Here is a 284,331-nt window from a genome sequence, read left to right on the forward strand (position 1 = left end):
TGATTTGTATTTTTTATGTTTAATATATATATATATATATATATATATATATATATATATATATATATATATATATATATATATATATATATATATATATATATATATTACATTTGGCCAGTAAATCCATGGTTAAAGTGAATATTCAGCTGAAAGAAAAATAAATGAAATTTTGGCCAAAAGACTTGCATACAGGCTTTAATTGCTCCAATCTAAGAGAAGCGTGAAGGACTTCTAATGTCATCAGGTCCTGCAAGCCTTTTCCTTCGGTTGAATATGCAACGCTGACACCGTGCGGTCGTTAAAAGAATTGCTACTGCTTTTACATCAATTCTTCGAGCAGACAGGGGATGCTGCTGTGGATGTTATTATTCGTTTCAATGATATCCAAGGATGCAAGAATAAAAAGCCTCGAGTCTTAAAGCTTTCTACTTAAAATGTCATTTGACTTTTAGTGCGTGTTTTATTACCAAGACTGCACTTACGCATTATTATTCTGATGTTAGAATAGGAATCACACATTGCTCATTGCTCATTTATGAACACAGGCTCTTCTTCCTCCACATTTTATGGAATGTGTCGTAGAAAGTTGTAATAATTCACAATTATTAGGATGGAAAGACGTGAGAAATCTGCCCTAATCACTGTCCAGTAAACTTTTCATGCGGTCATGTCATTACATTCTGTTTTAAAAAAAATATTATATATAAAATAAAATAAAACGCTTGCAGCACCACACTCCTTACAATCATGGATGGACGGACAGGTGTATGCATCTATAATATATAATTTAAAAAAATTATAATTGGGTTTCTCATGAACAGCAATAATCTACCCGGGTTAATTTGACCCAGGCTATATTAAATGTGTGTGTGTGTGTATGTGAGGGTGGGGTACACACATCCCAATAAACATCATTAAGCATTTTCATTGCTAATATTGCAAATTAGCCCTTTTTAACAAGGTAGATCATGAAATACTATTTCTAGTTCTTTAATTTTGAAATTGGTCAATTTGATCCGGGCTATGTTTAATCTTCTAAAAGTGCCCTGGCAATTTATTGTAATTCTTGATTAACAGTATTTAATGCAAATATTTCAAAATGAACCATTTTAATTGTCTGTTGATGAAAAGTTTCATATAGGAAAAAAACACTTTTTTTTAGTTCTTAAACTTTCAAATGGGTCAATTAGACCCGGGCTGTTTAATGCTCCAAAGGTATTCCATTAACATTAGAAACCATTTTTTAATAGAAAATATGTCAAAGTGAACCATTTTAATTGATGATAAGTTTCATAGCAAATTATTTATTTCGATCTTTGACTATCAAATGGGTCAATTTGACCCGGGCTATGTTCCAATAGCTTTCCAATAAACACTTTCAAATTGAAAATAAACAAAGTCAACCATTTTAATTGAGAAAATGTAAAAGTGGAAAATTTTAATGTCAATGACATGTTTCAATAGCAAAAAAAGAAACCATGTGGGGTTTGACCCTTTACATCCTCAATGTTCCAAAACCATCCAGAGAAACATTGTTTCATTGCAAATATATTGAAATGAACCATTTTTGTTGCTAGCAAGTTTGATAGCGAAACGCTAACATTTGTTGTTTAACTTGAAAGTGGGCCATTTTGACCCACAACATAACAGGGGGGTTAATATAATTACAGGCCACAGTTTGAGACACTCTGTCTTGCGGGACATCCCTAAGGACTAATTGTTCTTTACTCTGCCTCATAAAATGCAATATAAGCACCCTTTATTAAAACATCTAACTCATCAGCTACCACAACATAAATCAATCTTGTTGTTCCTCAACAGATATAAACAATAACCCCAGTGGGCCTTGCGGATATATCAGCAGATAAGTGCAGAATGGCAGTGTAAAAGTAAGCCAACAGCCTTCTTGGAATGAAATTCCAGAGATAGACTCAGTGGATGAGCTTTTTTTTTTTTCATTATTGATTTCATACAGATAGTAGAACATATTGCAGGGGTGGACCCCTACTATGCTAGATAGTGTATCAAATGGTCTTTAGAGCTAAAATAACCAGGATGTTTAGAGGAAAGTGAGATAGCCTTCAATTAGCTTTGCCGATTCAAAGATATCACCCAACACTATGATTATTGCATTTCCTTATCTTGCTCCTTGTTTGTATAGCCTCCATAAATCATATTTAACATCACATTCACTCTGTCAACTCCAAAGTCCAGGATCATTGCTGTGGGTAAAATCTGTCAGCGTGTTGTGTTTGTCTATTGAGGAAAGCCTCGCAGCGCCGCCGTAAACAGGCGCGCTCGCTGATGTGCCACATCGTTGATGTGCTATTTGATCCTCTAGAGGCTTTTTCATTTTCTGGCTCTTCATCTTTTTTTCCACGGCCGCATCGGCCTGAGCGCATCAAACATCTGCCCTCCCAGATAGAAAAATGACACGTTATCACATTGGAGCATACTGAATCCGTTAGTAAAGTATACACGTGGGAGCCTGAAGCTGCAGTCTGACATGACAGGTGACAATTGAAGGATTAGGCTATGAGAATAGGATTAGGTTTAGGATATGTTATGGGTTAGAGTTTTAAACTAGGGTTAGGGCTTCAAAGTGGGGTTTTAAACGAGGGTTGGGGTTTCAAAGTAAGGTTTCAGGGTAGGAGCAGGGTTTCAATGCAGGGTCACAGCGGCTATAAAATTATTGGTTGAAAAATTCAACTGTCAAACTGTGAACTCAGTTTTCACATTAGGGTTTCAATTTAGGCTTTAAAACTATGTTGGAGTTTCAAATGAGGGTTTTAAGATATGGTTAGGGTTTACAACTTGGATTAAGGTTTCAAATAGGGCAGGCTCACAATTTATAAAAGTGATTATAAAATTATGGATTAAAAAATTTAACTGTCAAAATGTGTTAGCTCAGTTTTTTTTTTTTTAATAGGGTTTCAAACTATTGTTGAGTTTCAAATTAGGGTTTAAAAAAAATCAACTTTCAAAATGCGTGAGCTTAGTTTTCAAAGTAGGGTTTCAAACTATGGTTAGAATTTCAAATTGGGATTTCAAACTATGATTTGGGATTTCAAATTGGGATTTCAAACTGTGGGTAGGGTTTCCCGTTAAGGTTTAGTCTTAGGGTTTCAAATTAAGGGTTAGGGTTTCAAAGCAGGATCCTAATGTATAACTGGCTATAAAATAAATTACAAGTGATCAATTTAGGGGTTTAAACAGTGGTTTAAAATTGTGGTTTCAAATTAGGCTTAGGCTTCCAAATTAGGTTTTAAATGAGGGTTTCATGGTTTGGTTTTCAAATTAGGCTTTCAGAGCAAGAGTAGGATTTTAAAGCAGGGTCACAATTTTTAACAGTGGCAAAAAAATATGGCTTAAAAATTCAACTGTCAACATGTGTGACCCTCAGTTTTCAATATAGGGTTTCAAATTGGGGTTTTAAACAATGGTTAGAGGTTCAAATATAGGGTTTTAAAACAAGGTTGTGATTTCAAAGTAGGGTTTTAAACTAGGAATGGGGTTTCAAAGTAGGGCTTGAGAGTAGGAGTAGGGTTTTTAAACAATTATACATGATGTTTTTTTAATACAATAATTATGTATGTTTGTTTGCACACATGACAACAAATGACAATTACATTTGGTTTTAGTCGAAAAGCTCAAATCTCTACATCCACGAATATCCAAATTAAGTATTGCTAAGGGCTAAGAGTTCAGGTGAGATGGGGATGATGCATTTGTGAGGAAAAATAAGGCTTTCTTTTTTGTACAAGCCTGATACATATTTCGGGTGTGCATAGCAGAGGCCTGAGGGACAATCAGCAGTAACAGCACAGCTGGCTCACTAAATTGCCCAAATGCCATTTCCTTTCGAAACAGCTGCCGATGCTCTCTAGGAATGACTAATATCTGCATTGTTATGGCACATTTTCACACACTTACACCACTCTCAAACACACTTTTCAGTTTATAGAATTTTATGACCTGCTGCCGTATATGGATCATTTGCATTTTGTTTGCCTCACAAACTTGACATTACATCACTTTGCTTCCGTCCCAGAGCAGATGGCCGTGCGGCAAACACATCTGCACTAAGGTGACGCTGCCTGCAGAAATTCTTCTCTCGAGGCAGCCCGACAATGAGTGTGTGCGTTTTTAACTTGAGGAGGGACACGGTCAACAGAAACATTACGATGCAATGCAGATATACTTTCAACAAAATAACAAACGCACAAACGATGTCATACACTTAGCATGACATTTTCATATTCTTTATTCTTACATACTGAAGGGAAAATAACCACGGTTTGATATGTCCTCATGTAACCTCTTATATAAGGATATGTTGTTGTCCTGAACTGTTGTACGAATCCAGGTGCCCAACAATTTGTGAATAAAGGGCCTGGGAACTCTTCCTTGTTTATACTATAGCCCTCCCTGCTTCGGAAACATGTTTTCGAGGGTGCCTGGGAGAGGGCTTGGCCAGCCCGGTTTCTCACGCTCACAACTTTTTGTAAACGTATAAAGGACGGAGCGGCACACGGTGTGGGTAGAGTCAGCTGTGGGATACGTACGATCGCCCAGCCGTTTTGCAGCTCGTTCTACCCGGACCTTCGGCTCTCCGGTCTAGTGTCAAGGTAAGCGCTGATGATGATCATATTATGCTGCTTAGCGTTGAAGTGTGTTGATTGCTGTTTGCGGGGAATAAAGGGCACCATTATTCTAGCAAAGTGAGGTGAATTTATTGCTGTTTGCGGGGAATAAAAGGTACAATTATTCTAGCACAGTACAGGTGTTGATTGCTGTTTGCGGGTAATAAAAGGTACAATTATTCTAGCACAGTACAGGTGTTGATTGCTGTTTGAGGGGAATAAAAGGTACAATTATTCTAGCACAGTATATCAGTCTCTGTGTATTCATTGTTACCGCCGATCACTCACGATCCTGCATAAAAATATAAAGGTGAAGTAGTGTTTTCCACAAAACACATACAATGTAAGAGTCACAGCTAATGACTCCAACAAGCCAATAATCAAGTGTTAGTTAATGAGTATGAGCATTAATGGTTTCACAACAGCTATATAAAACAACTTTCACCTCTGGTGTGTAAATTAAACATGAGGAGTCTTCAGGAGACTTCAAAAGAAGTCAACGTCTTACAGTTACGCAGAGTAAATTAGCTGTTTTGTGTTTAGGCGTGCAATATGGCAAACGGTCCTCTGGGATCACAGATGGGCTGAAATACAGATGCAGCATCACTCATAGCGCAAATTATTTTTCAATGATAATAATCACGGTCGCACGCATGCACAAAAAAAAAAGAAAGAAAGAAAGAAAGAAAGGAAAAAAAAGATAATAATCACGGTCATCATTAAAGATTAAAGACATCAGAGTTTAGTGAGATCATCTCTGTTCAGGAGTCTTTGTTCTTGACTTAACTACGGTAAGGCACACTTGTGGCCCTTAAATACGAGATTAAATTTGGCAAACAGGTTACATCACAGGTTTGCATCCTGCTTGGGTTGCTGTGTAAGAAGTCCCCTTAGGCGTACGATGTATCAGGGACCTTGTGTTGAGCTCTTTACTGGAGCACTTACAATGCAACCTGACAGTGTTTACTGGTGTACGGGGAAATCTATTCAAGAAGAAGTATATGCCCACGTCTCGGTTGAGTCTACTTATTTGTCTGCGGTGGATCGTTTGAGAGACAGATTCCAACACCTTTTAAAATATTAATATACTGCATATTTTCTGTTTGAGAAAAGCATTAACTGACCACAACTTTAGGTACACCACCTGTAGAATGATGACCATTATAAATGTTAGATGATTCATTTTGAGTGTTATGACAGGGGATCATGGTAATGGATGTATTGTGCCTATACAGTTACTATGTCCCGTATGATTATAATGTGACAATGATGAAGTTTTGGCCATATTAGCCACTTTTTAGTTTGCCTAATTTTATGCAGTTACTAATATGATTATAATGTGACAATGGTGGCGTTTTGGCCATATTAGCCACTTTTAGTTTGCCGAATTTTATGCAGTTACTATGTTCTTTATGATGATATTGTGGTCAGGGGCTATGCATCTACTATGTGCGTATCCTAGTTTGTCCAGTTACTCTTATTTTATCCTATAGGCCTTTATTTTGCCATATTTAATTGTGCATTGTTAGCGAGAGTTATTGAATGACACTTTTGTTTGTACGTCGAGGTTTTAAGTGAAGGTTTTCTTTTGCATCCAGCCAATTCAAGATTTCATAGTCAAGGTTTTCCCTTCAAGTGCTTTTTTGAAGCGATCTGCATCCAGTCATGCTCTCTGTTGTTATTTTGTATTTTTGCCTATATTTTCCAAATCCCATGTCCTGTCTATGTTTGGGTCCAAATTCCACACCTCGCGTGACAGTCAGAGATGTTATTTTAGCGATGTTGGTCATTGTGGTTGTACTACACTACTTTAGAAATGCATTGCATTGACAGTGTGGTTTCTATTATGATGGTAATTATTATTATTTAGATACATGTGGGGAGATATTTGGAACAGTACTCTCATTATGGTTACTATACACCACTGCAAACTAAAGTAATAGAAATAGTTACAGTACATTGCCACTTCTTTCAAAGTTAAAAACAAATGCTGTGTACAGTTCTAGTCCCCGACCTCTTTAGATGTGCAGGCGCAACTGCGGTGGCTGGTGAGTGTGGATGCAAACTTTCATGAAAGTGTTCAGTCTCCATTTTTTGTCAACAGTCTTTATTACTCATCAGTGATTGGCTCAGACAACAGCAAAAAAAGAAAAGAAAAGTGGAATACATTTTTAAAACATACCATACAAACCAACAACAACAATAACAAAAAACTAAGAACTTAAATAATAACACGCCTAAAGAAATGTTTCATTAAAAATGTAATGAGAGCTAAAATTATTTTAAAAAACTATTTCTAATATGAGTGGTTGGCAGAAAACTATAACACACGTCAATTCTACAATGATTATAGTATTTATTGCAATGGCTTAACGCCTTGTTCAACTTTGCATTTCATGCGCGATTGCTGAGAAGTTGTTGTTTTTTATGACCATCTAAGAGTGCTCAAAGCTTACAAACAGCATCTGAAGCAAATGTACACAACCATGGTGTAACATTTAAAGGGATGTCCATGCAATAGGATCTAGATGAGTCACATTGAATCAAGTGCAGATGATGCAGATGCAGTGGCCAGCAGCAACAGCACCATCATGTGGGGAACACTTAGTGGAAGTTGTGCTATTACTAGGGAGATAACACTGTTATATTGTAGTGGGGGGAAAGGGTCCATCATATTAAAGTGAGTTAGTTAGTGAATGTCAATGTCAAAATGACTTTATTGATTGTAAATCACACTAATATGTGCATTTTCTTACAGAGTGTGCAGTCACAAGGCAGATTATTATGGTGCGATTTGTGCGTGCCACATTGCTGCAACTAAGGAAACACAACGCATGCTCACACTCTCAGTGATGTGCAGTGGCGACACCCGCGAAACCCTCGAACTGTGCATGGGGTTCAACCAAGGCTGGTAATGTTCGAGCGACCGCCAGGGGGTGCTACAATGCGATGGCCAGACCTGCGAGGGATGTTGTCACCAATCTGTGCCCCTGCACATTGAAATCAAGAGAGACAATGAGAACGTTACAATACAGTGAGATGCAAGAGTATTTAAAATGTTGTGCTCTCATATTGGGGCTATATTAGTGTTTTAATAAGTGAGGAGTGTGATTTCTGACCTGCTCCATGAAGTGCCCTGTTATGATTTAGCACCACTACATAAAATCATAAATCAAATGATAATAAGCCCAATAATGGTATTACCGGTATTATTTTCAAATTCAATATAAAATCATTACTAGTGTACACAGTTAAAAAAAAAAAAAAAAAAAAAGAGAGAGAGAGAGAGAGAGAGAGAAAACACCTACAATACTTGTTGTGTATCATACAGAAAAAAAAACGGAAAAAAAAGAAATACTACTTTATACTTACTTTTGTACCCCACTCTATAATATTTTACAGGGGGAAAAAATCACAATTATATTTAGAACTATATTACAAAAGTTTGGGGTCACTTGTCCTGGTTTTTGGTTTGGTTTGTTTAGGTGTTCACACGTGCTATATTTTTTTTTTTAGGGTCGCTAAGTATTATGTAATAAAGTAAAGTAAACTATAATTCTCAAACAATTGACCATCCTTCCGTAGTTATATGGATGTTTAGCAACACCATTCACTTTCGCTATTATTATAGTTGGTTTTAGTTAAATTAAAAATGTAAGATGTAGTTTTAGTTAGTTTCCACATTTTTAAAAGCATTTTCATTTTTATTTCGTTAAAAAAAATGTTTAAAAATAATCTAATTTAATATGAGTTATTTTGTTAGCTTTCATTTACCATAATAACCTTGGTATCTATACAATAAAATGTTTTAATGGAAAATTGTCTGAGTGACCCAGAACTTTTGAATGTTAGTTGTGTCTATAATGTACTCATGTTATTTTAAATGACATAAATATATATATATTTATATATTGCACCTTCCAATGCTTGGCAAAACCCTCACTATAGAACACAAACAATATACAATGCGGTATATTTTATTTTGTCTAACCTGATAGGCTGAAGTTGGACTGGTGAAGGTTGCGCACAGGTGGAGGCTGGTGCGAGGTGGGGGATGTTTTGGCCGAAGGTGAAGGTGTGATATATTTCGGCGTTGGAACAACATCACACACAGGCCCGTCATACATCCCACGTGTGACCCCTTTGTCCTTCATCTATTTAGAGACATGGGAAAAGTTGTGCCATCAAAAATGTATTTCAAGCTCTCCTTTGTGGTCTGTACCTGATTCCTAAACTTTAAACGCTGGTAAGCAAAATCTGGGAAGGGCTTGCGAGGGATGAATCGTCCGGTTCCCTGCTGAACTTGAAGCTTTCCTTCCTCATAAACCACCCGGCCCTGACTCAACACCAGCGCTGGAGCCCCACGACACTCCAGACCCTCAAAGATGTTAAATTCTGCAGACTGTAACAAGAGCATTTACATATTACATGCTAAAACGTAAAAAAAATTCTGTGCAACAATGAAAAATACCGTATAAGAAATATATTGACTGTAATAATACTGTCTGGTATGTCACTACATATCATAGCATAATGAGATGCAAATATCCCTCGACTGGCTATGACCAACACTAATAAATATTAATACAAAACTGTAAACGTGACGCCAAGACAAGAGGCGTTTGGGCTGAGATTAATGATAGGTCATATGACTCATATCACAGCACACACATGCATACTATATATTAGCCCAGAAAAATAAAGCAAAGAGCAAGGAGGGTTTAATGTAAGCATTGTATCAGAGAGAATAATGCATGCAGTAAAACTGCAGCATTTGAGAAGATGGGGGATGAAGGGAATGAAACGGCTTGGGGCAGAGAGCACGATAATAAAAACAGGGGGAGGGGTAGAAAGACATCAATGGGTTAAGAGGTGCAGGGGGGGATTAGACCCTAAAACCGACAGCAGTCTGGATTAGAGTCTGTGAAAAACGGGCGAAGAGATGCAATATATCAAACACTGCCTGATGTTGCCAACCATGAATTTCATTTAAATTCATCTAAAAGTCATTTAATTGCATGCAACCTCCCATGAGTCTCTTTTTTTTTTATCACATCCATTGACTGAAAATGTAGATTGTCGCGATAGACAGCATATCAACTATCAATTTGACTCAAAATACATTCTATTGAAATTTTAATGGGATATTTAATGAATTCACCAAATTGTCAGGGGAAACTGACACTTCTCATTTTGTGGTCTCAGCCCTGCATGTCTAATGCCTGTAATTTCTATGCACTCTTTGATCTTTTATTTGGTTTTTAATCCTGTTCACACTCATCCCGCCTCCTGTCCTTTCCCCTCTGCTTCTACTTTATTCATCCTGCTTTGTTCTCACCGACTGCTGCAGTTTGGACGTGATGGTTTTGGTGCTGTCGGGGTCCCAGATGACGACGTCTGCGTCAGAGCCCACCGCTATCCGACCTTTACGGGGGTACAGATTGAAGACTTTGGCAGCGTTGGTAGACGTGACGGCCACAAACTGGTTCTCGTCCATCTTCCCCATGGCCTGGGAGGAGGAGTGGTTGGACGAGACGTACAGTAGCGCAAACATAAATGCAGAGCAGTCTCAAATATTAAACACAATCTGCTTGAAGCGATTGTTCCCTTAGAACAGTGATTCCCAACCACGATGCCGCAGCACATAAATTTGCCATGAGATCATCGTGTGTGCCATTGGAAACGATCCAATTTCATGCAATTGGTCTGAAAATTAATATTTATTGACTACAAATAAGCATATTTGTCCATATGCCAGCGACGTACTGTGACAGAACAATTTAATGCTCTTTCACTAACTGTCACGAGGTGCAACTACACTGTTGTCACTCATACAACAGAATAAAAGCTGTTCAACTAAACTGACCCAAATTTTCACACACTTCAAAACACACACACACTCACACATATATCGTTTGCTCTTACCACAGCTTTGTCCCAGACAAAACTCATCCTCTCCTCCACTCCGTTGGTGCCCTCTGGGATTAAGGTGAAGTCGTCTTTCCCAATTGCTTTCTGAGAGATGCTGTATGTGCAGTGAGCGCTGCCCACCACCTGCAGGTCGCCACTGTGTCATAGCACAATACATTGTTATCAACACACACTTAAAAATGAAGCAGAAGAGAAGGTTGTAAATGTATCACTGTACTGTAATCTATTATATGATGATTTAAAAAATAAAAATAAAAAAATCTAACAAAATTAATCACAAGATTTGAGATTAAATTAAAACCTTGATTTACATGATCTATCCCAGGGCTGTGCAATTTTTTTTTTTAATTATTATTAATTATTATTATTAATTAAAAAATACATACATTTATATATATTTGAGTTACAATGTATGTATTTTTAATTTTTTTAATTTTCCATTCATTTATATCTCAATAAATAATTTATTTATTTATTTATTTATTTATTGAATTAGTATATTAAAAATAGTAAACACATATTTTAACATATATACAGTTAATATATATTTTTTAAATAATTAGTTAGTTATAATAAATAATACAATAAAAAATTGAAATTTATTATTATTATTCTAATATTAAAATGAACTCATCAGTACTCATCATCCAGTACTGTGCAAAGGTCTAAGGAAGAAACAGGTTTTGTTGTGTTATTAACTCTTTTCACAGCAATCATCCTCTCTGCTGAATGGGCTGGCGACTTAAATATGTCCGCAGCACCAAAATTGTGTTAGTCAAGCGGTCCACCATGTACCAAACCTTAGATATGGTCTGAGCAAGGACATTGTGTCTGCTACACCAGAACAGCCAATACGGCACAGACCATTCTGCCACACTAGCCAACGTGCAGTGAGCCTTGCTTGCATGAAAATCAGGATCCACCAGCATTTGTGCTCTGACAGATGCATATTTACAAAAATAGAGCTCTTTACGTTGTTGAGGCCCTGGATAATGGTGATCATATACAGAAAAGTTATTTTCACCATTTGAATCACAATGATACCTCACATCCTCCATGAACCAGGAAGTAGTCTGCTAAAAACAAACAGACTCAAATGTGACACAGCACAAATTCTTTGTTCATTTGTAAACAGTTCAAGTAGTCTGTGCTCGATAAATAATCTCCATGAATTCTAGTTACATGTGGTTATTTCAACAAACAATAAATCTAATGATGGCAAGCACTTTTGCACAATACTGTATTTTATATGAACTATTTAACTTTTTTTGTATTACCCTGCTCGAACACAAAGCAGTCGTTCCCCTATTGGCCACCAGGTGTCCTCACTGAGAGCCAAAGACCTGCTTCGGCCTCAGGCACGCGAACAGGTTCAAAGTCAATCATGCAACAATGCTACTTTAAGTCATGATCCTATTTGCTCACTGTTTCTTAAAAATTCAAACAGCTATTATAATACTTTCCTAACTTCTTATTAATTACAGTAAGCGCATTATCCTACATAATTGTATTATGGTATAATCATGTGTAAATATGGTGATAAGCACCCACCCTTGCATCTAAGTACTCTGACATTTGTGGAAAAATAACCTAAAAATACATCCTGTCAGTTAAAAAATTTGTTGTGGGACAAGCTTGCAAGCCAACAACAGAAGACTAGAGAGGAACGAGGAGAAGAGAGTCACTTGGTAGCCAAGGCAACAGACGATGAAGGATTCACATTCCTGTGCTATTTATAGATTTAGGGGCACTAAAAAATTTATACTAAGAAGTTCTGTACATTCTGTTCAGAGAGTGTTTGCTATTCATTGTACTTTTGCTATATTTAATAAAGTATATATTTTCCAATCTTTTTTTTTTGCCCCTCCCCTTGTCAAGCAATGACCCCAACTCCTTCTATTAAATTAAGTTTGACATTGTGTATTATGTGAGCAGCTGCTGTGACTGGAATACCAAACAAATAATGAGCATTAAAACCTTGCATGTGTATCCTTTGGTGTCACTTATCTGATTTAAAATTATGCAGCGCTTACAGCTATAAATAACTCCACCTTCATTTAAAAGTTTGTAAAACCACTGAGGGCTTCAGTATCCCAATCAAAATCCCAGCCTTTAAAAAAATACAACAAGTGATTTGCATCAGCTGCGGGGACATGTATTCAAGCCCTACCTGGCCAGAAGTGTGTGGAGGTGGTCTGGGGTCGTGGGGTCAGGACTCAAAGGTGGGGAGGTCACATAAGCAGCAGCTTTGGCCCAGTTTTTGCTCCAGTAATGCGAACCATCAGTGGCCAGGCTGGCGGTGATTGGCTCTCCAAAAACCACAGAACCTGGAGATTCAACCAAAAAGGAATTTACATATATTTACATACTGTAATACAGCATTTGGAATGCAGAGAGGCATTGAGGATTTCTTTTGGTGCTTTGCTGTATATAATGAACTCCAATTGGGTATGCAGGAATGAGAGAGTGACCTTTTTTCCGAGCCTGGGTGATGATGTCGGCTGCACTCTTGCTCATCACCTTGGTGATGTAGACAGGACAGTTGGCGCGGCCACCAAGGGTGATCGCACGAAACACCGCTTCAGCTTCCACCTGAAGAAGACAGAAGGCCACATCAGAACCAGTCACTGGATGGATGGATGGATGGAAGGATGGATGACCGGTGGATTGATGGATGAATGGATGGATGTTGCATGGATGGCTGATGAGTGGGTGGATGTTTAATCGATAGATGGATGGATGAATGGATGGATGACAAGTGGATGGATATTTAATGGATGATGAATGGAGGGATGGATGGGTGGATGGATGGATGACGAGTGGGTGGATATTTAATGGCTGGCTGGATGGATGGATGACGAATGGATGGGTGTTTAATGGATGGATGGATGTATGGATGGATGACGAGTGGATGGGTGTTTAATGGATGGATGGATGGCGAGTGGATGGCAAGTGGATGGAGGAATGGGTGCATGGATGGCTGATGATAGGAATGATGTTGCATGGATGGATGGATAGATGGATGGCGAGTGGATGGGTGTTTAATGGATGGATGGATGGTGAGTGGATGGAGGAATGGATGCATGGATGGATGTTGAATGGATGGATGGATAGATGGATGGCGAGTGGATGGGTGTTTAATGGATGGATGGATGGATGGATGGATGGTGAGTGGATGGAGGAATGGATGCATGGATGGATGTTGAATGGATGGATGGATAGATGGATGGCGAGTGGATGGGTGTTTAATGGATGAATGGATGTATGGATGAATGACGAGTGGATGGGTGTTTAATGGATAGATGGCGAGTGGATGGAGGAATGGATGCATGGATGGCTGATGATAGGAAGGATGTTGCATGGATGGATGGATAGATGGATGGCGAGTGGATGGAGGAATGGATGCATGGATGGCTGATGAACGGATGGATGTTGCATGGATGGATGGATAAATGGATAGTGAGTGGATGGAGGAATGGATGCATGGATAGCTGGTGAATGTTGCATGTTACATGGATGGATGGATGTTGCATGGATGGAGGAATGGATGCATGGATGGCTGATGAATGGATGGATGTTGAATGGATGGCGAGTGGATGGGTGTTTAATGGATGAATGGATGTATGGATGGATGTTGAATGGATGGCGAGTGGATGGGTGTTTAATGGATGAATGGATGTATGGATGGATGATGGATGGATGACGAGTGGATGGGTGTTTAATGGATAGATGGCGAGTGGATGGAGGAATGGATGCATGGATGGCTGATGATAGGAAGGATGTTGCATGGATGGATGGATAGATGGATGGCGAGTGGATGGAGGAATGGATGCATGGATGGCTGATGAACGGATGGATGTTGCATGGATGGATGGATAAATGGATAGTGAGTGGATGGAGGAATGGATGCATGGATAGCTGGTGAATGTTGCATGTTACATGGATGGATGGATGTTGCATGGATGGAGGAATGGATGCATGGATGGCTGATGAATGGATGGATGTTGAATGGATGGCGAGTGGATGGGTGTTTAATGGATGAATGGATGTATGGATGGATGTTGAATGGATGGCGAGTGGATGGGTGTTTAATGGATGAATGGATGTATGGATGGATGATGGATGGATGACGAGTGGATGGGTGTTTAATGGATAGATGGCGAGTGGATGGCGAGTGGATGTAGGAATGGATGCATGGATGGCTGATGAACGGATGGATGTTGCATGGATGGATGGATAAATGGATGGCGAGTGGATGGCGAGTGGATGGAGGAATGGATGCATGGATGGCTGATGAACGGATGGATGTTGCATGGATGGATGGATAAATGGATGGCGAGTGGATGGAGGAATGGATGCATGGATAGCTGATGAATGTTGCATGGATGGATGGATGTTTGTTTGAGTTTGAGAGCTAATTATCGGTGCTGCTGTAGCGTTCTCTGGGTCCACCTGTCCACATTTGAGCCTTAAAAGCCACCTTACATAAAACTGAAACTATGATCGACAATGTGCCCCATTTGCCCCTTTTTTTAACATGCCACATTAAATGTGTTTGTGGCATCACATGTCACTCTGTCCTGTTAACAAATGATTACTGCAATCTAAATCCTATCGTGTTCAGACTCTATAACCTCAAAATTTGGTACACAGGACTCTCTCAAGTTATGTCACTATATTAGATTTTCGGTCATATGGACAGGTGGCTAGAAGATTAGATGGACAGAATGATGGATGCGCACGTGTCGGTGTTTGGATAGACAGATGGATGGCATCACCTCTTCGGGACGACTCAGAGGATGGCCTTCAGGTCCTGTGATTCCCATGCCAAGAATTTTGCTTTGCTCCTAAATCATGGATTAAAAAACAACAACAACTTATGAGAGTGGCTACAGTATAAGTATAAGTGTTCCAATCTAGGTTGGAGATTTTTCTTCGACGTTATCATGCAACTACATGTTGCACTTGGCCTAAAAATAAAGTCAATGTGTATGTATAAATTAAGTCTAAAGCAGTAACCCTAACCCTAAACAGTTAAGAACTAAGAACTACCACAATAGCCAAGAAGCATAGATAAGTTCGGCTCCACTTACCTGAGCAATCAAATCTCCATTTTCAGCATGAACTAACACCACAGCTCCGATCTGCTTCAAGAAGGAGAAGGCTTCGTATAGCTGGAGAAGCAATAAAATAAACATGTTAATGGCAAAGGAATAGCACATATCATTAATTAATGTTAGTTGTAAGAATTGCTACATCCTGCTCTTATTAGATCCACGCACCTGAGAATCTGTCATCTGGTAGACATCCTTATATGCCATGTACACCTGGAAGGAGTTAATACCTGACAAAAGTTGGGAAAAATAACATCATTTGTTCATGTAAGGAAAATAAAATGCACAGAGCTAATCTAAAATTTGAATTTTCCTGAATTATGAATGTTGTCTTGCGTCCAATACGCAGTATTAGTTTGAAAGACACGAGTTAACACAAGCAGCTGTTTTGTTGCTGCCCCAGAAGAAAAGTGATTCTTTCTTCTTCTTTTTTTTTGCTCTGAAAAGATTACAAACAAAATGTGTACTCAGCTTCCATGACAGCAGTATAATGAGGACACTACATTTCCTCTGTGCTTTCCCTTTAAGAGGATTCAGCACAAGGCCAAATTGTTGCAAATCTGTCTCTGGTGTTCTCTCCAAAGTATGGATTAACATGACAACAATTAGAGAAGCCAATAGTGCTTTGGAATACAAACGTGGAGACGGAAATGTGGAGACGTTTGTACCTTTCTCCTGAACCAACATCTCCAACTCATCTTTAACGGCTTCATTCCACTGGGGAATGTCAACGTGGAGGGAGTAATCACAACACGCCCTCTTGTCTGCAGCCTCCTGCCAGATTTCAAACGCCTCCAGCAGGCTGTCCCCAGGCTCAGGGGTCACATGGTCAACTGGAATAGGGGAGGGTCAAAGGTGAAGAGCACGCACCGCTTTCACATGGTTGCTATTTTGCCGCGTCTCATGCCGACTCACTGATCATGGTCGTGCCTCCAGCAAGCGCCGCTTTGGTGCCTTGCAGGAAGTCATCAACGGGGCGTACACCGAGATAGGGCTTCATCAGACAGGTGTTGACGTCAATCCCACCGGGGATCACGATGCGGCCATTGGCCTCGATCACTTTGACGCCATCGGGGACCACAAGATTCTCCCCTACCTGCCTACGGATAAAATAAGGGGGCGGGCCAATCGAGGTGAGGAAAGTTGTCGTGTTAAATTTTTTTTACACAAAGTGTAAAAGCACCAACAGGATATTGTAATTATATTGTGTACGTACTTAATGAGCCCATCTTCAATGTGAATATCTGCGTAAATCGATTGGTCATCATTGACCACTCGTCCTCCTTTAATCAGAAGGCTGTCACCCTAAAAGAATACAAAGAAATCAGGACTGAAAAGATGTCATACATTACACGTACATTGCATCAAGTTGTGTATTCGATCCATCTCATAATATTGTATGTAGAGTAAGGAGAGAGAGAGAGACAGAAAAAAGGCAAGGAAATAGCACGTGTTCATAGTGCTGCATGAGCACACTTTTCCACTCAAGTACGCCTAGCAACAGAGGAAAACGTTGTCTCCGTGTTTCATATGATAACAGGAGTTAGCTGGAAATCGTTTTTACATTTTTTTTTTATATTTAATGTTTGCCATGAAATGTCCAGCATGGCCAGCATTTGGGGTTGAGCCATTGATATTCATACTAATCCACCCGAATGATAAAGGGATTTTATGTTTTACAGGGAAAGCCTGAAGCTATACCCCCGACTCAAATCCTACTTCCATCATCACGACACTCAAATGAATCTGTTACAAAAGAGCTTAAACGGTGTCCCAATGAGTGTCTTCGTCTGTGTATATTCAATGTCACCTCAATGTGAAATTGACTATAACGGCTAATAAAACTAAAGTGAATAGCCCTGGTGCTACAGAACAGCATTAGCCCCCGCGCTAAGAATTTAATCTCCTCTTCCGGCATTGGCAGCAGGGATTTCCAACAGCTCCAAGCACGTCTGCTCCCTCTTACCGTCACATGGGGGAGGTTGTTCTCCTGGCAACCGGTCCCAGACATGATGGTTTCTTCACCAGGGGAAAAGTTGATTCACAACCGGGTCGCGGTGCACCCCTTTGTTCCCCCCTATGAACGCGGTCTCGGCGTGAACGCGCTCAGAGAAAGATCTGGCGCTGTGTGCGTGCGCGCACACGGAGAAAAAGTGCACGTGCACAGGAGAGGCTGTGCGCGCCTTTACCAGAGCGATTACAGCTGTACTGTCCTACACACAGTCACGTTATGATCACGCAACACGACAATGGCAGCTTTGCATGGTTGCTGTCCACTTCAGCACCACAACGTCTCAACGCGACTGCGCACTTTCTTGGGAGACATTTGGTAGTTTTAGACACAAATGTAGGCTATGTATTTGGTGGACATGGTGCATTTGCAAATCAATCAATCAATCAATCAATCTATCTATCTATCTATCTATCTATCTATCTATCTATCTATCTATCTATCTATCTATCTATCTATCTATCTATCTATCTATCTATCTATCTATCTATCTATCTATCTATCTATCTATCTATCTATCTATCTATCTATCTATCTATCTATCTATCTATCTATCTATCTATCTATCTATCTATCTATCTATCTATCTATCTATCTATCTATCTATCTATCTCAACCAAGACCCATATTAACAACCAACCAAGATATATTGCTGACCCAGGCCACTAAAGTCAATTAAGTGTTCATGTTTCTTGCTAAATTGATGTATTTCTTTTGTTTTGGCAGAAAATCTATATCAAAATATAAACTTTGAACTAGGGCTGGGCGATATGGCCAAAAAATAAAAGCTCGATTTTTGCAGCCATTTAGGACGATTACAATTTTAGTCGATTTTAATCTAATAACTTTAGAAAACATTTAATGGTTTCATTTATTCAAAAATTATTCCTGTGCAAAATGTTCAGACAACAATAATGTATACTGATTCTAAATCAGATTTAACATAAACTTAGCATTCATAGTTTGTGCTAAAATGCCACAATTAAGGAGTTGGTAGCTTGTAGTCTTGTAAACCTCCCATCCAGCATTCTGTCACTTGCGCAAAATTGTAACTCACAGAAAGATTTTGATGTAGCAGAACATAAAAACAACAACTTTTAATTGTCCAAAAGACAAAATTCGATTTCACGATGTAGTAAATTTTTAAAATGACGATGTATCGAATTAATTCGATTTATTTCCCAGCCCTACTTTGAACATACATTACAATCATTTTTTCCACCAAATCTCTTGATGTAGGCTACAAGTGAGCAATACTTGTACTGCATACTTCCAGTAAATATTGGTTATCACTATTTTACTTCTTATTTCAAATTCAATTTGTTGTGACAGATATCTACCAGGGGCAGTTTTGTTTGACTACATTTATATGGTTTTGGCATCCTGTAAGGTGGTATCAAACTCAAGGCCTGGGAGTCGGACGTGGCCCAGCACATTATTTTATGTGGCCCACAAAAACAAATCAAGCATGTCAACTTCCATGATAGGTAATACATTATATGTTAAAATATTGCAAGGATTTTCTTGTTACTAAACTTGATCTTTTATTTCAAAACTAGCTCTCCATCAATTTGTTGCATAGGCTACTGTATGTAATAATGACAAGATGATGAATACTTTACCATCCCAGGTCTATAAAATGGCCTAAATACATTATATGAATCTTACCTTTCCATGTGTGCTTTCCATCTCCGAGGAAAACGCTGTGACGACCCCTGGACAGCCACGTTCTCCATTGGGAGAGGTGGTCTCCGAACCCATTTGGGCTTCACCAGAGGTTTTGCCGCCTGTGGAGTCGCAGATGTCCAGAAGTCTCTCCCGGCTCCCGCTCCTCGGGGTGCGGCCCCCTTTCCTTCCAACTGCGTAATTGTCGAAGTCGATGGTCTTGCTTTCAAACGCTCCCTGAACGGAGTCGAACATGCCATAGCTCTTGCGCTGGTTCGGTCCAGTGGCAATCGGTGCCGCAAAGTAGACCGGTAGCTCATCTTCCCGGTTCCACTGCCTCCTGCAGTCCGACATTGTGTCTTCTACCCGAGGTTTCAGCACTGTGAGAGGATGGAGGAAGCAACACGCGAGGACGCAGACGGTCCCGCCTCCTCTTGTGATGCTGGTTGGATAGTACTTGTCTCCGGGTTGTATGGATGCAGTCCCAAAATGAGGTCTAAATAATGCAGTGTTTTTCCGTTACTTTGATGAAACTAACCTCTGCAAGTATCCAGATAGGTGGCTCTTTGTTTCCCTCTCTCTATATCTCTCTTTCTCGAAAAGCCTGAAATGGGGGTGATGAGAGGATTAAAGCGGCACGTCATCTTTTAACCCACATCTGGCAGGACAGACAAATTTGAAAATGCCTCATGTGTCCCAATTATTTATGTGTCACATAGGCTACACCTTTCAACTTAAAATATGCAGATAGACCTACCGAGGTGCTTTTATTTAATTGTAGTCTGACCACTCACCTGCGTGCTGATGGGATCAGTTTTGTTGATGTGAGCCGCCTTTCATGGTGGTGTTTCCCCCCCCTAAAAAAAGTTGCAGTGAAGCTGCGAGGCTGCAAATATGGAACCCAAGCAACCCATGCAAACAAAAAGAACGACTATAACGTGCACGATTTATGTCGATATAAATTATACAAATAAATAATATCCCTTGTTGGGAGCTCGCGGTGAATTGTGTTGGAAATAATTTAAGTCAGAGTATACAAATGGATTCTGCTAAACATATTGAGATCTAATACACTATTTCTATATAGTATATTTAAAAAATAATCTAGGCTACATTACAATTATAACTTTTAATAGAGCAATTCACAGATTTTCAACACAAAGGAAGTTAACAAATCAGACGAAGCCGACGTTTGATTGTCGTCCCTACTAGCCAATCAGAAAAGAGTTTATTTTAAGCAGGCGTGTCGCAAAGTTGGTGTTTGTGGGTTTGAGCTTTTAATTTAGAGGCGTAAGAGATTGACCGCAGAGTTCCGCTTTGGTCCCGCAAGAACACTTAACTTCTTTATTTTGAAGATAGGTGATTCTATATCCGAGTAAGGTTTATGTTTGTTCGAGCTTGTGCTGTCTTGAGGTTATATTTCGTTCCGTCAGTTGGCATGCATTTTTTGCTTAGCTTGGGTCGAGTTGTAAGTCTCCAGTTCATACACTAGAATGGTTGTAGAATTTTTGCATGTCACTGTATTCCCACTACATGCTTTCTCCCTTCAAAGCAGCTACTAACTAACAGCTTTCACGTGGGTCTCTTATTTCTGCTGCCATGTGTTGCCTAGTACAGCCAACGGCCACTTCATAAGGTACACCTACACACTACAGTATGAGAGATAATGAGACTCATTGCTTGCTAGCTGTATCAAAAAACACTTTGCCTTACAAAGACAATGACCCTCACTTGTTGTTGACGTTGTCATAGAGGTATTCATTTATGATATACAGTAACATAAAAATTACATTTGTTTAATATTATAGAACTACAGTGCATCATGCAAGGTGCTTTGGGGTTACCCAATTTTGTAACATGAGATGGATAATGTCAGCTAAAACGCTGCAGTACTGAATGGTTGGCGCAACTATTCTCAAGTCGTGCTCATTTACGTATCCTGCTTATCTCATTATTAATGGAATGACAATACCGTTGCTGTACAATGGTCAAATAAGGCTTCGATAATTCATGTCATTTCAACTTTAAATGAATGGATTTATCAGCCGGATTCTGTTTGAATTAAGATACAGCTGTTATTGTATGACTCCCTCCCACATTTCTCATTATAGGACAGACAAAAGGAGTAGATTTGCCGTCTATCTTCAACACCCAGGAGTTATGCCTTGTCTTGAATGGACGCCCTCTCCCCACTCACCCCCAAATTTCGTCTCCTATCTCCAATAAATTCTCTGCCACTCCCTTTCGGCCTTTCAACTCTCACCCTCACAAACTACTCATCTCCAAATTGATGGAGTCCACACACTCTCCAGATGGTCTGTTTTCTCCCGACATGGCCCCAACAAAGAACACTACAGATGTTTCCTCTGAGCCTTCATCTGAATCGTCACCCCTTCCCAACTCTCCTTCTGCTGGCCCCAACTGTAGCAACCCCACAAGCACCACAGATTCTTCCGAATCTACCATCCCTAGGAAAAGAACCTTTGCCTCTATAGCCCAGCGAGTGATCATACAGGAAAGACTTAGAAAAGCAGAAGAGGAAGATGACACAGATGAAGAAGAAGGTAAGATAGAGGCTAAAATTATACATGATCAAGTTACAGAACAAATATTTTTGGTTTCTCAAAATGTAATTTTGTTTTTGTATTTACCTATAGACCAGCATTGATAAAAGCTATAAAACAGCTTTAATGATAAATATATATAACCAAGATCGTGTCTGATTGTCTTCTCCTCCAGTTGAGGAACCAGAGGAAGACCTATCTAAGGACCAGATGGAAGAGAAAGCCAAAGCGGGCGATGCCAGGGCTCAGACTCGGGTGAGCGGACGCATGCTTGCAGATGGACTCTTGGCATTGTTTTGTGCTGCTTCATGCTGTCTGTTTCTGAGCGAGTTTCTATTTTTATCCACTTGCAACACGATGCCATGCGCCCAGCATGATACATAAGATGTTACGTTGCCTTCTAATGTGGGACCGCCAAGTGTTAACGCCCACAAATGATTTGTTATTTCTGTGTATTAATATGCTTTAATCAAAGCAATTTCAGCAAATATACTTACTTTTGCAAATATTACTAGTTAATGGAGAGTAGTACTTTGGGGATTAATGGAGTAATGAATATGGGTCAAGACTTTACAAGTGCCACCAGGCCCCAGTCCTGCGTGTATAGTACTTATTCAAAGGAGTGTATCATGTATTTGGACATCCAACAAGTCCTGTCAGTTAATATTAGCAAATAGTCACCCGAAACTCTCCTATGGGGTCCTCCGCCCCTGCAGACAGAAATGTCTGTGACTGAAATATAAGGAAATGATTGCTTAATCTGTGAGATTCATTGACCTCAGAGTGGGATTTTTAGATTAGTTTTTACTTTGCCTTCCTATACATTCTGGATGGGGAAGGAGAGTCCAAGTCCAAGTATGTGGACCAAGTGTAAAACTCTAAATAAAGAGAAATGTTTACTGGATTGTGCAGTTGTACCCCAAATAACTTAATGTATGCATTTTTATTTAAAAATATTTTTTTCTGCATTAAGATGAGCTATAGCTCATGCAATGGTCTCACGGTCGTAATGTACTTATTGTTTGTATTTAGGTTAAGCCACAGTACGCACAGTGAATTAATCTTCTTTATGTCTCTTCTGTCCATCAGCTGGGTCAACACTACTTGATTCTTGCTGAAGAAGAGGATAGAGATCTAAACAATCGTCTGGCTGTTAATTGGTTGATAAAAGCGGCAAAACAGGGAAGAAAGACTGCAGCAAGAGCCCTGCAGCGCTGTTGGATCCGTAAAATAGGTTATTGTGCCAACACATATGTGGGCCTGTGGGTGGTGTGTGTGCGAGTAGTGGGGGGTTGGGTTAGCGGATTTGCATTTCTGATCTTTTTGGTCTCTGGCATCCTCGCACAGGAATCACCGCAGAGAATGAGGAAGATGTTCGGAAACTGTCGGCAGAGAGTAAGTTTGAGAGGGCGGTGCGTAAAGCAGCCATGATGATGTACTGGAAGCTTAATCCAGAGAAGAAGGCTAAAGTGGCCATGGCTGAGATGCTGGAGAATGTCAGCCAGGTCAACAAAGGACTGGGTAGGATCCACACACACACACGTACAGTAGTACTAATACTGTACTGTAATACTGTACAGAAAGACATAATAACTTATTTAAGTTACAAGGTGTCCCTGAATGTGACCGCTAATGTGTAAACATGAATGGCAGCTGCACTAAACCGTAAGCTAGCATCATTTACACGACCAAATGGATACAAAATGAAAACATAGAAACAAACACAACACAATTGTCATCATTCATCAACATATAAACAACTAACAAAAATAGATCAACCTAAAAATAAAAAATAAATCCATCAACAAACGACACAGATTTTCATATATTATAATTATCATTGTTACGCACAAATTACACAGTTTAATACAAAACACAAAATGAGTATGAACACTGAATGAACACTGAAAGTCAAATGAATACAGGTTATAGTATTACAATCATGGCTCACCTGTTTTCTGGGTTTGGCCAGCAAACTGAGCCATAATTGGTCGTTACTTACTTCATCAGCACAAGCGATGTCATCTTCAGTCAACAGCAAGTGGAAAAAGTCATTTTTAAGGTATTAATTGTACATATAAAATAATGAAGTTATCAAATTTATTCTGGACAAAATATGAACATTTTACTTCAGAAAATGGCTCAATGAGTCAAGTTTAATATTGAGTAGGGTTATTCTTGCAAATTGTTTTTAATTGTCCCTGAACATTAGGGGACACTACAAAAAGGACATCTGGCCCCACCTCGGACGAGACTCAGAAAATACTGGAAAACATGGTCAGCAGTGAGAGTGAGTGTCCTTTGAGCCATCGAGAAAATTGCTTCCGATAAGCTGATCTCATTTATAAACTACAGCACGTTTTGTCTCCTCAGCCAATCAGCTGGTGGACTTGGACGGCTTTGTTGAGATGACTAAAAGTTACGCTCAAGGCATAGTTTCCTCATCGTCTGAGACAGAAAACCCTGATGGCATGGAGGTAAAAGGAAAATAAAGAGAAAAAAATCAGCTCAGAAACAGCAAAAGTGTGAAAAGTGTTGTATCTGTGTTTTGATTTATGCAAGGCAGAGCTGGCCTCATCAGAAGACAAGAAGAGACGCAGTGGGTCTTGGAGTTTTGGCAGAAGTGGGATGATGCTGGACACAACGCAGCATGGCGCCATTAAAAAAGCAATGGATATGAAATCACGCTTAATGGTATCGCTTTTACAATAATCATTCATGTGGATGTCGGGATTCCCTTTTCAAGTGTTGTCTCTGGTGCCGTCAGATGTTGACCTATCCAGTTGATTCTGCGATGGAGGCGAAGGAGCACCTAGTGGACTGGGCATCGCGGGCCGGCGTCCAGTGGCTGAGCACCGTCATCCCTACGCAACATGTCAACACGCTTATCTTCTTCTTCATCATCAGTAACCTCACCATTGACTTGTTTGCCTTTGTCATCCCGCTATTGGTCTTCTATCTCTCCTTCATCTCCATGATTATTTGCACACTGCGTGTTGTTCAGAGCAGTAAAGTGAGTTCTTTGTCTCTTGTATAATATGAATTGTGAAAAAATATATGATCTCTGGGAAAGTACTCTTTATTAACTGCCTTTGCTTTTTCAGACCTGGGAGAACTTTCGAACCCTGACGTCTCTCCTGACCCGCTTTGAACCCGGCCTGGACGTTGAGCAGGCAGAAACCGACTTTGGCTGGAATAACCTGGAGCCGTACCTTTACTTTATTTTCTCCGTCTTCTTCGTCATATTCTCGTTCCCTGTTGCCGACAAACGCTGGATCCCCTGTTCAGAGCTCTCTACGGTGGCCATCTTCTTCACAGCTGTCAGCTACCAGAGCCTCAGTCCCATGGCTGCGACATATGCGCGACGAGCAATGGTCATAGAGGTGAGAGTGGTCACACACCATTTTATTTGCAAAACTAAAACAAAACATTTCATTCATTCATAAAATTCCCTCTGAAAAGTTAAAATTGGTATGTAAAATAACATAATTCATTATAATTTAAATCCTATTTTTTTATAATGGATGTCATAAAAATGTAACAAGTCAATGTGACCCATTTGAGTGTTTGTTTCTCTCTGTTTTTCGTTTTTTTTTTTTTTAAAAACTGTTTATAGTCGCCTTCAAAGAAAAACATTGTGTATTATTTCAGGTTGCGTCGTCTCTTTGCGGCTTGACTCAGCTCTTGCCTGAAAACATGACAATGCTTGGCATCTTGGGACGCACCTTTGCAACTCTGCCTCTAGGGGAGTCAGTCGTGCTGCAGCTCAGTATTCCCTGCTTGCTCTATGTTTACCTCTTTTACCTCTTCTTCAGGTGAGCAATACAGTGAAAGTCATACTTCTAAATAATCGTTAAAGTGGAAATCAACCTTAAAAATTTCTTGACAATAATCCGTTATATGTGACCTCACTTAGTCTAAACATGAGGTTCTGATTAATATTACATTTGTGGAATAAGAGTTATGTAACAAAATCCAGCCATTTTTATCCATCTCAGGGGGCAGCCATTTTGCCACTTGCTGAAGATGACATCAGGGTTGCTCAGGGCTCAGGCAACGACCAATCACAGCTGTTATCTGAAGCTGAGCTGTGATTGGTTATCTGAGACCTGAGCAACATTGATGTCATCTTTAGTAGACAGCAAGTGGCAAAATGGCCGCACCCTGAGATGGATAAAAATGGCTGGATTTTGCTGTATGAACTAATTAATAATCATATTCCACTAACACAATCTTCACCAGAATGCCATATTTAGCCCATTGGGGCCGCTTAGAACATATTATTGTCAACAACTTTTAGACACTAATGTTTCCAATGGATTTATGAGATTACATTTTCGCTATTTTTTAATTAATTTTCTCCCTTCTCCCTATGACTAGCATGGCCAGAAAGCGTGGCTTTCGGGGGACATACTGCATCCTGGTGCCCTACCTGGTGTGTTTCATGTGGTGTGAATTCTCAGTGGTGCTCCTCCAGAATTCCACGGCAGTTGGCCTAATCCGCACCTGTGTGGCCTATTTCCTCTTCCTGTTTGCTCTACCTGTTCTGGCTGTGGGCCTTGCCATCATGCTCTTAATCCAGCTCTTCAAGTGGTTCCTGGAACTGGAGCTCACCAAGATGATCGTTACTTTAGTCGTGTGCGCCATCCCCGTCATCCTCCGGCTCTGGACGCGCTTCAGCACGTCTATTCTGGGTGTTTTCCGCTCAGTGACGCACCGTGGCCCTGTTAAGGTCATTTTACTTTGCATTTCTATGGTGATCCTGCTGTTCTCGATCTATGTGTATCATGCGGAAGGTCAGAAAGTCTACAACTCCACCTTGACTTGGGACCAGTACAGTCAGGTGTGCGGACCTCCTGCTTGGCAGTCCAAAGGTATGGCCAAGACACAGATCTTCTGTAGCCACCTGCAGGGACACAGGGTCACCTGGACAGGCCGCTTTCGGCACGTCGCTGTGGGTGAGACAGAGAATGGAGCGCAGTCTGTCATTAACATGATGCCAGTGTTTCTTGGGGACTGGCTGCGATGCCTCTATGGTGAAACATACCCTAAATGCGAGCCAAAGAATGCGACAAACCCGACAGTTTCCGGCTCTACGCCAGCTCAGGTCTCGTTGCCCGTGCTGCTGCGAATGCAAGAAGAGGAAGAGATGTGTCAGATCAAGGCTTTAGCCAGACACACCTGTCATGTCAAGCGCTTCGACAGCTACAGGTTCCAAGTGACCGTAGGGATGATCAGGAATGGAAGCACAGAAGCGGAGGACCAAGGCAGGGATATTGTGCTCATGGCCAGCCATGAGTTCAGGCAGGTCCTGCTCAACCTGGAACCAGGTAATATGGTGGAGTTCTGCACCAAGCTGGAGGGCCGTCTTGGAGCCAAAGCCCCGGCCTTGGAGTTGAAGGCCATCAACTGTCTGGATTGTGTTTCCCCGCTCTTGTCTGGGGGCCGGCAGGTAAAGATCGAGAGAGACTGGAGACGTACAACAATGCGAGCTCTGAATTTTGCATTTGATTTCTTCTTTTCTCGAGCTCTATTGTTCAAACTTTAACTTCCCTAGAGAGCCACCTTGTATTTGTTTTTGTGTTGAGGTTCACTCATTTCAGCCGACAGACACGATTGTGTAATGTTTACTTTTGATTGGACAGGAATCTAGAATATAATTAGTTTTTTTACTTCCCTTTTTTGGTGGTGCCAAATTAACCAAACTTTGGTTAGAAACATCTACATTTCTTCCTGTGCAGGGTAATGTGGGTGTTTTTAAATGTCTTTGTTTTCTGTACGGGGAATTGTAAAAAGTGTGAATTGATCACGTCAGCTTCATAAGTCGCCTTACTGTATGTGAACCATTGCACTGCCAATGTCTAAACTGGATGACATGTATTTTTAAAACCTTTTGTAATGGGTGGGTAAAAAAAAAAAAATATATATATATATATATATTTTTTTTAAGTTAGAGAACTTAACTTAACTTAGAAGGCCACCTGCCTTATGAACATGGAAACCATGAAAAAACTATTTAGCATTTAAATTTATTTTATGTCACAAAAATCTATTGAATATTTTGACACATTAAAAAGATAATTTTCTGTTTACATTACACATGCAATATGTATTATCTGAGGCCGTATCTTACTATGTACTGTATGTCAAGTAATCAGAATATTAAGTGGAGGAGGATATATTGGTTTTGTAGACAAACAGTAACTCACGTTATTAGACGGAGTACCCTATTGCAATGTAATGTATTGCAAGGTAGACTTTACATGAGTGCACCATTGAGGTGAAACCTCAACTTATCTGTGACAATTAAATCACAAACACTTGTACTTCACATGTAGACTGTGAACATGAGTGGCTTCATTATCCAAACAATGGCATTTATGGGCATATGCAATGAATATAAAAGTGCTTGACTGTCAAAGAAACCCTATTTGTATGGTTGTTATTGTTTTGAAAGCACAAGCTATTGTGCCGGTAGACAACATACTATTATGTGATTTTATTAGCTAAAAAGATTCACATCCCTTTTATTGTTCATACGGTACATATTGGGCTATTATGAAGTCCGAGGAGTCTTTTATTTGTTGTCATTTCTTTTATCTACAATATAACTGGACATTTTAAAATCCTGTTCTCCTCTAACTCCCAACTCAAACTATGTCCTATTTTTCCAAAACACTAGCAAGGCTGCAGATAGATTCAGTATAACACAGATGTAAGAAGAGTACCACAAAATGAAGTCCGATTCAATCATTTTTATTAATGCACATTCTATCATTCACAATAGTTTATTTTTTTTCAATCTTTAAACATTTTTGTAAATATTAGAGATACAGTATACAATTGAGTAGCATTGTGTAGTGGCAACATGCTGCTGCTGCACCCCTGAACACAAATCCTCTCTTAGGTCGTAGATGATGATGTAATCACAACTGACTGGTTGCAACTCACCATTCGAGCACTAAGTCCCGAAACTTATATAATGTTTTCTATTACATAAACTATTTTCTTGTGGGTAATGGATTATATTTTGCCAAACCATTTAGTTCAAGCTCTACATCCAAGATACCTAGCAGACGCCAACAAGGGTACTGTAGATTAAATGTGTGAACGATTGTGTGAAGAGTGAGGAAAATGTAGTCACGTTCAAACAATTTCTTTTTTTCTTTTCTTTTTTGAGATGCATGGAATGAACCTCTTTTTTTTTCAGCAACTATTAAACACAACCCATTCCAGCCCTGCTCTGACGCCGTCCCACATTCAAAACCCACGTACAATAGTCGCATTGGGACCAAGGTCACTTAATAACAAAGCACTTCACTGTAAACAATCAATGTGTGACCAGGTCACAACGCACGTCACCTTACTACGACACCTTACTGTACATTGTTGCTTTCAGTGGTGCACCCCAGCATAGTGTGTGGCACTGTGAGGTAAAGAGTGTGATGACATTAACAACCTTCATATCAATGATACATAGAGAGAAGTCAACCTAAAAAAAAAGTTCTTACCAATATGCTCAATGCGCCTCCTCTAGTCTAAACACGGCATTCGGATAAATATTGCGTTTGTGGAATGAAACACAAAAATCCACCTGTTTTTATCCATCTCAGGGGGCGGCCATGTTGCCACTTGCCGTCCACTGAAAATGACATGACAGTTGCTAAGGGCTCAGGTAGATGTCACATGACCAAAGAAAACAGCTTAATTCATATTCCACAAATGCAATATTAATCAGAATGCCGTGTTTAGACTTGTGAGGGTTCATAGAACATATATTGTAAAGAAAATTTAGAGGTTGACTTCCCCTTTCAGCAAGGTATATAGACACTGAACTTTTTGCTTGAGCTATGGCCTTCATAATGACCTCTGACCTTCATTCACATGAAATCTCAATCCTCGTGACAATAACCATCTGAATTAGGGGTCTTATTTTCTACACTGTGTGCTGAGATTCCTCTGTTTTAATGATTGTAAACTTTACATTCACATTTAAACTTAAAGATGACAACTTTAGCCCGATTTTCATTTCAGTCTTAATGTGCTTGATTTATGGGGGAAGTCAATCCAAAAATTATTTACAACAATATGTTGCATGCAGCCCCACTAGTTTAAACACGGCATTCTGATTAATATTGCATTTGTGGAATATGAATTAAGCAGAAAAACAGACCTGTTTTTATCCATCTCAGGGAGGCGGCCATTTTGCCACTTGCTGTCGACTAAAAAATGACATCACAGTTGCTCAGGTCTCGTGATTGGTCGTTACCTTTTCCCTGAGCAACTGTGATGTCATTTTCAGTACACAGGAAATGGCAAAATGGCCAACCCCTGAGATGGGTAAAAACGGTTGGATTTTGCTGCTTAACACACATTTAACAAACACAATATTAATTAGAATACTGTGTTTAGACTAGTAGGGCTGCATAGAACATTATTGTAATTAATTAGTTTTTTTTTTGGAGTGACTTCCTATTTAAATACAAGGTGTCTGCGTAACTTTTTTTTTTTTTTTTACACAAGGAGAATACTGTACTTTGGAATAGCAGCAATCTAAAACTCAACACAAGCTCATAAAGCAATTCAATTCTTTACAATAAATTTAAATGTTGATTTGTGCATAATTCCTCTCTGTTTTACCAGCAATACTTATATACCAAAGCTATTGCATCACCTTTTCTTCTGGATTAGTGAGTTGCTTCTATAAATGAGGTTCATGTTCACTTAGCTGTGTATTTAACAATCTATTTGATAGCACACTAGAAACAAAAGTGGCAATGGCATAAAAAATAACACTATTTACAACATACAGTATAAAGTGTATACATGTGTTACCTGCAGAAGAGCTCATGATTTGAAAACAGATATTCTGCCGCACTGTGTTTTGAATCGCTATTATTGCAAAATGGACAAGATAATGGGTCACTTTTTGCGTGCAATCTCCAAGAGCGCTGCTCTAAAAGGAGAGTGATTCTGCTGCAACTGTCACCAAAGAATGAAAAAAATGAATAAATTCAGGTTATTGTGGTGAGGATGCACAGTACAAGATCACCGCTACCACAATATTAATACTTGTGGCAAGTGAACACCACAGATTAGCTATTACGTTGTAGTATCAAACAATCTTTCTGGGCTGCTTCCCAACACACTCAGTCCAGTCTTGACAAAAGCTTCTAGAGCACATTAGCGAGGAGTCGACATTGCATGGTCATTGCAGTTGGAGAGGTGTCCCTGCACCTCTGTTAAAAAAGTGTGTGGGATACATAGGAGACACAATCAAATATATGTCAATGTTCATTGGTTGTTCCTCAAATCTCACTGTGCATTTGTGACAATGAATCCAAACCGAAATGTTTGTCCATTGTTCACTCCCATCCCTGTCACTGCGTCTCCAGGTTGACACGGTCCTGGAAAATGTACAGGTTGTTGGTGGCTGCTATAGCGATGATATTCTCTGATGGATGCCAAGCCATGTGCAGGATCTTCTTGCTGAAGTCCAAGCTATCAACGCCCACGTCTCCACGCCGACGTTTTCCTCCGGTGTACACGCGGCGGGTACGTAACACGGCTCGCGGCTTGCTGCTCTCCCGCCAGGCCTCAAGGGTCACGCCCCGTCCCGTTTCGCGATCAAACATCTGGAAAAAGCTGTTGTATGCCCCTGTCATGATTACGCTGTCAATAGAAAGAAAAATATAAATGACATAGTATTTGTAAAATTGTCTCTTGGATCAACTATAAGAGAAGACAAAGAGATTGCTTGGAATTAAGGTGGCAGCCGTCATCAGGCAAGAACTGTGTATTTCGCAAGACCACACAGAATATCTTGCAAAATATTAGCAAACTGTATCTCCGGAGTCCTCATTTTTCAGCTCAATGAGCAATTTTTTTCAAACTGTTTTTATTTTTTCCTTGGATTTTTTTTTTTGTAATGGCCCTGCCAAAGAATGCCCATGATAGAAAAAAATAATTGTTATGACAACCAAAGAATAAAAATTAAAATTTGTTGCAGCATAGGAATAATCATCAATATGTGTGTCTGATTTGGTAGGTCAGTATAATATGAACAAGGAGACTATAAAAATACACGAGAGGCCGTGGGAAAGAAGAATGGAAAGTACAGCAATACACTCCTTTAAACTTAAAGTACCACTGATTGTCACACCCAACTAAGTGGGGCGAAATTCGTTCTCTGCATTTTGACCCATTCCCTGAGGGAGCGGTGAGCAGCAGCAGGGGCCGTGCTCGGGAATCATTTGGTGATCCAACCCCCCAATTTCAACCCTTAATGCTGAGTGTCAAGCAGGGAGGCAAATGGGTCCCATTTTTGTAGTCTTTGGTATGACCCGGATGGGGATTGAACCCACAACCTCCCAATCTTAGGGCACTCTACCACAAGGCAACTGAGCTGAATTTGACTATTAACTCATTCACTGCCATTGACGGCTATAGACATCAAAAATTCATTTGAACTATTTCTATTAGTTTCACCCCCCCCACACACACACACACTTTTGTTAACAAGAGTATGAAAACCTAAAAAATTTTATTGTCCATTTAGAACAGATGTAAAAATTGTGATTAATCGTGAGTTAATCGTGCGATTAATTACAATTTAAAAATGTAATCGTCTGACGCGACTTAAAAAAAAAAGATTATTAAAAATTAAACACTTTTTTTTTTAAAGAAAAGATTATTAAAAATTAGGGGCATCAGGCGATTGAAATTTGTAATCGTAATTAATCGCATGACTTCATTAGTTAATTAATCACAAATTTTATATCTGTTCTAAATGTACAATAAAAAAAGATTGTACGTTTTCATATTTTTGTTAACAAAAGTGTAAAAAAAATGTTAAACTAATAGAAATAGTTCAAATGAATTTTTTACGTCTATAGCCGTCAATGGCAGTGAATGAGTTAAGGATGCTAAAAAAGTGACTTTAAAAAATGCCTCTATAAGTTTTATGGTGGTGACAGTTCAACAACTCGTTCAAACAATTTCCATTATTTTCTATGGGAGAAATGCATTCAAAATGTTAACTTATCATATTTTGACCTGTCATCCTGCAACAGAATTTGGTTGACTTCAGATATTCCACTGTATTGGAATTACAGTAATAATAATGTTTGAATTCCACCTCTTAAAGTAGCACTAAGGAACTTTTCAACCTTAGTAAAATATGTTCATAACTCTTCTGATGAAAAATCGATTTAAAACTACCTTTGCCATGGCCTGAGGGGGTCTGAATCATTTTTACTGGCACTAAGCAACTTTGAGGAGGATAGCAGGAACAAACTACAAATGTGCCGACTGCTTTATGGCATACGTTACTTCCCCCTTTCCACCTTCGTTACAAAGAGGTAAGTCAATTTGAATGTCGACGCACGATTACTGCTTTCCTGGCAGAAGCTGCAAAACCAAAAAGTTTTGTCTGAGGAGACAAAAAAGAAAAAAGAAGGGAAGCTACAGTCAAGGATTAACATCGGTCCGCATTTCACGGTAAAAAAAAAAACGACGCAATGCTCTTGTCCTCATGGGAAATGTGGTCTTCCTTCAGACATAACAATACCGCTTTTGTCCATATGGCACCGCCATAATCAACATAAACTAAAAGTTCCTTAGTGTTGCTTTAAGCATAATGTTGAACCTAAAGTCATTTAGGCGCCATCCAGAAAGTAAATTTGTTTAAAAATAAAAATACAGATTATGACCTTAAACACAAACTGTCTCATTTGATAACACTCACCTGTCGGAACTGTTCCAAACACACTCAAACTTGTCAAAGATGCAGTCATTCTCATAGAGTGAGCACAGCTTACTCCGTAGGTATTCATGAACCTGGATACAGAGAAAAACAAGAAGCCTGCATTTCTCCAGATGGACCTTTTCCATACCACAATTTAGTCACAATTCCTTCTTGCCGCCCACCTTTGCTTCTACTATTTACTGTGACTTACATAGTAACCCATTTGTACCTGATACGTCTCCACGGGGCCTTTGTCCATGTTCAAGTCCCACACCTTGGCGGTGAGGTAGTCTCTGGTCAGCAGGTAGCGCCCATTGTGGCTGAACTTGACATCTGACACAGAGGAGATGATTTCGGAGAAGAAGGAGCGGCTCCCTGGATCCTCAGGTTCTTCAAACACTGAACAAACCGTCCGAAGTTTATGAGAGGTATAATACAGTTAATTCATGACAATTTGGTGGCTTACGTTTAGTGTGTTTGTCACAAAGCGCAGAGGATCTCATGTCACAGAGGCGCAGGGTGCCCTTACTACTGCTGTACACAAACATGTGACAGTGTTGAGGGTGGAACTCTGCTGCCGTTATCACCTCCGTAAGATCCTCCATGTTGGTTGGCTTTATGTCCACAATGTCTAGCAAAATGCACTGTTAGGGGTCAAACACTACACACTGGTGGAGCAGCATTCCTCCCTTGGTCTGGTTTCAATGACAACGCTCATGCTACCACTTGCATTATGTACTTCAAAATACTATGACGTGTATATATTTTTAGGTTATTATGTGAATATGTATGTTTGTAACAAATACCATATGTTTTGAGTTTTTTGGTCATGTCTGTGATGTCTGTTTGTGTGTGTGTGTTTTGACAGAATTATATTTGTTTTGTTTACATAGACTTTGGTTTAGCTTGTCTGTCAGATTGTTTTTTGTTTGTTTGTTTTTTGCTTTGGTTTCTCTGGGTTTGTTGATTATGTTTGTGAGGCTTGATTTTTGTGTTATGATGAATTGGCTAGATAGTTTTTGGTAAAGACTGTTGGTCAGATTATTTGTCTTTTTTGTGTATTTTTTGGGTGTTTTTTATTGAAAAAACAAGAGAAAATGTGTTCAAATAAAAACTTTTTTTTTTAACTATGAAATCCAATTGAGCATTGACTCTAAAGAGACCAAAAAATTCAATTGTTTTCAATATTTTGTACCTCTCACTTAAAAAAGGAAGATTAAATATTTATACCGCTCTGTGTGAGACAGTTATTCACCACTGTAAAACCGCAGTATCTGTAACATTGTCGATCAAAGATCAACATTAATGACTCACACAAGCAAACGTTTCAAATTACATATGTTTTCCTACAACCATGCTCTCTCGCACTTGTATATCACAATTAGGGATGTTCGACACCACTTTTTTCCAGACCGATACCAATATGAGTACTCAACTCTTGATTAGACACCGATACCAAGGACTGATACTACTAGCACTTTTGATCCATAAATTACCAACCCCCCCCAAAAAAAATGTTTTTAATAAATAATGGCAGGTAATTTTTAATAAATATATATATCCCATATAGCATTTTCGCTTAAAATTGCATGATTGTAAAACGACAACAAAAGAGCCATCGTGCACTCTAAAAACAGTTGGGTCAAAAATAGCCCGACTATGGGTCAAAAATGGACCGATCCTGTACTTGGGTCTATTTGACCCAATTTTGAGTCAAGAAATGGGTGTTTTAGTGTAAAACAACTCATAAATATTGGTCAGATTCTCTACTTGGGTCAAAAAATTGGGTCATTTCGTATAAAACAACCCAAAAAGTTGGGTCAAACTGACCAACAAAGTGGATCGGCCCATTTTTGATCCATAATTGGGTCACTTTGGACCCAACTGTATTTAGAGTGTGAGTACCGATACCTAGTATCAGTACTCTCCAGTCCATAATTTAATGAATGAAAAAAATCTAGAAGTTGTCAAGGTTATGTACAACAGTACAGTGATACCTCAGCTCACGAACTTAATTGGTTCCCAGAAAGTGTGTGTGAGGCGAAAAGTTCGTCTTCCAAACATTTATTTCCCATAGGAAACCATTAAAATGAGAATAATCCGTTCCCAGGTCCCCATAAAACATAATTTTCTACTAAATAAGCCTTAAAACTACACAAAATATACCTTATTTTATGTATAATAAATGTGCTATTGTATTGTAATTAACTAAGTCACACAAACACACACCTCGTTCGTGTTATTCGATGATCTCCTTCTTCTGCTCGACCGTAATTTTCTTTAAGGTCTTCTTAGGCTTAACACTAGCCTGTGGTTGGGTCTTTTTCAGTCCCATTATAGCAAAAGTACACTCCAAAATGGTCCAAAATGTCTACCAAACACAAACCACGTCCGCACTCAAAGAAAGGGGGTGATGAACTGGGACGCCGTGAGCGTGCGTCAGCTTCTCGTGATTTCTCGTGTCGCGTGATTTGGTTCGTCCGCCGAAAACTAGTTCGTCAGCTGAGACTATATGCTCGCGAATTTAATGTTCGTGAGGCGAAAAGTTCGTGAGCTGAAGCGTTCGTCAGCCGAGGTATCACTGTACTTGAATAGTGCTATCCAATTTTCCAATTTCACTTAATGGATCCAAATGTTTTTGTTGTTGTTTTTTTTATGACAAATCTCTGCCAACGGTTGCATAGTGACAGAATAGGCTAGCATAATAGCACTGTTTGTAAAATACTAGATGTGGTATATTTAAATTGGATCTCTGGTTTGGGCAGGTGTACCTGATGTTGTTAGCATCCCTGTATATGGTCACACACATCCCTCATTTTAATAGCCCAGCTCACACCTCAGCACTTAATCAGGACCTAAACATACACCTCAGCCAACCCCAGCATGCATGCACAGACTGCTCCTCTCTCTGTTCTATTTGTGGTGTCCCCGAGTGGTTCAGAAGAGCGTGTACTTGCCATGTGAATTATTTAAACCCTTCTTCCACACTAGAAGAAGAATCGGATTTTCTAGGTCAGCTTCTATTTTAATGGGAAAACACCAACAGCACCCTAAATAGACTGCAGCATGTATACTCAATATAAATCAAAATATGCTGGATTCCTATTACAATGAATGTATTATGTTTCTATTGCATGCACTGTTTATTTAAGGGGTGTAGTTGTTCATTTGAGATACTTGCACTCAAAGCAACTCATAAAATGCAAACTTGACACTTTGGTGGGCGTGTCAAGGCAAAAGTATTAGCTACTCAAACCAGTGCATGTAGATACATGCATGTGTTCCACCAACTATGCTGAATGATGTGCTTCTTTATCAAATGTGAGTATTCTCTATTTATCATTTTTCTTCTAAAAACTCATGTATACAAAAGGAATATTGCACTCAAATAGAAAAAAAAAAGTCAATTTGAGTAGGAGGCAAATAAATGAATTGATAGATAACAGTAAATGAAAGTCCCATAGAGGGGGAAAAAGCATGAAGGATACTGAAGCTGCGGTCAGTGATGCCCAGATGCCACATATTGATACGAAGGTCATCAGCTGACAGGTAGGTCTCCCCGTCGCTGTTGACTGAGATGGAGTTGACATGGTAGGTGTGACCATTGGAGAACACCCGTCTGGGGCGGACCTCCACCATCAGATCTGTGGGTGTCAGTACTGGCACCTAAAAGATGAAAATGAATTACAGTATAATGCATCCGAGCCAATTTGTGTGTGTGTGCACGTGCCCACCTGCAGGGAGGTGATGGTGGAGATGTCCTTGAGGCGGCCCTCCTCATCTTTCAGGTTGTAGCCTTCTGGTCTCTTGTCTCTTTCACTCACCTTCCACAGTTTAATGGTCTTATCTGTGGCGTGCAAAATTACATTTTCGAGAGAAAAATGAAAATATAATCATACAAAACAGAAAAGTAGTCAGTGAGATGGCTACTGATGTTGAATCTTTTAAAGCACTTGGGGTGATGAATGAATTCTTCCATCATAGAATTACAAAAATGTCTTAACAATTTGTCTCTTTCTTTGGCGTTCATCAAAATAAGGGAATTGCATTCTATTATTGGTAATGTTGTATTTAATGCAGAACAGTGATTCAATTACAAAATACAGTTTACACTGTATTGACCTGTGTTGTGTTTCAAGTTATGTTTTTGAGTAGTACGCTTTATGTGCCTGATAAGGGTGTGCATCTCATCACATAAGACGATTCAATACTCTCTTTGATTCCTGGGGTGCAAAACGATTCAAGGATGGTTCGATTTGAAAGTGGAATGATTCAATTCGGTTTGACTCAGTTTTTATATGGTACGGCTCAGTTCGAGAGGGTATGAGGAAATGAATTTTTTGTTGTCATTTTACTTACATTTGAAAGAACTTGTCATTTCTTTCTAAGACATATCTCAAACAACGTAAACGTAACTTGATGTATTTCAAAGTGGAACAATTCGGTTTGGTTCCATGCACTCAAATCTCTTAAAACAAACAAACAAAATGATTTTCTACAGCATTTTTTTATTATTTTTTTTACACCCCAGTGCCTGACATTTTCCCATTACTACCAGTTCTCTGTCCAGGGGACGCTTGGTTTTCCGGTTCAAACAGACTCATGAGCATGACAGCCATAATTGTTATGACTCTGTTTTGGGTTGGGTCATTGGGTTATATGGAACTGCGTTTTTGGTTGGCTCAAGGTGTCATTGTGTTATGATATTGATGTTGTCAGTTGCTATGCGGTTTCTATGTCACTTATAAAGATGATGTCAGTTGCTATGCAGTTGTTTTGTCCCTTGTGTATTTGTAGTTGCTATGTCCCTTGTGATAAGGTTTGTAGTTGCTATGCAGTTGAGGTGTCCCCTGTGGATATGTCGGTTGTTATGCAGTTGTTTTGACCCCTTGTGATATTTGTAGTTACTATGCAGTCACTATGTCCTTGTGATGAAGTTTGGAGTTACTATGCAGTTGCTATGTCCCCTGTGATGATGTCAGTTGTTATGCAGTTGCTATGTTCCTGCAATGTTCACTCTTTTATAGGATCTGTATTTGTGACTCCTATTTTGTCATATAGGCCTTTATTCTGTCATTGATTTAGCGAGACTTACTGAATGACACTTTTGCCAGTACGTCGAGTTTCCTTGGCCGATTATTTCTATCCCTCCTCTTCCATGCAAGCTGCTATTCCATGTTTTCCAGGTTGCTTCCATGCATTCAGCTCTGCTCTCGCAATGGAAGTTTCTCAGTCAAGGTTTTGCTTTCAAGTGTTTTGTTTGAGGCCATCTGAATCCCGCCCTGTACTGTTGTTATTTTATAATTTTGCATATAAAGACTCTGTTTCCCAACTGTCTTGTCTGTGTTTTGGGTACTAACTCTGCACCTCGTGTGTCACATATGTTTTTTTTTCAATGTACTATGGAACTGTTATACTCCAGTGCATTCAAACCTGCCTAGCAACAAGTGATCAAAATAATGGGACGTGACGTTGTTTATTTTACATTGCTGCATGCTAGATTAGTGGCATCTAAATTCAGGTGATCTTTTATAACAAATGATCTGTGTTGTTTTTACAATGTTGATTGATGGTATTCTCACCATTGGTGGAGAGGAGAAAATGCGCAGCATTCTGTTGTGACAGCCATTTTATCTTGTTGATCTTCTCCTCAATCTCCAGACTCTTCAGGTAGTCAAAGTCTGGCTCGTGGCTCTGGAAGGTGCTGTACACATTATACTCCCCTGAGTCCCCGGTCTCCAACACCTCCTCGGACTCCCTTTTAGACTGGAAAATAGTTGGACGAATCAAACAATGATTTAACTCCTCTGAGGTATGTAGGTGCTAACCAGAATAGTATTATCTGCTCCAGACATCTTTTATGAGTCATTTTTGTATGCCACAGACCTCTGTTTCTCTCTGGAAGATGACCACTCTGCCTCCTTTATCTCCCGTGGCCAGTAGGTCCCCTGTCTGGTTGAACTCCACCGTGGAGATGACATCAGCTAGGAACCGAATAAAATCCAGAAGAACACTTACTGGATCTATCATCCATTTATGGTATTTCAGCAAAAACTGATTGTGCCTATTGATCTTTACAAAATGGAGACCCGAGAGGAATATACCACGCCATCTGTTCTACCTTCAGTGACATAGTCTCGTAGGAAGGTGTGGTTAATCTTGGGGCTCTCAGCGTCCTCGCCCATCTGAAGCTGAAGGAGGGTGACCCGCCAGCGTGCCCGTCCTGAGGGGAAGGGTCCGATCCGTTCTCTCGCTTCCTACCCAGGCTCCGCCCATGCTGCTAGAGCCTAGCGGAGGGGCCTGGAACAAGGCATCCTGGGTAACCAGCAGGCCAGAGGGAAATGGGAAAAGGTGCGGGCAGATGGAGATGGATGATGAGCTTGAGGGGAAGAAGTTTAAGGATGCCGGATTGTGGAAAGCAGAAGAGAAGAATGGAGGAGGATAGAGATGAGGAAGTTGGGAGGTGGAGGAGGGGACAAATGAATGCAGTTGCTGTTGATGAAGATAAGAACAAATAGGCATGTCATAAGGCAGACTGACAAAGCATGGACACAGCATGCCAAAGTTATGACCTCTAATGTTACATACCCATTAGTGAAGACACACTTGGGTTTATGCTAAAGGTCTAACAATGTACCGTAGCTAGCAACAGATCCCTGAGGTGGATAAAATGACAATATGCTCCACCAGACCTAAAATAAAAATCTTCTACATATACTGTAGTTGAGACTCTAAACATGAATATAAATAAATATATACTGTATTCATCCTATGATGTTCTGCCAGTAAAAATAAGGGTGTGGTAGCCTTCCCTGCGTACTTTCCAGATCACTGACCACACTCTCTCTCACACACACTCTCAAATAGATAGTCCTTGATGGAGAGCAAAGGAGAACGTGATGTCTTGCCTGCGCTGCAGGAGAAAGGCAGGCACGGAGGTAGACAGGCCTCAGCACACCTACCAGATCGACTGCTGCTGTCGCTGCTATATTCCTGTAACGGTCCACCAAAGTGTGCCTGAGAGAAGATGACAGGGGGAAAAGGGTGGCGGTGAGAAGAGGGGAGGAGAAGGTGGAGAAAATGAGCACGAGAGGGGGATAACAAGGTGGATGTGGATGCACTGTGCAATGATGCTGCTGAAGTGATCCTGTGCAGCATCCAATGTGTCATGGCAGCCTCCTCTACAGGCAGCCAATCGCAGAGCTGATGTCCTTGGAGAGCCCTCCCACTGCAGCTGATGAGGTGGAAGAGGCCAGCAGGGGGAGCAGTTTCACTCTTAGTGATGCGTAACCCCCCCCTCCCCCCCTTTTTTTTTTTAAAGAAAATTATATTTGAATTCAGTGGTTGTGGGACGCCTTAATATTATTAATTGGGCATATATACATATTCTAATTTTAAAAAAAAGAAGACATTTTTTGACTCAATGGCTCACTGTGTCCTCGTTCTTCTAATATCTGGAAAGTTATATTGCTTCATATTGTCAAGTAAGCATTTTCTAACCAACTGCAGTCAGATCAGTTTTCATTCCTTTCTAGCTACCCTTGCAGAGACCCAACAGTAACAAAGCGGACCTGTAGGTATACGAGGTATGTGTCAGAATATGTTAAACAATCAAATGTTTAAGATAGTAGTCACATTACTGTTAGTGTAAGTGAAGGAACGAGTTACACAAACAAGCTACAATACACTATATTAGGTAAAAAATAAAATAAAATAAAAGTCTCCATTAAAACAAGGCTAACATAATAATGTTCATTTTAAAGAAGACGTATACATTTGTTTATTTGGGTTCAAGTTTGAAATGATCTATTTTGAGGTTTCAATACAGATTTTATATGTTGCTCCTCTCTTTTACACAAATAGGTTTACCGTAAACATGCATCCGTACCGAATACATTTTCAAGTGACTTCATGTGGTTGGTGTGGAGCAAGGTTTTAAACCTGACTTGTGGAACTAGGGTGTTTATTTTTTTATTTTATACATATGTATTTTTATTTCTATTTTTAAAAATTCGTGGTGCATTTATTAAAAAATTGTATCTTGCTAATTAAATATAATATTCACATTATTATTATTATTATATGTATAATTATTTTTACTATTATTATTATTATTATTATTAACCCTATATAAATATCCTATATAAATTGTTGATAACTGGTACTTTAGCATTAGGTTTGAATATAGTGTTCAGTATTCATCTTGTCCACTAGGTGACAGTACGTCATGTAACCACGTTGCGGTGGCTGCATATTCAAATTCGTCGAAGAAGAACTAAGAGGAGCGACAGGGGGGAAAATGACAGGGCGCGCAAAAAGAAAGCCCAAATCCATTCAGGTAAATTCTTGCCTCCCTAATCTACCTCCTTTGTGCACGCGCATACCGATCCCATAAATGATAGTGTAGCTGGCAAGTTGTTGCATACAAGGTTTCGAATAGGCACTAAAGTGCTTAATGTTGGGGCTGTTTGGCATGCTGCCTGCACAACGGTGCACCAACATGGCAGCAGCAGCACGGCACCCTGGCAGTGTTGACGAGCGGACGCTTGGACAAAAAAAAATTAATAATAATGGCGTCACCTTTTCGCGAGGTCTGCCATATATTGTTGACTTGTCTGTCTCCTGTTCGCTGTAGATTAACTATTAACTGTACGATTATTAAGAATGCAAAGTATCATGCGTTACAACGTGCTGTTTACGTCGCTGGTGTGCTAGCTAGCAAAACTAATCAATACATTTTGGTCCAAAATGCAATGATTTATATTCTACCGAGAAGTGGCGAGCCACCAGGGCCCACAAAGTACTGTATTTTCTTGTCAAAGGCAAGCACTACAGGACTGTATTTGTTTCATTCAGTTGTAATATTGGCGCCGTGATGTCATATCCATTGCGGATCATACGGTTTAGCCTCTTCCGGCGTGTATTATACATCTCTGTTCAATAAATACTAAAAAAACAAACACAAAATAATAACAACAAAACCTGGCTGAGCATGGGCTTTACTTGTATAAAATATTTTTTTTATTCCAGAGGTGTCAAAAGGTTGTGTTACAATTTACACATTGTCACCCAAATTAAATGTTTTTTGAGAAATCACAGATTTCCTTTAAGTGTTTTCCTCACTCATTATGTGTGTTGCCAGAATATGCTTCCCTTGACACAGCAAGCAGTAAGCAACACTAAGAAACGTTTCAACCTTCATAAAATATTTTCATAACTCTTCTGATGAAACATCAACTAGTTGAATGGTACGTTTGCAATTGTCTGTATTGCTTTTTACTAGCACTAAGCAATTTTAAGGAGGGTGACAGGAACCCTGCCACACACAGAGAAGCTAAAATTGCCCTTTACTGCTTTACGGCATACGTCACGTCACCCTTTCCCTATTCGTTATAAAGATGGAAGTTGATTGAAACGTCTGTATGTGATTACTGCTGTCATGGCAGAAGCTGCAAAACAACAAAACACAACAAATATATTTTTAAAAGAAAGGGATCCTAGAAGTAAAAATTTGCTCTAGATTTGAATTACACTGATTCACTTCATCCCATACGGTGTAAGATGGGTAAAAGCTACTCAATACATTGAGCAGCCCTACTTTTACACTGTGAGCATGTGAGAAAAGAAAACAAGAATTGAAATACACATAGAACACAATGTAATGTATTTTCTGCTTAAATAACTGGAAATGTTATTACTAACATTAATACTACTCTAGGGATGGGCGAATGCATGTGATATCAGGTATCAGTATCGGACCGATACTAGCCTTAGAGGAAGAGTTGTTCATTTAATACTAGCAACATGCTAAAACATCTGAGAGTGAAACACAAAAACGAGTGCAAAGAGGAAACTCCGGCAGACATTTTTACAGCAAACCCTACGAAAGGGAGAGAAACTGAAGAGCACCAAACTGTGTTCTTTGCGTATGTCTTTCTTCGATTCTTAAGTCAGCAAAAATTAGATTACAATTTCTCAATTGCTGTGTTGTCGTCAGGAGTCGGGAGAAGGCAATGGAAAGGTGAAGAAACTGCGCCCTGATGATGTCAAGGCCCCGCCCCCATCCAAGGTGTCTCCACAGCAACGTGACGAGATGCTGCAGCTCTACAAACTGCATATGCCCGAGGACCTGTACCATTTCTGGGACTTGTGCAAGGAGCTTTGTCCAGACAACCCCTGTGGTAAACTCCTCATTGTTTTAACTGCTTTACCACTGGTGGACTTTTTATGTCACAATATACATATTGTTAGTTAGTTATACTATACATACCGTAGAGTAGAATTTTGCATTTAGATTTTTTAATTATGTGATTAATGAAATATAAATTAACATTCGTTATAAAAAAATAATAATAATTGAATGACTATGGTTTAGTTGGAACTCTTAAGAGCAGGTGTCCGTATGTGGCAAGTTGGTCTTAATTTTATTTTAAACTAAAATGTAAAAGTTTTGACATCAACTTCACTTGAGCTGTAGGAACTCTGGTAACTGGAAGTCCATATTTCAGTAGAATCTTGATTATTTGGTTTCATTTCCATGGTTTGTATGGAAAACTATATTTAAGAACATCTTTATGTTACATAAAAGCGTCGGTGACGACACTGTGCTGAGGGATCACTTATGTACTATGTTTATTTGCAGGAGCCCTGAAAGACACACTTGGTTTGCAGTTGGTTGGTCCTTTTGACATCCTAGCTGGAGCTCACCAAAACTGCAAGAATGCTTCTCCGAACTTCCACCTTCACTGGAGGTATTTCTACGACCCACCGGAGTTCCAGACCATTCTACAGGGCAGTGAAGAAAGCCAGCATCACATCGGCTACTACAGGTACCAAAATACACATTTTCTAATACTCCGACGTCAATGTATGTGATTTAATGAGACTTTAAGAAGAGACTGTGTATTGATTTGACTGCTTTATTACCTCCTAGAGGGTTCTTGAACTTGGTCAGCTAGTCGTTAATATAACAGCTAGATTGAACAGGCTTTCTGGTGAGGTAAAAATGGATAAGACTGTAGTAATTACAAAACACTTGTTTATTTTTCTCCCATCTTTTAATAGAGATAATCCAGACTCTCTTCCCTCCTTTGTTGGGGAGAATGAAGCAAAGAAAGGCTGCACTATAACACAGATGGGAGACAATGTGTTTGCTGCTGTCCAGTAAGTATACACTGTGTTGGAATCAATTATATCAAGTTATGTGGTTGCAGAAGTTCAAGTACACTTTATAACATAGGCTACGTTCAAAAATTTAATGGAAGGAGAGCACACTTTGCCTCTCCGAACTCACACACTCTTCTAGTGGTGTTAGGGTGCCCAAATGAATTTCCAAACACAAGCCACATGCTAAACTAGCTATATGTTAACATTTGTTGCCATAACTACAGTTCTTCAATTTCCATTTCTTCTTCTACTTTTTTTGGGAGGGTTTTCAAATGCTTTTTGGTACATTACCGGCGGCTACTGGTGGTAATGCATGACTACTACTTCGTCCTCCTTATCTTCCATTTCTTCTTTTCTTCCATTTCTTCTTCTGCTGTCTTTTGGCAGTTAGCAAATACTTTGGGTGCATTACCACTGATAAAAAGAAGGTGGCGGTAATTCACAGAAAGCCAAAACAATTAGGGAAGTGCAATTTTGAATGCCAGTAGAAACTCAAGTCTTAATACAAGTTGCAGCTGAGTTTAGGTCGCAGGACCAGCCAAAATATGGAAGAAAAAAAAAGTGCAACTTATAGTCCGAAAAATACGGCACCGTTTTATCCAGGGTTTTACTATTGATAAGATTGTCTGAAGGGAGTGGAATCTTGTGCAACCACTTTTTGCTTTATTCCTTTCTTGCAGTTTTTATTTATTTATTGGGTGCATTACCACAGATAGAAAGAAGGTGGCGGTAATTCACAGAAAGCCAAAACAATTAGGGAATGGCGATTTTGGATGCCAGTACAAACTCTAATTTTAATACAAGTTGCATCTGAGTTTAGGTCGCAGAACCAGCCAAACTATGGAGGGGAAATAAAGTGCAATTTATAGTCCGAAAAATACGGCACCGTTTTATCCAGGGTTTTACTATTGATAAGATTGTCTGAAGGGAGTGGAATCTTGCACAACCACTTTTTGCTTTATTCCTTTCTTGTAGTTTTTTTTATTGTGCTAAATAAATTAACAGCAAATGTGTACAGCATTAACATGTATGACTTATGTAAGTGAAGACCCTCAATAAACTACTACAGTATCTGTTTTTCTGCTTGACAGCTTGTTCCTGCAAAAGAAGAAGAAGAAGGAGAAGGGCAGACAGAAAATACGTGAAGAAGATTTTGAAAGCCTGGAGGCAAAGCTGAGTGAGCGATCAGAGAGTCTAAACTTGTCTCTAGAGCAGAAGACCAAAGGCATGAAGCAGCGGGACAAGAAGGTAACTCTCCCAAAGTTAGTTAAGCTGTAACCTCCCTCATACTGTAGCTCAGCTTACCATAGGACCTCCTTTTATGCTTTTCTAAATACATTTGTGATGTCTGCTTTTCTTAATGGGGTTTATGTTTCGTAGTCTGACTTTTTATAGGATTTTGGGAGCATTGTTATCATATAAAATCAAAGTTCCACCTACCCCCAAGTATGAAGTTCTAAATAATACTTTTATGATCTACTGAAATGGTATCCTAAATCCTCCCTAGGTTGTGACCAGAACATTCCACGGTGCTGGTATTGTTGTACCGGTTGACAAGAATGATGTGGGATACAGAGAACTTCCAGAAACTGATGGTTAGTCAACATGTTTACAGTGGTACCTCAATTTAAGAGTTAAATTCGTGCTGTGCTCATAACTCAATTTACTTCTATCAAATCAATTTTAGGCCCCCTAAATTACCACATTTTGTTTTTAAAAAAGAAAAATTACACTGTGTTGTAAATAAACATAAGAAATAAGCTGGTTTTATATATTCCGTGATAGTGGTCTGTTTTCCGCTTCTGAGCAATAATTTTTGCTTCTCTTTATTCTGCATCCAGCTGCTCTCAAAAAGATCTGCAAGGCCATTGCCGAAGCTCGGAATGATGAAGAGCGCGTCAAAGCCTTTGGACCTCTCCAGCAGATGATCACGTTTGTTCAGTTTGCTAATGATGAATGTGACTACGGTATGGGCTATGAACTGGGAGTGGACCTTTTCTGTTTCGGATCCCACGTGAGTAATAATTGGATTTAAAAAAAAAAATCCATCTCTTTGTGTCAAAACAGTACATTATTTCAAATTGACAGTGCAGAAAATACACAAAGATGAACTCAGTATGATTCATTTACTAGTTTAGTCTGTAACATGTTAGAAAATGGGCCAAAATGTTGATCATTGTTTTCCAATGTAATAGCAAATGTTTATTCAACAAGGTCGCCAAACCTTGCACTTCCTATATTAATTCAGTTGAGTTTTGTCCTTCAATATTGATGACAATGTGAGAAATTCTGGTCCAACTTATGTCATTAACTTTCTCCTCTTTCTCCAATAGTACTTCCACAAGGTTGTCAAGCAACTTCTACCCATGGCTTACAATTTACTGAATAGAAATTTCTTTGGAGAGATTCTGGAGGCCCACCTCAGCAGCCGTAGCCGCGACAACCTGGACCAGCTCTCATCTTGTTAAATTCGGCATGAGTATGTCAAAATTCTAGTCTAACATTTCCCCTCCATGTGATCCCTTGTTTGTCAATGTTTGTCAGCCCTCTGGTTGTATTGGTGCTGCTGTTATTAATCATTTGTTCATTTTTATCAATGTAAAATAAAGTATTTTTTATATTTTTAACATCTGTCCTTCTGGGTTTTATCTGTCGTAGATGTACAGTACAGGCCAAAGGTTTGGACACACACACATCTTAACCAATGTGTTTGCTTTATTCTTATTACTATTTACATTGTAGATTCTCACTGAAATAACTCCACGTGTTCATAGTTTTGATGCCTTTAGTGAGAATCTACAATGTAAATAGTCATGAAAATAAAGAAAATGCATTGCATGAGAAGGTGTGTCCAAACTTTTGGCCTGTACTGTATTTATAATATGATCATTGCAATATATGGACGATTCCTTTGTAGAGTGATGCCATTATATAGGGCACATGAATTGCATAATTACAATACATAGTAATTCGTTGTGATCTTATGTGGAAGAGTCAGGGGGCAGTATTGCATAGTAAAGGTAAGTGAATGACTCACTGAAAACAAGTCTGCACATAGTTACAATGCTAACCGAATCACTAAAAGTAATATGCTGACCTAAACACATGAATGCAAACTATACAAAATGTTGATTTACCATTTTAAATTATAGGTTGTTTGATTTTATTAACTGGCTTAAATACATCTTTATCTAGTCTTAATTCCTGCCACATACTGTTTAGTTTTTCTCCTCCCCGTCACCCTTGGATACTATATATATATATATTTATACTATAATGCAGCACATGTCTTTAAAACGGATAGTGAAAGGACTCGGGTCAAGTTGGGAAACAAGGACTCCAAGCTTGCTGAAACCAGTGTAGTTGTTACCTATGAATGTGTTTAATAACCACGGTTTTTCATGTGAGAAGGACACTACACATGCAATTAACTTTCCCCACCATGGACACTGCAGTAGAATATATAATGGGTAGAGATACCCTTATCAAAACAAGAATGCAACGTATGCTGCATGTCGTTGCATTTATGTTCCATCGGTGAAAGCTAAATTACACAAGCTCATGTTGTAAAAGTAACGTAACCCCGGCTTACTTTTAGAAAAAAACATTACTGTATTTAAAGTGTAATTTTCCCCTTTAACTACGTAGTGTAGTTTTGGAGAAAACACAAAAAGACAAAATATAGTTGAAGAGAGATGCCTGATATATATTGTTTTGATTTGTTACAGTTTGTTTAGAATCGTTCTCAGAGTTACTGAATGCCCCTGAATGCATCATCGATTCTGCAGCGTTTCGGGGAAGCGCGTCAGAGGCGCGTTCACGTCCACGCGCTCAAGCTACAGAGCAGCATCCCATCAACACAGGAAGCGCTCGTTCGCCTTTTAAAACAACACTAGCGTTTCCCCCCCGTCGTCACACACTGCTCACGCCACGGAATGAACACCCCTATGCCGTGAGGATTCTGAGGCCCGCGCACTGACATCCATCTTGGACCGGGTAAAGGACCCACCCGCCATTCCTCGACTTTTGACCACGTCTCTTCCAGCTGCAGCCAGACAGAATGTCCAGCAGCCCCGAAGACGCTCTTTCCAGGGGCGGCGGCTCCGACCTCAAACTCGCCTCTTCGAACAACACGTCCCCAGAGGGTGGACAGCCGCCGCCGCTGCACCAGGGCCGAATTCGGCAGGTGGGTGTCATCCGGTCCTAGGGACCGCTCAGTGATGGTGCTGGGGGTGGGAGCACTGATAGGCGTTGCCGCGTCTTCTCACATCTGCGCAGCTCACCTCTACCGCCACTCAGATGTTGCGATTGTATTTATCATGCATACGCGAAGAAGCTTCTTTAAAGTGAAAACAATTTGTTGATGAGTGATTGTGCGTCAGGGAGGTAACTGAGCGAGTTGTCAACAACACAAGGCCTGTATTGACGTTACTAGTCCACTTTAAAAAAAAAAAGAAAAAAAAAGAGACACTCGGATCTTGCATTTGTCTCAACAAGAACTCTCATTGTATAAAATGTCAACATATAATTAGCCTGGAGAACCTGGTGTAGTCATGTGTATTTATTTGGTGATGTAAGGTAGTTGATTGTGGATGTTTTCCCCCCTCTTATGTTTCTGCCTGACACTAATGTGATTTCAGTAATGGACTATAGTGCTAAGCACACTTTACTCCTCCATCATTACTGGGTGGGGCCACTGAGCTCACTTACTTGGATGCAATCAGGAGACTTTAGTATAAAAAGCCTTGAAATATTAATTGCTATGATTTCGTTCAGGCATCCCAATGTAGCATGTGCTATAAAATTTAACATTTTCATTGCCTGTTGTAGCTAATAATAATTGTAGCCACCTTTGAGCAGTCTGCTCGCATCGTCATCCACCAGTGTTTGTTTTGTTGTTGTTTTTAAGACCTTTGGTTCTCAGTTTGTTGTTGCCATCACTTTTTGCGTCAACACACTGTGTGAACAGCTATCGTTGTTAGTGTGTTTGAATTTTTTTCATTTTCATTGGTTGCTGTTAAAAGAAGGCATTTTTTTTATTTCCCATTTCGATCTTTTTGTCTCACGGAAGTGAGTGAATTCTCTGATAGTGTAGTTGCACACTCGGCTGACTGGTGCAGCTAGCGTAGGATAGATTCACAGTCAGTTATTGTAGGTGTGAATGAATTTCTGTCTCAATGTGTCTATTTATGTGATTGACTGGGCAACCAATCCAAATGCCAGTAGTCAGCTGGGATAGTCGCCACCTTCCCAGCAACCTTCAACAGGATAAGCGTTTGAACCGTAACGCTTGATGGAAGCAGAAGTCTTTTTTATGATCTGGCAATAAGCTGCTTTTTCCTCTTACAGTCAGCGTAAATGGCACTCCAGACAGATTGGCGCCTTAATGAATGATCAGGACAACAACTTTTCCCTTAAGCCTGGGACTTAGCATTCATTCAAATAACAGGCCAAATGCATATATGCATTAAAGACAGTAAATTGTTCTTAGGTGGGAATTTAAGTGTGAAGGGTTGTTTGTCCTTGTGTGACCTACAATTGGCTGGTGACCAGGCCCCTGTGTACCCACATCTCACCCTCAGTCACCTGCATTCACCAGCACACCCATGGCACTATTAAAAGTAAGCGGTATAGAAAATTATGAATAAACTCTGTTGGCTATGTTTGTTTTAGACTCATATTCTAAAGACAATGATGATGCTGAATTTTCTTAAATTTAGCCGTGCATCAAGCACGGGTGTCAAACTCAATTTCATTGCAAGTCACAACTAGTGATGGTTTCCCTCAGAAGGCCGTTATAACTGTGGAAATCATATGTGGCCCGGCATATCAAAATAAGTCTGCAGTCTCACAGGTTGATTCTGAGATATGAGACAATAAATATTCAGAAGGTCCAACTTCTACCTTTTTTGTCGATTAAAAATGCCGTTTTCATGAATGAACATTGTTGAAGTGTTCAACAATCAAATAAAAAAAACAAAAACAATATTCTCAACAAAGAAATTGGTTATTATCTCAACATATAGCAAAACAACAATCACTCATTACCTTGCTTTTGACGTATATATCTACACGGTGAATCCTCAACATATGGGTATCAGTATCAAGCTGACAATATAATTTTGATAATTTCATGATCATATAATTATCTCCAGAATTTTCTATAAAAAATCCTTGTGAATGCTAGGCTAGCCACAGTTGCTATTGTAGAGTTTATGACCCCAGGAATCTGGCCTCTGATTGGTCTATTGCCATTCGACTGAGTATAGACCCACAACTCAAAGGGGGGGGGGGTTCTTATTTACCTATTCATATATGTGGTAATAATGTAATTAGTATTTTTTATTATTATTATTATTTTACTGAGATTGTCCTCTTTTTATGCCAAAACCAAATTTTTGAAATACGGGTCACTATGACTCATTTTGCTATGCCGGGTCACATATAAATGTATAAATAGTATACCTTGTACCTAGTATACCTAAACTGATTTTAAAACCAGAAGCCATGGAAAATAGTACAACCCAGTGTAAATGTTAATAAGGTGTTGGTGGGAAAAATGTTTTTAATTTGCACCAAAAAAAAGAGTTGCAATTTTGAAACAGACTTTTCGCCAAAATAAAAATATATTTATCAAGAAACATGAAATGGACTGTAGACACACTTGATTTGCTTGAGTTTGACTCACGCAACCGAGAGAATGTTGTTTCCAATTAAGCACCTTCTGCGGTCTGAGTTGAGAGTGTTCCCATTTTCTGTGTGAATGTGATGATGTTGCAAGGTGACAAGAGTTTTGTGAGGATGCGGGTCTCAGGTGGTGGAGAACATGAGAGTAAAGATGGCGAAGCCTGTGAAAGGGCAGAGCTGCTTCTCTGTAATGAATGCAGTCATCACTCATTGTAACAATAGCGGTCAACAGTGTAAAGAAGAACGGCAATGTGGAAAGAGTGTGATGCAGCACATGTCTTTAAAACGGATAGCTTCAGCTCGGCGAAGTGTGTGTGCATACAGTGTTCGAAAATGCATTTGTAGACAATCTCTGTTCGAGTTCGTCTCAAATGTGTTTGATGTTGTTGTTGTTTTTCTAGAGGTGCTTTGTTAAATGAGTTTGCAGCTATTTTGATCATTCATTAAGCATGACCTTGTATTACCTAAAATGGTCCAAATCCTCCGAATTACATTTTCTCAACAGTAAATATTCTTAGGTTTATGTTGAGCTCTTCAAAAGCAGACATTTTAACCAAAATAAAACATTTGCAAACATTCACTTTTACTTTGGAAAGCAAGCATCAACATCAGCATTTTTGGCTACCGTATTTTTGACACGTTATGGACCAAACCAGTAACTGAATCATAATTTATTTTTGTGCATTTTCTGCACTATCATAATAAAAATTATATAGAAGAAAAAGAAAAATGAAAAAGAAGAAAAGGAAGAAGAAAAAGAAGAAGAAAAGTAGAACAGAAAGAAAAACTAGAAGCAAAAGAAGAAAAGGAAGAAGAAAAAAGAAGAAAAAGAAGAAGAAAAAAAAGTTCTAAAATTGTCCAAGCATGCTAGCTGGAAGCATAGAATTGGCCAAAATGCCTTGATATGATGACTTTGAGATCCAAGGGGATGAAGAGATTTCATTCCCTGCCTGATTGATAATTAAATGATGAAGAGATTTGTCCCAATACTTTTCTCCCTAAATCCGTCTATAATTGGTGCTCACATGCTCGTTATTATCTAGCAGGGTCCTTTATTAAAGCCTATTTGGTTGGTGGCCATGAGCCACGGTGTGATGGCCCTTCTAGAACCGGCACTGGCCCTGTATATTCATTATATAATACAGTAGGTTTCAATCATTATTTGATATTTATAGTCTTTGTACTGTATTATTTAAGCGTTTAAGAAATTATTACTTCTGTGTAGTTACATTTTTGCATGTGTTTTTTTTGTGAAATATCAAATCTAATTGGATGTTGAACATTTGATATTTTCTGAGTTTGGATGGATGGATGGATGACTGCGATTTTGCAGCATTTGATTCAGATGCTGATTCTCCAGATATGAACGTCTGTGCTTGCCAGCTTCTAGTCGAATATTTAGAGACATTTTTCGACTAGACAGCATGACCTATTTTTTTCTTGGTAGGAAGGAAAGTTTTTCTATGAGTATACGTTTTTTTTAAATAGCTCCTCCTTCACCAAATGCACTCCTTTCTTCCCGCACTTTTGGGTTAGAGTTAGTATGGTGGGTCTTTTGCAGGAAAGAATATTGGAGACTGGTCACCTGGTCCCCTATTACTTTTCCTTTCAATAACTATTACCACATGCACAGTACCACAGTAATCTTGCATTGCATGAATCCACACATGGATGTTTGCCAAGTTGTGGTTTCTATGCAATGTACACATGTACGCACACACATTAACATAGTTGTATTTACAAGGGCAGTAAAACATTCTGAACAGCTGTCAGGAAAAAAAGAAACCACTGAAGTACATCAACGGATGGCCTCCAGCACCGGAACAGATGTGATTAAGATGCATGTAGAAAAGATTTAGAATGATAATTAGCTGATGTGAAAAGCTTCAAAAATTCTATCTTGATAGGAATGTCTGTGTGTGTCCATCAATTTTACATAAACACCATCAGGACCGGACAATATTCATCAAGTGAAAGTATGTAATATGGACCAATAGAAATGTTTACTTTGCGGGCTAATTAATGAAATTGATTTTCAAAATATTCTCTTTTTCAATTGGATACGGTGTCCCATCGCAGATCAATTTAGAGAGTGTATGTGGGGCGATGTTTGAGTTTGACACATTTGTTTTAGTTTGCTTTTATCATCCAATGAAAACATAGAAGTAAGCAGAAGCGTTCGTATCTCCATGGCCTTTGACGATGTGACGCTTGAAGCACCCTGGCGCCAGATCTGACGCAATGTGCCGCAGCAGCCATAAAATGTTATCTGGTTTCATGTAAGTGTCCGGTGGCTATTTGAAAAGTAATATTATTCCCGTCTGGAGTCCAGAATCTTTACAGAGCATCTGCCGGCTGTTTATATTTGGGTACAAATGCAACCATGCCACATGAGCTGTCTACTTGGCTGTTTCTGTATACTTCTTAACTATCTTTTTTGACCTAGTTATATATGATGTCATTTTACTAATCCCCACCCCCCATGAATGTTTGGAAGGTAGCATTGTAATTTACGCTAGGCCTAATTTGTATGTTTTTAGAGTAAAGGCTGTTCATCAACAAACACATACTAAATCAAAAATATAATTTAAGAACATATAATAATTGATCACCGCTGAGCAATACGGATATACTGTATGGGACACTGACAAAAGAGATAGTGGATATTATTTATTTATTTATATATATATATATAATTTTTTTTTTTATTAATTTTTTTTATTATTATTATTTTTTTATTGATTTATTTTTGTAATTTTTGTTATCCTATAGTAATGTTCCATAGAGGCCAATTTTTTTTATTTTTTGACCTGCGGCAGCGGGACACATTTAGATGTTAATTATTCATGATGGGCTTCGCATTGTGTTTCCTGCTGGAGAGGAGCAGAAAGATATAGAGGCGTGTCTCGGGATCAATGGACTTCTCAGAAGCTTAGAAGCTCTCCTCCACTGCGTACATGTTTGAAGCCTCCCTGCAGAACCTCAGAGCAACCTCATCATGTTTAGTCAGCCTTAATTTTTTAAACAGATCTATTAGAAAGACGAAGCGCTCATATTTTTTCTGGCTAACTCTTCTCTTATGTCTGACTAATTGCCTGCCTTCGTGAACCCTTTTCCTTAGTGTGTGTGTTTGTGTGTGAAGGCTCTACTCAGGGTTCCGGGTATGACTGTGTTGCTGCTGCAGTGAGTATTAGGTCACATGCTTCACTATCTGATACATTCAACTCGGAGGTGAAATGGCTTTATGCCTCAGTAAATTTAGCAAGATGACATCAGATGAGATCAGCATTCAGATGGGAATATAGTCTCTCTCTTTTAAATTATTTTGCACACAAGCGGACTAACTGTAGGTCAGAATGGCAAATCAGAAACGAAAGTAACTTGGGGGTTTTATTCAGTGACACAAAAATCAGGCATCTGTTAGGTAAGGCATTTATTGGTGGTGGTGGTGAGGGAGTTCTATTTTTATGATAACATTATATATTCCACATATATGTGATTAAATGGTGGCTAGTCCAGGGTGTATCCTGCCTCTCTTACCAAAAGTCACCTAGGAGAGGCCTGATCAGAATATGCACTATATATAAATATATAAATCGATGGATATGTAATTGCTACTTATTTGAAATAATGTGAATGGCAGTACAGGTAATATCAAAATATGCACTTGACAAATAAATGTGAGATTGAGCAGAGGGCCCTGTTTAATTAGCTCACTTTTGCTGACTCATGATCAGAAATTTCACTGTGAATGCAATTAGATGATGATTTGTGTGAAATAAAATGAGAGAAAGAAAGAGAGAGAGAGAGACAGAGCGAGTTGTTCCTGATTTTTCTGTCCATACAAAATCGAATTGTGATTAGTAACCATAGCAATTGTCCATCCAGTATGTTGTCATTAATGACTTGGTCTCTACACAGTAAACATTCTCAGTCTGCTCAAAACTGTCCAAATTTGCAAAGCCCCCACTCTTACTGTTTTTTTCTAACAATTCCAGCATTCAACATTAGCTCAAAGCTGCAAGACGTGTCTTTGTGATGCATTACTCGCTTTCCATTGTCCCAACAGACACAACAGGAATATGGTAGTTGATTTCCTACGGGCCTAGCCTATAGGGCCTATTCTCATATTAAAGGGAAATGCAATAATACATCATGGGTACCCAAGGGACTAGCGTTGTACTTGAAAGAGAAAGAAAGAAAGTTGAATATTAATATAATGACTGTGTCTGTGCATTCTCCTGATGATAGCATGTCATATCTAACAACTCGTAAATCAGGTATTATCTGGAGGAAGTGAGAAATTGACTTATTGATGTAAAAATCTGTGTGCGTTGCATATTTGACCGTATAGATTTTTTTTAGACTGCTCTAGACTACTTTACTGTGGAAATAAAGCCCTGTGAGGTCTGTGGCTCGATGTAGAAAAAGCAATCAGTTAATGCGGTGCTCTGCCTGGAAGGCTGCTGCTCGTCCGCCTGTGCACTGGGAAGACGTGTTTACTCAGCGGCAACAACACTGAAGGACACCGTCTTACTGATAATGTCATCCATCAGATGTTTTGGAAAGTGTGTCTAAGCATGCTACAGGGTGTGGTCTTTTTAGTCTAGATCCCATTTTCTCCAGGGGTCTCCATTAAGGTTTCCCCCTCCAGCCTGCCCTCCATGTTGCTACTCACTATACTGTACATGTACGCTGGGGCGTGGTCCCACGGGGGTTCATGTCCCACGTGGTATAAGATTTTTGATTCAGTGAATTGGTTCCTTGGGAGAGACTGCTTGCACTCTGCGCGCTTTACAGCCTTGACCTTTTAAAGTTATGAGAGGCCTGAAAAATTACATTTGAATCATTTTTATTTTATTTATTATTTATTTTTTATTTTTTTCTAAGGAGAGCTCAGTATTGTTCTTTCGATTTGACATCATCATTGCTCTCCTTTTTTATAAAAAAAAAAGTTTTTTTTCTCATTTTATTTTATTTGTATTTATTTTTTTCTTTTAAAATATATATACATATATATATATATATATTTTTTTTTTTTGAGAATGTGTATGTGCGTGTGTGTGTGCGTGCGTGCGTGCGTGCGAGCGTGTGTGTATTCATTACATTACATTTGAATCATATCTGTGAACGCAGGCATTCATTACTGTCTAATCGGATTGTGTTGGTTGTGTTGGCACTAGCGGACATAATTTCGAGGCTTGCATTTTAGTCACTAGCAATATTTACAAGAAATCATAAAAGGGCTTGGCTGTCGATGGCTAACAGTCATCGATCGCCGAGTCTCGACTGGTATGACATCATCGCTGTGGAAGAAGCCCTGCCTCCTCTTGAAATTCACACACACACACACTGCCACACCCAGCATAGCCTCTGAGGTGGGTAAATTGTCTGTTTGGTGAGTTAAAAAAACAATTTAAGATTTATTCACAAAACCATTATCCATTCTATCTACTATCTTGTCTGATTGTCCTTGTCTATTTGTCTACTGTTTAGCTAGTTATAATGTAATTTTGCAGGCCAAGCACAGCCCATTCTCAGATTTGTTCCTCTATTAAATCCGTTTTTCCTTTCAAAATAACATAGAAATAGAAATAATCTGATCCGGGGTCTGAACAGTGACCTTCATAAAACCTTATTTAGTGTACAGACATGAACTGTCAGGTGTCGAGACGCCCTTAAACTGGGAATAGTTACCACCCCTCCAGCTCAAGTAGAGCAGCACTACGTTTCCGCACCCCGTTCACTCTACCATCCCTCTTTGCATGCCAGCATGTTTGTAATTTTATTCTGTGTGGGGTATGCAACGCAAAATATCCACCTGAATCTGAGGTGAGTTTTTCAATAGTAGTAGCAAGTACTTGTAGTAGTAGTAGTAAGTAGTAGTAATAGTACTTGTACTCTTAGTAGTAGTAGTAGTATTAGTAGTACTTGTAGTTGTAGTAATTTTAGTAGTAGTCAAATGGCCAAGATGGCCGTCGACCCGGGTGGGCGAGGGGGAGAGAGTCCTTGCCGCACCTAATCAATGGCCAAGATGGCCGCCCGTACATATTAAAAATAATTGAATTCAAAATATAGTTTTCATTCAGTCTGTGTGGCCTACAAGTGTACTGGGGGATGGCGTGGCTCACTAGTAGAGTGGTTGTCTTGCAACCCAGAGTTTGTGGGTTCGATCTCATGCCATTGTGGCCATATCAAAGTATCCTTGAACGCGCTACTGAACCCCCAGTTGCTCCTGATGCTGCGTCATGAGTAGTCGAATGTAAAGCGCTTTGATGACCTTGTAAAGTAGAAAAGCGCTATATAAATGAAGTACCATTTACTAGTATACCATAAAATTATACTTTAACCATATACAATGTGACACAAATACAAGTCATTTCTTTTTCCAGCATATTTTCCGCTTCACCACACACACAAAGACCGGTACAATATGGTCATTATATCTTATTCTGGAATCAGGCATCAGTCATGTGATGCAAAGCACAGCTGCAGCGCACAATCAATATCCTGAGGGGGGAGAGCAAACTGTGTGTCTGCGTATAAATTCGATGTGGGCACTCCTGTTGTGTAATACAGTATGTTATCTTCCTCATAGGAGGTTATGTTGCCATTAGGAAGCTCTGTAGTTTGATGAATGTGTGCATGTGCTCTGTGATGGGTGCAAAAGGGAGAGAGAAAAAAAGATAATTATGTTTAAAAGAATTCTTATTGTTATCACGGATATCAATGATTCTGTCATGCTATGCTTATCAGGGGGTATACAAGATTAATGCAACCCGGAATTTTCGATTAGGAGCTGGAGCCACTCAGGGACAAAAGCACAAACAAGAGAAGGTACTGCACTTCCCCTTGCACATTTCTATGCTTTTTGCCGCTTTGAAGCTCGCCTGGAGGTGTGACCTGAACAAAATGGAATACAGAATAAGTTGATCACAACATCCTAACGTTTTGCTTTTAAAGTCACAAGTGAGAAACAGAAGGGGCCATCTACACATTTCGTGTTAAAACTCGCAACTGTATTGTCAATTAGACTTTCGACACCTTTCTTTTCAAATTCATGAATACAATTCGAACAAGCCGGTGCTTTAATTTGAAAGCAGGGATGTGATTTAATGTTTAGTAATAATAATAATAATAATAATAATAATAATAATAATCTGCGATTGGCTGGCAACCACTTCATTGTGTACCCCGCCCACTGCCCAAAGCCAGCTGGGATGGGCTCCAGCATCCCTGCGACCCTTGTGAGGAGTGAGGCTAGTGAGCGGTTAAGAAAATGGATGGGTGGATAATAATGATAATAATAATGCTTAGCTTAGTTAAGGGGGCAAGAAAGGGCTTATAAAGCACTGGGGGGGAACTCTGATGTTGATAAATTGGAAAAGAGTTGGAAAAAAATAGGCCTTAGGGAAACAATCAGAAATGTATAGCTGATGAGATTATATTGTTGCCTTTGACGAGGAATTTAGAATTTTGTCCTCTTTGCGTGTTCCAAAAATGAAGATAGATTTAATGTAAGAAAAATACACCTTTTCAAAAATGATTTAATAAAAAACAGAGAATCTCTGGACAAATAACTGCCTCTAATCATCACTTAAACATCGTGGGATTCAGAGCGTCAAATGTGGCTCTTCCGCGTGCACAACGGTTTCTTATAGTTAAAAAGACCTCCTCTCTTTCATTTGTAGACAAAACATACTCTCTGGTACTTTTCCGTGAGCGATGGCGAAAAACAGAGTCAGATGATGGTGTTCAAAACAGATTCTGTTCTCAAGGACCAAATGTGTTTTCGCACAAAGCGCTGAGAAGGAACTTTTTTAGACTAAATAGTATGACCCAGTTTAAGGTCAGATTATACCGAAATCAACACCATCTGCTCTGCACAAGACACAAAAAATTTCGACAAGGTTAATATAAAGAATTAAAATGTTAATAATGTGTAACAATGGTTAATAAAATAAAATGAAGTATTAAAAATGTTACAATATCTATCACCTTTTAGATAAAACAATTAAATGTTAAATCCATGAATAACATTGTAGTCTGTAAATTGCCCGGATATAAATATAATTAAAATTCCACAGCGATCGCTTTATTGTCTAACATCGTGAACATAATTTTTCTGTGCTTTCCTCAAGAGATACTAACAAATATGGGGACCCCTTTCAGATAAATTCTGGCATGTACAGTAAATTTCTTGTTCTCTTGCAAATTTAACCTGGTTAAGACTATGCCTCACGTAAGACAAGCCAGTGTAAGAGTTCATGAAAAGTAGCATTTCCAGCGAAGGGCGAAGCGGTGAGTGTTGAGGGTTGTCGTCATACAAAATGCACGGCCTTCTCGAAGTCTAAATGCGCAGCCTCAAAGCAAGAACCTCCCTCCAATAAATCATGGATGCATTGTAATGCTGTCAGATCGCCATGAGTCACAGCTGCACCTCCATTAGCAGGAAGACACATCGTAAACAACAGTAATAATCATAATATCAAGAATATTCATAACAAATGAAGCAGAAGTCAAAGTTTCTGGGCAACAATCTGCTTGTTTTCTCTTCACCGTGCCGGCTGCAGGTTTATTCGAGTTCAGGTCAGAATATTCTAAAAATAAACCTGCAAGATGCTTAAAGGCAGTTGAAGTTAGATTGTTGCTTGGTGATGGAGCACTCTTTGCATGTGTGAATGTTGTTGTGTCCGCGCTTTGGGGGATTTGCATTGTTGTAATAGTGCTGAATTGTTAGATAGCGGATAGTGGAAATATCTAACACTAAGTGGCAGCACTGTGAAACAATGAATGTAGATCCATTTTATTTTTCTATTCTCCCATTTATACAGTCCCATACTGAATATCTTTGTCAAGACGGAATCTATTATTATTATTAGAATTTATTAGATTGCCAGTAAGTGTATATCCTCTATTTATTACGGTGTGCCATTATCTCATGAAAGCAATACAATGGAAACGATCAATAAAAGACATTGATCAGCTCTTGATGCATCATGTACAGTATACACACAAAACATATATTGTATTAATAATATCACACACATGCACAAGTTAGCTTCAACTGAAATGTGAACAATGTTGAACCTAACATAATCTGGTCTTTATGTGTCACCCAACCCCCACCTCCTCCTAAAAACACACATAACAGCAATCTACCGTTAGTGCACTATATTAGGATCAGCTTACATGCTAATCGATCCGTTCATTGATTTTTCTCATTGAAATGTGGTTCCGAGACGGGCGTTACAGTAACTGTGGCTGCATCTAATTAAACTTTAAAAAGCTCAACTATTAGAATAATTGTCAAATATGCTTCACAAAAATGCTACATTCAAGTTGGGATAAAAAGACAAGGCAAAACTGAAAGTTAGAAGGTGGAATGGATTTGCATAAATATATATTTTTTAATTGATTAATTGATTTGATTCTGATTTCCATTTAAATATTATACCTCTACTGTTAAGCTTTTATCAGATCTGCACACAGCGCATAATATGCTTGAATTTGATGTCACCAGCAGGAGGTGCTAAAGGTGCAACTCTCGTCCACCCCTTTGCCTACTGCAAGTCCAGCATATAGTAATAGCAGATCATAGTCAGTAATGGTGGAGTGATTCAGCTTATTAGTGTCAGTCAAGATTTTTGATATGTTGAATTGTTGACTGAACCTTGTGACAATAATTGGACAATTTGACGAGCACTTGAAACACATGTATACACACAACCTGTCAAACCGTGTTCCATCAGTGGCGTGGAGGGTGCAATGCAGTTGGGATGCAGACCGATACACTTACCCGCCATGCAGGGGGGGAGGAGGTAGCCCGTCGTTGCAGATGTCAGCAAGCAACTTTTTCTCGTCCACTGTTGGCACCCCCCCAGCAGCCTAAATGGTATGCGCCATCGTCTCTGTTGGCTCATGTGTACCAAGTTCACCCTCTCCTCTCTTGATATCATTCTTTGATGCATTCTTACAGCATCAATGGCAACTTATTGAAAGTATTGCCATTGCTTCTAGCCATTTGCACTTTCTAGTGATTTATCTTACGGGGAGGCCTTCAAAGCTGCAGATTCAGCACACTCAATCGTCTGCAATTCACCACAAAGATGAGGGCTGGAAGTGGTCACATGAATCCGAAGATAGCTTGTCAGCCACTTTTGCATTCAGGAGGGCAGACTGAGGGTAGCTTCTTTGATATTACCACTAGGAGGTGTCATATTGAGAATATTGTACACCATCTTTCCATTCATCCTCCTCAAGGTTATAGGGGAACTTTTCCACCTGCCATTCTGGACTGGTGACCAATTACAGGGTTGGCAGTATAAACAAACATCCCATTTCATAATTTGGGCAATTCATTAATAAGAATGTTTAATGAATATGGGAGGAATCTATAGGGTCACACATAGATCTCAAATTGCCCGCATCACATGTGCAGCTGATTACATCATCTGTTACATTATTGTATGCAAGAGCATTTCAGTCTTGTGTGTGAGAAGTAACCCTGAATTATGTCCCTGACCACCCCTCATAATAAATCATTACTCTAAAAAGTATTTAAGCTTTTGACTTCTCATGCCGCATTGTAAGGATTTTTTTTTTTTTTACTGTCTGTTTTTGACACAACAGTGGATAAAGATTAGCTTTGGCTGTAGCTGTAGTTTGACTGTTGGCTTGCAGCTGCGCTAAACCCCTTACACACTGAACACTATACACACGCACACGCATGCACACAAATGCATTACAGAACACACGTTTTAAAGCCACATCTGTTCTCATGGAGAAGGGTTTTTATGTACTGTACATCTGGACTGGGTCATATCCTGTGCTTGTGTGTGTGTGTGTGTGTGTATGAATAATGACAGAATGGATGAGTCTTACTGTCATCATTCACCACCCATTTTCTGTCATTTTTGTCCTTCCCTCATGCTCGGACACACAAATGTTTTATTTGTGCTCTGCATAAGTAGATGTGTGTGTGTTTTGGGATGTGGAAATCCTGTGGGCGCATCTTGATTTTTCTACAAGGACTGTGGAGATAAAAGTAAAGGATGAGCGAGGAGTTGAAGAGGATCTTTTTGTCGGATATTCCAGTAAGGGTCATTTTGGAGACACTTCACTCAGGATTTTTTTCCCCCTTTTTATTTTGGTTTTAAGATCCAACTTGGATTAATTTACATCAGGAAACTTTTCGGTTGACTTTCAAGATTAAAATACTTAACACGTGAGGTGGTATTGGCACCTGGTACATTGTTGGGAGAGGTTTTTCACTCATATTCATTGATTCGTAGTCAGAGTTAGGAAGTAGGAGTCATGGCCCATGCTGCTGCCCACTTGAAAAAGGCGCGAGAGCTTGAGCTCCATCCAGAGTACAAGGCGCTGCAGAAAGCCAGGGAGAGGCGGCGACGCCAGCGGGAGAGAGCTGAGCGAAAGCGGCAGGTAAAACACATCTGTCGCAGCTGTTGTGACTAAATCTCACCGCTTGTTGTGGTTCGACTGGTTACAAAAAAAAAACAATGGTGTCTTGACTGTGTGTCGGGTACATTTTTCAATAGAAGATAACTCATAGGCTAACAGAAATGCATTAAAACTTGTCTGCATTTCACTTTCAAAGTGCTACGTGAGCACTGCAAAACAAATTAAAAACAGACATCATTAACTGGTTGTGGCACAAATGAAGACTTATTGCTTAAATGTACTTCAATTTAACTACAGATTGTTTATACTACTCTTTTTCCTCTTTTCACTTCTCATATTGAGGATTTTCTTTTCTAATTTTCCCCCAAGTTTTGCTTAAAATTCAAAAAAAGAAGAAGAGTTCATCCTATTGTAGGGGTGTCAAACATGGCTCGTGTTCCAGAACCAACCCGCCAGGGAGTCCAATCTGGCCCGTGATGATAGAACACAAACAGCAATTTTTTCACTAAAATTAACTGTTGTTGCTAATTTTGTCCAGTAGAGGGCACACTGATGACCACGTTCTGAAATTTGACTGTTACTCATGCAAAAAATTTGCAGTATCTGGACTGTCTGTCTTTCTGCTTTCCTTTTTTTTTGCATATCATACTTAAATGTTCCAGATCGTCAATCCAATTTGAATATCTTAAAAGATAACCCAAGTAAATATAAAATTCCATTTTGAAAGGCTGATTTTATATATCAAGTGGCCAAAAATCCAATCCTGTTTGTTTTAGCCATGAATATAAAATGTGTCATTTTCATATTTCATACCAAAAAAATCACATTGTGGCCTAATGTAGCCTACGCTAAAGTTAAGCTTGCATTTTAATGATAGCGCACTACAGTTGCCATGCTTCCGTATTAGCATAGACTCAGGAAGTGTGTGTATAATCCAGTATCCTTCATTAGATGACTGACAAATCCTGTACAGTAGTACAGATTACAGCTGCTTCTCAATCAAGTCAATCTTTGTTTGGAATTCTCTACAGTTACTGTACTCTGGACATACACACACATATTTACAATTGTACAGTAGGTCACAAAAGTGAGTACACCCCACACATTTATGCAGATATTTCTTTATATCTTTTCATGGGACAACACTGAAGAAATGACACATTTTATACATTTTATATACTGTACATACTGCACATTTTATATACTGTTACAGTGTAAATGCATGAAAACAACTCAAATTACAGCCATTAAATGATGAATGACTAACTGTGCTCAATTTGGGCATTTTCACTTAGGGATGTACTCACTTTTGTTGCCAGGGACTTAGATATGTATATTGAATAATTTACTGAATACTTTGGGTCATTCTTGTAACATGTGTTCATGACCGTTTACAATGCTAGAAGCATGGTGTTGATACTTTATGATCCTCTTTGTTTTAAGTCCTTTGCTGCCATCTTGTGGCATCAATGTGCAGTTACAGAGGGGCAGCAGTTATTCGTGGTTTTTCCTTGGTTCTTGCAGTGCTCTGTCCCTATCCAATGTGAAAAGTGGGGGCTCACGTAATCACACATTTAATGCAGTCATTCTGACTTCAGACCTTGAAGAGCTCATAGTTTCAGCCATGATGGACTCCTCGGACTCTGGAAGGGGACGTTGGTAATTGAGGTAGTTCAGGTGTAGTCAGATTATCCAATTTCCATGCGGGCACAAACGTCTACAACAGTCAAGTTTGTAATTTTTCACACCATGGCCAAATTCTATTTGATATCTCTAACATAATTTATGGCATAAATTTTCTACCAGAATATGCTTATTCACTAAACGAAACATAGCTTTAACTCCAAATATGGCCGGGGTGTGAATAATATGGTGTTTCATTGTAAATGGTAATTCACACACGCACGCATACACGCACATACACATACTCACCCACATACAAAATAATAATAAAAAAAAATAAATAAATAAAAAAAAGAGAGCAATGATGATGACATGTCAAATCGGTAAAATTACCGAATGAACAATACTGAGCTCTCCAGAAAAAAATATTAAAATGTAAATAGTAATTCTATGCGTTTTATAAAACCCAAACCAAGCTACACAGCAGACATCACCCTGCTGTGGTGTTTCCTCAAGATATCCCAAAAATGCTGAAACTTGACCTGAGTCATTTGCCCAAGCGTGACCTCCTGCACTCCATCATGACTTTTGACGTTCCTGAAGAGTAGTAGCGCCGAAGGCCGCGCAAGCTCCAGTCCCAAGTCAAGCCCAGCTGTCACGCACTCCACCCCGGGCACACACAATGGCGGAAGAGACGGTCTGGAGGGGTAAAAATAACCAAGGCAGTAGAGTTGACAGTTGTTATCATGCTGACAGGGAGAGAGCATTGGTAGAGGAAGCGGAGGCTGGGCTGTGGGCCTTGGCGAGAACTCAGAATAAGCCAGGGAAATGAGAGGCTAAGGGGTCTTTTGGCCGAGAGGGGACAGTGATGTTATTGCTGAACACCGTGGATGAGATTCAGCATGTAGCAGCAGCGGGTTGAAAATATGGACACAGTTAATGGCCTGTAGGATTTATCGACCATTTGTCAGCCTAATGTCCGGAAATTGGGCTTGAGTGGGAATACTTGGACAGAAGGATTACTTATAAAGTCACTTTCAGTTTTCAAGTTGAGCAGCGACTTTTGGACCTGATTTGGTAATCATGGGCAACGCGGCAACTTGTATGTCCTGTAGGTCAGAAAAAATGTTAAAAACTACCTGGAGTGAAAAAGATTTGAGTCAACAAAGCGACCTGTGTGGGGCATCTGGATCTCATAACTCACTGGTAAGAGACCGGGAGGTTCTATTTATGTCATGTGATCTGATTTTTTTTTTCATATCGAAAATGGATCTTTGACATGAAGGTGGGTTTTGTCCGTGTGTTGTGATATCGCAGGGGGGAGTTGGCTCTTGTTCCTGCATAGGGGGTGTGGCTTTATCCCAGACGTGACTGAGTTTGAATCTGATGCTGTTAGAGATATATATTTTGCATAATGTAGTGATATGTACTGAAATGGCAACGCATTCATATCTAATCGCACTGATTCTGAAATCCATAATGCAACTGTAGATGTTGGTTTGCAATTTGTAAGCATCACTACCCATGACCATGAATATGTATTGAATGTAAAAAAAAAAAAACATTTAACATGTCATGTAGATATTAATGGTAGTAATAATGATAACATTCAAAAATCAAAATGTGTTCAAATCTTAAAACAAAATATATTTAGATCTAGCAATGTGCAACTGTTCATGACAGGAAGCAAAAAAGTGTTAATAGTACTCAAATTGGAATTTATGAACATGTTGGAAGGAACATGTAAATAATATACATTGACTTTCCAAGAATAGAAATTCATTCAGTGTTGAAACCGCAACTGGTCTGGACATTTGTAATTTATGTTACAGTGAGATAGTTAGAAGGCCTCAGGTTGTCCTGCAGAATATTTCTGGATGATTCAGAATCCAGGTCATAGGTTGAGGGTCCTGGTAACCATCTGAACTACGTCAACTTTCTCCTTCCTAGTCTGAATGATGACTTGGTCAGAGTTCTTAAGGAAACTGGAATAAATATATTGCTTGCACGTTGGACAGCTTTGTGTGCAGTTTTTGTGTTTAGTGGTTCAATTTAGAAAATCTTACCCAGAAGTGTCACAACAAAATAGCATTTAAAATCATTAAAAATGATGAAATCAACTCTTATAATGCAATACAACAGCCGAAGAGGTATGAAACAGGAATATTCAACACTTCTCTAAAAAGCTCTTCAATGTGTTTCCCTCTCTCCAGTCGGACAGCAACACCAGTTTCCTGCGGGCTGCCAGAGCTGGAAACATCGATAAAGTCCTTGAGTTCTTGAAAAATGGTGTTGATATTAGCACCTGTAACCAGGTAAGAAACCTTAACATTCTCATCGGAGTTTATGTCTGGCATCACAGATCATCTTTTGGCACACAGATCATGTGTTGTTATAAACGACGTGGTATAGAGATGCAACAATTAATAATTAGGACAATTAATTATTACTCAAAATTAAATAATATGAGTAAAATGGCGAATGGGCTTTTACCCGTAGTGCTTTTCAACGTTTAAGATATTCGCAGTCTTCTCGTTTGCCTACTAATGACAAAGCACCAGGAGAAACGGGGGATCAGTATCTTGCTCAAGGACGCAGCAACACGATCACAAGAGCTGAGGAGCGAACCCACAACCTTTGGGTTGGGGGGGGGGGGGTCAACCTCTCTACCACTTGAGCCATGTGGCACATGCAATGTGTCATGACAACGCATGCGCACATTGCATCATAATCATATATATACGAATGTCAACAGAAATGTGAAGTAAACTTAACTCAATTTATGTAAGTATTTCATAGATTTTGAATTAAGGTGCTCTTTACTCAAGATATATGATTTTAAATGTACACAATTAAAGTGGCTGCAAATTGTTACCCTATATTTATTGGGTAGATTCTATTTTTACATATATATTTCATAGGTATATTTTTTCTGGTTAACACCTATATACAGGTAGTGTAGGTATGTTACCGACTTGGATTTTGTGCCTCTCGTCTCCTTTTCTCCATCAGACGGAGCGGAAGCGTTAGTGGCTGAGGTGCTGGGAATAGCATCATAATGTAACATCTACAGAAATGCCTTGTTGCAATACATATTTTCGAGTAGAGCCAGCTCTGTTTAACAAAAAAAGGAATCTTTGTCAGAAGATACACTAAAAATGAGATGCAGCCGTTTTTATGCTGCTAGAGTCCGTTAAATTAAGGTTCCACTGTATGGTTTGCTTTGTTTAAAATGTTGAATCTCAAAATATAATGCGTGTCGTATAAGGTCAGTGCTGTGTCACGGTGACTTCACACAAAGGAGCCTGCTCAGCATTTGTATCCGACCACCACCACATTAACAAATCCTTCCGCGTGCCTCCGCAAGCCACCAATCTCAGCCGTATCCCCCAACAGCTGGTCTTCACTTCCCCATTGCACCCACCCTCACCCGCATTCCGCATAAGAGTAAAGAAAGAGGAGGGGCGCAAAATATCTTCCAGCTAAAAGTCAGACAGCAACATGATTTACAGTTGTCACAAGGTGGATTAAAGCATTGGAGGGTGAGGTGTGTATCTTGAGTGTCAAAGCAAATAGCTGTGTCATTACACTGTTATCTCTTGATAGCAACTATTTATACTCTGGGCTCTAATTGGTCAGCTGAGCGGAAGTGGCTGCTACCCACCCCTAACTCTGCTGTTTGTTTTCCCTAGCACCATGGCGCTGTTGTTTGTACCCATTCATGCACACGCACGCACACACGCGCGCGCACACACACACACACACACACACGCACACACACACACACACACACACACACACACACACAGGGTCCGCCTTGCTCTCTGAAACAGTAGACCCCTGCCCTTCATAACATCTGTCATGTGTCGTCAGATGATCAAATTTGAGACCTTGTCAGGTGACCAAAAAGTATGTGACATTATTTTATTAATACCTCTGAGTGCGTGTGTGCGTGTTTGCGTGTTTGTGTAAAGGCAAAGGTATAAGGTAAGAGTAACATGTCATAAAGCCATAGAAAGATTAAAGATATGTTTTTTTGTTTTACAATTTTCAGCCCTAGTGAGGTATGTGAATATTCATTAGTTGGTTTGTTACCTTGCAAACTAAGATTGTGAGACAGTAAATAGAGTCAATTTGACTCTATTTAGATAGGGACCAAATAGAGTCAGTTTTAGAGTAATATTTACACTTAGAAGAGAGTAAAATAAAGAATTGGAATAAATAAAAAATAAAAGTGACTTAACGTAGGAACAAACTCATGACCTTAAGCTTGGGAGACAGCTGTCCTACTCCCTGAGCCACGCAGCTCCTGCTTTCTCTTAGTATATCGCTCATATCAGCTGCAGCTGATTCCATGATTGCATGGAATCTTCCTAACTCCAACAGACCAAAAAACGATATTTTGTCTCTTGGTGAAAAAGCAAACAGTAGGCGAAGCATAGCTCAGGTGGTAGTGTGGCAAGCTGAAGGTCATGAGTTCGAACCATAACCCTTGAGTGAGTTTTATTTTATTTATTTTTCAATTTTTATTTTATTTTACTCTCTTTCTAGTGTACATCTCAGTTTATTCTAAAACTGAGTCTATTTGGTCCCTTTCTAAATAGAGTCGAAATTGACTCTAATAGAGTCAAATTTACACTACAGAATTTACTGTGTAGAAGACAATATTTTTGCACATAAAATATACTATATTCCATTAATTATTTTTTAAGCATATCGTAAAATGCTCATCTTGTTCGTGTCTGATATTGTCATATCATTTTTCTGTGAGACAAAACAAGGGGCCCTATTTTGTTCCCAGTACAAGTCTAGCGAAAAGCGCAGTCTAACTGTGCCCATGGGTGGAGTTTTCTTTTGGCATTTTGCTAGGCTAGCGCAGATAGAAGAGGGTTTTCGTGCCGTTGTGGGAGAGAACACAGGCGACTCCCAGCCAATTGAAGCGGCTCCCCTAAATAATCTATTTAAATTCGGTCTACGTGGTGGAAGGTCTTTCTGGAATCCATACAGGAGATTGGCACGCGCAAAAACGCAGTACACCACCTGCTAGACTTGTTAGACTTAGACCTGCATTTTGCGAGTCTAAAATCTAGTCTACTTTTTGACACCAAATTGCCATATGCGCCAGGGGCTGCGAGGTGTAGCACGGTCTACCAAATTCACACTAAGCTAGATTTACCTTGGCACAAAAATTAAGATACACCCGTTTTTATGCTGAGGACACGGCTTGTGTCTATGGAAATAGGGCCCTTATGTTTTATATAATACAGGGCTTTTTTCCTTATTCAAAAGATGTCAAGAAAAAAATCATGGTCGTTGGAGACTGAAGCAGATTAAATACATTTTAATTTATTTTGATGGGGTATTGATTTGATATGAGTAAATAGAGGTGTAGAAGCTTGATCACAGAACAAATTAAATGCGGAATTCAAGGTACGACTGTAAAAACCCTTTCAAAACGATTACTTAAAAATCAGCTGTGCTGCAATATGACTTCAGTTTCATCATCACAAGTGATATTGCAAGCAGGAGACCTATTTACATGCGCGTCAACTTAGGAGCCCAATGGATAAAGGATTGGTTTACCAGTGATTAGCAGAGATATTATTGTTTCCAAGGAAATGAGCGGATCCAAATGATGCCTGTGGAAAAGCACTCAATACAATTACGGAGCCATTATCCGCAGCAGTCAGCTGAGTCAGGGCATCAGCAGTCATGATATTATATAACCAAAACCTGTAATGGACTTTCTGATTTATGCATATGTTCCTTTCTAATCTATACAAACATGTTGAGTTAGTATTTATCTGCCAACACGAGTGGGTATATTAGTTCATTGAGATCCAGCAAAAAGTGGCATTAGTAGATTCTTAGAGATGATATAACGTCATACGTTCATTTATAAGTGAATCCAAAGATCTTGGAAAGCAGCAACGAGATCAAGTGTGGCGCCAAAAGCCAACGGTTGCCAAGTTAGTTTGGAATCAACAGACACTCCTCCTGACTGTCAAAACAAAAGTCCTCACACATTTTATGAATGAGGCAAGACAAAATATAAGACGTGAATTTGTTGCGTGTGAATATTTGTGCAAAGCGCGTGTGCTTGTCATCTGTTTGGTACTCACATTGCCACAATTAAAAAGTCGTACCTCCCCTCTAATCTACCCAAATGTTAATCCTCTGTGAGTGATATTACTCTTAAACCTGCGTGTGTTGACATTATTTCCTCTACTGTACTCGCTTATTATTTAACTTGCTTTGGACATTATTTAGCATGCGAAAAGGTCACATGGACATTCCACTTAATCTCACTAGACTGGAGTTCACTTAAATGTCGTCGATTTACTAGCTGCATTTCCATTAGCTAAATGAAGCTTTTAGTTACGGCTCAGAGGAAAAAGAGGTTTAGTGTGTGTGCGCGTACACACACACACACACTTACTATTGTCTCTCCATCTTTGCGGGGCACAAAATTTAACATTCCACCTTTATTACGTGGACATTTGTATGACTCGGCGTTCTTCATTGAGCACAAGTTGCATTGTCAAGTTAGTAAATGATGGCTAAACCGAGGGTACAAATAAGTGAGATATCCTCAAAAAACACATATGTTGATGTGCGGGATTTTCTTGTGCCCTTTTGATGACAAGCTAAAACCTGCGAGGCTGCATGCACATTCAAATGTGCAGCGAGGATCATCTTGACGCACATTTGGAAGCTGCTCATTTTTGCCTTTTGGCACTGCAGTGACAAAAATATCGCTGACTCACGAGGCTGTGTGATTTATAATTCATTGATGGGACGGCATTAGAGCGCTGGCAATGTGACCGCACGAACGTTGTTATGCGTATGATGAGCTCAGCGTAACCACACCAACCTGATTGTAGCAATGGAGATTATGATGTTGTACTGCACATTATGCAATACGCTCACTAAGCTTATCATTCGGCACACCTGCACACTCTGCATTTACAAAGATAATATTAATAGTAAATTAGTTATAATTACCTCATTCACTCCCAGCCATTTTCACTGAAGCAACCCCCTTCGCTCCCGGCTGTTTTACTGGATTTTGACTGATTTTGCAAGCCACACAGAATATTGTGTTTGATTGCTATAAAAACATGGAACCTACCAAAATAAAAATTACAGTCTCTTTTTTCATCTGGACGAACAAGTATATTTGTATCTGTTTCCGTTTTGCAGCTATTGAAAAATTACTAATTGCTAATTTCCTGTCGTACTGTATAACAAATCTCTTTTCATACAATTATAACCTTATTCTTATTTTTGTATTTGTATTTTATAAAAATTCAACGTGATTACATTTCTTTTGTAATTCTTTTAAAATTGTGACTTTTTTTTTTAATTAGAACTTAATTTATTCTCATAATTGTGTGTCTTTATTTGTGAAGTGCAATGTTTTTCTTCATTGTGGCCTCTTACTTCTTTGGAGTGATCAGAAAGATATTTGACATCCATTTTCTAGTGCTCACTTATCCTGTCCAGGGTCATGGGTGAGCTTGAATTTTTCTCATTGAACATGTAGTCCACCCAAATGAGTCGCCAGCCATTGACAGGGCATATTTACACAAACACACCTAGGGGTAATTTCGTGTCTTCAGTTAGCCTAACATTCTTGGGAAGGCCACATTTGACTAATTAGAAAAATACTAAAGCTCAATTTAAAAAAAAAAAAAGTCCCTTACGGGCTACAGTGTATATATATATATATATATATATATATATATATATATATATATATATATATATATATATATACATATATATATATTGAGTGTTTTTGCACAGAGCATAATGGCAACCTTCATATGAACCCTTTTAAAGTCACTCAAGTTGCTCACTGATCCACATGGTGATTGGCATAGTTTGCTCCCTGAGGACTGCCCTCTTTTTTTTTTGAAAGGATGACATTTAAGTTGCCTCTAAATATGAGTACCCCTGTTTATGTACTTGGGTGTCCTACTTACCCTCTATGACTATGCAGAAAGAGGGCAGTAACATGACACCCCTTATGGCATTTAGGAACTCAAGTCTTACCCTGTGCATGTGTGCACGTCTACAAGTATGTTTTTTTTCCCATCTGTGTGTGAGTGTGTGCGTGCATGTCATACATGCACGAGTGAAGCAAGGGGGTGCCGTTAGTGGAGGTGTTAGCAACATTGCAGCTCCTCATTGACATCAGTGCCAGGCTAATCTTTGGAGCCAGCAGGCACGGGAAAGAGGAGGACGACACGTCTGCAACTTTGGACCTAAACCTGTGGACCGTTGTTGATCGTTGCGGCGTTATTATTCCAGAATCCATCAGGGAGCATAGTTTAAGAAGACATTTTGGGAAGAACTGAAAAGATAAGTTTGACAGGAAGTGGGAGACTACATTGAACTACTTTTGTAGCTAGAAGAAAGCAGTGCACAATGGAGGAAGAGGAAGATAAGGTGAATATGCTATTCTGTATATTGTTCTGCACTGAGTGTCATTTATAAAGTGGAAGTAGGTTGTCTCCCTTGTTCAATATATGCTGTGTTCACAAAACCTTGTAGAGGTGTGTGCTGTGAGCAATGAGGAAATGTTAATATTTTTGGTGTGTATCCAGGATTGTATTTGATTCGCACTACTTCTGTCAACTACAAATCCAAGGTTTCTTTTTCAGTTGTGTTTGTTACAAGCATAACTGAAAGGCAACTAACTACTTTTTTTTCTTTTTTTTCAGGAGAGCTCAGTATTGTTCATTCGATTTGACATCATCATTGCTCTCCTTTTAAAAAAAAAAAAAAGAAGTTTTTTTTCTTTTTCTTTTTTTTTTAAATATATATACATATATCCATATACACACATATATATATATATATATTATTTTTTTTGTATGTGGGTGAGCATGTGCATGTGTGCGTGTGCGTGCGTGCGCGTGCGTGCATGTATTCATCAGTTCACCTAAAGCCCATTAAAAAAAAATCCCATACTAATAATATAATATAATAATAAATTGCCAAATGCAGAAACATCAATGTAAGTTATCACGATGTAGTGGCTCTCGCTAACAGACAGAATTAAGTAACCAGAATTAGGTTAAAAAATTCTATATACGTAGACCATGTTTCTATAAATTTTGATATTTGGTTTTTATTTGAGGCAGATATTTTTTCCATTAAAATAACTAACAACTAGCAACTAACTACTATGACTACTACTACTCAGAATATCCACATTTTATGATGGATCCCAGATTTATTCAGATTCATAATCTACAGAAGATGGTTGAGATTTCCACCACATACGGGACATGTGTTTAGCCTGATCTTGGTGTTGTTTATGAATTGTAAACAAAACATGACACTAATGACAAATATTTTTTGTCATGTCATGACAGGAAACTGCAGTGAATTTCTTTTCACGTTTACTAATAGTCATAGTCATATCACTAGTTGACATTTCATATATTCTCTCTGTTGTCGTCGTAGAATGGTTTGAATGCCTTGCATTTGGCAGCCAAAGAGGGACACCAGGATCTAGTGGACGAACTGTTGGAGAGAGGAGCACCTGTTGACTCATCCACTAAGGTGTCGTTTCATATACAGCACATATACTCCAATATTCAGTGGAACCAAAATTTACAAAATGAATTGTAACTTGAAAAGTTTATAAATCGAGGTAATGTTTCTCATTGAGTTGAATGGAAATGCAATTAATCCGTTCCAGCTCCAAAGCTAAGTTATACTTACTGTTTTTGTTTGTTTTTCTCTTCTTCTTTTTTTCTTCTTTTTCTTACCAGTGCGTGGTTAAAAATATAAGGCAATATAGAAATGGTGAAAACACACTATTATAAAAAAAATAATTAAAAAAACACCATTATTATTGCTTATTTACTTCAATGAAGGAGGGGGAAGGGAAGGAGGACTGTGACACTGAACTTAAGTTGTGACAGAAGTGAATGTCAGATAAGCTGTTTGTTATGTGACTCTCTCCATGCCTCATGCTCCGCTCTTAACAGCCAGCAGAGAATCTATCGCCCAAGTCCTTCGTTGACACCAGTGTGGCCTTTGGCATTTGCTTTTCAGGAATCTTTAGGTCCCCAAATAAAAGCATTAATATTTTTTTCATTTTGGTTAACAACATTTAATACTAGAGTTGTTGATGTCTTATTAAGCTACCATAAGGTTACATACTGTTAATACTAAAATACAATACCGACACCCTGGCTAAACCATTGACTGGATTTAATTTATAAGCAATGGTTTAACATAGATTATATTTTTAAATATGTAAGAAGACAATCATAAACCTCTAACCCATACAGGCAAAGTAAGTAGGATTTTACCATAACTGTAATATGAAGTTAGACCAGGATTGGGCCAACTTTTGTGCTTAAGGACTACATTTGATTTTTAAAATGGACAGATTGGCCAGGTCATTCATGAATGATGCTTAAAAAAGATATAATATGTAAGTTATGTAACAGTAGAAATACATTTTCTTTTTTTAAATGGGATTATTAGTATATAATAAACAACCAATTATTATAACTTTTTTTAAAATTATTCATCATAAATTGTTTAACCAGTTGTGTAATGACATATCTGAATATGAAGTAAATACAATGTAAATAAATAAATTTTAACTAACACGTTTTAGGTGGAAATTAATGCAAGACATGTTCTCCATACAATTCCCCGTGGGCCGCATTAAAGAATGGAGCGGGCCCTATGTGGCCCTCAGGTCATACTTTGCAACACTCGCCTTTGGGCCTTTTGAAGCCTCTGGTAACTGGTAGTTATTTAACCTATATGCAGTTTGAGTGTGTCTCCCCCAAAAAATCCTGCCATGAGAAGATATACACTGTGATGAAGTGGATAGAGAGAAGATCAACGTACATGGAACTTACTTAACCCCTACTTGACTCCACAGAAAGGAAACACCGCCCTTCACATTGCCTCGCTGGCTGGGCAAAAAGATGTGGTCGGTCTCCTGGTAAAGAGAGGAGCTGATGTGAACTCACAGTCTCAGGTGCGAATTCTTAGCTTGATGACAAGTGTACTCGGGTTGACTATCGTATAAAACAAACAACATTTGTGAACTGTGTGCCACACAGAATGGATTCACTCCACTCTACATGGCAGCACAGGAGAACCACTTGGACGTTGTAAAATATTTGCTGGAAAATGACGGAAACCAGAGTATTGCAACAGAGGTAACTTAACAGAAATTAATCCACATTTTTTACATTCACGTCACGTTATGCTTTAATGTTATAATCCATCTCCCTCTTTTTTGCTCCTGAAAAGGATGGCTTCACCCCATTGGCCATTGCACTCCAGCAGGGTCACAACGCTGTGGTGTCCCTGCTGCTGGAGCACGACACGAAAGGCAAAGTACGCCTGCCCGCCTTGCATATCGCCGCCCGCAAGGACGACACCAAGTCAGCTGCGCTGCTCCTCCAGAACGACCACAACGCTGACGTCCAGTCCAAGGTGAGCGGGTGCCACAGGGCTGGATTTATGGCGGGACGTAGACACTGACAACCCAATTCCAAAAAAGTTGGGACACTATACAAAATGTGAATAAAAACTGAATGCAATTATGTGGAAGTGCCAAATTTCAATATTTTGTTCAGAATAGAAGATAGATGGCAGGTCAAAAGTTTAAACTGAGAAAATGTATCATTTTAACCCCTAGGCGTTATTGTGACCATTTTTGGGCTTTTTGTTGGTTCTGACCAAGCCATTTCAAAATAAAATACTGCCCACGGATTAAGGGGAAAATATGTTGATTGTAAATTTCATGGTGTCAACAAATCTCAAAAAAGTTGGGACAGGTTGCAATAAGACAATTCAAGTCAATTGCACTTAAAAAAAAAAACAGCTGGAAGACCAGTTACCACTAATGAGGTCCGTTGGCAACTTGATTGGAGTATAAAAAGAGTTTCTCGGAGTGGCAGTGTCTCTCAGAAGCGAAGATGGGTAGAGAATCACCAATTCCTCCAATGTTGCGCAGAAAGATAGTGGAGAAATATCAGAAAGCTGTTTACCAGCAAAAAATTGCAAAAAAGGTTGAAGTAATCATCATTTACAGTGCATAACATCATCCAAAGATTCAGAGAATCTGGAACAATCTCTGTGTGTAAGGGTCAAGGCCGAAAAATCATACTGGATGCCCTTGATCTTCGGGCCCTTAAACGGCACTGCACCGCAAACAGGAATGCTTACTGTAAGGGAAATCACAGAAAAGGCTCAGCAATACTTCCAGAAAACATTGTGGGTAAACACAATCCACCGTGCCAGCCGCCGTAGCCAGATGAAACTCGACAGTACAAAGAAGAAGCCATTTCTAAAGCAGGCGTTTCTCTGGGCCAAGGGTTATTTAAAATAGAGTGTGGCAAAGTGTAAGAAGAAGAGGGGATGCCTCACAGTGGTGAAAATGGCCTTGTCACAACTTTTTTGAGATTTTTTGACAACATTGAATTTAAAATCAACATAGTTTTCCCTTAAAATGATACATTTTCTCAGCTTAAACTTTTGACCTGTTCTCTATGTTCTATTCTGAATAAAATTCACTTCCACATAATTGCATTCAGTTTTTATTCACAATTTGCAATGATGTCCCATTTTTGGGAATTGGGTTTGTACATCATCATCATAAGTGACAACTGCATAAAAACTGACAACATTAACATCATAACACAATGACCCAACCCAAAACATAGTCATATTAAATTAAATTAAACAAGGTAAGATTAGTATTGATATGCTTATTTTTATAAATCACTGCAATTTTTTTTGGGCATATACTAAATGATCACTTATACAAAATCCTGGAAATCACAATGTCCCATCACTGATGAGCTATTTTAGAACTGGCCAGCAAGCTATTTATGTGGTCCTTATGGGCTATCTGGTGGCTGCCAACACCAGTTTGGTGACCCCTGGTTTAAGGGAAAGGATGGGGGTACAAAAGTGGACGGTATAGTGGAAATCAAAAATTCAGTACATATTCAGTGATGTCAAAGTGCCTTGGACCCAACACTCAACAATTTAAAATCAACATAGTTTTCCCTTAAAATGATTCATTTTCTCAGTTTAACCTTTTGACCTGTTCTCTATGTTCTATTCTGAATAAAATTCACTTCCACATAATTGCATTCAGTTCTTATTCACAATTAGTATAATGTCCCAACTTTTTGGGAATTGGGTTTATACATCATCATCATCATAAGTGACAACTGCATAAAAACTGACAACATCAACATCATAACACAATGACCCAACCCAAAACATAGTCATATTAAATTAAATTAAACAAGGTAAGATTAGTATTGATATGCTTATTTCTATAAATCGCAGCAAAAAATTTTTGCATATACTAAATGATCACTTATACAAAATCCTGGAAATCACAATGTCCCATCACTGATGAGCTATTTTAGAACTGGCCAGCAAGCTATTTATGTGGTCCTTATGGGCTATCTGGTGGCTGCCAACACCAGTTTGGTGACCCCTGGTTTAAGGGAAAGGATGGGGGTACAAAAGTGGACGGTATAGTGGAAATCAAAAATTCAGTACATATTCAGTGATGTCAAAGTGCCTTGGACCCAACACTCAACAATTTTTGAAGTTCAAATGAATGCTTAATACTGGTCAGGAGTATGATATTTTAATTTATATGATATGAAATAACTATGGCCATATGTTGAACGATGAGGACGCTGTTCCTTAGCATCGTTCAAAATCAAAGGAGGAATCCTCTTGATTTCATTTTCCAATGAATTGACCTTCTAAAAAATGCATTACCAACGGCTTCCTTGTCTTTTCCTCAGTGTGACCTTGTTGACTGACCTTGTTTGTTATGTGGTGGTGCAAGCCTTTCCTTTCCTTTCCTTACCAACTCCCATTTCTCTATGCCTACTAACCAGATGATGGTCAATAGAACTACCGAGGTACACCAATCGACTCGTCGCCGCTCTCTCAAATTCATTTTTGTCTCCTTTGACCATCTCTTTAAGCTTTGTTGTTTTTAGCTTTCCCCTCTTCAGGACTTTGCATGCTAAAATGACAGTACGGAATAATATGACTGCATGTAATATAAACAGTACCCCAGCATGGCTCACACTCTTACTCTCATATGTATACAAGCAAACCTTATTGCCACATGATTTGGTTTAATCACGTGTATTCAAAATTCCGCTCCGTTTTTATTAGCAGTTACTCAAAACAACAGCTCACGTTATTCTTATTTCATTACTGCTCTCTTTCTTCTCCATCACATGCAGCATGCGTACATCTAAGCCCGTTGATATCTGATGTGTTTTAAGAACTTTAAGTTAACTCTGTTTCTTAATCAAATTGCACCATGTCTAACAGAACGGGAAGGTAAGGAGTGACATCGATAACCGACTGTACCGTAGATTTGTTTGTAGTTTAGCGCTTATATCAAATCAGTGTCCATTTTGTCTGTGGGCAGATTCACGTAGAGTAGATGCTTTGTGCAGTTTGATGTTGTGTGATTTCTTGTACACGCTTGGACTTTTTCCGCCAATATGGCAGTGAAGACAATGTTGCATGCTTATTCAGGGCATGCTTATTTTGTATGTTTCTTTTCATGTCAATATGTGTGTGTATTTTTTTCAAGCATGCCGCCTTATGGTAATGCAACTACACTAGACGTTTCTGTTCTTTATCAGTTTTTCTTTCTTTTGCAAGTGCTCTTCCTGTTTTCACCTGCTGTTTCCGCCACTACTCCCTCTTCTTTCCTTCTTGTCCTCTCCTCTGCTCTCCTGCCCCTCCCCCCCACCCCCCTGTCTCAAACAGAGCGGTTTCACCCCTCTGCACATCGCCGCTCACTATGGCAACGTGAATGTCTCCACCCTGTTGCTGAACAGAGGAGCCGCTGTGGACTTCACAGCCAGGGTAGCCGCCCGATTCCATTTTCTCGAATCGCGTCGAGACGCTCGCTCAGCAGTTACAACCATTATACGTCGACTTAAAATGAAGGCACTTTCATTATTGGCTGTTGGATGAAATGTACAGTTTCATGTTTTTGTCTACACTACCAAAGTAAGACATATGACAAAAGGTGTCAAAAGGTGTCCGTGAGATGATAACTAAGCTATTTCTGTGTTATTTCTGCTCTTTTTTTCACATTAGTCAGTGCACTATTCTCAATGAAAAAAATTGTTATGTATCTGTAAGACCAAAAAATTATGTTATAATATTTTAAAGCCAATATTTGGGCTGTGCCTCAGAGTTACTGAGTTGCTGTAAATCTTGCACTAACAATATTCATATCCTTCCCAATGTGTTGTCATCTGTCCTGTCAGAATGGAATAACGCCTCTGCACGTGGCCTCAAAGAGAGGCAACACCAACATGGTGGTCCTGCTTTTGGACCGGGGAGCTCAGATCGACGCTAAAACCAGGGTGGGTCTGCACACTGGCTTTTGTAAAACAGTCAGCAGAGCAGCCGTTTAGCCTCTTTACCGGTGTACCTTGAGCCGAGGTATTTTACATTTGACAGAAAAATCCCACAAAAAATGTCACAAAAATGACACGAATACTGAAAAAAATTATAATGGAAAAATTTTTGCACCTATCAAGTAAAGTTGGATGATCTTTCACGGTTACCTAACGTGCGACACTGCGCTATTCAAGTCTTAACTCACTTAAACTTGATCATCCTAGGATGGGCTTACTCCTCTACACTGTGCAGCCAGGAGTGGACATGATGCAGCAGTGGAGCTGCTGCTGGAAAAAGGAGCACCTATTTTAGCCAGAACAAAGGTAATAATACTCATGTTTTGTGATAGGCAATGATAGTGTAATCCATTGGAGACACAGAAAAAACATCCAAAACAAAACATTTGTATCATCAACCTCATGAAGTCTAATGCTACCAGAAAATTATACTGTAATATGTTTCCTCATCATCCGCAGAATGGATTGTCCCCACTACACATGTCAGCCCAGGGCGACCACGTGGAGTGTGTGAAGCTGCTGCTGCAGGACAAGGCTCTGGTTGATGATGTCACACTGGACTACCTCACGGCGCTGCACGTCGCAGCTCACTGTGGCCACTACAGGGTCACCAAGCTGCTGCTGGATAAGAAGGCCAACCCCAATGCCAGAGCACTTGTATGCATACATATTGGCTGTAACATGACAATGTGTTACATGAGGTTGAAATATATCTTCCTCGCACTATTAGAATGGATTCACTCCCCTACACATCGCTTGTAAAAAGAATCGGGTGAAAGTGATGGAATTGTTGGTGAAGTATGGCGCATCCATCCAGGCTATTACCGAGGTGAGATACTAAGTATATTTCATATATATATATATATTAGGGGTGTGCCAAAAAAATCGATTCTCATAAGAATCGCGATTCTCATTTAGTACGATTCAGAATCGATTTTAAATGTCCCAAAATTGATTTTATTTAAATTATTTTATACTGTCTTCCCTTTGTTTGTGTGTGCCTTTTTCGGGAGCGCTGTTTATGTTGTACTCGATTTGGCCACTTAGGGGCAGTGTGGTTCCACGCGGTCTGATGAAGTTGTAGCCACATTAGAGAGTAGAAGGAAAAAGTCATGATCAAGTTATTCCAATAAAAGTTGTTTTTGTGCAGCGTAGAGCCATTCTTTTGAGTGATAAAAGTGTCGCAAGTAGCGCACTAATTAGCATTAGCGAGTCAAACTGGAGTAGATCATTATGATTCCTTGAACATCTATAGATTGAAGCAAAAATCATTGTCAATCAAATAATTTTGAATCAAAAATCATTCTTAATCAAAAATCTATATTATTTCTTGATTTATTTCCTTTTGATGCAAAATATTATAACTGTCTTTGTTCTAATTCTCTTTTAGTCTGGCTTGACTCCCATTCATGTCGCTGCCTTCATGGGCCACCTCAACATTGTTCTACTCCTACTGCAAAATGGAGCCTCTCCTGATGTCCGCAACATTGTAAGTTTGACTTGGTAATTGAAAAGTAACTCCCTAATTTGAAATTAGGAATTATTTATTTGGTGAATTGGGGTTTGTATAATAAATAATGTGTTCTCTCTTGTCAAGCATTGAGACGCTCCCTCTTAATCAATGACATAACAGGGGTTTCACAGGACCTCTTGGCTCTCCCTGATTTTTCATCTTTCCAAGGCAAAGCAATTGTTCTGCCTATCATAATGACATTCTGTCTTTGGTGAAAAGCGTGGTGAGACAGCTCTCCACATGGCAGCCCGAGCAGGCCAGATGGAGGTGGTGCGCTGTTTGCTGAGGAACGGAGCGCTGGTGGATGCCATGGCCAGGGTGAGTCGCACTGACCATATTTCTGCTTCATAAAAGCGCATCCTCGTCCGGTACACCTGCACAATCTAATTAGAATCTTGGGAGGGGTACCTAATGTTTTAATTGCCTCTGTGGTTTTACCCTATTTGATTCGTCAATCACAGGAGGACCAGACTCCCCTCCACATTGCATCCCGATTAGGGAAGACCGACATTGTCCAGCTGCTTCTGCAGCACATGGCCCACCCGGATGCTGCCACCATTAATGGTTACACCCCCCTCCACATTTCAGCCAGAGAGGGCCAAGTGGAGACAGCCGCCGTGCTTCTGGAGGCCGGAGCTTCACACTCCATGGCCACCAAGGTGAGCAAAAGAAGGAGTGTTATAAAGCGCAACTAAACATGACTTAAATTGTCTTTTCATTTTGGTTTTCCACTACTACAGAAAGGATTTACTCCATTACATGTAGCCGCTAAATATGGAAGCCTTGATGTGGCAAAACTGCTACTTCAACGCAAAGCTCTCCCTGATGATGCAGGCAAAGTGAGATGAATATATTTTTTCTTTTAATTTAAATACAATGCAAAATTTAATTAAAGACTAAAACTAAAGTTATGACAGGTCAATGTTAATAATGTGCATAATTTCTAACCTGTAAGTGTCTGTGTGAAAATGATTTGATGCGTACACTCATTGGTGATTTCATTAGGTACACCTTCAGTATAAAAGTACAAGAGCTGTATTTATGATCTTACTGTATTATTGCTGCCTTTCGAAATATATAGTATGTTCATTTTGTTTACCTTTTTCAGCAGTATGATAGTATAACTAACAGCTATGTAATTCTGCACTTCATCATCAATAAGTCTCATTGGATAAATGAAGCATGTGAAATTTATTGATAAAGCACCATATGTTAACATGAAAAATATTGTATTTAAAAACAAACAAAGTTACTGGGCCAAAACACATGAAATTATTATGATGTATAAGACGAAGTAACAATAATAATAAAAAAATAAAAAAAGATTTTCAAAAATTCATCTATTCAATTCAATTCATTCATTCATTCTCCAAACTGCTTAAATTATTTTTGTTAATTCGTAATTAACTATTGTTATTTTCCCTTTAGGATTTTTTTTTTTAATCAAAATATTTTGTTGTGCAGATGCAGCCGGTACAGTTGGCCAATGTATATGTAGATTGTGTAACAAAATGCTTGCTCATACAGAACGGACTAACGCCGCTCCATGTAGCGGCTCATTATGACAACCAAGAGGTGGCGCTCCTACTGCTGGACAAAGGGGCCTCTCCTCATGTTACTGCAAAGGTGAGGGGCTTGTCAAAAAGTTATAGAAAATGTCATAGTAGTGATGCTAAGCTCAACCTTTTTTGTTCGCATACGCCACAGCTTTACATGTGACAAAGAATTCATGTTGTTGCTGTTTGGTTTTCTTTGAACAGAATGGCTACACTCCCCTTCACATCGCTGCCAAAAAGAACCAGATTAACATCGCGCTAGCCCTGCTACAGTATGGCGCAGAGACCAATGTTCTGACCAAGCAGGGAGTCAGTCCTCTTCACCTGGCTGCACAGGAGGGTCACGCCGAGATGGCCAGCTTGCTTCTGGGCAAAGGCGCTCACATCAACACAGCAACCAAGGTCCGAGAAGTAGTTTTGTGTTGATGCTCAGAGAGTCGAGATGGTATTGTTATCTGCCCAATTACATATCATATTAATGTTTTTTTCTGCAAGTTTATCAAAAACTAGCACGGGGCTAGAAAACAATACAGTAAAAATGTCATAGAATTACTGTAAATTCACGTGTAATGAACCAGTCAACGCTTTGAAGGGTGAACCACAGTGTCTTTTTGTGTTACAGAGTGGACTGACTCCTCTGCATCTCACAGCACAAGAGGACAGGGTCAGTGCTGCAGAAGTGTTAGCCAAACACGATGCCAACCTGGACCAGCAAACAAAGGTGCACACAGGGCATGTCTTTTTAATGAAATTATAGTTCTTAATCCTTGGGGTATTTTGACAAAATGATGCCACAGAAACGTTATTAAGATGCCTGGGAATGTTTTTTAAGTGTAAAAAAAAAAGGAGGAAAAAAAACAGTGTATGTCCCTTTAAGAGTGTAATAAAACGTTTAAGAGAATTTCTGCCATCTACTGGCATGAAGTAAGTACTGCAATATTTCTTATTTTATATTCTGCTAAATTGCTCATTAATTTTAATGGTCACATCTTACACCAGTCACTTGTCAGCAGGATTAGTCAAGTTTTTATCTGTAAGATCATTTAAATAGCTCTTGTTCGTATGGTGTTTTATAGTCCAGGCAGATACACATTTCTATTATTATTTGTTCATTTTTGGCACTAGCCAAGGTCTGCTCTCCGCACCGGGACCTTTTTCAATGTTTTTTTTTTTAGTATTTACTTTGGGCCAAGTATTTTGTAATGGGTAGCCTGAACTATTCTAATTCTAAACACCGAAATATACCCCTTCCTAGAGGCCTCTTGCTTATGACTGCATGTTGTCATTAAGCAATACGCATCCATTATTCATTGATAAATCATTGGGAATGTTTACATCGAGCTGCTCCATATAGTACATTTTTATTTAAAACAAAAAAACAAAAAAAAACGTGGCAAATTGACGGACAGCTTTTAAAACATTTAAAAATAAATAAATAAACTAAAATTATTCTTAATATTTTATTATTATATTTTTTAATTAAAATTACATTAAATAAAAAATTAAAACAGTAAACTTAAAATCTACTTCTCTTATTTTGTCCACCCATCAGCTTGGCTACACCCCTCTAATAGTAGCCTGTCATTATGGAAATGCCAAGATGGTCAACTTCCTGTTACAGCAAGGTGCCAGTGTCAATGCCAAAACCAAGGTAAGATCCAAATAGCTGTATAAGGGCACTAATATTTTAGTTGTCATTCTAAACAACAACAAAGCATAATGACACTTGTGTTCAATCTGTCCCGTAGAATGGATACACACCTCTCCACCAGGCAGCACAACAAGGGAACACACACATCATCAATGTTTTGCTGCAGCATGGGGCCAAACCAAGTGCTACTACAGTGGTGAGAAGGACATCAAAATGAAAAAAAAATTGCAAATATTTTGTAGAAGAAAAAAAACTTCAATGATATTTCCTCACCTTAGAATGGAAACACAGCTCTATCCATTGCCAGGCGTCTGGGTTACATCTCAGTGGTGGACACACTGAAAGTGGTCACCGAGGAAGTCATCACTACCACAACAGTAAATACTTCGAACCTTTTCGTTTTAAGATGTTAAATTGCATGCTTTAACAATTTTAATGTCCTCTCCATCATTTGTATGTCAGACGGTCACGGAGAAACACAAACTTAACGTCCCAGAGACTATGACGGAAATTCTTGATGTGTCTGATGAAGAAGGTGAGAATTTGTTTGTTTGTTCTTTTTTCATTTAACCATTGATTGCCTCATTCGTTATTGTTGTCAAAGTATACGTATTGTGGGTGATGTAGTGTTAAAAGCATTATGTTTCATAGCTCTAGGGCTTGAAGATGACCCTTGCTCTGAGCTGGAAGGTACTACTGCATTATGCCTGACCTCCTGGTGTGGGCATTATACTAATGTCTTATGCATATGCACCACTACCAGTGTTTTCAAAGTTTGTGTATGATTTACCACAGGCATTCTTTTCTTTTTAGCTATCGTGTGTTTATGTAATTTTGTAGAGCTATCTTAGTATTTCAAACATATTGATAACATTTGCAATGAAACACTATTCCACTCTGAGGGATTTAAAACATTTAAATTGACAGTACTTTGATGTAGTCACACTTATGTTGTACCCTACTTATGACCCCATTTAATATGTATTATTTTAATGAAAATGAAAAAACTAAAAAATAATCTGTTCCTACTCACCATAGTAACAAATCTAAAAACTCAGTGTGACATTTGACAAGAAATCATATCAAAGTGCATCTGTTTTTCACATTAGCATCTCGACACTGTATGTAAACAAACCAATTTGTTTACATACACATTTATTTTCTTGAGTTTTCTGATCACCACAGACTCAAGTCTATGCTCGCACCATTTTGCCTTTAACATATCTGAAGTCATCATCACTGTTTAAAAAAAAAAATCTGTCTTTCAAAACCACAGGCTTTAGTGCTGTTATTTTCCAATTCAATGTCTCTGAGTTCGTGTCACGCAGCAAATACAAATATAATCTTGACCTTTAACACAACACAATAGCATTGCAGCATCTCTAACTCTTTGTTGCGTTAACAGGTACAAAACTAGCCATAGTAAACAAAACAAATTGCTTTCCAAAATGTAGCTTTCCACATTCACAGTGACTGAAAACTGAGTTCAATTGTGAAAGACTGAAAAAGGAAACTAAGCTTTGAAGAATAGCAGGCATTGCTAATGCTATGCTAATGCTGAATGCTCTATTTTCTTAAAAAGGCCAAACGTTGACGTCAGATGATTTATCATGCAAACAAGTCGCATGTCATTGAAATATGACGTACTTCTGACACGGCAAACATGCCTATTGCGCAGGTGAGGACACTATGACGGGCGACGGCGGCGAGTACCTGAGAGCAGAGGACCTTCGAGAACTTGGCGATGACTCTCTACCAGGACACTACTTGGACAGCTTCAGCTACATGAGCCACAACCTGGACAGGTCCCTATAATGAATAATAAAAATAATAGTAAACATTTTTTACTAATAACTTGAATAAATGCCAATTTATCATTATTATTATTCACACACATTCTGAATGTGTCACATCCGCTTCAGGCCTCAGCACCAAAGCTTCCATCAGAGGGATGGTGTTCTCATTGAGGACATGATTGCTAGCCATCAAGTGAGGACAAATCTTCTTCTTTTCTTTTTTTTTTTAGGAAGAAGAAGAAAGAATACAGTGAAATATTTTGTGAATAGGAATGGTTTAGAAATATTATTTTGTTTGTCTTTAGGTGTCAGCACTGTCAAGGGAGCAAGACAAGGACTCGTTCCGTTTAAGTTGGGGGGCTGAGCACCTTGATAATGTGGTCTTGTCCTCTAGTCTGCTGCACTCTGGGTATGATTCCACAAACACACACACACACACGCACACACACACTGTTTCTTGATGAAGTGACACTGCAGCTGTATTATATCATTTAAATGAGGCTGCTTATACACATTTGATATCATTGTATGTTTAGAGTGAGTCACTTTTTCACTTTCTTTGTCTTATATTTTTCTCACTGAATTCACTCTTCAATTATTTTTGTCCTCTTTTTTTTGTCCCGTGGCTTCTGTGTGCACACTCGTCTTTTGTGATTTGTGATCGCGTGTTGTTGTATTCTGCTTTTAGCCGTTCGTCTCCTTGCCTAGACCATGACAACAGCAGGTGATTCTCTTTGTTTTGCCTTTTTTCTCTGCCTCCTCTCCTCTTTGTCCTTTTCTCGTGTGCTCTTAGAATGAAAATAGAAACATTCCTCCATCTCCATGTTACTCCATGCATGGTTTGCTAATGCACAATTTTGCACATCTGTTCCCCAGATTGATCAATTACAGGTCTTTGTTGTAATCTGATACACAATCTATTATTACTTTGGTCATACATAGTTTGATCATCTTAATCATGGGAGATGTTTCCAATATTTAATTTTATTTCTATGTAATAAGAATGATAATAGCAAGATAAAACAATCAATAAATATGGCTGTCATCTGCATAGCAGTGGAAGGAAGTGCAATGTTTTCTTAAAATGGAACCCAGGGGCAGCAAATACAATGTAAACAGCAGGGGCTCCAAAATAGAACCCTGTGGAACTCCATACGGCAGAGGGGCAGAGCGGGACTCAGAACAACTAAAGCAAACACAAAAAAGTTCTGTCTGTCAAATAGGATCTAAACTACCCCAGGGCACTACCACTCGACAGAATAAAGTTTAATAATAACTCACATTTACAATTGTTGATATTGTTAATAATGCGCCGTAGTAGTCTTATAAATTTACATTATTTAATTTTTTTATGATTCCATGCTGTGTACAGTATTGTGTATTAAGAAAGTTAGAAAGAAATACAGCCATGTATACTGTATATAATTAATATTCTTATATTATTTCTTTCCACATGGAGATGAATAATTATTCCGAGAACGTTGTGTTATTTGCCTGCCTTGCTTGCAACTAACATATCCAGGGGAATGAAACCTGAGAATTGCCTTGATCCAAGTGAAATCATAATGTCCTTGTGTTGATATCAATTCTGAATAATGATGGCAATTGAACCCCTTTTTACTGCCTTTGCTTTGTCTGCATGAAGTTGCATAGTCGACAAAATGATTCGACATCATACAAACTTTTATGCTGATTCTGGCATTCTGTCTTTTAGCTTTCTGGTCAGTTTCATGGTAGACGCAAGAGGCGGGGCCATGCGAGGCTGTCGTCACAATGGCCTGCGAATCATCGTGCCACCAAGGAAGTGTTCTGCACCGACGAGGGTGACATGCAGGCTGGTGAAGAGACACCGTCTGGCCTCCATGCCCCCGATGGTCGAAGGTGAAGGGCTGGCTGGTCGCATCATTGAAGTGGGACCCACAGGTGCTCAGTTCCTGGGGTAAGTGTGTGTTGAGGACTCGGAGTCAATGTGAGTCGTTGTTGGGGTGCGTGTGAGTGGTTTTACGCTGGTGTGTTCTGTTCATACTGTCTTCTTCACTCCTTCCTGTGCTGCACATGGATCAGTAAGCTTCACCTTCCCACAGCTCCGCCCCCTCTGAATGAGGGCGAGAGCCTGGTCAGTCGCATCCTGCAACTGGGTCCTCCAGGAACCAAGTTCCTCGGGTAGGAGGGGCCCACCCTGCCCATCCCAAGATCCAGTATTCATCCAAGATCCTGTATTTTTATTTATTTATTTATTTTTATGTTGTTGTGTTTTTCATGACATGGTTTAAAGGTATAATTTGTCTGAAGAAGCGAGAATCGGTTATTATTACCCCAAAGTAAAAGGGCAGCACAGTGTCCAAGTTCACAGGAAGTTCTTCAGCCTAGTGAGAAGCTAGGCTCGCTATGTATCCTTTCCATACTCAATTGTCAATCAGCAAAGAAAAAAAGTGTGAAAAAGTGACTGATTATTTCGTAGTTATTTTTTTTTTTTTAATATAAAACAAAAATACAAAAAAAATCAGATTGTTCATATTTAATCAGGTTTTTATTATTTAATTGATGTGGTTTATGTGGCCCAGATATTTGGTAAGAAGAATCTGTAAAGGTGCATTATAAAGTAAAAATATGAAGTAAAGTTACAATGTCGCAAAATGGATGACTACATACTGAAATAATAATAATTTACTTACAAATGAACTTATTGCTCAGTGTGAAATCTGGGCCTCTTTAATTGAACACAAAGCTGATTGACTTTCATTCAGTTTTTTTTGGAATGTCTACAGGTGGATACATACATTTAATTGTTCTGCATGGTACTACTATACATCGCTGTCATCATTAGATGATCAAATATATATTTGTGAATAAATAAGGAATACGTTTCTGACAAATTAATTTAAATTGTACCATTTTTCGTGGCACCCGTGATAAGCTCTCAAGACACTTGTCCAATTACATTGTTGTTGCCAACTCATTCATGTCCACATGTGGACTGACAGACATGGAGCAAATAAAATAAAAATAAACTATACTTTTTTTGTTGTTGGCATTTTTAGGGTTCGATTTTTTTTTAAGCAAATAAAAGAATCAGCCACTTTTTCATTTTATTTGTTTTCCAATCGCCAATTGAAAGTTAAAAGAACAAGTGATATATGGAATTGGCTTTTTTCCCGTCTTCTTCTGGCTGCAGCCCCTTGTGGAACAATGTGACACTGCAAGACAACCAACTTCTGTACTTTTTCAGACTAAAATTATGCCTTTATAAACTTTTCAAGCACCAGTTGAAATATGTGCTTTTTTTGCCTGTTTTATTGTTTAGTTATTGTTATGATTTTATACTGTACACCCACTGACCTTGTTTTATTGTTTTGCAATGTCTTAGAACAGAATAAAATATTTCTTTTTTTTATGCCTTTCAATGTTACCCTGCATGATTTACACCTAATTATTATTTTTGAAATTCTGTTATTTTGCTTTTAAAGGTGGTTCATAATTGAAGGCTTTTGACATATTGTAACATTATTAATTACTGTAAATAATTCAAATTTGCTTATTCTGTTTCTCTCATTAGTCCTGTGATTGTGGAGATCCCACATTTTGCCGCTCTGAGGGGCACTGAGAGGGAGTTGGTCATCTTGCGGAGTGAATCGGGAGAAAACTGGAGGGAGCACCACTGTGATTTCACTGAAGAGGAGCTCAACCAGATACTTAATGGAATGGATGAAAGTAAGGACTCATAGCAGTTTAATCACTGACGGTATGCCAGTCGTGTGGAATAAAAAAAAAAAAAAAGAATTGGGTGATGATGACTTTAATAATACAAATGTTCTTCAAAAAAGATCTTTTTAAACCAATTGCATACATTTTGAAAATAAGTTCCCAAATTACAATTGAAGTCTTTGTTCAAATTGTCAGCATCATACTATAACTTTTATTGACTATAATCCTATGAATCTCTGGAGGCGAGGTTTACAGCGATTGGCTGACACGTATGATGGTATGTGATTCTTAAGTTATGAGCAATGTTACAGGCATATATTTCTGGAAAATTTGAGTCAAATCCCAAATTCAAATATTTATCACAAAGAGGTTCCAATATCTAGACTTGGTCTCAATACCACTTTTGTTGGGGTGTGGGTGTGGGGTTGTCTCTTCTGGAAGAGGATTGGGGCCAGTGAAGAGGAAAAAAAAAATGTTGGCAGGATTCTGACTTTATTCTCAGCATTCTGACTTTAAAGTGAGATATTCTCACTTTGTACTCTAAAGTGAGAATTCGGACTCTATAGTAAGAATACTCACTTTATTTTCGGAATTCTGACAAAGTACTCTGACTTTAATGTCAGAATTCTCACTTTAAAGTCATAATTGTGTGATTTCAGTCAGAATTCTCACATTAACTCATTCACTGCCATTGACAGCTACAGACGTCAAAAAATTATTTGAACTATTTCTATTAGTTTAGTTTTTTCTATTTTGTTAACAAGAGTATGAAAGCCTATCATTTTTTGTACATTTAGAACAGATTTAAAATGTGTGATTAATTTTGAGTTAACTAGTGAAGTAATGTGAATAATTCCGAGAAGTCCGAGAATAAAGTCAGAATCCTGCCAAACCTTTTTTTTCCCCCTCTTCACTGGCCCTAATCGTCTTCCGTAGTCTCCTGTCTCAGAATCAACTGCTTGATTAAAGTCATTTGTCTTGCGCTCAACTTAACTTGGTCTTTGTCTTGGCAACTTGTCAAAGTCTTGCATTGTTGAAGTAAAATTTCAGCACCACTGGTCATAAAACGTGTTAACTATATCTGTGATTCATAGAACTGGATTCCCCTGAAGAGCTTGAGAAGAAAAGAATCTGCCGCATCATCACGCGAGACTTCCCACAGTACTTTGCCGTAGTGTCTAGGATAAAGCAGGACAGCCATCAGATCGGTCCAGAGGGTGGCGTCCTCAGTAGCACTCTTGTTCCTCAGGTGCAGGCTGTCTTCCCTGAGGGAGCCCTCACTAAGAAGATCCGAGTTGGGCTGCAGGTCTGTACAGCACATGAGCTCATTGGTTCGACGCGACCGACGTGGTCCATAAGATGGCGAATTTTCGTGTTTTTTGCAAAACGTCTCAGGCTCAACCCATTGAAGTGGACGTGGTGAGAAAGATCCTTGGCAACAAAGCCACATTCAGTCCAATTGTCACACTGGAACCAAGAAGAAGGAAGTTCCACAAACCAATCACTATGACAATCCCTATTCCCAAGAGCTCGAACAATGAAGGGGTCGGATCTGTGTATAGCGGGGAAACACCCACCTTACGTTTGCTTTGCAGTATTACGGGTAAGTCTGAGAAAATACCCCCCCCACCCCCAAAAAAAAAAATATATATATATATATACATTAGGGGTGTTAGAGAAAATCGATTCGGCAATATATCGCGATATTACATCGCACAATTCTCGAATCGATTCGATATGCAGCCGAATTGATTTTTAAACATCATTTTTTTTATGGGAGTATTCAACAAAACAAGTTACTTAGGGTTAAGATTCACACATTAAGAATGGAAGGATGTCATATTAATGAAACATTAAGCCTTAATATTTGATTTCAGTGCTGTTCAAACATGAAACAGACTACAACCTGTTTGTTAAATTCAGTGGCTCAGTTATAAGGCAGAATTTTCAGATTATTAAATACATTATCATACAAATCTTACAGTGTACAATTACAAGTTTACTGATTAGTATTTTCTAAATTTGAGTAAAAAAAAAAATCGCAATAATCAATTTATAGATTCGTATCGGGATTAATAGGTATCAAATCGTGACCTATGAATCGCGATACGAATCGAATCGCCAGGTACTAGGCAATTCACACCCCTAATATACATATAAAACAAAATCTTTTTCTGTTTCAGGTGGGACAACGCCAGCTCAATGGGAAGACATCACTGGCTCTACACCTCTTACCTTTGTTAATCAGTGTGTTTCCTTCACGACCAATGTGTCAGCAAGGTAAAGCTCATGTCCAGCCCATCTCTTCGTTCACTTAACATGATTAACTTTACACCCTCATGTAACCGTAATGTCTCATTGACTCTAATGTCATTCACATTTGTAGATTCTGGCTGATAGACTGTCGGCAAGTCCAGGATTCTGTTAGTTTTGGCACTCAGTTGTACAGAGAGATCATTTGTGTCCCATATATGGCCAAGTTTGTCATCTTTGCCAAGACCTTGGACCCCATTGAAGCACGACTTCGCTGTTTCTGCATGACTGACGACAAAATGGACAAGACACTGGAGCAGCAAGAGAACTTCACAGAAGTTGCACGGAGCCGAGATGTTGAGGTGCAGTGTTGACATTGAATGGGAGGAGTTAAATCTAGAAGAGGGAGTCTGCTAGAGTGTGTTGAGGGTCCCTCAGTTTATTAAAACCCTGGAGAACCCACGGGGTCAAATTTGGCCCCTATAAATTCTGCTACTCAAATAACAAATACTTTTTTTTTTTTTTTTTTTACAAATTTAACTTCAAAAGTCCAGAGTGCCACTTCTGACCCCTGCATGGGGCCATCTAGTGGATGAATATTGCACTTACATGAGCCAGAGTGTTGGTGACAAGATGGCTGGCAACATGCTGTTTTGTTGAGCTGGAAATCAATCCAAACAAAACCATCTTCTCACCAAACCATCAGATGGTAAAATTGTGTTTTTTTTGTTAATCTATTTCATATCATGTTGCAGAATGCCTAGGAGTATGTTTTATATATATATTTTGATAAATTAGCAACTCTGAGCTAGTTCAAAAAACAAGGGTTAAAATCTAAAAAAACATATATTTTGGTGTTCAGTGAACTTATAGCAGTCATTTAATGTATAATTCATAATTTTCCAAAGAAGAAAAGGGTTCTTGGGTTCTCCAGGGTTAAAAAAAAAAAAAAAAAGATCTTTGGTCATTACGCTGTCTTGTCTGTCTTGAAGCTCCTCTTTCCAAACTCTAAAAGAGAACTAGTCTCTACTCTATCTGACATCACCTTGAAATGTGTTTGCTAATAATGCTACATGGAGATATTTGTGATATTGTCATTAACAACATAAGAGGGGCTAAATATTACTACTGATGATGTAGATGTATCGAATAGTGAGCCTGGTGTGTAATATCAAGAGAGTAGCAGCCCTTTTGGCTTTAATAGTGTGTTTAAATACTGATAACTCTTGTTATATGAACTCAGGTCTTGGAAGGAAAACCGATATTTGCTGACTGTTTCGGAAACCTGGTGCCTCTAACGAAGAGTGGGCAGCATCACGTCTTCAGCTTTTTTGCCTTCAAAGAGAACCGACTAGCTCTTTTCATTAAAGTATGTTAACACAGGGTTTTTTACACATTTAAGATTTCGACCAGTTGACTCAGTGAATGAATGATGTTTTTGAATTGATGCACAGATTCGGGACACAGCACAGGAGCCATGCGGTCGGCTTTCCTTCACGAAAGAACCTCGCACATACCGCAGTTTGAACCATAACGCCATCTGCAACCTTAACATAACCCTCCCAACATATTCCAAGGTCAGTCTAAAATTGATGTCATTATATTTGATGTGAAATGTGGCATTATTGAACATTTTGGTTTCTTTCCTTCTCATAGGAGTCTGATTCGGAGCAAGACATGGATGATGAGGTAAACAAAAACCTTCCTGATGCACTATGACGACAATAAATAAAATGTTGCTGATGACATTGCTTCATCTCTTTTCTCATGCAGAGTGAGAAGAGTGACAAGAAATGTAAGTGAAGCTTTTACTGTTCAACATCATCATCACTATCATATCCGAAATTATTACATTCTGTTCTATTATAAATCAACACACTGAAGTTGTCACTGTCTAATGAAAAGCACATGAAGTGGTGCCTTGAAATACAAGTGACCTGACTCACAAGGATTTTTTTTAAGATATGATGGATTATTTACTTTTTTTTTGCTATGATTTATGAGCGCAAACTTGAAATTCGAGTGTAGTGATCTTTGACACGATATTGCAATAAATATCATATTGTGAAACCAATACCATGATAAAACCAAATTGTGGGTTTTCCATAGAGATGGCTCGATCCGATCCACTGATCGGTATCGAGTCCGATACAGGCCAAAATAGCTGGATCGGGATCGAATAGTTTTTCATTATAACCAATCCGATCCATTCTATAATCTATAATTCTATAATCCATGTCGCTTTGTGCGACATGCCGTAAACATGCACGCACCGTCGCCATTACATTTCGATTAAAAATGTCATCTCGGCCTGCGATAGAATTGTGAGGAAAAAAGCCGCCGACCCTTGGAATAGACGTTGAAAAGAATTTGCAAATCATTGTATTCTGTTTTTATTTACATTTTGCACAACACACTTCATTGGAATTGGAGTTTGTATGTACAGATACTGTAATTTATGAATGCTCAAGCATATATTCTTTATCCTCTATGAGAAATTACTAATATTCGGCATCTCGTTTATGAATTGCAGCATTAAAGCATGATGCACAAACTGTTTAATTCTTTTTATTAGTCTATTTTTATAAAACAATATTATAGAGTGCTCTTTTTCCACCTTTTTCACACATTTGTTTGGGTGGAGAGGCTGGAATGTATTAATTGCATTTACATTAATTCAATAAGAGAATAGGATTTGAGAGAGGAGTGTTTTCAGTCCTGTGCGTGGTCACGGAACAAATTGAACTCATATCTTAAGACACCACACTGTACCGTATCTCTAAATATTGTCTTTTGATCTGAAATATCAAGAAACAAAAGGTTATTTGTGATATTTTCAGATTCAAACAAAATTTGGACATGTGCTTTTCATTTGCAGTTTCATATCATGTAGCATATTATTTTTCAACCATGATTTGAATTACATTATTAACAGATGATAACTGATCATAAAGGTTGTGACATACAGTGTTAGCCAAAAAAAACAAGTATATGTCAAGATATGCACTGTTTGATGTGTTACTTAAAATTGGAATGACCCTTGCTGTGTTACTTTGCTATCCTAACATGTCGTTACTGGTAGCTACGCTCTGGCTGTGCATCTCCCTTTTTTTCTAATTCCTCCATATTGGCTCTTTCTCTCGCTTCCCTTCCCCTCTTTCATTTTTTAAGATCTTTGAATTGTGCTCACTTCAATTTAGATGACATGATAAATGAGCTCAACCTTTCCTCAAAAATAACAATAGCCTATTATTTTTAATAGTGCAGCGTTAGGAACTAGGAACACATTTGTTTTGCTCTGTACAGAAAGTACTAAGAAAATATGTTGTCTTACAGAATTATTTTTAATGCAATTTGACTTTTCCCCTCTTTACTTTATCCAATATAATGGATGTTTTATTTACTCCTTATTCAGTTACATTTCATCTATTCACAGCACTGTAAATGACACCCATGTCACATTTTATCATAACTTAAGTAAAAAGGATGTGTAGCTCAATTAATTTTACCCGCCTCACACAGCAGTTTAATTTTTTGATTAACTATTTTATTTTTTAATGTGTCATCTATGTCTAAGTTTTTTTTTCTTCACAAAATTGTAGTCAAAATGCAGATCAGAGTTACTAAAAACGTTTATTCTAATAGGCTTTAGTGCTTGATTTGTTGCCAGACATGACTCCCCGTGTCATAAGCAATCTTGAGAATTTTGTTTGTCGCTTATTCATCCCTGTCCCTTTGTTCCATACAATGTTTGGTTGTTATCTTGTTGTTTGTTTTTGTTCTGTTAGGCAATTTCATTTTTGTTGTGTTTCATTTCCACTCACGTCAGAGGGACACTGCTATTATTATCGATGGTTTTCAAAGGCATTCAAACTCCTTATAAATTACTTCTCTTGGCTTTGCTTATGCTATTGCTGCTCTACTCACCTAAAACTCTTCTGGATCACTTTTACCTGTTTTTGGTCTTTTTTTCATCTTTTGGTCTCTGAAGACTTCCTTCTTCTCTGTCCTGTCCGTCCTACCTTGATTTCTGAACTCAGTCTGGATTTTAACAGCATTGTCTTGATCAAAGTGTTCTGATGTCTCTTCTCCCCACTTTATTTGTCCCCTGTGTTATTCACCCTTTTTGGTTGATGAACTTTTTTTTTAACTGAAGATGATGAATCTGAATCAATGGAGACTTTCTCACTGAAAACAAGTCAACCTCTGGACCCTGCAACCCTTGCAAGCCCGGATCTTCTCTCTGACATGTCAGACATAAAAACTCCTGTTTTGAATTCTGAGCAACTAGATCACTTGAAAAATGTGGAGGCAGATGGTTCTGAGTGGAATGAAGAAAAGGAAACTCTTGCCACGTATGAACTCCAAGAGAGGCGTGGAAAAGTCGGAGAGATTCAGAGTAACCGGATTAGTAACACTAAAGAGGAAATGCAAGAGGATAGTACAAGAAAAGCAAAGAGGTTCTCAGTCCTTGAGTCACTTGAAGCAAAGAATGTTGAGACAAAGAGCACTTCTAGCAGACTTGCCACAGAGGACAGAGGCATGGCATGCATGGAATCATGCCTTGGCATAGACAAAACATTGGAACAGACAGCTGCATTGATGGATTATTCTCAAGTGGAAGTTGTCCAAGAAACTAGTGAACAGTTTATTGTGAAGTCTGATGGTAAACGAAGGCCCCCTGACATCAAGAAACCTATTAGGAGGAAGCTACGAGACAGAGAACGTTCTGGATATAGTAGCTCTGAGGGAGAGATGGAAAGAATGAGCTCTGAGGAGTCTTTAGATGGCGATGCTGTTCTGAATGAGAGTGGCCTTGTTCTCACACCAGCGGTAGATCCGCCAGCTTCTCCTCGTGTGGTTGAGACACCCATAGGATCAATCAAGGACCGGGTTAAAGCCTTACAAAACAAAGTTGAAGAGGAGGAGGGCCAAAAACCAGCTCAGGTGCAGATTTCAAGATCGCCCCATACAAACACAAGAATGGAAAGTGAAATGCCGCAGCTCCCCAGCCTTCCCAAATCTCCCAGATCTCAGACAGAAAGATTAGAAGAGACTATGTCTGTTAAGGAGCTGATGAAAGCATTTCAGACTGGCCAGGACCCTTCAAAAAATAAATCAGGGCTTTTTGAGCACAAAGCATTGGAGTCTTGTGATTCGAGGGAATTAGATACTGTCCAAAGTCCAAAATCACCACCAAACCCCAAAAGTCAGTACCTCAGAGTTCCCCATCATGACAATGACTTTCAGAGAAATGACAAAGCTGACTCTGGAAATCTTCCAACAGGCATACTTAAAGGTACCTCTAAAGAATCACTACTAATTTCGGATGCAAATTTTGGAAAGACGGTCACTTTTTGTGATGATACGGGGGATCACACAAGCAGAAAGTCAACAGAGCCTTTGGAAAAGCACAGTATGTCTGTTAAGGAACTAACAAAAGCATTCCAGCATGGGAATGAGCCTTCAAAAAGCCAAGATGGGCTTTTTAGGTACACCCCTCTTGCTTCTCCAAGTATTTCAACACCAGAAGCAGCTGCTCTCAAAGAAGTTGCAAGCACACAGGAAGCAAAATCTCAAATTCAAACTACTACAAATTACAAGTCCATTGATACAAGAGAGTTCATGTCAGATGATGTTTGTTTTGGAAACAAGGTGGACAATGCTGATGCAATTCGGCATGACAAGGGGAGGACTTGCCCTCAGACAGAACTATTAACGGGAAGGGGCTGGGGAATGACACAGGAGCAGTCTACCAGCAACAGTATGACTTTATCTGAAGATTTGCAGATAAGCCCTGACCGCAGGCCTTCTGAAGACTTCAGTGCTGACATAAAGGCTGAGCTTGAAGAAAGTCCTGAATACCAGCTGTTCAAGAAAACCTCCACAGCCTTAGATGTGAGCTTTAAGATGGAGGGATCTGATGAGGAGTCTTTGGCTGATAGACTACCAATCTGTAGTTCATTTAGGGAAACTATTTCTCCTTTTGATAATCAAATGATTGATGAAGAAGGATTTGCATTCACCCATCAGATGAGCAATGATAATGAAGTTATAAAAATGACAGTTGATGAACCACTACTCGAAGAAGTCCACATTAGTAGGAAAACAGATAGGCAGGCATCCACATCAGCAAAAGATATGTCAGGAATGATGTCCTTGATGAAAACAGATTTGGATCAGTACCTACAAACCAAGCCTGTGCCAAATCAGACACTCCAAGAGATTATTATTGAGGAAAATTTTGAACAAATTATCCTCATAAAGGAAAAGGAAAAAGACATCTGCACATTTTCATCTGGTAGTATTGAGTTTGGTACAGAAAAAGAAACTGATCATAAAACGATGAAAGACCAGTCAGTAACAATGGAAGCTGAGGAAGCAGAGAGTGAGTGTAAAAAATCAAAAGGTGCAAAAAGGAAATCTGGGCTATTATCAGACAACAATGATCAGTTCCTAAAAGCCAGGCAAATGCCTGGTTGGCCAGAGGAACAGAATAATTTGAAAATAAAAATTGAAAAAGAAACAGTTTCTGGACAAGACAAAAACAGGACACATTCGAGTGTCGGAGAGAATGACAATGAACTTGCAGGGATGCTACAGCTGAACAATCAGTCTTGCTTTCAGGATGAAGTCGTAAATGTTGAAGGAAAACAGTATTCAACAAGTGATCATGGAAGCAATGCATTGTTTTCACAATATGATAATGGAACTGAAAAACTCACAATTGAGGAACCACAAGTTCAAGAAGTCCACATTGGCAGGAAAACAGATTACCAGCCAGCTGCAACACTGAAAGATATTTCAGGGTTGGTGTCCTTAATGAAAACGGACATGCATCAGTGTCTAAAAACTATTCCTGTAACAGATCAACCCCCGCAAGAGAATATCACTGAGGAGCATTTTGAACAAATTATCCTTATAAAGGAAAAAGAGAAAGACATACACCCACTTGCTTCTGATGTGGCTGTATTTGGCACAGAACAGCAACACTTTGAAAAAACTGATATAAGAGAATACAGACATGAGACATCTTGTTCCAGTTCAGGAGAGGACTATGAAGGACTTGAAGTGGCCCCTTGGGTGAACTATGATAATGAAGACATCACAAGTGATGAACCAGCACTTGTCCACATTGGCAGGAAAAAAGATTACCAGGAACCCACAGCAGGGAAAGGTATGTCAGGGTTGGTGTCCATAATGAAAATGGACATAAATAAATGTCTTGAATCTGGTCCTGTAACAGATCAACCACAAGAAGAGGATATTATTGAAGAAAATTTTGAACAAATTATCCTCACAAAGGGAATAGAGAAAGACATTCACCCATTTGGTTCTTATGAGAGTGATTTTGGAACAGAAGAGAAACATTTTGAAGAAACTGTTATAAGAGAAGACAGAAATAAGACACCTCGTTCCAGTTTGGGAGACGACTATGACAAATCTACAGTGGCTCCTCAGATGAACGATTATAATGAAGAAATCATAATGGATGAACCACTACTTGAAGAATTCCACATTGGTAAGAAAGCCAAACACGAGGCACCAACAGCAGTGAAAGAAATGTCAGGGTTGGTGTCCTTCAAGGAAGAGGACTTGGATCAAAGTCTGGAAACAAGGTTTGTATCAGATCAATCATCACAAGAGTATATAACAGAGGAAAATTTTGAACAAATTATCCTAACAAAGACAATAGAAAAAGGCAATCGCCCATTTGGTTCTGATGAGGCTGTGGTCGACCTAGTACAGAAACATTTAGAAGAAACGGATATAAAAGAAGACAGAAATAAGACACCATGTTCCAGTTTGGGTGAGGACTATGAGGAATTTACGATGGCCCCTCAGATGAATGATTATAATGAAGAAATCAAAATGGATGAACCACTACTTGAAGAATTCCACATTGGTAAGAAAGCCAAACACGAGGCACCAACAGAGGTGAAAGAAATGTCAGGGTTGGTGTCCTTCATGGAAGAGGACTTGGATCAAAGTCTGGAAACAAGGTTTGTATCAGATCAAACATCACAAGAGTATATAACAGAGGAAAATTTTGAACAAATTATCCTAACAAAGACAATAGAAAAAGGCAATCGCCCATTTGGTTCTGATGAGGCTGTGGTCGACCTAGAACAGAAACATTTAGAAGAAACGGATATAAAAGAAGACAGAAATAAGACACCATTTTCCAGTTTGGGCGAGGACTATGAGGAACTTACGATGACCCCTCAGATGAATGATTATAATGAAGAAATCATAATGGATGAACCACTACTTGAAGAATTCCACATTGGTAAGAAAGCCAAACACGAGGCACCAACAGCAGTGAAAGAAATGTCAGGGTTGGTGTCCTTCATGGAAGAGGACTTGGATCAAAGTCTGGAAACAAGGTTTGTACCAGATCAACCACCACAAGAGAATATAATAGAGGACAATTTTGAACAAATTATCCTAATAAAGGGAATAGAAGAAGACAATCGCCTGTTTGCTTCTGATAAGGCTGTGTTCGACATAGAACAGGAACATTGTCAAGAAACTGATATAAGAGAAGACAGAAATAAGACACCTCGTTCCAGTTTGGGCGATGCCTATGAGGAACTTACAGTGGCCCCTAATATGAACAATTACAATGATGAAATTCTAATAGATGAACCACAACTTGAGGAAATCTATATTGGCAACAAAACCAATAAGCAGGCACACTCAGCAGTGAAAGATATGTCAGGGTTGGTGTCCTTCATGAACAATGACATGGAACAAAGTCTGGAAACAAGGTTTGTACCAGAACAATTGCCACAAGCGTATATAACTGAGGACAATTTTGAACAAATTATCCTAACCAAGGGAATAGAGAAAGACAATCACCCATTTGCTTCTGATGAGGCTATGGTCGACATAGAACAGGAACATTTTGAAGAAACTGATATAAAAAACAGAAATAAGACACCTTGTTCCAGTTTGGGCGATGACTATGAGGAACTTACAGTGACCCCTCATATAAACAGCGATAATGAAGAAATCACAATTGCTGAACCACTACTTGAAGAAGTTCATATGGACAAGAAAACCAATAACCAGGCACCTACAGCAGGGAAAGATATGTCAGGGTTGGTGTCCTTAATGAAAGATGACTTGGATCAAAGTCTAGAAACAAGATTTGTACAAGAGCAACCACCACAAGAGAATGTAATTGAGGACAATTTTGAACAAATTTTTCTAATAAAGGGAATAGAAGAAGACAATCGCTTGTTTGCTTCTGATGAGGCTGGGTTCGACATAGAACAGGAACATTTTGAAGAAAGTGATACAAGAGAAGACAGAAATTGGACACCTCATTCCAGTTTGGGCGATGACTATGACAAACTTACAGTGGCCCCTCAAATTAACAATGGAAATAAAGAAATCCCAATTGATGAACCACTACTTGAAGAAGTCCATATTGCCAAGAAAAACAAAAGCCAGACACCTACAGCAGTGAAAGATATGTCAGGGTTGGTGTCTTTAATGAAAGATGACATGGATCAAAGTCTAGAAACAAGGTCTGTACCAGTTCAACCACCACAGGAGAATATAATTGAGGAAAATTTTGAACAACTTATCTTAATAAAGGAAAGGGGGAAAGACATTCACCCATTTGTCTCTGATAAGATTAGCACATCTCGTTTCAGTTTGGTAGAGGAATACGAAGCACTTGCAGTGGGCAATATTGAAGACATCACAATTGATGAGCCACTACTTGAAGAAGTTCGCACTGGCCATGAAACAGATTGTCAGACATCCACAGTGAAAGATATGTCAGGTTTGGTGTCCATAATGAAAAAGGACATCGATCAGCGTCTGGAATCTAGTCCTCTGACAGCTCAACAACAGCAAGAAGAGATCATTGAGGAAAACTTTGAGCAAATTATCCTTGTAAAGGGAAAGGAGAAAGGCAGTCACCCCTTTGCTTCTCAAGTGGCTGGATTTGGCATGGAACAAAAACATTTTGATGAAACTGATATTAGGGAAGATAGCAATAAGACTCCTCATCACAGTTTGGGAGATGACTATGAAGAACTGAAAGTGGAACCTAAGATGAACATTGATAATAAAGAAATTGATGAACCACAGCGTAAAGAAGTTCTTATTGTCAAGAAAATGAATAACCAGGCACCCACAGCTGAGGCTGCGGCTAAAATTTCTACTGCTGTAGAGTCATATTTTAGTGACTACAGTGAAAGTACTATGAAATTTGCAAAGCCATATGAAACAATGGGTGAATGCAAGAATGAATATGACGATGCAAATTTTGGTGCCACTGGCCCATTTATACCACAAAGGCCGGTTGATTTAAACAACCTTGACACTGTCAGTTTTGATGAACCATTTAAAGATCTTTATCCACAGGACTCTCTCGAGGCAAGTCCGGTAATAGAAGATATATCTTCGAAGAAATCCCCTGATTCTATTGAGCCAAGCCCAACTAGAGAATCTCCTTGTCCAGACTCTCTTGAAGGAAGTCCCACTCAATCAGAGGACACTGGAGATAGGACATTGCATGCCAAGGCAGCTATGTATGAAGATTATGCATCACAACTCAAAGCATGTTTAGCTTTTGACACAAATAGCAATGATGACAATGAATCAGAAAACGTCACACAAATGGAAGGTGACAAAGACCCCTCATTCCATGAAGATGACATGGAGGATCATTCCACAGTCAGTCAATTTACTCCAGAAGAGGAGATGTTTAAAATGGCTTCAAGGATCAAAACCTTTGATGAAATGGAACAGGAAGCTAAAGCAAAGAGAGATACATCCCCATATACACTATCACCGACAAGTGACCATGACATACAAATGGCTCCAGATATGCCATTGTCTTTACAAGATACACCAGAGGAATATTTTGAAGAAACAGTTGCAGAAACAATTAGTTCAATTCATAGTATAGAAGAAGAGAGGGAAGAATTTGAGTCACAAATAATCACAGAGGACAGGAAATCACTTGATAAATCACCTGCTCAATCACCAAGCGATGACAAAAGCCATGATCAATTTCAATTTGAAGAGGGAAAGCTATTTGAAATGACCAGAGGGGGCGCAATTGATCTGACAAGAGGTTTCGATGAAGAGGTTGAAGGGCATGTATTTTTTCAAATAGAGAGACATCCAGTCGATGAAGTTGTTCCAGAGGAGACATGGGAAGAGCAAAGCAACAATAGTGATTCAGATGGGGAGGAAATCCTTCAGAAGCCAACAAAGCAAATTGTTCCTACTCCCAAACCCAGAACTTTCTTAACACCACCATGTGAGAAGTCAAAGAGTGACAAGCACCTTTCTGAAGCTGATCTTGGTAGCTCAACAGAAGTTCAGCTCGGTTCCCCCACAGGATTGGAGAAGCTAACCATTCTTCAAGGTGATGACAAAAGCCTTAGCGTAAACTATCTTGACTCAACAATCGCGGATCTTCAGTCATGCACTAGGATAGAAACATTAGCATATCCAAAGCAGAGCTGTGATTTATTATACTCCTCTGCTGATGAGGATGAGGAAGAAGATCAGTGTTCGGTCATTGAAATGTCTTTTTCAGGTGCACGGGCTATTGTCAATCAAAGCAGCGTAACAAATGAGGATAATCAGTTAAAACTGGGAAGATCCCAAAAGAACTCTGAGCCTGATTTGGTTAGCAAGACAGTAGACCCAACCATGATTCGCAGAACAAGATCTGAGACGGATGATGGGCCAAGTAAAGCCTCAGGTAAAAACAGCAGGAGTTGTTCTGACAGTGCTCAACCTACATATGAATCTAGCATTTCCTCGGCTAGACCTCTTCCCACAACAAGACAAATGAAAGGAATCCAAATCTACAAGACTGACGAATCTTCTATTTCTTTGGATACTGATGACATCAGCAGCTCAAGTCACAAGAGTCCAGATTCTGTCATCTCTATGTACGACATCCCAACCTCAAGCAGTTTAGATTTGGATCCTTTGACGGCTGTGCAACCGTCTTCTGGTACAGTGGATGTGTTTGAATCTAGGCCTACCTGGGATGACACGGTGGAAAATCAGAGGCAGAGAATCACCGATGAGCAAACTCCAGAATGCGTGGCAGGTATGGCCAGGTCGACACGGGCTTTTGCTTTCCTAGTTCTTCTCCCTGGCGGCAAGAACGTTTTTCTTCTTCGTAAGAGCATTCTTCCATCACGTGTGTGCATGTTGTGGTATTTTGCATGTTGGTGAGTTAATTGTCCATCTCATCTGTGTCTGTGTCCTATCTCAAGATTGAATGGTCATGTTGGTTTTAGTTAACAAGCTTATTTTGATGCAGACTATTGGTATCTCTGATACTAATTTAGCTTGGCTAATATTACTACCTTTCATCTGCTGATCTTGACCATATAATCATATTTTAGAAACTCTTTAGCGATGAATCCAACCTTTATCTTTTCATCAATCAACATTACATTTCCACGTTTAATTTCAGGTGTGTTACAGTCCGTAAAACCATAGTCTTAGGAAAATGACGCTGGTAGATGTATTGACAGCATGTGATGTGTAAGGACCGCTAAAAATATTGTATTTTACTGTGGTGGTATTTTAGTGGATTGGCAGGATGATGCTGACAGGAAAGAGGAGACATTAGCCATCATTGCAGATCTCCTTGGCTTCAGCTGGACTGGTAAGATGACATGTGTAGACTCTCCTAATTTAATGATCGTATCAATAAAAATATTTTTTCTATGGAAGATTATAGATCATAGGTCTCAAACTCCGGTCCTCAAGGGTCCAAGGGCCATATTTTAAAGGTTTCCCTCCAACATGCGTAAAACCTGAAAGGATTAGCTCATCACCAAGTTCTGCAGAAACCTGATAACAATCTTGAGTATTTGAATCAGGTGTGTTGGAGGACGGAAACCTCGTAAACGTGCAGGACTGCGGCCCTCGAAACCCTGAGTTTGAGACCTATGCTATAGATCAAGTGAATATTTATTTATGTAAAACATTGAAATGCATGTTGTTTTTTGTCAGAAAAAAAACACTCAATATCCCTTCATATGTTGTGCATTATTCCAGAACTGGCAAGGGAACTGGAATTCAATGAAGATGATATCCAATTAGTTAGAACACAGAATCCCAATTCACTTCAAGAGCAGAGTCATGCCTTACTTCAACATTGGGTTGAACGGGAAGGCAAACATGCAACAGGTACATATTACATAGTTCAGCCTTAGTCAAAAAGACAGATTAGAATTATTAGTCAACTCTGAATATTGGAAATGACTACACTTGCTTTAAATGAATCGTTAAAAACCCTGTAAAGTGATTTCAGTGTTTTCATTCTTAACGGTGTTGGGCCCATCCAACTGCCACCGTCTAATTTCAGGCGTCTCACATGGGTCCACACAGCAGACACTTCAGGGAAATTTAACTGTTTTTTACGTTCGCCTTTGAAGGATTTAAAGAATTTTGTCCTCTTTGCGTGTTCCAAAAATGAAGATAGATTTAATGTAAGAAAAATACACCTTTGCAAAAATGATTTTTAATCAATCAGAGATCTCTGGACAGATAACAGCCTCTATCACCACTTAAACATCGTGGGATTCAGAGCGTCAAATGTGCTTCTTCCGGGTGTCGAACGGCTTTTATAGTTTAAGGACCTCCTCTCTTTTATTTGTAGACAAAACATATCTCTGAGTACTTTTCCAGAGCAGATGGCGTAAACAAGGTCAGATTTGGGTGTGTGTTCGGGACTGAATATGTTATATAGTTGAAGGTTCTATTTTTCCCCATAACAAAATCTCACAAACAAGTTGAACCAAATTTACGGTGGCCGTGACTGATGAAGAAAGTAAAGAGTGTGTGTGTGTGTGTGTTATTTCAAAGCAAATTTTGTTTTCAAGACCGAAATGTGCGTGTACAAAATAAAACAAGGAATTTTGGACCAATCAATGTGCACCAGCCCAAGGTCAGACCATACCCAGATCAACACCTTCTGCTCTACTAAGGACACAAAACATTTCGACAAGGTTAATATAAAGAATTGGGATGTTCATAGTGTGTAACAATGGTTAATAAAATAAAATGAAGAATTAAAAATGCTACAATATCTAACACTAGCTACCAACACCCCGCTTCGTGTTGTCGGTGTGTGGGTCCACCTAACAGACACACTTCAGGGAAAGTTAGCCGTTTATTAAAAACAGCGGCAGACATTAATCAGCGTGTGGACCACACTGACAGCATTTCCCGTAAGAATGGACACATTTGACTGACAGGTGAAGGTCGAGCGTTTTCAGTGTACTCGGGATACACCATCACTTTATATACCAGCACTTGGGGGATTTGTTTATTCATTGAAATTTGGCACGTTTGTCAACAACACTCATCTCTATTGTGTGTCAAATTTATAAGACCTTTTATTTACTTTACAGGGACTTTAATGATGTTTTTAACAGACTGTAAGTACATGTACATGTTTCTGACAGTCATTGTGAAATAATTCCACAGAAAATTGCCTGATTAAGCGACTGACCAAGATCAACCGGATGGATATCGTTCATCTAATTGAAACCCAGATGAACAGGTCAATTCAAGAACAAACCTCAAGAACATACGCAGAGATTGAGAAGACATTGGACCATAGTGAAGGTGGCTAGGGGACATTTTATTTATGTCAAGGAGTTTTCAATTAGTGTACTAATTTTATATCCTGTTAAATACCCTCCCACCCCCCCAGTGTCAATGGCTCTGTCTTCAGTGCAAGAAGATGTGGACAGCCCCAGGATTGTAAGACGAGTTGAATCAGATCGCAAACCTCCCCCAGCTGTTTCTGAAGAGGACCTTTCTGTAGCTTCTCTACTTGACATTCCTTCATGGGCAGAGCCTGCTGGACATACCCACTCAGAGAGCATGCATGGTGACCTTTTGGAGGAGATTGAGATTTCACAGTAAATTGCAAATTTTATTTGATTTCTAAGTATGTGGCATATATATGTGTAAGTTAGTTTTGTTAATTAGTTAATTTGGCAATAATAATAAAAATAAGCACAGACAACAGTAATTCGTTCATGCCAAGTGATCCTTGAGTAGCACTGCAAATACAATTATAAACCTCTTGTGTGGTGATTTCCAACCAGTGTGCCGTCAGAGACCAAAGGGTATGCCACACGAAATTATCCAATTTAACGTTATTGGTCAGAAAATTCTTAATTTATGATAAAGAATGTATTTTGGTGGATCTATTTATGTCAGTGGCCTATAGTGACTGAGAGAAAACAAGTGAATGCTGTTCCATTAGTCTGCAAAAGGTACTTTGATCTATATATCCACCTTTTGTATAACATTTTTATTCGGTGGTGTTGCATGTAATTTTTCTAATGCACTGGGGAAATTGTACTGGTTATATTGCCAATCCTATTGTTGAATTGTATTCAATAAGAGTACTGAAAAGGAACGACCCAGCGGTCTTATCCTTGATGTCAGTTAACTCATTTTGGGCCAGATCTTAAAAAATCGAGCTCTGGTATTGTGTAGAGACTAGTGTGTTTGCTGATTGTACAGTTTATGTATTTTACATATCAAATTTTTAAGCCAATTTAATACCGTCTGCTTTGTGTTACAGTGAACTCAACCCTAACCTGTGGACTTCAGATGATATAATTTCACATGAACGTACATGCTATGCCAACTTGGATGAGCAAGTAAGTACGCTCCCCATCAAAACAGAAGCAGCTATGAAGAGCAAAGCAACTCGAGTTTATGATGTCGAGTGCAAAGTGAAAGACCAGAAAATTTCCTGCAATAGTGAAGTTCATGTCCCCAAGTCTTTTCATGGTAGTGGTCAGAGCCAAGTAAATGAGAAATTCAGCCAAAACATCTCTGGGACCATTGTTGCAAAAGTGGATCAGCGGTCACCTGAAACTTTGAAGTTGCCATCATCTGGATCAATCAGTGACATTAGTCTGATCTTATCTGAGTCAGACCAAGCTGAGACTGACTTTGAAGAGATTCATGAATCTTGTAGTTCCCAGATAGGTAGTTTAAATTATTCCAAAGAAAAGTTGAGAGGAACCTCTGGCCCTAGCATGTTTGTTTCACCAAAGATTAAACAAGCAACTTTCGCGATAACTGAAGAAAACACAGATTTAGTCGTACAGAAGTGCGTTGATGAACTGACAGCCCAATTCTTCAAGGATTTCGCTGGCCATCCCAAGAGCCAACAGGCGCCTAATGTGAACATGGGCTATGATCCATTTACATCAAGCAATGAAAACACAAAAACGCAAGTTGGGTTTCAGGATAACATATGCTTCATTGATGATGATGATGATGATGAAGTCCAGACAGTGAAATCCACAGTCGCTACAGACAAGTACCGGCTAGTGGATGATAGTAAAAGCACTCATATGGCTTATGACTCAACTGAGAGCTCTGATATTTGTAGTTCAATTAGTCCAGACAGTGAGAAATACAGGGCAAAGACAGTCTCTTCCAGCCTTTATCTGCCTACCTATGTCCGACAGACATCTGAGCAAGATGAAACTTTGTCTTCCACGTCATTAGATTATGACACTTATGTTTACGAAAAAGACTTATCACCGGCAGAATTTTGGACCTTAAGTGATCCTTTAACTAGACTTTCATCACCCGAATCCGTCATGTCAATCAGTGATTACAGGGCAATGTCTCCTGACTCTCCTCTGAGCAAAAGGAAGGGTTTTACAGCAGATTTTCCTATAATGGATGTTAGTTGGGCACACTTTTCAAGCTCTGATAAATATACTTCACTCGAAATTACCGAAAAAAATACAGACCCCAATCACTCAAATGTGTGTGATAGTAGACCACAATTTGGTGGAACAGATAAAACTGCACAGAACTTCCAGCGAGAAATCCCAAGTTTGACTTCAAACATGCAGCCTTTTGAGCAATCTTCTTTCAGTAGAAAGGCTTTGCCAGATTTCGGCACAAATATTCATGAATATGAATTATCAGACATGGATTGTCGTCCCTTTTCACCACAATCTCAGACTTCTCAGTGTAGTTTCTCATTCCTTGAGCTCTTGCTCTCTGAACCAACGCGTTACAAACTTATGAATCAGTATTGTGATTATTTTTTACAGTATTCAGGCGATACTGAAACCTTCCCGCAAATGACACCACACCACACAGAATTGGTTAAGGTTAACACTTTGGAAGCAAAATTGTCCTTAGATAATAGTTACCCACAAGATGACAATTACCAAACGTCAAATGCTCATTTGTTACCAAATGAGTCACATTCAATATGTAAATCTGATCCTCAATACGACATGAATATACCTCCATCACATCTGATTGAATCTTATGATAAGAATAACCTTATTGCAGAAAAGCCAGAATCACTGCAAAGAATGAGTGATGTAATGATTGATAAAGGGAGCAGAGAGCATGTAAAAGAAAAACAAATGCCATTCCAATGTAGTCCTCAAGTCCTTAAGGAAAACAAAGAAAGTAACGAATCATTTCTTGATTATTGGTTTTCCAAGTTGACACCTCAACCTTCTATTTTACAACCATCAACATATAACCATGATAATTGCACAAAAGATTTAAGAAAAAACACAGATTCTGTAGATTCTAGTTGGATAAAAGAATCAACAGAAGCAAATATTTATTCAGAAAACAAATTTCAAACACTATCTGTGAAGGTGGATAGCAGTTTATCAGGAATACAATTAAAGAAGCCAGTTGTATTTAACTTGATGGAAAGACAAAAGTACACTTTAGAGTTTCCAAAGGATAAAACGACAGTATGCAAAGGACAACTTTCCAATGTTGAGGATTTGGACAAACGCATCAGTCTAGAAAAGATGATGCCATCATCTACAAAGGTAGGAGTATCAATTCCAAAGTGTACTCAAAGTTCTGAATTGATTGAACAGGAAAAAGACACACACTGCAACTTTTTCTTAACCTACAGTGAAGATAAACTAAAACCAAGCAACATATACGCAGACCTTTGTCTCAAACATAGTTTTGAAAACAGCGGATCAACAATGCAATATTCCAGTTCTTCAGAAAAAGCAGCTAGAAAAAGTCTTGTCACTGTGAACAAATCCCAGGGAACGTCTTTAGTAAAATATTTTACGAAAGAAGAAGTTGTATGTGGCATTACACATGAAAAGAAAGCAAACGCTTTATCTGAAGTAAAGACATTTGAGTCAAGGCCTATTTTACTACAGTCTTACTCCTTCGAGTTTGCTGACTCCTCCACACCTCAGATGGCCATGGAGGGGAGATCATATTCTCCAGAGTCTGTAGCATCTCACTGTGAGCTCAGGGCTCTTTCTCCTGACTCACCTGTTCCTCATTTTGACATAGCCCAAATTGAGAGTTATGACCAATGTTTAAACCAAAGGTCGTGCACACCACAATCAAGCATTTCAGATTGGGATGATGATGATTTGTGTCTCACTGACCTTTTTGATGAAAGCAGGCCCGAATCACCAGATTCGCTATCGTCAAAAACTGTCAGAACAGAAAGTAAGGACTTGGTAGTTGCAGGCCAACCTCAGTTTTGTGCACAACTTTTTACATATGCAGATGTCGTCCGTGGGTTTACACATGAAAAACCTTCAGATACCATGTCTGACGTCATGGCTTTTGAGTCAAGGCCTGTTTTACATCTGTCTGACTCCTTTGATGAGTTTTCTGACTCCTCCACAGCTGAATTTGTCATGGAGGGGAGACCATCTTCTCCAGAGTCTGTAGCATCTCACTGTGAACTTAGGCCTCTTTCTCCTGACTCACCTGTTCCTCATTTTGACATAGCCCAAATTGAGAGTTATGACCAATGTTTAAACCAAAGGTCGTGCACACCACAATCAAGCGTTTCAGATTGGGATGATGACCATTTGTGTCTCACTGAACTTTTTGATGAGACCAGACCACTGTCTCCACAGTCTGTTTCGTCTGACATGGAACTGGATCTCTTACTTACGCGCAGGGCGTTGTCTCCAGATTCTGTTTCTTCAGATCTAGACACGTCGCTACTGCGGGACTGGCTGTTGGACTTAAGAGCATCCTCCCCAGATTCTGCAGCTTCAGTTGGGAAATGTTCATTTAGTCCCGATTCGATGTTTGTTCAAAACAACAGACAACATTGTAATTATTACATAAGGTATTCTGAAGATAGGCCAGTTTCTCCACTGTCAACATTGTCTGATGTTGAGTATTCAGAACTTTGTGTCAAGGATCTTCTTGAGGAAAGCAGGCCTGAATCACCAGATTCGCTATCATCAAAAACTGTCAGAACAGAAAGTAAGGACTTGGTAGTTGCAGGCCAACCTCAGTCTTGTACACAACCTTTTACATATGCAGATGTCGTCCGTGGCTTTACAAATGAAAAGGCTGCAGATACCATGTCTAAAGTCATGGCTTTTGAGTCAAGGCCTGTTTTACTTCTGTCTGACTCCTTTGATGAGTTTTCTGACTCCTACACAGCTGAATTTGTCATGGAGGGGAGACCATCTTCTCCAGAGTCTGTAGCATCTCACTGTGAGCTCAGGGCTCTTTCTCCTGACTCACCTGTTCCTCATTTTGACATAGCCCAAATTGAGAGTTACGACCATTGCTTTAACCAAAGGTCGTGCACACCACAATCAAGCATTTCAGATTGGGATGTTAACGATTTGTGTCTTACCGACCTTTTTGATGAGACCAGACCACTGTCTCCACAGTCTGTTTCGTCGAACATGGAACTGGATCTCTTATTTAGCGGCAGGGCATTGTCTCCAGATTCTGTTTCTTCAGATCTAGACACGTCGCTACTGCGGGACTGGCTGTTGGACTTAAGAGCATCCTCCCCAGATTCTGCAGCTTCAGTTGGGAAATGTTCATTTAGTCCCGATTCGATGTTTGTTCGAAACAACAGACAACATTGTAATTATTACATAAGGTATTCTGAAGATAGGCCAGTTTCTCCACTGTCAACATTGTCTGATGTTGAGTATTCAGAACTTTGTCCCAAAGATCTTTTTGATGAAAGCAGGCCCGAATCACCAGATTCGCTATCATCAAAAACTGTCAGAACAGAAAGTAAGGACTTGGTAGTTGCAGGCCAACCTCAGTCTTGTACACAACCTTTTACATATGCAGATGTCGTCCGTGGCTTTACAAATGAAAAAGCTGCAGATACCGTGTCTAAAGTCATGGCTTTTGATTCAGGGCCTGTTTTACTTTTGTCTGACTCCTTTGATGAGTTTTCTGACTCCTCCACAGCTGAATTTGTCATAGAGGAGAGACCGTCTTCTCCAGAGTCTGTAGCATCTCACTGTGAACTCAGACCTCTTTCTCCTGACTCACCTGTTCCTCATTTTGATATAGCCCAAATTGAGAGTTATGACCAATTCTTTAACCAAAGGTCGTGCACACCACAATCAAGCGTTTCAGATTGGGATGTTAACGATTTGTGTCTCAATGACCTTTTTGATGAGACCAGACCACTGTCTCCACAGTCTGTTTCAACAGACATGGAACTTGATCTCTTATTTAGCAGCAGGGCGTTGTCTCCAGATTCTGTTTCTTCAGATCTAGACACGTCGCTACTGCGGGACTGGCTGTTGGACTTAAGAGGATCCTCCCCAGATTCTGCAGCTTCAGTTGGGAAATGTTCATTGAGTCCCGATTCGATGTTTGTTCAAAACAACAGACAACATTGTAATTATTACATAAGGTATTCTGAAGATAGGCCAGTTTCTCCACTGTCAACATTGTCTGATGTTGAGTATTCAGAACTTTGTCCCAAAGATCTTTTTGATGAAAGCAGGCCCGAATCACCAGATTCGCTATCATCAAAAACTGTCAGAACAGAAAGTAAGGACTTGGTAGTTGCAGGCCAACCTCAGTCTTGTACACAACCTTTTACATATGCAGATGTCGTCCGTGGCTTTACAAATGAAAAAGCTCCAGATACCGTGTCTAAAGTCATGGCTTTTGATTCAAGGCCTGTTTTACTTTTGTCTGACTCCTTTGATGAGTTTTCTGACTCCTCCACAGCTAAATTTGTCATGGAGGGGAGACCATCTTCTCCAGAGTCTGTAGCATCTCACTGTGAACTCAGGGCTCTTTCTCCTGACTCACCTGTTCCTCATTTTGACATAGCCCAAATTCAGAGTTATGACCAATGCTTTAACCAAAGGTCGTGCACACCACAATCAAGCCTTTCAGATTGGGATGTTAACGATTTGTGTCTTACCGACCTTTTTGATGAGACCAGACCACTGTCTCCACAGTCTGTTTCGTCAGACATGGAACTGGATCTCTTACTTATCAGCAGGGCGTTGTCTCCAGATTCTGTTTCTTCAGATCTAGACACGTGGCTACTGCGGGACTGGTTGTTGGACTTTAGAGCATCCTCCCCAGATTCTGTAGCTTCAGTTGAGAAATGTTCATTAAGTCCCGATTCGATGTTTGTTCAAAACAACAGACAACATTGTAATTACTACATTAGGTATTCTGAAGATAGGCCAGTTTCTCCACTGTCAACATTGTCTGATGTTGAGTATTCAGAACTTTGTCCCAAGGATCTTTTTGATGAAAGCAGGCCCGAATCGCCAGATTCGCTATCGTCAACAACTGTCAGAATAGAAAATAACGTCTCGCTAATTGCAGGCCAACCTCAGTCTTGTGCACGACCTTTTTCATATGCAGATGTCGTCCGTGGGTTTACACATGAAAAACCTTCAGATACCGTGTCTAAAGTCATGGCTTTTGAGTCAGGTTCTGTTTTACTTCTGTCTGACTCCGTTGATGAGTTTTCTGACTCCTCCACAGATGAATTTGTCATGGAGGGGAGACCATCTTCTCCAGAGTCTGTAGCATCTCACTGTGAACTCAGAGCTCTTTCTCCTGACTCACCTGTTCCTCATTTTGACATAGCCCAAATTCAGAGTTATGACCAATGCTTTAACCAAAGATCGTGCACACCACAATCAAGCGTTTCAGATTGGGATGTTAACGATTTGTGTCTTACCGACCTTTTTGATGAGACCAGACCACTGTCTCCACAGTCTGTTTCGTCGGACATGGAACTGGATCTCTTATTTAGCAGCAGGGCATTGTCTCCAGATTCTGTTTCTTCAGATCTAAACACGTCGCTACTGCGGGACTGGCTGTTGGACTTAAGAGCATCCTCCTCAGATTCTGCAGCTTCAGTTGGGAAATGTTCATTTAGTCCCGATTCAATGTTGGTTCAAAACAACAGACAACATTGTAATTATTACATAAGGTATTCTGAAGATAGGCCAGTTTCTCCATTGTCAACATTGTCTGATGTTGAGTATTCAGAACTTTGCGTCAAGGATCTTTTTGATGAAAGCAGGCCAGAATGGCCAGATTCGCTATCGTCAAAAACTGTCAGAAGAGAAAGTAAGGACTTGGTAGTTGCAGGCCAACCTCAGTCTTGTACACAACCTTTTACATATGCAGATGTCGTCCGTGGGTTTACACATGAAAAACCTTCAGATACCATGTCTGAAGTCATGGCTTTTGAGTCAAGGCCTATTTTACTACTGTCTGACTCCTTTGATGAGTTTTCTGACTCCTCCACAGCTGAATTTGTCATGGAGGAGAGACCATCTTCTCCAGAGTCTGTAGCATCTCACTGTGAACTCAGAGCTTTTTCTCCTGACTCACCTGTTCCTCATTTTGACATAGCCCAAATTGAGAGTTATGACCAATTCTTTAACCAAAGGTCGTGCACACCACAATCAAGCGTTTCAGATTGGGATGATCACGATTTGTGTCTCACTGATCTTTTTGATGAGACCAGACCACTGTCTCCACAGTCTGTTTCGTCTGACATGGAACTGGATCTCTTACTTACAAGCAGGGCGTTGTCTCCAGATTCTGTTTCTTCAGATCTAGACACGTCGCTACTGCGGGACTGGCTGTTGGACTTAAGAGCATCCTCCCCAGATTCTGCAGCTTCAGTTGGGAAATGTTCATTTAGTCCCGATTCGATGTTTGTTCAAAACAACAGACAACATTGTAATTATTACATAAGGTATTCTGAAGATAGGCCAGTTTCTCCACTGTCAACATTGTCTGATGTTGAGTATTCAGAACTTTGTCCCAAGGATCTCTTTGATGAAAGCAGGCCCGAATTGCCAGATTCACTATCGCCAACAACTGTCAGAATAGAAAATAACGTCTCGCTAATTGCAGGCCAACCTCAGTCTTGTACACAATCTTTTACATATGCAGATGTCGTCCGTGGGTTTACACATGAAAAACCTTCAGATACCATGTCTAAAGTCATGGCTTTTGAGTCAAGGCCTATTTTACTACTGTCTGACTCCTTTGATGAGTTTTCTGAATCCTCCACAGCTGAATTTGTCATGGAGGGGAGACCATCTTCTCCAGAGTCTGTAGCATCTCACTGTGAACTCAGAGCTCTTTCTCCTGACTCACCTGTTCCTCATTTTGACATAGCCCAAATTGAGAGTTATGAACAATGCTTTAACCAAAGGTCGTGCACACCACAATCAAGCATTTCAGATTGGGATGTTAACGATTTGTGTCTTACCGACCTTTTTGATGAGACCAGACCACTGTCTCCACAGTCTGTTTCGTCGGACATGGAACTAGATATCTTATTTAGCAGCAGGGCATTTTCTCCAGATTCTGTTTCTTCAGATCTAGACACGTCGCTACTGCGGGACTGGCTGTTGGACTTAAGAGGATCCTCCCCAGATTCTGCAGCTTCAGTTGGGAAATGTCCATTTAGTCCCGATTCGATGTTTGTTCAAAACAACAGACATCAGTGCAATTATTACATAAGGTATTCTGAAGATAGGCCAGTTTCTCCATTGTCCGATGTTGAGTATTCAGAACTTTGTCCCAAAGATCTTTTTGATGAAAGCAGGCCCGAATCACCAGATTCGCTATCATCAAAAACTGTCAGAACAGAAAATAACGTCTCGCTAATTGCAGGCCAACCTCAGTCTTGTACACAATCTTTTACATATGCAGATGTCGTCCGTGGGTTTACACATGAAAAACCTTCAGATACCATGTCTAAAGTCATGGCTTTTGAGTCAAGGCCTGTTTTACTTCTGTCTGACTCCTTTGATGAGTTTTCTGACTCCTACACAGCTGAATTTGTCATAGAGGGGAGAGCATATTCTCCAGATTCTGTAGCATCTCACTGTGAGCTCAGGGCTCTTTCTCCTGACTCACCTGTTCCTCATTTTGACATAGCCCAAATTGAGAGTTATGACCAATTACTTAACCAAAGGTCGTGCACACCACAATCAAGCATTTCAGATTGGGATGATCACGATTTGTGTCTCACTGACCTTTTTGATGAGACCAGACCACTGTCTCCACAGTCTGTTTCGTCGGACATGGAACTAGATATCTTATTTAGCGGCAGGGCATTGTCTCCAGATTCTGTTTCTTCAGATCTAGACACGTCGCTACTGCGGGACTGGCTGTTGGACTTAAGAGCATCCTCCCCAGATTCTGCAGCTTCAGTTGGGAAATGTTCATTTAGTGCCGATTCGATGTTTTTTCAAAACAACAGACAGCATTGCAATTATTACATAAGATATTCTGAAGATAGGCCAGTTTCTCCATTGTCTGATGTTGAGTATTCAGAACTTTGTTTCAAGGATCTTTTTGATGAAAGCAGGCCAGAATCGCCAGATTCGCTATCGTCAGAAACTGTCAGAACAGAAAGTATAGTCTCGCTAATTGCAGGCCAACCTGAGTCTTGTACACAACCTTTTACATATGCAGATGTCGTCCGTGGCTTTACAAATGAAAAAGCTCCAGATACCGTGTCTAAAGTCATGGCTTTTGATTCAGGGCCTGTTTTACTTTTGTCTGACTCCTTTGATGAGTTTTCTGACTCCTCCACAGCTGAATTTGTCATGGAGGGGAGACCATCTTCTCCAGAGTCTGTAGCATCTCACTGTGGACTCAGAGCTCTTTCTCCTGACTCACCTGTTCCTCATTTTGACATAGCCCAAATTGAGAGTTATGACCAATGCTTTAACCAAAGGTCGTGCACACCACAATCAAGCCTTTCAGATTGGGATGTTAACGATTTGTGTCTTACCGACCTTTTTGATGAGACCAGACCACTGTCTCCACAGTCTGTTTCGTCTGACATGGAACTGGATCTCTTACTTACAAGCAGGGCGTTGTCTCCAGATTCTGTTTCTTCAGATCTAGACACGTCGCTACTGCGGGACTGGCTGTTGGACTTAAGAGCATCCTCCCCAGATTCTGCAGCTTCAGTTGGGAAATGTTCATTTAGTCTCGATTCGATGTTTGTTCAAAACAACAGACAACATTGTAATTACTACATTAGGTATTCTGAAGATAGGCCAGTTTCTCCACTGTCAACATTGTCTGATGTTGAGTATTCAGAACTTTGTCCCAAAGATCTTTTTGATGAAAGCAGGCCCGAATCACCAGATTCGCTATCATCAAAAACTGTCAGAACAGAAAGTAAGGACTTGGTAGTTGCAGGCCAACCTCAGTCTTGTACACAACCTTTTACATATGCAGATGTCGTCCGTGGGTTTACACATGAAAAACCTTCAGATACCATGTCTAAAGTCATGGCTTTTGAATCAAGGCCTATTTTACTACTGTTTGACTCCTTTGATGAGTTTTCTGGCTCCTCCACAGCTGAATTTGTCATGGAGGGGAGACCATCTTCTCCAGAGTCTGTAGCATCTCACTGTGAGCTCAGGGCTCTTTCTCCTGACTCACCTGTTCCTCATTTTGACATAGCCCAAATTGAGAGTTATGACCAATTATTTAACCAAAGGTCGTGCACACCACAATCAAGCGTTTCAGATTGGGATGATCACGATTTGTGTCTCACTGATCTTTTTGATGAGACCAGACCACTGTCTCCACAGTCTGTTTCGTCTGACAGGGAACTGGATCTCTTATTTAGCAGCAGGGCGATGTCTCCAGGTTCTGTTTCTTCAGATCTAGACATGTCGCTACTGCGGGACTGGCTGTTGGACTTAAGAGCATCCTCCCCAGATTCTGCAGCTTCAGTTGGGAAATGTTCATTTAGTCCCGATTCGATGTTTTTTCAAAACAACAGACAACATTGCAATTATTACATAAGGTATTCTGAAGATAGGCCAGTTTCTCCATTGTCTGATGTTGAGTATTCAGAACTTTGTGTCAAGGATCTTCTTGATGAAAGCAGGCCAGAATCGCCAGATTCGCTATCGCCAACAACTGTCAGAACAGAATGTAAGGACTTGGTAGTTGCAGGCCAACCTCAGTCTTGTACACAACCTTTTACATATGCAGATGTCGTCCGTGGGTTTACACATGAAAAACCTTCAGATACCATGTCTAAAGTCATGGCTTTTGAGTCAAGGCCTATTTTACTACTGTCTGACTCCTTTGATGAGTTTTCTGGCTCCTCCACAGCTGAATTTGTCATGGAGGAGAGACCATCTTCTCCAGAGTCTGTAGCCTCTCACTGTGAACTCAGAGCTCTTTCTCCTGACTCACCTGTTCCTCATTTTGACATAGCCCAAATTGAGAGTTATGACCAATTCTTTAACCAAAGGTCGTGCACACCACAATCAAGCGTTTCAGATTGGGATGTTAACGATTTGTGTCTCAATGACCTTTTTGATGAGAGCAGACCACTGTCTCCACAGTCTGTTTCGACAGACATGGAACTTGATCTCTTATTTAGCAGCAGGGCGTTGTCTCCAGATTCTGTTACTTCAGAACTAGACACGTCGCTACTGCAGGACTGGCTGTTGGACTTTAGAGCATCCTCCCCAGATTCTGCAGCATCAGTTGGAAAATGTTTAATTAGTCCCGATTCTGTGTTTGTTCAAAACAACAGACAACATTGTAATTATTACTTAACGCTTTCTGAAGCTCCTTTGTCAACATTGTCTGATGTTGAGTATACAGAATTTTGTCCCAATTATCTCTTTGATGAAAGCAGACCAGATTCACCAGACTCAGTGTCATCAGACAATGTTGTTTCAGGTAATAGTGTTTTAACAAATGCAGGCCGTCAGTCTGATGTGAGATCTCCTACAGTTGCAGATACATCATTCTTCTCCCCAATGTTTAACGATCTCCATGCATATAGAAAATTAATATCACCTTTGCTTGATCCCTTCTATAAGGGAAGATGTTCTTTCAAAACGCTTTTAAAATTAGATGCAGAACAACAGTATTTCTACGATCCTCAACCAGCCACTCCCGGTATTGCTGTTAAAACGTCAAGTGAGTTTTCCCTGTGTTGTTTTAATACTACGAAAAAGAATCTTCCGGACCAACCTTCCACCTGTCTTGCTGACAAGTTCTCTACTCCAAAATGTCCCCCAGACTGTCCTGTCTTTCCACCAAAATATTCTTCACAAACTGCTGAAGAATGTAATGTAAATGAATCACTTTCACAATCAAAAAAAATTGTACACATATGTGAACCAGATTCACATGAATTTGTTTCTTTTGACAGGGAAACAGATCACACAATGCTCCATCGAAACATGACTGTTCAGTCATTTAGTGACCCCTGTTTGTATAATTTAAGACCGCCTGCACCTGCAATTCATGATTCAGTAGAATGTTTACAACACCATCAATCTGAGCAATGTCTCTTCGATCCAAGTATTGACACAGACCCAAGACTTGCGTACAAGCCATTACACAGATTAATGGCGAACATATATGATCCCGTCTATAAGGGAAAACGTTATTGTGACACAGTCTTGTTAGGTGAAACTGCATTTGATAAAGGCTTGGAAAAGACTTCTGAGAAAAGCAGCTTTGAATGTTTAACAGCTACTGGGGAGGAGCAATTTCTAAAAGAATCTAGTATTTTAGAAAACACAAACAGCATCAAGCCTCATCCAAATGAAGATATGACTGGCAATAATAGCCAGCCAGAGTTGAGTCACAGTCTGTCTGTGGAAGAAAACATGGACATTCAAGACACAGAGACCTTGAGCAAACAAACTCCAACAAGGAATGAAACAATGGAACAAAGACAACTTTTGCTTGAGCATGAAGGGACAGACACGGTAACCCCAATAATGATGACGCACAGCCAAGATGTGCTTTTCAAAGACATGGCAAGACAGTCACTGAGAATGGACAAAAGTTCCTTTCTGCCGGTAAGACAGCAGAAGGTCTTGCCTTGCTGTGAATGCAGTGTTGCTTCACATAATTCATAATTTTGGCCGTATACTGCATATTTTTGGAATGGATCTTTTACCTCAAGCTTTCACTAATTGCACACAGTGGCCCCGCTGCCAAGGCGTGTTCGCATTCAAGCAGAAGGAATGGTTTTCTATGGGGATTGCCGTATGGCTGTATTGTAGCGCAGCAGCTGTAATAATTGTTATTAAGTAATGTGCTCAGCCTTTTAATGGTGAATGTGGTACACTGATGTTTTAACACAGCATCAGCTATTTACAGGGGGTCCTTGGTTTACGATCATCCCGACATACGAGGTGTGGAGGTTGCAAGCATAATTAACTAATTTGCGCAGCGGACTGAAAATATGTTGGCATGTGGTAGAAGGCATGCTCAGTTACAAACAGAGGTATTATTTTTCATTTGATTTTATATTCCTGTAAGTGTTTCTTTGTACAAATGCTTTATGTAATTGTGACATTACTACTGTGTACATTTATGTTACTGATAGACTACAGCACTTTCTGACTTGCGTACGTACAAATTCAGGTTACATCGGCAGTGTATGAACGTAAATCGAAGACCCCCAGTAAATATAAAATACGCATGTCCACTTTCACTTAACACTTAATCCGAATTTTGATTAAGTTCACTTGTGCCCTGCCTTATAAAATGTCATTGCATTTTCAATGGCATATTCTGATTCAGTGTACTGTACTATTGATAGGTAATAGAAATTACTTTTCAAATGATGTAATGTATTTGATTTGGATTTGTTTTTGTAGTTATTAACAGTTATATAAAATACTACTGGAATGATCTTCGGTAAATGCTAGTGGGCTTTAAGTGAATTTTTGCATCAGAGACATTGCTCTGACTCCTGGCCTTGGGGAAAAAATGCATGTTTCATTCAACTTTCATTTTTCATCAATCTCAAATCATTTTCATTTTTTTCCATTCCATCGTTTCCTACAGATATCAACATCATCTTCCAAGACGAATCTTTCCCAGCCAAAAGAGCAAAAAGATCCTGATTTTGAGTGCTTTGTAACAAACATACAGTCAACGTGTTGTAACGCAAACACACTCTCTGAAAATAGAGAATTACCCACTGCTGATATTTTCTATCAAAGTAAAACACAATCTGAGGTCTCACTGACTACTGAAACTGGCTCATCACAAACCACAGAAAAGGATTTAGTATTTTGCGAAAGAAGTGAAGGGTTCAGCTCAATGACCAAAGACTCAGCTCAGGAGAATGGTGAGGAGGACATCATCAAACCATCAAACTCCACACCAACTCCACCAGCTTCTGAAACACCACAACTGGACTTTTTGCTGTCAGACCTAGAAGAGATGAAAATGACAAAAGATGAAAAGTTTAGATCAAAGCTCCCTTGTCCATCTTTATCACAACCCAATGACAAAAGCTCCAAAGGTAATGAGATTTATGATTGCAAAAACCTTCAAGTTGAAGTTGGATGTACTAAAGATAATGTAAAAGTCAGTATGCAGCAAGATAAAGATGCAAACAAGACAAATGTATCAATCGCACGCCCTACACATCTTCAAACATCTGACCAAGTTGTCACTGAAGAAGTATCAGTTGATCCAACGATCATGCAATCAACCTTTGCTGGAGAAACTAGTATCTCACACACTGCGAATCTGCCAAGTGCAGAATATTCCAAAGGAGCTCATGACATGAGTTTTACTTCAGACGTAGGTAAACCTGTTTTCCCCAAAGTTCTTGAAGATGTGCCAAGTAATATGTGTGAGGAAAGTTTTAAAAGTGATGCTGTTCAAAGTCAAGAGCAAGAGCCAAACGTGGAGTCCTCTGAAAAGGAAGAAACAGCCAGGAAGAGTCTCAAGGAAACTTCACATATGCCAAGTCAAGAACCAACTTTTTTTGCGAGACAGTTTAGCTTTGAGGAACTGACATCATGCTCCACCTCAGCGAAGTTTGCGATGTCCTCAGATGAAACTAGTCCATTGGCTTTTGTACATCATCTGGAAACAGCTACCTCTGGAAGACAGTTCATTTTTGAGAATCCAATGCAGACTGATGGTTGCTCGGATGAGGCAAGAGCTCATTCGCAGCACCTGGAAGAATCCCTCACTCCGATAGACAATGACGTACCTGATTCCAAACCCAGCTCAGTTCAAACAAAAACAGCAATGACTTCATTCGCCTCTGATGAGGAGTACACCATCCTACCTGGCTATGCTTCGACCACAGTTGCCTTTACCCACATGCTCCCAGCATATGAAGAAGTTGTCTGCACTAGTCCAGCCTCTGAATATTCCGATCCAGAGCCTTTCTTTGACTGCAGGCAGGCTACATCTGATTTCTCAGAGACTGAGACTGAGACTGAACCTGAGAAAACATCAAGCTCAACTAAAAATCAGCTAGTGGATGACCTCAGTTGCCCAGGAGAGAAAGAAACTGTGTATAGACAAGTGTTGCTCTCCTCTGGAAGTGACGATTTTGAGGATGCTTCTGTTGTTCAAGAAGATGTACCAATCCAGAGTCAAGTATTATTCCATTCAGGGGCATCTGCTGAGGAATTCACCCTGTGTGAACTGACCGGCTCCAAAATGAGAGCATGTGATGATTCAGATTCTCTGACAAGGGTAAGGCCAGATTTAGTGGATCGTACTGGCCTTGCAGTTTAACCAAATTTTAGATTTACTTTGTAAAGGAATGACTGCTAACCCTCTGGTCACATGGTTGAAATCTTCATAACCCACAATTTCATTTGTAATTTCTCTCTTTTTTTTTTGTTGTCCTAACTGTGCATGTTTCATTCTCACCATTAGATCATAGCTACATCTTTCATAATCGCCTGTTTGGTTTTGTTTTTTGTTTGTTTTTTAAATCAGACTAACAAACAAGTTATGTTGTACTGTCCAGGATATGAAATGCAAATGATTTCTGGAAAGTACACGATACCACTTTGATTCTTGCTTGCTTTGCTTCCAAAATTTGTATTCATTTTGGATTTCTTCTTTCATTTAATCATAATGGCTTTTGTTCTACTTGGTCAGGAGATCAACGCAGAGATTGGCTCATTATCTGAGAGTTCTGATGATGAGTTTTTGAGTGCCAGAATTGTGCGAAGGAGAGTTGTCATTCAGGTATCCACCCCAACATGATTGATGGTGGATGGATGGAGCATGAAGGGTGTGATTTTAACCACACTAAGTTTTCAGTGTCAACTTGAAATTGCCGGTCTAACAGTTTTAGACTAATCAAAGTGGATAAAATATGGAGTATAAAGTGTGATACTGTGTTTAGCAGTGTTTATTTCTTCATTTGCACAAGTTTACATATTTTTCCCTGAGAATGCAACTTGAATGTGCATTTCCAGTGTTTGACATGCTTTCAAATTTTGCACACCTCAATGATTTTCAGTCTGGAAATGTGTCTTTTTGTCCGTTACAGGCTGATGAAATGCCTGACCTTCCTACACAGACTGTGACAGAAGAAAAGTACAAAGATGAAAATGGTCACATTGTTGTCAGAAAGGTACAGTGAGATTTTCTGTAAAGACTTGGCACATTGAAAATGACCAGAGATGGGCATTCTGTTTGTACTGACGGACTGTCCTTCAGTCCATCATTGATGGACGATTTTGTTGATGAATGACGAGAGAGAAAAAATGACGGACAAAGCACTGACAGAAGTGGATTATCATCTGTCGGTGTAATCGTCACTAACCGGGTCACATACCGACGACACCCGTTTTGTTGATGGAATGCCCACCACAGTCCGTCAGTCCTAGAATAGTTGTGACAAAGAAATGACGTAAGCGTGGTTAAAATAAAACGATGGACTGACGATGAGAGAAGGGTGCCCAGACTGTTGGTGAATGACTGACCAGCAAAACTTTGTAAAATGCCCAACTCTGAAAATATAGTATTTCATAGACATAGACAGTGCAAAATCTTTAGGCCAACACTAATGTTGTTTTGATGCCATCATGACAGCGGTTTGACACAGTAACATTTTTAGAGTAGTACAGATCTAGTTATTAGAATCACGCAAATACAACAAAACCTTTCTGAAAGAAACTTTGTAGAGGGTTAGTGCATGCACAGGCCATGGAAGAACCCATTAAATATTGGGGAGGACATAAAAGCCACAAATACTACTTACTTCAAAGTGAATGTTTGACCTTTCTCAGGTTACTCGAAAGATTATTCGCAAGTGTGTTTCCTCGGATGGTGTGGAACGGGAGGAGGTCTCAATAGAGGGATCCCCCCAGAGGTCCATAAGTGTTGGAGAGGGAGACGGATACTCAAAAGTGGTGAAACGCACTGTTCTAAAGAGCGAGGGAGACAATACAGAGGTATGTGTGTGTACTCTATTTGGGCTGTGAAATATGAGCTAAAATGCATTTCACTGTATAAGTTGAACCTCTGAAGTTTTAGATTTATAGTGGAAGTATTTCTGAATGGGTTATATATTAGTCCCTTAGAAAATGTAAATTTATTACAAATAAAAACAGATGTAACATAACTTTGAGAACATTTATTGTGCAGATCTTAAAAGTCGAAATTAAAACTCAGTGGTACAAACGAACACAAACAACATTGCAGATATAGATATTTTATATAGGCTACTAATATACGTTTGACCTAAAGGATTCTCCTTTTGGCTGACGTTTGTTCTATGCGGTAATATACTTATTAATTTCCGATTTCCCGACGTGGTGTCGTGTGTACCTACTGTGTAGCTGTAGCCTCATTTCCTCTGTAGATGCATAATTTACCTGCTGTTCATATGTGGTTGCAATTCTCTGTAATGTTTTTCAAACTTCTATTTGGAGTTTAATCTACCGCCTAAGCCGTTTTTCTGGTGTTTCCCTACTTAACATTTCACATACAGTAAATTTAGCAGTTAGCATAGCTTCTATCTTCTCCTGTTACCTCTTCTTGCTGGGTGTATCCAATGCAGCTACTCCTCATCCTCCTCTAGATTATTTGCCACAGTACATGTGAGGAATAGTGACTTTAAGTAGCCATGGTCACCTCGGACAGTGTCTAGCTAGCCAGCGCATCGTGTGGAGCAAGTTAGCTTAGCACTTAGCATTCTCTCAGTTGTTCCTGAGCAGTGAGGAAAGCAGGGAGGATGGATGACTGTTCGACGTGGACGCACTCTATTTTTTTAAACGATTTGGAGCTGGTTAAAAATAATAATAATAATAAAAGGTTCAGGCAAGTCAGACGTGCTTGAAGCCATACTGTATTCACACTGAGGCAGATACAATGTAATCAACAAGCACTGTAGCTATTGGTCGGTAGGTAGTGTTCAAATCGATACTATAAGCCAAATTCATACCGTATACTACACATCCCTACTCTGTGTACGGTAATAGAGGAATATCATTATAGTCATTTAATGGCCTTTTTATCTGAATCTACAACAAACAAACTTCTTTTTGTGAGTCTGTGATATCAAATATGTTGTTGCCTAGGTTACATTTGCTGAAAGTGAGGGATTCTCAGCATCACAAGCGACCGCTGAGGTGCGTAAAGTCAGTCTGGCCGAAAGAACCACTGTGGTAGAGGGTAAAAGAACAGTGACGCACAAGGGAGACTTGTCTTTGGCTTCTGACCTCCCCTCAGCCCAAGAGGACTTCAAACAGGTTTGTCCACACACACTCTTTTCACATTTGTATGAAACAAACGACATTTAAACAAATCATCATTTGAATTGTAGTCAGTGATTTGTTGCTTCCTTCAATGCCACCAGGCACTTGGTTACATTGGTGGTTTTACCAGAGCAGAGCTCCCCCATGTGGTTGAAAGTGAAACTGTCAAAGATGATGGAACTGTGGTCAGGAGGTGTGTGGGAGCGGGAGCGCATGGGTTTGATTTTATTGGATTCACATTTTCTTGCTTTCAGACTCGTTTGGTATAGTTTGTAGTGATTGCTGTGTTACAGCTTTATTACTAACAAGTGTGTCTTGGTCTGACGTGGCATGTAAAAGTAAACGTATATTTTTTTAAATGATAGCTTTATTTATTAAGAGGGGAAACAACGACCTTCACATCTCTGTGGAGATATGTTGGCTCATTCTTTCTTGCAGAATTGCTTTAATTCAGCAACACTGGAGTTTTCGAGCATTAACGTCCTTTTTAAGGTCATGTCAATAGAACTGAAGTCCGCACTTTGGCAAAGGTGTTTTGGATCGAAGTGCGCTTCGGCAACTGGCATGTTCTCCCTCTTTATGGGAAAGAGACAAATTCATGGTTCCATTAATCAAAGCAAGTGGTCCAAGTACTGAAGTAGTGAAGCAGCCCCAGACAGTTTGACTGTTGGTATGATGTTCTTTATCTGAAATGCTGTGTTACATTTACGCCAGATGTAATGAGAAACACATCTAACAAAACGTCAACTTTTGTCACATCCGTTAACAGAATATTTTCTCCAAAGTCTTGGGAATCATTCACATGTTTTGTTTTGTCTTTTTTTTAAACATTAGGCAAGGTAGCTTTATTCATATACTGTAATGCATTTCATACACAAGGTAATATAATTAAAAGCACAACATTTAAAAGGTTTTAAAAAACAGAACACCAGCTCTGTTTTTAGGAATAATTTTTGTTCCTGTTTTTTTTTTTTTGAAAAAAAAAAATAATTCCTGTATTTTTTTTTTTGAATATTTTTTTCCCTGCTTTTCTGAGTAATTTTTCCTCCTTTTTTCTGAATAATTTTTTTCAGCCTGTTTTTCGGAAGATTTTTTCGACAAAAATAAAAATTCAGTAAAACAGAAAAAAATATTCAGAAAAACAAAAAATGGAAAAAAATACTCAAAAAAACAAAAAATGAAAAAAAATACTCAAAAAATGGAAATAAAATACTCAAAAAAACAAAAAATGGAAAAAAAATACTCAAAAAACAAAGAAAAATGGGGAAAAAATACTCAAAAAATGGAAATAAAATACTCAAAAGAACAAAAAGTGGAAGAAAAAAATACTCAAAAAATGGAAGAAAAAAAATACTCCAAAAAACAAAGCTCCCCCAAAAAATTGGTCAGAAAAACAGGAGTTGTTTTTTTTTTCAAGTGAATGCAATACGCTTCCGTATTAACCTAAACCATTCAGTGATTTATAAATCAGCTTTGCATGGTATCTAAGGCTTGCCACTGTATCTTATGCTAACCAGGCGTTTTCTTTCTTCATGGCAGAATTCACCCTCAATTACTTGTGTAATGCCTTTTCTTTTTTTTCCCTAACATGTTGATCCGTGTTTTTGGTCTTTCCCGTGTACAGGGCCCACATGCGTAAAGGTGAGACCCTGAGACGGACGGTGGTGCAGGGAGGTGGGCAGCGCAAACAGGTCCTTCTCGAACAAGTGGACGGCCCCACACCAGGTTCCAAACCACACAAACTCCAGCAGCATCTGCACCAGCTGTTTCACCACTACTATGAAGAACACCAGGAGGACCATGACGATAATAATAAGGAAGAGGAAGAGAAAGAGTAGAAGAATGTGTAACACACTCCCTTGCTACACTAATGATCCTATGCATTTGCCACATGCAATCCCAGCGTGCACCTCAAAGCTACCACAGTCTTCCCATTTAAGCCCTAAAATTTAATTTTCAGTTTACTTCCTTTGATGGTGTTACATATTCATTCATTTCTTGTTCTGACGTTGACGGGTTTGTTTGTTTTTATTTTGCCTTTTTTTTTTTGTGGTGACCAAAGAATACCTTCCCTGATCAATTTTAGGTATTGTGTCAACATAGTCTACATTTTTTTTGTCTTTGTTATGTGGTAGAGCAAAAAAAAAAAAAACTACAGGAAAAATGCTAATCGGTTCTAGCCCACACTGAACACTTGACCTAAAAAAAAAAATAGAGTGGGTGCTTGAACTGAAAAAAACAAAACAATTCTTCACGCTACACTGCCTCTCACCGCCACACTTAGTGAGATCATCTCGGCTAAGAAAAGTCACCGTACTAGATGAAACATGAGTGTATTTATTTAACTATTACTACTGCTGCTGCTGCTGTTGTGTTTTTGTGTAGGCAATGTGTAATGTGTCTTTCGGGCATTCTGATAGTATCTAACCTAATCTAGATAATACTGACATCTGTTAGCCTAGGAATGATTAATCAATCATGTGAAGTAGGACAGGCATGACTAATCAACATCTGTCATTCCGATCCTGGCTTTGTAATTTTTGTCGATTTACCCCCCGTGTCGCTCCGGTCTAATCTTTTGGGTATGTTTTATTCAAAGCAGACTTTTGTTGGCACTGCGTCCTAAATTATTGATCACGGCTCTTCGGGTATGAATGCTGAGTGTGTGAGGAAGTTTCAGTATGTATTGTTTGTCAACTATGGTGTCTGATTGATTTGAGATTATTTCAAATCAAGCACATTTTATGTCTTATTTTGGAGGGTTATTTTGTGTACTAGATAACATCAATTCTCAGAAAAGGGGGTTAAATTAGCCTTTGACGTGACAGTGATTGGATTCCCACCGCATCCCTAAATTCGAAAGTGTAAAGTTTCAAGTCTTTTTTTTTCTTTCTTTTTTTGCCAGCAACAAGCTAATTATTGGAAAAGAATGGCACATGTTGCTGTTTGTAAAGTGATGGTGGTTGTGATGTATTTATTTATTTATTTATTTATTATAAACCATTCTTAATTTGTGTGTGATTGTGAGTGAAAGTTCATTTTCGAGTGACTAAAAGAGGATGCACTAGATTATGTAAGCAAAATATAGAAAGAGATTTATTTTACACAACCTGTATTTGCACTCCTGAATGCCAGGATGGAACGCATCCATGCTTTTAGTGTAGCCGCTGTGTGAAAGTCTAGCAGAATTTAATTTAATTTTTTTGTCTAATTCGTTGGAAGGACAAATGGAGAGCAGAGCTTTGTTATTCCCGCTCAGAGAATCGCTACTGTATGTAACTTCCAAACATTATTTCACTATCACTTCACTATTTACTTTTTGAGAGAGGAAGGGAAAAAAGATCACTGTGACAGGTACTTTTATTTTGAAAAATCAGCACCCCCTTTTTCTGTGATGCAGACAGTTATATACTCATATGATGCATATGTATAAACATGTATAAGGGCATGTATTGCTGTTCAAAACTCAAAAAAAGATAAAAACAAAATGGCTGCAGTGTGTTTATGGCTGATAGAGAATAAAAGTCTACAAAGTAAGCATCTTTTGGTGCTTGTCTTTTCTGTTTTCCCAAAATGGCTGGTCCAATACATTTTTATCAATCAGACGCCTACTAATTGTTATGCACCTCCTTCACAGTAGCTGGCGCTATTTACCACAAAATGTTGAAATCCACCTCAAAAAGAGTCTGGAGAAGAGTCCAATCAAGATGACATGTTTTTGGCAATGTCATGTTGGTTTCCCCGGTAGACGTGAGTGACTGGAAGAAGAAAAAATATTAAACCGAGTGCTGTGCCATCAAAAAAAACGAGAGAGAAAGATTAATTTAACTATAAATAAATATTTGTGCATATACAAATCATTATAAACATAAAGTGTCATCTTTTGGCATCATAGTAAAGCTCTGGTCTCAAAAAGAAGTGATTAACTGAATTTTAAATAAAGTTTTCAAGTGATTGTTGACGGGTCAAACCATTCTGTTATGGGCGATATGCTGGGTTTTTAGGACACTGAAATTGAATGGCCTACTGAATATAAAATGCATTTTATGAATTTATATGTTTTAGAAATATTTACATATACCTTTAAAAATATTTAAAAATCCCACTTACCCCCATTTGAGAACCACTGATACTGTAAGTAACGTTATTTGTTAAGATAATATTAACCAAAATGCATTCACGATCACACTGTTGAGCTCATTTATTTACTTCTTAAACATTATAAGCCATACACACCAGTTAAGGAGCTGTGCATTGAGTTGACATCGTACGCTTCTTCAAAAGGAAGGTTTTCTGTATTTTGCCATTTCAAAAAACCCAAAAAAAGCGACAAATCAATTGAGAAGATGATAAGGACATATAAGGTGTTGTTGTCCCGCTCGTAATGCTCTTGTCTGGCCACGCCGTTGTCTTTCATGCAAGTTTAGCAAAGTTGACAATTCATCTTTAGATGCCAGCTCCGTCTTCTTCGTAAGTAAAACACTGGAGAGAAAAAATGACAACCGAAAAGCCTATACGTAAAGTCATACAATACACAAGTACAAACATTATGAAAAATGAGCTTACTTCCTAAACATGTTTATACAAAAAAAATGTAAGAGGTGCTTTTTTCTTCTTTTTCTTTCTCCCCCCTCCCCCCCTTGATACGCAGCTTTGAACGTTGAACTTTATTATGTTCTTGTTTTTACAACAGTTCCATGATACTGGAGGACAGTAGAAACATTTTGGGACAGGACTGGTGCACAACATTAACAAACAAGTCAGTGAGTCACAACTCAAACAGAAGATATTATAGTTTCATATGATCTTACTGGTAATTTCCCCCCCATGCACTACACAATAGTCTTGGATGTTCATATATTACATATATGCTACATTCTCATATTTCTTATATCACTGATATAAAGGCAAACATATTCCAATGCAAAGTGTAAGCTCTGCTTTCTTTACATTTAAATTAGTATTATATGTTGAAGTCAGACAATTCCAAAAAGTGTGATTTATAGCTCATAGCAAACATAAATATCGTTTGTAAATTGGATTTGACATAAATTCTTAAGTCCTCTGATAGCAAGAATAGCAATTTCAACAATTGTTTTTTGTTTTCTTCAACGATCACAATGTTTATATACATCACCAGAACTAAAGCAAGCTCAATTTGAACATTCGGATCTTCCAATTGTTTTTCATTTTGTGTTACACGCACAGAAATTACACATAAAAATTCACAATTACTTTCCAGGAGAGGTTACAGCAGTTGATTTCTAATTGATATATTTCAAATGCATACCAAAACATCTTAAAAAAAAAAAAAAAGTTGCTCATATGCTCAATTCATAACGTCCTAATACTGTGTGCGGCCACCTGCAGGTGGACATAAGAATGAAGTCCATTGATTAAATGCCATAACTGTCAAATGTATGAATGCTTGTGTCCTGTGCCACGTCTTTCGAGGGTCAAAGGTTGCAGAGCAGTCGTCAACTGGTTGGCTTAACTGCCCCGCTCGCGCGTTTGCTGATGGGATGGGATGGGATGTTCTTCTCTCCTTTTTAGCCACGTGATATTCCATTAACTGCAAATCACACAGAGCCACAGCATCAAGTGGTGCCGATACACAACATAGAAATACAGGAAGTAGGCCTACTTTTGTTGTTTGCAGGAATGTGCAAACAGTTTGAGTTTGATTGGAAATCTGGACCAAGTGTAATATCATCCCTGAGGAGCAAATATTTGGAATTTGTCAACAATCTTCTGAAAAATACACCTCGAAAGTGGGCCTCAAATGTGATGATGAGCATAGAAACGGGAAAAAGATGAGGACCGCACACGTGCATGTTTATGAAGAAACTCGCATCCTCCCAATGCATATTTATCACCTTTCTCATCAAAGAGATCGGTGTGTATGCCTCCAAAAAAACAAACAAAAAAAACCTCTAATTTCATACAGTCATTTATCAGCAGTTGTATTAATTTATTTAAATTTCACAGAGTAAATAAAGCAAATAAAAAAACACATTTTAAATGAATAAGTCATTGATTATTTATTTTTGTTATCTTTTATATATTATTTTGTATTCACGTATTTAATTATATTATTAAATACTACAATTAATAAAACAAAACCCCCAAAAATCTTAGAGAAGTTTTAATATATCAAAGAGATGGGCCTTTTCCCACTAGACCGATTATCGGCCGATATTTGGCATTTTGACAAATATCGACACTGGCCTTTTTACTAATCTGAAGGCCGATAACGCTGGTATCTCACTGAGCGGGGAATACTTGCGAACGTAGCGAAATTTAGGTTAAAATGTTCACAGACAGTTTTTACTTTTCACAAAACCATTTCGAACATATTCTGAACCATTTTTACTGTCTGCAAAGATCTTTTGAGACGAAAACACAAAATTCACTCAATGAGAGACAGGAAACTTTTTATTTATGGATGTATTTAAATTTCCACTTTATAAAAAAAAAATTAAAAAGTGATGCTGGGAACATCCCAAATAAACATAATAAAATTAAGAAATTTGGGAAAACTTTATCTCCAATAGAAATTTACTTGCTTAGTTTTTGATTTAGCATAACACATTGATAACTCTGGAAGCTCCCTGCAATTTTTGTTAGAAATTTTAAACAAAGCTTTCAATTCTTTGTATGTTTAAGATTAAAAGAAAAAGTACATTTTTAAAATTTTGACAATAACATTTTCTCTTTTACTGAAAATGAATATCAGCTGGAAATATCGGTTATCGGTCTGTTTCAAACAGTTCCAAGGACTACAGCCATTGCTTGAAAATGGCAAATCTCGCCACAGCCTAGCTTTCAAGTCATTGTTAGAGAAACTCGTCGAGGCTGTATTATGCACAGTAAATTTGCCAAATTGGCAAAATTCAGAACAACTTGCTCACAGACACATTTGAGGGACTACGCAGTTAACAAAGATTTACTTACCCTTACAATTGTTCGGCACAATTAAAACCGTTCGGCACAATGTGTATTATGATTTATTGGACACACACACTCGATATCCACGGTCACGTCTTTTTACGACAGAGACAGCAATAATGTTGAATGAAGGGTTGAGTAGATACGTAAGCCTTAAATGAGGCATAAGAACATTATTAGCTACCCATCATTTAGTAATCATTTCCACAGATGTAATAATAAATGAAATATGGATGAAATTTCCATTTTTTTATTTAAATGTTTATGTAATTTGTAATGTGTACGCCTGGAAAGAATGGTATGTTACCTAAAGGTAATAATATATATTTTTAAATCTTACATTTAAGTTCTTGTACTGGACAGCGTCCATAGAGCATCATGGCTAAAACGCCCAAAAACTTTATATCATGACTCTAAAGTGCCACTAGAGGGCAGCATAAACAACATTTTCCACAGCTGTTTTGGGCGCTGTCTGTGTTGGTTGGTGTTTCTTACTGGGAGGGGATGCTGGGGGAGCCGGAGCGGTGGAAGTGGATGTTCTGCCACTTGCCGTCGCGGCGGTGCCACACGCGGGTCTCCTCCGACTGCATGGTGCGAGGCATGCCGCCGCCGTCCATGTACTGGGTCAGCCGAATGTAGGCGATGCACGCCGCGTTCTCGCCGATCAGGTGAACATGCGGGTTCAAGAGGATGGTGTGCACGGGCTTGTTCCCTTTAGACAGGGCTGAAAAATCAAACAGTGTGAAAAATGGCATTAACACCCCTTTTTTTTTTCTTGACGAGAACTGACTCCCATTTAATGCAAGAAACAGCAGCAGCAAGTCATCTTTCAAAAAGTTTTTAAAATACACATTACAGATGAACTAATTTATTCCTTACAATTGGGGAATCAATGTAAACTGCATGTATTAATGTATGCATCTGCAATTTCTATTTTATTTTTTGTTTGTCTGTTTCTACTTACTTTATCTGTTTAATACTGTTATTGTTTCGTGTTTTTATTTTTACTGCATAGAGTAATTTTAAACTCTGTATGTTTTTATAGAATTTTTTGAGGACCGCAGGAAGACTAGCGACCACTTTGTGGAAGCGAATGAGGATCCTGATAACGAATAAATAAGAATAAATAAGCACGTGAATATTTTTTGCTCACTTTATCTTTAAGACAAATATATATTTTCTGCAGATATCATCAAATCTAATTTAATGCTTTTAAATTAGATTTTACTTTAACATTACATACATTTATGCATATACTTATATATTAGGGCTGTCAGCCGATTAAAAAAATTTAATCGTAAATAATCGTATGATTTTCAGTTAACTCATGATTAATCGTAAATTAATCACACGTTATATCTGTTCTAAAAGTACAATAAAAAGTTTTACATACTCTTTTTAATTCAAATAAAAGTGGACACATATGGTTAACAAATACAAATAATAATAATAAAAATAATAATAAGTCTTTCATAGTTAGAGTCAACAGTTAGGGTTAAAAGGAGTGTGATACATTGAGTCATAGATTTGTGTTGAGGTAATAATCTGCCACTAGGTGGCATTAGTGCTTTATGTTGGACATCAGTGACAAGAACTCCACATTTTTCTTTTCAAATTCAGAGAAATCGGTATTTGAAACATGAAGCTAGTCCCCAGTTTTCACAAATACAGTACATATATTTTTATCACATTTATTAGTGCTAAATTGTACAAACAGTGCATGTAAAATTGTATACAATTTGTAATGCCTCTCGTATTTAAAGCTTCTATAAGGCATTTAAGGCTTAAGTTTTTGCTAAATCCATTTAATGACTTTTAATATGTTTTAATGATCCGCAAAAATCCTGTCAAAAGAAAACATCCCTGGCATTGAAACAAATAAGGACATTTCTAAGTGACCACCAAACTTTTGAACAGAATATTTAAGGTGTTAAATCAAAATTGTCTGAGGGAACCTAGATTATTTTTACACCTGTGTATGTAAACAGATGATGCAATAACTAAAGTAAAAAACAACAACAACAATTTTTTTTAACAAAATAAAATGAAGAAGAAAATGCGTTTAAAAAAAAAGAAAGAAAATTTATAAAACTAAATAATAATAACTACTATTATAGCAAAAATGTCCTATATTTTCGTGTGTGATCAACCTTCCGGTGGGCTTTTTTCTTATCGTACAAAAAAAGCCATTTAGAAAAAAATTATCATAGAAGGGTTGGAGCAGTTGGCAACACTGACTCCTCTTTTGTAAACTTTCCCACATGTTCAAAGACATTTTAGTGTAAACAGTGCACATTAGCGGGGGCACACTTTAAACAACAGAAACGGCTTAACATTTTTGTCCTGACAAATAAAAGCAAATGAATCGAGAAATAGCTTAATTGGCAAGCCCAATCTGAAATGCAGCTACGACTATTGATAAACCAAGAATCGGTTGGTCCTTACAACTTGATGTTGAAAAATGTGGAACTCTATACGGTACCATGTTGATGTTGGCTTGCCAAGCCATTGAGGTTTCTGGGACATAACCAGTTTATCAGAACTATTTTTACCTCGGCTGCAGACATTTCACCATTTATAGCAACAGTCGTTATTCTTGAGAGATTTTATTCCCAAGATGTGAGCATACCTGCAGGAGCAGTGAACTGATTAGAATGAAGAGTGACAAGGCCAACAATATGGTTAGGTTGCAGACCATTAGCATGTAGCTTACAGTATGCATTTATTGTATCTAATTATTTATTTTTTTACTATACTCCCATCATTGCATTTAAAATACATTGACCCATGACATTTTACTTTTCAAATTTCAGGGTACTACCTCATTCCAAAACATGCACGGTAGGTTTACTAAAGACTAAATTGCCCATAGATGGAAATGTGAGTTTGGACGGTTGTTTGTCTCTACAAGTTTGTCATTAACAAGGACATATGATACACTTCATACTGTCGTGGAGGGTTTGGCCAAAAAGCATCTGTTTTGGATGTTGGGCCAGCTATTTGGCGCTATTGACCAACACCTGACTGCAACATATTTCACCTTTCAGACTTTAATGGAATGTTTCATTTATATGGTGTGCAAAACGCACTTTCAGATCGAGGCAGCAGCTTGCATTGCTAAGAGGTCATCATCGTTTATAGGGATGTGCCAAAAAATCGATTCTCATAAGAATCACGATTCTCATTTAGTACGATTTAGAATCGATTTGAAATGTCCCAAGATCGATTTTATTTAAATTATTTTATACTGTCGTGCCTTTGTTTGTGTGTGCCTTTATTGGGAGCGCTGTTCATGTTGTACCCGATTTGGCCACTTAGGGGCAGTGTGGTTCCACGCGGTCTGATACACTGTTAAGTTGTAGCCACATTAGAGAATAGAAGGAAAAAATCCTGATCAAGTTATTCCAATAAAAGTTGTTTTTTTGCGGCATGGAGCTGTTCTTTTGAGTGATAAAAGTGCCGCGAGTAAAGCACTAATTAGCATTAGCGAGTCAGACTGGAGTAGATTATTATGATTCCTTGAACATCTATAAATTGAAGCAAAAATCATTGTCAATCAAATCATTTTGAATCAAAAATCGTTCTCAACGCATTCACTGCCATTGACGGCTATACACGTCAAAAATTCATTTTAACTATTTCTATTAGTTTCTCCTCTTTTTCACTTTTGTTAACAAGAGTATGAAAACCTAGAATTTTTTATTGTACATTTAGAACAGTTATAAAATTTGTGATTAATCCTGAGTTAACTATTAAAGTCATGCGATTAATTACAATTAAAAATTTTAATCGTCTGACACCCCTATTTTTTTATCTTTTCTTCTTTTTTTATTAGGGGCATCAGGCGATTACAATTTTTAATTGTATGTAATCACATGACTTCACTAGTTAACTCACAATTAATTTTTATATCATATCTGTTCTAAATGTACAGTAAAAAAATGTTCTAGGTTTTCATACTCTTGTTAACAAAAGTGGAAAAAATGTTAAACTAATAAATAGTTCAAATGAAATTTTGACGTCTATAGCCGTCAATGGCATTAAATGAGTTAATGGAAAATCGATTCTGAATTGAATCGCACACCATAAAATCAGAATCGAATCGTGAGACATTCAAAGATTCCCACCCCTCATCGTTTATATCCGTGAACTCACCGTTCTCAAAGTAAAAGCGGTGGAAGTCGTGTCCTTCAACCAGATTTCCCAGCGCCTCGGGCTCAAATGAAGTCAGACCAGGATCACAAATCTTCCTGCGACGGAAAAGACAGAAGAATGAGCAAAGGACTGTCACGTTCAACAGATCGTGATCCTGCGACGCTCGACTCACGCGTAGGCCTCAAAGTCTCCATTGTTGATAGACTCGATCAACTGCTCGGTGACTTTGATAATTTCCTGCTTGCGAGCTGCAACAGAAGATCACAAGACAACCATGACTGCACTCAACTGATGTGAAATGACTTGAGAGCAGGCAAATGTAGGTCTGAGTGGATCTGATGTTAACTCTGCCTCAGATGATGGTCTACTCTAAAAGTTATTAGAAATGGAAGGCACTTACATAAATCATTTCCAAAAAAAACATGTGTTGTTGTTCCTTATCAAAGCAGAACGCCTCCCATGACTAATAGTGAAAGAAGGTTTCCGGAATTGATGATGGCACAATTCCTTTCACCCAACGAAATGAACAAAAACAAAACCAGGGTTACTCCCAGAAAACTTGCTAAGCCTGGCCCGCCAAGACTATAAAGCACTGGGGGAAACCCTGTTTACTATTTGACTCAATAATGTGTTGAATTACCTTTAGTGTTATTGGTGCAGGCTGGAGGATATTAAAAACATGACTTATTTCGTGCAGCAAAAAAACATTTGTTATATACTGTATATATTATATATATACGGTACTTTGATGAGCACAGTACATACAGTATAACAGCTAATGTTATGGTAAGAAGGGAAATAGGGCGTGCCAGAAAGCATATGCAATTTTTCTTTACTCACAATACAAAAGAATGATTATAAGAAGCAATGAAAGTCATCTAAATCAATTTGGGGGGCGGGGGGGGGGGGGGGGCAATCAACGTGGAAGATGGAGACGTCGACATATAATCACACGGTATATTATGATCATCTAATCTGATTTTCAACATGATGTGATTTTAAAGGCACTTTTCTTTTTACTGTTTTTCTTTCCAGTAGAAGGCTGGCTGACACAAGAGGAACCAGGTGGCGCGTCCTCCCTCCCCAGCACATCACAACAGAGGGACTTACTTTGAAATGAGGAGGTGGGAGTCTGCCTTGACTCAGACATCTGTGAGGAACGGCTCTTTGAGCTCAAGATACCGCTCACTAAGCTGCCCAGACGAAGGGCTGCAAGAAGTTGCATAGGGGGGAGAGTGCGTGTGCGTGTTTATGCGAGGAAAACGTAGATAAGGATTATGTAGAGGGGGGGAAAAAAATTATATTCTTGACAAAATATAAGGACAGACAAAAAGTGGCCAAGTAGAAACTTGTATGCAAAACTGTTATTGCATAAGTTATTGCATCTGTGATGCACATAAACCATCAACGAAAAGAATGAAAGGAGTGGCATGACACTCTGAGGAAGGGAAAGTCTGCAGTTTGCTGTCAAGTGGAAACAAGGTGCAGTGCACTGTCATTGTGTTGGTTGGGAAAAAGGAAATAAAGGAAAGCACACAGTGGAAAGATCCACTGTCAACCACTCACAACTTGTCCTACCTTTAACGTCTTCATCTTCTATGGTGGTGTTGGCACTCTCGATAGACTCCTTAACAATAAAATACAATAAATAAATAAAAACATTAACAATAAAAGTGTCTAATATATGAGAATAAAGTTGAAGCAATGTCATTTTGTGAGAGTAAAAATTATTATTCTGTTTACTTGACGAGCCATATTTTGTTAGCATTTTAGCATAAACACCTAGTTAGTTACTGTCACGATATACTGTTAAGTAAACGTGCTTCTTAATGGGAATTTAGTGCCATCTAGTGGTGAGCTAATATAATGAAACGTGCACTACGGTGTATCAGGCAGACCACACTTCCGAGCTTATGGTCAAATACTACCATTTAAAGTGTGCGAGCGAGCACGCACGAGCTGGTGGGAGAAGCAAGCAAGAATGACTATTGACTAGCAAGACAAAAAAAAGTGACTAGCAAGAACTCGTTGCAGTGGCTAACAGGAGCGGCTAGCAAGAACTAGCTGTAGTGGCTAACAAGAGCGGCTAGTGGGAGAAGCTAGCAAAAGGGGGGCTGCGAGAAAATGACGGCCAATCGGGCGGGGGGGGGGGGGGTAGCACTCGCTAATGCTAAATGCTATCTTGGTTGACAGTTCAACAGCGCTAAACAAGTCAATGAAAGAAAACTCCGCTTGCGTTGTCTTAAAGGCTAGTGGTGACAGCAGTTAATAGGAGGACTACATTTCCCATGATTCTTAGATGCAAAAGCAGGAAGTAGTTCTCGTGCTGGATTGGTCAATGTCTATTGCTTGCTACTAATTACATGTGGATGTGCTTTTTTTGTGCATGCTATTGAAATGAATTTTTTTTTTTTTTTTTAAATGAATGAATAATTAGAGTCTTATAGTCATCCAGATCATGGTATTCTGCAAAGCTTGATAAAAATATATATTTTCTTTTTATATAAAGATAAAGATGAAATGTCTGAAACATTACCTTGTTTCCATCCACAGGATTGTGGATCACAGTCGTCTGTGGTTCCTAAAAAGAGTATGTGAGACCACGTGTGACTTATCACCACCTTCATCATCATCATCATCATCACACCACAGAATGTCTTTGTAGCCTATCAAAACAAATGAACCCAGCATTCATTGTAATAAAAGATGTGTTTAGATTTGGTTTTGTGTGCCTAATATCTTAATTGTTCCCATGGTTACTGTATTATACTATATCATAGTAGTAGTAGTAGTAAGGTTAAACTAAAGTCAGTCTTCTGTCTATCTATTCTATCCATCTATCTAATCAAATGGCTTTTGTAGAATCCCTCCCACTGGCCAACTCTGACCTTCTAATCACTCACCCAGATTACACTAGATTATAACATCATTATGTGTGTGTGTGCGTGCATGTGTATTTGTACACAGACGAGAACATAGACCAAGAAAGTGATATCCCCATGTTCATGCGTAATCATCTACACAGCAAATCGGAGCACAGAGTCATTTGACGTCATGCAGAGTGACGGTCATGTGACCCGATATGCTCGACCAATCACAGCATAGACAGAAGCAAACCATTAGGGAATGCACACTGAGCCAAGGAGGCGATATATCTTCACACGCCAATCTCACATAGACACGCATACGCAGCAGCAATCACAAAACATGCCTTCTTCCCATGAATCGCATGCAGACGGATGAAGTTGGTATTGACATGCATACGGAGGGGAGGGACGGGAGAGGCATTCTCTTTGAGAAAAGTGCTTTTGAGGTAGAGGCTGCCCCTTACTACAAATTCTTTCAAATACTATGTTGCATTCTGATAAATACTAAATTTGTGGAATATGAGTCACGCGGCAAAATCCAGCTGTTTTTATCCATCTCAGGGGGCGGCCATTTTGCCACTTGCTGTCGACTGAAGATGACATCACAGTTGCTCGGCTCTCAGGCAATGACCAATCACAGCTCACCTGTTTTCTGACGCTGAGCTGTGATTGGTTGATACTTGAGACCTGAGCAACTGTGATGTCATTATCACTCGACAGCAACTGGCAAAATGGCCGCCTTCTGATTTTGATAAAACTGCTGGATTTTGCTGCTTAACTCATATTCCACAAATGTAATATTAACCATAATACCGTATTTAGACTAGTGGGGCTGCATAGAACATATTGTCAAGAAATTTTGGGGGGGGTCACTTTCGCTTTAAAAATCACACCAATTTTACCAACCTAATTTAAGGACGACGTACTCGTAGTATTGCTTAGTGTCCAAGATGCATATGACTTTCTCATTCAAATGTTGCACAGCCATAAAAGCCAGCTCATTCAGGGATAGCCCAAACATGACCTACACATTTTCGCCCCATCTAATGACCCCGGCCGCAACATTAGGTACAACTGGAAATTCAAATGAGGTCCAATACAAAAACTGTATCCAAATTCATTGGAATGGATTCTGCATTTGACACAGGTAAACTCACACTAGCTAACTTGCTTGTCGACATATTAACACCATTATAATTATGCGTACTTTTATATATATTTAAATTCTCATATGTAACAACTTCAGTCTCGCAACATTAGTAGTTTATTCTTCCCATAATATTATGACTTCCTTCATGTAACATTACACCTTTTTTTCATGACTTTACTGTTTTTCGATTTGTAAATGTTTATAGTCAAATTAATTACTTAATAGCAAGAACAACTCTTAATTTTAGGCATCACAGTTATAAACCAAGGTATATTTTCTTAACTCAATACCTCAATCAATCTTTGATCTATTTTAGATGCAGTGTATGTATTGGGTCTCGTTAAAACATGCAGGTGCACCTCATGAAGGGACATAGAAGTGTGTTCTCAAATGAAATAATCTCGACGAAAGCCCGAGATCCAACAAAAAAAAAAAATGATGTGAGACAAAAGTGAACCTGTACCTCATCCACACTTAGGAATGAGAAGGGTGAGAAGCAGTGAGGTTGACGGCTGGTTGGTTAAGGAATGCACGGATTTTGTGGATGAAGGTGTGGGTGTGGGTGAGTGTGTATACCAGTGCAGGGGCGGGGCCAGTGTCTTTAGGACTGGTCGCTGTGTTTGCTTTGTTGTTTACCTGCAAGGGGGCAGTGTAGAGGGAATATGACACTCATAAACACACACACGTGCACACTCGCACTTTTACAACCTGAACACAGACCACAGTGATTGTCCGAATTTATAAGTCCCGAATTGATCACCTTCAGTGTGTTTAATCAAATTTGGATGGATTTAACATGTCACCATTGATCTGTATGTCTCTGTATTCAAAAAACAGTCGTCCTTCATAGATTGTTTCTACTGTGGAGCATCTAAATTAACTCATTCACTGCCATTGACTGCTATAGACGTCAAAAATTCATTTGAACAATTTTTATTAGTTTAACTTTTTTTTCCCACTTTTGTTTCCAAGAGTATGAAAACCTAGAAAAAAAATATTGTGCATTTAGAACAGATATAAAATTTGTGATTAATCGTGAGTTAACTATTGAAATCATGCAATTAATTACAATTAAAAAAAAATAATCGCCTGGCGCCCCTCATTTTTAATAAGCTTTTCTTTTTCTTTTATTTAATTGCGTCAGTAATTAATTGCATGACTTTAATAGTTAACTCACGATTAATCACAAAATTTATATCTGTTTTAAATGTACAATATTTTTTTCCTAGGTTTTATACTCTTGTTGACTATTGAAGTCATGCAATTAATTAGAATTTTAAAAAAGTAATCGCCTAACTACCCTAATTTTTAATAATCTTTTATTTTTATTTTTTTTAATCGCGGCAGTAATTAATTGCATGACTTTAATAGTTAACTCATGATTAATCACAAATTTTATATCTGTATAAAATGTGTCTCTGTATCCTAGGTTTTCATACTCTTGTTAACAAAAGTGGGGGGGGATGTAAACTAATAGAAATAGTTCAAATGAATTTATGCCGTCTATAGCCGTCAATGGCGGTGAATGAGTTAAAACAAATCCTGGGATTTGAACTAGCCACTAGCCACATAACATCCCAGCAATCTACACTTCATCCTGCGAAACATCAGCACAGTGATGGTCTAAAGGAGTCACTCCACAACTCCATTTTCTTTCTCTATGGCTAAATTTATTAGGGATGGGTGATTACTGATACCAGTTGTCACTATCGGGCCCATACCGGCCCCTTTTTACTGTATCGAGCACCCGAGGAGTCTGCTGATATCAGGCACTGATACTAACGGCAAATAAAAGCTGACATTGAGTAAGTACGCATAGAATGAATATTGTGGTCCCTCGCTACTACTATATTGCGGATTTGGATTTGGGTCCAAAATTCCTATATTACAGGGTTTATCTTGGGTTGTACCTCGCTAGATTGCAATTTTTTTAGACATTGTTACCCCACGCACCCGCGCCGCCCCCTATCCCTCACAGATTTACTGTATTCATGATTTATGCTGCTATTTTTCTTATTATGTTTACAAACTTAACAATCCAATCTCATCCGTTTTATTTCTATAGCACATTTTATAAACAAGCGTTTCCAAAGTGCTGCACATAAAGAGCCGCACACTATCATACACATAAATCTAGTAAAACCGACTATAAAAATAAAAACAGTCAATACAATAGTAAAATACAACAGGTAATATAAAAAAGAATAGAGTATATAAAATTAAAACTAAAAAAATAAAAAGACCCGAGGACCACGGTTTAGAAGGGTGGGAACTGTGTGGTGGCAAAGTAGAAGTGCAACTCGTCCCCGATAACAAAACAAACACAAAAAAAAACTTTTTTTTTTATCCTCCACTTTGCGGAAATGCACCTACCGCGGGTGGGCGTGGAATGGAACACCGGCGAAAAATGAAGGAACACTGTAGTACGAAAATCCCTCAAATTTATGTAAGGGGACCAATAATGATAAAGAGAAAAACTATGATTACCAAAAAGAACCAGAACCAAGAAATAACCAAAAAATGACACATTTATTGACTTATTGCAGCGTAGCAAAGTGTCAACAAAATGCCAACAATAACAATAAAATAATTCATTGCAAACAGCAAAGGGCTGCGTTTAGTCTTTCGCACATTGTATTGTTTCTTAGTTAATTTCTTTTTAAAGGAAAACTTTCAGGAGTCATTGAGCCATTTTCAGCAGTTATAAGTTATAAATGAATTTGATAACGTCATTATTTTCCTTGCACAATTAAAACAAAATTTTCCACTTGCTGTCGACTGAAGATGACATCACCTGTGCTGAGGAAGTAGGTAACGACCAATCATGGCTTACCTATTTTCTGAGTTCGGTCAGCAAACTGAGCCATGATTGGTCGTTACCTGTTTCCTCAGCACAGGTGATGTCATCTTCAGTCGACAGCAAGTGGAAAAATTTGTTTTTAAATGTATAATTGTTCACGAAAAATAATGACGTTATCTCATTCATTGTGTCAAAATATTAACTTTTTACTGCTGTAAATGGCTCAATGAGTCAAGTATCCCTTTAAAACGTGATTGAAAACAATAGCTGTACAGTAAATAAAGATTTTAAATGGCCACAATTTGACTCTCAAATGACCATTTATTCATGTGGGGGAAATGATTTAGAAATCAGAATAAAGCCCAGATCGGAAGGAAGTGGTCGCCCTTAAGATTCCACAATACTTTAAATAGGTTGACTCGAGTGAGTACATGAGAAGATACATGACCGATCAAAGATGGTACTTGCTGACTAACCACTATCACCAGTCGGTTAAATCTGAAGAGTGGGGGGGGGAAAGAAATGAAAACATCAATGTCAGGGTAGGTAAAAAAAATAACATCCTTTTGTGGAAGTCTTTCTTTTTTTTTTCTTCTTTTACTACAATGTGAGGATTAGTTAGATTTTGCTGTAATGGGATGAGATGAGGTCACATGGATGATGGATTTACTCCCACCGTAATGGGCATTGCAGTGTGATAATATTGTCAGCCAGAGTGCGACCGGGAGAAGAAAAGAAAAGGATGATCCTACGAGAAATGTACCTCAGCCAATGTTGTCTGCGTCACCACTGTGAGATCAAGCAAATAAATAACCATCGCCCGCCGCCTGGCGTGACTTTCCCTGAATGATGATGTCGCTAAGTGCACAATGCATAATCATTATCTTTGATGCTCCTCAGACAGCAAACATTCCATCAGAATTATGCATGAAACAAAAGCTTTCACTTCGCTTTGCGGATTAGCCACTCACCTTAACGCCGTCTGACTTTTTGTTCAGCAAACTCTTGGCTGCTGTGGGCCAAAAGATAGGGAAAAAAAATTCAGCGCAAAAAAAGTGAGAGTACGACAATCTGGGGCGTCAGGATTCACTAACATGCAGCAAGCGTATCAAGACATTTGTGCTTAGTTAGATACAAAAATCAACTGCAAAATCTCAAATCCAAAGCAGCATTTGCTTCTGATGAGGTTATTTTTCTCCCAGGTATTAACCGGCATGGGTGCATAGTGGATTGCGTGTATTTAGCGAGTGACGAATTCCAAGACTCCCGCAGGAGTGATAAGATGGTGATTTGCACTCACATTAGCATGCTCTTATCCTCTACAGTGACATTTGTCAGAGCTGAGAGAGCGTCTTAAAACTGCATGCTACGTATATCCGGCTAAGGATTTTCCTTTAATCATACACAGTAGTAGCATTTTTTATTTTTTTTTGCAAGCGTGCAGTGCCTTATCAATACCAATCAATCATTTTGTCTCCATGCATACTGTAAGGGATTTTCAGTTCGGACTAAGAAAACCATAACAAATTCATGATTAGGCCCATTCTTGCTTCCTAAAAATTCTTACCTCAAATTGAAACCACAATCCAAACAAAAGGAAAGAAATTTGCAACAACAAAAAAAAGACAATGATGAATAAAAAGTGACACAAATGCTCTGACACTTTACGGTATTCTAAAGAGAGAAAAAGCATGCAAGCAAAAGACTGAGGAAAAAAACTGAAATGTCAGAAAAAACAGTAACGGCACAGATGGAGGAGAGCTCAGGGAGAGATGATAGAGAAAAAAAACGACTGTTTAGCTATGGCATCTCGGTGTCAAGATCATCATTATACCGCAAATAAACAGATCGAAGACATTCCAAAATTAGCTTTTCAACTTATTGATTTGAAGAGTTTAATGAGCTGTTCATGACATACTATACAATACAAAACTACACAGAAAAAAAATGCAACTCAGCAGTAAGCAGTAGATATACTTCCAATATTGGAGTAACTTCAAGGAAATGGGAATGACGAAAACATAATCAGAAGCTAAAGAAGTCAAAGAACATATGTGCTTGGCACAAACTAACCGTGCTTGTGTGTGTGTGTTACAATTAAGTCTCAGATTAAACTGTCTGATCATTTTAGTGTGTGCCCAAGTCACCATATGCATCGCACATGACTCTGGACTGTAACATCAGCGCTAAAATTTGCATTAACAACATGAGAGGTGTCCTGGCTGGTCCACTAGCATTATAGAGCAGTTTCCCAGCATTCACTGAGCTAGGGCCAAGGTTGTTATAGTTGACGAAAACTAGCGAAATAACTAAAATTGGAAGGGGGAAAAAATTGTTAGCAAACAACATTTTATGTTCATTAAACTAACTAAAATATGTCTATAAATAATCTATAAATGTCTTTCATTTCCATCTTTGCAAGTTATTTTCATTCATGAGTTTTCAGGGTTTATTTTAAATGTATTTATTACAGGGGTGTCAGGCGCTAAAAAAAAAACGTTTAATCGTAATTAATCACATGACTTCAATAGTTAACTCACAATTAATCAATTAATCTGTTCTAACTGCAATAAAATGTAAAAAAAAAAATCTAAGTTTTCATACTCTTTTTAACATAAAAGTGGGAAAACATGTTAAACTAATAGAAATATGGCTGCATCTTTTAGTCATTGATATAGTAATTTCATTATAATTCATTATAAGTAATTTCATTATAATTCATAAAAATGAGTTAAAATAAAAAAGATGTACTGTAAAAAATGAGTGTGATATTGATTTGTGTTGGTCATTTTTCTGCCACGAGACGGCATAATTGCATTTATAAGATGTTTGTGCCTTTTTTTTTCATGTTAAGAGCTATCTCATCTTTAACATAAAGTAACTTGTGAAATTCAGCAAAATTGTAAAATACAACTTGACCCAGTTTCCACAAATATTTCGACGTGGACATGTCTGCTGCGTTGTGACCGGAATTCTCCCAGTACAGTCTTTCCAAGTAAGGGACGGTCATTAATCGCGCATAAAAAAAAATTTGTGGCATTAAAGGAACTTTAAATTAACTTGAATTAACGCACTGATTTTTATATCCCTAATTTATTATTTATTACATTACAGTGGAAGGAAGGTCAAGCACTATTTTTGAGAATTTTGCTTGAATACATTTAAAATACTCCATACATTAAAAATAATAATGATAATAATAACTAAACTAAAACTAACCATTTTCAGGTCAAAATACGTTAAATTGAGTAATTTCCTGCGGCACACGTCGGTGGTTGGAAATCACTGATATAGACCATTAAAGTACCGTGTAGGCAATGACCGAGATGCTTTACTATAAATTATTCCACTTTCTATCCAAGCCTTGACCAGCAAACGGAAAGAGACATACCTGAGAAGTTTCTTGTGACCAGCAAAGTGGTCAGTATGGCCCCCTGCAGTTATAGGAAGGGAAGGAAAGGGCAGGCGGTGATAACGGTAGGAAGGGAAGAGAAGACAGGATGACTGATTAGAAAGTTACAGCAAGAAAAAAAAGAGTCTGGCACTTTAAGGGTTTCGGAAAGTGAGTCATTACTTTTATGTTATGTTAGAGGCGTCTTGAGGGTCAAAGACATAGAGATAGAAGTCAAAGATGGCTACAGGAGTTGCAGAAATAGAAAGCCGCCGTCTCGCCAGATGTCTCACCTTGAGTTTCCTCCTGGCGTTGAATTTTTTCAGGCACTCCACAGTCTCCTGCCTGTGCATCATGGAAGCTACGGTGGACCGTTGCTACAGGAGGATGAAAATCGAAGGAATGTGAGGCAAAGCGAACAGTAGCAGGTGAGCCTGTGGTAACGTGACACGTACGCAGATCCAGGGATGTTTGAGGGCCTCTGAGGCAGTGATGCGTTTACTGGGGTTGATGGTTAGCATCTTGTTGATCAGATCTTTGGCCTCGGGAGTTACGGTGTCCCACTCGGGGGATGGGAACTGTCGGACAACGTCAAAGTCGCAAACATTGACTACAATGGTAAAGAGAAGTCAAACTTCAAGACATGCTAAACAATATATCTCAATAGCATTTCGCTATATCAAAAGTAGCCGGCTAGGCTAGTGAAATAGTCAACGGTAAGATAACATGAATCTTATTACAACTAATAATACAATCTGAATTACTGTGATTTAGTCAGCCGCTGGTAGATGCTTAAATTTCTGAGCCAAAATGTGTAGAGAAAGATGACATCTGGTCATTCTAACTCAACAACAAAGCATATTTTAAAACAGGCGGCAGGATATATTTCCTACCAAGCAGTCTGGATCAGTTCGGTTTTTGTGTTTCTATTTTAAAGTCAACCTTAAACATTTCTTGACAATTATATGTTAAATGTGACCTCACTAGTCTAAACATGACATTTTGATTGATATTACATTTATTGAATATGAATTATGAAGCAAAATCCTGCCATTTTTATCCATCCCAGGGGGCAGCCATTTTGCCACTTGCTGTCGACTGTAGATGACATCACAGTTGCTCAGGGCTTAGGCAACGACCAATCACAGCTCACCTGTTTTCTGAAGCTGAGTTGTGATGGGTTGTTACCCGAGCAACTGTGATGTCATTTTCACTCGACAGCAAGTGGCAAAATGGCCGCCTTTTGATATTGATAAAAACTGCTCGATTTTGCTGCTTAACTCATATTCCACTAACGCAATATTAACCAGAATACCATATTTAGATTAGTAGGGCTGCATAAAACCTATTGTCAAGATTTTTTTTTTAAATAAAAATAAAGGTGTGTCTGATGTGAGGATTTTGCTCGATGCCAGCAATATGTTAAATCTGGACATATTTACAAGATTTTAAGTGATGTCACATGCCTCTATAAAGCAATGTAAAATAATTATTTCATTGATTTATTGTGAATTAATTAATTAGTTAATTGATATACTGTGAATTAATTAATTAATTAATATCAATTTATGTGTGTGTGTGTCTGCATGCATGCGTTTTGACTGTACTTACGTCATAGGCCCCAGCCTTGATTTGTTGGTAAAGGCGGTGCTGGTCTTCATCCCAGAATGGAGGGTAGCCCACCAGTAGAATGTACAAAATCACTCCTGGGGTGGTATGACAGTTGAGGTTTAATACACAAAGAGCAAATAAGTAGTGCGGAGTATCCAAATCTGACTGCCCAGTTACATGAGAAAATGCAAAAGAATTCTGGAAGTTTGCGTAATTGAAAATGACTGAGGCTTGCTTCAATTCATACAAACAGCAGTTTATTTACCGCAGGCCCACATATCCACTGGTTTCCCATATGGATCTTTCCTCAAAACCTCAGGAGACAAGTACCCTGGGGTACCAGCAAAGCCTGGAGAAGTGAAATAAAGTCATGGAAGAAATATGAAGAATGATCTGCTGAGACTGTGACAAACCAACCAGTGAGTCCGTTTGGAAAACTGATTTGCGAATACTCACCAAACCATGCCTGCTGGTCCCCCTGCACCTCGATAGCCAGCCCAAAGTCAGCTAACTTGACAGCCGCCCCCTTCAGCTTACTGGCCAATAGAAGGTTCTCAGGCTGCAGGGGGGCGGAGTCAAACAGGTTAGAGGTGAGAGGTCACACACCCTTGCAACAAGAGGCCCCAAGACACGGATCTAAAACCAGATCAGTCCAACCCAATCCTAATCAACAGTATTAGGGGTGAAAGAACTCAAGTGCTCTTAAACCAGTGCCTTGCTGCCACTTATGCGGTTCAGGGGTGTGGTGAACTGAGCCTGAAGACGAAAGGTGGACTACACCCTGGACTGAGCACGAGCCAATCGCAGGGCAATTGTGAATCCAATGTCCCAACTCCATGAAAGAGGGCTATTTGAACCACTACACTACCAATAGCCACAGGCACATGCAGTGTAACATGAACGGAGACAACTGCGTGTTACACTTTGTATACTGACTCAGACAAATGCAATGTGCTCTTCTACAAGCATACCAACCCACGGCTCCAGTCCATGAGTGGGAACAAAGTGCTAATAGCGAGGAAAAGACACAGGTGGTGCAACAGGAGGAGAGGGTGACAAAACAAGAGCCGCATGAGTTTAGCACAACAACCCTTGTAGAGTATCAGCATTCGGATACAACACAAACGCTCTCTACAGAATGAAGCTTTCGTTCTAATAAATCTTTGTCATATCAGCTTTCTTTGCTGATTGGCTGGGATAAATCTAGAGCTGTCAAAATTAATCGATTAATCCACAAGTAATCAATTATCAAATTAATCGACTATTTTCATTATCCAGTAATGGTTTTGAGTCATTTTTTCCATTCAACCGTTCAAATCCTCTGATTTCAGCATATCAACAGTAATTATCTTATGTTTAATAAAAAAATAAAAAAATAAATATTGAAATCACGATGCAAATACGAAGTGCAAAATAAACACCAATCACTGGTTAATAAACAGTAATCAGGAGTGAAAAAAATGCTTTTGTAATACACATTAATGCAAAATTATGAATCTGTTAAGTTGATTAATCAAGCGAATAATTGATCGATTAATCGGTTCTAAAAAATATTCGATAGTGACAGCACTATAAATCCCACAGTGACTGCCTTAAAGTGAGTCAGTCTTAAGCTTCTATAATCAAATATCATCACCTTCTTAAAATAATTGCCAAAGTCATTTTTTGCAACAACAAAAAAAAGTTTGGGTGTTTCCTGAAAAATCTGAAAAATGACTTATTTTAAGGCATCTATATGGTTCGTGACGCCTGTGCATTTGCCGTAAAAATGAACGCATCATCATTTTCGTCACGAAGGGGGCCGCTTCAATTGGCCGGGAGTCGGCTGCATTCCATGCCACAATGGCACACAGCGGAAAAAAATGTGCCCTCTTTTATATGCATTAGGCAAGCAAAACAACAAAAATACGAAAACAAAGCACAAGAAGCACAAGCAGGGTCAGTGTTTACCACACTAAGCTGAACTGAACTTTACCGCTTGGCAGGAACGAAGCACAAGATACAGACGCAGAAAAGGTCTTTTTCAACCTTAGGCCATTTTAGAAAGCACTGTGTAATGAATTATACATTTTCTAACATTTACAGAATCTAAGCACAGACATCGTGTGAAATTGACAGGACAGACCTGGGACTCGGTAGGACAAATGAGCATGCCTACATAATATGCCTCATTAAAAAGCCTTCTAAAATCTTCAAATTGGCGGATGATGACAGTCGTTCAGTATTACTCTGTTTCCTGTCACACGTGTTCAGAACTTGCTAGAACATATTCACGAGTGCTTTCTGGCTGCCTCTTTCCTTCACATACAACCACCCAGCGGGAGTTTTTAAGCATGCAGACGAGTGTTGGAATATTCATGACCAAGGAAAATCATTCAAATCACAGCCTGGTTTCTACATAATTATGCAAATGGGGCTCCTGATTTGTGATTGCGCCTGTTCCTGCCACTCCAGCGCTACGATTTAGACACCAGCATTAACAAGTAAATGCACTCAAGATTGTGATTCTATGCTACTAACTATTATTAGTAAATGATTATTATTATTATTTATCTTGAAAAAAATTATGTCTTGAGCCAAGAGTGATGAATCAAGAAACGGTTTAAAACTGCAAAGAGCTAAATAGAAAAATGGCATCCAGATTTAATAAAAAATTGTGAACTCATCATAACTCAGAAATAGCTGATTTTTTAAAGTCATCGTTACATAAATGAAATACTAAAACCATACTTAAAAACAATAATAATTCTTATTTAAAAACAAATAACTTCATTCAATGATGTAACTGGTATCGTTTTCTCCCCCCAAAGATGCATGCTAGGAGATTTGAACACTTGACAATGTCTGTATTTGTGAATGTGAGTGTGAACGTATGCGCCGTGTGATTGGCTGGCAACCAGTCCAGGGTGTAGCCTGCCTCTGGCCCAAAGTCAACTGGAATAGGCTCCAGCTCATGCGCAACCCTAATGAGGATGAGCAAAATAGAAAATGGATGGATAGATGGAATGATAAGTTAGAAATCAGATGGAAGAGTGCTCCCCCCGCGCCCCCCCCCTCATTGAATACTTAAAATGATTAATGATGAAATGAATAAAATACAGAAGGGATCTTTTTTGTGATGGAGTCTGTTTGAATGAACCAGAGTATTGAAAGATATTACACTCAGCGGCCATCATAGTAGGTATACACACAATCGGGTAAAAAAAAACAAAACATTAAAAATAGAAGACGACTTGAATTTGAGTTGCCTTATTTAGCTACAAATAGTATCAATTAAAGGGAAAGTCAACCTCAAACATTTCTTGACAATAATATGTTCTATGTGACCTCACTATAGTCTAAACATGACATTCTGATTTGTGGAATATGAGTTATGCAGCAAAATCCAGCCATTTTGATCCATCTCAGGGGGCGGCCATTTTTCCACTTGCTGTCGACTGAAGATGACATCACAGTTACTTTGGGCTCAGGCAACGACCAATCACAGCTCACCTGTTTTCTGAAGCTGAACTCTGATTGGTTGTTACCTGAGACCTGAGCAACTGTGATGTCATTTTCGCTAGACAGCAAGTGGCAAAATGGCCGCCTTCTGATATTGATCAAATCTGCTGGATGTTGCTGCTTAACTCATATTCCACTAATGCAATATTAACCAAAATACCGTATTTAGACTAAAAGGGCTGCATAGAAGAAACATTTGGGGGGGTTGACTTCCCCTTTTATGCTACTCCACTGAACATTCCAACTAAAACAAACTAAATATTTCTAAAACAGAGCATCATCAACTTTTAAAAGTCACCATTTTTGATACTGGATCTCATTAGATTGTGCAGGAGTACATCAGCAGTAGAGGTTGTCTAACACAAGAGCAAATGTCCCACTATACCTCTTAATGTTGTTCCGCCCCTACTGTCTCTTTGAATATAACTGTCGGTTACAGAAGGTGGAGACAGTAACCAAGGACGAAAGGGCAGGGGACGTACAAACCTTCAAATCCCTGTGGACGATCCCATTAACATGGCAGTGATGGACACTCTCCAGAATCTGTTGGATGCAGTGGCTGAGGGCAGAAGGAGAACGGGAATAAGCGCACAGTGATGTTATGTAATAATACAGTATGTATAGCAAGGACGTGAGAAGGAGGGAGAGGCGAGGAAAGAAGCCCATAGCAATTCGTCATGTCTTCTTTCATCAGACATTTATGTATGATGTTGTAGACAAACCAAAGCTACGGCACTAGAACACTGTTATCCCGCGTTTCCTTCTACCGTCATCTCCGGAGAAATAGCTGGCACCGTGAGGTAGGCGGTGTATGATTAATACCGGAGGCTATATGTCGTTAATCACCTTTATAAATAGCTCCCCGAGATGCCTCCGAGGAGATGCAGCTGCATCGCACCTCGGAGGCCACCATACGTGAAACACACAAAAAGACGCACGCGGTTGTTTTGTGCCAGGACAAGCCGGACACGCGCGGGCGGCCTAAGAGGAATGTGCGCGTTACCTGGCATCAGCCTCGCTGTAGTACTCGCGGGCCACGATGTCCTCGAAGAGCTCTCCTCCCGTCACGCTGGTGGACACAAGACAACATGTTAGTGTGTCTCGATTCAATGCAATGACTAATAATGAGTAATACTCGTCTATCAAATACATTTTCATCCATTTCATATTGTATATGAACTCATTCACTGCCATAATTTTTTTTTTTTTAAGATTATTAAAAATTAGGGGCAGGAAGCGATTACAATTTTTAATTTTAATTAATCGCATGACTTGACTAATTAACTCATGATTAATCACAAATTTTATACCGGTTCTAAATGTACAATTAAAAAATTCCAGGTTTTCATACTTTCGTTAACAAAAGTGGGGGAAATTTTAAACTAATAGAAATAGTTCAAATGAAATTTTGACGTTTATAGCCGTCAATGACAGTGAATGGATAAAAAAAGAGAAAAGATAAAAAATTCGGGGCGTCAGGCGATTAAAGTTTTTAATTGTAATTAATCGCATGAGTTCACTAGTTAACTCATGATGAATCACAAATTTTATACCGGTTCTAAATGTACAATTAAAAAATTCTAGGTTTTCATATTTTTGTTAACAAAAGTGGGGGGGAATTTTAAACTAATAGAAATAGTTAAAATGAAATTTTGACGTTTATAGCCGTCAAGGGCAGTGAATGGATAAAAATAAATAAAAAAATAAAAAATTCAAGGCATCAGGCGATTAAAGTTTTAATTGTAATTAATCGCATGACTTCACTAGTTAACTCATGATTAATCACAAATTTTATACCGGTTCTAAATGTACAATTAAAAAATTCTAGGTTTTCATACTTTCGTTAACAAAAGTGGGGGGGAATTTTAAACTAATAGAAATAGTTCAAATGAAATTTTGACGTTTATAGCCGTCAAGGGCAGTGAATGGATAAAAAAAAATTATAATAAAAAAAATTCAAGGCGTCAGGCGATTAAAGTTTTTAATTGTAATTAATCGCATGAGTTCACTAGTTAACTCATGATTAATCACAAATTTTAAACCGGTTCTAAATGTACAATTAAAAAATTCTAGGTTTTCATACTTTTGTTAACAAAAGTGTGGGGGGGGGGTAATTTTAAACTAATAGAAATAGTTCAAATGAAATTTTGACGTTTATAGCTGTCAAGGGCAGTGAATGGATAAAAATAAAAAATAAAGATAAAAAATTCAAGGCGTCAGGCGATTAAAATTTTTAATTGTAATTAATCGCATGAGTTCACTAGTTAACTCATGATTAATCACAAATTTTATACCGGTTCTAAATGTACAATTAAAAAATTCTAGGTTTTCATACTTTCGTTAACAAAAGTGGGGGGGAAATTTTGAACTAATAGAAATAGTTCAAATGAAATTTTGACGTTTATAGCCGTCAATGACAGTGAATGGATAAAAAAAGAAAAAAGAAAAGATAAAAAATTCGGGGCGTCAGGCGATTAAAGTTTTTAATTGTAATTAATCGCATGACTTCACTAGTTAACTCATGATTAATCACAAATTTTATACCGGTTCTAAATGTACAATTAAAAAATTCTAGGTTTTCATATTTTTGTTAACAAAAGTGGGGGGAAATTTTAAACTAATAGAAATCGTTAAAATGAAATTTTGACGTTTATAGCCGTCAATGACAGTGAATGGATAAAAAAAAAAAAAAAAGATAAAAAATTCGGGGCGTCAGGCGATTAAAGTTTTTAATTGTAATTAATCGCATGACTTCACTAGTTAACTCGCGATTAATCACAAATATCATATCTGTTCTAAATATACAATTTAAAAAATCTAGGCATTTTTTTACTTCCTCTTATAACATTGAGATTTTTTAAAAGTGTTTTATATTGTTACGGGATTCAAATGATGTACAAAAAATAATTATCTTAAAAATATCTAGAAATAACTCAAATGTGTGACTTACAGATCAAACACCAAATAGTGGAAGCCCTCCTCTGATATGCTGTCATGAAGGCGCACTGTGGAGATGAACAACAAAGAAGTACAACTCAAAGACGCAAACTCTTTTTTTTTTTTAAGGCAGAAGCATTATACCGCTGTCACTTCGAGGTTTTTTGTCCTCTGTGGCGAAAATGGGGGTCATGTGACATCGTATAATTCAGCGTGAATAATGTAATTGGCTGAATGACATAATTGTAATTGGTTTGTAGATGTGTGGACTGCCTTGTGAATTCTTACCAGATGTACAGTATTATAAATTCACATACGGTACACCTGCTTAATCAAAGGGCATCCATTGCAATCCAAGATAAGGTAAGTATGCCCATACGATAATAAAGTTCACTTTTGATAGCCTGTCGTAAAGGTATTTACAAATATTTTGTTTGTGCGGTTAAAGTTTTCAGTGGCAAAAAAAAAGAAAATGTTTTTCAATAAAGAAGTGTTTGGTGAATGCGCATAGGAAACTGGTGCGGTTCAGAACCTTCAACAATGTTAAGAACTGTTGATGTACAGGTTATAGCAATGTTACATATTTACAGTAAATGCATCAATTTTGCCAGCATGTATTTACCACAGTTCACAGTTCAAATGAAAATATAAAAAAATGTTGCGTTAAGTCATAGAAATTTTGACTGAAATTATAATAGTCTGATGGTTTGTTGAATGCGGAAAGGGGAAAAGAAGGAGTCAGTGTGATCATCGTGGTTTCATAAGGAAGCAAAAGTGTGAGGCTTCTGCGTTTTTTTGATGACTCAGCTGAGAAATTGCGCACTTAAATCATCATTAAGTACCACATGCGCACATATAGACGCACATTTTTGTTTTTGTTTTTTTTTCTCACACGCTCTCACATGTCCAGAATAACCCACAACCGGGAATCACCACAACTTCTACGTTCACGTTGTATTTAGCGAGGCAGCAATCACGGCTCACCGATGTTGGGGTGCTTCAGTAAACGGCAGATCCTCGCCTCTCTCTCCAGCTTTTGATGATCTGAAAGAGAAACACAAGCGACACAAACACAGAAAAAGTTATTTTTAGCGCAGTGATTGGCTTTCTGAATCATCTGACGTGGCGTCGGCTGCATTGTTGTCACAGTGCGAGTCTCTGCGTTGTTGTGTGAGCGCGTGTGCGCGACAGGCTTGTGGAGCTCTTCCCTTATCAGAGCTGAAGTGTTGGACAAAATAATGTGACCTGACATGTTCTTGGGGAAGTGACTTCAACAGACAACACCGCAGTGTGCACATCAACCTTCACTAGTGTCATGACTCTCAAGTGAGCTGAAATCTGCTCCCAGTTCATTAATTTATTTGTGATATTTGCCAGTTAATTCTATCAATGTATGTATTATTATGCAGGAAGGTCAGAGGTGAGATTTGAAACCTGACCCTCAGAACTGTAAGACAACATACAAACAACCCATCGTCATTCATACAGTCACCTCCCGAGAATCAAAATGCCATTGCCCGTCTAATATGAGAAAATATTCTTATTTCTGATGCTATATATGTACCTCATTTAGAAAGTTTATAACTAATTGTAACTAGGTAACATTAATAGACTGTACACTGGTAATTAGTCCAAAGGACCATATGAGGATCCCATGGGCCTGTTCTAAAAATAATTGACCAGTAATGCACAATGTGATTTTCTAGGAATGTTGTAGATAGGGCAGTGCAATTAATCGAAATTCTATTAAAATGTTTATTATTTATAAATTGTTTAGTTGTTTGTGTTGTTTAAATTTATACATTTGTATTTAAAAAAATAATAAATGAATTTAATAAATTTTGCTTCATCCCCAAAAAACTTATAATTATAATTACAGCATACATTTTTATTTGTCCTAATATTTTGGACTTTTAAACATTTTCTTGTTTTGTAACAAAAAATAAATTATCATCCTAATTGTGATTTAAATTATTACTATTTTTTTTTTTATTAATTCTTCATAATCAAGCAGCCCTATTGGAGAAGTTATCATTTGAAATGTGAAACACTGGCAGAGCCATTTGCATTAATCAGTGCCAAGGTTATTATAGTTAACAAGTAACACTAGAAAAAAACTAAAACTCACATTGAAAAAAACATTTTTGTTAAATATAAAAGAGTGCTTTAAAAAAAAAAAGAATGAACTGAAACTATATTTTATGCTTATAAAACTAACTATAATTATGACTCAAATTACAACAAAAACGTCCTTTGATTTTGTCATTTAATCTCATATGAGTTTCTGAGGTTTATTTTTAAATGTAATTATTTCGGTATTACTGCCGTACAGAAGAAGGTCGAAGAGTCATTTGGGAATTGTATAAAGTAGTTAATACTTAGTGAAGTTTTATTTTATCTTGAACAAAAAATAAAAAATAAAAAATAAAAAAATACAACTATTGCTAAAACTAAAAAATATGAAAATGAAGCATGTTTGGAAATTTAACCATGAACCAATATGCTCTAAAAATGAATTAAAACTAACTGAATTAGAATTTTTTTTTAAATAAAACTAGGGCTGCACGATATTGGAAAATCATGCCATATGTGCAATATAGTTGCTGAATATAGCGATATCGATATCATTGCGATATTTAACATGTACCTAAAGAAAATATTTTTTTATTATCTAACGAAAAAATAAAAAAATGTTGATGCAGCAAATTAAGCAAACTCAATATATTCTTAGTTTATTAATTGTAATTACCTCTCGATAATGTTTAACTATTGGATGGCGGTGCACATTTTAGTTAGCGGCTGACTGGTCAAATTCAGATAAAAGCATAAAATTCCATGTGAAAGTTATTGTATGTCTTTGCGATATGCATATCGCATGGGTCAATATCGCGATGTCGATATTTTTTCGATATATTGTGCCCTAATAAAAACTAATTAAAATGAAAAATTCCCAACTATTATAACCGTGATCAGTACCCAAGAAGTAGCTTTCAGTCTTCAATTAGCCTAAAATGTATGTTTTTCGAACGTGGAAGTTTACCATTCAATGACTCACGGCACCAATTAAGATTGAGACTCCACTGTAATAGTGTGAGCGTTAATAAATCAAATGTACTTTCATGCACCAAGATGAAGAGAATGGTTTATAAATAAAAAAAAGAAGTTGGCTATCTATGTCCATGCATTATTTTTAATGAAGGCACCATTTTTGATGCAGCTCTTGTATTAGGCGTGCAGTTGTAGAGTAACTATTGAAGTTGTAAGTCAGTGTGCTTTGCGGGAACACAAAATTTGCTGATTCCCATTTGGAACAAACGCTTGGAAGGCGCTGTGGTTAAAATGAGTGATGAAGCTCGGTGCTGAGGCGACCCACTTCACAGCTTTGCCTCGGGACACAGCTAGCAAGAGAAAGAGGGAGGGAGAGGGAGAAAGAGCAGAGGGTTCTACTTTCCTTCTTTTTTTTCTCCAAAATAAAATAGGCCGCCTATTTTTTACTCCCACCCTTTTCTCCTTCCTCTGCTCTCGGTATTTTAATTTTATTTATTTTTTTAAACGAGTTCAGCTCAGAATACCAGCTGACTTCTTGGCATCATTAGTGTTTGTCTATGTGCTGCATCTTCCCAGAGTAGCATGCAAAATGGAGAATGCCGCTTATTAACAGCAAAGCTCGGAGTCAGAGTGAAGCGTACATATTTGTCACACGGAAAGCAAAACGAGGAGAAATGCTGAGAATAGTGAACACCATCATAACGCAGACGCATTCTTCCCTGCGCCATTGACGAGGAGGTGGCTTTGTTCATCTTACATTCATTATCCTTCTTATCATTTTAGTATGAACGAGTCATTCCTCTAATTAGAGAAGCTGTAAATGTTTCATTCACTAAATGTGTTTTGTTGCCGCCATCTATTTTATTTCATATTGTGACATTTTGATATAATGTTTCCATCGAAGAGCGTTTCGCTTCTGAGACGCAATTCTCGTAATGTCCCGTCTCGCGAGATCTCACAGTTCCGTAGGAGGTGCTCATGATGTTTACGGAAGACAGATGCCCGGAGTTCTTAATATTACCTTAAAAACATCTCTCTCCCCTCATCGGGCGGGTTCGGGCATTTGGTGTTGTGTGTGTGTGTGTGTGTGCGCCCTAATAACTTGTGTTATGGTGCAGACGGATGGATTTCAACGACGACGTGCGCCGTATGTCGCTCGTTTGCTCGTTGCCCGGAGCAACGGCCATTTCTCATGCAACGATATGGGACGTGCATTGAACGGCGGCATATTGGCTCAATAGCTGAATCGCTTTGTGCTTAAAAAGACTTGTTATCGCTTACGAAAATCACGTGTTTCCATTACCGACGTGCCTTTTGCGCAAAAGTGAGGGTAACGGAAACGCACCTGTATATTGGCTTCCACATGAAAGAAAATGATGAATGTGATGTTATTTGGGATGGAGCATCAGCCCTCGAGACAAGTGCGGACAGGCTGAAGAGTTGTCCCGGCAGGCGACAAGGGCCGCTCAGTCAGCACATCAGTGGATGATTAGTGGAACCCTTTAAGCAAGGTCACTACTTATCTCTCCATCACAGCCTCAAGTCGTTCACTGTAACTTAATGACTCGAAATCCCTTTGTATTGCATCCATCCATTTTCTCGTTAATATCGTGGCTTAGCAAGATGAGTGGCGAGAGGCGGGGCCGGGTCACATGCTGGACTGGTCGCCAGTCAATCACAGGGCACAGGCGAACAACCATCCCTCATAATCATACTTAAAACAAGCACACACACAAAAAACATGCTAACTCTACTACTTTTTCAAGCTGCACTTTTTGTAGTACATTAACACTTACATTTACATATTGTTCTTTCTTAATGAAATTACTAGAATGATTATTTTCTTGGTTTGTCAGCAGGTTCTAATTCAAGCCCTCAGAAGAAAAAAATTAAGGAAAAATGTGCATGTAAGGCATTTGACTACATTTCCTTGCTCAGTGTAGAGAAAATGAATGATTAATTGTGGAAATGCTAACCTTTATTATTTCAGGTACTTTTTATTCTCCGCACTTTTTTTTTTACCTACTTCCGATTTACACGTTCAAATTTCAACTTGCTTCAAAAATTCACGTCGTATATATCATATATAATAATATAATATACATATTATTACATTATACATTATCATATATATAATATATTTTTATTTTCACATAATTTATCTTTCACTTTACTTCATAAGCATTCCAAATGCATTCAATTAGCATTCAGCATTCCTACACAATTTCTCCAGAAATTGCACTTAGTCTAGTTCCTTGTGCAATTGATCATTTTTTTAATATTATAAAATAGGGATGGGTGAGTACCGATGCCAGGTATCGGTATCAGGCTCATACCCAGCCTTGTTTCAAGGTACTCACGACAGCAGCCGATACCAGTATCGGTTACTCTGTTGTGGGCTTTTCACAATCAGGAACTAAAATCTAGGAATTAAAAGAATAGATAATTTCCATTAATTTTAGGGATAGACTGATTGTAGGCCGGGCCGATTATTGTTTGTATATTTGACATTTTGACGATTATGTGAATTGACCTTTTCTAAAAATCTGACAGAACTATTTATTTACATTTTCAATTAATTTTATAAGATATGCTCCTGAGCCTGAGAAATCTCTGCCTCTTTTGTTTTTGTTTGAAATTAAAACTTGGGGAAATTTTGGGGAAAAGTTATTCACTGTAGTAAAATATAGGGCCTTATGGCATTCACAATGTTGTTGCTCTTTTACTGAAAATGAATATCATTTCAAAATCGACTCCTAATAATCTGTATCGGTATCGGCCCTGAAAAAAAAGACATATCGGTCTATCTCTCATTAATTTCATGAAAACTGCTATATTGTGATATTCACTCCTGCTCTTCTAGGTTCTCTTCTTGAGGTTGAGTTCATGTAACTTAAATGTCGTCAGTCATTAATTTCATGGCATTTTATGGAAAACTGCTATATTGGGATATATACTGTAGGTCATTCTTTAAAATTAAATATCATTGGTTTGGGGGGAAATGTTATGTATCAAAAGTACTAGTGGTATCAGTGCTTGGTATCGGTGACTCCTCACGAAAAAAAAGTCGTATTGAATTCATGCAACCCAAATGGAGTCAGCTCAAATAGGCTCCAGAAAATGGGTGGATTGCAGGAAGCACTTTTCTCTGAAAGTTGTGAACTTTTGTTTTCAAGGCACTGTCGTACTGAGCAGAATATTATTGCCTGAAGGAGATGGAGCCATCACGGCTGCCTGTATGGATGTCGCTCAACTTCGCACAGCTGACGTGATAGATCCAAGTCGTGCTGTCCAATTTGTCTCCATTGCTTCCAGATGTGATCAATCAACAGTTCATTCCACACTATGAACCAAATTCTTAATGATCACTGAACCAATTATCATGTCCATGTCTAGCTGCTACTGTACTTTCCCCAAGATTACCTTTCATTAGTGTCATGAGTACAATCTGGTAAACACAAACTGATTGCTGTTAATGTGCATTTGACACATCCCCCCTGGAAAAAAAAAGATGAGGAGTGAAACAAAACAAGTCAAAGTAATGAATTACGCTCAAAATCGTTGTGTAGCAGAATTTGTTATCATGATAACAAATCATTAGCCTTTGGAATCAATCTTATACTCCTATTTGGCAAATTTTATTTGCATAAAATATTCATATATTTCTTGCATAATTTGATCTGTACATTAATTCATTGAAGTTGACAAGAAACAAGAAAAGTACTTCTACATTAAAAATCCTTAGTGAATTATCCTTAGTTGACCTTTTTATTTATTTATTTTTATTTTATTTTTTATTATTTTCTTTTCTTTTTTTTATTATTTATTTATTCTTTTTTTTAATTTTTTTTTTTTCCTTATCTTTATTGTTTAGTTTTGGGTTTTGTCTTTTATGTCGAATTGTTGATTGTTTGTCATATATCGAATTGTGATTTGATTTTTTAAAAATAAAATTAAATAAAAAATCAAAAAATAGCATGATTTTTAACTGAATAATTTTTCTTTTTTAGGGGGGTGGGGGGGGTCGGGGGAGTATTGTGTTGTATTGGATATTTAAAAATATTTAAAAATATTTAAATATATATATATATATATATATATATATATATATATATATATATATATATATATATATATATATATATATATATATATAAAACATGAAAGCACATGTTCTCCATCTATCACATGTCTATAGTATCAATTGAAGGCTAAATTAATATCATATGCAAAATTGCTTGCCACATTTGTAAGCACTTCCTGAAATGTACTTTTTAAAAAATGTTTGTCGCATACTGAAACTTCCTTAATCCATTCCATCATTTTCTACCTTCACTTATTTATTTTTCTTTGCTTTCCCTCGTCCACAGGTAGTCCACCCCCCAGCCTGCTGGACATCTGTTGTCTAGCAACTCCACGACCAATCAGAGCAGGCAGGCCTCTCCTCTCCTCTCTGCAGTGGAACCAGCCTTGCATGCAAATGACCAATACTGAGAGTTTGCTCAAAACTATCAAACTACAGACAAGTGGCGACAGAGAAAACCAAAGCAAGATCCCATATTCCATAAAACACATGCATTCTGAACAGCAACAACTTCTTATGCAAAATGCTGACCTAAAACACAGTGCAGAGAAAAAGAGTAGTTACTCGAACAGAACTTACTAAATGAGATTGTTAATTATTGCAGTATATTGCCAACTAATAAAAGTGATGAAATATGACATTTGCCTTCCTTCATGTAAATTAACTTCACCGATTTTCAACAGTATGCACAGCACATTGTAAACTCGCTTGAGTGAACTTATAATGACACTAACAATGACGGTAAAAAATTTAAATTTAAAAACAGCACAAAAAGTAAGGAATCAATTATACAAATGTTGCTGAGTTAGGTCTGGTAATTGTTTTTATCATATTTTTGGGTGCAGAATCCAAAAGTGAACTCAGTTTTTTTCTATCACGTCAACTTTTTTTAATATTCTCTCTTTCTTTTTTCTTTCTTTTCTTTAATAATAATAATAATAATAATATTAAATAGGGTCTGATCAATATGCATTTATTGAGGCCGATACCGATTTTTGGCAGAAAAAAATTACAGATTAATCGAACAATTATTTAAAAAAAAAATATATATATATATGTATATATATATATATATATATATATATATATATATATATATATATATGAATATGTGTGAAATTTTCTATTTGAGTAAAAAAAAAAACAACTCCCGAAATCGATGCCAACTTCCAGTTAGCATTTGATGGGATCCTCCCTTCACTTTTACCATTAGCGCTAGGCTAGCGATGTTTTAAAAACGAAGCATGTTTTAAAAACGAAGCATGTTTTGTATTTAAAATATACAGTGGATGTAATTCTTAACGTTGTGTGTTTAGTTTTACAGTTAACTCCAACTGGGATGTCATTAAACAGCTTGAAGGACGTTTGGGAGGCAACAGGAGAACCAGAATAACATACGCTACACACTTGCTAGTTGCTAATGTTACGCTAGCAAAATGGTTCATTCAGGGTACTTTCACAGCGTGGGCAACTTCGGTTTTCTTCGATAACGTTTATAACGTTTTAAGGCGAAAATAATCCGCCATTTGGCCCATTTGGCTGATTGTTTTGGCAAATGGTTGAAGGGCAATAATCGTTCGATTATGATCGGCGGCCGATTAACTGGTCGGACCCTAATAATAATAATAATAAACAATGCTTCCTGTCAACAAATCTTAGACCATTGAAAACTCATTCATTACTCTTTTAGATGGTGCCACACTTATGAAACATGCATTTGTGGGATGAGAGACCTGTGGGTAGTGCCCATAAAATGTTTGCTACATGCTCTGCCAATACCAAACATCTTATTTTGCTGTCGGCATTGACTCTTTGAAGAACAATATGTTGGCAATTGAACAACTTATCCATTTGCCAATCAGGAGCCTCTGCAGCATGTGGAAGAACCATATACAGCCACAACAACCTAGCACCTCCCCCTCATTCTGGCCACACACTGCTGTGGAGTGGCATTCCATTCCTCAATAACATTTGTCGCAGGTCAGCCAACGTGGTTGTGTTGGTCACTCTCGCACAAACACAAGTGTTCATTGGGGTTGAGGTCAGGACTGCTGGCAGGCTTTTCCACCCACGCCACTCGCAAATTCTGGAGGTCGTACTCTGATAAACCCCGGTGTGTGAGGGCGAGCCTTGTTATCTTGGAGGATGGAGTTTGGTCTCAGACTGTGGAGAGACTGAATTGCCACCGGTTGCAGAAGCTCATCTCGATAACTATCTACGTTGAGATTGCCTTCAGTGATGATGAGCCTCATTTTCCCACAAGATTTCACTCCATCCGAGCGGCAATCAGCACAGCCAGGATTGTGGAAGCCTGGTATAAGATTTATTGCCTAGAAGTATTTTTAGAACAAAGAAGAAGGAACCAAACACAAAAGCATTATTTGTTTTTCTATTTTGTACATTGTATTTTGTATTTTTATTTAAATGATTACACGCAATTATGAAACAAAAATATCCAAAAGATTTTAAAAAGTTTATAATGAAGTTGCGAGGTTTGTTATAGAAAGTAAAAAAAAAAAAAAAATGGAGCATCAATGTCAGCATCATTATCATAAAAGGTAAAAGCGTCTCTTGAAATAGATGATTGGATCTTTTTAAATCGTGCTAAAAATGCACCATTTTTTTGTAGGTTTTGTTTGAGCTAATCTAGGTCACTAAGGTAAACAATCTCTTCACAGCCAAATTCTCAAATTCAACTCCATTCTTGCATCTGCAACTGCACTGCAGCAGTCTGTCATACTCCAGCTGTGCGTGCGTGAGTGTGTGTAGGTGTGTGTAAATGTGTGTGTTCTTTCCCATTGCACATTTTTTTGCAGTACTTTGACTTCCTGTGGGTCCTTTGTGACCATATTTAGTGTGAGAGAAGATACAAGCTGACGTGATGTGGTGTCAGCAAGAGGAAAACCGGCAGGAGGCAAAAAAGCAAAGAGAAGCACAGCAAACACCTGGCAGAAGGAAGTACGGACTAATAAACAACCTGCAAAAATGCATTCAAGGCAACGGGGGGGGGGGGGGGGGGGAATTTGGTTGGGGCTTTGAATTGTATCATTTATATATCATTGTCACATTCAGACAACAATCATACTCAGATTAGACCACTATAAAGGCAAGCTTTCAGAATTGGCACCTACAGTATAGCAACCTGTGCTACTTGCGAGCTAATCAGACAGATAAATTATCCATGCTAACTCATTCACTGAAGCAACCCCCTTCGCTCCCGGCTGTTTTACTGGATTTTGACTGAAAGCAAGGCCCACAGAAAATTGTGTTCTATTGCTATAAAAGCATGGAACCTATGAAAAGAAAGATGAGTCTCTTCTTCCATCAGGAAAAAAAGTTTATTTCTATCTGTTTCTGTTTTGCAGAAATTAGCATTACAATATAGCTAAGTTTTATCAATATTCACATTCCTGCTGAAAACACTGTCAAAAAGAGCTTGGTGCAACATGGCCCTGGATGATCTCTTATACTCTGCTGCCACCTGCTGGCCGTTTTTTTGTAATAATTACCATTGCTTTCAAGAACCTCTTCAGGTCAGAAGCTGCATTAAAGCTTTATTTCTGTATGCTCTAGCACAAAAAAACAACAACATAAAAACATATAAATACGTTTTTGGGACCATGGCAATATTTAAAATAGAACGTGTTTATACGTTTTTGGGGGCAAATTAGTTAAATGTCCAATCATTGCAAATTTTCATATAATTTCTCTTTTTTCAGTATATTTGGCATTTTCCCACGTTCACTTAAATTCAACAATTTCATATTCGGCTTCAAATTTAGCTGACATCAAACCCCCCGCCAAAAAAAAAGCATGCAACACACACATCAGGAAGCGCTTCCATCTAATTTAATTAAGAGTTTAAATGAAAACGATGTTGTGTGGTAACTGCGACATCCTCTGCCTGCCAGCGGCTAAATAGTCCTCCTCCATATGCTTGCATCCTAGCCCCGCAGAAGCCGGCGGTTCTAATGAAACCCTGAGGGACAATGAAAAGCTGTCACTCTCCTCTAGTTCCCAATAGAGGGAGAATTATGAGACTGATTACTCCCTTGCTTTCTCTTCGGAGGAGAAACCAAATGTGGCTGGTGTCAGAGATAAAACTGTCCCCAGAGTACCATTGGGAGCCTGGTAATGTACCGTACATATGCATCATACGCACACGCACGCACATGTAGAAACACACACTAAATGAATGGTAAGAATGATGCAAACATACCAAGGTGACTTACAGATGACAAATGCTGCAAATTAATTCATTCACGTAAAAAAATGAATTTGAACTATTTCTATAAGTTGTTTTTTTTTTACTTTTGTTAACAAGAGTAAAAAATACTAGAAAAAAATATTGTACATTTCCAACAGATATAAAATTTGTGATTAATCGTGAGTTAACTTACTAATTACGCCCCTAATTTTTAATCATCTTTTCTTTAATCCTTTTTTAAAGAATAAAAGATTATTAAAAATTAGGGGCATCAGGTAATTAAAAATTTTAATTGTAGTTAATCACATGACTTCACGAGTTAACTCACAATTAATCACAAATCTTATATCTGTTCAAAATGTACAATAAAAAAATCTAGGTTTTCTTAATCTTGTTACCAAAAGTAGAACAAAAAACGTTAAACTGGAAGAAATGGTTCAAATGAATTTATGGCAGTGAATGAGTTAAACACACCATAATTCCAACACGAGAGACATTTTCACAGGGAAAATCAACACAATGTTCAGACACTCACCAGCAACAACATAAGGTAGACCTTTCAAATCTAATGAGATACAATGCAAGTGCTGAATATCAACCACAAAATATGATCTGGGTCTCAACGGATTGCGCAGGTGTAGCCATTTTTTGTCTCGTGTAAATTTCCCTAACAAGCTTCTATTGACATCATAATCGACCATCCATCCATCATTTGACTTCTACGAGACTCACTCTCAGCGAGGTGCTATTCGATGCATCGTCATATCTATGTCCTCAGTCTATTAATACTTGATCACTCTGGACTATTGTGAATGCCGCCACACTCATAGAGTGACTGGAGATTTTAAAACTATGCAGCCACGTGAGACAAACATCTTACCATTAACACATTTACCTTTAGACAATGTAATGACATTCCTGTGTCCTCTAATCTTTGTCATTTGAGCTCTTCTTTTTAGTTGTTTTTGTTGTACTCTATATCAGCTCCTTTATTAACTCATTCACTGCCATTGACGGCTATAAACGTCCAAAATTTATTTGAACTATTTCTAGTAGTTTCACATTGTTAACAAGAGTATGAAAACCTAGATTTTTTTAAATTTGTACATTTAGAACAGATATAAAATGTGTGGTTAATTGTGAGTTAACTAGTGAAGCCATGCGATTAATTACAATAAAAAAAAAAATTTATTGCCTGACGAGATGATTTTTAAAAAAAATTAGGGGCGTCAAGAAACTAAAATTTTTACTAGTAATTAATCGCATTATTTCAATAGTTAACTCACGATTAATCACAAATTTTATATCTGTTCTAAATGTACAATTAAAAAAAATCTAGGTTTTAATACTCTTGTTAAAAAAAGTAAAAAAAAAAAAAAAGTTTAACTAATAGAAATGGTTACAATGATTTTTTTTACGTCTATAACCGTCAATGGCAGTGAATGAGTTAAGTACTATGTTCACTTGTGGTTTTAGTAAGTTAGTATGAAATACAGTATGTCAATTGTTTGAATGCTGCCTATATATTTAAGGAGTTTTTGCCACTACTAAACACACATGTGACGCAGTGAACCGCTTCAGTACTACAAATTATTTAAAAGAATAGTGACAGTCCGATGATGTCCTTTTTATGAATTATCATGTGGTGTGACCAGAAGAAAATAACCTATTAAAGACTTTTATTTTGAAATAAATTTAAAGACAGAAGTTTGTATCATCCACAAGACAGTAAAGAACCCATGGGAGCAGCTTAACTATGTAAGAAAGTTACCCTTTTAGCAACTGGTACTGTATGTAGTAGTCATATTTGGACATCATTTTGTACAAGCGAAAAAAATATATATATATTAATTTTGTCCAACAAATATATATTTCTATTCAAATTTTATTTGTGTGGCTAGCTAGCTTGTTTTGTTTAGTGACCAACCATCATATATTGTATATAATATTAAACATTTTGCAAAAATCTTGTCTCGTCCCATGTCTTATAAATAATAATAAAGAATAAATATTTCATGTGTGGTTTTTTTTATTTTTATAATTCAACTGTGCTGGGTCTGGTAAAATCCTTATCCGTCAATGACCCTTCTATTATGCCAGTATGAAATACAGTATGTCATTTGTCTGAATACTGCCTATATATCTGAGGAGTTTTGGACCCTACTAAACCCGACATTAACAAACTAGGGATTGCACCTTTGTTACATGGTGAACCACTTAAGGTTCTAGAAATTGTTTAAATGAGCTATGTGCAAAAATGCACAAAGAGCGATGCTCTACTCTCAGTTTGTGATTCAATCTCACAGTTGCACACTTGGATCCATCTGGCCGGACAAGCAAGCATTGAATGGAAGAAATCAAATCAACCTGGCTTATTTCGAAAGATTAAATCACTGTTTGTGTGTGCGTGCGCGCGTGTGTGAACGACAGAGAGAGAGAGAGAGTGAGAGAGAGAGAAAGAGAGAGAGAAAGAGAGAGAGAGAGAGAGAGAGAGAGAGAGAGAGAGAGAGAGATGAGAAAAATCAACATATATTTTTAGCTTGTACCCAGTGAGTCATTTGAGCCCCCGATCGCTCCCTATTTTCTCTCCCCCAGCCAACCCTTCTGTCTCTTCTCTTCCTCTTCCTTCCTTTTTCATTTCAGAGGCGCAGTCGCAGTGGCAGAGGACAACAGACGATAACACAGAGGAGTAGAAGGAGGACCAATCTTTAAGTGATATGAATACTATTGAACATCATTCAAATAAAATAATATTGGTTGACAGGAGAATTATTTACTATGAATGAGGAACATTTTCATAACAATCACAATGATTTGTTCTGTATGGAGGACCACAACTGCCAAAACTAAATAAATACAAGTGAAAATAAAAATGCGTATACAAAATATAATAAAAAAATTAGATAAAAATATATGAATGGAAATAAAAGCATATATATATTTTTTTTTTAATTTATGTTTTTTTTATTTAATTTTTCAATTATATTTTTTATATTTTATATATTTTATTTTCACTTTTATTTATTTAAGTGTCATTCGTTTATTTTTAACTCATCCACTGCCATTGACGGCTATAGACATAAAAAAATTAATTTGAGCTATATTAGTTTCACATTTTTTCACCTTTTGTTAACAAGAGTATGAAAATCTAGAATCTTTTTACTGTTAAAAAATTCAAATTTTTTTATAATCTTTTATTTTTTTAATTAGGGGAATTAGGCGATTACAATTTTTAATTGTAATTAATCACATGACTCCACTAGTTAACTCAAGATTAATCTCATATTTTATATCTGTTCTAAATGTACAATACATTTTTTTCTAGGTTTTCATACTCTTGTTAACAAAAGTGGGGGAAAAAAGTGAAACTAATAGTTCAAATTCATTTTTGACGTCTATAGCCGTCAATGGCAGTGAATGAGTTAATACCAGTTTTGGTCCTCCATAGTTTTGACATCATACAATATCTCCCTCTTTGAAATTGCGGCCTTTTCATTATCGGTGTCTGCCCAACAATGCTTTGCAACATTTACACTTAAGTAAGGCAAATGTGAGACGTCTTCTTTATTGCCTGGACAAACAGCTGAGACAAGTTGAGAGGGTCACATAGCCAGGAAGTGAAGTCAGACACACAAACAAGGAAACTCTTATGCATATAAACAAACACATAAACAGACGAGGCACTGCAAACAACCCCTCACGTGCAAATACGAAGTGACAAAGGCTGGCAGACAGGGTCGCGGTGACACTGATGCATGCATAAGAGGAGAGCGCAGATATGCTGCGAGAAATATGGCGCACGCGTGCGCGCGCTCGTTGAACGCCGCTCGCTTTCTCTCCTTGTGCTTCGTAGCCTTTGCTTTCTTATGCGTTGACTTTTAACAGAATGCTACATAATCAGGATTGCAGATGTGCATGCAAAACCAGAAGCACAACACACACACTGTACACTGCAATACTCGAGGAATAGAACACATAAACACACTGAGGTAATGGGTTAGGGTAGGTGGGGGGGGGGGGAGGGGTGTCAGCCGTGATCCTGCCAGAGAGAAGGGAATCGGCAATGCAACTCTATCGCGGAAAGAGGGTAAGACCATATCTGACACGCCAGCATGCCAGCTATGTACACACAAAATGGAGGGAAAAAACAGCTATAGCGTGCGTATGTGCGTGTGAGCTGAATGCATATGCGGTGAGGTATCCCTTTTGCAGTTATTTTTAAATCTTTCCCAGCATGCATGTGGAGGATCAGTGATCCTGCTGCAAAGGTGTCTATTACCAACGGCGCACTCCGGGATCACATGAGCGAGCGAAAGAGCAAATTGTTGCGAGAAAGAAAGAGGCGGAGTCGGCGAGGACGTTTGAAACATGGCGTGACAAGGGGGATGAAGACAGGAATAGATGGTGACATGTTAGTCTTGGAAGAAATATGCAAATCGCGGGGAGAAGGGCAGGAACCTTATAAAAGGAACGAGAAGCACAAATTTGATGGTCGAGGAATTGAAAAAATGATTTCTCGCGTTAAAGGGGAAACTGTGGGAAATGTACAGTCTGCATCAGATCTGGATCTGACGTGCTGCTTTTGACTTTACAGCACATACAAAAATGTAGATCACAAATTTGATGATGTCATCCAACGGAAACAATAGTGACATGCTATAGTCAACAAAGTAGAGGACAGTCCTTAGACAAACAGATCTATAATAAGAGTTGATGAGTCAATACTGTAAATAGATCATTCATAATTCTATGGAGATTCATTGTGGTTTGCAGCATTTGATTCCGCCTCAACAATTTGGCAGTTTAAAAAAGAAGAAGTCAAGCTGAATTCATGCAGACCTGTCCTTTAAAATCAGGTTGATATCTAAAAAACGATTTCCAATATTGTAGAGGTAATGAAAATACAGACTGTTACACCTTGACTTGCGAGTTGGATTTGTTCTGTGACCAAGCTCATAGCTCAATTTACTCTTATGTGAAATCAATATTGTCAGTCGAAATGAAATAAAACTCCAATAATATGCTCCAGGCTCACTTTTTAATAAAGAAAATTGTATTGTGTAAAAACATAGTAGGAGAGAACGAGTAATCACTGGACATCGGGACAAGTCGCAACTGTCTGCGATAAGGAGGAGGAGCCTATCAAGGCTTGCAACACAAAGTGATGGCACGTAACAAAAAAAAAAAACTCAAGTTCATTGTTGCCATCAATGCTGTATTACTTTTTTGAAGGGATTGGATGAGTTTTTACAGTGGAGTGAACCCCCACATATTTGTGGTTTGGCAATCATTCATTTGCATATTCGTTGAATTAGGAACCACAATTGTTCGCTGAAAAAAAATGTGCTGACGTCAAAGACATAAGAACATACTAACATGGTAATTTACAATTTTCATGTATTCCTTAGTATTGTGTGCAAGGACAAAAAAGTTGAGTACTGTTTGTCTAAAGTGCTAGAGTCGTGTGTGATGTCAATTTAAAGAGTTATTTCGATTATTAATCCAGATAATAATATTAATGTGAAGTTGGTTTGATCGTGTTAAGTAATCAAGCTAATGATTAGAGTATGTAACATTAGTTTATGTGTATGCTAGAAGCATGGTGGTGGCGCTTTATGACCCTCTCCGTTTGAACAGCTTTTTCTGCTATATTGTGGCATCTACAAGGAATTTCAAATCCCTTTTAGGGATGCCGTCAACTCTTCCAGGATTGTTACTGGTGGTTGCAGGGTTCAGTCCATATCCCTTCACTGTATATAAACTGTTAGAAGACTATCTTTTTCTTCCTCGTGTTCGTTGTTGTTCGGGTAGAGAGAATCCTGATTTTCTGAATACAGACAGGAGATCGGTGAACAGGTCCTTCGAAGGATTTATTTTACAGAATATTCCGGACACAAGCAAGTTTACAGACAAATGGCTGCAGTTCCTCTCGTGGAAAAAAAGTGTGACTTTTTCAGCGGACTCCTCTCATTCTTATACTATCTTGAAAAAGTATTACAACTCCTCCTTTTCCCCCAAGCCCCTTTCTCCCCCCCAGCCACCAGCCAATACATACTTTTACAGCATTCAATACACATTGACAGATGGCCTTTTGATGTGGAAATATAGTAGGTCTCAGACCCGACGTCACCTAGCATAAGATAAGACCTACAAAGAAATCATATTAGCCCATTTGCTTCAACCCCAGACAAATGGCCCATTGGCGTGGGGATAGAGGAAGCTCACCCAAACATCATTAAAACACTCGCCCAGCTCTACTGAGGAAATTAAAACAGTTATGACTAAATCTAAACAGTTATAACTAAATCAAAACAGTTATAACTAAATCTGGGCAGAAGACTCTCAACAAAACGCACTGTAAAGCTCTCGCTGTGGGAAAGAGAGCTTCAGTGGCAGATGCCATTTTCAGCCATTTATTGAATGCCGGGAGAAAAGTAAAACACAAACTGTAAAGGTAATCAGCACGCTCACAAGCTGTCGGCCAACAGCTCACGGCCAGACTCACCAAATGTTGCATGACAAACTCTCGAGGCACCGCACCGCCTCTTAGTTTTTCTCCATAGGTTTGGCACATTTCTTGAAACTGAGATGACATTTTCGAAACGCCATGGACAAATCCCCAAATCACCTCACAATTGGTCTCAACTGAATGGCATTCCTCATTGCTTTCATCAAATTGCCAATGTCTTAGTACATATCTCATATAGTATAGTATAGTACAGGGGTGGGCAAACTTTTTGACTTGCGGGCCACAATGGGTTTGAAATTTTGACAGATGGGCCGGACCAGGAGCATTTGGACCTCATAGCACAGTAAAAACACACAGATAAATGTACAACCCAATTTACTTATAGTGTGCACTTAGGACTGCGTTTTTCAAATGTGCAAAATCCACTTATTTATAACAACTTTTCCAATAGCTTCATTTTTATTGTTTTAGCTCAACTTTTGCTGTGTTTTTATGCTTTGTAAAGTGACCTTGGGTGTTCTGAAAGGTGCTGTTTTTAAATGAAATGTATTATTATTATTATTATGATTATTATAAAATAGCCCTAATCCAGGTAGTACGTTTGCCTCAATGAATATGAAAGATGCGGCATTTACACACTATTTGGCAAAGTGGGAGGAGAAATGTAAATAGATTATAATAGCACATACACTGTGATCTGTCAAACCTGGTGACTGCATCTATTATTAATAGATTTCAATTCAAGGCGTAAAGTTAAAGATTTTTTTTCCATTGGCCCACCCATTTTTAACCCGGGCCCACAGTACGTGTGACACATGCGGCTGCATGATAGCCGCTGCTGCCTGTCACGCGCTGAGGACAAAGCGCGTACATCCAATCCGTCTCTGACCACTTTTCCATCTCCGTGGGGGACGCATAGCACACGGTGTTTGTGCAGCAGCTCAAAAAGAAGCCAAAAGCCAACGAGGAAACGCTCATAGAAGTGCTCGACGCACGCCCCGGGGATGTCTTCACCAATATCAACAGTCTCCTGCATGCGCGCTCCTCACCTCACCCATGACAACATGTAGAAAGACTATCTTCAGCTATCAAAAGGATCAAAACACGCAACAGTGCCACAATGTTGACTGATAGACTGAACTCTTTGTCCCTGCTTTCTTTCAAAAAATAATTGACCGATTCTCTGGACTATCAGGACATTATTGCTGTGTTCAACACAAAACCGTGCCGTCTCCTGCTGTAAATGTCCAAATCCAATAAGATAAGATAAGATCCACTGATTGTCACACCCATCTAAGTGGGGCGAAATTTGTTCTCCGCATTTGACCCATCCCCTGAGGGAGCGGTGAGTAGCAACAGCGCCGCGCTCGGGAATCATGTGGTGATCTAACCTCCCAATTCCAACCCTTAATGCTGAGTGTCAAGCAGAGTGACAATCGGTCCCATTTTTATAGTCTTTGGTATGACCCGGCCGGGAATTGAACCCACGACCTCCCAGTCTCAGGGCGGACACTCTAACCACTCGCCCACTGAGCTGAAAAAAAAAAAAACTTGAATTTTTTTCTAGCCTTATTGGATAAGTTCGGCGGGCCGGATTGAAACGCATAACGGGCCGTATTTGGCCCGCGGGCCGGGGTTTGCACATGTCTGGTATAGTACATATTTCCTCAGTGGATCTGCGCAAATGGTTGTGTACATTCAGCCTACACTTAGCACAATGTGCCCACGTTAAACACATTTTCCAAATGAATAGATCTTTCTGATCAAACTGGATTAGTTGTTTTTCAGTCTGATGGCTGTCCTCTCCAAAACATGTCAGCAGGATTTCAGTGTGTAAGTCATAATATGCAAAATCATCTGTTCAATTGTCAAACTTAGTCCAGCATATCACAGGGGATCAGTGGAGAGGATGGTTGAGACATTCACGCCGTTTTTTTTTTTTCCTCGCTGCATTGCAAGAGGAAATATCGGCTGCGACGTGGATGAAAACCTTTGGCCAAGCAGAGAGCAGCGTATGGTTGGCCAAGAGGGGGAAGGCTATTTTGAGCGGGACCAAATAGACTCAGTTTTAGAGTAATATTTACTCTTGGAAGAGTGTAAAATAAAGAAGTGGAAAAATAAATAAATAAAAGTCACTGAAGGGTTGCGGAACCTAAGCTACGCCACTTCTACTGCTTTTTTAGCTCCAAGATGTTTTTGGTCTCGGAGTTATGAAGATTCCAGCTGACACGAGTGATATACTAGCACACGGCAGGAGCTCTGTGGCTCAGGGAGTTGATCGGCTGTCTCCTAAACTCAAGGTTGTGAGTCCGTTCCTCAACCCTTGAGTGACTTTTATTTATTTATTTTTCACTTCTTGATTTTTCTCTCTTCCCAGTGTGAATATTACTTTAAAACCGAGTCTATTTGGTCCCACTCTAAATAGAGTCAAATTTACTCAAAATATTTTACTGTGTAGTGAAAGTGTTACCGTAGTTGGTTCTTCATTTATGCTGTACGCTAGATATCATTTTAGTTATTATTTTTTACTTTTACTTTTATAAATATACAGAATTGGGCTTACACTTTCTTTTGTTGTACTCTACTGTAATGTGTAAGTAACTTTGTGTGAATAAAAAGTGTTACTGTCCTTGGCTGGTCAAACTGCAAACTTTGAAAACTGCTCTTGTAAAATTATTTTCCCCCCTCTGTTTTTTATATAATTGTATTTTGTTAGCGGCACTTCTGCTGTTGTGACAAAACATCTAATGATTTTGACTTGTAGTGCTCACACATTACCAAAAGAACGATGCATTGTGGGTGCATTGACTACTTGTATGACATAGAAATTTGATTTTTGACACATAGGTAAGCTGTTTTGGGAGAGATATGAGCTTTTTCAGATGATCCATTGGCAAAAGTGAATGCAGATGAGCCAAAGCAATTGAGAAGGATTTTCTTTGTTTGGGAAAGGAACTTGGAGTGAAGCATGTGTGACCAGTTTTGGGATAGATATGTGCTTTTGCTAATGAACTGAACAAATGTAAGTCTGTTTGGCCAAATGAGCTTGCAGTTTTGAAAATGTCATTTCAGTCTCAAGAAATGTGCCAAACCTATGGAGAATAACTGTAAAAGCACTTGCATGTACACAGACACTTTGTACAGTATTGTTCATACATTAGATTTTTTTTTTAAATTAAAATTAATAAATTAATATTAGATAGATAGATAGATAGATAGATAGATAGATAGATAGATAGATAGATAGATAGATAGATAGATAGATATACAGCCTCAATCGTTCCACATTAGAAAATATCGAGATTCATATCTTTTTGTTGGATAGATATACAGTACCTTTGAAGGAAATGCCACATTTACAGTAATCTACAAGTACTTAAGTTCACTGATATTACGAAATGGCAAACAAACCCATTGCATCACACCCTTTTGAACAGAGCCGTACCATATCGAATCGAATCGTAATCCCACTGAATCGAACCTTATCGCACCCCATGCATTGAGATACATATTGAATCGTCTTTTATCGGAGAGATTCACATCCCTAGTGTGTATGTACTGTACTGTACTATATGAGAGATAGCGTGTGTAAGAGCGTACCTGTACATGTACGTATGCATGTGTATGTATGCCTAAGTCTGCAGGCAACCAGGCCAGTGGCTACAATTACAGTGACGGATCTGAAAGAACTGGGTCGGCTTTGCGAGAGTTCTACTCCTGGGACGCCAAGACCAGCCAGCGCTCTGAATCGATTCAGAACACATGCACACTCACACACACGCACACAAATAATATACTGGCCTTTCCTGCGCACAAGTCATATAAAAAAAACATGATCAAGTGAAAATCACAGTGATTCTGTGTCTCCTCCTTTCCCACAAACACACACTCGCTCTCTCTAAGAGCCGGAAGCGCCATCATCCACGGGCTGCAATATTCACACTTCATGCACGCGTAACTCGGCTGCACATGGGACGTCTTCTCCTGCTCGAGTGCCACTGCGCATGTTTGTTTGTGTCGCTAGCCTACCTCTGGCAGAGAGCTTCTTGGTGTTGATGATTTTGGCAGCATACTCTTGACCAGAGGAGATCTTCACGCACCTTCTGACCACAGAAAAGGCTCCCCTGGACAAAAAGGTGTGAACAATGGGTCATGGAAGTGTCTGTTTTATCAACAAGGTACAATAAGAAAGGAAGAAAAAGAAAGAAAAATACGACATTGTTTATGTTCAGAGCATGTGATAAACAGGGGCATTTTAGTCGGCACAATGCAATGACATACTGTAATCTGTAGCTATTATCTTTGGTAACAGAATGATTGTATCGGACAACAAATAAACGGATAAGAAACGCACTTCATTATGACACAATGAAAAGCACAAACACCACAACAATCATTTATCATTAGTAGAGGTGTCAGGCGATTGAATTTTTTATTAGTAATTAATCGCATGACTTCAATAGTTAACTCTCGATTAATCACAAATTTTACATCTGTTCTAAATGTACAATAGAATGTACAATAAACATTCTTTTCTAAGCTTTCATACTCTTGTTAACTAATAAATAATAATAACAATAAACTAATAGAAATATAGGTGTATATTTTAGTCATTGATACAGTAATTTCATTATAATTCTTAAAATTGAGTTAAAATCAAAAAGATGTACAGCACTGTAAAAAATGAGTGTGATATTGATTTGTGTTATTGTTTTTCTGCCACTAGATGGCATATTTGACATATATAAGACCTTGGTGACGTTGGTGCATTTTTCTTTTCATATTAGAGCTATCTAATCTTTAACATGATGTATCTTGTGAAATTCTGCACATTTTTAAAATTCTAAAACACAACTTGACCCCAGCCTCAACAAATATATGCATTATTAATAGATTTATTACTGCTAAATTTGGACGTTGACGTGTCAAAATTAACGCACTCATTTTTACAACCCTACTTTTACTAGCTTATCTCTTCTTCTGTTGTGCTAAAATTCTGGCAATGCATGACTCATGACAGTGCTAATATTATAGCATAAATGGACAGTAGCAAAAAAAGTCAAAAAAAATTGAGAATTCAAGCTTCAACGGCAGCAGGAGAGATGGGTAGTTAGCTGTAGTTTTAGGTTAAGCCTGATTTAGTCCGCCTGTCAAACTTTACGAAGCAGCCCTCAGCTGCCACAAGGGAGTCACCTCTGAGTCGGCTGAGTTAAAAATAAATAATTTACAGTCGCTTTTCAGCAACGCAAAGGTGTGCTTTGCAGACGCTTGCGCGGCTCGCTTCGTTTCAGGTACATGGCGTCCCGGCGGGCGTAAAAAAAATTTGACCATTAGACCAGACAAAGGTGGTTAGCTCATGATTGCGACGAGTGTGAGCTGTCGTGCTGATTGGGGCACATGTGTGAAGACCTCCAAAAAAAGTAGGTCAGCTATATTTGAGGGAGCTGCATCTCTAAATGCAGCCTTGGACAGGACTGCCTGCCTCAGCTCCTCGCAGCTCTACGCACAAAAAAAAGCATTTTGCTATTCATCCTCCGTCTCGGTTGGTGCACTTTCCCTTTCCAATCCGATCTTTTCCTCCTGCGCAGCTCAAGACTTTTTCTAACCTTTGACCACATAATATAGATACTGTGTCATCAGGATGAGGGTGATTGAAGGGCTTCTAATAGCGTAGACCTCACGGGAAACCTGCTCAAACCGCTAACTTTATTATGTGGCGAAATACACTCAAACAACAGTTGAATGGGGGGGAAACAGAGCTTTTGCATTCTGCAAAAGTGAGCAGCTTGCCAGTAAAGCTTACCTCCATTTTATAAGGGATTTGGTGAAGAAATGTTGAAAGCGTCACATGTTACATAACGCCTGTACTTGTCTACCCATGGATTCGCTGTGAAGTGCAGTGTCAAGTGCATCTGTGTGCGACTGAGCCTGGCTTGACAGCAAATGGTTTTGTTTTGGGAAGTCAAATGAGGGGAAAGCTATCGAGACAAAGGCATACTATGAGAGGTTACGATACGTCTATGAGCGTTTATGATGCCATCACCATATGTAAAATGCTCCAAAATGGCTGGAAATGTATTGCTTGGCATTATTTTAAGAGAGGGGGGAGTCATATTCAAGGTAGTCTGTGTTGCTAAAATCCAATCTCAAAATCCAAGATCTGTATCAGAAGTTCTGACTTTATGGAGAATCACATGATAATAATGATAGGCATCTGACTACATTTTCCTCAAGGAACAATAATCATCAATTAATCAATTAAGTCACGTACCTAAAGAGACAGGAGAATCTCATCAGCATGTTCTAAACTCCTCTTTCAATGCCTCTTTCATATTGAGCAGAATGAGACTGAATCAACAGCACCTCTGCTGCTGACAGCCAAGTAGTGCACTCCATTTTGTCTCCACTGCTTCAACTAATTAATAATTAACCAGTTACACACTATCAACTGAATTCTCAACAATCATCCCATCAATTATTATGTCCATCCTTATAAACATACTGCTGAATCAGAACCTTTAGCAGCAACAAATGCAATAATGAACTGTTGTTCAATGAATACCTCTCAGCAGCACGAGAATAATATTTTATAGTTTTACATTCATGGCCTGGAAGGGTTTTCCATGCATGTATTTACAACAATTGTGACATCACTACTATGTTAGCATAGGTTCATGTTAGACCAGTGGTTCTTAACCTTGCTGGAGTTACTGAACCCTACCTGTTTCCTATCTGCATTATCCGAACCCTTCTTTATTGATTTTTCTTTCTTTTAAATTGAAGACATAGGAACAGGATTTACTGGTGAACAAAATTAACAGGGAAAGTAACCTTTTTATTGAACCCGGCTCTCTTTATCTTGAATTCAAAAAGTGTTGTGTTTTTGAATACCCCATCCCCATGTAGCGATCCTTTAGTTTTGCTAGAAAGCAATTTTTTTGTGCTGGACTAGAATTGCTCAACTTGGAATTGCAACTCATGCAGTTAGGACGCTGACTTGACTCCCATCACTCAACTCTATATTGATAGAGCATATTAAAACAGCCATCACTGTTTTCTTAAGCTGGAACCCAGTGGCAGTAGATAAAATGAAAACAGCAGAGGCTCCAGAATTGAACCCTGTGGAACACCACGTTACACGTGTGAATTTGTATTGCACATATACATCCGACCACTTTTTTTTTTTTTGCTTGACATAATGGTATGAAGGGATTACAACAATAAATAAATCACATGATGTACCATCACAACAGTCAAAAGTCGACTACTGAGCACAGATAGGCCAAGCAACATGATCATCTGCAGCCAATGATGACCAAGCAGGGCAAATCGTCTGATCAGATTCTGATCTGATTGGTTTATTGGTCCCCTTGGGGAAATTCATTTACAAATTGATTCACAAATCATAAGAACAAAAAAAATCACAAAAAGTTCACCATTAACTGCTTAGCCTGTCACTATTGCTTCCAGTGATAGATGAACAAAGATGAATTGTTTCCAATAAACAAATTTCGGATTGATTAAGTAGAATTGGATAACATCCCATAGCACACCTGATGATCTCTCAAGGTGCATTCATGGGAATCACTAGACTATATGTACATTCCAAACATTATCATTGTAGGAACGGAATTCCATTTTTTTTAAACTGAAGATTCTCTGTTATCCTCTCTGAATAAGTATCACGAGTGTTATATATATTCAAGAATGTCTACAGAATGGGAGTAAGGAGAGTGAGGGTAGTGCAGGATGGGAATCAGGTATGTTAAAAGATCTTATAAGTGTATAGAGCGGCAATATTCACGTCAGATACACACATGAGCTGATTGAACTATGAACTATGTTTTCATAAGAACTATACGCTTTCAGACTTTAGGTTGGAGGGGTTGGTGATAGTGGAGGGGCATTGTTCGTTGCATCCCTTTGCACACACTAGATGCTGAGCAGGTTAACCAGTGAATGACCAGACATGCACACTGAGGGGTTTGCACAAAATAATAATGGGTTAGGTATTACCAGTGTATATTGCTGTCATTTCAAATGAGTAACACCAAATCTGACCATTCTACACAGGAATGTCACAGTGCAAACACTGACCGCTGTACATGATGAGCTTGTGACGTCACACGTTTAAGCCCACGACGTAAACGGGGCTTGTAATAAAATGCGAGATTAAGAGGAATGGGATGCGACTGAACATCCCTGCATTAAACATGGAAACGCACTCCCTCGGCCCCCACCGCACACACGCGCACGCACACAATCATGTCCCTCATGTTCCATGCGCACATGCACAACCATTCACGCACGCGCTTTGGAGAAGGAGGGTGGTTAGGAATCTGTGTCCTTAAACGAAGGCGGCCTATTACGTAACATGCTGTCATTTTAATACAGCAATGATGTAACGTGATGGCAATGGGGATGATGATGATGATAATAATAATAATAGTTATTGCTTACTTCCCCAGCTCCTCAAACAGCTGATATTCGTCGGTAAATCTCGTGCAGATCGTTAACGCCATGGTGGAAGTGGCGCCCAGGGGTGTGTTCTCTCACTCTCTCCCTCTGTCAAACCCACCACACGCAATCGTCCGGTTTTGTCGTCGAAACAGCCAGTGAGCCTTTCATGCACACACGGCGCTCATCTGCAGGAGGTCTGATGATGAAGAGGAGGAGGAGGAGGAGGAGGAACAGGAGGAGGAGGAGTGAGGAGGATGGTTGGTTGCAGCAAAAAAAATAAAAGCGCTCCACTAAGGGTCGAGTGCACTTCCGGTTAAATGAGTAGCCGCGGTGGTGTTATTCGTCGTCTTGTCTCGAACGCAGCATGTTTTGGTGCATTTCGGTGACGGCCCGGTGTGTGCGTGTGGCGTGTGTGCTGCGAGGCTGGTCTCTTTGCGCGCACCCACAGCACCGCACTAGCGCACCAACCCCCGACTGTGCGCTCAGTCCCGCCCCCTTTGGTCGCAGCGCTCTGGCCACACACAAATAATCTTTACAGCCCAGACGCCTGTGAATTACATACAGCATGCATGTTATCTAGGTCATAAAAACAACAACAGATAAGCAATTCTTCATTCATCACAACATAGGGAGAACATTGATTTGATGAAATTCATTATAAATACTGAAAGATGCTGTTGCAGCGCTGAAATACCACAAATGAACGTTTTGAGGGCTAAAGCAGAGCACAATTTATTATAGTAACAGCCACCCTACTGTACTTTACAACTACGCCCCCTAGTGGCTATATACGCAACATCGGCAATAGAGATTAAATCAGAGCTGTAATAACTGCTATAATCGTTCAAAACATCATAGCATGATGATGATGAGTAATGGCCTGCTACATGTGCTCTAACTATCGTATTCATTTGCAGGCGTTATAGACCGAGCCCTGCCGCAAATAGTCATAAAAAGTGAGTAATTGGTGAAAAAAAAAAAGCCGACTTAAGGCCTACCACAAATTCTGACCCCAAAGCAGTTTAATATGATTTCAAACTAATTTGACATTACATTTAAAAGTAAATGCTCTCATTATTATTTAAAGAAAAAAAGAAAGAAAGAAAGAAAAGAAAAGAAAAGAAGAGAAGAGAAGAGAAAAGAGCATGATGTACATACAGTGAAAACTCCCTCGTATCATCTTCCACTACTGGCTAATTTAGTTTCTGCCCAAAATACTAAGCTTCTCTCTTAGTCAAGATGTATCACTTCAACATACCTCATAACACCTATGTACACATTTCCAGTTAGACAGAGCTTTGGTGCCATCTTGTAGCATTTTAGGGTTTTTCAGAAAAATCAAAAATCTATTGTTGGAAATGGGTACATTTGTGAATATTTGACCAATAATAGCAACATGACCAGAAGCACCAGCGTTATGACCGTATTACAGCCATGCAGTCTTGATGAATCAGTCATAAGGAAGAAAGTGACATTATTTATATTATGCATGCTTGGGAGAAAAGCCTCCATCTTTTTGCCATTAAACAGGTCTCTGGTGTCATCTTGTGGCATTTTAGGGTGGTTCAGGAACAGAAATGGCTGATTTTGTCAATAGTGACTACAGTAGTTGTACTCGTAACTATCTATTATAACAGCTTACCCTGTCCAGGGTTGCACTGGACCTGGAGTCTATATAAAACTAATAAAAAGAAAGAACAATATTATTTAAGATCCCGCTCAAATTGCATGAGAATGCTGAAAAATGCTATTATTGATCTGAAATTCTAATTCATCATTTCAACCCCAGAAATGGTTGATGTAGATATTTTGTTTATTAAACTAACATTTAAAACATATACATACATTACTTCCATCCATCCGTCCATTTTCAGTACCGCTTGTTCTTATTATAGAGTCAGTGAAAAACAAGAAAGTGACATTATTTTTAGTGTAAAAGCAATTTCTCTTCACTTTCAATAAAAGATGACATCATTTTTTGTCATGAGGAATACTATCTTTTACAATCCCAAATGTTGTGGTCAACAATGAATGTTATCAGGTGGATTCAGGTCTAATTTTACATCTTATCATATTTTCAAATAAATTAATATATAAGCGGAACTCAATAACATGGAAAAACGAGAAATAACAGATTTTAACTTAGTTCTTTTTTTATTCATCAACAAGGGGGAAATACAAAAATTATATTCAAATAGATACAAAACAAACTCATAAATACATTAAATATGATAGGCATAAATAATAAATAATAATAGTAACAGTTCAAAGCAGCTCATCTTAACACAGATTGTGAGTGTCCACACACTTGCGTACTTGGAAATAAATATCATGTTTGATACAAACATTATTTGCCTGCTGACAGCGTCAACAGTTGCTCAAGCAAGCAATTTTCTTCTGTTTTTAAACAAGATGATCCTTGATCAGATGAACACTTTTTGGTACTTGTGCCAAGTTTTTGGAAAACCAGCAAGTGGAGCATTTGTCCCCCTTTGCACGGCTCTTCAGCGTCTCCTGCTGCTGGAAAAAGAGAAGGCCATCCATTTTTAGCTTTTTGATTCACTTTACACTGGCTGGACAGTTTATTAGGTACACATGTAAAATTTAACGAGTTACAAATATTAAAAATGCACTTTACGACAATTGCCTCTTTGTAGAAAATGCATTTTTGATCCTTCTCGTAATATTGTCGCTCATCAGTTTATACAGATGTAATGATATGAAAATTCATGGTCAAAGTAGTTTAATAAACTTCAACTTACTTATTAAGGATCCTCTCAATGACTCTCTTCACCCAGTGAGCCTCAGGGTCAAGGCACACCTCATTGCCAGTCTTTTTAAGTGTAGCACTGCAAGCAAGAAACAGGGGTGCCTTCAGAACAAGCACATTTGGATGGACGCCCCCAGCAAGCTTGTTTCCTCTTTGAAAGGTCAGATTAGCGTCAGAGCTGGGAAAAAAAGTTCTTACATGATCTCAAGCTGCTCGCAGTGAGAGTTGGCGGGAATCAGCTCCACCTTCTCGATGTGGCGGCCGATGGGTCTGCTCTCCGTCTGGATGCAACGGCAGTGCAACTCGACTCCCAAACTTCTCAGAACCATTCCTGCAAGAAGATAGTGGGGAATGCGGTTAAATGAAAAAAGTTTAAGATTCTCATCAATGACCAGCATGCAAATGTAAATATGTACTATCAACAATTTCACAGCTGCATGATATAACAACAAAGTCAGCTTACCTTCACTGAAGGCAACAGAAGCCAACAGGACCACCAAAGCGCTGAGGATCACTTTGCTCATCATTTTGTCGTTCCCAGATCGTACAATAGCTCAAACTTAAAAATGAAAAAGTTGCCGTTCAAAAATCTTGCTGAAGAAGTGAAATGCGGTTTGTTGAATTGTCGTCCTTTCGTTGCTCTACTTCTCGCTTTGAGCTCTGCTGTGTGAATGAAGTGCTGAAGAGGAGAGTTCCTCCTTTTATAGAGACTTACATGAGTCACCTCACATGCAGGTGTTGCGCAAACTGGGATTGTTGGCAGCCGAGTGGGAATTTACAACATGCAGAGCAAGTAAGGTAATTTCACTGACAGCCTCAGGTTAAATGTATGAGGCGCATAAATGGATCGTTTGGGAAACACAATGACTAAAATTTTGTAATCCAGTTAAATATGATTGGAATCTTTTGTCTCAGGTCTGATATAAAATGATCAACTAATCGTGATTCACAGGTGACATATCATTAAAAGTGTGCTTGATATGAGAAGGCGAGTAGTCATCAATTAAAGTCAGCCATTATAACAAATATTCTTACTAAAAGATACAGAGTACACTCACATAAATATGCTACAAAGGCAAATAGAGGGTCACGTCTCCATTTGCTTAACAAAAACAATAGTCCTTTTATACAAATACTATTAACAATTCATCTGTTTGCCTTCAAAGACTTTTTAACCGGTGTTATTCGAGCCCCCTTCAAATTTCTCATGCTTTTGTTACCATCGTTCTACTCTCTTTGGAACATGATGCCGGCAACAAATTCAGTAGTACCTTCACAAAAGTACCCTCACATGTAAATGTATCAAATTGATCAATTCAACACATGTTCCTCTCGACATCAATGTACTCATTTCCAATTCAACAGGTCTTTGGTGCCATCTTGTGGCATTGTAGGGTGGTTCAGAAAGGCAAATGGGTGAATTTATGAATAGTGATACTTGTATTTGAGTCATAACAAACTATTATAATAGCTTACTCTGTTCAGGGTCGCACTGGACCTGGAGTCTATTCCAGCTGACTTCAGGTGGACTACATCCGGGACTGGTTGCTAGCTAGTTCAGAGTGCCGAACGGGATGTCACTTTATCACAGGGCACACAGACACAGAACAGTAACATTCAGGGGTGCCGTCAAGGATTCGGGGCCTGTCACTCATTGGCCCTTAAAATCGTAACCGTGTCACCCCATTGCGCCACACCTGTTAATAACACAAATAAAAAGAAGGGGAAACAGGATTTCATTTCCAACTCTGATTACGTGTGAATGCTGAAAAATGCTGAAAATCTATTTTCATAATTTTAACCCCAGAAACGCTTGCTGTATTATTTTATTATACTAACATTTAAAACATATATTACTTCCATCCATCTGTCCATTTTCAGTACCGCTTGTTCTTATTATAGAGTCACAGGTGAGTGTCAGTAAGGTGGGGCTTTAGGACCCAGATGCGGGAAGGCAGAGCAAGGAGGCCGAGGTGTAGTCCAAGAAAAAAGGTTTTAATTTCTAATCAAAAAGGCTATCTTCAAAGTACAAAATAAATTGAACTAACAAAACATGAATCTAAACATGGCTAAACAACTTAGGCAAATCTAACAGCATGACATGGTCCCTGACAAGGCAAAAAAAGGACAGCATGACGTGGAGACAGACTTACAACAACAGCAACAATGAACCGACCCAGACAGGGGGGAGACAGCCGACTAAATAGACCAACACTAATGACATAACAAGACACACCTGGCTGAGGGCACTGATTGGATGACACATGAGGGTAATGGGGACACAGGTGGAAACAATCAGGAGTCAGGGTTGACACACACACCACACGAGGAAGGGGCAAGTGACCAGAAACGAGAGGAGTCAATTTTCAAACTAAAACAGGAAATGACAAGACAAGGGGAACACACAAGGAAAACAGAAACTAAACGTGACAGGAACTAAACATGACTAGAAATAAACATGACAGTGAGCTGGATGAGAAGCAGGGTTCATCCTGAACTGGTTGCCAGCCAGTTGCAGGATACAAATAGAGAAACAAGCATTCACACTAACTCAACTATGGACAATTCAGAGTCTTCGGTCAACCTAACATCCATGTATTTTGGAATGTGGGAGAAAATTGTACCCGGAGAAAACCCAATCGAGCACATAGAGAGCATGCAAACTCCACACAGGATTTCCACGCTACTGTCATAATTCAAATTCTACAAACTATAAACTTCTTTCATCTAATTTAATTATGAATGTTCTGTTATTTGTATTACCTTAATTTATTGATTGATTAGGAGAAATGGGTGTGTTATACAGTACTGCCTTAAACTGAGCCGACTGGTGTTCATTATGACTAAAGTTTAAGTAAAAATTTTGTTCCCTTGCCTTTAAAGCGTTGATGACCTGACCATATGTTAATACATCACAGAATATAATTCAACGCCAGGATAAAATGCCAATAAGTCCCAGTATGTGAGAGGGATCTAGATTACTTAGAATAAAATGTGGAGAATTATTTAGTGATGGTGATGTTATTAACTGGTATGCAGTAGATTATAAAATGCACTTACTCAGCAATTGTATATGACGAGTGACACATGCATGACAAAGACAGAAATTAAATTGAGGGTTATAACACTAATGAGGATAAACATCAAATCAATACTAAATATGAAGCAATAATAGTGAATGGAAATTCAATGAAAATGCTAGAAGATGATAATGATCAATTCAAAATTGCTGCTACTCTAATTAGCCGTTAACAATTGACAACAACTCTGTCAGCATCAGCATCTTACAGCCATGCAGTGTTGATGGGTGGAAGAAAGTGACAATATTTGGGAGAAAACACTTTCACAAAAAGATGACATCATTATTTTTTGTCATGAGGAATACTATCTTTTAAAAATCCCAAATATCCCTCATGTTGTGGTCATCAACGAATGTTATCAGGTGAATTCGAGCCAACTTAATAATGTGGAAAAACAAGAAATAACACATTTTAACTTAGTTCTTTTTTTTTATTCATCAACAGGGAAAAAATACAAAACTTGTATTCAAATATATAAAAAACTTAAACTCATAAATACATTAAATATGTTAAGCATAAGTTAAAGCAATAATAATAATAATAATAATAGTAACAGTTCAAAGCAGCTCATCTTAAGGTGAAAAGGCTGCAAACACAGATTGTGAGTGTCCACACACATGCGTACTTGGAAATAAATATCATGTTTGATACAAACATTATTTGCCTGTTGACAGCGTCAACAGTTGCTCAAGTAAGCAGTTTTCTTCTGTTTTTAAACAAGGTGATCTTTGATCAGATGAACACTTTTTGGTACTTGTGCCAAGTTTTTGGAAAACCAGCTAGTGGAGCAATCGTCCCCCTTTGCACGGCTCTTCAGCGTTTCCTGCTGCTAGAAAAAAAGAGGGATATCCTTTTTTAACTTTTTGATTCAGTTTACACTGACTGGACAGTTTATTAGGTACACATGTAAAATTTAACGAGTTACAAATACTAAAAATGCACTTTACGACCATTGCCTCTTTGTAGAGAATGCATTTTTGATCCTTCTCGTAATATTGTCGCTCATCAGATTATACAGATGTAATGATATGAAAATTCATGGTCAAAGTAGTTTAATAAACTTCAACTTACTTATTAAGGATCCTCTCAATGACTCTCTTCACCCAGTGAGCCTCAGGGTCAAGGCACACCTCATTGCCAGTCTTTTTAAGTGTAGCACTGCAAGCAAGAAACAGGGGTGCCTTCAGAACAAGCACATTTGGATGGACGCCCCCAGCAAGCTTCTTTCTCTCTTTGAAAGGTCAGATTAGCGTCAGAGCTGGGAAAAAAAGTTCTTACATGATCTCAAGCTGCTCGCAGTGAGAGTTGGCGGGAATCAGCTCCACCTTCTCGATGTGGCGGCCGATGGGTCTGCTCTCCGTCTGGATGCAACGGCAGTGCAACTCGACTCCCAAACTTCTCAGAACCATTCCTGCAAGGAGACAATGGAGAATGCGGTTAAATGAAAAAAGTTTAAGATTCTCATCAATGACCAGCATGCAAATGTAAATATGTACTACCAACAATTTCACAGCTGCATGATACAACAATAAAGTCAGTTTACCTTCACTGAAGGCCACAGAAGCCAACAGGACCACCAAAGCACTGAGGATCACTTTGCTCATCATTTTGTCGTTCTCAGATCGTACAATAGCTCAAACTTAAAAATGAAAAAGTTGACGTTCAAAAATCTTGCTGAAGAAGTGAAATGCGGTTTGTTGAATTGTCGTCCTTTCTTTGCTCTACTTTTGAGTCGCTTAGAGCTCTGCTGTGCGAATGTAGTGCTGAAGAGGAGAGTTCCTCCTTTTATAGAGACTCACATGAGTCACCTCACATGCAGATGTTGCGCAAACTGGGAGTCAAGTGGGAATTTACAGCATGCGGAGCAAGTAAGGTAATTTGATTGGCAGGTTAAACGTATGAGGCACACACATGTATAAGTATTTGTCACAGATAAAAAACTATCGTTTGGGAAACACAATGTTCACATTTTGTAATGCAGTTGCATGTGATTGGAATCTTTGGCATGTTTTACAGCTTTTTCACTTTGATGTCTCATGATATTGATATAAAGTGATCAACTAATCGTGATTCACAGGTGACATATCATTAAAAGTGTGCTTGATATGAGAAGGCGAGTAGTCATCAATTAAAGTCAGCCATTATAACAAATATTCTTACTAAAAGATACAGAGTACACTCACATAAATATGGTACAAAGACAAATAGAGGGTCACGTCTCCATTTGCTTGCTTGTTAACAAAAACAACAGTCCTTTTATACAAATAATTCTATTAACAATTCATCTGTTTGCCTTCAAAGACTTTTTAACCGGTGTTATTCGAGCCCCCTTCAAATTTCTCATGCTTTTGATACCATCGTTCTACTCTTTGGAACATGATGCCGGCAACAAATTCAGTAGTACCTTTACAAAAGTACCCTCACATGTAAATGTATCAAATTGATCAATTCAACACATGTTCCTCTCAACATCAATGTACTCATTTCCAATTCGACAAGTCTTTGGTGCCATCTTGTGGCATTTTAGGGTGGTTCAGAAAGGCAAATGGGTGAATTTATGAATAGTGATACTTGTATTTGAGTCGTAACAAACTATTATAATAGCTTACTCTGTTCAGGGTGGCACTGGACCTGGTGTCTATTCTAGCTGACTTCAGGTGGACTACATCCGGGACTGGTTGCTAGCTAGTTCAGAGTGCCGAACGGGATGTCACTTTATCACAGGGCACACAGAGACAGAACAGTAACATTCAGGAGTGCCGTCAAGGATTCGGGGCCTGTCACTCATTGGCCCTTAAAATCGTAACCGTGACACCCCATTGCGCCACACCTGTTAACACAAATAAAAAGAAGGGGAAACATGATTTCATTTCCAACTCTGATTACGTGTGAATGCTGAAAAATGCTGAAAATCTATTTTCATAATTTTAACCCCAGAAATGCTTGCTGTATTATTTTATTATACTAACATTTAAAACATATATTGCTTCCATCCATCTGTCCATTTTCAGTACCGCTTGTTCTTATTATAGAGTCACAGGTGAGTGTCAGTAAGGTGGGGCTTTAGGACCCAGATGCGGGAAGGCAGAGCAAGGAGGCCGAGGTGTAGTCCAAGAAAAAAGGTTTTAATTTCTAATCAAAAAGGCTATCTTCAAAGTACAAAATAAATTGAACTAACAAAACATGAATCTAAACATGGCTAAACAACTTAGGCAAATCTAACAGCATGACATGGTCCCTGACAAGGCAAAAAAAGGACAGCGTGACGTGGAGACAGACTTACAACAACAGCAACAATGAACCGACCCAGACAGGGGGGAGACAGCCGACTAAATAGACCAACACTAATGACATAACAAGACACACCTGGCTGAGGGCACTGATTGGATGACACATGAGGGTAATGGGGACACAGGTGGAAACAATCAGGAGTCAGGGTTGACACACACACCACACGAGGAAGGGGCAAGTGACCAGAAACGAGAGGAGTCAATTTTCAAACTAAAACAGGAAATGACAAGACAAGGGGAACACACAAGGAAAACAGAAACTAAACGTGACAGGAACTAAACATGACTAGAAATAAACATGACAGTGAGCTGGATGAGAAGCAGGGTTCATCCTGAACTGGTTGCCAGCCAGTTGCAGGATACAAATAGAGGAACAAGCATTCACACTAACTCAACTATGGACAATTCAGAGTCTTCGGTCAACCTAACATCCATGTATTTTGGAATGTGGGAGAAAATTGTACCCGGAGAAAACCCAATCGAGCACATAGAGAGCATGCAAACTCCACACAGGATTTCCACGCTACTGTCATAATTCAAATTCTACAAACTATACACTTCTTTCATCTAATTTAATTATGAATGTTCTGTTATTTGTATTACCTTAATTTATTGATTGATTAGGAGAAATGGGTGTGTTATACAGTACTGCCTTAAAGTGAGCCGACTGGTGTTCATTATGACTAAAGTTTAAGTAAAAATTTTGTTCCCTTGCCTTTAAAGCGTTGATGACCTGACCATATGTTAATACATCACAGAATATAATTCAACGCCAGGATAAAATGCCAATAAGTCCCAGTATGTGAGAGGGATCTAGATTACTTAGAATAAAATGTGGAGAATTATTTAGTGATGGTGATGTTATTAACTGGTATGCAGTAGATTATAAAATGCACTTACTCAGCAATTGTATATGACGAGTGACACATGCATGACAAAGACAGAAATTAAATTGAGGGTTACAACACTAATGAGGATAAACATCAAATCAATACTAAATATGAAGCAATAATAGTGAATGGAAATTCAATGAAAATGCTAGAAGATGATAATGATCAATTCAAAATTGCTGCTACTCTAATTAGCCGTTAACAATTGACAACAACTCTGTCAGCATCAGCATCTTACAGCCATGCAGTGTTGATGGGTGGAAGAAAGTGACAATATTTGGGAGAAAACACTTTCACAAAAAGATGACATCATTATTTTTTGTCATGAGGAATACTATCTTTTAAAAATCCCAAATATCCCTCATGTTGTGGTCATCAACGAATGTTATCAGGTGAATTCGAGCCAACTTAATAATGTGGAAAAACAAGAAATAACACATTTTAACTTAGTTCTTTTTTTTTATTCATCAACAGGGAAAAAATACAAAACTTGTATTCAAATATATAAAAAACTTAAACTCATAAATACATTAAATATGTTAAGCATAAGTTAAAGCAATAATAATAATAATAATAATAGTAACAGTTCAAAGCAGCTCATCTTAAGGTGAAAAGGCTGCAAACACAGATTGTGAGTGTCCACACACATGCGTACTTGGAAATAAATATCATGTTTGATACAAACATTATTTGCCTGTTGACAGCGTCAACAGTTGCTCAAGCAAGCAGTTCTCTTCTGTTTTTAAACAAGGTGATCTTTGATCAGATGAACACTTTTTGGTACTTGTGCCAAGTTTTTGGAAAACCAGCTAGTGGAGCAATCGTCCCCCTTTGCACGGCTCTTCAGCGTTTCCTGCTGCTAGAAAAAAAAGAGGGATATCCTTTTTTAACTTTTTGATTCACTTTACACTGACTGGACAGTTTATTAGGTACACATGTAAAATTTAACGAGTTACAAATACTAAAAATGCACTTTACGACCAGTGCCTCTTTGTAGAGAATGCATTTTTTATCCTTCTCGTAATATTGTCGCTCATCAGATTATACAGATGTAATGATATGAAAATTCATGGTCAAAGTAGTTTAATAAACTTCAACTTACTTATTAAGGATCCTCTCAATGACTCTCTTCACCCAGTGAGCCTCAGGGTCAAGGCACACCTCATTGCCAGTCTTTTTAAGTGTAGCACTGCAAGCAAGAAACAGGGGTGCCTTCAGAACAAGCACATTTGGATGGACGCCCCCAGCAAGCTTCTTTCCTCTTTGAAAGGTCAGAATAGCGTCAGAGCTGGGAAAAAAAAAGTTCTTACATGATCTCAAGCTGCTCGCAGTGAGAGTTGGCGGGAATCAGCTCCACCTTCTCGATGTGGCGGCCGATGGGTCTGCTCTCCGTCTGGATGCAACGGCAGTGCAACTCGACTCCCAAACTTCTCAGAACCATTCCTGCAAGAAGATAGTGGGGAATGCGGTTAAATGAAAAAAGTTGAAGATTCTCATCAATGACCAGCATGCAAATTTAAATATGTACTATCAACAATTTCACAGCTGCATGATATAACAACAGTCAGCTTACCTTCACTGAAGGCCACAGAAGCCAACAGGACCACCAAAGCGCTGAGGATCACTTTGCTCATCATTTTGTCGTTCTCAGATCGTACAATAGCTCAAACTTAAAAATGAAAAAGTTGCCGTTCAAAAATCTTGCTGAAGAAGTGAAATGCGGTTTGTTGAATTGTCGTCCTTTCGTTGCTCTACTTCTCGCTTTGAGCTCTGCTGTGTGAATGAAGTGCTGAAGAGGAGAGTTCCTCCTTTTATAGAGACTTACATGAGTCACCTCACATGCAGATGTTGCGCAAACTGGGAGTCAAGTGGGAATTTACAGCATGCGGAGCAAGTAAGGTAATTTGATTGGCAGGTTAAACGTATGAGGCACACACATGTATAAGTATTTGTCACAGATAAAAAACTCGTTTGGGAAACACAATGTTCACATTTTGTAATATAGTTGCATGTGATTGGAATCTTTGGCATGTTTTACAGCTTTTTCACTTTGATGTCTCGTGATATTGATATAAAGTGATCAACTAATCGTGATTCACAGGTGGCATATCATTAAAGGTGTGCTTGATGAGTGGTCATCAGGTAAAGTCAGCCATTATAACAAATATTCTTACTAAAAGATACAGAGTACACTCACATAAATATGCTACAAAGACAAATAGAGGGTCACGTCTCCATTTGATTGCTTGTCAACAAAAACAACAACAATCCTTATATACCCATATAACCATCCATCCATCCATCCATCCATTTTCTTAACCGCTTGTCCTCACAAGGGTCGCGGGGGTGCTGGAGCCTATCCCAGCTTGTTTTCGGGCAGTAGGCGGGGTACACCCTGAACTGGTTGCCAGCCAATCGCAGCCCATATAACCAGTTAACAATTAATCAGTTTACCTGCACTCTACTTTTTTTTTTTTTTCATTGTCCTATTATCTTTAGAACAAGATGCAGGCAACAAATTCAGTATTATACTGTCTTCATAAAAACACCATAACATGTGACTCTAATAATTGATTCACAGCATCATTTTCGTCTGCACAGTCTAATGAAACCAATAAAAGACAAATCTGGCTCTCAGTTTTGTCTGACAAGTGTCAAAGAACTATTAGGAGTTATTTATTATATTTTGAAATTCATCTAGAGTAATGTTCACAAAATTGAATCAAATAATGAAAAAAATATATCACTATGATTTTATTTTTTTATTTTTTACTTTTGACTGGCCAGCAGGCCAGGATGCACGTCGCCTCTTGTCAAAAGTCAGCTGGGATAGGCTTAAGCTCCCCCGCAACACTAATGACGACAACTGCTAGAGAAAACGGATGGATGGAGGAATTATGAGGGAGATTCCTTTATTGTGCAAGTGTCATATTCAGTTAAACCTCTTAAAATGAACACCTCTTAAGTCATACTATTCAGAATTTGACCCCAAAAAATGCTGAAAAAGTACAACTTTAAAAGTCACCCATTTCATTGATCATGAAAAGATTACTGGTAACGGTGTTTTGCTTTTTCTTTGGTTTTTGACAGCATTATTACCACGGGGGGGGTTCTAAAAAAAAAAGAAAAAAGCAACTAACCACAGCTAGGGGTTTAAGAATAGAAAGAACACGTGAAGAAGTGAAGAAAAAGATACACTCTATTTTATTAGCAGTGGTTGACTTAGTTTTGCTCTCGTATGACAGTCAAGAATGTTAAAATATATATATTTTTTAATGCAGATGAGGTTTCATGATTAATATAGTTCATTATAACAATATAGTTCAGAAAATTTAAAGATAGGTTCTATCATACCAAATATGTTGCCCCCCCATAGTTACTTGATACAGATTTATTGCCAGTTTTCGTTGCAGTTGATCAGTGATATTTTGTCAAACCGATAAATTATTTCAAGTTTAAAAATTTGTTTTGGATTTTGATCATTTGCCAGTAAGATTGTGCTCAACCTTTGATGTTCGACTAAAAGGCACCTTAAATTTGGATTAAAATGTAATCCTTTTCACCAGGATAGAATGGAATGATATGTCATTAGAGACAACAATATACTATGTTTTTTTGAAAAGTCACAAAAGTACACTTCAATAAATGGCCTTTAATAGGTAGACTGAACTCTAATGCTTTCCAATATGCAAATCCTGCTTTATGTTGGTGAGTAATGAAACTTTTTTTCTTTTTCTTTTTTTTTACTTTTCACCTGTTATAAGAGCTGAAGAGTTATGGGGGAAATCATTGAAATTCATATCGTCAAATAGTTGCAATAAAGTAAATTATTATATTATTATATATCAAATAATACGATGAGGCTGATTTTGTGATTTTAATTTGTAAATGAATATTGTCCACATGATTGCACACGTACTGGAAAGTGCACTCAAATGTGACAATAGAAATCTGATGGCATGATACGACATGTGATTACTGACGGTTGTGGCTGTGGGACAGAAAAAAAAAGAAGTAAAAGTTTCCTGTAAACTCAAAGAATGCTGTAATTGTAACTATCTGTACATGACAATAGTCATGGCAAGTGAGGTCTGACGTAAACTGGGCAAGCTGAGACGCGTCAGCTCACAGTCATCAGTCAAACCGCAACAGGAAGTATGGCGCAATCTTTGCAATCGTGGTGCATTCACACTTAATATTGCCTCAATGACAACAACAAAAAGATTGAGGTTTAAAAAAAAAAAACGGAAGATAAGTTCTTGCTATTTCCTTATTTCATGTGAAAAAGACATGATAATAGAGGAAGTAGATTTCAATGTCTCCTGAGTAGGGGATTAACTTCATTTGGACATAATTTCACTGATCTGGTTCGAGATGATGTATTTTGTACAATGTTATCCTATAATAGCTCATTCTCACTCTTTTCTCTAATTGTAGTGCAGTGGCCATAGAATGTATTGCTTTTATCATTCCGTGTTTATAGAAGCTAAAATGAAGGTTTTGATCCATTATGTAAGGTAAATTTCATTTCAATAACTCACATATGTTCAATTGTGACCGTTTGGGAACGTGATACATACCAAAACTTCCTGTTGACCTCAGCTAAAACTTTCTAATGACAGCGGAAATGCACTTCAAAATGATCAGCATGTGAGACTCACAGGAGGCTCTGTCCCATAAACATGGCTCACCGTTTAAAAACACTTTACAATTCTACAGGATTACGGGAATGAGGGCAATGTTTGTCTGATGGTTGGAGTAAATTATTACCAACAACAACTAGATAAATACATTGCCATTTCAGTTTGGCTAAAATGATCCAACTTTTCTCTTTTGGAATTATGAGGCTTGAATTGATATTTCAATACCAGTATGGACTTTCAAGTGCGGGAGCAATGGGAATTTGTGATGACGTCTGACTGAGGATGGGGCATAATAATTATTTGATTGATCAATAAGAATGTGATCAGGTAGTTTTTAGGTAGTTTGCTGTCCAAAGAAGACCAACATAATGTCAGATAAGGAATGATGTGAGGCATTCACAAACATTTTGTGGCAGGTCCTCAAGGCAGTATTATGCCGGCACACAAACAGGATAGTGAACATTCACAGTGAGGTTCTCCCATCCCATTAAAAATAATATATATATATATATATTTTAATGAATGAATCTGGCCCAGCATTCCGACTACAAATACTGTCAGATTTGATTTCCTTTTTTTTTTTTTTGAAGCTCACCCTATAGTACTGTGATGTCTAAAGGGGAAGTTAAGTAAAAAAAAAAATAATAATAATCTTTTAGAAGCTCACCCTATAGTACTGTGATGTCTAAAGGGGAAGTTAAGTAAAAAAATAAAAAATAATCTTAACATTACGTTCTATGTGCCCCCACTAGTCTAAACACGGTGTTCTGATTAATGTTGTGTTTGTGGAATATGAACAAAGCCGTAAAATCCACCTTTTTTTTAAAAGGGTCAGCAAAAATAAACCTTTGGGAGTTTTAGCCATGTTAAAATGCTAATTCCTCACCAAAAACATTACCAAAGTGGTGTTTTCCTCTATTTGCCCCTCTATGAGAAATTCTCGGTCATTCCGCTCTCCAAGCACCAACCCCTCCCAACCTGAGAAAACGGGCTGTTGTCACTTTGTGACGTTTTTAGGTGCAGACCCACCCCCTCTGTGGACTAAACGCACGCCCACTTTCTCTGAGACCCCCATGGGATTTTGACAAAGGTAGCCTTAATCAGTAAATATTTTGGCCAAATAAATTACATAATATATATAATTCATAAAACATTACATCGCCATGATGTCAAAGGTAATATTTAATCATTTTATGGCTATAGTTAACTGTGGAAGTAAAATAAATACTGTGATGTAATCCTTTTAAGTCATCTCAGGAGGCAGCCATTTTGCCCCTTGCTGCCGACTGAAAACGACATCATAGTCGAGTGCTAAGGGCTCAGCTAACGACCAATCATGACTCACCTGTATTCTGGCTTTGGTCATGTGATGTTCGTAGGCCAACAGAAAGTGGCAAAATAGCCGCCACCCATGAGATATATAAAAACGAGTGGATTTTGCTGCATAATCCATATTCCACAAATGCAATATTAATCGCAATATTGTGTTTAAACTAGTGGGGCCGCATAGACCATATTATTGTGGACACATTTTTTTTTTTATACTTGACTTGCTATTGACAACTATAGACGTCAAAAGATCGATTTTTACTGGGCTGGCAGTGAATGAGGTAATAGTTCAAGTTAATATAAATTAAAGTTAATATAACAAAATCAGGTTGCGGAAGGGACTTTACACAAAACAAGTGGTCAAAATGCAAATTATTATGCTAAAATATAAAATAAAATAATCAGTTTAAAAGTTTGCTTTGCCTGCTCCTGTGCCGCCACCATGACCTCTACCTCTGCATGTGTGAACATGTCTGGACTGATGATGAAATAAAAATGTTGATTAAGTCTCCGCAGGCAAAATGTAGTACAGCGTATTTCTCTGGTTAGTGCAACGCTCAGAGTTTGAGCTGCATGTTGTTTGTAATCAAAGTATGATGTTGTTATGATTGTCAACCCAGTGTGAGAATTTCACTTCATTTGACTAATCATTAGCGTTTTCTGCAAAGTAAAGTCTTCTTGTGTTTGATATACGTGCAAATAGGGACAGCCAATTGTCTGCAACACAGTCACCGTTACTGAGTATTTTCTCAGACAGTGTGACAATCTTGAATCAGATAGTAACTAACTTATAGACATATATATACTAATAGACACATTTTGTGCGGACTATTACACCATTAGGTAGAACAATTGTAACATATTAATCAGGCTTCCCCAATCCTGTTCCTCTAGGGTCGGGACCTGCAGGTTTAAGATGTTTCCGTACTCCAACACACCTGATTCCTATAATCGGCTCATCAGCAAGTCTGCAGAAGGTTGATAATGATCCTGATCTTTAGAATCGGGTGCGTTGGAGGATGGAAACATCTAAAACCTGCAGGACTCTGGCCCACGAGGACCAGGATTAGGGAAGCCTGTATGAAATGATCGTGTGCTTGCGTATAAGCATGTGAAGGAAATGCACCATCCATCCTTATTGTTTTACAATATGGAAAATTATGCATTTGATTTCTGCATGCAAAATAAGGTTGTGAGAGCGTACCCATTTTGCAAAACACTAAATCTACTTGGGGCTTAAACTAATATGCACAGATTATTACTGTGCAGGTAGAAGTGGGTGTTTGCTCCGTTGTGTGGTGTTATGGGAGGGAGCAGTAAGTTTTTGACACTTTTAGGCATGCCGAGGAAAAACGATCTCCCGATTTTGCACAACCTTATGTTAGCAAGTATGCGATCATGTGTCTACGTGTGGCTCGAAGTAAGCTGATACTGCATACAAAGATTTAACGAGGGTAAAATCAGATGCTGGGAAAAGCAGACATGATTCATAGCACTCACATTGTTTAGTTTCCACTCACGTTTTTTTTTCTTTTGCTTTGAGATAGCTGATAGCGATACTGGAGCTTTACTGTGCAGTGTGAGAGCTGATATACACCTTATTGTAATACTAAACAATATCTACAGACTTACAATGTGTGAACTTTTTTTTTTTTTAAAGTTTGACTCATGGTGAGCCAACACGAGGAAGTCAGGACATGCTCAACAAAATTCTGATGACCAGAACTGCCGTTGGGGATTTTTGGAGATGTCACTGAGTTTTGGGATTCAGAAAGAGCTGGAGGAGGAGTCGAGCTCCTTTTATGGTCCTTTGGAGTTTGAGTAGGGGGTTAAAGCTGTTCAGGCTGCCCTACTTGCATTCCACGTGTTGAAAACGTTCAACTATGACGTCTAATTTCCTGCCTGGGCAAGTTTGCTGGCTCAACAAAACAAAATCATATGCACTGACTTTTAAGCATTTGGCCACATTGAATGAGTTGTACACACACTGGGGTCATTAAAAATATAATAATAACCGACAAATCAGAATGACTGTATCGCTATCTACATCTTATCTTATGTGAACATTGGGCCCAAAATGATTCATACACTGTCGGAATTATGACGTGTTGAATTTTATTATAGTAAATAAAATGGGTGTTCCTTAGCTAGAAATTACATACTGACCCATGGAGTAAAAATATATCATTAAACGTTTATATACTGTATACATTATAAATACATACTTTTTTCCCAATATGTGGTGTTCTAAATAAATATTTGATTAGAATGTTCCAAAGAAACAACCAGGATATTTTAGAATGGTCGAAGAGATTGTATTTGTCTTCCCGTCACAATTATGCAGTAATCTCATATATATAATTAATATACAGTTGTATAATTTCAGGCCAAAAGCTAAACTTTCAGCAACAAAAAAATCACAAAATTTGGCCATAGTATGAGTAATTTTGAGACTCACTATGTTGCAAAGCTTTAGAGGGATGCAAATGTGAAAATAATAGATTTGATACAGCTTACAAAATACAGTGGAAAAGGTCAAGCAAAACCCATGGCAGGACTTGGGCTGATCTTCCACTTTTTCAGACTTCATCTGGCATAATTAAAATGGAATTTTTTGCTATCAAAAGACTTTTATGAAATGAATGTACAGGCAATGTTTTAGATACAATTTTAACACATATAAAATTACATTAACCACTATTATTAATCTGTTAAAAACAACACACACACGTTTGTTTTACTATCTTTGTGGGGCCATCTCATTTACATAATGCATTTCCTAGCCCCTTTCCCTAACCCCAACCATCAAAAATGATTGCCTACCCCTATTCCTTACCCGAATCCCAACCATAACCAAATTCAAACCTAAACTCTAAAACCAAGTCTTGACCCTCAAAAAGAGGTGTAAACTTGTGGGGCCCAGCAAAATGGCCCCACATGGACGGGTGGGCCCCACAACTCTGTGAAATACCACTATCTACGAAAACAAGACCCCACACACACACACACACACACACATATATATATATATATATATATATATATATATATATATATATATATATATATATATATATGTATATACACACACACACACACACACACAAGAAAACTGACAGATGAGGGGGCCTCACAAAACTTCCGGTAGTTATTCATAATCATCACTTCTTGTTGAGACCAGTCCTTCTTATGGAATAAGTGTTGCAACAAAAAATAAAATAAAATCCAAAGAAAAAGCAAAGCACACATGCAGCATTAACTGTCAGATTCCTGTCTGATGGGCAGCAGTTCCAAGGGGATGGGAGCTTTTTCTGTTAATTTATTGTTCCAGGAAACAGTTTAATGATTAACAAGCCAAAGAGGCATTATGGAGTGAAGGAAAACCTCAAGAGCAGAAGCACGCAGTGATTTTCACAAATTGAGCAATAGTTTTGGCGCAATCAAAAATAGACCGAGTTGGTTCCCCGCTTTGCAGCTAAACAAGCTTTCACACTTTCGGGAAGTCGTTGGAATGTGGGAATTTTTGTCCATTCATACTGTAGTCACCAGCTGATGATAAGATACACAATTACAATAGCATTCCAACTTGTGTGTCCCACAATTTAATAAACTACACATGCTCTGGCTTGTTTTGAACCTAACAAATAATTTATGTTCTAGGTCTAGGAGGTTGAGGAAGTCATGTCGTCGCCAAAATCTTGCTTAGTAGATAAACACTGCCACCTTCTGGTAAGAAGATTCTCCTAAAAACCAATAGAATACAAATGTCTACATAATCCTGTTCAAATTACGGCTTTTGTCACACAAAAAATCCAAAGTCACTTCAAAACTACTATCTACAACTATCTGTGTACCTACCTATCTATTTACCTGTGCGTGTATCTGTACAACTCAATTGAAAATAAATAAACAAATAAAGTGTGCACACCCTGGGGAAGGTTGTTGTTCATAACAAGAGTATGAAAACCTAGAATGTTTTTATTGTATTCAGAATAGATATAAAATCGTGAGTTAACTAGTGAAGTCATGCGATTAATTACGATGACAAATTTTAATCGCCTGACGCCCCTAATGTTTTAAATATTTTTTTTTCTTTTTTAAATATTTTTTTTAAAGATGATTTTTTTTAAATTAAATGTTTTAATTGTAATTAATCGCATGACTTCACTAGTTAACTCCCGATTAATAACACATTTGATATCTGTTCTAAATGTGCAATAAAATGTTTTTTTTAGGTTTTCATATCTTTAACAAAAGTAGAAAAAAATGTATAACTAATAGAAATCGTTAAAATGCATTTTTGACGTCTATAGGCGTCAGTGGCAGCTAATGAGTTTGTCTATCTATCTATCTATCTATCTATCTATCTATCTATCTATCTATCTATCTATCTATCTATCTATCTATCCATCCATCTATCTATCTACTTACCTACCTACCTACCCATCCATCCATCCATCCATCCATCCATCCATCCATCCATCCATCCATCCATCTATCTATCTTTTTTTTTAATTGCAAACTCACTTTCTTAAATGTTGATTCATGTTCTCATCAATTACAATTCCCACGTTTTAGTTGATGATAAACATAAATTTTCTAAATAATTTCAGTACTCAGGTGTGGAGGGGCCACACAACTGCGTTTGCCTTGAGCCTCCAACTGACTCCGTAATATGGTAAACTAAGCAGTGTGGATGGGAGGCGGAATATGAGCGCAGTCGTTGCCGTCTTGTGACACTCACTCGTCTTGGGAAAACGACACCAATGAAAGCCCGATCCGGATTCTCCGAGGAGGAGGGATACTGTTATGTTCCCAATTCCGCTAGTATGGCGCTTTCGCAGCAGCCTCAGCCTGCACGTCTGCTTTGTTTTGAACTCTGCAAGCAGCTTGACGAAAGTCGCCGTCTCAGACATCATGAGGGCGGACGGCTCCGAACCGTGAGCTCGTCTTCTTGACTCGATTGTATAAACATGGCAAATCGGTGAAATAACCAGGTAGGACTTCACTTCGTAACGGATCTGCGTGGGCTGCCTGAACATGTTAACTTTATAGTTAGCGCGGTTGACTCATAACTAGCTTGCTAGGCTACTTGTTCAATCGATTGATTAGCGTCATTCGCCTGAATACAGTGCACATGGTGTGTTAAGTACACGTTCTTTACATTATAACCACAGTGTTCCAATCTTCATTTTAACATCAGCTGTTTATCTTAACCGCTAACGGTTTACAGTTGTTGTCGTGAATATATTTGTGTCTCCTTGTGCAGCACCCCCGGCCCTGCTGTCATGGAGGTGGGCAGCCTCCCAGTGGAGCTGTGGAGGGTTATCATAGCCTACCTGCCTCTCGCCGACCTGGGCCGCTGCTGTCAGGTGTGTCGCGCCTGGAGGGAGCTGGTCCTCTCTCTGGATAACACCCGCTGGAGGCAGCTGTGCCTCGGATGCCCCGAGTGCCGACACCCCAACTGGCCCAGTAAGCCTCACCTGGAGCCCCCGTCGTGGAGGGAGGCCCTGAAGCAGCACGCCCTGGCCACCCGCACCTGGACTCAAAACGGACCCGAGCACCAGTCGACCGCCTGCCTCCTTTTATTCAGGCGCAGGAAAGACCGCAGGGTTTGGCATGTGGGGCCCGGGTTTGAATTTGAGACCCTGAGAGGAGCTCTTGGGGTGGCGGGGCCTTATGACAGATTGGTTCTCCACCCAGGGGTGTATGAAGAGCAGGCAGAGGTGGCCCTCAAGGTGCCTGTGGAGCTGGTTGGACTGGGCAGGCTGGGTGAGGTGGCCCTTTTGGTGTGTATGGAACAGCAGTGCCCTACTGCTAGGATGTGTAATCTGGTTTTCATGCCACCCTGGTTCTCCACCGTGGTTTACAAGGTGAGGTTTTTTGTTGGCTTTTTTAAATGAATCCAGAACCACCAATTTAAAAGTAAACAGTAGTCCTCAAAGTGTTTACATGAGTAAGTACTCAGTGAAAAAGTAATTGGTGAGTATTTCTGAATAATTGGTAACTTCTGATTCTTTAAAAAGCGTGAACGTGAACTAGACAAATACATAAAATGGAAATATGCAAATTCAGATATTGCCCAACAATATCATGTTAACTGAAACAATGCATTTAATCTGTAAAAATAATATTACAAATTAAATATAATTCTCCCACAAACTGATTGTCTGAAATTGACTCTTTGTTTACTGTCATAAAACAACGCGATAGACTCATAAAGAGATTACATAATTGTTCTTTTCTTTGGCGTTTTTAACAGGTTTCACAAAAGGGAATCGCTTTGAAACTTTGCTTCTCCTGGAGGCCAAAGACTTGTTGGTTATGTGATTACCTGACTCTGAATTGTCATAAAGAGTCAAAACTTCACTAGTAATCAAAAGTCCTGTGACAGCACCCAATCCAGAAGGCTTTCTGACAAACCAAAATGAATAGATCTGCAAGAAATAATAGATTATAAAAATAAAAGTATGGAGCAAAATGTTGCACAGCGTAACAGAGTAAAAGCACTGTTTCTTTTTAACCAAAAAAAAGTTACTGTAAAAAATGATGTTGCCTTCAAACTACTCTATTACAATTTATCAAAAGAAATTTAATGGTAAGTCAAGTATGCACCCCCACTAGTTCAAACACGGTATTCTGATTATTATTGCGTTTGTGGAATATGAATTAAGCAGCAAAATCCACCTTTTTTTTTTTATATATATACATCTTGGGTGGAGGCAATTTTGCCACTTGCTCTCGACTGAAAATTACATCAGATCACGGTGCCAAAGATCTCAGGTAAAGGCCACTGACGTCTCACCTGTTCTCTATGTTTGATTATGTGACATTTGCAAGCTGAGCCCTTATTTCCCTAAAAAAAAAATCAAAATCAAAAAAAGTTACCCATTACTTAGGATGTTCTATCATTTTATGCTTACTTAATGTAGGATTGTTGTTTTTGTTACTGCTGACTGATCGTGATGGTGTTTGTGTGATTTGTGTTTCTTTTCTGCCCTTCTTTGTTGTAGACATCATGGGGTCATGTCCAACTGGATAACTGCAACTTTGAGGGCGCTCAGCTGCAAGTCCGCGGGCCCGGGACCTGCCAGGCCCGCTTTTGCTCCTTCTCGAAGGGCAGCTCTGTACATTTGCTCAGTGTGGCTCTCAGCTTACTGGACAGCTGTGACTTCTCCGGGAGCGACGCTGCTTCTGTAACGGTGGAAGGTTCACCCGTGTCCGAAAAGAACTGGGCTTGTAAATATATGGCTGCCCTGGCCAGGACTTTCTCATCGTGTGGGAGCCCCCACAGAGGGAACTCCACTGGCGGACCTTGTTATGATGCTACTGTTAAAAAGGAGCACACAAGTATGGAGGACCGGAAACGGGAAAATGGATCGGAAGCAGATGATCAGGGCACAGCCACAGTGATCGAAGATGAATGGAGTGATGGCGACAATGATGGCAACAAAGAGGAAGGAATCACCAAAAACACATTTTCATCGGATTATAAAATTCCATGTGACAACCATGGACTGGCCCACTTACTGAAGCACCGTGCAGATGGCTCCTTGCCATCCGCCTCCTCCCCAAACCCCCCATGCGTGACTCTGGAACCACTCACCCTTCAGCAGGAACTGGAGAGGGACCCGGATGCTCAGATGTTTGTCTCGTCCACTCTCGGCTGTCTCGTCCGGCGTTGTCTCTTCAGGGACGGGAAGGGAGGAGTGCATATGTCTAATTACGGACAAGCTCGACTGGAGGGCAATGTTTTCCGTTGTCTGAATTATGCCGTCAGATGCATCCAGAACTCCATAGTAAGCATGGCCAAGATACAGGACCATTTATGTCGAACACAATCCGTTGCAGGATGCTGATCAGCCTCCAATTTGTTCGGATTTCGGAAAAAAAAATATTCCACTAGCTGTAATTCATACGAAAAAAAATTATTAGAAATTGTTAATGGACTAATATTGTTTTATCAGGACCGATAGGTTATTCACAATCAAGGAGGCAGATAACCAATATTTGGAGCTGATGGTGATTTGCAGTAAAAAGGAAAATTCATGCCAACAAGTAATTTTATTTAAATGGTTAAGAAAATGGATGGATGCCTTTAAGCAGCGCAACTTTTCAGATTTGCAACACGTTAAAGGTTCTCGGACAATAAACATCTTTGCACTTTTTCTAACAAATAGTGCAGGGAGCTCCCAGGCACAACAGCATGTCTTAGAAAGGTCATTGGAAAAGTAAACAAATAAATACTAAATAGCTCCCAAACGTTTTCTACAGTAAATAAAGTTTTTCAAAATTTCAGTGTACAGTAAATGAAATGTTAATGTTTCACTTAGCTTTGTTTGAGGTTCAAACAAAGACAAATAGTGTAGGGAGGTCCCAGTTTCTGCAGCATCTCTTAGAAGTTAGCTAAAAATGTAACTAAATAAATAATCCCCTGTGGTTTACCCAATTTTAAGATGATCTCTTCTTAGCCAACGTATTACAAACGAATAAAAGGCAGATGCCGATATGCGTCAAAATGCCAAATATCGGCACCGATAATCAGTTTATCCTTATTGGAAATATGTTCTAGGATCAAACTGCCGCTATCATAAAAGCTTTCTGTCAAATGCTGATGTCTTCACATCTGTTCGAATGATACTTAAAAAAAAAAAAGTGATATATCATATATGTAGTGACTTTTGGAACATCCTGTACTCTAGTCTTCTTTTGTTTTTGTGTTGTTATATGCACGATTGAGACAGGAAGCCAAAGAAAAGAAAATGTGAACTCTTTAAGTTGTATAGACTTCAGGACTGTTCAACCTCAGAGTTTCCCCTGTATCGTTTAACTAGTAACTCTTAACTCGTGTTTTTATTTAGAGCAGAACTGAAAGTCATTTAAAGCTGTAGCTCAGAACGCAATCAACCGAGTTTTCTGTCCACCTCTTCTAGATAGTGATGCTGCAAAACGAAGTGTGTGAGTGCAGAGCATCAGGCGTGTTCCTGCGGCTGTCTGCTCAGGGCCTCATCGCCGAAAATGACATCCACTCAAACGGGGAGGCGGGATTGGACATCAGGAAAGGAGCTAACCCCATCATTGTGGTAAGATTCCATCATTTTCTAATATGACTGCAGTGTTAGCATGATTTTGCATTCATCGTGTATTAATGCATCTTTAAACTCAAAGAACAACATTTGTCGCTTATTTGAGATTTCTCATATTTTGGAAGAACATGAAATTTATACACAAGATCATGAACTATAATTATTAGTGTCCGTAATACCATGAAGATACTCCACTCATCCAACCAGATGAATCTGATGCAGGGTTATAGTAGTTTAGGATTTTTCTTTATCGTTAGTTTTTACTTTTCAAATTCAACTAGTTTTCATTTTTTGTCTTTGAAAATGCTTCATTTCAGTTGGAAGTTTTATTAGTTTTAGTATTTGATTTACAGCTATAATTGGAGTATTTGTCGAGTGCATGAAAAAAAAAAAGGTCAACAAAGTAAACTAATTCCCAAATGACTGTACGACCTTCCTTCTGCCGTACAGTAATCCTGAAGTAAAAACGAATCAGCTGCTGAAAGCTTATGTATGAAACTAATTGGAAAAAGATGAAAGCAAAGCTCATTTTTGTTAGTTATAATTTTATAAACGTAAACTGTAGTCTGAAACTAATTTGTTACCGTTTTTTAATTATATTCATTTTTTTTTTTTTTTTTTTTTTACAATTGTAGTTTATTTTGTTCATTTTTGTTAACTATAATAACCTTGGTCTGATATCATTCTCATATTCACATGGTGTCTAAGAGTTGCAATGATATACTGTGATGTAGCCAACATTATGGACTGGTCCTCCATTCATCGCTTACTTTGGCTTTTTAACTTGGCGAGAGAGCTCTCATCATTCACTTGTAATTTCTGAGGGGACTACAATTAGACTTCTTAGTTTCACTGAAGACAGTGGAAGAAGTGGAATCCTTGATATGTTTTTTTATGAAATGAATAAGTTAAATTTGTTTCTGAATGATAACTGATCTGTTTACACTGTGCCTGTTTTTCTCTCTCTCTCTTTCTCTCAATCCCTAGTGTAACAGAATCCACAGCGGCTTGCGCTCTGGGGTTGTTGTGCTTGGCAATGGAAAGGGCTCACTTCGGAGCAACCGGATCTATAACAACAAGGAAGCAGGCGTGTATATCCTCTTCAGTGGGAACCCTGTGGTCTGGTAGGTGCGATCTCACATTGCATTCCGTTATTTGCTTTGTTGTCACGTTGCAGGTAAGCGTTACTGCATGCAGGCAATTGGTGCACAAAGGTTTTACAAACTGGTCAAAGTTATAACTCACTCACTCAATTATGTCGACGCACGAATCATTTGTTTACGACTTGAGGAGACGAAGGTGGCTTGCGACTACAGATGAGTCCGTTGAATGGCATACATAGTCTATCACCATAATTTTTTTTTTCATTTCTGAATGTACAGCTTTGGTAAGTGAAGGAGTAAAAAAAAAATAAAAAAATTGTAGTAGGCAGGCGAGGAATTATTCCATCATGCACAAAGAGATCCGTGATTATTTGCATACACTGCAAATTCCAACCATGCCTTGAACAAGGACAGTTTTCCCCGTTTGGTCAAGTTGTGCAAATGTGACTTGGCTTTCCCAACAACAATAACAAAAGACTATTTTCTGTTCTAATGTTCTGCTCTAATTCCGTTTATGAGCTGTGCATTATTAGTGAATATAGATTATTGCAAAGCATTTTGCTCCTCTTGTTGGTGTCTTTAATTACAGTATATTGCTGAATTGGAAAATATCAGTGACGTCATCGGTGACTAGTTGGCGTCGACTTGACTTTCATAACATGAGCGTAAAAGAAATCCGAATACAACCCTTAAAGGGGAAGTCAATCTTAAACATTTCTTGACAATAATATGTTCTATGCAGCCCCACTAATCTAAATATGGTATTCTGGTTAATATTGCATTAGTGGAATATGAGTTAAGCAGCAATATTAGAAGGCAGCCATTTTGCCACTTGCCGTCTAGTAATAATGGCATCACAGTTGTTCAGGTCTCAGGTAGAAAACAATCACAGCTCAACTTCAGAAAACAGGTGAGGTGTGATTGGTCGTTGTCTGAGCCCTGAGTAACTGTGATGTCATCTTCAGTCGACAGCAAGTGGCAAAATGGCCACCCCTGAGATGGATAAAAATGGCCGTATTTTTGCTGCTTATCTCATCTCTTAACGCAATATTAACCAGAATACCGTATTTGGACTAGTGGGGCTGCATATTGTCAAGACATTTTGGAGGGTTGACTTTCCCTTTAAAGTACAATGTGCTTTCTTCACTGGATCCTTTCTTCATGTTCACCCTCTTTTAGTGGGAACCACATCTTCCAAGGACAAGCAGCAGGTATTGCGATAAATGAGAATGGGAGAGGGATGGTAACGGGTAAGTCCAGCATTGGGGCGTGTGTTTTTTTTTTTGTTTTTTTTACTATTGTGGCAAATGTAAATACATAAAGCTCTCACTAAATGTTTAATTTTTAATTCCAGAGAACGTCATTAAGGAAAATCAGTGGGGAGGTGTGGACATCCGCAGAGGAGGTGACCCAATCCTGAGGAATAACTACATCTGTCATGGATTCTCTGATGGCATTGTGGTGGGAGAGCGAGGCCGGGGACTCATTGAGGGAAACCATGTCTATTGTATGTTACATTCCCGTATTTTTATTTATTTTTTGCCAAAGTCCTCTAGATGTTACTTTTTTTTTTTTTCCTTTCACTCTTTAGGCAACAAAGGTTGCGGCGTGTGGGTTATGTCATCCAGCCTCCCGCAGCTCCTCGGAAACAACATCACTCATAACTGCATGTACGGCCTGGCCGTGTTCTGCAGAAAGGACCCGGAGAACATAGAAGCCAGGGAGGGGAACTGGCTGGCGCACGACGGGATCGGTGGAGATGACAGCGGTGACAGGAGGGGCGCGGTAGAAGAAGATGGGAGGGAAGAGCAGGAAAACTTACATGAGGAAGGAGAACTCTTTGCATGGGAGAGCGACCTGGACAGTGAGGATGACCGCCACTCAGCACGTCGCTCCATCAGTGTGGCGCTGGTGGAGAGCAACTGCATGAGCTTCAATGGAGGTAATTACACGTCATACTTTTTTTTAATTGTTTTTATTCCCATTCTTGATATTAAGTGTTTTTCCCCATGCTTCCCACCCTCTGGGTAGCCGTCGGCCTGTATGTTAAAACCAGCGAGCCACTCAACGTTTATGCCAACCTCGTCAACCATAACAGGGGCGTTGGCGTTGCCGTGCTCCAGAGCAGTCAGCTGACCCGCCTGGTTGCCAACTGCTTTCTTGCAAATGTGCGAGGGGGCGTTACGGTGGAGAAAGACTCCCGCGCGGAGCTGCGCGGTAACGGTATATACGGAAACAACGGCCACGGCATCAACTTCACCGGCATCGGACAAATGGTAGAGAATGACGTGGTTGGAAATTTTGGCTACGGGATCCAAGTGTCTGGTAGTGGCGACGTCAAGGTGTTGCATTTTGATATTATCTGTAAAAACATGTTGAGGAATTATATGATCATCAACTTGTCGTTTACAGGTGTTGCGCAACCGTGTCCAACCAGCACTTAGTTGTGGGATCTCAATACTGGGACCAGTAAAAGCGGTGGTCACTGATAACCAGCTGTTTCAGGGCCACCCCGATAGCAAAAAAAGCCTTTTCCACTTGGACCCTGGCAACGAGAGCTCCGTGTTACGCAACAACCGTATTTCAAGACACAATAGCAGGTATCTAAGCAACCCACAGTGTGCCAGACCGCATGTGCACTGAGCTTATCTTTTTTTTTTTTATCTTGATATATATAGCTGTGCATCCGTCCCTCCTTGGATTCTGGAAAACCCTCCCCCTCGCCCACCGGCCAGCTCATCTTCAGGCCTCTCCTCCTCCCGGTACCCATCACGACTGGGAATCTCCATGACGACCAGGATCAGCGCCACTGTGGAGAGCGGCTGCCACAATGGCAGCATGTTCTGCTCTATCCTGTGATAAAACTCACATTTAAAGATGACTTTGACAAAAGCGAAAGTAGACAGCATCACTTTGTTCTGAAGTTGGACCCTTTGGTTTGGATTAACAGCAACAACAACAACAAAAATGTACGTCATTAGATTTGGAAAAAATAATAGTGTAACTTGATTCCTTCATGGCAAAGCAAGAATCTTGTTGACCTTTTTTCCCTGTACTCTAAATTGTAATCTAAACTAACTTTTATAATCTGTGGTTATTTGTTGAGTTTCTTTGGCTTTATCACAAAACATCACTGCATTAAATCTCAGTTTTCTTTTATTGTTTTGTATTGATACTGTCACAAGAGCTTGTACACCCCAGTGGTTAAGTCTGCTTTGTCCACATTGGTCATGTTTCAAACTTGAAATGTTTTCAAGTATTTATAGTCACCGTTTATTGCTTTACGTTGACTTGACCATCCATGCTTTTGTTCTTTCGAACTTTAACATTCTGGGAGGTAGTAGTTTCTTCTTTTTTATATTCAAAATCACAGTGCTAGTCCAATTTTATTTTAAGTCAGAGATGCCGTCTTCAATGTTCTGAGGTGAAGTTGTGCCTTGTTTGACCTTTTTAGTAATGGTAGCTGGAGGATGAGCTTTATATGCAGAAAAAGCCCAAACTCTTGCTCCAGTCTCTCAATAAATGTCCCATCTTCTAGTGAGTCTGTGCTCCTGCAACCAAATCATTCAAATTCTTTCACACGGTTGTGACCTTTTGCCACAGACGCACTAGGTGATCATCACCTAAAGAAGGTAGATGTTCAGTGTGCAATATATGACATCGACTAATGTGCCTAAACGTTAAGATAGATGTACGCTTATATAAATGCTTTTACATTTGTCTTTGCATATGACAGTTAAAACTGTAGAACATGATTTGTGATCACATTTTCACTTTATTTGTTCACTAATAAACAGTTCTCATCTTTGCCTCTGGCAATCCTTAATTCATCCTTTTGCGTTTCCTTCTCTCCATAAATGGTTGATATTTGAGGAGAGGTAGAATGAGGGAAGCCCGTTTGTGTTCATCATACAGGCCAGCCGCAACGTTCTTTCCACGGGGTGGCTTTGTCAGGGTCAGCCCCATTGACTTTGCAACTTCAATTATCCTATAAAGCCACAGAAAAGTCCGTTAGCGATATTTGACTTGTATCATTTGAAATGTTGCTCGGCTGTAAGGGCTACAATATTTTCCATCTTAACATCACACCACCTACCTGGCCTCGCTGAATCCCATGTCTCGATGCAATAATGTGAGGTCAACAGTCATGTCACCCATATGGAGCAGCAGAACTATGCAGTATGCTGCTAACTTGACACGCATTGAAGCAGACACCATATTAAGGACCCTGCAAGGGGACATCAATTTTACTTGGATCATACTGAACGTGTAGGTTGCTTTAAATGAATGTGTCGATAATTCAATTCAATTTATTTCATTCATTTGTAAAACAAAAAAGACAATATAAAGCAATATTGAAATTCAAAGTAAAGTAAAAGAGTTCATCATACCTGCCATTGTTGTAAGTCTCCACTGTGAATGTCCTGAATATTTTGTTTTGCAGAATGCGAGGACAGCCTTCCTGCATGCCAACTGTAAACATCCATCCATCCATTTTCAAACACGTAAATATTAACTCATTCACTGCCATTGACGTCTATAGGCGTCAAAAATTCATTTGAACTATTTCTATTAGGTTAACATTTTTTCCACTTTTTTACGAAATTATGAAAAATTGTAATCGCCTACGTCCCTCATTTTTAATCATCTTTTCTTCTTTAAAAAAAAGATATATATAATATATTTTTACATTTTTAATAATCTTTTTTTTTTTTTTTAAGTATATATATTTTTACATTTTTAATAATCTTTTATTTTAAAAAAAAGAAAATATGAAAAATTTGGGGCGTCAGGCAATATTTTTTTTTTTATCATAATTAATCCCATGACTTCACTAGTTAACTCACGATTAATCACAAATTTTATATCTGTTCTAAATGTACAATAAAAAAATTCTAGGCTTTCATACTCTTGTTAACAAAAGTGGGAACAAATGTTAAACTAATATAGATATTTAAATTCATTTTTGACGTCTATAGCCATCAATGGGAGTGTATGAGATAAAGAAAGGCACAAAATGCTGCTTTTTCAGGGGTGATAGATAGCGAATGGTGAGTTCACTGACACTTTCGGCTGATGCTCTTCTGCTGTGACAGTTTGAGAAGCATAGAAAGGTAAAAAGCGCAGCACGCCATCTTTTCTCTGGCTCCATCATCACTGGGCAGGTTCTCCAGGTGCTTCACGACACACAGAACCCTAAACCCGGAGGAAATTACAATCAAAAGTTCAGAAAATCCAGCAAAGTTGGCCTTTTACATCTGAATCATACGCTGCGCTTAAATGAATGACTTAAGTCACCCTACCCTCCGCTCTCTCTCATCGTCTGTAGCTCTTCCGCAGTGAGCGCTGCCATCTTGGAACCAGCCTCTTCCAATGCCTTGAATTCCACTGGACTGAGGACTGTGGGTAGGTATAAGGAAGAAAAAAAAAAGACACAAACACACTTGAGGTTTCGATCGTCACCCGCGAAGGGATTGGAGTTAAATGAAGGATACGTTTATCCAGTGGGTAGACATTCTCAGGCGTGTCTGCATCTGCGTTGGACGGAGGAAGGTGGAGTGCTAAACATGCCTGTGTGTCAGCAACTTCCTGTTGCAGAGCTGTGGCGAGAAAGAAGAATCAAAATCTGTCTTTTTCAACAACAACAAAAAAAGCATGTAACTGATGTATTTGGATTAATATTTGACGTGTCAGTCACTTCTGTGTATCTTTATTTAGTTACTCTATCTCTTACCTCTCTTTGCTATGAGAGTACCAGTTTATTTTAATTGGCTCTTATTTTACTTTGATTTAATCAAATCATTTCAGTAATACTTCTAGTGAATCAATTTCTGACATTTTGTTGTATTTGTATTTGAACTTGGGTATCATGGGAGCTGGGATCTTGTTTTTTGTTATCTTTGCTCTTAAATCATTGCAAAGCACTTTGATTTACATTGAATCATAAAAGGAGAAAGTTTTTTGAATTTGATAAATGATAATTAGTCAAATGCATTCATCAATAAGCATGGGCAGACATAAGAATCTCACAGTATGTCAACCATGAGCAAAAGTATTGTGATATCGCAGTATTAAGATTACATCTGTAAAATGACCTCTTTTTTTTCTTTTTTTAATATTTGACTACATAAGAACAGCATTTTTTCACATTAAACAAAATATGGAATCGATGGTACTGAAGAAACGTGTAGGTTAAAATAAATAAAATAATGTTAATATTCTTCTTATGTTTTAATTTTTCTTAGAAAGTCACACTGTCCCATTACTGGTGAGCTATTTTTTTTTTTAGAACATACCGGTGGGATACTCATGTTGTCCTTAGGGCTAACTAGTACCCTTTGGCACTATATATATATATTTTTTTTTTTTGGACAATGCACTATAATAAAGAGAGAAAAGGCAGGTGTGTTTGCACAGCGTCTCTTTTGTCTTGCTCCCCCTCTTTCCTTCCCCTTCTTCTCGTGGAGAACAAGAAGAAAAAAAAGCTAGTTGGAGGCAATAACTGTTTTACTCAACTCTCAAGCAGCCAATCATATTGTGCCCTGCTCAGAACTTAGAAGTCCACTCAAACTTACCGGTGATAGCAGGTATTAGCAGTTATTGAAACCTTGACTTTTTAAAACCCCGATAAAGCGCCAAACCGGTAATCGGCCAACACCTATTCATCAGTTTGTTCATCTTGCTCCTTCTGCTTACCATCCAGACCCTTCTCATCAATTACGGTGTTGGCAGCCTTTATCACCGCGTTGTGCAGCATGTCGCTGTCCACCTTGTTCTGTCTGCGAGAGTTAAGAGCTTTCTTCTGTTTGTTGGTACCGAACGCCTCAATCAGAGAGTCAACCTGCACAGAGGATTCAAGACATGACTACCAAACATACTGTATTTACTTGAAAAACAATTATAAGAGTGCATTTTATAATTTTTCACTTTTTCAGGCATTATTTGATGAGTTCAGTTTACGTAGGTGTTACTTTTGCCGGTGCGGGATTTAATGACTATTGCACATTATTTTATTTATTCATTTATGTTCAGAATGTAGGAGACATTCCATTGAATTTGAAATGTCTCGTCAGATTATAAAGTAGTCCAACCAAACTAGCCCGAATAGAAACCAATTGGCCCCTTAATTGAACTAGCTGCTTAAATTTTAGATAGTGTTTCGCTGTTAGTGTTGCTTAATCATTATGTGCAGCATGGGTTACTAGTTACTTATTTAAGAATAGGTTTATTTAACGGGGAATTTGTGTGGCAAAGGTTGAAGCTTATTTTACCACCTGAACCCAAACACTAGTTATTAAATAAATAAGATCATGACAAACTGAGGCACCTTTTCTCTGTAAGTCTGAGTTGCATCCTCATTAGTCATCATTGTTGCTTCTCCTGGTGATCAGATTCATTTTGTTAGACAAAATGCACATTATCTTCATAAAGCCATACTTCTGCAGCTCCTTATATATTTTCTCTTACCTGGTATAACAGGTTTAATGTTGAAGAGCTGTGCACTGTGCAGTTCCATTTGCATAGTCTTCTTATTCAATACTCCAACATAATAGCTAGACAACAAAAACATGATATTCCGTTAACAAAGACAATACAGTGATGTTAGTTGTGCAGAGACATTCTTCCAAACCTAATTCAACCTACTTGCAAAGACTGTTGCATTTAAGGGCTTCTGTTCCGAAATTTTGTCCAACATAGGACAACCTTTCTGATTCCGCCACCTAAATAGAAAACAACAACAACGAAACACATCAAGAAAATTCAGATCCATTAAACTTAATCAGGACGAAAATGGGGTCACTGATCTCTCACCAGTATCCGCCTATTTTTTTTCCGAGGGTTAACTTCATCTGCACTCCTGTACATCGTGAAGTTCAGTTTCTCTGCATTTTGGACGCTGCCATTGGAAAATCGAACTAAGGTAGAATAATAAGAGGGAAACAATGGATTCCGTTAGTCAGTGGGAAAGTGAGGAATCGTACAGAGCAGAGTTTTCACAGATTCTTACAGGCACATGCAATGAAAAGAAACGATTAAAATGAAGACACAAAACACTCAGATAGTTCTATTACCCGGAATCTGATACACAAACTCTTAGATGTAAACATAAAATAATTACATATCACTGCTTTGTCAGAGTCTCTCTCTTCCCCGCAGCACACTACTGAACAGGAGGCCGCCATCTTTGTTGTTAAATGTTGCAAGAGGCTTCTTCCGGGTCACAAACTTCTACGTCAGCTTTCCAAGTGGACCTGTTTTTTGTTTTTCCAAGTGGGCTTGTTTGCGTGGCTCATTCCTTAAAAAAAAAAAAAGAAGGAAGGGATAAATGTATGAGGAATATGGAAGACTGTTGATTTTTTTTTTTAAATCACCAACATGAACATCATTATATTTTGTGCTGTATCTGTACTTGTACTAGTACAGAGTACTTTTATCACAAATTCATCGCAAATTACCATGCAGATATTTCTGTTAAAATCAGTTTTTAAATCGATTATGAATATTAAATTAAATATATTCAAGTAATACACTAATATATGAATAATTCACTCATGCTATTACCTAATGTTATTTTTGAAAATGTCTTACGTCTGTCACCTAGTGGTCGATCGTTGAGTTGCGGATGCTCACCTCAGCGAGGTCAATGAGCACAGCGCCTCCCTGTGAGTCTGGTCGGGAAAATCTGTCTGGGGTGGGCTATTAAATAGAACGACTGTATATCCTTGCTTTTAAAACACACATAACCGTAGCTAACTGTGTCGTCAGTTGTTTTTATATATGAAACTGCAATCCGCTGAGGATGTAATAGTTGCCAGAGTGAACAACAATCCTCATTTGGCTTTTTCGCCCCCACAAGGCAAGGCAGGCTGACATAGATACGAGCGAATCCCCGGGGGACGTGGATCCTGGTGGTAAAGATGTTTTTTAGCAAGCTTGGACGACATTTAACTCGTCAAGACACTTTTAAGTCGCCGATTTAAACCGACGATAACTGAGGTGGCTGCCTTCACGCTTCTCCTCCCATCAGCTAGCTGGCAATTAGCTGGTCAATACCCAGCTAACTTTAGCCTCGCGAGGGCCCGAATTCTGCTGCTTTGTCATCCATCTTTTGACTGATCAAGGTAATTTTACGAAATTCAATATTTGTAGTGCATTTAGCTGAACTGACCTGACCATAACGCACTTGCTAGCTATTGACCATTTATATCATTGGCACTGTCTGCTACAAAGCTATCACGTAAATAGATGATGCTGTTTAGTACAGTGTTTACTTGTTTATACAAAATAAGACTCATCTTTAATAGACAATTAGATTTTATGGGGCACTCCGGTATATATGGATTATGCACTAAATGAATAAAACTATTGGGACACTTCTAAGGTCTAAGTTATTGGTTACACTTACAATAACATGTATTTACTGTAATATTTTACACAGGAGATTGTACACAAGAGGTCTGTTATTTTAGAATATTTACTGAAGTAAAAAGTAGTCCTCCAAATTACTTGAGTATGAGTAAGAAAGTACTCCCCGAAAAACTACTCAAGTACTGAGTAACTGGTGATCTAAAACAATTAATTATTTTAAAAATTATGCAAATTTAGACCAAGACACCTAAAAGGTTTCGTGATGAGACCAAGATAAATAATTTCAAAACTTTTTCCCTCATTAATTTCACTTAACAGTATCATCTGTACAACTCAACTGAAAAGAGAGGAGAAAAAAGGTCAAATTGAAGTAATGTGGTTTCATAAGTGTGCACACCTGCCTATAACTGAGATGTTGCTATGTTCGTAATTAACCATTAACATTAAAACTCATGTTAAATGGGAGTCAACACACCTGCCACTCTTTCAAGTGCCAAAAGTGGTTACATTGGACTACTGTTGGAATGCTTAAACGGCAACCAAGGAGGAAGTCTTGCGGACAAACCAACAACAATCAATCATGCAAGCAATTATTGATAAGCAGTTTAGTTAGATACATAAATATAGCAAGCTAAATGTAGCTCAATATAATGCCATAGAAGTACTGGTTAGTCACAATATAAATACTCAAAAGTAAGAAGTATGTTGCATTACAACTTATAGTATAATTTATCCAACAAGTTACTTGTGTAACTGTTACGAAACAAACGTAGCGCGTCACTACCCACCTCTTTAAAGATACAGTGTGTACAAAAGTAAATAATCAAATATGTAATTCCACACAACTTTAGGCTTGAAAGTGATGGGAAAGTACCATTACACGCAATGTATTGGCTCATCTCCTAATAACCTGTTTATATCTTGTCGCCAGGAGGAGTATGGACTTTCCGAGCCACTTTGAGCAGATCTTCCAGCAGCTCAACTATCAGAGGCTGCATGGTCAACTGTGTGATTGTATCATCGTGGTGGGCAGCCGACACTTCAAGGCCCATCGCTCCGTGCTGGCGGCCTGCAGCACACACTTTAGAGCATTGTTCACAGTTGCAGAGGGAGATGCCAGCATGAATATGATCCAGCTGGATAGCGAGGTGAGAACCCTCGTGATAAATGCAGTGATAACTCGATGCTCCATCGCAAGCTGTTACGGGATCCTGGTTGACCTCTGATTTGGTAGGCAAATTTGAATTATACTTGAAAGGAATCATCCCAGCAGCCCTGTGGACAAATTGTTTGTTTGTCTGTCTCAAAATTCTGAGGTTCTGGGTTCAAATTGAGGTGTTTCCATGTTCACACAGGACCTTGTGTGGGCTTTCTGTACTCTAGCTTCCTCCCACATTCCAAAAACATGCATTTTAAGCTCACTGAAGACTCCTATTTGTTAATTTGTGTGAATGTGAGTCTGAATGGTTGATTTTTAAATGTTAAACCTATGAATTTTTTTATTTGGATCAACTGTGACTATTTTAATTTTTTATGTTCTCATTTAGAGCATGGATGCTAGGATTCCTTTAGAATTTGTTGTACAAATGATCCTGGTAGAAGCAGACGCGATCATGAGGTTTGACTCTGGACATGACATTCAAAATGAAGAGGCCCTATTTTCCCCCCTAGAGTTGTCAGGCGATCTATAAATGCAGGGTCACAAAAAATCAACCCCCTCACCCAGTTGCCTAGGGTAGAACACAAGCTGTTATGTGATTTAAAAAAACAAGAACAAAAAAATGAAAGTTATTTAAAAAAATAATAATAAAAAGTGATAGTTTATTGTCCAACATGTGGATGACGTTTCAGGCATATTTTTCTTAAGAAGTTTGGTGGAACAAAAAATTAACAAAGATTTAAGGCGTCTGACTTTTGAGCTTCCATTATGCATACAAGCAAACAACAGCATTGTGTGTTTGCAGGTGGTGACAGCGGAGGCGTTTGCCGCCCTGGTGGACATGATGTACACATCCACCCTAATGCTAGGAGAGAGCAACGTGATGGACATCCTGCTAGCCGCTTCCCATCTGCACCTCAACAATGTGGTCAAAGCCTGCAAACACTACCTGACCACACGAACCCTGCCCATGTCCCCATCATGTGACAGACCCCCGCCTCACCACCAACAGGAGCAACAGAGGCACAGGCAGCAGGTGGCAGACTTGGTGAACCCCGCTTTAGCAACCAACGCTAACCTCGCCGCAAATGCCGCCACCTCAAAGTTGCAACGCTCCTTCTTGCTGCAGCAGCTCGGCCTCAGCTTGGTGAGTTCTGCTTTAGGCGGGATGGAGGAGGACAGGGTGGGCGGCAGAGTGGGGGAGCAAAGAGCCTCCTTCCCTATACGCCGCTTCCACAAGCGTAAAGCCTCCCCAGGCCTATCAGAGGAGAGGCCGAGACAGAGGCATCGCCCCGCTGGCCCGAACTTGGGGTTACTTTCGCAAGAAGGCGTGAATACAGACCGAGAGGAAGGTGCGCTTCTCTCGCCAGATTCCCACAAGATGGGTGACGATTCCAAACTGGATGCAAGCATGCTATGTGCCCCTCAGGATGATCCTCAGATGCCGAGCCAGTCAGACAGTGGGCGGTGTGAGGGGAACGACATGGGGATAATGCAAGGAGGGGTGGGCAAGGAGGAGGACATGGAGGACGGAGACCACCAGAGCAACAGAGTGAAGATCAAATCAGGGAGCGAGGGGGAGGAGGAGGCTGAAGAACCAGAGCAGAAGGTGAGTTTTGTTGTGTTTTGTTTTTTTCAGTTCAAGACTTAAAGCTGCTCTCTGTAACAATTTGGCCGAAAGTATCTTTAAAGCAGCCTTTTTAGTTGACCACTTATGACTGAAACATCTTCTAATTAGTTTATTAACACCTTAGCTGTTCACAATGGGTACTCCTGCAAGCCTCTGGCTAACTGTTTTCAGACTGGATTCGGGTTCGAATTCCCCGCCCTCTGTCTGCTGATGTGAAGTCATGTGCACATTGTTTACTGAAGAAGGGTGTGTCAGTTTCATTTTTCGTCAACAGGTGGCAGTAGCGATTCGAACTAGAATTTTCTGCGTTCAGTAGCTTTAAATAAAAAATGTGGTTCCTATCCAGGGCCATCTAGTGGTGAATAATGATATTACAGCTTAAAACTACAGTCAATTCTATTTATTTATTTATTCATCCCAAAAAGAAAGAAATTGAGGTTTTAAAGCACTGGTGAGCTTTTGACTGAGAAAGCCTAATAATTCGACCTAGCACTAAGATGACTTCTTTTTTTTTTATTGCTGAAAATGAGTGATTAATGTCTCATCTCATCTAATCTTTTGGAATTCGTACATCACTAACAATATGTAATAATCTATAAAATGTCGGCTTAATAGATTTCCTTTTGCTTAAATGCCCACTGCTCCTCTGGTCTCCCTCAGGTGCTGGTCAAACAAGAGCCGCTGAGCTCACCCGAGCCCGCAGACGAAATTAGTGACGTGACATCACAGGCCGAGCCAGTGAGCCAAGAGGATGAGGAGAAGGTGGAGCTGAGCCCCGAGAGCAGTGACCGCAGCTTCACCTCAGAACCGCAGCCCAGCTCCAACTCGCTGCTGCAGTCCGGCTCCCAGCTTCTCCTCAAGAGCAGCATGGCAGCAGGCGAAGGAGGTTTTGGGTGTAGTAACTCATTGAACAGCAAACCTGATTTCAGTATTTCCAGTTTCCTCGACCCAAAGAATTTCAGGAGTAATGGTAGTGGTGTTTTGATGGGTGGAGAGGATGACCTTCCCAACACCACCACTGGTGATGCTGTTGCTCATAACTTCCTGTTGAGGCAGGAGGCTTCTGGACCCCCGGGTTCGGCCCCATCCTCTTTGCTCCAGTCCAGTCCAATCAGCAGTGAAGGTTGTACCCGTTTTGGGAACAACTTACAGGCCGATTCCCTCTTCCTTCGCCCCCTTCATGACAGTTATGGCAACCCAAGAGGAAGTGGGGGAAGTGAAGGACGCGGAGGTGTTGATCCATTTAGTTTGGATTTCCAGCGCTCCAGTCTGGGGCTACACTCCCTGGGGCGACCCCCGCGGGGTGCCAGTGGAGCCACCCCCACCGTTCTGAGTTACCCCGGCTACAGGCGCATTGCCCCAAAGATGACCAACAGCATGGGGAGGGAGGAGGGCGGCGCACTCCAGGATCCCGCCTCTTCCTCATCCAACCTGGCGAGCCCCATGCTCCTTAATGAGAGTACAGGATATGACATGGCTAGCGGCAGGCCCACCTCTCTGCCGCCTCAGCTGACACGCGCCTCGGCAGACGTGCTGTCCAAGTGCAAAAAGGCTTTGTCGGAGCACAACGTCTTGGTGGTGGAGGGCGCTCGCAAATACGCCTGTAAGATCTGCTGCAAAACCTTCCTGACGCTGACCGACTGCAAGAAACACATCCGAGTGCATACGGGAGAGAAACCCTACGCGTGTCTCAAGTGCGGCAAGCGTTTCAGCCAATCGTCACACCTCTACAAGCATTCAAAGACCACCTGTCTTCGCTGGCAGAACAGCAACATGTCCAACGCTCTACTCTAAAGCTCTTGTTGTTTGCCGAGAAGGATGCTTGAAGCCTCTTGATCACAGCGCAACAAGATGGCGGTGATCAGAATCGTCTTGATTGGCCACGTATGTAAAAACACAGAATTTGTCTGTGGTACTATAAGCTACACTCGTATTGGCGCCCTAACTGTTTGTTGCAGTTGGATGTTGTCTTTTTTTTCTTTGTGGCAGCACCAAACCAGACTGTGATGGAGGACCGATTCAAGTATTGCTCAACAGCTCCTGTGGCAGGCCATCCATCACATTGTGAGCAGATGATAGAAGCAGGACTGGTAATTAAAGGATTTATTGATTCAACTCACACGGTTACACAATATAGCTCCCTGTTGATTACATAGTGGAGCTTGCAGCTGAGGGACTCGCTCAATCAGAAAGATAGGTTGTAAAATCAACTAAACCCCGAGTGGCAGGGAATACATTTGCACCTTTTCAGTCTACCGATGGGACTTCAACCCATTTAACTCTTAGCTACCAGGGGAATGCACCTGTCCGGTTAGTGTGTGGTATTGTTTAGGAATTATAATCACATCTTACTGGAAAATGCAAAGCGCACCTTAATTTGCATTCAGAAGCATGACTAGAATTTCTAGCCTTAAGTGTTACTGATGGGGATTGAAAACAAAGCAATGTCAGCCTTGTGTGAAAGAAAACTGCCATGCAGCAAGATTTCCGAAATGTAAACATCGACTATTTGTGAATCAATGTATCTTTTTCTTTCAGAGAAAGTAAGTGTATGCGTAAATGTTTACTGTACTTTATTTCAGTGCTCTTAAACGTCTTATGCATCTCATATTGTGCATGTGTTACGCAGACAAATCATTGCTTTTGTAGCAAATAATGATTCTGAATGTCTCCTTTTCACTACTGTTATGACTGTAGGTGGGCAGTTTAGTTTCAATCTGCTCTGCCCACTTTTGTGACATTTTATTAAAAAGAGAGAGGAAGGGAGAATCATTGACTTTTCAAAATTGTTTACAGTATGTGCACCGATTATATGTGTTAATGTATCTACTGTGACCAGTTAACTAATTGTCCAAGCCTTGTTGTTGCTTGTCCATCATTAATATCACGGAACCTTATTAAAAATTCTGCGCGTCTGTCATGTTGTAAATAGGAGCAGACTTGTTGGGTATAAATCATTTTCATGCAGTGTTACATACCATCTATAAGTGAGCCAAAATGGAGTTTAAAAAAAATGTTAATTAAAAAAAAAAAGCTCTACTTTTATGTATCACTGAGCGCTCTGCGAGAATTACACGATCATTTCTATTTTGCACCTTATTTGTACTGAGGAGTCCTTACGAGTGTGAGTTAGTTGGAAACCTTATCAAAAGCCATCTAAAACTTTACAAAAAAAATTAAAGATTAAAATGCTATATTAGCCATACAATGGTATATATCTATTGGTTGTTAACACAGTATTGTTTTTGTTTTTATATATTTAAAAAAAATAATAATAATGTAAACCCACCATTGTTGGGCTTTACAAATGCTGACTTAAGTCTTGTGTGAACACGTCCTATTAAAACTCTACCAACACAACTCACTAATGAACGGCTTCTCATCATTGTGACGTGATACTCTTCCTGTAAACACAAGCTATTTCAAAAGTACGCTAGCTGGTAAGTACGGATAGACCTTTGTGCCTACAGTTTTGCTCACATTTAACTTTACTTGAGCTAATAATTAGCTTTACTGATGACTTGATCGCCTGAGCAGTTATATTACACCTAACTATATATATGCTTAGTCCCATTAGAAAAAGGGCAAATTGATCAATCTGATTACTAAAAAGCTGTTGTCGATTGAGGCCAAACTGTCAGGATTTCTTGTGTTTGTTTCCTGTAATGTTAACATAACCATAAGAGGTCTTGTTGATTGTCAAGTCTATTCAGTTGTACATGCATACTGAATAAAAAAAATGAAAACAATGAAATATAATTGTGATATTTTTTATGAACAACTTTACAATAAAAACCTAATATGGGCGGCTTCAGTTTTTATTTGTTTTTTTCCCCCCCGCCAGTGTTGCTGAGCAGAACCAGTTCCAGCTCACAGTTTTAGTTCTTTGATCATTGGTTCACCGCGGAGGCCGAGCAGGAGGTTGTTTGCCGCCAGGGATGACATGGCGTTGCGGGTGCTGTAGGAGGCACTGGCGACGTGTGGCAAAATCACTGTGGGAGGAGAAAACATTAGGCACACGATTGTGGGGTGGACATTAACTATGTTGACTAAAATATCTGGGGATTATTTTGGAGTGTGTCTGGGAATTTTTGTCCATTACTTAGTGCATTTACATCATTCACTGCCATTGACAGCAATAGACGTCAAAAAAGAATTTGAACTATTTCTATTAGTTTAAATTTTTTTTCCCATTTTTGTTAACAAGAGCCTAGATTTTTTTTGGTACATTTAGAACAGATACAAAATTTGTGATTAATCGTTAATTAACTAGTGAAATCATGCGATGAATTACAATTACAAATTTTAATCTCCTGATGCCCCTAATTTTTAAAAATCTTTTCTTTTTCTTTTAATTTTTTATCTTTTTTTTTTTTTTTAGAAAAGATTATAAAAAAATATTGTTCTTTTTTTTCTTTTTCTTTTCTTTTTTTTCTGGAGAGCTCAGTATTGTTCATTCGGTAATTTTACCGATTTGACATGTCATCATTGCGCACTTTTTTTTTTCTTAATTTTTATTTTGTTTGTGGGTGAGTGTCTGCGTGTGTGCGTGCATGTGAGTGTGTACTCATTAGTTCACCTAAAACCTATTAAAAATCCCATACCGTTCACCTAAACCGAATACTTCAGAATCCAGCTAGAGTCGTGAGGTTGTCAGGAGACCCAAGGAAGGATCAAAGAAAGGAAAGTGAAATCCATCTTTTTTTCTTTTAATTTGTTATCTTTTTTTATTTTTTAGAAAAGATTCTTAAAAATTAGGGGCGTTAGGCGATTACAAATTTTAATCGTAATTCATTGCATGACTTCACTAGTTAACTCATGATTAATCAAAAAATTTATATCTGTTGTAATACAATTTAAAAAATACTAGGTTTTCATACTCTAGTTAACAAAAGTGGGAAAAAATGTTAAACTAATAGAAATAGTTCAAATTAATTTTTGAGGTCTATAGCCGTCAATGGCAGTGAATGAGTTAAAATATATATATATTTTTTAAAGTGTTTACCATGAGCTAATATTAATGGTGAACCCTGACGAGATGTGCCCCACTGTAGGTTTTTTACCCAACAGTTGCAGAATGGAGCCTTTCATCTTCATCTTAGTACCATGAATAGATCCTTCCCAACCTTGAGCCAAGGCTTATATTTTACATTGGAAAAATCTGACTGTATGCCACCAAAAAAATAATGCCACTTAAAGGCATATCTTTACTGAAATTGTGATGCCCTGGCCTCAATTTACTGGCAAATTGATGTGAAATTTTGCCTGTTTAGTGGAACACAAACATATTATTCTGCTGTATGAATGGGATAGCATGCGTTATGCTGGAACAGTAACAGGTTAACAGTTACAACAAACTTACCACAGTTTTTGAGGGTAAACAGTGGATGAGCAGTGGGTAGTGGCTCAGGGACGGTCACGTCAAGTCCCGCACCAGCAATCTGATTTGTGGACAGCGCCTCATAAAGGTCCTCTTGATCCACCACGCCGCCTCTGAAACAACAACAGGTGTGTAAAGAGAGAAGCTCGCTAACCAGGTTGACCGAAAGTGAAACAAAAAGCTGGGAAATGTTTGGGCCTTACCTGCTTGTGTTGATAAAGATGCAGTTTGTTTTCATCTTGGTGAAAAGGTTCTTATTGCAGATCTTATGTGTTTCAGGTGTTAGCGCACAACAAGCTAAGAGGAAATCAGACTGCTTTGCCAGCTCATCAAAAGACACTAGAGCAAAGGATAGATAAGTCGCACACGAGCAATTTGACAATATTCCATATTTTGAATTCAAAGTTAAAAGGCACCAGACTGGTTCTCACCATACTCCGCATTTATGCCACTGGCAAGGTCGGGCCGAGGGTCCATGTCTGTATAAATGAACTTTTTCACTTTAAAGGGAGCCAGACGTTCAGCGATTGCCACACCTTAATAACCAAACACACGCTGAATCAGACGAGTAGAAATATTTGTGATAGGTTGACGTGTTTATTGTCTGGAATTCTCACCAATCCTCCCCAGGCCTAAAATACCCACTGTGCTGTTGGCCAACTCATGTCCACATAGCCACAAAGTTCTCCAAGTCCCCCAACCTCCACTGAATCAAAAAGAGCTCAAGCGTTATAAAACAGCTTACAATGTTTGCATGGTGGAAATGCAAAAGTGTGTGTACAAATTACGTCTTGGCTTCGTCTGTGGCCTCGATAAGCCTCCTGGAAGTTGCTAACAGCAGAGCTACAGTCAGTTCAGCGACGGCATCTGTCAGAACGTCAGGTGTGTAACCCACACGGATTCCTCTGCATGGACACACAACCTTATTAACTCATTCACTGCCATTGACGTCTATAAACGTAAAAAAAATCGTGAACTATTTCTGTTAGTTTAACATTTTTTCATTTCATTTAATTTTTTCATGAAAACTTAGAGAAAAATTATTGGACATTTATAACAGATATAAAATTTGTGATTAATCGTGAGTCAACAATTGAAGTCATGCAATTAATTACGATTAAAATAATGTAATCGTCTGACGCACCTTATATTCATTTGTATTTTTTTTATTAGGGGCGTCAGGTGATTAAAATGTTTAATTGTAATTAATCACTTGACTTCACTAGTTAACTAACAATTAATCAAAAAATTATATCTGTTCTAAATTTACACTAAAAAAAATTCTAGGTTTTCATACTCTTGTTAGCAAAAGCGGGAAAAAATGTTAAATAGAAATAGCACAAATGAATTTCTGACGTCTATAGCCGTCAATGGCAGTGAATGAGTTAATAGAGCACTACTGTTATTATTATCATCAGCAGGAGAAATCTGAATTGGTTCACTGTGTCGTGCGTATGTGCCATGTTTGACTGGAAGGGCTGGCAGGGAATGAGTAAGTTTTTAGGTTTGGGCAATCAATGCACTTAATATAATATCGGACTACACTGCAAGTAGATAGTAGGGTTCCAATAGTTCAGTGCTCAGTGATCACCTTCTCTTGAGCTCCTCCAGAGAGAGGTGGTCAAAGCCCACAGACATGGTACTGAGGACCTTCAGGTTTGGACCTGCAGAAGCACAACCCACACATTCATGCATATATAAGAGTCGGTGAGATCATTTACAGTATATTGAGTGTGCAGCGGTCCTCAAACCTGCAGCATCCAACAGTTCAGCATCAATCTTCTCGGTCAGCACACAGAGGAGGGCATCAACACCTTTGACCTTTTGAAGAAGCTCCTTCCTCGGTACCGGGACATCATCAGAGTCCCATTGTTCAAACTGCACTCTAGGAAAATGCAGATCTTGATTATTCCATTGCAAATATCTTTTACAAAACAAAGTTAAATCAAACAAATTAAGTCAAAATAATATTTACTATTTGTATGGTATGTCTTTCTGTTACAGTCACTGTATGCGGAGATACCCTTTAGTCTACATGTCTTATCTCACCTATCTGAATGACAAACAGCACCCCTACCCCACCCCCCACTAACCATTTACTCCAGTTTGCACTAGTGTTGCTCCGATACTGCATTAAAACTGTGGTATTGGTACCGGTGAGTACTAACAAGTAACATGCCGATACCATTAATTCCGATGCTAATATAGGACTTTGGATGCAGCATCTTGTGTCTTGCTCGTGCACAACATTCACTGATGTGTGACATGTTCACTGCATGTCGAGCCAAGATATCCTATTGGCCATTGAATGCTCTGAACCAATGGCAGGACAGCTTTTTCATGTTGAGTGGGAAAAAAAAAACTTAGGTAGCGGCATCGAAATCGGTATTGGGGGCCAAAAAACGGTATCGGAACAACTCTAGTTTGTTTGCACTTTGTGTTACAATTCTTCAAGGTGCTATTTGGTATCAAATGTTGACCATTTGGAATATTCCACATAGATACAGTAGCAATAATTTGATAGGATGCTGGGTCACTCACTGTCCAGATTCGTGGAGAATCCTCAGGCCCTCTGGTGGGATCTGGCGGGTGACATACACCCGAGGTAGAGTTGACATGTCCCTCTGTAAGAAGCCTACTGGTGCCCTAGAGAGAGTCAGCGGCTTGACAGCAGCCCGCTGGAGCTGACGCAGTGCCACGCGACTCCACCACATTGCCAACAGAAAGTAAACTAAATGGGAGGTGACAGTCGGAGAGATGGCGGTGGAACTTTGAGGTTGTGTACCAGCTAAGTGCAGACATTGGCCTCTGGTTGAGTGGGAGGGGCCTGCAGGTCACTGGCCAATATGATTAGAGGGAGGAGGACGTCTCTAAAGTCTGAAGGTGACGGAGATTGTGTCATGTTTTCAGTATTAAGCAATATTATAGACTAATTGTATTTGACACACATACATTGCGCTACTAGGTTCTGTTAAGAACAACGTTTGGCTTGCTTCTCCTGTACATCAGCAGTCCGAATGAGGGTCAGACTCAGAGGGTGATGTAAATGTTTCACTTGATTGTTGAACTTTGCTTCTTCAAACAGGAAAGATCCCAAATTCCAAAAGTCTGCCCATAACTCGGTTTGCAGTCTTACTTGAGCCAACAGAACACACATAAACCAAAACATGAATCTGCTTTATTACCTGTGCCAAAACGTTGCTCTCTTTACATAAATAGATAACATATAATACAACACAAAAATATGATTTAACTAACAAAATGCATATAGTTGCTGTAGTACACTCTTGTGCATTTTTACAGCAGTACATTTTTTATTGCGCTATTGTTTGTTGTAAGCAAATGAAAAAAATGTTATGTACTTTTGCATTATTGTTTTGTCACTTAACAACAAAAAAATCCATAAAAAAAGGCTATGTGATAGTACTGACAATGCATTTCCTAATCAATAAGATAACAAAAGCTTATTGACGTGAAATTAAAAAAAATACATACAACTGAGAAAAATAAATTCAATAAAGCAGTTATTGAGGTCTGAGAATTTAATGTATTTTAAATGTCGAATCGTTGTTTATAATTTGGGAAGGAAGACAAACATGTTTTGAAGTTCAAAGTTATTGATGTTTGGACGTTTCTAAAGGCGTTTAAAAAAAAGTATGTTATGCGACAAACTGATCACGTGATCTTGGTAACCCGGAAACGTTCCAAATTTCCAACCAATCACAACCATTTACTCGCCACCGCTCCTCGCACACACTGACAAGTCTCTACGTATGAAAGATTTCCTCATTTTAACAGTTTTAACAACGAATATTATCTTATTCTTTCGGAAGTATCAACCCTCGATCAATTGCCTCTTTCGGTAGTGAGACTATATGAATTATGTTTTACCACTTTCAACTAATTTACGCATGCCCCATGTCGGTGCTCTTCACCGGTACCAGACACTGGCACGATGATAGCTAGCTGCACTTACTTACATAGAGTTTTTATATTGTATTGTTCAACGCTTATTGTGTGTTTTTGTGTAAACAGGGGTTGTTTTGATAGTCTGCTCTGTGAGTAATTATATGGTAAATGCCACTTTTAACGACAACTACAGTTATCTGACATGCAGTCAGTTAGCCATTCAGCTATAACCACGGTGCGTTGTATTTGTGACAGCTCATCTGCTCACTCCTCTGTGGTTTTATAGGTCGCATTGTTATCGCTCAAGAAGTTGATTTCCCACCCTCTTCCCCTCCTAGCATGGCTGAAGACTCGATGGAAATCGATGACTCTCTTTACAGGCAAGTGGTGTCAATGTCTGTTGATGGGGATCCTCATTACCTCAAAGCTAAGGTTAAGGAGTGGGACATTTGGTACACAATTGCTAAAAACAATGTCTTGGGTACCTACGGTCATATAAAAAGCATATTACTGTACTAATCCTTTCCCCCCTCCTCTGTCCAGTCGTCAGCGCTATGTGTTGGGAGACAGTGCCATGCACCAGATGGCTCAGTCCGCAGTGTTTCTCAGTGGATTGGGAGCGCTGGGAATAGAGATAGGTATAGTTTTGCATTATTGCAATATACACTCGCAACATTAGGTACACCTGCACAATTGTGAGATTGTATTGGTTAGCACCAATGCAAGCGCTGTGTCAAAGATTCTGCCTTACAGCAATACGGCTCATTATTATTTATCATCACTGTGGATGTTTTTTACTAACAACACTGCATCCTTCTGATAGTTGTGCGGAATATTTTGGTTTTTTTAAAGGAGCTAGTTGATTTTTATCATTATATTGTGGTAGTGCACCCAATGTGTGTCCATTGCGTCTACTACATGACAAGCAAACGGAGATCTGACGATAGGCATGTTTGTTTTCACAGCAAAGAACATTGTCCTGGCTGGTTTGAAGGTAGGTCCTCGCTTAACATTTAATATGGGCAATCTTGTGAATAGGGCAGCCTCATGCCTCAGAGTCAGTAGGTTCTGCATGGGTCCAAAATAAATCTTCATTCAAGCCTACCCATGTGGAGTTTGCATTTTCTCCCACATTCTAAACATGCTAGTTAGGTTAATTAAAGACAATTAATTATATATATGTATGAATGTGAGTGTGAATGTTTGCCTATACGTGATATGTACTGGATGTTCTGTACGCACAGGCAGTCACCCTCCATGACACAAAGCAGTGTGAGACCTGGGATCTGGGCTCCAACTTCTTTATTCACAAAGAGGATGTGTTGAGCCAGCGGAAAAGGTAATAAGCATCAGCGATGAGCCATCTAACTCTTCTCATACATCACAGTGGGGTACAATACATCAGTGCCGATCTTGAAAATCCTTTTATGTCCTTTCAGGTCAGAGGCGGTTTGCCCTCGAGTTGCAGAGTTGAACCCTTATGTCCATGTTGACACATCCATTTCTGCTCTGGATGACAACACTGATCTCAGCTTTCTCCTAAAGTATCAGGTACGTTAGTTAGGGGTGTACCAAAAAAAATCGATTCTCATTTAGTATGATTCAGAATCGATTTTAAATGTACCAAAATCTATTTTATTTAAATTATTTTATACTGTCTTGCCTTTGTCTGTGTGTGCCTTTATTTGGAGCGCTGTTCATGTTGTATCCGGTTAGGCCACTGAGGGGCAGTGTGGTTCCACGCGGTCTAATACACTGTTAAGTTGTAGCCACATTAGAGAGTAGAAGGAAAAAGTCACGATCAAGTTATTCAAATAAAAGGTTTTTTTCAGCGTGGCGCAGTTCTTTTGAGTGATAAAAGTGCCGCGAGTAGCGCGCTAATTAGCATTAGTGAGTCAGACTGGAGTAGATCATTACAATTCCTTGCACGTCTATAGATTGAAGCATAAATCATTGTCAATCAAATCATTTTGAAGCAGAAATCGTTCTTAATCGAAAATCGATTCTGAATCAAATCGCAGACCCAAAAATCAGAGCTGAATCGAATTGTGAGACATTCAAAGATTCCCACCCCTAATGTTAGTTGAAATGTGCAGGTGAAGTGGAAAGTCCACTGTATAAGAGTAGGATGTTCACCAAGTATATCAATAAAAGACTGCATCTGTTGCAATTGGTATGTTTAATGTCTGACACCTCTTTGTTTTCTAGTGCGTGATTCTAACTGAAGCCAGACTGAGCCTTCAGAAGCGAGTGAACGAGTTTTGCCACTCACAGTGCCCTCCCATCAGAGTAGGCCTTCTAAACGCAAACGAACAACAACGGATGTCTGTCCTTCTAATATAGCAGTCTGTGAAATGTTAATGTGAATTATACTGTCTCGGCAGTTCATTGGCTGTGACACGTACGGAATCTGCGTGCGGGTGTTCTGCGATTTCGGAGAGCAGTTCGAAGTGTCCGATCCCACAGGGGAAGAACCCAAGGAGATTTTCATCCAAAGCATCACTCACGTGAGCAGTTAACACTTTTCGACCAAATATTTCGAGTGACTTTGAAGCTGGATTTTGAGCATCGGTGCACGCCTATTGTGGTTACAAACCATTGGAGAAAGATTTTGTTTTTTATTTGAATATTTTTCTTCTCAGGAGAATCCTGGCGTGGTGACCTGCCTGGACAACCAGCCTCATGGCCTCCAGACTGGCCAGAGTGTCGTCTTCAGAGAAGTCAATGGCATGGTGGAACTCAATGGTACCTCAAGACAGGTTTCAGGTAGTTATTTCTGGCAAGAGTTTTTTTTTTTTTTTTTTTTTTTTGCTAAGGTGTCATGATAGTGAAGATAAGTGAGAAATTGATGTTCTTTTATTTGTGTCTATTGTTAGTTCTTTCCCCTCACAGTTTTACAATAGGCGACACATCCCAACTACAAGCATATGCACATGGCGGTTTCTTTGTCCTTGTGAAAACCCCAAAGATATACACATTTGTAAGTCAAAAGCATCTAATAACAAATAATGGTTATTACTTGAGGAAAAATGTGTTTTTGTTTTTGGTTCTGAACTTATCAAAAATCTTCTAGGAAACACTCGAGAGACAGCTGTGGGATCCTCAGGTCTTGACTCCAGACTTCAGTAAACCAGAGGTGATTTGAACAGCGGCTGCCGGGGTTTTAAAGTAGTGTAGAAAACAACTTGTAACCTGTTTTTAGTTTCACAGAAACACAATACCCTTTTTTTTTATGCTTCAAAATATTGGTTTTAGTGTTCCCTGCATTTTTGGTCATTAACTTCTCCCCAAAAAGGTTTACAATTGTCCATAAATGCCACAAGATGGTGGCAAAACATGACTTCCAAGATAAGCGACTTCTGGAGAATCAGTTACAAAGTAAATAGAATAGCAAAAAAAAAAAAGAAGCAATTTGTAAAGGTTAAACTGCGAATATGTGAGGGCCCACTGTAGTTATGACTTGAAGTAAAAGTTGTTGCTGCTGCCTCATCGTTATTTACCCGCCACCTTCCCATCAGGCACCGCTACAGATCCACGCTGCCATGTTGGCTCTGGACACCTTTCAGGAACAGCACAATCGACTTCCCAACACTGGGTAATCCAAACCTTTTCGCCTGCCTTTTTGTATGGAACACATTTGTGTGTGTGTGTGTGTGTGCTTAAAGGCTTTGTCACATTAATTCATGAACGGTTGTACTTTCTGCCACCAGCTGTTTACAGGATGCTGAGACTCTACTGAAGTTAACCGAGGAAGTGAATGCCACACTCAGGAACGCTGTGAGTTCCTTTTTTTTCCCCCCCCAACAATGTTGAAAACAAATGTTTAGCAAGTTTCATGCCATTCATATAAAGAAAAACGTTTCGAATTTTAGTAGCGTCACAAGGGCGACGTTGCTCTTCTTGGCCCTCTGTTTAGGCTCGTGTGAATGCCGAGTTGGTGCAATGGCTGGCGAGGACGGCGAGGGGGACCCTTCCTCCATTAGCGGCCGCTGTAGGAGGCATTGCCAGCCAGGAGGTTCTTAAAGCCATCACAGGGAAGTTTGCACCCTTGCAGCAATGGGTAAGGCCACACATACCTCACGAGGATTTGGCACCGTGATAAGATATTTGATTTCTTCTTGATGAGTTTATTTGTCTTTGTTGTAGTTTTATCTCGATGCCATTGAGGTAGTAAAGCCACTTCAGTCTCTGCCTGCTGAAGAGTTTCTACCTCGGGGAGACCGTTATGATGGACTGCGAGCTTGTATTGGTAAATCGTTGTGTGGGGAGCTGCACAAGCTCAGGGTCTTCATGGTAAGTTTTATTAAATAATAAAAAAAATGCTAGATCACTCTTATTTAGATGAATTTAAGATGCCTCCCTTGCAGGTGGGCTGTGGTGCCATAGGCTGTGAAATGCTGAAAAACTTTGCCCTGCTCGGAGTGGGATTGGCTCAGAGCTCGGGAGAGGTAGACACGTTATTTCTCCTGCTTGCTTTTAACCACATATTATATGACGTGCAATGATTTTTCTTACTGTCTGGAGAAATGATTTCACATTTGTCTTCAGGTGTGCATCACAGATCCGGACCTCATAGAAAAGTCCAACCTGAATAGACAGTTTCTTTTTAGACCACAGCATATACAGGTGAGGTGATCATTGCAGTCACTCTTCAGTGTTTTTCATTAAAAAAAAGACTTGTGTTTAATTTTTTTATGATTTATTTTGTTAAATGTTTTATTTCAGATTTGTTTATATTCATAAATATATAAACATAGCTATCATATTTGTCATTATTTCACATTTTTATTTGTAATATTGTTTATTTAAGTACAGTGGTACCTGAGTGTCCAAATTACGAAGAAAAAAAAATTGGATTTACGAGCATTTGCTAGGTAGATTTTATTTTTGCTTGATTTGAGTTGAGGGCCAAATTTTTAGTTTTAAACATGCTCCTTAGGGGTGTGCCAAAAAGTCGATTCTTATAAGAATCACAATTCTCATTTACTATGATTCAGAATCAATATAAAATGTCCCAAAATCGATTTTATTTATTTTATAGTGCCTTACCCTTGTTTGTGTGTGTTTTTATTGGGAGTGCTGTTCATGTTGTCCACACGCTGTTTTGTGGAAAATTCAAAACTTAATAAAAATAAATAAATAAATTTTAAAGAGCGAGAGAGGCACTTAATGTCTCCCATTTGTCATTCTGTCTTGTAAAACAGACTGGAGTAGATCATAACAATTATTTGCACATCTATAGATTGAAGCAGAAATCATTGTCAATCACATTTTGAATCAAAAGTCGATTCTGAATCGAATCGCAGACTCAAAAATCAGAATCGAATCAAATTGAAAAAGTCAAAGATTCCATCCCTAATGCTCCAGATGCGCCAAAACTCAAGTGGAAGTGGGAAAAAAATGGTGCAATTAAGCCGTTGCATGTGGGCAAGGAGAGCCCCTGTCACCAATGCACTTTCAGCAATTCAGCAAACTGACAGTCAAACACACAAATAGAAAATAAGAACACGTGCAAGGAGCTGCTGCTGGCTGCCACTTCACACCACAATACTCAAAACGCAGACTACCCGACTTTACAGTGCCTTATGCGACTCACGAGCACGCTGACAGTAATTGCACTTTATAAAACTACAGCTGTTTTATACCTTTACATTCATTACAGTTATGTGTTATGTTTTTATACAATACAGTGATATTTTTCTCAAACAAGGGGGGCAAGAGCGGATTAATGGCATTTCACTCCATTTTAATTAGCAAAATGTATTTGATGTGTGAGTAAATTGAGTTATGAGCTTGGTCATGGAGCAAATTCCAGTAATTTCTGCACCATAAGCCGCTACTTTTTTCACTTGCGGCTAATACAAAGGTGCGTCAGATCACAAGGGGGCGCACTATAAAGGAAGCGCAAGAGCGTCAGGCAGAGCAAAACAAACCAAGTGAGCCCAAATACAGTAGGAGAGACAGAATGAGAGCGAGACAATTTGCGTCCTCTTTATGGAAAAGAAAGTAGCGGGAACCCGGTGCGGTAACATCGAAACACCTGCGGCTTACAGTCGGGTGCGGCTTATATGTGTAACAAATTCAAGTATTTTCCGAATTTAGCTAGCGCGGCTTATAGTCAGGTGCGCCTTATAGTCCAGAAATTACTGTAAACTTGTAAGTAAAGGAACCACAGCATCAAAAATATGTTCATCTTATTTGTACAATCCATGTTAAAGTGGAGATGTTTCATAAATGCCAACTCGACACTAAGCTTAAAAAAAAAATTGTTGTTTTTTTTTTTTTCACGTCAGAAACCAAAGAGTACGACAGCAGCAGAAGCCACTCTGAAGATCAACCCGGAGCTGCATTTGGACGCCCACCTCAACAAGGTATGTCCTGCCACGGAAAGAATCTACAGTGACTCCTTCTACTCACGCCTGAACCTGGTGGTCACTGCGCTGGACAACGTAGAGGCCCGGAGATACGTGGACAGGTGGGTTCAAAACAAGCCTGCATCCTCAAGTCGTGATTACATCGTGTTCTGTCGTAAATAATTCATCATCATAATAATACAATTGAATGATTTACATTCTTTATTTGACTGGTTTCAGCCGCTGTGTATCCAATCAGAGAGCACTCCTGGACTCTGGGACCATGGGAACTAAAGGACACACAGAGATCATTGTGCCAAATTTGACCGAGTCTTACAATAGCCACGTGAGTAGACTTGCAGAGTCACACACTTCCTGCAAATTCGTATTTTTATCAATGATGAGCAGTGAATGAATGAATGTTGGACTCCGTTACCTTTGTTCACCAGAGGGACCCCCCAGAAGAGGAAATCCCCTTCTGCACCCTCAAGTCATTCCCTTCGGTCATAGAGCACACCATCCAGTGGGCCAGGGACAAGGTAGACCCCCCCCATCAGAATGAATTCCCATGTTATACCTAAAAATGCTGTTTGTTAATCCTGTTGCCCTGATTTCTTCTTTCCCATCTAGTTTGAGAATGCATTTGTCCAGAAGCCCTCCATGTACAACGCTTTCTGGCAGACACACACGTCAGCTGAATTTGTGCTACAGGTGCAAACATTTGTGTTTTATTTTTAATCCACACAATGAAGTGTTTTTTATTTTTTATTTATTTATTTTTTTTATAAATAATAATGATTCCTTTACATTTGTGTACAGAGGATGCAGGCGGGCGAAAGTTTGGAAGGCTCATTCGAAGTCATTAAACTGCTTAACAGACGGCCCCATTGTTGGGAACAGTGCATAACCTTGGCTCGGCTTAAATTTGAAAAATATTTCAAGAGAAAGGTACTTATTTATGTAACACTTTCAGGCAGCCTAAGCTGTCACAAAGCGCTTACAGAACACATAAAACATTATTAACAATAATACAGTCATAACAAAACCAGCAAATCTTTTGACCATTCCGCTAAGATTTTGAATGAAATGTTCTCTTCATGCAGGCCCTGCAACTTCTGCATGCTTTCCCACTGGACACAAGGTTAAAAGACGGAAGTAAGTTCTCAACAAATTCCCATCCATCCATCCATCCATTTTCGTGACCGCTTATTCCTCACAAGGGTCGCGGGGGGTGCTGGAGCCTATCCCAGCTGCCTTTGGGCACCCTGAACTGGTTGCCGGCCAACCCAGGATTCCAAATTCCCGTACAAAAAAAAATATGATGCACTTGGCAGCAAAACACACCTCTATCTCTGTTTGTCAGGTTTATTTTGGCAGTCCCCCAAAAGACCGCCAGCTCCCATTGATTTTGACTTAAGAGACCCCCTGTGAGTAAACTGCTCTGACGCCACTGCTTTTGCGTACTGCACAACTCATCTTACTTCACTGCTCCGCTCTTTCCTTTCAGGCACTTTACCTTTATTGTCAGCACGGCCCGGCTCTTCGCTGGCATTTATAATATTCCTTACTCGGAGAAGGTCAGTCGCCGACTTACATACATGCAGAGCGCCCATTGCACATATATCAATTATTAAAGTGGAAGTCAACCTTAAATATTTCTTGACAATAATATGATACAGCACTACAGTATATATTTTGCACTTTGTACGTTGTTTGTATGTAATTTTGACTTGCTCTGTTTTATTTTATGGGGACTACAAATGGTTCGAACCACTTCATTGTGCTGAATTTGGTGCAGCCATCTTTTTAACTCATTCACTCCCAGCCATTTTCACTGAAGCAACCCCCTTCGCTCCCGGCTGTTTTATTGGATTTTGACTGATTTTGCAAGGCCCACAGAATATATTCTGTTCTATTGCTATAAAAACATGGAACCTACCAAAAAGAAAGAGTAGAGTCTCTTCTATATTTCTATCTGTTTCTGTTTTGCACCAATTAGCATTAGAATATAACTAAGTTTCATCATTATTCACAAATCAATTTAAAATTTGCAACATGGCCCTGGTTGATCTCTTATACTCTGCTGCCACCCGCGGGCCGTTTTGTTTTTAATAACTACCATGGCTTCAAGCTTTCTTTTCAGTTCTGAGGCTCCATCAAAGCCTTCTGTATGCTCTAGCATAAAAAAACCATTAAAAAACGTTTAAATATGTCTTTGGGAGCATGGTAATATTTAAATTAGAACGTATTCATACGTTTTGGGGAGCAAATGAGTGAATGTTACTGCGCACTGTCCTAAAAAACTAAACTCAAACTCATATGTTATATATGACCTCACTAGTCTAAACATGACATTCTGATTGATATTACATTTGTGGAATATGAGTTATGAAGCAAAATCCAGCCGTTTTTGTCCATCTCCATTTTGCCACTTGCTGTCAACTGAAGATGACATCACAGTTGCTCAGGACTCAGCCAACGACGTTGTTACCTGAGCCCTGAGCAACACTGATGTCATCTTCAAGTGGCAAAATGGCCGCCCCCTGAGATGGATAAAAACGGCTGGATTTTGCTGCTTAACTCATATTCCACTAACGCAATATAACCAAAACGCCACATTTAGACTAGCGGGGCTGTATAGAACAGATTATTGTCCCCCCCCAAAAATTTGAGGTTGACTTCCCCTTTAACATTGCATCGTGACATAGGAAGGTTCTTATACACATGCTGCTTCATTGTTGTTCTTTCATTCCTCGTTCAGGATGTTTGTGAAGAGGCTGTGGCTGAAATGCTCTCCCGTGTGAAAATCCCTGAATACCAACCCTCCGTCAAAGTATGCTTCAATGTCACATTTATAGATTTTTGGTATTTAGTATTTTTTTTTACCATAACATCTCATGTTCACAGTGTATCGAGACAGACGAGGCGGCAAAGAAGCCTGATCAATTGAAGATGCCGCTAAGCAGTGAAGAGGAGCGAGCAGCCATCAGGCAGCTACAGCATGCCATTGCCGGCGATTGTGTCAAAGCAGGTAACGCCCAAGGAAAACAGCTCATTTGGCTTGAACTGCCTTCAAGTGATTTGAAGCATTGCATTTAGTGCTTTTCTGCCAACTTCAGAACTTATTTTGAATGTTGCCTTTTGTTTTGCTAAAGCAAATTGGAAATAATTGATGGTAATATTAGAGCAATATCAGCCAGCCTTTGTACAAAATGAATACGGATCCAATAATGACAGTATGATGGCGCGTTGACATGTAGATCGGTTACGGATGTCGCCGCTGGCGTTTGAGAAGGACGACGACAGCAACGGCCACTTGGACTTCATCACGTCGGCGTCCGCCCTCAGAGCCAAGATGTACTCCATCGAGCCCGCCGACAGATTCAAGACCAAACGCATTGCCGGCAAGATCATCCCTGCCATCGCCACGGCAACAGCAGCTGTGGCTGGACTGGTGAGAATGACGGCGCGATACGTTACATCCCATCTCGAAAGACTATGAAGTTATATTGCTTAATGGAGTCGTTTGATTTGCTTGATTGTAATCCATTCGATTACTTGTTGTATCGTAGGTGGCCCTGGAGTTGATCAAGATAGTTGGAGGCTTTGAATTTGAGTCTTTGAAAAACTGCTTTTTCAACTTGGCCCTCCCTGTTGTGGTCCTCACTGAGCCAGCAGCTGTTAAAAAGGCAATCATCAGGTAACGACATCTGTATTTTTAGTGACATACATGAAGAATTATTTTTAGAATCACTTTCTATTGATTTTTTCAAAATTTTCAGGTCTTTTTTTTTTTGGTTTAAAATAATAAGCACAAACTCACAAAATTGAGAGAGAAACGATTTGCATTGGCCTGCAACATTTTATATGCCACTTCTACAGGGTTAACAGTCTAATGAGATCCAATATAAGCGAGCTGTATCCAAAATTGGCCTCTGCAAATATGAGTTTAAATGCATGGACGGCGACGACACCTCATGCATTTTATTATGAAAATGCAGTGGTGCCTTGACATAAGAGTTTTTCATAAGAGCCATTTGGCTGATTTGTAATTTTTTTATCTCAAGATACAAGCAAAAATGCGTGTGTTTCAGACTACCCACTGCTTGATGGCGCCAGCAAACTTCACAACATCTAACTAACATCAATTCACATTGACTTCCTTGCAGTGCAAGGACAATATTAGTTTGTGACATTTTTTTTTTTATGCCGGTCATTTGCATTTCCATTCATTTCAACGTGGAACAAACAAGTGATTTGAGATAGAGAATGTCATTACATTCTCATGATGTGTCTTTCAGGGACAACATCTACTTTTCCATCTGGGACTGCTGGACTATCAGCGGCCACGACGACTTCACCTTGTCTGACTTCATGAATGCAGTCAGGGTGAGAAACACAGACTCAACTAGTTGTTGTGCCGCTTACTTTTATTCGGATCTCTATGCAATGTTTTATGTGCTTTTCTTTTCCTATTCTAGGAGAAGTATGGAATCGAACCCACGATGGTGGTCCACGGTGTGAAGATGCTCTATGTGCCTGTGATACCAGGACACTCAAAGAGACTAAAAGTGACGTGAGTGCTGAAAACATTTGATTTTATTTCTTCAATCTTGATATTTATTTATTTTTTTTACTTTTATACAAACAAAATTGTCAGTGGCAAGTAACTTAACAAAATTGTCAGTGGCAAGTAACTTAACATGATTGCTGTGCGTCGTGCAGTCAGTCCAGCAAGTAATTTATTTGACATGGCAACTTTGCTGATCAGAGGAAAATCACTCCACTTACTTTCAATGAGTTGCTATTTTTTAGTATTCTAATATTTCCAATGTATTATTGCGCCATCTTTTTTCTTTTTGTGCATGCAGGATGCAGAAGCTGATCAAGCCGTCGGCGGGCCGCCAATACGTCGATCTCACGGTATCGTTCGCTCCGGAGAGAGCCGAAGAAGACGACCTCGCCGGTCCGCCAATCCGGTACTTCTTCAGCCGCGATGAACATACGCCCTGACGACGTCCCGCAACGTGTCTCCTTCATGTACGCCGTCGGAATGACCAGGAAGTGGTCGCAGCACACACTCCTCCTCAGCCTTGGTTCCTGGTTTTCTTGCCTCTGATCCAACCAGAGGAACATGAAGGTTCCTGGGTAGCACTTAACTAACTGTATTTGTGTACATACAGTATGTTCTGTCTTGTGTTTTTTTTTTTTTACTGTGACGATAAAGTGGACAGCGCCGCTTGTGTTGATGCCTTAAGACCCCTTTTTGTTTGTGGTACTAAAGCCAGTAAAAAAAAAAAAAAAAAAGTGTGTTTACAGAATCATTCACACTTCATACACAGCCCCTATTTTCTCATTAAGTTGTTGGCTATTAAGGATGGTGAAGTTTAGTTTAGAGGTGTAATGTATAAAAGAAGAAGCCAACATCGATGCCCATTACTTGTCTATTTCAACAAACTTAACCTTTAGCCACACTTGTAACTAATGTTTCATCATCGGCTTTCCTGCACTCACTTCTATGCTTAGTGGTAGTAGTTGTAGATGGACTTTTCACTCACATCTGGGATCATTACAAGCAACGTTTGAGATTTTTTTTTTTCTTTCTGGATTTCTGTTTTTCTGAGTGTGCTGATTTTGCATTTATTTACTTCCTGCTGAAGTCCTTAAAGTGTGTTACACGTCGTCTCTGTTGGAAGCTTTCTGACAAGTAAGGGATTGTTGAAGAGAGATAACATGGCCACCTCCACACTTTCAAAAAAAAAAAGAAAAAAAGTCTGTTCCACAAGATTATTTGCAATAAAAGTCCCCAATTGCGAGTCAAAACTGTCAAAGAGCAATGTTGATACTGTTAGTTCTTGTGACATAATAAAAATGTGAGTTTTCAGGCTGTTAAACCTGTCAGTCTTGTTTGTTTTAAGCACCATACGCTTTTTAATAAATTAGTTTCTACATTACATTGCTCAGTGTCATAGATATTATCTAAGTCAATACAGTTAAATCTCATGCTGACAGTATACTGTACAAATAAATATGTTCACCCAGTTCATTTACCTTTAAAAGTAATTATTTCATTCTTTAGCGCTGTGATTAAAAATATTGTACTTAAATATGACAGACTACACATAGAACAGTACATTAAATATCCAAGTCCTGCAAATTGCCCCAACTGGGTCCTGCTTTTACTTTGGCTTTTAGCTTCACATAAAGTTTTACTGCTGACTCCATCTCCCTCTTCACTATCTGAGCCACCTGGAAGGAAACAGAACATTAATTGTTAGGTCACGCATACATACGAGTGCTATATATCCACTCACACAAATTTCTTTCGACCACCGTATGATCTTTGTAAAGGCAGAAATTTTGATACTAGATCTCATTTGATGGCGCAGCTGTACCTGATGTTGTGGTAAGTGAGTGTACATTTGCTATACCTGTATGAGATTCTCTTCTGTTGTTTCATAAAAGAGTTCATCATGGAGCTGCAGGACAAAGTATGCTCCTCTCAAGTGTGCGCCTCTCCGAGGATAACTGCCTGTTCCTATAGTAGACAGTTTGACATCGCACATGCACAATTATGAGATACGGTCCTTCCTGACTGAGTGCGTGCGTGCGTGCGTGCGTGTGTTACCTGCATGTGTGTGCTGGTGAGAGAGTGGAGCTTTCGGGTATGTTTTTCTCAGCCGCCTGTGGATGTTGATGGTGGCGCGTTTAACAATGTCTGCTGCTGAGCCTTGGACAGTTGTGTTCACCGCCTGACGCTCCGCCTGGATAGAATTGGGAAGTAAAATCATCATTATACATCACTGTCAGTAGATCCCATTTTGCACTAATTGAACTGTCAGTCTTGATGCTCAATATGCAAGAAACTACAAAAACGTCATTTTGTGGTCATCTGGGTTTTCAGCCCAGAATCTGGATGAAAATGTAAAAAAAAAAAAAAAAGCTACAAAGTGATCTGACAAAGGTAGATGGCTAAAAGTGTTTCATTATGCTAAACAGGATTTTCCACAATACAGAGCAGACACCTATATTTTTGAAAACTTGACTTGAATGCATACGTGTGCTTTGACATGAGGATTTGTACTGGTGATTCCAGGAAGGTATCTGCGACGTCCCATCAGAGTCTGAACGTAACCATCCTTGATGCACTTCTTCACCGTTTCTCTGAGGAAACAGTTAATCCCTATGCAAACACAACAATTGAATGACACCCAAAAAAGAGTTGCTAAAAAAAAATGCTCATTTTTCATTGACAATGTTGAGAGGTATTAGTTTTGCAATGTTCCTTATTGTCATGGTTATAATGGCGTGAAATGTAAAGAATTAAATAGTTTTTGCTTGAAAGTAGCACAAATTAGCAGTTTTCGTTGATTATGGCGGCACCTTTGGACAAAAGCGGTATTGTTTTCTCTTTAATTTCCCTTGAAAGAACCACATTTCCCATGAGGCCAAGCGCATATCGTGAAATCCGGACGTCCAAGGCGTCTGCAATTGGACTGAATTACATTGTTTCCAGTGGGTATTTTCTTTATACAGCACTGTTACGTTTCTCAAGTATGTTACCGGCAGATTGGTTGTAATTTTACCTTCTTTATTACACACAAACGGCTGCCTCTACTCCCTCCCTTCCCATTGCATTCACAAGCATTCTTAAACAAGAAACAACACAACCTTTGAGCGTTGCGTGGCTGGTCGGGTCAGTCTGGAAAGGCGAACTATTGAAGGAATTAAGGAATTTTGTCCTCTTTGTGTGTTCCAAAAATGAAGATAGATTTAATGTAAGAAAAATACACCTTTGCAAAAATGATTTTTAATTAATCAGAGATCTCTGGACAGATAACAGCCTCTATCATCACTTAAACATCGTGGGATTCAGAGCGTCAAATGTGTTTCTTCCGGGTGTCGAACGGCTTTTATAGTTTAAGGACCTCCTCTCTTTTATTTGTAGACAAAACATATCTCTGAGTACTTTTCCAGAGCAGATGGCGTAAACAAGGTCAGATTTGGGTGTGTGTTCGGGACTGAATATGTTATATAGTTGAAGGTTCTATTTTTCCCCATAACAAAATCTCACAAACAAGTTGAACCAAATTTACGGTGGCCGTGACTGATGAAGAAAGTAAAGAGTGTGTGTGTGTGTGTTATTTCAAAGCAAATTTTGTTTTCAAGACCGAAATGTGCGTGTACAAAATAAAACAAGGAATTTTGGACCAATCAATGTGCACCAGCCCAAGGTCAGACCATACCGAGATCAACACCTTCTGCTCTACTAAGGACACAAAACATTTCGACAAGGTTAATATAAAGAATTGGGATGTTCATAGTGTGTAACAATGTTTAATAAAATAAAATGAAGAATTAAAAATGCTACAATATCTAACACTTATCAAGCTGATTGTTATTTATTGCTACCACGCAATTTTTCAATAGCTAACATTAGCATAATTATGTTTTTTATTTGAGCATGGAAATTGTTAACAAAAGCTACCTTCTTCTGTGTTAGCATTAAGCTAGCAGAATTTCTGAAGGCAAGGTTAGGTAGTTGTTTTAAATACAGTATGGATAATTCTCTGTTTTATCTTTAGTTTGACAGTAAATTTCAACGAAGTGGCGATAAACAGCTTGGATACTCTTTTTTTTGTTGAAGACTGCTGTTTGTTGAAACGTGAGTTGAAATGAGTTCATTGCCACCATACAGCAATCGTATCAATGTGTTGCCTACCTTTGTATCTGGCCTTGAAACTTTCAATATAGCAGGCCGCATCGTTCTCCTCCACGCCCATCTGCTCCCCTAAAGACTTGGCTCCCATCCCGTAAATAATGCCGTAGCAAATCTAGAAAAACAAGTAAAAGTGATTTTGAATGTCCACGTTGTTACACGTTAATCTTGACGCACCTGCTTGGCTTGCTGTCTGAGATTGTCATTGACAGTGTCGGGGTCGACGCTTTTCCATTCGCCGGCGATGCAGCGAAACACGTCGGCGCCCCCATTCAGCACCTGCAGCAGACGCTGATCTTTGGACAGGTGAGCCAGCACCCTCAACTCCAGCTGGGAGTAATCCACCGCCAACATCATCCCGCCTGCAGCAAAACGAGGCCGTGCGCAGCAAAATGTGAGACGTGGGGAAATTGTGTGTGAAAAGGCAAAACGCGTACACTAAAATGCATCATGGACCACCTGAGAAGGTTACGAAAGCGTGTCTCATGCTGACGGAGAAAGATGGGCCACGATTGGCAGCCTCGCTGTTGGGAACCGACGGGGCCAAAGAACGTCTCTTCTTCCTGCAACATAAAAAGCTTGATTCTTGCAAAATGTACTCACAAAGTACTCACATCTCTGTCATGCTTTCTACATACAGTGAAAACAGCAGAGGCCCCAGGATTGAACCTTGTGGAACACCATATGACAGTCGGGCAGAGCAACCAAGGCTAACACAAAAAGTATGTACTAAGTATGATACGGTACAGTTAATCCCTCTCTCAGACAGTGTCAATTACAACTACAGGGATGTGATTTGACCAAAGTGAAATTATCTGAAAATTTAGCCGGGGGTCTGGGGGCCGCTGGTACCCAGCTAGGTCCAGGGCAGTGCCCTGGTGGGGGGACAAGGGGGGCGCAGCCCCCCGGAGCTCATGGGTTTTCCGTGTTTTTAAGTACTTTCAATGCACTCACATGACAAAGAAATAGACAAAACAACAGCATAAATTTTCAATGTATATTGAACTATCCCATATAAAATGGCAGTTTTAGTCAACTCAAAATCAGTCACATTCCAAAACATTGGACTGCCTTTGCTTTTAAAAACTATCACTGAGAATATCATCATATCTAACTAATGTGATTACTAAGTTAACACATAAATAATGTTGAAGAGTTCAAATTTCATGAACAAATAATTGTATCATGACCAAATGAAAAGTAACTCATATTAGAGCATACCACAAATGTCTTTGTTATAGCAGAAGATGTTATCTGTCGGAGTCATGTGCATACACAATGAAGTACAAAAAAAAAAAAAAAAAAAAATCAGATTTTTTTTTTTGGGGGGGGGATAAAAAAAAGCGGAATTCCGCGAATTAGCGGAAAAATCACATCCCTGCAACTATCATTGTTTGTACGGTAAACTCATGTCTACCGTCCACCGTCTATCAAAGCAGTGTTGACGTACCCATGCTTGCCCTTGTAGCGGCCATCTTGTAAAGGTGGGCTCTCTCCCACCACAGTGGGCATGTCAATGTCAAAGTCTTTGGGGACGTTCTGTATGTTAGGCTCTGTAAAACTCACTCGACCTAACGCAATACAAGAAAAATAAATACAAATACAGACGCATATGAATATTTTCGATGACCGTCTGCATGCAGTGGCCTAGATGTGCACCTGTAGCCGTGTGTGTCTGGGCTATGGGGTAAATTCTATCCATGGCCAGTGTAGCGTGATACTGCTTCTCCCTCTGCAGCGGGAACACCACTTTAGTCAAAGCGTTGGTGATCCTCCTCCACTCCAGAATCGCGCCTGGGAGCGGATGCAGAGGACGTAGCTTCTCTAGAACATCCTGACAACAGCACTTTAGTTTAGAGCAGGGATGGGAAACTCCAGTCCACGAGGTCTGTTTTCCATGTTTCCCTCCTCCAACACAGCTCATTCAAATGATCAGCTCATCAGCAAGTAAGAATGATCCTGACTAGCTCTGGGGGGCTGGGGGGGGTGTTAGTCGACTAATTTCGATAAGTCAACTTTAAATATAGGTTTACTGAAGATGTCTGCCTCAAAGCTCCGCCAGAAACATGTTTGCCATGTTTCTAGAGACCTTTTTTGCAGACGCACGCAGTGGACAGGAACTACTACGCGTCATGTCAAAACTGTGTGAACTAAATGGTGGTTAGTGTTTGTTTACCTTAAATTGCAATTGCCAGTGCCCTAATGCTAATCGCGATTGCTAACCGTTTAGCATAGGCTAATTTTGTTGGTGTTTAATACTGATCATGCGCAGAAGATGATAAATAATTTGTAATTATATCCACTCAATTCAACTCATGTAAATATAATGATGTATGTGTGAACTAAATGGTGGTAGTTTGTTTATTTTAAGTGTAATCACTAGCGTGCTAATGCTAATCGCGATTGCTAACCGTCTAGCATAGGCTAATTTTGTTGGTGTTTAATACTGATCATGCGCAGAAGATGATAAATAATTTGTAATTATATCCACTCAATTCAACTCATGTAAATATAATGATGTATGTGTGAACTAAATGGTGGTAGTTTGTTTATCTTAAGTGTAATCACTAGCGTGCTAATGCTAATCGCGATTGCTAACCGTTTAGCATAGGCTAATTTTGTTGGTGTTTAATACTGATCATGCGCAGAAGATGATGAATAATTTGTAATTATATCCACTCAATTCAACTCATGTAAATATAATGATGTATGTGTGAACTAAATGGTGGTAGTTTGTTTATTTTAAGTGTAATCACTAGCGTGCTAATGCTAATCGCGATTGCTAACCGTTTAGCATAGGCTAATTTTGTTGGTGTTTAATACTGATCATGCGCAGAAGATGATAAATAATTTGTAATTATATCCACTCAATTCAACTCATGTAAATAAAATGATGTATGTGTGAACTAAATGGTGGTAGTTTGTTTATCTTAAGTGTAATCACTAGCGTGCTAATGCTAATCGCGATTGCTAACCATTTAGCATAGGCTAATTTTGTTGGTGTTTAATACTGATCATGCGCAGAAGATGATAAATAATTTGTAATTATATCCACTCAATTCAACTCATGTAAATATAATGATGTATGTGTGAACTAAATGGTGGTAGTTTGTTTATTTTAAGTGTAATCACTAGCGTGCTAATGCTAATCGCGATTGCTAACCGTCTAGCATAGGCTAATTTTGTTGGTGTTTAATACTGATCATGCGCAGAAGATGATAAATAATTTGTAATTATATCCACTCAATTCAACTCATGTAAATATAATGATGTATGTATGAACTAAATGGTGATAGTTTGTTTATTTTAAGTGTAATCACTAGCGTGCTAATGCTAATCGCGATTGCTAACCGTTTAGCATAGGCTAATTTTGTTGGTGTTTAATACTGATCATGCGCAGAAGATGATAAATAATTTGTAATTATATCCACTCAATTCAACTCATGTAAATATAATGATGTATGTGTGAACTAAATGGTGGTAGTTTGTTTATTTTAAGTGTAATCACTAGCGTGCTAATGCTAATCGCGATTGCTAACCGTTTAGAATAGGCTAATTTTGTTGATGTTTAATAATGCTTATGCACAGAAGATAATAAATAATTAGTAACGTATTTATATCCACGCCATTCAACTCACATTGAAACTTAAAGGAGAAAAAAAATGTGTAGAGGGTGGGGGGATTATTTGATGTAATGTGATAGTGACAGCCTTAATCCTGATGATTTGTATCTGTTGTGTTGGAGGACGGAAACATGGAAAACCTGCTGGATTGCGCCCCTGGAGGACAACAGTCGCCCATCCCTGGTTTAGAGGGACTCTTCAAAGAAAAGAAAAAAAAAGCGGTTCACCTTGGTTGTACTGAATTGCTTCCCGAGCCGAACTCTGCCTCCACCTCGGCGGGTGTATCCGAGGGTCTTCTTGCTCTTTGATGCTCCTATCTCACCGTTTGGAGGTAGATGGAGCTCGAAGAACAAAATCTAAACAAGGACGTGCGTGATGAGACACTTAAGATTTCATGCTTCCTAGACTCTCCTCTAAGCAAATAAAACTAACCTGCGCTATGTCATCGACGGAGGTAAGGGAGAAGCTGTGCCCCGCCAGCTCGTACGCTTGAGATTCTAGCTCTGCCAGTTTGGCTTGCATCACATGCTTTTGTCTCTCACACTCATCTACACTGAAGCCCACTCCGTTAAGTTCCAGCAGAGCCAGACACACTTGCGATGGCATCTCGACGCTCCGGAAGGATTCTGCGCAGGCCGTGACATGACATGACATGTCAAGTCAAAATTGCTCACAACGTATCTTACATCTTATCTAATCATACCAAGCATGCCATCTTTGTCGAGAAGAGTGTTGAGATGGTTCATGACGGCGTATACAAGCACACTAGTGGTCGCGGCCCTCACGCGGGGACAGTGGGCGTGCGCATTCCCAAGGCCGTCCAACAGAGGGAGCTCTTCTGGACAGTAGACCGTGATCATATTAGCTAGAGTCCTTGCCTCAGTGCCGGGGTCCATCAGCCAGCACGCCACCTCGGGGGAAAAAAACATCAGCAAACATTAGGAAGACAGCAAATGGCGTTTGAAGACGAATTATATCAAGCATGGTGTAGTACAGAGGTGGGCAATCTCGGTCCTCGAGGGCCGTAGTCCTGCAGGTTTTGGAGGTTTCTCACTTCCAACGCAAGCTGATTCCAATCAACAGGCTCATTATCAGGCTTATGCAGAGCTTGCTGATGAGCTGATCATATATCAGCTGTGTTGGAGGAAGGCAACCTGCAAAACCTGCAGGACTCTGGCCCTCGATGCCCACCTCTGGTGTAGTATGTGACTTTATAGGGCAATAATATTTGCTCAGTTGAAATGTGATGGGCCATACATCAGCAACAGTGGCTCTCCTTTCCTACTTGTCAGGGCATTAGAGTAAGTGCACAGTGTTACCTTGGCTTATGAGTTTTTATTCTACTCTTAACTCAAATCACTTGAATCTCAATCACCCATTGAAATTAATATGTCCTGCTAAAAAGCCCCCCAAAATATATATTCCTGTATATATATATAAAAAAATAAAAATAAATGCCACTATTTCATTTAGTACACATTTTTCCCAACTAATCCAATCCACTTTATTTCTATAGCACATTTTATAAACTACTATTTCCAAAGTGCGGCACATTGAGATCCGCACAGTACCATACACATAAAGTCTAAAACCAACTATAATTAAAAACAGTCAATAAAATACAACAAGTAGAATAAAAAATAAATACATTTAAAAAAAAAAAAAAATTTAACTAAGAAAAATAGCACTCTTTCTTTCTCACTCGTATTGTGCTCTTACCTTGGGGTCTTCACATTTCCCCTCCAAGCTGATGCCGCAGCTCAGCACCAGCTTCTTGTACATTTGGATGACGTCATACGTGACAACCGTGGCGGCAGCTGAAGGCCGGCTGAGTAGGGCCTTCACATGCTCGAGCCTCGCACCCACTGGTAAACCCTCATCCAGATCCGGAGGGGCAAGACTTAAACTCAATCCTGAGAAACAATAAAAACTGTGTGACCTCATTCCTGCGTGTGTGTGTGTGTGTGTGTGTGTACCTTTGTTTTGCTTTCGCTGAAAGGATACGTAGAATGCATCTCTTGCTCCCCAGCAGACAGACAGTCCAGTCAGCAGCAGTCCATCACTGCCTCTTACAGGAAAACCATCAGCACCTTGGAACTTTGGTTGTGCTGTTGACACAAAGCGCATCCACACTAATCACATTTTCCCGCAAATGCAAAAAACAACTGCATTGATTACCTCTCTTATCCTTCCCTCCCATTTCCACTTCTGTCTCCAGCTGGTGTTCGACCCTTTCACAGGCCAAAGCCAGAGAGTAGCGTTCTTTGGTTTCCCACTCCTTGACGAAGGTGTCGAAAAGATACTTGTCACTTGAAACGTCGATGATGGAGAACGCGCTACAGTTACTGGAGGAGAGCGATGCATCTTGGGAGAGCTGAAGGGAGAAACCCTCGTAGGAGTCCGGAGAAGGACTTCGGTTGGGGTTTGTGGGAGACTGGTGTCGGGAACCGGATGTCCCCTTGGTGCGCTGCTCTGTTTCACGCGCGGATTTGGAAAAAGCTCCTGGCAGATCACTGGTGGGACATTTTGGAGTTTTCCCAGGTAAAATGCCCGAGGGGGTCGACTGACTGAGCGGCTGGAGGGTGACAGGCGACTGGATAGACGTAGTGGTGAGCTTTATTCTGGGTGTCACAGATGGTGTCTCCTGAGTGGGTGGTATCAAGTCTCCAGCACAGCCCAACCTTTGCGTTCCGATCTCTGTTGACTCACTTGATGTTTGTGGCTGAACAGAATCTAACTCGGGGTTTGTATTGATAGGCTTCGGGCATTTTCTCCTCTCCTGCATGGAAGGAGGAGACTGTCTGGGAGCCTGTGCTTGGCATAAAGGAGGAATTTGCTTATTATTGTCCATGTGGCCCAATGTACTGTTTTGCACAGGCTGATCAGACATACTGGGCCAGCAATCGAATATCTCCTGCAGACCAGGACTGCAATGCAAGGTGATGTGAGGTGCAAGTGATTGTTTTGAAACGACGTCGTCGGACGATACAGAGATGATTTCACCTTCCTGTTCCTTCTTGTCACATTCCTCACTTAGCCTTCCCTTGCTCATTCCGGGTGGTAAACATTGTTGGTCAGCTTGCGCGGATGTTAGGTGCTGGTCAGGAAGAACGTGACCTTCCAGGTGTCCGGCTTCCTGCCTCTCCAGAAAATGCTCGCCCACCAGCAAAGAGTCGCCCCACTCCGACAGGTTGAAAGAGGACTCGCCCCACTGGATCGCTTCATGCTTCTCCGCCTCCTGGTTGACGAGGAGCTCGCTGCGACGTTTCTCCTGGGGGGACAGTCGGGGGTGGATGCCCCTCGCTTGTGGGCTGTCCTGCTCCCCGTTGGCTAATCGATCCTCGTCCGTCTGGTGCGGGCTCAGAGAGTTCACATACAGACTGTCGAACAAGAAGCTGCTGCTTCTGTTTGGATCCTCCACAGCAGCAGCGGCGGCGTTATGGTCAGTAGAATTCTGCGGAAACAACACAACCGAATATACCATTAATTACCACTTAATTCTCGTGATATGGAAAAAGCACTAAGCTTTTATGATGTTATCAGAGTATTTACATAGCCATCCCATCAATCAAGATCAGATTTTGTTACTGTTCCACTCTTTAAACAGTTGGGTCAAAAATAACCTAAATTGAGTCAAAAAGGGACTGCCACAACTTTTGGGGTTATTTCTTTAATCCAAAAAGTAGGATCAAATGGATAACCCACAAAACAGCCCTTTTTTCGTGGGGTTAATCACTTGACCCAACATTTTGGGTTAAATTTGGGTCAGTTTCTTTTTAACCCAATTTGGGCTATTTTTGACCCAACTGTTTTTTTTAGATATTGTTTTTGAACAATTATGTGTAAACCTTTCACATCCAAAGTATTAGATATTTTTTCCTCGTTATGTTTGGGGTCTCTCACATTTCCAAAATTGGTTAAGATGTTAAAAATCTGTATGTGTGTACCTGGCTTTACAGTAGCTGATAATTCATATTTCACGTCAAAAAATAACCCAACTATGGGAATCATGCTTTGTGGGTTATTCATTTCACCCAAGAAGTTGGGTCTAATTGACCCAAATTGTGGTCGGTCCATTTTTGAAAAAGGCTAGGGTTAGGGAAAAACAGTTGGGTTAAAAGAGACTTGCCCAAATGTAACCAAAAAAGTGGATTAGGTGAATAATTTTAGAACAGTTGGGTAATTTAACCCAATTTGGGTTAAACAAAAAAAAAGGGGGGGGGGAGAAGTCAATTACTTGGGTCTATATTCTATTTTGGGATTTTAGGGTGTGAGGGTGGGGGTTTTGTATAGAAAATGACCAAGTGCTGGGTCAAAACAACCCAGAAGGTTGGGTCAAATCAAGTTAATGGGTCGGTCCAATTTTTGACCAAACCAAACCTAGCAGTTTTAAAGGTGCAGAAAGTTGGGTAAAATGAATAACGCACAAAACAACCTATTTTTTGGTCGTTCATTTGACCCAAAAATTAGGTCAGTCCATTTTTGACCCAAGTTGGGTTATTTTTGGCCGAAATGTTTTAAGAGTGAACACAACTAGTGATCTGAACCAAACTACACCATTTGGTGGAAACAAGGACATGTGGGAAAATGACATAGTTGCGGTGATCATGACTCACCTGATGACTGGTGTCAAGAATGAGCCCCATTTGGCTGTCGGTCAGAGAAATATTGAACAGGAGGCGTTTGCTGTTGGGGGCTTCAACTCCAGCTTCTGCCATTGCCTGAATCCCGTTCAAATCACGCGGATGTCCATCATTTCTATCGTGGTTTTCTAATTCTGGCTGGACAAATATCCGTTCCGTCTGCGTGTCCAATTCAAAACTGTCAACAAACATTTCTTCTCCCTGTTTAAGCTCTAGCTGCAAGTCTTCATTTGGATCCTTTCCTGCGTAGAGATCTGGAGATGAAAATGTGTCCGCCTCTGCATCCTCCACACATCTTCGCTTGGTCTCAGGTGTGAATAATGAGGCTGAGGCAGGACGAGAAGAGTCGGACATGTCTTGTTTATCCAGAGGAAGTGTCGTTAGGGCCTCTTGAGCAGAACCAGGTAAAAAATCAACAGCGTTTAAGGCACGTGAAGTCAGCCTGATAGAGTCTTGTGGCTTTTTGTCAGTTTGGATGGATTGAAGGACTTTGTTGAGGATCCTTGAATGCTTCAGTTTCCCTGGCTGCATCGGTAATACCCCAAGCCTTGAGGCATCATCAACATCTGATGTCTTTGTGTGAATAATTGGGTCTTTTTCTAACCTGGAACTTGGCGCTCTCAACCGGGGAAGAGGCAGTAGGGGCAGATCCGGCTCAGGAGGTTGTTGGAGTTGAAGCATCGGGCTGGACAGAATCTCAGCCAATTCTTGTGTCATACTTCTCACTGGACCATTTGGCTGATGTGTGTCCTTTCGGATTGAAACTAATGTTTGCGCCTCCTTGCTTCTTGGCGCTTTCTTTTCCAGCTTATCATCACTTTCTGTTTCACCAGCTTTGGATTCCTTTCTCTGTTCATTCTTTCCTTCTGTCACACTACACGCAAGAACTTCATGGCCTGACTTTTCTCTTGCACTCAAGTCCTTCTTGCTTTGCTTCTCTACTTTTGTCTTGATAACTGTCATGTCCATCTTGTTTATCTGAACAGTATCTTCCTCTTGGTGGTCTTTAATACCATCAGCCTGACCTTTTTGCGGGCTACGGAGAGCAGGAGCACCAGAGGGAAGAGTTGCCGGGTCCCACCGAATGCCCAGCTGTGCCAGGTCTCCCTGAAGGAGGAGCTTTGCCTCCGATACAATCGCAACGGCCGCCTCCTGCTCGGTCAGAGCCCGCCCGCCGCTCACCCACACGCAGCGGAGGTTCCGTCGCTCCACAGCCTCCACTTCGCTCTCATCCACTGCACGCTTGGAGCTGAGGAAAACCCAAAATGTTCTTTGTGTACGCAAAATCTGCACCATAATGGGACTGTGATATAGATGTCTGCGGGGGTTTGCTGCAGTTTCAGTTCAAAAACGACATTTTACATACTCACAGTCACTCCTACCTCTTAAACGGGACAGCGTTCCTCAGAGCTTTCTCCACATCAGTGACTGAAGCTCTGGCAAGTTCGGCGACAGTGCACAAGCCTTGTGCGTAGAGAGCTCGGGCCCTCGTCGCAGTCAGAAGGGAAACCCTTACCAGGTCCACGAGCTCACGTTGGACGCCGAAGCTCAGCCTGGTCTGGTACTGCGACAGCAGCAGCTCCATGTTGCCCCAGCCCAGACGCCTGCAGAACACTGTCACCATACCTAAGGGATGAATGAAGCAACAGCCATTAAATAATAATGCTGTGCCTTTTGATGTACTTGTCGTATTTCAGCTAAATTTGAACATATTAGTATGTACAGTTTTTCATGCATTGATTTTGAGTACCTGCATATGTGGCGGCAGACTGTTGGAGAGACTGCAACTGCCCTCGATTGCAGTTGTATTTGGATGCCACTGCTCCCAAAGGTACCTCTTTTACCAGATCCTGCAGTACGAGAGTGGTGAAGAACCTGTGGAGGGCACACCAAAAAAGATGGATGTCATTCTTATTGATGTAAACATCTTGAAATTAGTATCCGTGAATGTAAATTTGGTTTTGACAAACAGAAATAAATTCATTAAAACGTTGCAATTTTCTACTAAAGAATATACAGTAAACCTCGCATTAGCATTATGCTAACCCTTTACACTCCTGCATTCAGCCAATCAGTGACACGCTGTAATTATATTGCTTTTGCATCTTTACATAATGTAAATGTATGCATTACCTTTTGTGAATTGCCATTTGTCTGCGTTGCATCTCAGTCTTGGCGACAAGTTTCCCCCCGACTGAGCGAGCCAGGAAACCCTCCTGGACGCCCACTAACTCGGCCACTCTCTTCATCGATGAGGACAGCTGCTCCCACAGACAGAAGAACTGATACCAATCTATTGTGGTCCATTCTGCATACAGTGGAGTGATCTGGTGGGGAAAGTTTCCAATAATATTTATGGTACAAGTGAAATTGGATTTGTATAACTTTTACTTTAAACAATACCAGATAGAGAATGTGCAGGTCATTTTCCAGTACAAAGCCCTTCATAGCCCGCTGGAGATCTGCAAATATTCCAAGCGCCTCGGCAGGAGAGAGGGAGGACGACAGAGTGGCAGCACCGAGCTGAGTGGGACAGTATTGCTCCTCTGTAAATGCACACAAACAAAGCCAAGTGGATTGGTGCTTGAATACCCCAGCCAAGAATTTGTTGTTGAAGAGAGGCTTTAGACAGTGAATACATTCATACCAGTATGGTTATTATTGGATTTAGTATTTTATGGTCTACAATAGTACTGTCTGTATCATATTTGTTATAGCTGTTTTTGGGTTGGGTCATGGGGTCATATGATGTTGAGAGTTGTTATGCAGTTGCTATTTCCCTTGTGATTATATTTGTAGTTGATGATGATGTATTACCCGCTTTAAGTTTGTCTAGTTACTCTTATTTTGTAGTTACAATGTCCTTCATGATAATGTCAGTTGCTATGAAGTTGCTATGTCCCTTGTGATATTTGTAGTTATAAACATTTGCTATGTCCCTTATGATGATGTATGAGCCACTCTTAGTTTGTCTTTGTCTAGTCACTCTTATTCTGTAGTTGCTATGCAGTTACCATGTCCCTTATGGTGATAATGTTGTCAGTTGCTATGCAGTTGCTATAGTATTGTATTAGTCCCTCTTAGTTTGTCTAGTCACTTGTTTTGCCATATATAAGCATTTATTCTGTTATATAGAATTGTGCATTGCCCTAAAGAGTTACCGATTGACACTTTTGTCAGTACGTCGATGTTCCGTAGCCGAGGTTTTCTCTGAGCACATTGAGGTTTCCTGTCCTGACTCTTCCATGCAAGCTTTCTTCCGTGCAAGCTGTTCTTACATGTGTTCGAGGTTGCTTCCATGCATCCAGCCCTGCTCTCTCAATTTAGGTTGCTCAGTCGAGGTTTTTCCATCAAATGTTCAACTCATGTGACAACTACCGTCTTAAACAGTATTTGTTGTATTGGCTATGCTACAATGAGCATTTATTGTCAACACTTAACAATCTTTATATATATATTAAAAAAAAAATCATAAACATATTCCCAGGTGTCAAATATTTTTTGGTACACTTGAGGAATTGCAGCCTATCTAAAACTAAAATGGAATGTGTCCACTTACCTTGTCCGTCTTTTTGGACACTGATAAATTCATTCTCCATGAGCCATTCGACACAGGCCTCAATTGCCCCCTTGTTGCTCTCTCCCTTCGTCTCCTCTTTGCTGTTACATTTCGTACTGGCAGCCAGAAGTGAACATGAGGCATATAACCTCACATCCTGTGGAGTTCTGGCTACACCTCCAACAATAATCTGCCGATAGGGGCGATGAGGTAATATATGACTAAAAATGACACCAATGTAGCAAATGTCATCAATCAGTGACAATCAGACCTCCAGAATGGCTCGCAGCATGCTGGTGGTGACACCTTCTCCCTCCCTTTTCACCAAGCAGCTCCTGATTGGTTGAAGAGCACCTGTGAGGAGGCTAATACCTTTCTGACGCTCTGCCTCCTTACACACCAGCACACTCTCACCTGGAATAAGGAAAAACTCATCATGATTCAACAAACGTGATTGTTTTCCGTCGCCTATGTGGTGTTGTCTACATCTGTCTAACTTCTTTCATACCCGTGGTGTCCACTCCTTTCCTCCCTGCTCGTCCAGCCATCTGTTTGTATGTAAGCGGGTCCAGCAAGTGGCCGTTGAAGGTCGGGGTTCGAATGATGACCCTGCGGGCGGGGAGATTGACCCCTGATGAGAGGGTGGAGGTGGCAGCCAAGACCCTGACCATGCCTTGACGAAATGCTCCCTCCAACACGTCACGTTCGTCAAAAGTCAGACCTGCAGAGACACATTTTATTCAGATTCCACTTCGCTTTTATAACATCATCAAGCTTTTCTGGCTGTAGTGAATTACATGTTTATATTTATGGGACCTATTATGGAAAATTGACTATTTAAACAGGAATTCAAAATGTGCCTCCACTAATCTAATCACGTTTTTTTTTTTTTTATAACTTTTATTTTCATGGAATAAGATTTAAGCAGATTAATACACCCATTTTTCTTTATCTCGGGGGCAGACGTTTCAACCTGTACCGCCCCCTACTGAAACTGTTTTCTGGGTTTGGTCATTCGACAGGTTGGTGAGATAAAATTGCTATTGTGCAATTTGATAAAAAGAAAATGTCTATTTTGTAACATTAAAGACAGTAAAACAAACAAACAAAAAGGGTCCCCTTTCAATTGACTTGATGATGGTTGTGTTTACCAGCATGGTGGAAGGCCACGCCCCATGGAACAGTGCGCTTCAGAATGGGATCCAATCCTGCTGGAGTTCGACTCAACTGGGCTATGACATCCAAAAGTCCCCCCTGATCCAAGCACACTGGTTGGGGTTCTGAATCGCTCTCACGTTCTGAAATATATTAACACAAAATACAGTGAACGTTTGCATATAGGGGGCTCGGCATTCATTGATTCATGTTTTTTTTTTTTTTTAAACCAAGAGTCCAAGTATTACTTTGGCACAATCTTGTGGCATTTGGGCCCAATAAACAATGAAACAAATAAAAAGTCTATTTTTCACATTTATGGACTGTAACATGACTAAGAAGAAAAATAGAAAACGCAGAACTCAGCCAAGGCCTCAACATTTGTTTCCTAAATGTATACTAATATGAAATTATTAAGTAGGATCATTTTAAAATCCAGGTGTAGGATTTCTTCAGGATTCAAGGGAAAATAGGCAAAACAAATCACTACCTGATCTGAGGGATATCAGATAAGATTCTACAGAATATTTGTCTGAACATTTTAAATGGGATTTTCTGTTTAAATGCCATACATGCAATCTGGTTTTGACTCAGATATAGTAGCTGGCAGGAAGTAGCTCTAGCATATGAACAAACAAATCAATAACCAATGTCAATGAAAATCCGAGTCGGGTATGGTTGCAGCCTTGAGACCTCGACGCTCATGTGGACCGCGATCAGCGGAAGCTCGATGAACAGAAGTTGTTGAAGCCGGCGCCGGCAGCTATCTTTATTTTTCAAAATAAGAATATGGAGTGCCAATGAAGAAGAAAAAGAAGAATACGAGTCACAAGTAAGTTACATTATTATGCAAAAGTCTATCTACAAAAATAGACTTTAGATAATATTATGATCTAACGTTAGCGTGTCATGTTAGCAGCTAACCCCAACCCTAAGCCTAACCCAAAACCATATAAACATTTAAATATTACTTCCGCTAAACTTAAGATAATATTATGATATAACGTTAGCGTGTCATGTTAGCAGCTAATTCTAAACCTAACCCTTAAAACCATATAAACGTTTAAATACTACTTCCGCTAACCGATCGAGCTTCCGCTCATCAAGTCGAGGTATCGACGTAAGTATGAGCTTTAGGTTACATTTTATTTTGAAATTCATCCGAGCTTCCACTGTCGAGGTCTGCATGAGTGTTGAGGTCTTCACGCTGCAGCCATACACTCTTGGAAAATCCTTAGCAGGAGTAAGATCTACTAACTAGCTAGTATTTGAAAATGATGTTCAAGGTTCTAAGTCTTATTACTTACGCTGTAAATTATGGTACAACTAGCACGCAGTCAAACAGGTGAATTGGTAATTAAAACAGTCAAGGAAAAATAGCCACATACAATATTGAGTAGTAAATGTACAAAACAGGAACATACCAGTATGTTTTAGATGGTAGAACTCTCTGGCGATACTGTCAGCCAGTTTCTCGCACCAGTTCTTGGAGGGGCAGAACAGCAACACGGAATGTCCCTCCCGCACCGTCTCATAACACAAACTGACTATGTGCTCGTCATCGCCCTTAATGAACGCAGTAGCGCGGATTAAAAAGGCTTTTTTTTTTTATATTTATGACCAATTCTTAGTATCATTTACTGTACCTTTATTTGGAGTGCTGAAGTGAACTGTCGAACCACAGAGAGGCTCTTGTCGTAGATGTTGCAGCCCACCTTTAGATGCTCGTGCAAGGGTACCGGTCTGTAGTCGGTCTGGTAAAGCTCTGCACCTAACCAGTCGGCCAGGAGGGACAAGTTGGGCAAAGTGGCACTCATACCTACGACCTGCACTCCTTCAGAAAGTGACCTATCGGAAAACAGGAGATCTGTCTGAATTTAAAGAATGCACACTCACAAGGCACATAAAATTCAAACGTTGAATCTCAAAACTGTGAAACAGACATGCAAACCACTTTTCCACCAAGTCATGAGACAAAAAATCGACTTTTACAAATGCAGTTTTCATGCCACTGTTACACACGCAAGACACAAACCCAGTAGTACTGCGCTTCTGTGCAACATAGCGAATTTTTGTCAGGAGAAGTTCAAGTAGATATCCTCTTCCGGAATCTCCGACCATGTGCAACTCATCCACCACAACCATACCTAGAGGCGTACATGTAAAAGTCAGACATGATCACAAGCTGAATTTCACATTCATGTTACCTAGTAAATCCATGTTGCCTTCCTCTATTAGCCTGTTAATGAGAGAGTTGGCCTTCTCTATAGTGCAGACAGCCACATCCACAGCGGCAAAGCCACCAGCAGCAGATGTGCTTCCCATGAAACCGTCCACACGCACGCCAGCCTCTTCAAATATACTCTGCAGGGCCACAGATACCTATGAAATACACCATTTACACAAAAAGATCACCGACCATAATCTGTTTCCTACTCTTCACCTGAAGGTAGTGCATCTTCTCTTTGGCCACAGAAACAAATGGCAAAATCAGGAGAGCTTTTCTTTTAGTCTCCAATACACGCTTCAGCATCAGCAACTCAGACACCAGAGTCTTTCCAGCACTGGTCGGAGCTCCAAAAAAAGGAAAAAAAAGAGGGAGAATACATTAAAAAATATATATATACTTATAATATCTTGTTTTAACTCAATAGAGATGCTCAGCGCCTTACCAGAGTAGACCAAGTTACCTCCCTGCAGAACCTGGCCAAGGCTGAGGCACTGAGCCTGCCAGTCAAACATGTGAGTGACTCTGTGTTTGCGGTAACACTCCAACACTGGGGTAGGTAACCCCCAACTGGATAACAACAGCTTGTCTGATTGTGCGTCAGGAACACACAAGGCCACACCTGTGCATGGAACAAAAACACAGAAATCACAGTAAAATGTCGTCAGTTAATAAAAAACAACAAAATGGTGAACGCGACAGTGTGAATGAATGTATCTGTGTAAACGACTTTCAAAAATTATGCCTTATAAATATTATAATGTCAGAGGGGTATTAATTCAACAGTATGTTTATGTGATTACATTTCTATGACTGAATGGGGATGGGTGGGGTGGGGGGTGTTAATCAATAAAATGGATTAAAATGATCTGAATATTTTAATTAGATGATGTGCTAAAAGAAATTTGTGAGTTGACTTCCCCTTTAAAGATGAAAGTACCTAACATTGAATGACACTTGAACCTTTTAGTTCATAAAGAACAAAGAATCCATGATCATGATCATTGGCCTATAAGGCCGTTTACCTGGCTGAGGTAAGGTGTCACTGAGAGTACAATGTTGTAAACCGCTGGGAACCGTCAGCACGGAGGTGGACTGATTTTGTGGTGATTGCTGCAGTTTGGACCTCTTCACAGCAGCAGCGATGTGTATAGGACTGAACAAAATGTAGTCCCCAGAAGCATCATGAGATGGACCTCCATTTGAATTCTCAAGTCCTTTTTGGTCCTTGTTACTGGAAAGCTTCTGCCTACTGAAATACAAACAATAAGATAGCAAAAGTTAAATAAATAAAAAAAGCAAAAATAGGAGATGAGTGCAAGTTAAGACTCACAAAGTGGATGTTTCAGCTCCTTGGTGGCTTTTTGTATCTTTTCGGACGCACGCAGGAGCTGGTGATGAATTGTTGCTTTTCTGACACCCAGCAGGCTGCTGTGATTCCTTCAAGTTCTCACCAAAGAGAAGTCGTTGAGCGAGGTCTTTGCAGTTGGCTCTCCTAGATGGTTTCTTGCCATTTTGTTTCAAGGCATTTTCCTGAATGCTGTGAAATTCTTCGTCTGTAGAAACGTGCATCTTTTGCTGTGCGTCAGGTGCATTATTCCCTGGGGGGACCGTCTGCATTACATGCAGGATCTCTTCATCGAGAGCCAGCGTGGACTCTCCGGGTGCAACACCCTACAGGAGACAATCAAGTGACATCTTGTGTAAGATGTGTCACGAGACAAATGCAGTAGTTTACTAATGTCCAGCTAAACTCACCATTGTAACGCCTCTACCTGACAAATTGTCGGTTGTCTTTAACAAGTTGTCATTGTGAGTTGGCTCATCGCTGGTATGTTGGATAGCAACAAGTTGTCATATTTCAATATTTTTGCATATATTTAAAACCTACAGAATAAAACTTACGACTTTTTCTTTTTGATCTTGTGCTGGCCCATGTAGCATTTTCTCTTCAGGGGACCAGGAGCACTCATGTTGTGATGATTTTGATAAGCGTGTTTGAAGTTTGCCGTTGCTTAACATGACATCGGGTTTTTTCCTCCCCGTCGCCGGTTTTATAAACTCTTTTTGAATGACGGTAGAAAATACCTTTGTAAAAAGAAAAACAACAGAGGATTGTTTTGATTTGTGAGAGGAAACATAACACATACACGCTGCTTGCACGTAACTACGAGAAATCAAAAGTTCCGCCGTTATGGCTTAGACTTAAGGTGTTTCAAAGAAAAGAGTCCGACGGGGGTAAATGCTAGCACGCAGCTGTTCCTGCACTTTTCAACTAGTAATAAATTACAGACTTTTTATAAATATTAGCTGTAAATGAATTAGTCAAAAAATATTTGCACTGTTAATTTATTGTTTTTCGTTTGTTTGTTTTTATTAGTTGATAAAATTGAGTACAAGCAATCAAAATTTTGAATTACAATGTCTACAACAATTACAAACAACTACAATCATTAACAAACCAAAACCATGCAGTCAAGTCAACATTCAAACAAACTTTCAAGTCTGTCTGGGGTCACATGAAAAGCTTCACTCAAATACAACATTGTACGCTCAGATTTGTTATTTCTAATAATGGACAGTAAATTAATATACAATTTAAGGTGTATAAAAAAACTAGGAGACTTGGAAAATAATTACTAAATTTAGCTTTGTGTATTCTGTTATTTTATTGTCTTTCCTGATGACTGGCGGCTGTGATGTCAGCAAATATGAGTTTAATTTAATCTTTAATGTCGGCTCAAGTTAGTCACGGTCCTCAGAGACATGAAAATAGAAAGGAATTAAAATTGAATTATGATGAAATATTGATTCAATGATATGTCGAGATTCCAATAAATGTAAAATTTTGACTGATAAACTAGTAGTAATGAATTATCATTATTGTGAGTTTGGTCATGTGACATTTGCAAGTTGAGTGTATTGGAATGTTGTATACATATCACCAGCAAACATTACAAGAACCAGGGTGTAGGAATTCCTCTGAGGGTATTTTTCCCTGACAAGGCTGCAGGGAATCCCTGTGGCACTTTAGGAATTCCTTACACAGTGGTGTGTTGTTGTTGTTTTACCACTCAAATTTGGCAGGCTTTCTAACAACACCATTCTTTATAGTCTGTCAAATTCACAAGATATTGTACTTTAACTTTACAGCAACTTTAAAGGTAGATGTTAAGGACCCATTGAATAATTTCCCTTGGGCCCCCTAAATGACTAGTTACGATCCACGCCCCTGCGTTTGAAAGAACTTGTTAGAGCACGCGGGTATGGGCGGGGTTTGATTGCGACGAGGGAAGGGCGTGAGCAGGCAGGACAGTGGGCGTGCCCCCCGCCGCCCCGCCCTCTGCCCGTTGCGACGTTGCTGAGGCTTCAAGATGGCGGAAGCCCTGACAGCTCAGGAGCACCTGGTAAGCCTCTTTAGACGGAGTTTTCGCTTGTTTTTATTCAGTGTGCGCCGTACAACCCGATACAGTAAATTAAAACAACAGCTGACGAGTTGGTGTAACATTATTTGCCGCTGACTGTTCCGGGGAATACTCCGCTTCCGTGGCCCGATCGCACCCTCCTTCAGGGCGACAAACTCCGGTGTGCCTGACAGCGGTTAGCATGAGCTAGCATAGCAACGTTTGCTAATTCAAACCGCGGACGCTTACCGCTGATTCTTTTTTGCTAGTCACATCATAGACGGCACATTTCCCACAGTATTACAAGTTGCGTTCACGTTGAATGAAGATATGTATTTAATAATAATAAAAATATTGTTTCGAACAGCTATGGTTAGCATCCAGCTACCACATGCAACTTAGCCCCCTAAGAAATGCTAACAGCTTCTGTTAACCAGCAAGGGAATTCTTTCACAGTGGTCTTTCTTAAAATATAATTTGGTGGCTCCTCGCATTGCGGTGTTTGTTTTAGCATGTTATTGTACAGAAAAATGCTACAGGTTTTTCGTGACAAGTTTTTCACGACAAGTTTTTCGCTAAGAGCTAGCTGTCATATAGTGTCATAATTTACCTACGACAATTCTCAGAAGTGACTCTCCCCATTCTCAGCATCCATATTGCTGTCATTACAAGTTCAGCAGGCCTGTCATCAACAGCTTGGCACGACATTTTTACCAAGCAATGTTTGCTCCTCATCAAACAAGATGGCTAAATGATACTTTATTAAGCCACAAGGGAAAGTGACTTACGGTTGTCTCAAAAATAAAAACAAAACAAGGCAAAGCAGGCATGTTGAATTACTAATATTAAAAATGTGAAGAAAAGTCAACATAGTATCTAAAGATCTTTTTGACTTAAAAATATATTACATGTCTATATATTTTGTTTAAGTTCTGAAATCAAATAAAAGTCATTCTGGTGCAGTCTGAAGGTCCAGAATAATGTACATGTAACGTGTGCAAATGTTGTACAGTACAGAGTTGATGGAATGTGATATTAGTGTTTCCCTATAGGGGTGGAATTAAAAAGCCGCTTGGCACAGGATATGAAAGATTTCCTCAGCCTGTCACTGAAGCTGCTCCTCTACCCTGAAATGGCGCTGTGCAATGGAGGCTGTGGATTGTCCATGATGGACAGTAGTTTGTTCGACATCCCCCTCTCTGCAGTGGATGCCATGAGTCCCCGATAAATCCTGCCTTCCATCACAGTTTGTCCAGTTGAGAAGCATCCGTTTTCTCGACGCTGACCCCACAGCACGCAACTGCACACACGATGCCGCTTACATCACTGATAGGTAGTAGATGTCCAGCACTTTTTTGTAGATAATAAAGCAAGCCAGGTTAGCAAAGTCAAATGTGAAATCATTTTGTGGATAAGAACACTAGGAAAATATATAACAATTGAGGAAATCTTACCATGATCTATTGATCATAAACTGTTTAGACCAATTTTAGATGAGTACCAAACTACAGTGCACGTGATTTGTTTGGCACAGTTTTTATGTCTGATGCCCTTCTTCATGCAACACTCTATTTAACCAGGCTTGGAACCAGCAGTGATTGAGTGTGTGACAACTGGCTGGGAAGTGATCCCGTGCCACCTGCGTGAAAGGCACTTTAATAACTGTGCTGATGTGTCATTACTATATACAGTATTGTTTTATTCTTTTTAGCTGAACCAGTTGGTTATGTCTTGCGCTTTGTCCTAGGTAATGATAATTACCTGCATTGATTGTTGAGGTATGAAATAGCACAATATTGATTGATGGCTTTTGTTGCTGAATGTGGATAGTTGTCTGCGTGTGTAAACAAATCTTTTACGTGCAATGAGATCCATTTGTGTCTTTGCTTTTCTGAAAATAAAACCTGGTATTTTTTTAAGTCATTGCCCTCCTTGTGGTAGTTATAAAGTAGAGGACAGGACAACTGCGGCTCAGTTGGCTGATGAACAAGCAGATTGTTAAAGTTGCTTAATAATAATGCATCAGATTTCTATAGCGCTTTTCTAGACACTCAAAGATGCTTTACAATGGAATGGATACATTATTCGTGCACTCACACATTCACACTGTGGTGGCAGTAAGCTACTTAAGTAGCCACAGCTGCTTTGGGACAGGCTGACGGAAGCGTGGCTGCCAGTGTGCGCCTACGGCCCCTCCGACCACCATCAAACATTCGCACCTTCCATACACCAGTGTGAGTAGCACTGGAGGCAATGTGTGTGAAGTGCCTTGCCCAAGGACACGACACATAACTTGGGGAGAGCGGGGATCGAACAGCAGACCTTCTGGTCACTGAACGATTGTCTCTACGCACTGAGCCACGGCCGCCACTGCTGGTCATCTTCCGGTGGGCACACCCTGGCTGCCATCATTTGCATCTGACATTTCTTGCATGAAAATGTATGAAGGCTGCTGCTTTACTGAGAAAAAAGGTGAAGGGCCTGTTAGACCTACTATGACCCCATGTGTCTTCCCTCTGTTTGAACTAGCCTCTGCTTATTCTGTTCTGTTTCAATTCCTTTAAATATGTCATGTTGCAGGCTGTGGAGGAGTTCTTGAGTAAGGTGCGTCGCAGGGAGCAGCCTCCTTGCGCTGGGCTCGTCTCGCAACCCACAGCTGTTAAGTTTCTTATGGCCCGCAAGTTTGACGTCAAACGAGCCGTCGACCTCCTCCAAGCATACAAGGTACAGCTGGGCCCAGAGTTGGGACACCAATGAAATGCCTTATTCAGCTGTCAGCTGTGAGATACCACAGGGACTCTCAAATATTTACTACTGTACTCTAAACTATTAACTTTATGCTTCCCTCCCGCCACAAACATAATGTATCAGAACACAAGAATCAAAGAGGGGATCATCAACATAAACCCTGACGAGGAGCCACTCCGTTCTGAGCTGCTCAGTGGCAAATTCACTGTCCTGGTGAGTTGTGAAGAAGTAGCTTAATATCTAAACTGCACAGAGATTTGTAAACTTGCCATCGTTATAGAACAGTATTTATTTTAATTTTTTTAAGAGCTCAGTATTGTTCATTCGGTAGTCTTACCGATTCAACATATCATCATTTCTATTTTTTTTTTTGCATGTGTGTGTGCATACGTGCATGCATGCGAGTGCTCTTTAAATCACCTGAAACCTATTAAAAATCCCATACCCTTCACCATAACTGCATAGTTCAGAGTCCCGCCAGAGTCGTGAGGTTGTTAGGAGACCAGAGGAAGGGTCAAAGGAAAGAAAGATGAAACAAAGGGAAATCCAGCATCAACCAGACACCGCCTATCACCCACAGGGTTACAAAACCAGAATCTTTCACCAACCCCAGAAACCTCTAAATTCCAACAGATTAGGGAGATCTCAATAGACCAAAGGAAAAACTAAAGGAAGGAAGGAAGGATAGATGAAGCCGAGTGAGATCCACAGCCTCCATTGATTCAGTGACCAGTGGGAGAAACATATTCTATTGAAATTTCAGTAGATGCTAGTGTGGTGGATCTGGCATTTATGAGAACCTCCACCAAAGAGGTGAGCCGTCGACCTCGGCCAGGCTGGGCAACCACGGCCCCCCAGGCCGCGACGGCGCCAGGGCCGTCCTGGTGAGTGGTGGAGAAGTAGCTTAATATCTAAACTGTACAGAGATTTGTAAACTTACCCTTGTTATAGGACACTATTTCTTTGTATGCATCCTTGTCTTTTCACTCTGATTTACATGTCACGTTCCCTCCAGCCTGGACGTGACGCAAACGGTGCTGCACTCGCGCTCTTCACAGCTCGCCTTCATCGGCCAGACGTGACCACTCACAAAGCAGTGCTGCAGGCCATCATTTATCAGCTGGATAAAGCCATAGACAGGTGACGCACCCGCAACCACTGTACCCTTTAACTCCCCATTTTTATTTACAGTCAATGTACTGTCTTGTACTTGTGCATTTCTAAATGGTCTTTTCTTTCTGCTCAGTATTCAAACCCAGCGAGACGGACTTTTATTTATCTATGACATGACCAACTCCGGTTATGGGAATTTTGACTATGATCTCTGTGTCAAGATCCTCAATTTGCTCAAGGTAGATGAATGAATGAAAATGAATTTGGCTTTGCAGTGTGTAGATCAGTGATTCCCAGCCACTTTGCGGTTGCACGTTAGTCTGCCATCAGAGGTCTTAAAATGAAGATCTCGTTGGCAACATGCCACCATTTAGGGGCAGGCTGCGGATGTGCTGTAAAATGTCAAATATGTGCCTCTGCTTAGTAAGGTTGGGAATCACTCGCTTTATTTGAATAACGCTCACTGATTAGCTACCTGCTGGTTGCTTCCCCTAGGGGGCGTTCCCTGCTCGTTTAAAATGCGTCTTCATCGTTTCCTCACCTCTGTGGTTTCGAGCTCCTTTTGCGGTTCTACGCCTCTTTGTGCGGGAGAAGCTGAGGGAACGGGTATGTCTATTTTTACCACAGTTTACTTTTTGTATAGCTCACAATCTTTTGCTATGAAATGAATCCATGTATATCCGATCTTTTCCATCTTCCAGGTGTGTACAGTGAAGGCTCACGAGCTGGCCAGTCACATCCCAGTCTCCTCCCTCCCTGAGCATCTCGGCGGGACATCCCAGTATAGCCATGTGGCCTGGATCCAGTCCTGCGTCAACGCAAACACGGTGGAGGGTGACACACACGACTGTGTGGGAAGCCTGCTGCGCTCTTACAGCCTGGAGTGCGGGGACCCGAGCGTTGGCGCTACGATGACCGACGACCATTTAAGTACCCAGCTGGGCTCCGAGCTAGCCGCGGCTAACTCTAACTTCTATGACGACAGCAATGCGAACCCACACAACCACTGTGGTGTGGATGAGGGCAGGACTCTTGGCCGTCCTCAGCTGAGCCCGCATTCCGCTGCAAACAGGTTACAGGGGAGCCACCAACACTGGAACGGGTCAGCTGGCAGTGGCTTGAACCCCAATTCGAACATGAATGGCCGTGGACGACAAGCTCCCCCGCAGTCGGACACGCCCCCTGACACGCCCCTCTCTCACAAAGGCGACGGAGACGCAGTGGACGACGGCAGAACAACGGACTCGGATAACGGACCTCTGAGTGAACATATTAAAGAGGTGGATGAGGAAGAGGAGGGCGTGCCACCGTTGCCCCAGAAATCTTTGCCTCGACCGCCCCACCAGCAGCCAGCCTCCCAGACATCGGCCTTGTCCTCGTCATGGGATCCCGATGACGAGGACTGCTGCATGGAGGAGTCCGTTCACATGCCGGAACAGGGAGGTATGGCGATGCACGAGCTGGTGGATCATGTGAAGAGGAAAAAGAAGAAAGGGATCTATCAGGAATATGAGGAGATCCGCAAGGAGCCACCAGCAGGCACCTTTGACTACTCCAAGTAAGATACTGTCAGATGGTGCTTATTTTGACACATAACCTCTGGTCAAATGGGATGACTACGACTTTGTTTTTGAGATTAACGCTAGGGCTCGAGCCCTGCAGCAAATAGCAAAGCTCTGCGAGTAGTCAATGCTCGCCCAAAAACTATTAACTTATACATGATAGCTTAGAATCAAGCCCTGCAGTGTGAACTTCTGCTCAAGGACTATTACTGGCGCTTGTGGCTATGGGGACCTTCTCTGCCTTTTATTCTTGCTGGTTAATTATGCTACATTGCTTCCAGTAAACCTAGGTTTAATAATTTGGATAAGCAGGTGTGGAAACAATGGACCGTGATGTTGTGGGGGAGCACAGTAATGGAAAATATTTAGTTTTTTGGTGACTTGTAAACATTCTAGGGCTGGGTATCGATTCGATTTCGATTCAGAATAGTTCAGTTCAATTTGATTTTGATTATTTTATTTTTTTCCCGATTCACTTCAATTCAATCCGATATTTATTCATTTTGGAACATCAATTCTTCTGTGAAAACTTGAAAAAAAACTCCACAAACATTAAATTCCTAATTGAATTTTGCGCAGACAGTAACTAGTAAAATTATATTGTTTATTAATAAAAGCAACACGTGTTATAATTAGTGATGGGAAAATAAAGCTTCATGAAGCACTTGTGATAGTAAGATATAATATATCACTTAAGTGTTACACATGCATTGACATCAGCAAGGATGGGATGAAATGATTTTCATAATTCTAATTCAATAATTGTAAATATAAATAAAAAAGATTCTGAATTGTCTTAAAGTGCAACAAATCAGGTCTTTCAAAAATGTAAGAAAATACTTTTAAATTCATGTAAACAGTAAATTTCAAGAAAACATTAAGATACCAAAAATTTGGCCTATTTTCTTAAGACTTTATGGGGGGAAAAGTGATATTAACATAATTGATTAATGGTTTTATGAATCAATATCAGGCTCGAAAAGGAAAATCGATTCAATATAGATTATAATTTTTTTAAACCCATCCCTAAAACATTCCACTCTAAATTATTCAGCAGTACCATGTGGTCACCATAGAAGACTTGTCAGCCTCACACATGCCGACAAACCTCACCTTCTCTAAACTCGGCCATAGCCGCCTGCTGTGCTTGACTTGTTTGCCTTTGACATTTTGGACAAACCTTTCATTGACTACTAATCACTCCGGGGCATCCCCTGCTTCTCTCACTCCAAGTCAGCTGGGATAAGTTCCAACTTCCTTGTGACCCTCAACAATACAGGCGAAAAAGAGGGCGGCTGGATGGACGGACGGAGCAACACTATGTACTGATATTTGACATTCAGTTTGTATGTTTATTCCCAGGAAACCATCCAATCAGCTCAAGAACCGGTACAGTGACGTTCTGTGTCTGGATCAATCCAGAGTGCGACTCTGCCAGCTCTGCGACGATGAGGACGAGGTAATGATAAATCCATCTAAAGCTGACTGACTTGTCTCGCGTGTGTGCGGGGGAGGCCTCGCCTGTCACACCAAGCTCTTCCGCTGTGTCTCTTGCAGACTTCAGATTACATCAATGCAAGCTTCATGGATGGCTACAAGAGGAGAAAGGCTTACATTGCTACTCAGGGTAAGAAGCGCACAATTCTTTTTTTTTTTTTTTAAAGGAGAGCTCAGTATTGTTCATTCGATTTGACATCATCATTGCTCTCCTTTCTAAAAAAATAAAAAATAAATAAATAAATAAAAAGTTTTTTTTCTCTCTTTTTTTTTAAATTTTTTAAATATATATATATATATATGTGTGTGTGTGTGTGTGTATATATATATATATATATACACACACACACACATATATATATATATATATATTTTAGTATGTGTGCGTGCGTGTGTATATTCATCAGTTCACCTAAAGCCCATTAAAAAAAATCCCATACTAATAATATAATATAATAATAAATTGCCAAATGCAGAAACATCAATGTAAGTTATCACGATATAGTGGCTCTCGCTAACAGACAGAATTAAGTAACCAGGAATTAGGTTAAAAAATGAAGCGCACAATTCTACTGATTATTTTTCATCAGGTTCTCCATATTTCAGCAAAATCTGATGCTATTTGTGTCCCTCAGGTCCTTTGCCCAAAACATTTGGGGACTTTTGGCGCATGGTGTGGGAGCAGATGGTCCTCATCATTGTCATGACAACGAGGTGAATTCTTTTGAAGTGACCGATCCAAAAGCGCGTGTATGACGACGTTAAGGACATTTCATTCACAGCTAGTGCTCATAAATGCACATATTGTCTGCATCAGAGTGGTGGAGCGAGGACGCGTGAAGTGCGGTCAGTATTGGCCACTAGAGGAAGGCAGAACGGAGCAACACGGATGTTTCCTGGTCAGGAACACCCACATCCAGGTCTTCCACGACTTCAAACTCTCACATCTGGAGCTCTTTAACACTCAAGTGAGTTATGAGCAGTCCTCCAACATTTTTTTTTATACCATTGTTTTTTTCAACTGCTCTTTGTACAACGCCAAATTGCAACCACAGATATAAACACATTTTCATATTAATAGTGTTCAGAGTTTTTGGCATACATCTCTCGTATTGGAGTTTATTCAAGTATCCAAATGTACCTGTTTACCATGAGTGGTGTTGCACTCTTTTTGTCAAGTCTGGGGAGAGACGCGATGTTTGCCACTACCTCTACGTCAGCTGGCCGGACTTCGGGGTGCCCAAGAGCGCGTCGGCCATGTTGGACTTCCGCGAGCATGTACTTCAGAGGCGGGAGGTCGCAGTCCAGAATCTGGGCTCCATTTGGAAGGGGCCTCCAGGGGGCCCTCCTGTGGTGGTACACTGCAGTGCGGGCATCGGCCGGACAGGTAAATGCAAATACGATATGTATGGTGAAATGTAAGCCAAGTTTTAGTGGGTATAATAATGAGAATAGGGTTTTAACACATTTGAAGCATTATTGTGTTTTGTATTGCTATATTATAAATCATGCAATACAGTCTTTCTTCTACTATCACCAATGATTGGGCACAATTATTTTGACGCTATCTTAACTCATTCACTGCCATTGACTGCTATAGACTTCAAAAATTCATTTGAACTATTTCTATTGGTTTTAACATTTTTTTGAGTGTGACAACCTATAATTTTTTTATTGTACATTTAGAACAGATATAAAATGTGTGATTAATCGTGAGTTAACTATTGAAGTCATGTGATTAATTACAATTAAAAAATGTAATTGTCTGACGCCCCTAATTTTTAATAATCTTTCCTTTTCTTTTTTTTATTAGGGGCATCAGGCAATTATTATTTTTTTAATTGTAATTAATCACATAACTTCTAGTTAACTCAAGATTAATCAATTTTTTTTATATCTATTCTAAATGAACAATACAGTTTTTTCTAGGTTTTCATACTCTTGTTAACAAAAGTGGGGGAAAAAAGTGAAACTAATAGAAATAGTTCAAATAATTTTTTGACGTTTATAGCCGTCAATGGCAGTGAATGAGTTAAAGTGGATTTTCTATTAATGCACAGTCAGATTCTGTTCATGAGCTAATGTACTCAAAGCCTCTGCATCAGGGGTCACCAACGCTAACTAAAAATAGCTCTTCAGGAATTAGGATTTTCTAGGAAGATCCTAGAAGTGGTTATTTGAAGAAAAAAAAAAAAATATATATATATATATATATATATATATATATATATATATATATATCGGTCTCCTAATTATTGTGGGAAATCGTAAACATTGTCAGCATCTTCACATGAAGGAATATCATTAATTAATAATAATAGTAATTATTAGTGTCAAAATTATTGTGTGAATTTTGAGTTATATTATTATTATTACTTGTAAAGCCTCTACTGGGAAAATTCCAATCGCAATGCGGCAAACACGCCCATGACAAAATTTTACAGTAATAAATTTAATAATAATGCATATATTTGTGGACGCTGGGATCAAGTTGTATTTGATAATTTAAGAAATGTGCAGAATTTCACAAATTACTTCATGTTAAAGATTAAATGGCGCTTAATATGTAATCTATAAAGGAAAAATGCACTGAGCTGTCACCAATGTCTTACAAATGCAATTATGCCATCTAGTGGCAGGAAAATGACCTCAAGACAAATAGTTTTTTTTACATTACATCTTTTTAATTTTAACTAAATTTTATGAATTACCATAAAATGACTGTACCAATAACTAAAAGATGCAGCCATATTTCTATTAGTTTAACAATTTTTTCACGTATCAAGAGTAAGAAAACATTTACATTTTATTGTACATTTAGAACACATATAAAATTTGCAATTAATTTTGAGTTAATTATTGAAATCATTCAATTAATTATGATATTAAAAAAAAATCGCCCGACACCCATAAATAATAATAATAAAGATAATTTGAACATGAAACTGGTAGGCCTTTCCATTAATCGGTTTCCAAGAAATAGGTCTCCGTTTCAAAATGGTTGGTGACCGCCACTCTGTATGATGTTATGTTATTTAGAGACAGTAGTACAGTACAGTATATTTTTTTGTATATTCTAGCCAGGCAAACTTGTTCATGTTGGACTGCTATTTGAACTGTGCTGTACTCTTCTTAAATTTGACCAAACATAGAGAACCTGATGATAGACATGTGACCAGTCCAATTTTAATTAATTTCATTTAAGAAAGAAATAACAGCAATAATAGTTACGAATCCCCATTAAGTTGCGTACATTGACCAATGAAGATAATGGAAATGCAATATATTTAGATAAATAAACATCAAATTGGACTGCTTTAGAAAGATAATAGGGTTTAATGTTTTAACATATTTGAAGCATTCTTGTGTTTTGTGTTGCCGTATTGATCAGCTAATGGAATGTCTCCTTTCTCCTCACTGAGTCTCGCCAACTGGCATCCAGCTCCATTTTGCATTAACAATATTGATTTGCTCTTTCTCCCTACACCCTTCCTGGCTTCAGGCACCTTCTGCACACTGGACATCTGCCTGTTCCGGCTGGAAGACATCGGCACAGTGGACGTCCACCAAACTGTGCGGCGCATGCGAACGCAGAGGGCTTTCAGCATCCAGACCTGGGACCAGTACTACTTTTGCTACACGGCGGTCATCGAATATGCCATGCGCCGCGGCAAGCTCAGCCCGGTGCAGTGGTCCGACTCGGACATCGAGACCGACAGCGAGTGAGAGACGCACGGGGAGCAGGAAGTCGACCGAAGCCCATGTCAGCATGGAACGTTTGGGAGTGGAAAGATGAGGGAGACGTCTACACTGCCATGACAAAAGAGAGAAAAGTGGACGTCTTGGCTCGGCTCTTGATGTTATGACGCTCCAATCCAAGTTGGTCCCTCGCGTGAACAGGCACGCGGGGAGACCTGAAGAGCTTTCTAAGAAAACATGTGGAGAGTCCTGCCAATTTCGGAGCAAATGGCAGGGGAGCTCTGCCTGCCCTGCACTTGTCCTCTTGACAAGAACCATGTAGCATTTTTTTTATTGACTTGCACATGAGGAATGGCAAACTTGAACCCACCGAAACCTTTATATCCTTTTCACCCTCAAACTCGCCTTTTTCAGAGGGGATGCTTTTGAGTGAGACACGTGACAAATAATTGTGTGAGCCATTTCAGAATTTTATTTTATTTTTTTATCCCATGATTTTTTTTTTTCCCTTCTTATGGTGCATTTTCTACACGTGTTTCATATGGTATGCATATGTAGACTAACTTTCCAAAGCCAAAGTCGTCACCCGGAATGCTTGGATGTACTCCTTACTAAAATAATATAGAGTGAAACCATGTATATTCTTGTAACATACAGCTACATTTATACATCGTTGTGCATAATAACCTCTTGAAGAAGTGCAAAAATGCCTTGTTTTAATATAATGGTTTTAAAGCTGGACAGGTAAATCTATGTAGCAAGCCAGGCTATTAAAAAAAAAAAAATAACATCAGAATTGTATTCCAAGTGATGTCATGCCAAGTCTGATATTTTTACTCTTATTTGATTGGACTATTTTAAAGTAATTTGACCTTGAAAGTCCACCTTAAACTATTTATCTTACCTTCTTCCGTAACCCTTTCCAGTATTACTCCTTACTCTTGAGACATTTTCTGCCTCAGATGATTGTGCCTTCAGGTTGTCCTTTTTGTTTCACGTCACAGTGCAGCAGATCTAGTAATAATGACAACCAAGCTTGTGCACTTGCATTGGACACGACACACTTTTTTTTTTTTGCCTTCAGTGCTGCCACTTAGGAGTAATATGAAAGTCATGAGTGGACAAAGTTCTGGTTCCTCTTATCATTTGACCTCAGGGGCAATTTTTTTGGGTTTCTTTTAAGATCCGTTACTGCATTTTGCATCTAAATTATCATACAACCTATATCTTTTATTTTGTGTTTTCACTGTATTTTATCCTGCTATATTTATGTCTTTGTAAAAAAAAAAATTAAAAAGTACAGGTTCAAAATCATTGAATGTTGGTATGACACCACAGCAGAATCACGCGATAAGCTGAACAAATCAGATGGGAGTTGAACTATATCTATATATTTTTGTTGTTAAACAGTGGTGTGTGTTGGAGAATACCTTAACCATAGTATTTTTCAGAACTGACTCGTATAGTTGCTGATTGTACAATTGCTTTTGGGGGTATTTTTAGGAAGAGGGTTGCTTGACAATATATTTAAAAAAGCAGCAATGGAACAAAAAGACGAGGTCCTGCTTTGTGTTGGGAAATGGATTGATTGCTTTGTTAGCATGAACACACGAGTCTTGAATGTTTTAAGGGGCTGCTGTTTCATTCATATTTGTGTATTTTGGGCCCCTCAATGCCAAAGGCCAAGGCTCACCTTTTAATGTATCGTCGGCATGGACCTCCCAATGCAGCCTCATATCCACAGATATACGCAGAGTCTCAGGAGCACGTCTAAATGGCAACCGTCATGCTAGAGCTAGAAAGCGCAAGCGTATGCAAGTGTCCGGATTCTCCCATGTTTTTTAAGTTGTCGTATGAGGAGTGCATAAAAACAAGATCATGTGTCATGCTCGTTGTTTTATTGTTCCCGTGTATATCTTGTGTTTGAATGTTGGCCTTTTTACACCCTGTACGCCTGGCTGGCCCATTAAAGCAATGCTATCACTATCTGGAAAGTGGACACACTCATTTGATCATTTATTAACCGGGTAACACATTAAAAAAAAGTAGTTTCTCCAAAAAAATTTTTTTTGCCTTACTGGTTATATACTGTAGGAAAAAAAATACACTGCTACAAAGGGTTGAAGCTCCTGTGGCTCCCATAACTTTTATTGTGTTATTGTCACTAATTGTATGTAATTAGGAGATACAAGTAGCTGCCAAAGAGAATTTTCTGTAAATGCTCTAAGTTTGGGTGCTATTCATAATATAAATGTACTTAAAGGGGAAGTCAATCCAAAGATTTTTCTTTACAATTATATGTTGTATGCTACCAATTGTCAAAACATGCCATTCTGGTTCATATTGTGTTTATGGAATATGAGTTAAGCAGCGAAATCTACCCGTTTTTATTACATCTCCAGGGCGGCCATTTTGCTATTGACTGTAAATGACATCACAGTGGCTCAGTGCTGCTTAACTCATATTCCACAAACGCGTTGGTAAATTTATTATTCTTGGACTTAGTACTATGCTTACATTTTGCAAATGTAAAGAACCAAGATAACCTAATGATAGATGTTTATTATGCATAAATATACAAGAACAGCTAGTACAAAGTAATGTTTAAAAAAAAAAAAAAAAAGACCAAGATAGTACATACAGTGACATCATGCAAGGAAAACGAAAACAATGCTGGTTTTCCCATCTACTTAACTCTTTGACTGCCAAAAACGTTAAATAACGTTTAGTAAAATCCTATGGAGGAGTGCCAAAGACGTTAAAATACGTTTTTTGTTTGTTTTTTTTCAAAACAGAGGTGAAACTAACCATATTATATTGTTGATTACTGAAAAACGGAATAAGGTAGAAACTAACTTTTTTTTCTGATGAAAGATGAGAGTCCAATCTTTCATTTGGTAGTATGTGTGTTTCCATAGTCCAAACATAATTTTCTGTGGACCTTGAAAGATCAGTCAAAAATGCTTAAATCGGCTGGCACCCACGGCATCCCTTTTCTGAACACGTCTGGCAGTCAAAGAGTTAAAACCTGAAAAAAGCTTTGGAAAACTTCTCATAAAGGAGTATTGAACATTGGAAAAAAAAGTTCAATTGTGTGGAGACAGAAAAAAAAGCTGTGAATTTATGAACGTGAATTTTTAATTTTGCATAAATGAATATGTTTACAACAATTTATTTATTTATTTTACAATGCTGGCATTAAGTTCAAGAATAAAGTAATGGATGTCATATTTACCCAGAGATTAGCTGTCAAAAATATTACCAGAGTAATGTACCAAAACAATTGAGTGCTGTATTTCAGTGTTTGAGACACTTACTAATGTAATGAGACTTTAGGTACTCAGTAACATTATAACTTGATTTTTGCCAAATTAACATTACATTTCTGCTGTATTTTCACCGCCATTTATTTTTTTCATTCCAACGTGGCCCTAATTCTCAGTTTTAGTTACATATCTGAATTCACCATCAAACACATTCAACGTTGCATTTCTGTGCCAATTCAACTCCCTGAGCAGCATCACCTGCGTATGTTATTCATTTGATGGGAACTGTGGTATGTTGTCTGGGCTCGACTACACGAGGCACAGCACACACCGGCGTAGTAGGAATAAACGCAGAGGCGGGCTTGAACGACAACCATGCAGTTATGATACTGGTCACTGCAGGATGTGTCTGCAAAGAAAAGAAAAACCTAAGAATCAAGTGGGAAGAGCGTAAGCGGTGTAAAGAGTGACTTGAGCTTACTTATGTCAGCTCCGCAAGGTTGTGTGTTGCATTCTTCTCGACACTCTGGGGTCAAAGCAGGGTCACACTGTTCACTTGGAGCGATGTTGTCGGTGAGACAACGCACCTCACGCATGCGATATCCACCGTTGCAGGAGTGCGAACACTGGCGACACAGCAGCAGCAATTGTTTACGACACAATGCAGTACTCATTTATGTTTGTAATACGCCATTGGCTGTGCTTGGAGTCACTACCGTCCACAAAATACTGCCTTGTATATTGAGTTTGACATTTTGTAAGGTTGTTCTAATTTGTAGTTAGTACAGTGCTTAATTATTTTACCCCCCCCCAAGGAGGAAGAAAATATTACGTGCCCCCCCCACAACACAATAGTATTATTTGTCTATAAAATTACTCACTGCGCACTCTCTGACAATGAGAGCGCCATTGCCACCTACTGTAGTGGATGTGCAATTACACTTTATTGTAGTATGGCAAGAGAAAACATGTTCCCTTGGGTTACCTTGCCTCCTTATTTGAGAAGAGTTATTACAAACACGCCACTTACTGTATATAAAAAAAAACAGAGCTAATACTAAAACTAATAAAAACTCAACTAAAATGAAACATTTATAATAAAAACATAACAAATCTGCTCTAAAAATGAATTAAACTTAAAAAAAAAAAAAGTAAAAACAATAATAATGAAAAATCTACAACTATTACAACTCTGGGGTTTTGTAAAAAAAAAAAAAAGAAGATGAAAAGTAGTAACTTTATTGACTCGCGGGAAGCTAATTGTGAATGAAAGTAGGCCTGGAAACGTACCGTGCTCCACTCTGTGACATACCACTGAACACCACATGGCTTCAGCATGCAGGGCTGAGCTGTGATCGGCTGAGGTGTAGCGGAACATTCCGTTGGGACCACCACCTCCATGCGGTCTTTGTTTTGAAGAATACAAGCCACGCTCCGAGTCTGAGTACCATTCCCGCACTCTGCAGAACACTTTCGCGGCACACACAAAATGATTAAGAAGTTCGTATTTTTCATAGTGAGTGTGTGCGGGTGAGTTACCTGACCCCAGGGTCCGGCGTACCACTCTGGACGGTTTTGGCATGGCCCGGAATTACATGAGGTCACTTCCTGTGGACGTTCGCCTTGGCAGCTGTCGGTCCCGTGGTTCATCAGGCATACGGTTGTTCTGGTTCGGTTGCCGTGACCGCATTTGGCAGAACACTAAGGAGCATTACATGCAAACACACACATTCATTTGGAAAGCAAACAAACATACTATATCCAGCAGTACAGAACTTCAAAGAGAGGTGAAACAGTCTCAGATACTACATTGGAGTACAGCCACAAACAAAACAAGGAAGTGAATACAAGACTGGACCACATCTCAATTTGATCAACTCAGGTCAGAGGGCGGCCATTTTGCCACTTCCTGTCGACTGGAAATGAAGTTACAGTGCCTAAAGGCTCAGCTTGCGAACGTCACATGACCAAACCCAGAAAACAGGTGAGACGTGATTGGTTGTTTTTACACACTATAATGTCATTTCTTTTTCAATCAGCTACAGTATAAGTTCTGGATTTTTTTTCTTTCTGAAATCTATCTATCTGTTTTCAGCCCCCTGATATGAACAAAAAAGGATGGATTTTTCTGCTTAAATTCATATTTCACAAGTGCAGTATTAATCAGAATGCCTTGTTTGGACAAGTGGGGGTGCTTATAAAACATTTTAGATTTCCCCATTAAAGATTCTGTTTAAAAATAAAACCACAATCTTGTTTGTTTTTGTTAAACACTTAGGCCTTCTATTGTATTTAAATGTTGGCTAACAGCTCGTGTTTTTTTAGGTGGTGCTTGGTGTAAAAAAAATATAATACAATAAAAAGCTTGAGAACTACTATCTTGGATTGTTAGTTGCTTTGTTTGTTTGGAATCAAGAATCTACAACTTTTCATTTTCCCTTTTCGCAAGTGCGGTCCACTTGCGTTGGAGTCAAGTTGTGTAGTGACCGAGTATGACCAGCAGATAGAGCTGCACATATATGGAATTATGGATGAAGAGGAACATTACGGCCTTTCATGTAACTTTGAATTATGAATTTAAAAAAAGAACTTTGAGTATAGATAGAGGGCATCGTGGTGAATGAACATAGCAGTTAGCACATCTGCATCACAGTTCTAGGAGTCTGTCTTCAAATCCTGGTTCTGGCCTTCCTGTGTGGAATTTTTGTGTCACCTGTGTGTTTTTTTCTCTCTCCATGTACTGTACTGTAAAGTATGCATGTTGGGTTAATTGACTTTAAATTGACCACAGGTGTGAATGTGTGTGTGAACGTTTGTTTGTTGATCAGCTACATACTGGACTTCAACAACCTTGGATTCATTCAAACTATCAGTGGGAACTGAATTTATGTTGCGTTAGATAGTATAGATATGTTAGGCTAGCTTGTGTTTTTACCTGCTGGCTCCACCGGCTCATGAACCACCTGCGTGCGCATGTCCCCATGTCACAATTTTGTATTGCATCTGGCTTGAGGTTCATGTTGCACTCCTCGTCTGGTTCTACCTCACCCTGGTTGCTCACACACACAACCTGCCTGCGACGCTGGCCCACCCCACAAGGCACCGAACACTGGGAGGGAGGAGAAAACGGTGGGTATGTGATATGTTTTTTGCAGATTCTTATTTTATTTTTTTTAAACATTAACATTTCAATTCAGCCAATAAATTGGTTATCTGACTTTTAGTCTGCTAAATATTGGATCTATATTGGTCGACTCGAACCGCACTTTTTACATTATTGACCATTTGATCACGTGACTGCTCTAAGACGGACTGCAGAAAGAAATGATTGTTAAATGGAAGTGGGCGTGACCCGGAGCGATTTAGTGACTTAACGACTGCTATTTAACAAATTAAAAGTTATTATTGCCCATAGAGCCATGGAATTTATTACTTCAACCGAAGTTCGCCTGTCAGTCAAAGTTGCACATTTAGTCGGTACTCATAGAGCGCGATATTTACTTTAGTTGGGATATAGCTAGTTTGAAAAAAGCCCCTAAAACTTGTTTATCATGCTTACTGACTTATTTTTACGCAGTCCGTTCTATATTGAAACGCTGTGATGATGTTATGTTACTATGTTTACTAGCATGGGACAAATGTGCAAGCTAGTAATTTCATGAATATGACTCCGGATCCAGAGTGAAAAACTCCAAGCACAAAGACAAAATCTCCCTTTATTAAACAGTCAAATGCACTTAATAGTTTTAAAGAAGGTGTATTTTAAAACTAAGCTGTGTGTTCGTGCAGTTGGAGTTGACGCTAACTATCTGGCTCGTTAATGTGATTTGAAACACGCAATTCGACACACCTATTACAATCTTTTTTTAGAGTGTACGTTTACTAGTAAAATGTATGAACATTTATCTACTAACCTCGCAAAAAATTATCGCTGCAAATCCGTGAATACTTTGTGGGCTGCCAGTCCTTTCTGTTGATTGCTGCTATCAATCCACATCGTTCGTCTTCATTAGTAAGTATGTGATAAAAAGGAACATTTGGTTTACTCCTTTGTCTATCTGTACAACCGACCGCAAAGCAAGATGTGACAATTTTTAAAGATAATCGATTAGATAAAGGACTTAACGCTGTACGAGATCCAATGGTTACAATACAGGCAAGTGGCTCTTTTGCCGTCCAGTGTCCCCGAGGGGGGCGTTCCCATGACGTGCAAAATGTCAAACTCATCGTTTAACAGAAATGCTCTCACCGTGCTCCACTCAGATCGTATCTCCCATAGGCTGCAAATTTTGAGCTGACAGGAAGATTTGGTCACCGGTTGATCAGCTGTACCACACAGATGTTGTGCCGCCGTCACGGACGTCTCTGTCCAATTGGAGTGAACATGTGTGACCTGGCGGCAGATGACCTGGCGGTGCTGAACGCCCGGCCCACACTTCTTGCTGCACTCGGACCACTCCCCCACATCCCAGCTGTCAGCCAATCACAAGACAGAGAAAGTGAGGACCACTCCCCCACATCCCAGCTGTCAACCAATCACAAGACAGAGAAAGTGAGCGGAAGCAGATGTCCCTCTGTGTTTGTTCCAACAATGAATCTTGACTAATGGTTAGTTGATCCCAATTTGTGATTTCAACCTTAACTTGAAAAACACATGTTAATGCGGTCACTCCCCTTTGCTTTGGTTACTGTTAAGAGTAGAGACATGAAAACTAATGGGAGACAGTAACTGACTATGCAGGGCATGGCTTGTTGTGACAGTCTTCTTCATGATTTGAAGGTTCTCGCACTGGATCACAAAAGTCTGCATCAACGCTTGCATGGAGATCCTTGTCAACACACTCCCACAGCACTCGACGCCTTCCTGGCACACACACACACACGAGTTTTCAGTAAGTAATGCAGAATTATTGTGAGAATACTGAGGAAAAAACAACAAGAATTGACATTAATGTTATATTATTATGAAAATATTTTTGATGTAAACAAAAGCAATACAGAAATGATGAACATAATTGTGGACTCGTTCGACAAACTGACCATGATAATAAAGTGACAATATCTTATGACAGTGCAATTCTAATCTACTGTATTATGTAATTGTATTGTCTCCTCCGTGAGCCGGCACCTTATCGTTGTGGAGTTTTATGTGTCCCAATGATCCTAAGAGCTATGTTGACAGACTTTTCCCTTGCCTGGACGCGGGTCAACGGGGGCCCCCTCTGGAGCCAGGCCTGGAGGCGGGGCTCGTTGGTGAGCGCCTAGTGGCCGGGCCTGCACCCATGGGGCCCGGCATAGCCCGAAGAAAAAACGTGGGTCCCCCTTCCCATGGGCTCACCATCGGTGGGAGGGGCCAAAGGGGTCAGTGCATAGCAGGCTGGGCGGCACTTTTGGCGGTCCGATCCCTGGCTACAGAAGCTAGCTAATCTATATGTGAAATAAAGAGTGTCCAAGTGAGCTCTGAAACTCCAGGGCTGAACATGAGTTCCAGTCCGGACCTGCTTGTGATCTATGTGAGGTGCAGACCAACTCATCTGAAAGCGACCATTTTGCTCACCGGTGCCACATGTGCTGCTGCATTCTGTGTAGCCTCTCTTTGTCCAGGTGTAGATGGGCTGGGTTTGGGGTTTTAGGTTTGGTTGTGAGGGAAGCAAGTGTGGGCGGGGCTTCTCTTTGACAATGTCATTGGTAGCCACGCCCACTACCTGCACCATGTCACTCACCGTCTCAACTGTAAGTGGAAGTTAACATAACATGCGGTTACTAGTGAGAATTCATTTTTAAAAACATCCATGTGTTTACTTTAATATTTGAATTATAACAATTATAAAAGGAACTTTACTTGCGACGGCTGGCACTATGGTCCAGGCGGTAGAAGGCTCTGGAGTTGTGTTTGTGTTTTTTAGAGGTAAAACATACTCATAGTACACACTGGGAGATGGTTGCTGGTAAATTAACTAAAGAGAAGAAAACGTTTTTTGCAGTCGTACGATACAAAGATGCAATAACCGCGCTATTTCGCGTGCATCTCACATAAACATGCAGGTCGTCAGTCAGCGGCCCGGGCGCCGTGATGGACTCTCCGGTGCGAGAGCGGACTTCATTGGGTCGTTTGTACGTGAGCTGCGTTCCCACCGCGTTGAAGATGCCGGGCCTGTCGATCACCCAGTGGCCATTGATGATGTGCTTCCCGCTTGAGGTCTGTACAGCTGAAAAAACACACAATCACCCAAAGAGTGTGTGAAAGTGTATCTGCTGCCATGTTGGAGCACGTGTGTGATTGGAAGTGCATGTACCCAGGTAGTTCCGGCTCTTTTGTCTTTCTTGTATGCTGATGTTATACGCTCCCGAGGGAATCGCTGCTATCTTATGATAGCCGACGCGGAGGAACATCCCAGAGAAGTTCCCTTTCACCAACTCGAACCCCAGCTAATGGACACATTCACATACCCAACAAGACTTCAATTCCAAAGGGAACGTGCACATGAAAAACCAAACACGGAAAGTTAAGGGAACTTGGTACATGATTCTGAAAGGTAGCAGTCACTTACAATAATGGTACATGTACAGTATTAATGTTTCATTAATTGTTTAGACATTAGTTGTTAATTAGTCTGTTAAAAATATTTTTAAAAGATGAACAAACTGTCATTAGTCATTTGTAAAATATCAATGCCAGTTTATAACTAATTTACAAACCAGTAATAAAGTGGAAATAAAAAATACTTTAAAACATCAAATGTTTTGTTACTACTATGGTTTGTAAAATACCAATGCCTGCTTATAACCAATTTACAAATCAGTAAAAAAGTGGAAATTAAAAAAATACCTTATAGCATCAAACGTTTTATTACTACTACTACAGCTTGTAAAATATCAATGCCTGTTTATAGCCCATTTATAAACCAGTAATAAAGCAGAAATAAAAAAATAAAAACATAAAACATCAAGCAAATGTTTTGTGACTACTACTACTACTGCTTGTAAAAACATCAATGCCTGTTTATAACCAATTTATAAACCAGTAATAAAGCAGAAATGTAAAAATACCTCAAAACATCTCATGTTTTGTTACTAATATAGCTTGTAAAATATTAATGCCTGTTTATAACCAATTTATAAATAAGTAATAAAGTGGAAATT

General features: G+C 39.3%; 19 protein-coding genes and 2 long non-coding RNA genes across 54 annotated transcripts; 11 read left to right on the plus strand and 10 right to left on the minus strand.

Annotated features, from left to right (window-relative positions):
• Positions 1-6,732: 6,732 nt before the first annotated feature.
• On the minus strand, positions 6,733-19,949 carry crmp1 (collapsin response mediator protein 1). 2 transcript variants are annotated; one of them, XM_077570493.1, is made up of 14 exons: positions 19,371-19,949; positions 16,908-16,996; positions 16,607-16,791; positions 16,360-16,524; positions 15,860-15,921; positions 15,671-15,751; positions 15,356-15,424; positions 13,049-13,169; positions 12,748-12,904; positions 10,572-10,713; positions 9,985-10,155; positions 8,869-9,048; positions 8,638-8,800; positions 6,733-7,636 (listed from the first exon to the last, which is right to left on the minus strand). In XM_077570493.1, the coding sequence occupies exons 1-14, from the start codon at positions 19,719-19,721 to the stop codon at positions 7,545-7,547; spliced, it is 2,028 nt and encodes a 675-aa protein (XP_077426619.1). In that variant the 5' UTR covers positions 19,722-19,949; the 3' UTR covers positions 6,733-7,544. The 2 variants fall into 2 exon arrangements, with proteins under 2 accessions (XP_077426619.1, XP_077426620.1); XM_077570494.1 differs by lacking the exon at positions 19,371-19,949 and adding an exon at positions 17,658-17,902.
• Positions 19,697-28,311, plus strand: wfs1a (Wolfram syndrome 1a (wolframin)). Of its 3 annotated transcripts, none has more exons than XM_077570490.1 (13): positions 19,697-20,835; positions 20,920-21,003; positions 21,479-21,931; positions 22,107-22,186; positions 23,021-23,165; positions 23,279-23,452; positions 24,144-24,221; positions 24,305-24,408; positions 24,494-24,625; positions 24,699-24,944; positions 25,036-25,314; positions 25,583-25,746; positions 26,312-28,311. In XM_077570490.1, the coding sequence occupies exons 3-13, from the start codon at positions 21,658-21,660 to the stop codon at positions 27,477-27,479; spliced, it is 2,844 nt and encodes a 947-aa protein (XP_077426616.1). In that variant the 5' UTR covers positions 19,697-20,835; positions 20,920-21,003; positions 21,479-21,657; the 3' UTR covers positions 27,480-28,311. The 3 variants fall into 3 exon arrangements, with proteins under 3 accessions (XP_077426616.1, XP_077426618.1, XP_077426615.1); XM_077570492.1 differs by having other exon boundaries at positions 20,923-21,003; XM_077570489.1 differs by having other exon boundaries at positions 19,697-21,003.
• A 360-nt stretch (positions 28,312-28,671) lies between these two features.
• ppp2r2ca (protein phosphatase 2, regulatory subunit B, gamma a) lies at positions 28,672-40,831 on the minus strand. Of its 3 annotated transcripts, none has more exons than XM_077571196.1 (10): positions 40,640-40,831; positions 39,799-40,056; positions 39,564-39,661; positions 39,260-39,443; positions 37,412-37,524; positions 37,166-37,343; positions 34,144-34,308; positions 33,907-34,076; positions 33,678-33,769; positions 28,672-31,603 (listed from the first exon to the last, which is right to left on the minus strand). In XM_077571196.1, the coding sequence occupies exons 2-10, from the start codon at positions 39,860-39,862 to the stop codon at positions 31,312-31,314; spliced, it is 1,356 nt and encodes a 451-aa protein (XP_077427322.1). In that variant the 5' UTR covers positions 39,863-40,056; positions 40,640-40,831; the 3' UTR covers positions 28,672-31,311. The 3 variants fall into 3 exon arrangements, with proteins under 3 accessions (XP_077427322.1, XP_077427320.1, XP_077427321.1); XM_077571194.1 differs by having other exon boundaries at positions 39,799-40,169; XM_077571195.1 differs by having other exon boundaries at positions 39,799-40,169; positions 40,586-40,831.
• Positions 40,832-41,912: 1,081 nt separating this feature from the next.
• hpf1 (histone PARylation factor 1) lies at positions 41,913-47,470 on the plus strand. The gene is made up of 8 exons (XM_077571197.1): positions 41,913-42,015; positions 43,675-43,858; positions 44,320-44,506; positions 44,742-44,840; positions 45,935-46,091; positions 46,351-46,438; positions 46,685-46,857; positions 47,177-47,470. Exons 1-8 carry the CDS (start codon positions 41,977-41,979, stop codon positions 47,309-47,311), a joined length of 1,062 nt encoding a protein of 353 aa, XP_077427323.1. The 5' UTR covers positions 41,913-41,976; the 3' UTR covers positions 47,312-47,470.
• Positions 47,471-48,637: 1,167 nt separating this feature from the next.
• On the plus strand, positions 48,638-128,147 carry ank2a (ankyrin 2a, neuronal). Of its 2 annotated transcripts, XM_077570184.1 has the most exons (47): positions 48,638-49,029; positions 66,788-66,889; positions 74,052-74,150; positions 75,496-75,594; positions 75,680-75,778; positions 75,873-76,058; positions 78,497-78,520; positions 79,392-79,490; positions 79,901-79,999; positions 80,261-80,359; positions 80,513-80,710; positions 80,784-80,882; positions 81,444-81,542; positions 81,786-81,884; positions 82,028-82,225; positions 82,307-82,405; positions 83,094-83,192; positions 83,327-83,524; positions 83,745-83,843; positions 84,675-84,773; positions 84,871-84,969; positions 85,052-85,150; positions 85,236-85,308; positions 86,452-86,578; positions 86,696-86,762; positions 86,875-86,978; positions 87,258-87,293; positions 88,284-88,508; positions 88,634-88,732; positions 90,126-90,280; positions 91,369-91,580; positions 91,670-91,877; positions 92,458-92,554; positions 92,661-92,889; positions 93,771-93,896; positions 93,982-94,104; positions 94,184-94,216; positions 94,301-94,322; positions 105,111-105,188; positions 105,584-105,715; positions 107,018-107,158; positions 107,247-107,457; positions 108,132-108,210; positions 124,143-124,226; positions 124,885-125,049; positions 126,178-126,348; positions 127,979-128,147. In XM_077570184.1, the coding sequence occupies exons 1-47, from the start codon at positions 48,904-48,906 to the stop codon at positions 127,991-127,993; spliced, it is 5,529 nt and encodes a 1,842-aa protein (XP_077426310.1). In that variant the 5' UTR covers positions 48,638-48,903; the 3' UTR covers positions 127,994-128,147. The 2 variants fall into 2 exon arrangements, with proteins under 2 accessions (XP_077426310.1, XP_077426311.1); XM_077570185.1 differs by lacking the exon at positions 82,307-82,405.
• LOC144054745 (uncharacterized) lies at positions 96,701-104,795 on the plus strand. The gene is made up of 6 exons (XM_077570010.1): positions 96,701-99,704; positions 99,774-101,298; positions 102,193-102,712; positions 102,911-103,077; positions 104,332-104,621; positions 104,791-104,795. Exons 1-6 carry the CDS (start codon positions 96,701-96,703, stop codon positions 104,793-104,795), a joined length of 5,511 nt encoding a protein of 1,836 aa, XP_077426136.1.
• LOC144054843 (uncharacterized) lies at positions 111,228-123,721 on the plus strand. The gene is made up of 2 exons (XM_077570183.1): positions 111,228-120,675; positions 121,673-123,721. The coding sequence occupies exons 1-2, from the start codon at positions 111,229-111,231 to the stop codon at positions 123,371-123,373; spliced, it is 11,148 nt and encodes a 3,715-aa protein (XP_077426309.1). The 5' UTR covers position 111,228; the 3' UTR covers positions 123,374-123,721.
• Positions 128,148-130,540: 2,393 nt separating the features above from the next.
• camk2d2 (calcium/calmodulin-dependent protein kinase (CaM kinase) II delta 2) lies at positions 130,541-182,439 on the minus strand. Of its 15 annotated transcripts, none has more exons than XM_077570187.1 (23): positions 181,983-182,439; positions 177,552-177,646; positions 156,699-156,758; positions 155,728-155,782; positions 153,781-153,846; positions 153,264-153,336; positions 149,733-149,835; positions 149,542-149,625; positions 149,277-149,371; positions 148,121-148,243; positions 147,959-148,042; positions 147,666-147,708; positions 145,246-145,283; positions 142,051-142,110; positions 139,994-140,038; positions 139,036-139,084; positions 138,568-138,666; positions 138,098-138,118; positions 137,630-137,705; positions 137,458-137,552; positions 133,798-134,026; positions 131,999-132,069; positions 130,541-131,926 (listed from the first exon to the last, which is right to left on the minus strand). In XM_077570187.1, the coding sequence occupies exons 1-23, from the start codon at positions 182,042-182,044 to the stop codon at positions 131,904-131,906; spliced, it is 1,749 nt and encodes a 582-aa protein (XP_077426313.1). In that variant the 5' UTR covers positions 182,045-182,439; the 3' UTR covers positions 130,541-131,903. The 15 variants fall into 15 exon arrangements, with proteins under 15 accessions (XP_077426313.1, XP_077426312.1, XP_077426315.1 ...); XM_077570186.1 differs by having other exon boundaries at positions 145,246-145,286; XM_077570189.1 differs by lacking the exon at positions 142,051-142,110.
• On the plus strand, positions 159,744-163,484 carry LOC144055624 (uncharacterized). Its single transcript, XR_013294913.1, has 2 exons — positions 159,744-160,273; positions 163,133-163,484. It is a non-coding gene; the product is annotated as an uncharacterized LOC144055624 (long non-coding RNA).
• Positions 182,440-184,139: 1,700 nt separating the features above from the next.
• On the minus strand, positions 184,140-186,368 carry LOC144055467 (interleukin-8-like). Of its 3 annotated transcripts, none has more exons than XM_077571455.1 (5): positions 186,229-186,368; positions 185,216-185,311; positions 184,951-185,083; positions 184,745-184,831; positions 184,140-184,499 (listed from the first exon to the last, which is right to left on the minus strand). In XM_077571455.1, exons 2-5 carry the CDS (start codon positions 185,277-185,279, stop codon positions 184,487-184,489), a joined length of 297 nt encoding a protein of 98 aa, XP_077427581.1. In that variant the 5' UTR covers positions 185,280-185,311; positions 186,229-186,368; the 3' UTR covers positions 184,140-184,486. The 3 variants fall into 3 exon arrangements, with proteins under 3 accessions (XP_077427581.1, XP_077427579.1, XP_077427580.1); XM_077571453.1 differs by having other exon boundaries at positions 184,140-184,502; XM_077571454.1 differs by lacking the exon at positions 186,229-186,368 and having other exon boundaries at positions 184,140-184,502; positions 185,216-185,851.
• A 1,905-nt stretch (positions 186,369-188,273) lies between these two features.
• On the minus strand, positions 188,274-190,385 carry LOC144055466 (interleukin-8-like). Of its 2 annotated transcripts, none has more exons than XM_077571452.1 (4): positions 189,376-190,385; positions 189,111-189,243; positions 188,904-188,990; positions 188,274-188,658 (listed from the first exon to the last, which is right to left on the minus strand). In XM_077571452.1, the coding sequence occupies exons 1-4, from the start codon at positions 189,437-189,439 to the stop codon at positions 188,646-188,648; spliced, it is 297 nt and encodes a 98-aa protein (XP_077427578.1). In that variant the 5' UTR covers positions 189,440-190,385; the 3' UTR covers positions 188,274-188,645. The 2 variants fall into 2 exon arrangements, with proteins under 2 accessions (XP_077427578.1, XP_077427577.1); XM_077571451.1 differs by having other exon boundaries at positions 188,275-188,661; positions 189,376-190,279.
• A 1,829-nt stretch (positions 190,386-192,214) lies between these two features.
• LOC144055465 (interleukin-8-like) lies at positions 192,215-196,800 on the minus strand. Of its 2 annotated transcripts, none has more exons than XM_077571450.1 (4): positions 193,586-196,800; positions 193,323-193,455; positions 193,115-193,201; positions 192,215-192,868 (listed from the first exon to the last, which is right to left on the minus strand). In XM_077571450.1, exons 1-4 carry the CDS (start codon positions 193,647-193,649, stop codon positions 192,856-192,858), a joined length of 297 nt encoding a protein of 98 aa, XP_077427576.1. In that variant the 5' UTR covers positions 193,650-196,800; the 3' UTR covers positions 192,215-192,855. The 2 variants fall into 2 exon arrangements, with proteins under 2 accessions (XP_077427576.1, XP_077427575.1); XM_077571449.1 differs by having other exon boundaries at positions 192,227-192,871; positions 193,586-195,095.
• Positions 196,801-202,606: 5,806 nt separating this feature from the next.
• fbxo10 (F-box protein 10) lies at positions 202,607-211,992 on the plus strand. 2 transcript variants are annotated; one of them, XM_077571441.1, is made up of 11 exons: positions 202,607-202,981; positions 203,254-203,857; positions 204,998-205,783; positions 206,918-207,067; positions 208,058-208,194; positions 209,353-209,423; positions 209,528-209,680; positions 209,765-210,115; positions 210,205-210,515; positions 210,586-210,773; positions 210,852-211,992. In XM_077571441.1, the coding sequence occupies exons 2-11, from the start codon at positions 203,273-203,275 to the stop codon at positions 211,030-211,032; spliced, it is 2,913 nt and encodes a 970-aa protein (XP_077427567.1). In that variant the 5' UTR covers positions 202,607-202,981; positions 203,254-203,272; the 3' UTR covers positions 211,033-211,992. The 2 variants fall into 2 exon arrangements, with proteins under 2 accessions (XP_077427567.1, XP_077427568.1); XM_077571442.1 differs by lacking the exon at positions 202,607-202,981 and adding an exon at positions 203,040-203,124.
• Positions 211,926-216,450, minus strand: polr1e (RNA polymerase I subunit E). Its single transcript, XM_077571447.1, has 12 exons — positions 216,293-216,450; positions 215,986-216,089; positions 215,818-215,894; positions 215,641-215,726; positions 215,501-215,553; positions 214,870-215,014; positions 213,669-213,773; positions 213,477-213,573; positions 213,239-213,369; positions 212,565-212,646; positions 212,270-212,401; positions 211,926-212,161 (listed from the first exon to the last, which is right to left on the minus strand). Exons 1-12 carry the CDS (start codon positions 216,354-216,356, stop codon positions 211,996-211,998), a joined length of 1,242 nt encoding a protein of 413 aa, XP_077427573.1. The 5' UTR covers positions 216,357-216,450; the 3' UTR covers positions 211,926-211,995.
• Positions 216,451-216,791: 341 nt separating this feature from the next.
• Positions 216,792-224,139, plus strand: zbtb5 (zinc finger and BTB domain containing 5). 4 transcript variants are annotated; one of them, XR_013294888.1, is made up of 5 exons: positions 216,805-217,295; positions 218,474-218,690; positions 219,507-220,310; positions 220,992-222,215; positions 222,321-224,139. XR_013294888.1 is itself a non-coding variant. In XM_077571444.1 (5 exons), the coding sequence occupies exons 3-5, from the start codon at positions 218,481-218,483 to the stop codon at positions 222,123-222,125; spliced, it is 2,148 nt and encodes a 715-aa protein (XP_077427570.1). In that variant the 5' UTR covers positions 216,805-217,085; positions 217,202-217,295; positions 218,474-218,480; the 3' UTR covers positions 222,126-224,139. The 4 variants fall into 4 exon arrangements, 3 of the variants coding, with proteins under 3 accessions (XP_077427571.1, XP_077427570.1, XP_077427569.1); XM_077571444.1 differs by having other exon boundaries at positions 216,805-217,085; positions 217,202-217,295; positions 220,992-224,139; XM_077571445.1 differs by having other exon boundaries at positions 216,792-216,836; positions 220,992-224,139.
• grhprb (glyoxylate reductase/hydroxypyruvate reductase b) lies at positions 224,134-228,492 on the minus strand. The gene is made up of 9 exons (XM_077571448.1): positions 228,253-228,492; positions 227,463-227,596; positions 227,303-227,375; positions 226,500-226,616; positions 226,329-226,417; positions 226,143-226,247; positions 225,915-226,050; positions 225,694-225,824; positions 224,134-224,323 (listed from the first exon to the last, which is right to left on the minus strand). Exons 1-9 carry the CDS (start codon positions 228,423-228,425, stop codon positions 224,202-224,204), a joined length of 1,080 nt encoding a protein of 359 aa, XP_077427574.1. The 5' UTR covers positions 228,426-228,492; the 3' UTR covers positions 224,134-224,201.
• A 117-nt stretch (positions 228,493-228,609) lies between these two features.
• uba6 (ubiquitin like modifier activating enzyme 6) lies at positions 228,610-241,867 on the plus strand. Of its 4 annotated transcripts, none has more exons than XM_077570672.1 (32): positions 228,610-228,748; positions 229,907-230,000; positions 230,164-230,258; positions 230,586-230,614; positions 230,865-230,959; positions 231,060-231,171; positions 231,829-231,909; positions 232,005-232,127; positions 232,263-232,386; positions 232,497-232,600; positions 232,694-232,756; positions 233,139-233,215; positions 233,331-233,397; positions 233,537-233,680; positions 233,767-233,913; positions 233,988-234,068; positions 234,169-234,246; positions 235,914-236,095; positions 236,214-236,319; positions 236,423-236,512; positions 236,604-236,684; positions 236,793-236,921; positions 237,077-237,128; positions 237,337-237,400; positions 237,481-237,550; positions 238,735-238,806; positions 238,881-239,004; positions 239,234-239,427; positions 239,546-239,673; positions 240,275-240,362; positions 240,455-240,549; positions 240,845-241,867. In XM_077570672.1, the coding sequence occupies exons 2-32, from the start codon at positions 229,960-229,962 to the stop codon at positions 240,984-240,986; spliced, it is 3,078 nt and encodes a 1,025-aa protein (XP_077426798.1). In that variant the 5' UTR covers positions 228,610-228,748; positions 229,907-229,959; the 3' UTR covers positions 240,987-241,867. The 4 variants fall into 4 exon arrangements, with proteins under 4 accessions (XP_077426798.1, XP_077426797.1, XP_077426800.1 ...); XM_077570671.1 differs by lacking the exon at positions 228,610-228,748 and adding an exon at positions 229,435-229,573; XM_077570674.1 differs by lacking the exon at positions 228,610-228,748 and adding an exon at positions 229,447-229,482.
• Positions 241,868-241,877: 10 nt separating this feature from the next.
• polq (polymerase (DNA directed), theta) lies at positions 241,878-262,084 on the minus strand. Of its 2 annotated transcripts, none has more exons than XM_077570670.1 (34): positions 261,805-262,084; positions 261,658-261,727; positions 261,233-261,573; positions 260,925-261,151; positions 260,345-260,521; positions 260,116-260,246; positions 259,880-260,036; positions 259,708-259,819; positions 259,319-259,520; positions 259,097-259,238; positions 257,669-257,815; positions 257,026-257,238; positions 256,789-256,931; positions 256,518-256,707; positions 255,362-255,504; positions 255,092-255,285; positions 254,709-254,833; positions 254,341-254,584; positions 252,932-254,207; positions 250,494-251,769; positions 250,292-250,423; positions 250,035-250,228; positions 249,019-249,226; positions 248,748-248,941; positions 248,543-248,671; positions 246,352-246,424; positions 246,143-246,263; positions 245,152-245,255; positions 244,870-245,054; positions 244,696-244,807; positions 243,032-243,156; positions 242,602-242,737; positions 242,405-242,511; positions 241,878-242,222 (listed from the first exon to the last, which is right to left on the minus strand). In XM_077570670.1, the coding sequence occupies exons 1-34, from the start codon at positions 261,870-261,872 to the stop codon at positions 242,109-242,111; spliced, it is 7,512 nt and encodes a 2,503-aa protein (XP_077426796.1). In that variant the 5' UTR covers positions 261,873-262,084; the 3' UTR covers positions 241,878-242,108. The 2 variants fall into 2 exon arrangements, with proteins under 2 accessions (XP_077426796.1, XP_077426795.1); XM_077570669.1 differs by having other exon boundaries at positions 246,352-246,526.
• Positions 262,085-263,217: 1,133 nt separating this feature from the next.
• Positions 263,218-275,908, plus strand: ptpn9b (protein tyrosine phosphatase non-receptor type 9b). Of its 2 annotated transcripts, XM_077571407.1 has the most exons (13): positions 263,218-263,306; positions 265,884-266,027; positions 266,175-266,264; positions 267,067-267,191; positions 267,298-267,403; positions 267,660-267,770; positions 267,866-268,722; positions 270,089-270,185; positions 270,284-270,353; positions 270,859-270,937; positions 271,041-271,191; positions 271,403-271,610; positions 273,726-275,908. In XM_077571407.1, exons 1-13 carry the CDS (start codon positions 263,274-263,276, stop codon positions 273,947-273,949), a joined length of 2,295 nt encoding a protein of 764 aa, XP_077427533.1. In that variant the 5' UTR covers positions 263,218-263,273; the 3' UTR covers positions 273,950-275,908. The 2 variants fall into 2 exon arrangements, with proteins under 2 accessions (XP_077427533.1, XP_077427534.1); XM_077571408.1 differs by lacking the exon at positions 263,218-263,306 and having other exon boundaries at positions 265,960-266,027; positions 266,175-266,935.
• A 1,035-nt stretch (positions 275,909-276,943) lies between these two features.
• adamtsl7 (ADAMTS-like 7) lies at positions 276,944-281,668 on the minus strand (the record flags this gene model as incomplete). Its single annotated transcript, XM_077570070.1, has 6 exons — positions 276,944-277,597; positions 277,670-277,814; positions 278,479-278,658; positions 278,728-278,889; positions 280,124-280,297; positions 281,438-281,668. Coding segments are annotated over 6 exons (1,047 nt in total), but the record flags the coding sequence as incomplete, so codon positions are not given.
• Positions 281,669-281,759: 91 nt separating this feature from the next.
• LOC144055227 (uncharacterized) lies at positions 281,760-283,774 on the plus strand. The gene is made up of 4 exons (XR_013294792.1): positions 281,760-281,796; positions 281,969-282,080; positions 283,234-283,387; positions 283,489-283,774. It is a non-coding gene; the product is annotated as an uncharacterized LOC144055227 (long non-coding RNA).
• Positions 283,775-284,331: the final 557 nt, after the last annotated feature.

Source organism: Vanacampus margaritifer, chromosome 7 (assembly GCF_051991255.1).
Source record: "Vanacampus margaritifer isolate UIUO_Vmar chromosome 7, RoL_Vmar_1.0, whole genome shotgun sequence".
Taxonomy (NCBI): domain Eukaryota; kingdom Metazoa; phylum Chordata; class Actinopteri; order Syngnathiformes; family Syngnathidae; genus Vanacampus; species Vanacampus margaritifer.

What these genes read in the sequence shown, in the direction of transcription:
- crmp1 (XM_077570493.1), bottom strand. Translation starts at nt 19,721, where the DNA reads ATGTCGGACTGCAGGAGGCAGTGGAACCGGGAAGATGAGCTACCGGTC. An exon ending in ACCAGATGACAGATTCTCAG is followed by an intron (nt 15,752 to 15,859) that starts GTGCGTGGATCT and finishes TTGCTTCTCCAG; the next exon opens with CTATACGAAGCCTTCTCCTT. An exon ending in CTCCACACACTTCTGGCCAG is followed by an intron (nt 10,714 to 12,747) that starts GTAGGGCTTGAA and finishes GCTATGACACAG; the next exon opens with TGGCGACCTGCAGGTGGTGG.
- wfs1a (XM_077570489.1), top strand. Translation starts at nt 21,658, where the DNA reads ATGGAGTCCACACACTCTCCAGATGGTCTGTTTTCTCCCGACATGGCC. An exon ending in ATGCCAGGGCTCAGACTCGG is followed by an intron (nt 22,187 to 23,020) that starts GTGAGCGGACGC and finishes TCTGTCCATCAG; the next exon opens with CTGGGTCAACACTACTTGAT. An exon ending in CTGTTGGATCCGTAAAATAG is followed by an intron (nt 23,166 to 23,278) that starts GTTATTGTGCCA and finishes ATCCTCGCACAG; the next exon opens with GAATCACCGCAGAGAATGAG.
- ppp2r2ca (XM_077571196.1), bottom strand. Translation starts at nt 39,862, where the DNA reads ATGGGCGAGGACGCTGAGAGCCCCAAGATTAACCACACCTTCCTACGA. An exon ending in TTTTCTCCTCTCCACCAATG is followed by an intron (nt 37,525 to 39,259) that starts GTGAGAATACCA and finishes TGCACGCCACAG; the next exon opens with ATAAGACCATTAAACTGTGG. An exon ending in CCACCATCACCTCCCTGCAG is followed by an intron (nt 37,344 to 37,411) that starts GTGGGCACGTGC and finishes TTCATCTTTTAG; the next exon opens with GTGCCAGTACTGACACCCAC.
- hpf1 (XM_077571197.1), top strand. Translation starts at nt 41,977, where the DNA reads ATGACAGGGCGCGCAAAAAGAAAGCCCAAATCCATTCAG. An exon ending in AATGTGTTTGCTGCTGTCCA is followed by an intron (nt 44,841 to 45,934) that starts GTAAGTATACAC and finishes TCTGCTTGACAG; the next exon opens with CTTGTTCCTGCAAAAGAAGA. An exon ending in TTTTCTGTTTCGGATCCCAC is followed by an intron (nt 46,858 to 47,176) that starts GTGAGTAATAAT and finishes TTTCTCCAATAG; the next exon opens with TACTTCCACAAGGTTGTCAA.
- ank2a (XM_077570184.1), top strand. Translation starts at nt 48,904, where the DNA reads ATGTCCAGCAGCCCCGAAGACGCTCTTTCCAGGGGCGGCGGCTCCGAC. An exon ending in CTGTTGACTCATCCACTAAG is followed by an intron (nt 74,151 to 75,495) that starts GTGTCGTTTCAT and finishes TTGACTCCACAG; the next exon opens with AAAGGAAACACCGCCCTTCA. An exon ending in ACAGGTGCTCAGTTCCTGGG is followed by an intron (nt 88,509 to 88,633) that starts GTAAGTGTGTGT and finishes CACATGGATCAG; the next exon opens with TAAGCTTCACCTTCCCACAG.
- LOC144054745 (XM_077570010.1), top strand. Translation starts at nt 96,701, where the DNA reads ATGGAGACTTTCTCACTGAAAACAAGTCAACCTCTGGACCCTGCAACC. An exon ending in GGAACCCACAGCAGGGAAAG is followed by an intron (nt 99,705 to 99,773) that starts GTATGTCAGGGT and finishes GTCCTGTAACAG; the next exon opens with ATCAACCACAAGAAGAGGAT. An exon ending in GAACAAAGTCTGGAAACAAG is followed by an intron (nt 101,299 to 102,192) that starts GTTTGTACCAGA and finishes ATCTCGTTTCAG; the next exon opens with TTTGGTAGAGGAATACGAAG.
- LOC144054843 (XM_077570183.1), top strand. Translation starts at nt 111,229, where the DNA reads ATGGAGGGGAGACCATCTTCTCCAGAGTCTGTAGCATCTCACTGTGAA. An exon ending in ACAAAAGTTCCTTTCTGCCG is followed by an intron (nt 120,676 to 121,672) that starts GTAAGACAGCAG and finishes CGTTTCCTACAG; the next exon opens with ATATCAACATCATCTTCCAA.
- camk2d2 (XM_077570186.1), bottom strand. Translation starts at nt 182,044, where the DNA reads ATGGCGTTAACGATCTGCACGAGATTTACCGACGAATATCAGCTGTTT. An exon ending in AGTGGATATGTGGGCCTGCG is followed by an intron (nt 149,372 to 149,541) that starts GTAAATAAACTG and finishes ATACCACCCCAG; the next exon opens with GAGTGATTTTGTACATTCTA. An exon ending in GGTCACAAGAAACTTCTCAG is followed by an intron (nt 145,287 to 147,665) that starts GTATGTCTCTTT and finishes TTTGGCCCACAG; the next exon opens with CAGCCAAGAGTTTGCTGAAC.
- LOC144055467 (XM_077571453.1), bottom strand. Translation starts at nt 185,279, where the DNA reads ATGATGAGCAAAGTGATCCTCAGCGCTTTGGTGGTCCTGTTGGCTTCT. An exon ending in TTCTGTTGCCTTCAGTGAAG is followed by an intron (nt 185,084 to 185,215) that starts GTAAGCTGACTT and finishes ATCTTCTTGCAG; the next exon opens with GAATGGTTCTGAGAAGTTTG. An exon ending in TGCGAGCAGCTTGAGATCAT is followed by an intron (nt 184,832 to 184,950) that starts GTAAGAACTTTT and finishes TCTTGCTTGCAG; the next exon opens with TGCTACACTTAAAAAGACTG.
- LOC144055466 (XM_077571451.1), bottom strand. Translation starts at nt 189,439, where the DNA reads ATGATGAGCAAAGTGATCCTCAGTGCTTTGGTGGTCCTGTTGGCTTCT. An exon ending in TTCTGTGGCCTTCAGTGAAG is followed by an intron (nt 189,244 to 189,375) that starts GTAAACTGACTT and finishes GTCTCCTTGCAG; the next exon opens with GAATGGTTCTGAGAAGTTTG. An exon ending in TGCGAGCAGCTTGAGATCAT is followed by an intron (nt 188,991 to 189,110) that starts GTAAGAACTTTT and finishes TCTTGCTTGCAG; the next exon opens with TGCTACACTTAAAAAGACTG.
- LOC144055465 (XM_077571449.1), bottom strand. Translation starts at nt 193,649, where the DNA reads ATGATGAGCAAAGTGATCCTCAGCGCTTTGGTGGTCCTGTTGGCTTCT. An exon ending in TTCTGTGGCCTTCAGTGAAG is followed by an intron (nt 193,456 to 193,585) that starts GTAAGCTGACTG and finishes ATCTTCTTGCAG; the next exon opens with GAATGGTTCTGAGAAGTTTG. An exon ending in TGCGAGCAGCTTGAGATCAT is followed by an intron (nt 193,202 to 193,322) that starts GTAAGAACTTTT and finishes TCTTGCTTGCAG; the next exon opens with TGCTACACTTAAAAAGACTG.
- fbxo10 (XM_077571441.1), top strand. Translation starts at nt 203,273, where the DNA reads ATGGAGGTGGGCAGCCTCCCAGTGGAGCTGTGGAGGGTTATCATAGCC. An exon ending in TCTCCACCGTGGTTTACAAG is followed by an intron (nt 203,858 to 204,997) that starts GTGAGGTTTTTT and finishes TCTTTGTTGTAG; the next exon opens with ACATCATGGGGTCATGTCCA. An exon ending in TGGGAGAGGGATGGTAACGG is followed by an intron (nt 209,424 to 209,527) that starts GTAAGTCCAGCA and finishes TTTTAATTCCAG; the next exon opens with AGAACGTCATTAAGGAAAAT.
- polr1e (XM_077571447.1), bottom strand. Translation starts at nt 216,356, where the DNA reads ATGGCGGCCTCCTGTTCAGTAGTGTGCTGCGGGGAAGAGAGAGACTCT. An exon ending in CTCAGACTTACAGAGAAAAG is followed by an intron (nt 215,015 to 215,500) that starts GTGCCTCAGTTT and finishes TCCTCTGTGCAG; the next exon opens with GTTGACTCTCTGATTGAGGC. An exon ending in TGATGAGAAGGGTCTGGATG is followed by an intron (nt 213,774 to 214,869) that starts GTAAGCAGAAGG and finishes TTCTCGCCACAG; the next exon opens with CTCTGCAACAGGAAGTTGCT.
- zbtb5 (XM_077571445.1), top strand. Translation starts at nt 218,481, where the DNA reads ATGGACTTTCCGAGCCACTTTGAGCAGATCTTCCAGCAGCTCAACTAT. An exon ending in TGATCCAGCTGGATAGCGAG is followed by an intron (nt 218,691 to 219,506) that starts GTGAGAACCCTC and finishes GTGTGTTTGCAG; the next exon opens with GTGGTGACAGCGGAGGCGTT. An exon ending in CTGAAGAACCAGAGCAGAAG is followed by an intron (nt 220,311 to 220,991) that starts GTGAGTTTTGTT and finishes GGTCTCCCTCAG; the next exon opens with GTGCTGGTCAAACAAGAGCC.
- grhprb (XM_077571448.1), bottom strand. Translation starts at nt 228,425, where the DNA reads ATGTGGTGGAGTCGCGTGGCACTGCGTCAGCTCCAGCGGGCTGCTGTC. An exon ending in TGAACTGTTGGATGCTGCAG is followed by an intron (nt 227,376 to 227,462) that starts GTTTGAGGACCG and finishes GTGCTTCTGCAG; the next exon opens with GTCCAAACCTGAAGGTCCTC. An exon ending in ATCTTTATCAACACAAGCAG is followed by an intron (nt 225,825 to 225,914) that starts GTAAGGCCCAAA and finishes TTGTTGTTTCAG; the next exon opens with AGGCGGCGTGGTGGATCAAG.
- uba6 (XM_077570672.1), top strand. Translation starts at nt 229,960, where the DNA reads ATGGCTGAAGACTCGATGGAAATCGATGACTCTCTTTACAG. An exon ending in CAGACTTCAGTAAACCAGAG is followed by an intron (nt 232,757 to 233,138) that starts GTGATTTGAACA and finishes CCTTCCCATCAG; the next exon opens with GCACCGCTACAGATCCACGC. An exon ending in TCAAAGAGACTAAAAGTGAC is followed by an intron (nt 240,550 to 240,844) that starts GTGAGTGCTGAA and finishes TTGTGCATGCAG; the next exon opens with GATGCAGAAGCTGATCAAGC.
- polq (XM_077570669.1), bottom strand. Translation starts at nt 261,872, where the DNA reads ATGAGTGCTCCTGGTCCCCTGAAGAGAAAATGCTACATGGGCCAGCAC. An exon ending in AGCAATTCAGTACAACCAAG is followed by an intron (nt 246,527 to 248,542) that starts GTGAACCGCTTT and finishes TGCTGTTGTCAG; the next exon opens with GATGTTCTAGAGAAGCTACG. An exon ending in ATCCTCATGTCAAAGCACAC is followed by an intron (nt 242,738 to 243,031) that starts GTATGCATTCAA and finishes AATTCTATCCAG; the next exon opens with GCGGAGCGTCAGGCGGTGAA.
- ptpn9b (XM_077571407.1), top strand. Translation starts at nt 263,274, where the DNA reads ATGGCGGAAGCCCTGACAGCTCAGGAGCACCTG. An exon ending in GTGGCAAATTCACTGTCCTG is followed by an intron (nt 266,265 to 267,066) that starts GTGAGTTGTGAA and finishes CGTTCCCTCCAG; the next exon opens with CCTGGACGTGACGCAAACGG. An exon ending in CTGGATAAAGCCATAGACAG is followed by an intron (nt 267,192 to 267,297) that starts GTGACGCACCCG and finishes CTTTCTGCTCAG; the next exon opens with TATTCAAACCCAGCGAGACG.